Genomic DNA, 288,358 nt, shown 5'->3' with positions numbered 1-288,358 from the left:
AGTAAACAGGGAAGTGTTTTGGCCTGGCTTTTGCAGACAGTTATCCGAAGACCACCAAGAGAAAGTAGTCTTAGAATGAGGCTAATGTTGTGGACAGAATAAGAGAGAGAATGATTTTGAGTTCTAGATGACACTATTGAAACGCTTAACCTACCAACACTGTGTGCTGTTATGTGAGATGATGGACTTAGGTATTTTGAAGACTGAGACATGGTTTCTGCTACTTATAACAGATGATATCTTAATTCAGACATTATTTTAAATCAGCTCCTTATATTCCCTCTTCTGCCCAATAGCTTTATTAAAGCCACTTCATTTCTTTTCATTTTATCTTCTTCCCCAGTAGCCAGGCCTAGAAGTCTTGGAGTAAATCTTGACCAGTTCCCTTCCTGCATCCTGCGTATCCTGCTATACAAGGCAACCAAGTGTTGCTTCACCTTAAATGTCCCTAAAATGATTCCATTCCAAACTACTGACTGTCACTTCGTATTTGATCTTCTGCTCAAGTAGAGATTACAGAAAACCTCCTAGACATGCAACGTATTTTAGGTCTGTCCATCCTTACTGGCGTAATATAATGCTGCTCATGTAATACTGCCAGTCTGATCTTTTAATATAATCCCCTATTTACAGGTTCTGTTTATTTCCAACCACTCAACTAGGGCAGCGTTAGTGGAAATAGAGCTAATGATGTGATGTTGGAAGTGAGTTAGATGACAGAACTCAAGTTCCATCAGACAAAACAGTTCCTCCTATGGTTGTGACTCTTCCTGAACACTTCTCTATTTGTGGCAAATAATGAAGATATTTCAATACTTGTTTTGTGACTACTTGCCTTTCTGGCTATATTGTGGGATTTCTTGAAGATTTAAACCATGTTCTACCTTTTTCTTTTTTTGCACTACTTATAACAATGGTGACCACATTACATATCAATGGAACAATCTGAATATTGAATAATAATGACAACTAGAAAAAGGCATATGTATCCTTTTTCTATTGCTGAGTAACAAATTGCCACAAATTTAGTAACTTAAACACTGTTTTTATCATTCCATATTTCCTGTTTGTTAAAAGTCTAGACGATCTGTCTGAATTCTCTGCTAAGGATCTCACTTGGTTAAATCAAAACATCAGCCAAGGCTGTTGTTCTCATCTGGAGGTCTGGATCCTCTTCTGAGTACAGTGGTTTTTGATAGACTGTGTTTATTTCTCATGCTTTCCATGTGAAGCCCTCCTTCTTCAAGCACATCAAATCTTTCTCTTGCTTCAAATCTCTTCAACGTTCTCTCCTGCTCTAAAGGGCTCATGTGATTACACTGGGCCTACCAGAATATCTGGAATAACCTTCTTATCTTAAATTCAACTGATTAATAACTGTAATTATATTTGTAGAGTCCTTTTTTCAAGTGACATAACATTTTCATAGACACAACACCAGGGAACAAAGTTCATGTGGGCCAAGATTCTGCCAGTCACAGCATGCATAAGGCATATGTTAGTTGAACACAGCAGAGTATAAAATGTATTACGTTATGATTACAGATGTGTAAAAAAATATGGGTAGGCAGAATCAGAAAATTATAAAATATTAAGATTTATATAAATAAATTTTTTCTATGTATAAAATATTCTTTAATCTTTTATAATTTATAGAATAACATAGAAAAAATATAAACACCAACATAAAATTTAAAGGATTAAAAATGCATCTAAATATTTATTAGTAGCAAGGTTTAAATTTCTGAGTTTATTACATAAGGTTGAAATTTTTCCTTGATTTAGAAAAGCTTACAGGGTTATTTTTCATTTTGTTAGACAACGATAAATAATCTGTCCTGTCACAATTACCCAATAAATCAAATATCTAATTTGTGTAGCTGAGGCAGAAAAAAAAAAAAAGGGCGTTATCACAGTGCTAATGGAAGAAATGCAGTCATATATTAACTCAGCATATGTACCCTGGAAAGAGAATGGATGATACTGTGATGTGTTCAAAGATGTCTGTGGGTAAGAACAGTTGACTTTCATTCTAATCTTAAGATTATGAAGCAAATGTTTTAATTGATCAAGTACTCATATTAGGGTGAAAGGTATGTTTAACAACTATTGTGTATTAATAGAAATGTTAATTTATTTTTATCAGCCTTTAACTCTAAATTCTTTAACATTTTAATCTTGTTAGCTATTAATATCTAATAGAAGGTATTATGCAAATCCAGAGAATTATCTGAGAATCTTCAAAATGAAACATATCTTTACAGATGGTGTGAAGTACTGAATTGTTTTCAATGTAGTATAGATTAACAACTGTCTAAACAGAAGCACACTTGAAGGACTGCTTTCATTTTCACTGGTAAATCATGAATTATTTTGAGACATATTAATTTAAATTGGATTACACTCAATAAAAACAGAGCTGTTTCCACATCGTAAATAAATTTTGAAAATACACATGAATAAGCAAACAGCCTTTGGGATGTGTGTGACAGTAGGTGTGTGAACATATTTTTAAAATAACTTATTTTTTTAAATAAATTTAAAGATTTTCTACATTTTTCCTCCCACCTCTCAACATCCAAATACACTTGTGGTTTTGTGTAAAAAAAATGCACACTCCTTCCCGGTAGCTAAGAATGAAAAGACTGCATTGGATCATGATAGATGGGCTTTATTCCCCAAGCTGTTTAGAGCTGTGAAGTGGTTGTGGGAGTTGACAGGGTTGATACTTTGTGATGTAACTGGAGATAATCAAGAGATGTTTTTATACATTATTTACACATGGCTTCTATCAATTCAATGGCACTCAAAAGAGCCTATCCATTTTATAGCAATCTAGTTCTCTGACTCTGCAAGTAAGGTTAAGACAAATGTATTGCTATATAATATAGAAGAAATTGTTTGAAATTTGTATTTTCATTTTTAATATATCATGATTTTAAATATTGTAGAACACTATTTTTATTTTTAATTGTAAAAATAGCATTCCTAGGTGAATCATTTCCTGTTCTAAATAAAATAATTTCTTGCTTTTATTTATTAAATGTTCTTTATCCTTATGCTATTTTACTATAAAATTGATAAAAGAGATAAAAATCATAAAAAAGAAATGTCAACTTTGTATAATTCAGTATTCTTTTTTTAAAAACTGTAAAATTATCTTTACTCAGTTTCTGTCTCTCAACTAAATCTTTTCTTATTTGAAAACTCCAACTGGAAGGTTGGCAACAGGAAAAGCCAACACTCATGCTAAGAAGGTGCTGTTGAGAGCTCATTTGAAGAAACTGTGAGAAAATAAGAGGAAAGCATATGTAGAGTAAAAAAAAATACATGACTACTTTCTTAGGCAGCAATGTGGTTAAATATTGGAATGATCATCTATAATTAAGCAAAATTAAAATCAGGTAATTAGATAAAACAGAAAATAATAATGCAGTGTGTAGATGGGTTAAGTAAACATTTTTACCAAGTAACAGTTATAATTGCCTTTGTCTACACTCTATATGACTATAGCTCTTCTTCAGTTCTTGATCTCTCTCTCCCTTGATATATATGTAGTTTATAAGAGGAGAATAGTTTACTCATTCTTATGAACTTTTTACTTTTCTTTTTCATCTTTATAGATGGATAGATACATAAGTAGATAGATAAATATACACTAAAACCTCCCATCTGCTAGGCGCTGGGAACAGGGAGATCTAAAATCTACTGGCCAAGTTGGAAGAGAGAGTCAAACAAATAAATAATTACATAAATATGAGAAGAGGTGTAAAGTGTAGAGAGTGAAGGAAATACACTAGAAAGCTCGCAGGAAGCACCTAACTGCTTGGAATGGTCTGGGGGTATCAGTGATAAATGTGTTCACTAATATGACCAAGTACATGGATAGGTCAGCAAAATATCAGAAATAAAACATGTGCTTCACTTGGGGAGAGTATGATTTGAAATATCCACAAAAGGCCGTGAGAACGATCTATCAGGTCAAGGGAATACACAGCTTGTTATTAATATTTTTCCTCACAAATAAATATGAGCTGCCCTGTCTTGACCCAGACCATCATTTAGGGTAGTTTAAGTGGTGAAGTAAAATGACCAAAGAAAAAGTGTGTCACCCTCCCAGTTTCCTTGCCCAAATACGTAGATTAAACATAGTTGTATCCTGATGGAAGGCTTGAATCCCACCCCCTTCCCAAATTAGATTGTTAGATTAAGATGGGATTGTATATTTAAATGTCCTTGATTCAAGGAAAACTAGTAATATTCACAAGCTTCAATATATTTATAGGGTTTCAGTTTACACATTAAAATATGAAATCTAAAAATAGATTGTTCGTAAATCCTAGCGTAAATGAAAGACAAGGTCTCTCTGGGCTCTTTTATAATACTCTGGAAATACTGAGTTTACAAGAGCACAGCTAAGAAGCAGGCAGAAGGAGATAAGAATGGTGAAGGCTGCTTATATCCATCGGGGGCCAGGAAGCTACAATAAATAATAAACCGAGGCTTTAATAGTGGAAGTGGACAATTAAACACCAAGTAAATGTAAGCGTAGAGTGATAAGTTCTGGCAAAACGCATGTCAAGTGTCTTGCAACTATATTTCTGGACTGTGACAAGACAATTAATGAGGGTGGCAGGAAAGTCAGCAAATAATGCACTATGATTATCCATCAAGAAGTGCAATGAATATATTGATCAAAGTCTAAATATCTCCTGCGTTAAGGAGGGGCATAATGGAACTATAATTACCAGTATCGGTGGAATCCCAGAACAGTTTCTTCAAGGTCAATCATAATATTGAAATGTGAAAATGTTGGGCAAATAGCCCAATTAGAAACATAAGTTTGAGATAAAGGAAGCTGAAAGACAGCTGAGTCAGTAAAAGATAAGAATTTTCCATGCTTAGTACTTGCTAGGGTTCTGATTAGCCAATGTTTTAAACTGAGATTAAAACATAACTAAAGGGGAAAAAAGGTAATGGAATCCTCTCGTTTTTTACAGTGAAGCTGTATATTGTGAGTGTGTGTGTGTTGAGGAGTATACAAAATTACATGTTAAGTCATTTATCCCTCAAACGGGAACAACAACAAAATAATTTACTTGCTCCAACTGAAGACAACATGAAACTACATAAATATTACTTTAAATTTTACTTATCAGGATTTTAAAAAGGAAAAATTGTGATACATGATAAAAATCCACATTATTCCTTGTTTTAAGAATCGCTTTGTACGTCTCTTTGGTGTGTCAGTATTATTGATTAAATTAGATTTGGTGTACTTCAGGATGCCTCAAACCAATTTAGTTTGCTAGCCTTAAGTGTTCTAGCTGACAGATCACTCTTCCTCGTGTCAGTTAAAGGGAATTGCAATGATTTTTTTGAACTCCATAAAAAATGTCATTAAGGATTTCCTCTATGCCAGGCGTGACTATTGCCTTCAACCCTGCTTTGACATTTCATTTATTCAAGGGTGTCCTTGTTGCCTTTCCCTCCTCTAAACTCAGTAATTATGCTGCCATACTATTTAGCCTTAGAGAAAGATTTCCAGAACAATTCAAGATAGTTCAAAACTCAGCAAGCTGTCAATCCATTTGCTCCAACAGCGATAAAGCCATTTATATTGTAGAAGGATTCTACAGTTTTATGCGGCAGTATGAACTCCAAATGATATTTGAACCCAAAATTTAAAATATCCTCTTCTCCGTTTGCAAAAAGTTCTACCTAAGCTGCTTTCAGTGATGTATCTCTTTAAGTATTCCTGTTAGTATTTATTATAATACCAATTTAAAATGGGCTATATGAATGAGACCTTTAATTCTGCATCAATACTGACAAACTGAACAATAATCAGAAGTATTAAATATGATTTGACATAACCTCAAATATTTATCTTGCATCTCCGAATACTTTTTTTAAGTTCGTGACCTTAGATAGTACCATTGGCTACTTTCATTCGTTATGTTTAGCTACCAATCAACTCCTTAGCTCCCCTCATTTACTGAATGACTGAATTTCCCTCCACCATTTCTGAATTCCCTCCAGTCATTCCTGATAACTTCAGCATCACAAGTAGCACAGGTCTTTGTGCCGTTGTTTTACTCTTTGATCCATTCAACACGTTGTTTAGACCCTTTTCCTCCTAACCTCTAACATATATTTTCTCTACCTCCTTCAACTACCTATTCCCGTAGGTTTGGCTTAAATCTTTACATTACCAGGTAGCTTCTTCCTCAAATTGAACATATCACCCCATTTTCCTAACTCATGAACTCAATTATTCCCATGTCAACACTCCAGCACTCCAGAAAAATTTTCTAACCCAGTGATACTTCCGTTTTTCCAGAGGAGTTTCAACTGAATGCATCAAAAATTTTTTAAAAAGAAAGAAAACATGTATAAAAGGAGGGGAACATTAAAAATCATAAAGCATAGTCTAACATACACAAAAAGATTTTAAAAACTAGTGCACAATAATTCATTTACTAAGGTTAATGATATGTGAAGGACTGGAGAGAAACATGTTTGGGGAGGAAAATGCAAATGAGTCATGTTCTGGCATCCTAGGTTTTATCCAAATGAAGATATCAAGTAACCACTGCATTACATTGCAAATATATCTGTGTGTATAATCTTAATATTATAAAAATGTTTCTCATTTTTAGATTTCACTTCCATTCCATTTCTTCATTCTCCTTCGTAGCAACACCCCTCTCAAGCTGCCTGTGTTTGCTGACTCTGCTTCCTTTCTTCCTTAGTCTTTTCAGTCCCCTCTAGGCTGGAGGAGTCTCCATGAGTTCACAGTGACAAGTCTTGTCTAGACAGTTTGTAAGCTGCCTGTTCCCAGATCCTGTCTCCATGTCCTGGGGAGTCAAGCCTGTAACAGCACTCCTCCCTGATAACTCTCCTTCCGGGACACACTGTCCTCTCTTGGTTTCTGTGCGACGCCCTCTCATGATTTTCCTCCTGCCTTAGTCACTGCCCCTTCTAGGTCTGCACGCTAGATGCTTTATTCTTTGTCTCCTAAAGCTGGAACAGTCCAGCGCTCAGATTTTGGCCTCATGCACTGTCTACACACTCTCTCTAGGGGAGATCTCCAAGGGAGATCTTATTTAATCCCCAAACATTATACACCATCTAAAGGTCATTCACTGTTAAATCAATAGCTTGATCACTGAAATTTCCTGGAATCCAAATGCGTATAGTGCAATAGATACTCGATAGCTTTATTGAATGTTTTATACGCAGCCGCAACCTAGCATGCCAAACCATGACTCTCATTTTTTCCCCAGATATTTTTCTATTCAGTCTTTCTCATATTAGTAATCTTAATAAATGTGCTATCTTCCTCTACTTTTATTTCATTAAAATTTCCTAAAATTTTATGTAAACATACACAATATTTCAAAATTTATGTAATTAAATTTTATTAAAATTTATAAAAAATATTATTACCAACAACAGTAATGAAACTGAGACAATCTTGATGCACATCTCTTTTCCTTACACTCAACAGCAAGGTCTGCCAACTTTGTCTCTGAAATATACGTGAACTTTTCCTATTTTTCTGCATCTCCACAGTCACTACCCTAGTCCTATCATTCTACTTGCATGGTTCCCATATAACGTTCCCAGAATGGCCTTCTAATGTACATTAGATCATGTAACTTTACTGTATAAAAGTCTGCATGATCCCTTAGGCATTCAGAATTAAATCCAGTATCTTTAGCATGACTTACAAGCCTTTCATGACTTAGTCTTTGCTTATCACAACTCTCCCTCTCCCCCAGATACAATCCAGCCACCTTGGTCTTTCTGTTCCTTGTTCTAGCCATAGTTTGGATCACTCTGCCTATAGAGATTTCCATGACCAAATATTTCTCAGTACTCCAATGTTAGTGCAGATGCCAATGAAATCAGGTAAATGTTTAGAAAGTGAGTGAAGAGCTAAATATGTTAAGGTGATCAGAGGCTACCTCTGTACCACTTCTTAGTTTCATTCGTTTCATAGAACTTGTCACTGCTTGAAATTATCTTACTTAGTAGTTTGATTTTTTTCCCGTCTCTTTCTGCCAACTAGAATTTATGCTTCAGGAGAAGAAAGCCATTGTCAATATCGCTGATTGTTGAAGCCTCATCACCTGGAACATCTCGTCTTAGGATAAGCTCCGTAAGTATTTAACGAATAAACCAAATAAATGAACATAATTGTGAATATTTTCTCATTATAGAATCAAGTTAAAGTTTGGTTCTAGGCCTTTAACATCAATTTATCCTTTTAATGTGTTTTTAATTTGATAAGCCCAATTAGGATTAAATGTATAGATCCAATGATTCCTATCATTTTCTAAAGTCAACAAGGAAATGAGGAAATAAAAAACTGTAGGTGCTAAGTCCAACAAACAGGCCCTTCTCATTCAGCTTTCAGATATGACTCACATTTCCTGAATCTCCTAACAGTTATGTACATTTGTTTTCTGAGAAATGCCCTAAGGCATTCAGTCTCAGCTTCTATTGAAGGCAGTGGCTTTCTACAATTGCTGTCCTCAGCAGCTCTCATTCAAACTTCTGACTCTGCTTGCCTTACCAAAACACCTCTCATTAGCAGCTCTTGGCATCAATCACTCTTCAGAGTGCCGAGACAATTCTGTGGCTACTTTATCTTCTTTGTACTCACACTAGTGTCAGGTTCTCATCCTTAGCGTCACAGCCCTTTGGGGTGGACTATTAACCTGCTGTGAGAGCCTTTCCTTTGTATGGTAGGATGTTTAGCAGCATCCCTGGCCTCTTCCCACTAGATGCCAGTAGCTCCCTCCCCAGCTGTGACCACCGAAAATGTTTCCAGATAATGACGAATTTCCTTAGGACCCCAACTGACCCACTCACCCACCATGTTGAGAACCACTGCTCTAGTGGACAACTCACAGAAGGAGACTTTCTAGAAAATAGCTCTTCCCTTGACTTCCATGGACCGATCTCTCTTATTCTCCACCTACCTGTCTGTCTACTTCTTTGTTTTCTAAGAGAAATGATATCCTGCAGTTCCTCAAGGTTCAATCCTTTGTTTTTCTCTTTTCATTTTACATGTATCCTAGGAAATCTGGTCACCCATAACTTCAATATTAACTTAAAATCTGTCTTCTCCAGAAAGATCCCAAAAGTCCCAGTATAGGTCATATGTCTTTGTTCACACTCTTTTAAGCCTGTTGCTTTCTTTCACAGCACTAATCTCAGATTGTAAGTCTTATATAATACATTTATAATTATGATACTGTTTTTATTAATGTCTGTCTCCTACAGAAGACTGTAAGCTCCCTGAGAGCTAGATCAGTTATATATTTTGTATGCCATGTATGCCAATAAGACTCAAAAACACTAAACCGAGTTCTAGGAACAACTTGGATTTCCCCAGGCTAGACATGAAACCTACTCTTTGAATAGCCGTCTTAACTAAGATTATTTCTGACAATTACTGCTTAGTTAGTTTCAATAAACTCAGTACGTTCCAATTCTGTAGATTCAGTCTTCTCTCACTTGCAAGATTTATCTTGACGTAAAGCATTCAGTACTATCAATAACTTCACTGAGGAAAATGTAGCTACTGTCTGTTAGGTTTAGCCAGGACGTATGAACAATTACTCATTTGTTTCATTTTTGTTCCACAGGATATAGCCCTTTTTATGTACTCTCTCTTTGGGTTTATTATTTTTATTTTAGATTTTCTTCTTGTCTCTATTTTCAGAAACTGGCTTAATTTGGGGTAGTTTCCTTCTTTGGTGCCTGAAGCCTTTGTCTGTGCTCTGTTGCCTGTGGACAACACTTCTGGTAGGCTAATGGCCTGGATCATGAGTATGGCTCATACCCTGACAACACACTCGCCTATTGGAAAACATTTCTCTTCTTATGGTTCATGCTTCATGACTTGAACTTTTTACCTTATCTTAGCATAAACTGAAATCAGCACCCCTTGTGAACTTATAAGGTGTAAGCAATTCTAAAGGTTAGTCCTGAACCTTCTGTACTGCCTTACTACAAAGAAACAGATACCCCCTCAAATATAAGTACAAAATATGACAGTCATTTTTACATATATATTGTCAGAGGTATACCATTACCAAAAAACAGAGATAACAATGGAAATGCAACTTAACTAAGCATCAAAATTATTTTATCCATTCAACAAATGTTAAACGAGTGCTGATGCTTTGGCATTCTTGTAGGCTTTGCAATATATCAATGCACAAAGCACACACACAAAAATAAAATTTAAATTAAAAATTCTTGCTCTGAAGGATTGTCTCCATGAGTAACACACAGTGAGGATGTAGTTGAGTGATTTTTTTCTTTCTGATCTTCAGTATTCTCACTTGTAAAGTGGAGATTAATTATATCAAATTTGCATGGTTCTTGGAAAGACTAAATTGGACAGGGAGGGAACTGGTGTAGTGCTTGGAATAAGAGGATATCAGTAAATGGTGGTTTTTCATTTATTTATTTATTTTTAGATTATTCCTAAGTTCTCTTCCAAATTTAACACATGAGAATCTGAGCTATGCATTAAACATGGGGAAATCTCATGACCCTAACTCTCTATGTACTATTACCATAAATAAACTTAGGTCAAACTTATGAGAGCCTCCTCAGAATATTTGATATATTTATGATTTATTCAAACCTGACAAAACTGACTACAGTAATAATTGTTTTACAACTACAGGTGTTTAAAGTTTTTGGTTGTGCTTTTGTTTTAAACAGAAAGAATTAAAATTCAGTTGTAGGGATGGCTGCACTTCTGGCACAGAGTAGTAAACGCCTAAAAATGATCCTCTCACAGTTATGTACGGGTGCCTCCCTGTTAAGTACCCTCCTAAGGGGACGCTCACCATCAGGATGTTGAAGTACAGGGTCTGCACTTTAGAGCAGGGGATGCAGCCTTACATTTTGCAGCCTCAGGTGCCTTGCCTACCTCACCCACTCTCAATGTTCCTATTCAACGTGGTCACAAGTTTTGGAGAGGAAGAGTAAAACTTTACTTTGCAGATGATTAATTGTGCATGTAAAAATTCCTAAGAAATCATTAGGAATAATAAATGAATTAGGTAAGGTTGCAGATTGCAAGGGCAAGAAAATAGTAGATTAATTGTACAATAAGCGAATGGAAAAATGTCATAAATACTTACATTGGCCTCACAAAGTATAAAATGTGTTATAAAGGTGTGTGGTAGATACACTGAAGACTAAGAGACATCGCTGAAAATTAATGAAGACAAATAAATGGAAAATATGTCACCTTCATGACTGGATGACCTAATGTTGTCAGGTTAGCAGTACTCCCTAAATTCATCTTTAGTTTCAATGAAGCTCAAATCAGAATTGCAGCAGCATATTCAAAAATTAATAGGGAAATGAAAAGGACCTAGATAGTCAAAACAATTTTTAAAAAGATGAGCAAACTTGTAGAAATTACTACCTGATTTCAAAACTTTCTCAAAAGCTACAAAAATTGGGAGACTGTGTAAGAATAGACAGCCCAGTCAATTGTGATTTATAACTTAAAAAAAAAGAAAACAAAAAAGCAATTAAAAATAGAGAAAAAAACTGTAAGGGCAAATACAAATTAAAAATAAGAGGCTTAATTCTTCCTGTTGAAAATAAGGGAAGAAATTCTTCCTCACTCTCTTTTTTTTAGAGCATGTACTTTAGAAAGCTTGTAATTATAACTTCTTTCTCAGTCTCTTTGAAATGTATGTAAATCTTTTCAAAAGCTATATAAGCCTCTCACCTGCTTAGCAACACAGGAATATCTTTCTCAAAGACGTGGGAACCATCTCTTTGAAATGTCATCATCAAAGAAGTTAACACCCCAGTTTCTGGGGGGATGGGGGGAGGGGTGGTAGGAGTCTAACTTGGGGTCTTGCTCCAAAACTGTATCCTGTCATAAAGATAGGAGAAGTGAAAGAATGAAACACGTAAACTACACTTAAAATACTTTCATTAGGTTAGGAATTATGTCTCATACTCAAGTACAAACTGCAAAGTACTGAGTTCTCCTAAGCGTACAACTGAAGAATTTAAACTTCCTTTCAAATCCCACCTGTCTTAACCTCCATCCTTTCAGAAGTAAATTAATTATTGAGTAGAGTATGTGAGGGTCTTTCAGGTGAGAGTGTAAAACCAAGGTCTTTTCTGCCATGTGTGGATATGAAACATCCCCTGGCACTCTTTTACAAAGATAGAGTTAATCCTGGTGTGACCTTGATCAGACTTCTTTTTTCTCTTTCATTGTAGCTGGCTCCAATAGCAGCTCATTGAATTCTGTATCATGCCACCGTCCCTTTCAGAGAGGTAATCATAAGCCTTAAAAAAGATCTAGATATCAATCAGAATTAGAAAAATGCATACACTATACTGGTTTCTTATGCAGCGTTTAATAAAGTGCTACAATGTTATATGTATGGGGCATGCATACATTTATATTTATATATTACCTATACTGTATGTAATAGATAGATAGATAGATTTTCATTTGAGATAACTAAAGAGGTGAGTAACGCATCAAATACCTGCTTAACCATAAGGCAGATTTATATCTCCCCATACATGGAAATGATTTCGTAGTTTTATATTTAAGAAAATTAATAATTAGCTATGCAGACTTGATTTCTTCCAATATATAAGATTAATACTTATGATCTAATAGAACGATATCCATATATTGAAGAAATGTTAAGCCCAACCCCATAGAGTAATTGGATATCTTTTGGGAGGTGGGTAGGAAGCTCTATCATCTTGATTAGTAAATGATCTATGATCAGCAAATCTGTGATTTTAGACACTAGCCAAATTTAATTTTTTCAAATTAAGAAAAAATATAGGTAGAGCCTATATGCTTAAAACAGAAAAAAATAAATCTCAAAGAGTATGACTGTGGTCCCTGAAAGATGATAATCTAACAAGCTATATGTTGTTTAATGGCCAGTGAATCATAAAGTTTTCAGGAGTTCATCCATTTATTTGTCAAATCATATTAAATTTTTACTTAATTTTATAGACATGGTACTGTGAATAATTACTAATTCTGTCCATGAAAGAGAGAAAATATAACTTTGAAATAAATAACATCATGGAACAATGGTTGTTAGTTAATTTTTATTTGAAACTATCACTAGAAATTGGAAGTTTGCAAATACCTGATTAAGAATAATAAGACTTTTCCATGAAGTTACTTTATCAATGTTCATTCTACAATGTTTATTACATGCCTTTTTGGATTACCAAGTTGTTAATTTGGTTATGAAATGTGAGCATCCTCATGACTAATTCCTCCAATATAGATGATAAATTATGGGTTCAGAAGAATTTACCTTTTCTTATTTGAAATATTATTATTCATCACTCTTAATTCCCTTATAATATCCTTATTCTCACTACAATTCTTAAAAGGTGCTCGAAAAAGGCATATAGATGAGCTATAGATTTCCACTGGCAACTTTACAAGAAGTGCACTCAAACTTTATTCTGTTACAATCTCTGTAATTTACATTAAAGAGCAAATCGAAACTATTTTGTGTTAAATAAGTTGTATAATAAATGACATTTGGTCAAAGGCAAGAAACCTCTTGTCTAACCTTTTATGATACGCTGAAGTGTCATATAATTTAGTCTTACACTTTGGGATTAGGTAGAAGAAAGAAAAGTGAGTCGTGGCTATTTGCTTCCTATCCCCTGATGCAGTCGGATAGCTCAGCAAGTTTTCAGGCCCTAAATCTATGTTCCAGGCCTATTTTATAAAGAGATCTTATTTGTGCTTCACTAACTAACCTGCTTTACACCAAATTTTTGACATATATTATTGTAAATTTCAGCATGGCTAGAAAGGAATGACTGCACAGCATAATTGCTTGGTGATCCGTTTCAGAAAAGAAAGTCTGGGTGATAAAATCGAAAGCTTATAACCTTGGAACTAACCAATTCTTCTGCCCCAAATATTCTTCCCCCAGATACCCGTGAAGCCTGTTTCCACCGTAAGCTTGTCTTTCTTCAACTGTACAATCTCTGTAAGGCTTTTTCTGACATTTTAATTTAATTTAGACCACGTCCCTCATCTTCCTCATAATCTTCTCCCTCCCTGCTTTTCTCTCTAAGCCATTTATCACCTTCTAATTAGCTATACTGTGTCACATTCTCCTCCCCAAAAAATGTTTGTACACTTGACCCTGGAGCCACTCCGCCCGTCACACAGTTGAAAATCGGAATACTGCTATCTCTGCCTCAAAACAAAAGAAATGACTCACCCAGGGCACCGTTTGCATAGAATCGGACCAAATTCTAGTTTTATTTTATTCCACATATTGTGATCTCTAGTCAAACACAAACTTTTCCCCACATTTAGTTAATGATCTGTAAAATAAAACTACTGAACAATATGCACATATAAGTGGGCCTGTGAAGTTCAAACCCATGTTGTTCAAGGACCAACTGTAATTTTGGGTGAAAGAGGTGAGTAAGTAACAAAAGGCCTCTGTGGCCCCCTTGCCTCTGTGTAGCACACACAATAAATATTTTCCATAGACTTGTCTGATAATATTAATTCTAATAATTTGAATATAAAACGTTTTTTCTTCCGTACATGTAATTTAGAAACGTCATCTCACTACCAAGTTAAGCTAAATAACCATATGAATTTGCCAGGGAACTTGCAAACTACATGCATCCACGTAGGTTGGCTGTCATGAACCACTATGTGCCACGAAGCACGATGGCACAGACGCCAAAGCACTGAGCGTCTCCCATCCTTAAGGTAAGCCCTGGGCCCACACGCACTGTGAAATCACATTTTGAAATGCAATTTGACAAACATTTACTGGGAACCCATAGTTTTACTCTGAAAGATTTGTCTGTCTTTTTATGTAATAATTTAGTTGTTACTGTGAAATATTACACATATTTCTAGATGGGCAAACAAGATCTGATACTGCATTACTAGTTCCATTAAACTACCCCTTCTCCATCCTCTTAAGAGCCACACTAACATAGACATTGATAGATGCATATTTTTACTCTACAATATGTGTTTGCATCTTCTTATGCACTGTTTCATATGCTGTAAAGTAAATCTTTACTAGGATATTTATTTTGTAAAATGATGCATTGCAAAAATTAGAAGGTGAAAACTGACTAAGAGATTGGTATATTATTCTTTCCAAAAGTATATTTGACAAAATCATCTCAAAATATCAGGAATAAAGTGTTGCTGAAATGGCAGTTTTGTCTAATTAAGATAATCACTTTTTACTTAATTAGAAATAACCAAGTGCTAATTTGGTTTTCTCTTCATTTACTGAATTATACAAAGCTTTAATTTTCATTTTGTTCACCAACATGTTCAGTGCTACAAGAAATTTCAAACCAAACAATTTTCCAAGTGCTAAATTTATTTTTTCCATTTGTAACTCCCTTAATCTGATTTGGAAGTATGCAGTTTAAAATGTTAAGACTGCAAAACACATACTTCATTTGTTCTTTGGAGCAAGATTGCCAGCTGAAAATGACCACAGACTGAGAAAAGTCTTTTTTTTTTTTGCATACTAATAAGAGTTTATGGTTTCTATTTCTGCAGATGGTAGTCTGTCTTATTTCATAACCATTTTAGAGGTAAAAGAAATCTTTCCAGGTTTCTCTCTAGCACATATTTGTTAGACCTAAAAAAACACTTAGCTCTATTTCTTACTTATTCACTCTTCACCTCTCTGGTATAAGTGGAACATCTTCCTTGGGTGCCAAAAATGAAATTAATAACTCTACCTCTTACTCTCGTAGAAGACGGAAGCTTTATTAAAGCTTCAGAGAAAGAAAACAGTATTCAATATTTCAGTGATTTCATAATTTTCTAGTTAGTGTTTCCAGATGCCTCTTATCAGGAGACTGTTCTGCAAGAGAATCGGGAAGGACTAAAAGGGACAGGGAGTCTGACTGCTGGGATGCTGGGCCACCTTCCCTAACAGAGAACGTGCGATTTCTCTATATGCTTCAGTTTTTATCATTTGGATGAGTTACAGAATTTTGTAGGTCATTATTGGCTATAAACCATGTCAGAGTGGAAAAGGAATCTATTGGCAGCCTCACAACCTCAGGCAGCTTGGAAAGAGAAAGAGCTCAACAATATAAAAATGCAATTTAAGAGCAAATAGCTCTCTGACTGCTGAGCCCCACTGGGAAGGCTCAAGAGAACAAGAAGGGCACCCATATGTGTTCTTAGTACATGTGGATGTTTTGTTCTACAAGTGTTAAGAAGATTTATAATTTGACTCAACTATCAATGCATGTTTCCTAACTAGGGCAGAGATGTTAATAGGTATTTGGGCTCTAGATTAATATCCTGCCATCAAATGGCAAGGTATTTAGGATTGTTGAATTGTATGGGGCCCAAGGTATTTATTGATGTGAAAGCGACAGCTCTTTCTTTCAAATGACCTTTTAAAAATATTGTTTTCTATCATAATGAACTGGAAGAGTTAATAATAAGTGAAAGCGTACAGCAGAATATTACCTGACATACTGATTTACACTTCTCTGAGCGGTCCTACACAACCTACTAGGGTATTGATGTCTAGGCCAGCAATTTGCTACCTATGGAGAGTCTTCAGAAAAGCCAAGGCCCCGTCCATCAGAGAGCTTCCTGTGGAGCAGGACAGTTTGATGGGTGGCTGGCTGCAGCAGGTGGCCCTGGAGGTCAGGCTGCCCACTACAGGCTGCCACTCTGTTTGCCCCAGAGTAATGTTGCCCCTGAATCTCTTGAGTAGAGCTTAATAGAAACTGATCACAAGGGACAACAGCCTGGCTACTTTTTGTGAAATGTTTACTCTTGGAACAAGCTTTGAAGTTTTTTGGTTTTTTTTTTTTTTCCTTTTCTTTTTTATGGTGTGTTAGTTTCTGCTTTATAACAAAGTGAATCTGTTATACATATACATATATTCCCATATCTCTTCCCTCTTGTGTCTCCCTCCCTCCCACCCTCCCTATCCCACCCCTCTAGGTGGTCACAAAGCACTGAGCTGATCTCCCTGTGCTATGCGGCTGCTTCCCACTAGCTATCTATTTTGCATTTGGTAGTGTATATATGTCCATGCCACTCTCTCGCTTTGTCACAGCTAACCCTTCCCCCTCCCCATATCCTCAAGTCCATGCTCTAGTAGGTCTGTGTCTTTATTCCCATCTTACCCCTGGGTTCTTCATGACCTTTTTTTTTTTTTCCCTTAGATTCCATATATATATGTGTTAGCATATGGTATTTGTTTTTCTCTTTCTGAGTTACTTCACTCTGTATGACAGTCTCTAGGTCCATCCACCTCACTACAAATAACTCAATTTCATATCTTTTTATGGCTGAGTAATACTCCATTGTATATATGTGCCACATCTTCTTTATCCATTCATCTGTTGACGGACACTTAGGTTGCTTCCATGTCCTGGCTGTTGTAAATAGTGCTGCAATGAACATTTTGGTACATGACTCTTTTTGACTTATGGTTTTCTCAGAGTATATGCCCAGTAGTGGGATTAGCATTGAAGTTTTAAGGTGAGATTGAACACCTTGACAAAGACAGAGTGAAACAACATCCAAGTAATACCCTAGGAATGAGAAGAGAGCACGTTCTTCTGTTCTTTTGCTCAAATTCCTAACAAGTTGTTTGGGAAGCATATATTCCTTGTGGCCTATCGTCTTCTAACATCTGAGGAAAAAGTAACTTCTATATATACAACTTGTACAATGTGGGGGGATATAACCATACTGCCAGGTACAGAGTGACAGGGCGTAAATAATTCAGAACCTAGTTTATTTCTTTAGTCTCCTCATAAAGTGCTTTTGGCATGTGATTAATAGATATTGTGTTAAATCTAAGTGGCCAAGTTCCAGGTAAAAACTTAGATGTTAACTCTTATCTTTTTCTTCATATCTAAAACATACACACAGAAAGAAGCAAATGAAGCCTCAAGGCCATACTGCTCCGGCGTTCAAAAGGACAGAACTCAATGTCCTATAGGGTGCATATGCCCGAATCCCAATTCAGTCATATTCATTACGTTAAGGGCCAGAAGGAGGTAAAACGCTTCTTTCATCTGTAAGTTGTGCTAAGGCCTAGGTAAAATCATGTGTTAAAGCCAAAGTCCCGGCTTTGAATTTAAAAATGTTAAGTACATTTGTATTTCATCTGTGAACATCTTTATTTCGTTTAATTGGAGTCTGATTGCAGTTGCTAAGATTAGACATACTACATCGTTTGTATTCACTGGCATATTACATGAACTTTCAAGTGGTCTCCACATGTGTATTACTTACAAATCTCCACCTTAATCTTTTTTAAGGCCTCTGTCTTACACAAAATCACATACAAGATGTGTTCAGTAAACAATATCAATTGATAATTGCTCGTCTAGAATTAAAATATTATCCTTATCTATATATTCTGCTTTAGTAGATACCATTGCCGTAAGAAGTAGGAAAGTATAACCTGATAGGGACTATATGTGCTATTTTTTATTCTTTAACATGTCTAAGGACTGAGAGCAGAGATGATGTCCTGCAGATAATTGATTTTAATTATTATTACATACATTTCATATTATCATTTTGCATATTGTATTGCATGAAATAGCTGTTATCAAAACTGTTGAACATTCTCTTCAATTAATGGCTGAACTACTACTGTAGGAAGGATGTGAAATATACAAATGATGGGTACCGCTGGGTATTAGTACGAATGCAGACAGATTAAGTTACTAACTTTTTTTACCTTGGTCCTTTACCTACATACGTAAGCATGCCTGCATAGCTACATAGCTATGCAGGTAGCCTTTCCACTCATTTAGCTTTCTACAGTAAATTTTTTTTTTTTTTTTTTTGTGGTACATGGGCCTCTCACTGCTGTGGCCTCTCCCGTTGCGGAGCACAGGCTCCAGACGCGCAGGCTCAGCGGCCATGGCTCACGGGCCCAGCCGCTCCGCGGCATGTGGGATCCTCCCAGACCGGGGCACGAGCCCGCGTCCCCTGCATCATCAGGCGGACTCTCAACCACTGCGCCACCAGGGAAGCCCTACGATAAATTTTTTAATCCAAGAGAATCCTTTCTTTGCTTATGACTGTCCTTCTGCTCGCCTCTATTTCTCATACTGAAGTTTCCTTTTGATCTTTGATGATCATTTGGTATTTAATTAATGACTAATAATTAGCTACACAATGTATGTAAATATTACAAACAAAATCTTAATTTATATAAAAACTTCATAAATGGGCACATAGGGGTTCCAGCTTCTGCATGTCGTAGTCAGTGCATTTACTTTGCTTTCTAGCTGAAGCAGCCCTTGCAAAGGTTTGCTCTATCACCAGTGTCTCTGGGACAGTACTCTGGCTCCTCTGTTACTGCTACACACCCACACTTCACCTCCCTCTGGGGGGTTTCTGTGTCTACTGAGGCCCTAGATTGTTGCTGTCCTCACTTGGTGAACTTACCCCAGGGGAAGCAAGAAATGTAGGAGCAACTCTTCTGCCTCCTAAACACCAACACGATTCGGAGCCCGCAACACTGGTACATTCTTAGGAATCCAGAACTTTGAAGCACTCTTGAGCATCTTCTCTGAGATAGAAGGTGAAATATTGCTCCTCGCCTCCCCTCCCCGACAAAGACTGCAGCATTTGGGACTCCTTGATTTCAGAAGTAGCATGGAAATACTGCCTAATCTATTTATTAAGTCACTTAGCAGATGTGATGATTAATTTTATGTGTCAACTTCACTCTCACAAGTGCCCAGATTAAACATTATTTCTGGGTGTGTCTGTGAGGGTGTTTCCAGATGAGTTTAGCATTTGAATCAATGGACTCAGTAAAGTAAACCCACCCATGTGGGTGGACATCCAGTCCATTAAGGGCCTGAACAGAACAAAAGGCAGAGGAAGGAGGAATTCACCCCTTTCTTTCCTGCTTGTATGCTTGAGTTGGGACATCTTATCACATCTTTTCAGCCATCAGACTGGGATTAGCACCACAGGCTCCCCTGGTTCTCAGGCCTTTGGATTCAGACTGAATCGCACCGTCGACCTTTCCTGGACCTCCAGCTTGCAGATGGCAAATCATTGGACGTCTTAGCCTTCATAATCATGTGATCCTTCTCCACATAATAAATTCCCCATATATATGGTTCTGTTTCTCTGAAGAACCTTGACTGATATAGAAGGCAAATCATTTTGAATGTGACCTAGAGAAACAAGGGCCATATAACCAAATCCAAATAATGCTAGAGATACTCTCATTGTTAAGGATGCTGTGTATCTTTGACAAGCCCCTATAAGAAAATTGCAGAGCAGACAGGTAAGGTTGTGAAGCATGGCCATGTCATTCTGTGTCAAAGAACTGTTCCCCCTTTAACACACATATGCCTCTTAGGCTATTGGGCTTTCATAAAAACTGAGTGCCTGACCATGGGACTCCAGGTAATTATCCATTATGAGCTGTGCATTATCGTATTATTAGATCCACCAAGCATAATATCAGGCAAACACACCAGTATTCCATTGTCAAATAGAAATGGTTTATTGAAATGGACCAGGAAAAATTGAGAAAACATATGTAAATTGCATGAGCGGGTGGCTCATGTACCGATCACGCCACGCCCATCATTAGATCTGCTGTACCGATGCTTCTCCCTCAACTCACACCTATGGCCAACTGACAGAAAAGGAAAGAACTTGGATCTGTTTCTCAGGGTGGTTGGTGTGATATGTTGGTGGTGGTCAGCATTGGACCCCTATCCATTTTCAGCCTTCTAGGAAGCAGCTAACATTGTGGAGAGAAATCCTCCCAATGGGAAGAGCTGCAAGTAGTACACGGGTTTTTCATTTGATACCAGTGAAGAAATGAATGCACATTGACTCCTGGGCGGTAGCACATGGGTTGGCCAGTGTTTGGGCGGCAAGAAGAAGCAAGACTGGAAGATGGAGAACAAAGTAGTCTGGGGAAGAACCCTGTGGATATCCCTATGGAGATGGACGCGAAGTGTATAGAGTTTATGTTAATGACCACCAAAGAGCATCCAACCAAGAGGAGGCTCTCAACTAGCAGGTGGACAAGATGACTTGACCTTGGATGTTAGCCAGCCTCATTCCTTGGCGGTTGACTGCTTGACCCCTGGCCCATAAGGGGTGGCCATGGTGGCAACTCTGCGTGGGTCCAATGACATGGCTTTCACTTCATCAAAGCTGATACAGCTATTGGTAGTCCTGGATGCCTACCTTGGCAGCAGCAGAGAACAAAGCTGATTCCTCAATACGGCATTATTTCTTCATGTGACCATCAGTTATCTGGTGGAAGTTCCATTACATTGAACCCCTGGCCCCTGGAGGAGGCAGCTATTTTTCATTACTAGAATCAGTGTTTGCTCTGGATAGAGATTTGCTTCTCTGTTCAGAGTGCTGGCTCTATGGACTTAATAGTTCTACACATATTGCCTCAGACCAAGAAACCTTTTTGTAGCGGATGACAGTGGGGCAATGGGACTGGTCTTACATGCATTATTAGCCACACACAGCCAATTTGGAAGCTCAGCTAAAAGTGCCAACTCAAGAAAAATAATTTGTGGATTTGGGACACTATCCTCCATCATGAGGTATATGCACTGACCCAGTGGCTGATATAAAGTACTATATCCCCAATATCTGCAATGTATAGGTACAGGAACCAAAGAGTCAAAGCAGACCTGGCTTCTATCACCACCACGTTCAGGGATTTAATTGTGGAATTTAAGCTTTTCAGTCCACAATCTTAAACTCTGCCAGTTAGAAGTTGTGGTTCCCAAGGGCAGAAAGCTTCTGTCAGGTTCCATTGAATTGAGAGCTCTGACTGCCATCTGATCACTTTAGTATCCTTTTGCCAAAGTACCAGAAGGCAAGTGAAGGAGTTACAAGACTGGAAGGGATAATCAACTCTGATTATCATAAGCTTCCAGGGAAGCTGCCACACAGGAGTAAAGAGGAAGTCTGGAAACAATTGCACTCACTGGGATGTATTGTGGTGCCCAGTGACGGCTCTAAATAGTTCATTTCAGCAACTATGCCCCAACAAGGGTAAGCTGCCTAAGGACACAAACCCCTTAGGGGTTCAGATTTGGATCATACAACCAGACAAGCAAACCAGACCAGCTGAAGTGCTGTCCAGGGTGAAGGAAATGGAGTGTTGGTGGTAGAAGAGGGACATGCTGGTTATAGTGATGGACTCAGGAGCAGCTATGTAGCACCTCTTAGTTCTTTTTAAGAGATGGCAACTTGCTAGCACCTGATGGAGTCTACTCTCCACCTTCATATCCCACCCCAGGAAAAAAGTCAATTTTGATTCCGGGAAAAATCTAGTTATTACAAGATGGTGCAAACCGGTGTGAGTGGCCCACAGAGTGGACAGTGTCAAATTTACAGATTTGTGAAATTCCCTTGATTTGGGGATTTCCTAGAAGGAGTGTGTACTATGTCCATTCTTCCATTGCCACCACTGCTGCTACGGAAAGCCAGGGGTTACTGGGGCTTGAAACCAGTGGGCAGCTGCTGCTGGTCCCTCAGGGGGCTCACAGGCATGTGCCAGTAAGACCTCAAGTCCTGCCATGCTGTGCAACCCTTGATGGATAAATTCTCTCTGTGTCTCCCACTGCAGATGTTGTTCAGTAATCCAGTAGCTTTAGAGAGCCTCAGTGAAGAGAGCCAGTGAGCCTGAGCAACAGCTCCTTCACATATCCCTCCTCTGCTTTGGGAGTGCACTCCACAACAGTTTTAACACCTGAACTTCTGCCCCAGGTCCTGATTTCTAAGAGCCTTTGGCCATGAAAGTCATTTTCCTCATTCTCACCCTCCTCTCCAAATTTGTTCAAAGACATGCTATATCATCTCCTTTTTGAGATTCTGTACTTGAGATTTTGGATATATTGAAGCAAAGAGGAAGTTTATTTTGAAATACTTGTGTTAGCTCATGAGTTTCCCTGTAAATACAGATGATGGGAATGAAACAGGAAAACACCTTTTCTAGTTTCATTATCCTCAAAATTGTCAATTAATTTTCAGATGTGTCTCTTGCAAATATTGTTCCCCAGTGTGTAGCTTGTTTTCCCCTTCTTCTGTTATTGCTTTTAGTTTTAATGACATCTTCTTTATCAATTATTTCTTTCATGGATGGTATCTTTGATGCTGTGTCTAAAAAGTCATTGCCATACCCAAGATGCCGTACCCATCTAGGTTTTCTCCTATGTTATCTTCTAGAAGTTTTATAGTTTTGCATTTTATTTAGGTCTGTGATCCATTTAGAGTTAATGAAGGGTATAAGGTCTGTGTCTAGATTCATCTTTTTGCATGTGGATGTCCAATTGTTCTAGCGCCACTTTATGAAGAGACTGTTTGCTCCATTGTACTGTCTTTGCTCCTTTGTCAAAGGTCAGTCGACATATTTATGACACATTAGTTGACTGTACTTATGAGGGTCTTTTCCTGGTTCTCTATTGTTTCATTGATTTATTTGCCCACTCTCCCATCAATACCACACTGTCTTCATTACTTTAGCTTTATTAGAAGTCTTTAAGTTGAGCAGTGTCAGTCCTCCAATTTGTGTTGCCTATTCCAAAACTTTTGCCTCTTCATATAAACTTTAGAGTCAATTGTCAATATTCACACAATAGTTTTCCAGGATTTTGATTGGCACTGCATTGAATCTATAGATCAAGTTGGGAAGAACTGACATCTTAACAATATTGAGTCTTCCCTTTTAAGAACATGGAATATCTCTTCATTTATTTAGTTTTTCTTTGATTTTGTTTCTCAGAATTTTATAGTTTTCCTCATATAGATACTGTATGTATTTTGATAGATTTATACCTAATTTTATTTTACGTATTTATTTTTTGAATCAACCATTTTATTTTATGTTTTCTTTTTTAGTTTCTGCTGTACAACAAAGTGAATCAGCTATATGCATATATTTATCCCCATATCCCCTCCCTCTTGAGGCTCCCTCCCACCCTCCCAATCCCACCCCTCTAGGTTGTCACAAAGCATCTGCCGGTACTATGAAGCAGCTTCCCACTAGCTTTCTGTTTTACATTTGGTAGTGTATATATGTCAATGCTACTCTCACTTTGTCCCAGCTCCCCCTTCCCCCATGTCCCCAGGTCCGTTCTCTACATCTGCGTCTTTATTCCTGCCCTGCCACTACATTCATCAGTACCATTTTTTTAGATTCCACATATATGTGTTAGCATACGATATTTGTTTTTCTCTTTCTGACTTACTTCACTCTGCATGACAGTCTCTAAGTCCATCCACCTCGCTACAAATAACTCAATTTCATTCATTTTTATGGCTGAGTAATATTCCATTGTATATATGTGCCGCATCTTCTTTATCCATTCATCTATCGTTGGACATGTAGGTTGTTTCCATGTCCTGACTACTGTAAATAGTTCTGCAATGAACATTGTGGTACATGTCTCTTTTTGAATTATGGTTCTCTCAGGGTATATGCCCAGCAGTGGGATTGCTGTATCACATGGTAGTTCTATTTTTAGTTTTTTAAGGAACTTCCATACTGTTCTGCATAGTGGCTGTATCAATTTACATTCCCACCAACAGTGCAGGAGGGTTCCCTTTTCTCCACACCCTCTCCAGCATTTATTGTTTAATTTTTGACCATGGCCATTCTGACCAGTGTGAGGTAATACTTCACTGTGGTTTTGATTTGCATTTCTCTGATGATTAGTGATGTTGAGCATCTTTTCATGTGTTTGTTGGTAATCTGGATGTCTTCTTTGGAGAAATGTCTATTTAGGTCTTCTGCCCATTTTTGGATTGGCTTGTTTGTATTTTTTGATATTGAGCTGCATGAGCTGCTTGTATGTTTTGGAGGTTAATCCTTTGTCAGTTGCTTCATTTGCAAATATTTTCTCCCATTCTGAGGACTGTCTTTTCTTCTTGTTTATGGTTTCCTTTGCTGTGCAAAAGCTTTTAAGTTTCATTAGGTCCCATTTGCTTATTTTTGTTTTACTTTGATTTCTCTAGGAGGTGGGTCAAAAAGGATCTTGCTGTGATTTATGTCAAAGAGTGTTCTGCCTATGTTTTCCTCTAAGAGTTTTATAGTGTCTGGCCTTACATATAGGTCTTTAACCCACTTTGAGTTTATTTTTGTGTATGGTGTTAAGGAGTGTTTTAATTTCATTCTTTTACATGCAGCTGTCCAGTTTTCCCAGCACCACTTATTGAAGAGGCTGTCTTTTCTCCATTGTATATTCTTGCCTCCTTTGTCAAAGGTAAAGTTACCATATGTGTGTGGGTTTATCTCTGGGCTTTCTGTCCTGTTCCATTGATCTATATTTCTGTTTCTGTGCCAGTACCATGCTGTCTTGATTAGTGTAGCTTTGTAGTGTACTCTGAAGTCAGGGAGCCTGATTCCTCCAGCTCTGTTTTTCTTTCTCAAGATTGCTTTGGCTATTCGGGGTCTTTTGTGTTTCCATACAAATTGTAAAATTTTTTGTTCTAGTTCTGTGAAAAATGCCATTGGTAATTTGATAGGGATTGCATTGAATCTGTAGATTGCTTTGGGTAGTATAGTCATTTTCACAATATTGATTCTTGCAATCCAAGAACATGGTATATCTCTCCGTCTGTTTGTATCGTCGTTGATTTCTTTCATCAGTATCTTATAGTTTTCTGCATACAGGTCTTTTGCTCCTTAGGTAGGTTTATTCCTAGGTATTTTATTCTTTTTGTTGCAGTAATAAATGGGAGTGTTTCCTTAGTTTCTGTTTCTGATTTTTCATTGTTAGTGTATAGGAATGCCAGAGATTTATGTGCATTAACTTTGTATCCTGCTACTTTACCAAATTCATTGATTAGCTCTAGTAGTTTTCTGGTGGTATCTTTAGGATTCTGTATGTATAGTATCATGTCATCTGCAGACAGTGACAGTTTTACTTCTTTTCCAATTTGGATTCCTTTTATTTCTTTTTCTTCTCTGATTGCCATGGCTAAAACTTCCAAAAGTGTGTTGAATAGTAGTGGTGACAGTGGGCACCCTGTCTTGTTCCTGATCTTAGGGGAAATGCTTTCAGTTTTTCACCATTGAGAATGATGTTGGCTGTGGGTTTGTCATATATGGCTTTTCTTATGTTGACGTAGTTTCCCTCTATGCCCACTTTCTGGAGAGTTTTTGTGATATATGGGTGTTGAATTTTGTTGAAAGCTTTTTCTGCATCTATTGAGATAATCATATGTTTTTTATCCTTCAATTTGTTAATATGGTGTATCACATTGATTGATTTGCATATATTGAAGAATCCTTGCATTCCTGGGATAAACCCCACTTGATCATGGTGTATGATCCTTTTAATGTGCTGTCAGATTCTTTTTGCTAGTATTTTTTTGAGGATTTTTGCATCTATGTTCATCAGTGATATTGGCTTGTAGTTTTCTTTTTTTGTGACATTTGTCTGGTTTTGGTATTAGGGTGATGGTAGCCTCGTGGAATGGGTTTGGGAGTCTTCCTCCCTCTGCTTTATTTTGGAAGAGTTTGAGAAGGATGGGTGTTAGCTCTTCTCTAAATGTTTGATAGAATTCACTTGTGAAGCCATCTGGCCCTGGGTTTTTTGTTTGTTGGAAGATTTTTTTTTTTTTTGCAGTATGTGGGCCTCTCACTGTTGTGGCCTCTCCCATTGCGGAGCACAGGCTCCGGACGCGCAGGCTCAGCGGCCATGGCTCACGGGCCCAGCCACTCCACGGCATGTGGGATCTTCCCAGACCGGGGCACGAACCTGTGTCCCCTGCATTGGCAGGCGGACTCTCAACCACTTTGCCACCAGGGAAGTTCTGTTGGAAGATTTTTAATCACAGTTTCAACTTCAGTGCTTGTGATTGTTCTGTTCATATTTTCTATTTCTTCCTGGTTCAGTCTTGGAAGGTTGTACTTTTCTAAGAATTTGTCCATTTCTTCCAGGTTGTCCATTCTATTGGCGTAGAGTTGCTTGTAGTAGTCTCTCAGGGTCCTTTGTATTTCTGTGGTGTCAGTTGTTACTTCTCTTTTTTCATTTCTAACTTTTCCCTGATGAGTCTGGCTAATGGTTTATCAATTTTGTTTATCTTTTCAAAGAACCAGCTTTTAGTTTTACTGATATTGCTATTGTTTCCTTTATTTCTTTTTCATTTATTTCTGATCTGATCTTTATGATTTCTTTCCTTCTGCTAACTTTGGGGTTTTCTGTTGTTCTTCTTCTTCTTTCTCTAATTGCTTTAGGTGTGAGGTTAGGTTGTTTATTTGAGATGTTTCTTGTTTCTTGAGGTAGGATTGTATTGCTATAAACTACCCTCTTAGAACTTCTTTTGCTGCATCTCATAGGTTTTGGTTCGTTTTGTTTTCACTGCCATTTGTTTTGATATTTTTTGATTTGCTCTTGATTTCTTCAGTGATCTCTTGGTTATTTAGTAGCGTATTGTTTAGCCTCCATGTGTTTATATTTTTTACAGTTTTTTTCCTGTAATTGATATCTAGTTTCATAATGCTGTTGCCAGAAAAGATGCTTGATAAAATTTCAATTTTCTTAAATTTACCAAGGCTTGATTTGTGACCCAAGATGTGATCTCTCCTGGAGAATGGTCTGTGTGCACTTGAGAAGAAACTGTATTCTGTTGTTTTTGGATGGAATGTCCTATAAATATCAATTAAGTCCATCTTGTCTAATGTATCATTTAAAGCTTGTGTTTCCTTATTTCTTTTCATTTTGGATGATCTATCCATTGGCGTAAGTGGGGTGTTAAAGTCCCCTACTATTATTTTGTTACTGTCAATTTCCCCTTTTATGGCTTACCTAACTAATTTTAGGGGGTGCTAATGTAAGTGATATTGTGTTTTTAATTTCAAATTCCACTTCTCTGTTGCTAGTATATAAGAAAGTGTTTGACCTCTCTTTTTCGGAAGCGTTTCTCTTAGAATGCCTGTAATTATAAACTCTTTCTCCGCCCCTTTGGCATGTATAACTTTTAAAAGCCTCTTTCCAGTTTCACACTGCAGGGATGTATTTGTCAAGGGCCTGGGAGCCATCCCTTTGAAAGGTAACTAATGAGGAAGATAGTGTAGGCGTCTCACTTAAGTGGATACCTTGCTCCAAGGTGTAAAAATACCTCCTGTCATGAAGATGTGGAGAGTTTACTTTTCCTTTGTGGGTAAAGCCAATTAGTAAACACAGATGGTCTAAGGTCTCTGCTACCTTACCCCAGCTCTTAAAAGCCCTGTCCCTTCTGTTTCGCTCAAGTCGAGGTCAGACTTATTTGTGGCCTTTGTCCCCTATCTCAGTATCCTTGCCTGCTTATCTTTGTCCAGTGCAATTGTTTGCCTTGAAAGAGATCATACTGTTTGGGGTGAAGGAATCAGGAAAATCTTTCCTGAGAAGGTGACGTATGATCAGAGACATGGATAATATGAAGGACTGACTGTTATAAAATATCAGGAGACATATTCTGGATGGAGGGGGAAGCAAATATTCTCTGGGGCAGAAATGGACTTGGTATGTTTTAGGAGCAGGATGAATTCAGTGTAGCTAAAACAGACAGAGAGAAGAATAGCAAGTGAGATGCAAAAGATTCATCTTGGTTGTAGAGGCACTCGTGGGCCATTTAAAACATTTAACACCTTGCCTTTATGAGATGAGAAGTCATTTTCACTAAGGGAGTTGCATGCTCTGATCTGTTTGTAAAAGATTATTCTGGATTCTAAGTGGAGAACAGACTCAATGAAAGTCAAGAATGTAAGCATACAGACCATTTAGGAAGTGGTCCAGGCAAGTATCAGATAGTGGAGGCTTGTGCCAGAATATTAGCAGTGGATGTGGAGACGTGGAGTTAGATTCGGCTCTAGTTTAAAGGTAAATGTAAGAAGACTTGATAAAAGGCAATGTTGGATGAGAAGATGAAAAAAGAACCTAAAATAATGCTTAGTCTTCTAACTCAGGAAGTGGATAAATCATGGGACCAGAGATTTGGGACACAAAGCAGCCTTTTCTGGAGGGAGTAGGGGATCAAGAGGATTGTTGTGAACATAATGGATCTGAGATGCCTGCTCGATATTCACATGGGATGTCTAGTAGAAAGTCTCATCTATGTATCTGTGATCAATTAGCACTCATGACTGGTACGTGAACTTGGTGTTATTGACTCCATGGCTTCCCAACAGTCAGAGGAGGGGCAGGGAGAAAAAGGAGGAGCAGCGAGGTGTGGTTCAAAGAGTTATAGGTAACAAGGGAGATAAATCATGCAAAGAGATTATCTAGATAAAATTATAGGAGTATGTGGTTAATATAGTCACTTTTTTATATGGGTCAGAAGCAGTCAACTCTGACTTCTTTTCTAGAGCTCAAATATTTTAAGAGAAAGTAGAAATTTAAAACGTGTTTAAAAAAATTTTTTTTAACTGGAAAGAAAAATAAATGAACTACTATTAAAAGTCTAACAGTCTGTAGTAGTATTTTCACAAAATTAGATGTTGGTGTATTAAAAATTATATAGTAAATAGGGCTTCCCTGGTGGCGCAGTGGTTGAGAGTCTGCCTGCCGATGCAAGGGACATGGGTTCGTGCCCCGGTCCGGGAAGATCCCACATGCCGTGGAACGGCTGGGCCCGTGAGCCATGGCCACTGAGCCTGTGCGTCTGGAGCCTGTGGTCCGCAACGGGAGAGGCCACAGCAGTGAGAGGCCCGCGTACAGCAAAAAAAAAAAAAAAAATTATGTAGTAAATATTGTATGATAGAATTCACATCTTCTCTAAGCCAAATGTTTATTTTCTTAATCAAGTTTGAGCTTTTATTCCTTAAATGTCCTCATAAACAGAATTGCAGATTTGGGCAATAATAGCTTCTTGAGTCAGTCCACTTAAATTATTTTTAGTATGTGAAGAAAAAGGCTAAATCTTTTCCAGTCAGTCAGAAACAGGGTATTTTCTTAATAGATGTCATGTCTCCAGTTATTTAACCAGCTTGAAATCTGTACCTTCACAATTACATACTCCTATCAAACAAGACAGATAATTTTGGATTGATCATGTTAAGATATATACCTGAGACAATAGTTTGTTCTCTCTTTAGCATGTTAATAAACACTACTAATATGTTTGACTATAATGATTTAAAATATTCATTCAAAAAATCTTTATTTTTGAAAACTATTCACCTAAAATCTAATCTCCAAGTATGGTGCATTTTGACTATCTTGATTAGCAGTCTTCCTAAGTGTATTATTCCCCACCAGCTTCCATTAGGAGAAATAAAGTATGAGAAGTTAAAGATTTCTATGACATTTTAAACACTATTTATACTAATTAAACTGCTGCAGTAAATCTGCTAGCAGAGTGGATCTTAAAAGTACTCATCACAAGAAAAGCATTTTGTAACCGGTGACAGGTGTTAATTAGACATTTCAGTGATCATTTTGCAATACATACAAATACTGAATCATCATTGTACACCTGAAACTAATATAATGTTCTATGTCAGTTAGACCTCTATAAAAAAATCCCTCAGAAACAATCGGTACTTGCTGCATAGTGTACAATGCACTCCCCTGCGTCAGCGTCCTGCCCTGGCACACTTACTTGACAGAAATCCCAAGCTTTACAGTGTCAGCGCACTGCCAATATCTTGTCAGGAAAGCCGCAAATACATGTGACAGTTGATAGTGATTATTAACCTGGCATGGAGCCAGTAATTAAGCAATGCAGTCTGAGTGGAGGGCGTGCACTGCAAGCTTGCCTTGGTGATCCTTCTGATTCTAGTTCCTTCTGATTCTAGATCCTTCTGATTCTTGCTTGGTGATCCTTCTGATTCTAGTTCCTTAATCTGGCATTATTTAAGCTCATTATTATTTCCTGTCAGAGCTTAAGATCAAAATCATCACATAGGACACCTCTTTTTGTTCTATATACCTACTTTATTCCCAAGCAGATTTGTTGTATTCTTCAGCTCTAATAAAATAAAAAGTAAAACAAAACAAAAAGCACACTTATTCAGGTCTCAACTACCTTTATTACAGTGGTTTGACTAATTCCCTTAAATGGATTGGAAATGTAAAGAAAATATGTTCTTCGCTTTTGAGGTCTTCCATGAATTTTAGAGGCTTCCTATTTTCACAGTCAGTGTATATATTTTCTCTTGGCTACTCTGAGATATTTATACAAGGAGGAGGGCAGGAGGGACTGAAGGGAGATTCATTAAATGCCTTTTAAGTGCAGTGTGTTCTCCCTACTGCTTTATTCTCATTGGCCCTTTTAATCCTCACAGCAGTCCTACTTTTACTGTCATTTTAATTTAAAAAAAAAAAAACAAAAAAAACCTGAGGCTCAAAGCATTTATGTTGCTCTGTCAAAATTACAAAGTTTTCCATTTTACAATTCTGTCTCTCAAAGGACTTTTTAAAAAGTTTTCTTTCTCTAGTGGACAGTGAGTGATAAAGCCAGGATTTGCTGGATGAAGAGAAACTGGACACAAATTACTTCACTATGAAGAGTTGATATCAGCTCATCAAAAAGGAAAACTGCCTAAAAGTACAGTAAATGAGTCTTTCTAAATGATCATGATTTATTAACTAATAAATATTGTACTCCTGATTTGTATAACTTACCTATTCTGAAAAGCTATAAAAATTATCACTCATCGACCCAAAAAATATTGACAGAGTGTCTTCTACAGGCCCGACCTGACCTAGGCACTGGGGAAATTGTGAGGTCCCTCCCAGGTGGAGTTGCCACATTCAACACATAAATATACAGGATGCCCAGTTAAATCTGAATTCCAGGTAAAGAACATATAATATTTTAGCGTAAGTATGTCTCTTGAAATATTTGGAATAGTCTTATACTAAAAAGAAATTATGCATGCTTTATCTGAAGCTCAGATTTAACTGAGCATCTTACATTTTATTTGGCAACCCTATCCAAGGACCTAAGGTGCAATTAGGAAAAATAGGAAATAATGGAATAAATGAAAAATCCAAAAGATGAGTAAGAGTTCAGTGTACAAAGGAGGAAGGGAGGGGCTTTCAGGAGGCGATAGGAACAGTGGTACTGCGGCAGGAGGCCCAGAGGCTAGAAGGCACCGAGAGAGTCAGGCAGGTGTGGAGAGAGTGAGAGGGCAGGTTTGAAGAAGGACCTGCTAAGCGGAGCTGGACTCTGACTGTGAAGGTCAGTGGCAGGCCTGTGGTAGGCAGCCTCTAGAGGGAGCCCGGCGATTCTGGGGGCCTGGTGTTCAAGCCCTTGAGTTATTTCGATTGCTTATAAGGAATGGAATATGCAAAAGTGACAGCGCGTCACTTCTGAGGTTAGGTTCAAAACACTGTGACTTCTCTCTCACTGGGTCTTTCTCCCCCTCCTCTCCTCTTCCCTCTGTTCTCTCCTCTCTTCCCCTTTCCTCTTTGCCTAGGAGAGCCCGCCAGTCTGACACCTGAGTTCATTTAGCCCTTGTTACCTACATACCAGCTCTCTTCTCAGGGAGCTCTGCTCCTGGCTGCTGGGCCCACCACTGAGGTGAGGACATTCCCAGAGCACATCTAATTTGTTTGGAGACACATCACAGTCTTACAACTTACTTCCTATAGATTTGACCTCCCAGTTAGAGGACTGCTTGAACTAATAAAATTAGCTTGCATATGCCACCTAAGAGTGTGAAGTAGGCTCTGAGAAGATGCAAACATAATCTATTAGAGAATTTGTATTTTACCACAAATGATCCATAGAAGTGTTTCTCAACCGTTTTTTTCTTACTACCACTCCTCTTCGTAGTCTTCTAAGATACACTTTTTTCTCTAATGGCCTTACCTCGTGAGATTTGGTACCACAATATACTGTACATCTGTTTAGGTAGTGTGCTTTGGGGTCCACACACTATTGTCATATCTAAGACAAGATATGACATATCTTGTCTTGACATATCATATCTCCCACAAGAACTGATTTTTATCCCACTGGAAACATCACTACCACTGAGACTGTATAATATACAGAATGGTAACTCAATCAAAACAAACAGATGAAAAGCAGGAGTCTTTCAGTAAATTACACACTCCTTATGACAGAAAAGCTTCCATTGTATTATACATGTACTTTAAAAATCATTTTGGTGATGTCAAAAGTGAAGTTATAGTTCTGTCAATACTGCTTTAAACTTTCTGATTGTTTTTCCATGATAGGAAGCCATGGCTGTGGCCAGGGGAATATCATGATGTGATCGGTGGCTTTGGTCTGCCCAGTAGAACCATTTGCTGGGTAAGAAGAGTGAGATTATATTATATGTTTTATGTCAGTTAGGCCCTTAGTTGCAGTGAAGGGAAGGGTCAGTCTCACCCGAACTATAAGATTGCTGTAAAGATAGAGGATGAAATGGGCTTTAGAAGCCAAACAACAGTGCCTGATGCAGCAATGTATTCATTATTAATATTTAGGCACGGCAATGGTATATTTACTGTTTCTTTTCACCATTGCCCTGTAGATGCTGCTGAGAAATGAGTGTCTCCTTTGGGTCATACTCTCCTTCCAGAGTCTTTGAGTTTGTTGATCAATGGATTAACCAAGGACATGATACCACAGACCTTCTGCCCTGGGTCATATCCTCACAAAGCCCTCTTGCTGCCTGAGGCCTGAGTCAGCCACCAGCTCAGCTGGTGTCATAGGCAAGCTCTATGGGGAGTAGAAAATCACAATCAAAAATTAACAATGAAAAATTAAAACCTTCTGCCTAGAAGGTGATTTCATACCAGAAAATTGAATCCTTAAATCTGCTAGAAAACTCAAGTTCAGAACAAGCGTATGTACATTTAAAGCAAACTGCCTATTTGGAGAGACTCTAGATTATTACCAGGTCACCTCCTTTAAGATAGACACTGCCTATTTTGTATACATTTATTCATTCAACAAATATTTATTGTGTGACTTCTGATTACTAAGAACGCTGTTGAGCACAAAGGATACAAAAAAGGGAATAAACATTGGTCTCTATCAGCTTGCTGACTAAAGGAAGTACAGAGAAGCAAACGTCATTTGTGGAACTGTTACACAGAGGAGCAGCTCAGTATCAAGGAGTAGCATCTGTGCCCGGATATCAGGCAAGACGTAACATGGGACGTAACAGTAAAGCTAAGAAATGAAGCCTAACAAAAGTAAACAAGTGGGGCTACATCAAACTAAAAAGCTTCTGCGCAGTAAAAGAAACAGTCAACAAAATGTAAAGACAGGGGCTTCTCTGGTGGCGCAGTGGTTGAGTGTCCGCCTGCCAATGCAGGGGACACGGATTCGTGCCCCGGTCCGGGAAGATCCCACATGCCGCAGAACGGCTGGGCCCTTGAGCCATGGCCGCTGAGCCTGCGCGTCCGGAGCCTGTGCTCCGCAACGGGAGAGGCCACAATGGTAAGAGGCCCGTGTACCACAAAAAAAAAAAAATGAAAGACAGCCTACAGAATGGAAAAAATATTTGAGAACCACGTATCAGATAAAAGGTCAATATCCAAATATACAAGGAACTCACACAACTCAATAGCAAAATAACAAATAACCCAGTTTAAAAATGGGCAAAGGTCCTGAATAAACATTTTTTCAACGAAGACATACAGATGGCCAACAGTTACATGAAAAGGTGCTCATCACTAATCATCAGGAAATGCAAATCAGGGAATTCCCTGGCGGTCCAGGGTTTAGGACTCACACTTTCACTGCCAAGGGCATGGGTTCAATCCCTGGTCGGAACTAAGATCCCCCAAGCTACACGGAGGGGTCAAAAAAAAAAAAAAGGAAATGCAAATCAAAACCACAAAGGGATATCACTTCACACCTGCTAGGATGGCTATCAACAAAAAGACAAGAGATAAATGCTGGCAAAGATGTGGAGAAAGGGAACCCTGTGTACTATTGGTGAGAATGTAAACTGGTGCAGCCACTATGGAAAACAGCAGGGAGGCGCCTCAAAACAAACAAACAAACAAACACTGCCATATGACCCAGCAATCCCAATTCTGGGTATGTATCCAAAAGGGACAAAATCAGGACTTCAAAGAGATACCTACTCCTGTGTTCACTGCAGCGTTATTCTCAGTAACTGAAGTATGGAAACAACTTAAGTGTCCATTCGTGGATGGACGGATAAAGAAAATGTGGGATTCATCCTTAAAAAAGAAGGAAATCCTTCAATTTGCAACAACGTGAATGAATTTGGCGAGCATTTTTAAAGTAAAATATGCCAGATAGAATACTGCAAGGTGTAACTTTATGTGGAATCTGTAAAAAACAAAAAATGTTGAACTTACAGGAACAGAGAGTAGAGCTTTGGTTGCAAGGGCCTGGGGGTAGTGGAAATGTGGAGAGGATGGTAAAAGGGTACAAACTTTCAGTTATAAGATGAATAAGGCCTGAGATCAAATGGTGACTTTAGTTGAAAATACTGTTTTGTATAACTGAAATTTGCTAAGAGAGTAGAACTTCACCTTTCTCAACAAAACAAAACAAAACACAAAAGTTAATATGTGAGGTAATGGATGTGTTAACTTGATCACGGGAATCTTTTCACAATGTGTGTGTGTGTGTGTATATATATATATATATAATCATCATGTTGTACACTTTAAATATATCACAACTTTATATGTCCGTTATATATCAATAAAGTAAAAGAAAAAAAGAAAGTCTGAGTCCACTGGAAAAAGTCATATACGTCCCAAAATATCTCCCATAGAGGTTAGAATCCTCAAATTATCCATTCCTTTAAAGATCTACTCATTTAAATATTGTATGGCATTGAAATACTATCTCAGAAATTAGAAATAAGTGGTTATTACCGTGATTTAAATGAATTGATCACATTAGTTATTCAGTGACATTACAGAACCCAGGAAAAATAAGGAACAAAGTAACCTAGCAGAGATATCTGGAAAGCAACTGGTCTTGGAAGTTACCCAGAATAAGAGGCCAAGGTAGTCACCAAAATTGGCAACCCAGTGCATCACAGCTGTAGGGAGAACTTAAAGAGACTTTAGACTGCTGTAGAAACACTGCTTCTTTCATTATTTTTCCTTTAACTTCTTCTGATTTTCTGTTCTGTTTAACAGGAAAAAAAGAACTCAGTACTTTGTCTTCTTTGCTAAGAATGCCTTCTACTGCTTTGCTACACTTCTCTCAATTTCCTCTCCCACCAAGCCAGACTGATGTATGCCTACTTATCTTTTAAGCTCTAAATTAATTTTCTCCCTGCTGTGTAGTCTTCCAACACTCCTAGATATAGGTGCACACAGTTCTTCATTCTCCCACTGTAACATATGAGGTCTTCTATGATAGCACTTTACTTTCATGTTCATTCGTTGAATTCACAAATACTTAGTGATGGTTACTTACTGCAGTAAACATTTTCATGCTGGGCCAGGAGACTAAGGGAGTGAATAAGACAAAAACTTGATTCCTGTTGTCATGGAACTTACATTTTTAAATGAAACATAGTTTTTCTCTGTTTTCCCTAAGAGCTTGTGAGTTCCATATGAGAAAAAGCCATGAATTATTCAATTTAGTATCTCATAATTTTACTGTAGTTGCGCTGGCCATAGAGAATAAATTTTAAATATTTTCAGTGATACACAATGAAAAATAGTTTTGTTTTTTGCATGTTTGCTTGTTTCTTTTAAAAGATAGGCACATTGTCGTCCACAACACAATGTACATTCTGTTACCGAGGAAGGCAATTTATGTCTAAAAAGTATTATTATTTATTTTTTAATATTATTAAATTGAGTACTCAGGGGTGTTAAGTAATTTTTCCAAGGCCACAGAGACCAGAAATTGCACTGCCAGTATTCAAACCCAAACCTATCAGACTCTAAAGCCCAAGTGATTTGACTTCCACCGCCCACCTCACCCTTGATTATGGGTTCTAACATTTTTATTTATTAAACAAGTTTTTTTGAAATATACAGAAAAGTACACAAAACAATAAATTTTAAAAAAGAAAGCAAAAAATGTAATGAGCATTTACATCATGAAATAGAATATGATTTGTGCCTCAGAAACCCCAACTCATAACCTCTCCCAGTAAGTAAGCCACACGTGAAAATAACCATTATCTTGAATTCTAACATATAGAATTTTTGCTTGTCTTTGGGATTTTTTTTAATAAATTGAATAATTCAGTATATGTGTGTCTTCATCCATTCAACATTGTGAGATTCAAATTTGATGTGAGTATAGCAACTGTTCATTCATTCTTAGTGCTGTATGGTATTTTGTTGTAATATATCCTTCTCTATTCTATGAACATTTGGTTGACGTTTTTATTATTATTATTGTTGTTATGAATAGCAGTGTTTGATAAACTATGGAAACAATTCTGATGGGTATTTACCTAGTAAGGGAAATTGCTGCATCAGAGTACAGGACAAAGCATTTTTTAAAGTGATATGAGCAAGAGTAAAACACTGTTGTTTGAGCTTTTCAATTGCTCTTCATTCACATTCCTTCGATCTTGATTGTCAGCCTTCTTCCTTTTGCTGCTGTAGTGGTTATCACATTAGTGGGATCATGTTGTGGTTTTGATTTGTATTTTTTAATGACTTAAAAGTCTGAACAGATCTTTATATATTTATTAACAATATGTATGTTCTATTTTGTAAAGTGGGTACTCAAGATTTTTGCCTATTTTTAAAACTTGGAATTTCTTTGCTGTTCTTATTCATTTGTAGAAGTTCTTTTTGTATTTCAGATACAGGTTCTTTGTCAGATATAAATATTGTAAATCTCCTCCTCCACTCTGTCGCTTCTTCTTCATAATTGTAATGGTATGTCTTTTAATGAACAGAAATTCTTAGTTTCAATGTAGCCCAATTGACCTATGTTTTCCTTTATTTTACATCAGTTTTTTAAAAAAAATCTTTGCCTGTTCCAAGGTTAAAAAATGTTTGCAATTTTATTTTCTTGAAAAAGTTAATATTTATTGGCCATAGTTGCTTATAATATCATCTTTTGAACTTCTTAAAATCCATAGAATCTTTGCTATTGTCTCTTTTTTATTCCTGCTACTTTTGTTTCTTTTTTCTTGATTAATCTTGCAGTAATTTATAAATTTTAGTTCTTTCCCCAAAAAAGTATTTGGTTTGGCTGATTCTCTTCATTGTGTATTTATTATCTCTTTCATTGATTTCTGTTTTTATCATTATCTGGTTTTATCAGTATGCTTTTCTTTTACTTTCTCTGAGTTTGATGTTCTGTTCTTTTTCTAAGTTCTTGGGACAAATACATAAATCTTTGCTATTCAACTATTCCTTCTGTATGCATTGAACTCTGAATTTCAATACGTGTATTCCTCCATCGTTTTCATTAAAGAAATTTAGTCTTCTTTCTTACTGTTGCTCCTTTTAAGAATATACCCTTATTATCTGACTTCTTTTAAGATAATACTTTTGTTGTCAGATTTTGTTTCATTATGATATGGAAATCTAGGGTGGTTTCCTTTTTATGTACCCTATTGGTGTTCAAAGAGTTTCCTGAAGAAACAGAGAGATGTTTCTCATTGGTTTTAGAAAATTATTAACTGTTATCTTTTCAAATATTTATCTGCTTCATTTTTTCTCTCCTACTTTCCTGGGACTCCTGTTATACAACTGTTAGGCTTTTTCACCATTTCATATATTTTTCTGTACTTTCTATATTTTCATTCCTTTGACATTCCATTATTCAGACTGAATATTTTCTACCAGTCTTTCTAATGGTTTACTAATTTTCTCTTCAGTTGATTCCAATGTGCTGTTCAAATTATTTATCTGAATCATAATTTTTTCCATATATATATTTTTTAATTTCTAGACTTTCATCTTAACCTTTTCATAAATTTTAATTAGCTGAAAAAAGTTTCCAAAATCTTATATATTTTCTTGAAGATATGTTTCGTAGTTATTGTGGTAATTGTAATAACCGTCATTTGTTGCTCTGAATCCACTGTTGATTTTCTCTACGTCTGTCTCTTAAAATTCCTGGTAATGTATAATTGAATGCTGATGTATTTATTTCCTATGGCTACTATAAAAAAGTACCACAAAGCGGATGGCCAAAAATAATAAAAATTAATTTTCTCACAGTTCTGAGAGCCAGGAGTCTGAAATCAAGGTGTCTGCCGGGGTATGTCCTCTCTGAAGGCTCTAGGGAAGAATCATTCCTTGTGTCTTCCAGCTTCTGGTGGCTACTGGTGATCCTTGGCATTCCTTGGCTTTTAGCTGCTTTACCCCAATCTCTGACTCCATCATCACATTGTTTTCTCCTATGTGTGTTTTTCGGTGTGTCCCTTTCTCTTCTTATAAGGACACTCGTCACTGGATATAGGTCCCAATTGAATCTAGTGTGATGTCATCGCAGCTTGATTACATCTGCAAAGACCGTATTTCCAAAGAAGGTCACGTTCACAGGTACCAGAGTTAGGACTTGATCATTTTAATTTGGGGGTACACAATTCAACCCACTGTAGCTGGATACTACTTATGGAATGTTTTTGAGAATTTGATAATGTTATTTTTCTCTAGAGTGAGTTTAGTCTATTATTTTTTGAGTAGAGCAGAAACTAAGCTCATTTAAGCTTGAGTACAGTTTTTGTAAGATTGTCCTGATTTATCCCACATCTATAGTTTAGAGAATAGAGATTCCCCACTGAGAGCTGGCATATTCTAGATTCTTTCCATTTTGGCAGATCCTATTTCCAACTTTTGTCTTCCTAGCACTATAAGACTGATAAAAAAACTTTGCTTTTTAGAGGCTTTGAACTTACCTTTTTTATTTCTTGGCCCTATGCAGCTTAAGAAATTGGCATATGCATCCAGCGGAAAACTGGAATGTCAGATTCATTTCTCTATATCTCCATTCTCTCTGGGATTGAACCCTCGAGTTTGGGGTTCCTTGTCCTTCCCAAACTCAAAAATTTGTCTCTACAACATTGTGAGTTTGCCAGAAACTCTGATGGCTTGTCTATTCCGATGACTGTAACGTTCTTGATGTGTCTTCAACACTTGACAGTGTTTATTGTTATTATCACAAAGCTAGGTTTCTTCTTTCCCCACTACTGAGAGTGATGTGGGTTCAGCCTTAAACCTCACCTTGTCCTTGGTTTGAGAAAGAGTGTGTTACAAGGAGAGATTCCAGGAAATAGATATGTTTATTCATAACAAAGGTTTTTAGACTGCTCCTCTTTCCTTTTTAATTCTGTTTTTGCTTGTGAAGGTTGTATCCGTCTTTATGGAAGGTCAGAAATGCTATCAATATACATTTCTTGCATAAATGATGAACTGAAAAATAAACAGGTATTCAAAATAGATTGTCTACCTTATGTGAACTCAATTATTTTCCATAATAATGAGGACGATAGTCAACAACAGTACTGCCTTTAGCAAACTTCATCTTGTTAGATTTTGTCTGTGATTTTGGTCCTAAATTCATTGGCTGAGTTCCCATAATATGTTCCTGTACACACCAAATGTCACCTGAGTGACTGTCTACTTGGATATAAGCAAGTAGACCATAAATGATGACATTTGGTCTGTACTCAGAGGAATGATTAATAACTTAGAATATTCAATAAGGAAGAAGAAAATAGAAAAATAGTAACTAATTGTTTTTAATTGTCTTTGGAAATACATTTGGGCACACAGTCAATGCCTGTTGAACTTCTGGTTTAATATTCTACCTGTGCCAGAAGTCCAGTTAGAGCAGTCTATAATGTTTTCAATTATTATCTTTTGCTTGTGAAATTTGCAATTATTTCCTGAAAATAAAGCATGTAGAAGAAAGCCAAGATAAAAAGTACAAAGCCCATACTTTAATTGTAGACCTAAAAAAGTTTGCAGTTCAGATTTCCAATTTTATTTCAATTTTTTCAGTTATTTGATGCCTAATACTTTAATATATTAATTAATTAGAGATATTGTTACTTTCTCCAAAACAATATGATTTCTAAAGTGTTGACTTAACCTCATTTACATTTCCATTGTATATAATGAATTTTTCTGGCTGGTACTTGGGGAGACAAGAAAAGCTCTGGAATATGAGTTGAGGGTAACTAGAGAGTGGGATGCCCTTGCAGTTACTGATAATGACACGGTGTAAGCTATGATTTGAGGTTGAAGATCATGGAAGGGGAGGAGGTTAGATGTTTGAGAGGTCCCAAGATATTGGAAGGATCATATATGAATTTTTTTACATCACCAAGAATTACCACAGGAGGAGTGCTGTATTAAGGTGGTAAATTTCAGCTATCTCAGTTCACTGAAATTCATTTTCAGTGGAAGATATGGGATTTATCATTATTTTATATTTAAGATTAATAGCATTGCATTTAGTATACTCTAAACCTTTAGATTTTTATATATAGACTTACATGTAACCAAAGGAAAGGAAAGAGATCATAATTAACACCACAGCCTGAAGGCATAATGTTTTACCAAATCACCAGCAGATTGTTTATCTCCACTTATTGGAGTTGTGTGAAACTCCACACAATTAGGTAAAAAATTAGGAGATTTAATATTTTAAAAAATCAGTCCAAATAATAATGATTGTAGTAGCTATTACTTGCAAAACTCTGTGTTACATGATTACAATGAACATATGAGGTAAATATTATTGTTATCATTTCATTGTTGAGAAACTGAGGTACAAAAAGTTTAAATGGATGTGCAAGGTTAAAGAGTTAGTAAGTGAAAGAACAGGAGTTTTAACTTAGACAGACTGACTCCTGTGATCTTAATCTGACCCTATGACCAAGACAAAGTGCATATTAATAGACTTCATGCAGACTATTATTCTCACAGTGTGCTTTTCTATTTCAAATTTCTTTGGTTGTTCAATTTCATTACATCCTTCCAAATGGTATCTTTTGTTTTTCTGTCCTTAAATGAAATCATTTTATAGGATAATGTTATCAATTTTGAAGGTGATGAATTGCTGCATTACTTTTCAAAGAGCTGCTTCAGCAAGCTGTCAAGTATAACATTTCTTCAATAAGCACTGAGGTCACGAATCATCTTGTCTCAGCCCTAACAAGGACTCTTCCTTCGCTAGTGATGCAATTAGTTGTCAGGTGTCATCACACGTTGTTTCCTCATAATTAATTCAATACAAATATCGAGTTGCATGGAAGCTCATTTTAAACAGGATTCCAGGGGTCTTTTGAGCCTTATTCATTGAAGCATAGATGGTGAGCAAAACTGGTTGTGCAGCTGGTACTCCTCAACACATTTAAGTATCTTTCATGAAAAATACTCAGTCAGACAGAGGGAATATTATAAAAATCTGTTTAATTAAAACCAAATAAGAAAGGAGGTGGCAAGTTTATTAAGAAGTAGGCATAAAACATGTAACACCAAATATTGTTATAGACTTTGTATTTGCTCTTTCCTCTGCATGGATTTCTTCCTGGGATTTTTTTCATAGCTGCCTCCTTCTCATCATTCAGGTGTAACATTTAGTTCTCATTCTTAGGGAGGTTTTCTTATCACCTTACCTAAAACAGCATTCCTTTCTCTTGTTATTCTCTATCACAAGACTCTATTTATTTCATTCATTAGGTACTGTTAGGGATGGAATATTTGTGTCCCCCTAAAATTTATGTGTTGAAATCCTAACCCCCAATACAATCACTTTGTGATCATATTAGGAGGATCTAATCACTTTGGAAGGTGATTAGATCATGAGGACAGGGCCCTCATAGACGGGATTAGTGTCCTTAGAAGAAGAGACACCAGGGAGCTCTCTCGTTCTTTCTACTGTGGACCAGGGAGAGGGAACAGGCCCTCATCAGACACTGAATTTGCCAGCTCCTTGAACATGGACTCCCCAACCTCCAAAACTGTGAGAAATAAATGTTAAGATGTAGGATTTCAGGGCACCTCAATTTTCCTTCTGCAATACCTCATCTTAAATACTGTTTGAACTGATAAAAGTCACTAGTCATAATTTGTCACTAATGTCCTGGTTTTCATGCTATATTGTGATTTTTATGTCATCTGTGTCCATATCAGTATTTCATGACACATTAGCAAGAAATTTAAATATTTTTCCAACATGTTTATATGATTCATCCCACTTCATTAATTGGATTATCAAACAATTCAAAAGCCTATGAATTATTTGTATTCAAAATTTATTGCTTCCTTTGTGTGAGTTACTGTTATTGGTGTGATCTGAAATCAATTTTCATTACAATTAGCACCTCAGTGTCAGAATTATTTAAATCTATTATTACTTTTGTTTTGCATTTCATTAATTTTAGTCTACATTTTCTCTCAGGTCTTTACTAAATAAATGTAATATTCACATGTGCCTTCAATTCAGGAGTTTGCAGTTTCTTTCTTATTTTAATGATACTTTCCCAACAACGTTTTTTCAAATCGTAGGTCTCCCAGCCTGTTTTCCTTCCCATAGTCCTTCGGTCCATTCCAGTGATATCCCAAATAGGAAAAGTGTTGTGGAGGAATGTCGTAATGGAAGGAGACACCAATCTTAAATAATTTTAGTTAAAGTATATAATTTTTGAAATTAAAAAAATAAATGTATATAACCACATGCATACATCGATAAGTATCCTGAGATAGTGGAAGTAAGGGGCCCTGCAACTTAAGCTTCCTTATTTCCATGGTACGTCCATCTCTGTTCAAAAGTATTAAAGAGAAAAACCACAGGCCCAAAATGGTGTCACTTGCACTAAAGCCAATGATACCAAAACTAGATTTAATACCTAACCTAATTGTAGTTCCAGCCTTCACCAGAAATGCAATCTTCATTAACCAGTCTGGAATTTTCCGGTCAGCACCAATGAGGTAATCTGCCAGAGTGACCCTCTCCTTCCCCACCCAGGGAGAAGAGAAATCTACACAATTAAATGCTTGCAATTCCTTCCCCCCATTTCCCCCATGTCTTGGCCTAAAAATAACCCTTTCTTTTCTTTTTGTTAATAGCTCCCTTGCCCCACCCTTCTTCCTATAAAAACCTTCCATTTTGTACAACCCCTCAGAGCACCCTGCTAGTTACCAGATTGGACTGCTGCCCGATTCATGAATTGCCTAATGAAACCAATTAGATCTTCAAATTTACTCGGTTGAAATTTGTTTTTTTAACAAAAGTAAAACTAAGAATATCATCTTCTTTAGTGTGTTTGATAGATAGATGTATGCTTTCAATGCTAAACTCCAAGGAAGATAAGAAACACACTTTATTATTATTTTTTTAATCTGTATTTTATAAACAAATTGGAGAGAAACTGTAAGCAGATAGGTTAGGGGGTCCTGGGAGAAAGAGAACCAGGCATGGCTTTCTTGACATAAGAGAACCCGTTTTGCACTAAGCGATTTTGTTCCTGAGCCTGGCCACAATGCTTGCCCTTGAACAGGCCTTGGTAATTAATGATCTTAAGGTAACAAAGGAATGCAGGAACAGAGGAAAGGCAGTGAAGCAATAGTGCAGTGATACAGTCCTAGTTGCTCCTCAAGGGAAATACATAATGTTAATATACCTTTGAGTTCTGTAGGAACTAAGGCCTCCACCCAGTTGGAGGATGGAATGATGATGTTGACCATCCTGACTTCAGTCAACTAAAGCTTGAACTCTGTCGACCTTTGCCCCAATTCTATGATGAATTCTCCTCTGCTCAAGCCCCTTTATGAATATGTATGTACCCTTAACTTAAAACTTCCCCAGTTTTGCTGTTCAGGGAAACGTTGCTTTGGGAAAGATCCCCAGTGTTCTTACTGAAGTCGAATTGGGCTTCTGTACCCTGACACCAAATTAAATCTTGCAAACAGAGTTTTGGGTGAAGTAGGAAAGAATAGCTTTATTGCTTTGACGGGCAAAGGGGGCCACAGCGGGCTAGTGCCCTCAAAACTGTGTGTCCTGACCTGGAGGGGGTAGTGAGGCATCTTAGAGTGTTCAAGGAGCAGGGCGTGGTCAGCTCATGGACATTGTTCTGATTGGTTGGTGGTGAGGTAATAGGGAGTCAGCATCATCAACCTTCTGGTTTCAACCAGTCTGGGGTCTACGTGCTGGTGGGCAGCAGTCAGTTAACTTCTCCCACGTGGTTGGGGTTTCAGTATCTGCAAAATAGCTCAAAGGTATTGTTGTGTGCATCCCATGAGGGGGAACCTGGACCCTGCCGCAAGGCTGCCCTGTTGTTTCTTTTGACTGTTCCTCCCTGGTCTCCACATCCCCTCCCCTCCCTAATTAGCAACTGTTTGAACCTGCCCATTGGAACTCAGGGAGGGTCATGGAGGCTGAATGAAGCCTATTTCCTGTAATCAAGAAATGGGGGACACAGGAAGGCTTTTGTGCCCAGGAGCCCCACAGGGTCCTGCTCGGTTCCATCACTTGCTGCAAGTAATAAATCTTTCCTCCTCCCACACTTTGGCTTGGTTATGTCTATTGGCTCAACAACCACCAAGAGGTGAACCCAGTTTTCAGGTAACAAAACTATGTAGCTCTTTGAAAGAAATTCTGTTTTCTTAAAATTTGCATTGAAAAGTTGATATATTTTTTAAAAAATGGATACAGCTTTAGGAACAATAAGACCAAGTTTAAGAAAAGCTGAGAAAATTTTAGACTATAAGCCCTTGATAAAGTTTGCTTAATTTATTACTGATTCTAACTGCCTACCATGGAGATGGAATTCAATAAATATTGGTGACTGAGCACATTAATGAGTAAATGAACTACAACATTTGAAATAATTAAGAATCTAACAACCTAATATTTAATGAGCAGGATGAGCAGACAACATGAATAGAAGGAAAAATACTCTCCTGATTGAGAAAAAATGTAATGGAGGAATATAATGTATTCACTGTAATATTAATTTTCATTTAAAATTTTCTTTCACTTAAGGGAGGAATAATGATGCATAAAGTTGTGCTGTTCTAAGAAAAGAGATTCAATGCTGGGGCTAATTAGTGAACAGTACAACTAGTGAGCCATCAAAAGACTAATCAGTGGCCAAAGCAGAGATGAAAGTTACCAGTGTCACTGGTAAATTGAGGACTCTCGGTAGGAAGCAGCTCTACATTTTCCCAATTACTATGCTTCCCTTCTACTGAGCTATGTGAACCCATACTCCTTAGTGGTACCTTTGCCAAACTATTTAACTTTTTAGCCGCATCTGTTATTATAGTCCTATTTTTTTGTGTTTGAGGCACAGTCATGTTCATTTTAAACTGGGAGCCACAGAGCTAAGTCAAAGGGCTTCTCTCCAAAGTGCCAGCTTCCGGACTCAAGAGTGTGTGTTGGTGCGTGTGCGCGTGTGGGCCCCTGTGGTGGGAAGGGAGTGGAGAGTTGAGTCTGGATCTCTGATCCCTCTCCTCCCTCTTCTAAGCTCCAGCTCCACTGGCATTGAAAGGAAAGGCAGGAGAGAAAAGGAAAAAAAAGGCAAGTATCTTATCTGTAGGCATGAATGCAGCCTCATTCTGTTGGTTCTCACTGCTTCTCTGGTTAACATAATAGCAGGAGGGAAGGTGGATTATAATTATTATGTATGTATTTCTTTGCTGAAAGTTCCCGCTCACAGTGGGAGCGTGATTCTGTTAGTAGCAGGATTGATTTGCTGTTCTGAGTGTCCATTTGAGATTTGCAGTCTCAACTTTCAAGCCTATCATCTGCATGGTTGAGTGTTTACCTCCAATTGAGAGTTCAGCTGTTCAGTTGCAGGGCAAGTGTTGTCTGTCATCAGGGCTGGAGTTTTCCCAGGAGTAAACAAGAAGAAGGGACAGTAGGAAGAAAATGCAAAGCATCGATGAGGATGCCTGACTGTGGAATCTAAGTTGGGGGAGGAAAAGAGGTGTAAAGGTGTTAGGGTCAACAGAGGAAAGTTCTGTTGATGCTGAGAAATTATCAGAATTTGAATACTAAGCATGAAAATTTTGAAGTTTCTATTTTGTGAGTAGTAAGTAAGGTTGAGAATGCTGCTGGGGCCCCAGCATCACCTGGGAGCTTTTTATAAATGTAGAATCTCAGATGAATCAGGATCTTTATTTTAGCAAGTTCTGTAGTTGATTCAAATACACATTAAGGCTGAGAAATACTGGTCTAGAATAGTGGGTCTCAACTCTGGTTGCATAATAAAATTACTGGGGGAGTTCTTAAACTATTCCTGATTCCAAGTGAGAAAGCCTTGGGGTGAGGCCCAGGCATTTACATTTTTTAAAACCAGAATTTGACCCTGACAGTGGTTGGTAAGTAAGGAGTCATCAGGAGACAGAAAGGTTCCAGGCTCATCTACCTGGATTTTCAAGTTACCAGGTTTCCACATTCTAGTCAACTCCAGCCAGTTGTGGCCATGTGGAGATACAGATTGTGAGATCAATTTTTCAAAAGAGGTAAGAAATCTGGTTTTCATAAGAAATATCTATATTTTAAAATCATGGTTAAAATTAAAAAGAAAAAAATAAACTCGGTAGGAATTTCAGAAACAATCGGTTAGATTTTTGACTTGGAAAGAATGGTAGTTTTAAGCCTTCTGCGGTGTCAGCGTACCACAGCTGTCTCTGTTTTCCAACTGTTGCATCACATTAAGTAAGTTTATAGTGACTTAGAGTAGCAGTGAGTAAATGCTGAGGATTTTACAGGAATCAGGATAGTCACGTAGTCACGTTGGCTTTATCATCTTCTTCACTCTGGAAACACAATGATCAGTAGCCATCAGGGAAAAATGTGGCAGAAAAAGAGAAATCCAGAGAAAAACTCATGCTTCTGTCTTCATTATATAGAAAGCTTTTCTCTGTGGCACAGAAATACTTAAGTCTTTGCGTTGTCTCCTCACCCAGAGTATATGAAAAACCACAGACTTTTTTAGCTGTTTTTGTTTTATTCTTTCCATTCTGCCTTTCCTGGATAAAGTCTCCCTTTCTGCTTGACACATTATTTTTTCTTTAGATAAATTAGTAAAACCAATTAAGTTCATATCAAGTACTAGAAACATGGTAACCTTTTTCTTTTATAAAGTGATTTGAATATCTGTTGTAATCCATTATGTGCAAACATTCTCTTTATTAAAATTGTTTCTGTTATCCGTATGCCATGGAGAACCCATAATCTGCCTTATGACCCCTAACTTAAAACTTCTGTTACCCATACACAGAGCAGGGGGGAAAGCTAACTCCTTTTATTTTGCAATAGACCTTGAAGCCTAGAGACCAAAATCATTAGCAACTAAAACCTTGGATCCTCTTTCCTTGAAAGCAGAGAGGTCTCTGTCTTTGAAACTTATGTATGAGCAAAGGGAAACAATTCCATTAATTTTGGGGAAACAGGTACCACAGACCCATTGAGAAGGCTGAATTCTTTCAATGACAGAAATAAAAGAACAAAGGAAAAGAGTAGTCTCTATAGAACCTGAGATTAAATATTCTTATATAATTAACCATTATATATATAAATAGTATATATGTATGTATATCATTTTATATATAAATTTGTATTTATATATTTGTTTATGTATATGTATATATATGTTTATGCGCTCCAGGTACATAAAATTGAATTATATACATGATATTAGAGACCAGAGTTAAGTAAAATATGATTATGCACTCGTGTTTAACAGACCAGTGGCAACATAAATGTAAACAGAGGAAAGTCCAAATTCCAAAAGAGAATGAGCAGTATTATCAAATGCCACAAAGATGTCCAATAAAATGAGGACTTTAAATTATCTAAGAAGTTCCAAATCAGAAGGTCAAAAGGATTCTCCTGTCGTGGTGGCAACTAGAGCCACTGTGCAGTAGAGAGATGAATGGTGAGGTGAGATTCTGGAGACAGGAATTATAAAGGAGGAAAAAGAATAGAGCTGACAATGAGGTGGGAAGAGAGTGAATGCTTGAGGGAGTGGTCATTTTCTTAAGTTTAGTTATTGAACCAATAGGGAAAGATGTTAGAGACAACAGTGGTTGGTAGGAAGTGGACTGGATCCAGACAATGAATGAGGGGATGGGGTCACGCTTCCTCTGACAAAAGGAAAAAGGGAAAGCTGAGTTGGGGTGTAGGTAAATTATCTGGACACAGAGAAGCGCTTCAGCCGAGAGGCTTTCACTACCTCTGTCGAGAAGACACTTCACTTCTTTTGCTACCAGCCTGGTGGAAACCACCCTCACCTTTCACCTGGACTATTGCAGTTGTCTCATAACCATTCTACCTGCTTTTAACCTCACCTCTCTTCTCTCTTTTCTCAGTACTGCATCCAGAGTCATGTTAAAATTAAGCCTGATCGCATGACCCCTCTGGACAAGACCCTCCAAATATTTGACAGAAAAGCCAAAGTCCACATGGTGACCTATTTGATCTGCCTGTGTTCTGCCACTCACAGCCATCCTCACTCGGAAACTCGCTGAGCCATCTGCTTCTCTGTCCTTGGCGCCCTGGTTCCGGCCACAGAGGCCTTTGTGCAGGCCTCTAGCTGTGCTCCACTCTCAGCCGGGACTTTGCCCTTGATGTTCCCTCTCCCTGGAAGGCTCCTCCCCAAGAATCATAGCTCAGCTTCTTCACTCCTCCAGGTGCCACATCCTCACTGAGGCCTTTTCAGGACACTGTCTACAAGTTCTGCAGTGTTCCTCGGTTGACATCTTCTATCCCAATTGCCTGAATCACATTTTCAGTTTAGCCTAGAGCTACTCGATCTGTGTAACAAACTACATATTTTCCTGATGCGCCTTGTTTTTTGTCCGACTCCACCGTGAGAGTAAGGACTCTTATCTCTTGTTCACTGCTCCATCCTCAGCTCCTAACCTGGTGACTGGCATGGTCGGCACTCAGTACGCATTTGTATGAATTGTGAGAGATAGTTTAGGGCTCGCATTCTCTGGGGACAAGTTAAAGGTTTTCTGAGGAGTAGTGATGGTCATTTTAGGCTAGAAGTGGACCCTTTAGGTTAGAAATACACCTATTTGTATGATTTCTCTCACCAAGTTCAATGCTCAGGAGTTGACAGTGAAGGACATAAGTTCCTTGACACATGTTAATCAGCATTGCTCAACAGAAATATAATGCAGACCACACATGCAAGCCATATTTGTAATTTTAAAAAATTCTTTCCAGCTTTATTGAGGTATGATAGACAAGTAAAAATTGTATATATTTAAGGAGTACAAAATGATGATTTTATATATAGGTATGTGTATATATATATATATATATATACACATTGTGAATTGATTATCACAAACAAGGTAATTAATGAGATTTTACATTCTTTTTTTACACTAGGTCAGTGAATTGTGGTGTGTGTATCACACATACAGCATATTTCAATTCAGATTTGTCATAGTTCATGTGCCAAATAGACCATGTGGCTACTGGTTGCTGTATCAGACAATTGAGAGTGGACAAATGTAGAGTTGGAATGGTTGGTTCTAACTGAAAGATACAATATGGAGGCAACTGAGTATAAAAACAAGACAGTTGTTGAAATGATACAACAGAAAGCCAGTTACATCAGTAGGAGAAAATAGTGGGACAGAAGAGAATTATGAAAGGAGTTCCAAATTATGGCAAAGGATAAATTCAGTGGGATTAAAGCCTAGGAGTTTGTGATCAGAGATTATCTAAAGCATGAGATGGACATGAAAGTTGTTATGGACCAAAAGTACAATTGAGTAGCAACAGTGGTCCAGGAAAATGAGAGGTGTTGTTGTGAACAGTAAGGTTGTTGCCAAAGTCTTCATTGAATGTGGGTGGAGGCGAGCAGCTTTCAGGTCAATAGATGACAACAGTGGAGTGCAGAAGGTGAACTACTGGAACTCATGACACCCAAAAGAGAAGGCTTTATTTAGGACAGGGTGAAACGATAATCTGTTAGAAGGGTTAATGTGGGTTCTAGAGATGACTAGGAGAATTCATCAATATGTCAGAGGGAGAGTGATGAGAAAGAGGGTAGAGTGTAAAAACGGGGAATATTAGGATAGAATAGAAGACAGTCAGCTGGAACAGTCAGGGTACGCCCAAAGTAGAAGAGCAAAGCATACCTGTTGTCAAATCAGAATTTGGGGCTGTTCGATTATATTTCAGTAAGGATATTTCCTGGCTGGCTGTGAAGGAGAATTTTTCCTCAGATAAGCTGGCACTGTCACACTAATCTTTTAACATCATACATATGGTTCTTCCCAAGGGCAGAAGTAGTCTTAGGTAATGTCTCTTCGATAGCCAAGATGAACTATTTAAGTCTGAGAGGCTTTATCAAGGCAACTCTCTACTAGAATTCACAGTATATTTATTATCCTTGATGTCACTTTTCATATTACCTCTTTCAGAAGCTTCTTTAAAGGGATAAAGGAGCCCCCAGCTGAGTCCTGGGTCTTGAAAGAGTTCGTCTGAGACTTTAAAGGAGAATCAATATTTAAAACTCTAAGGCAAGAAAGAAGAAAAGTCAGTATTTGTGTGGGAATATTTTGTTTATTTGCCCAAAAAGACTGAACTAATTGCAAAAGTAATCTTAAGTTATTCATTCAACTTCGTCATTATTCAATATTCATTCAACAAACATTTGCTGAATTTTAGATAGTTATCAGGCACACTACAATGTTTCACAGTGATGAAAAAGATAAAATCGTTCTCAAAGAGATTCAAATTAAAGCAGGAGACTGACAGTTAACTAGGGAATTAAAATAGAATGTGGAGGGACTGTCAAGGGCCCCCCCTGACTTGTGGGTGGTAGGTTGGTAGAGATAGAACGTTATCTCAGCCAACATATAGCCATCCCCCAAGTAACCAACACTGCAGAGCATTTACTGAGTATGAGAACATAGAAGAGAGCACCATATGACACATCAGTACAGCGTAACTGCATGATGATCCTTTCCAACATCTGCTTTAATTTTCCCTAAAAATTTCATCTTCCTGTACTAATCATCACAACTTTGCCTCTCAAAAATTTCAGATTCTCTCCTCTCTCATCCACATACCTTCTCAAAATCCAGTCGTGCTTACATTCCTCTCTGCAAGACAATGCTCAGCTAAGAGAAGTAGTTCCCAAACCTGACTGCACAGTAGAATCACCTGGGGAACTTTTGCAATGCTCTCTGACCAATTAAATCATCATCTCTGCAGGCATCAACATGTTTTTTTACAGTTCCCCAGGTGCTTCCAATGTTTTGGCAAGGTTGAAAGCCACTGCCTTACAGTGTTCAGCAAACCCAAACCTGGTCTTAATTCAAACCATGTCTTGTGGTCTTGTGCCTCGAGCATGACCTGTATAAAGAGCTTAAAGTCATGGATCCTCCCAAACAATCCAGGTCAAACGCAGTGGTGTTCTGAATGCAAATTAAGACAGAGAATCGTGCGGGTTTGAGACTGAGTGGAATCAAAGCTGATCCTGCAGTTTCCGGTCTGGGCAGCAGTGCAGAAGGTAAGTGCAGCTAATTACATATAATTCGTAATATGTTTGTAATAACTAAGGGTCACTGGAGTACCTAACATGAATGCAACCAGGTTGTTTTAGAAACTTAGGGTTTTTTTTTTTAAATAAGAATGCAATTAACTATATTATTTTTGAAATGAAAGCAATCAGTCCATGTGATGCTAAGGAAGTCTTAACTCTAATTGAGAATGTTTCTAGATGATGGTATTCATATTAAGAGAATATTACACAGGAATATGCTTTATCTGGGGAGAGATTAAGATTAGACTGTGGAATAGACAAGTCATGTTCTTTTTTAAAAGATACTTTTTTTTTTTTTTGCATTAAACCCCACATTCTTTGAACCATTGAATCTTCAAATCTCAGTAGTATTCTAAAAGGAATAGTGCTTTCCCGCAAGCGTATTCATATGGGAGCTTTAAACAAAAGGAAAAGAAAAGTAACTATTACTTTGTAATTGAGGAGGCCTGAATGAGTTCCACCCTTCAATCAGAGTCCTACCAGCGTTCAGTAGCACAAAACGTGTTCCTCAAACTTCCTCACACTATAATTTTATGTACTTTTCTTTATAATTCCCCAAGATGTCTTAGAATTTCCACCATTTTTACATATCTTTTATGCAATTCTTACCAGTAAAGTTGTAAAATAAAGCCACTCTTATCCTTCTATCCATTTAGGGTTTTTGCACCCAGGGCATAAATATAGTGCTATGAGTTTGGTTTTAGCAAACAATGTATGTGTCATACCTTATAATTCTTTCCTGGCTTTGGTTTGACATTAAAATAGGAGAAATGGCATACTCAGAGCTCTGTTACCTTTTATAGCAGACATGCAGTGTTCTCCAAGAAGATGAATGACTGGGTTACATTCTGATTATTAAAGTGAGTGAGGTTTATTACTCTGTTCAACAAAAGTGTATTTAATAGCATTTTCATTATATTCAAATCATTTCCAGAGTTACACACTTAAAAAGTAAATGAAGTGTAGTTCTGTAGAGAATCACTCCTGTGTGAATTCAGGCAAAGTAAGAATAGTATATTATTCTTAATGGAAAATTCTGAATACATATTTGAGCTATAAATACATGTAAAGATGAATGATATGTTTTCCAAGGGTATTTTACTGTGAAGTTAAAGGTGATTAAGGCAAAATGTATTAAGAAGTTTGAAGATTTCTTTTGGAAAATGGGTGGCGTGCTCTTCAGTTTCTGCAGCCTTATCGCGGTCCATCCCTCAAGTCGCTCCATTTGCTCCGCGCAACACCTGCTTTGTGTGTGTCTTGATGTTCACGTGCTGAATGATGGTATTTCCCTGGGGAGGCATGAGTCCCTTCTGCTTCCAGGAAGAGCTCTGCATACATGTCTGTGCATAATATTTTCTCTCACTCCTCACCCTTGTTCTTTGGGATTAGGCGAAATCCTTCCACATAACCGGCCTAAATAAGCCTGGTAATCAGGTAATATAAAGTATTAAGCCTCAATAAAGCTGGGAGAAAAAAATGTAAAAATACAATGTAAATAATAAAAAGAATATAAGGTAATGAGAGAGAAAAGTTGTTTTACTATCTCCACAACATAAATTATGATATTGATCGTCCAAAGGTGGGAATGATATGAAAGGGGAGTTAATTCTGTAGATTTAAATAAAGGGATGATCAAAAGTTAAGGGAGATGCAAAAGGGAGGAGATATGGGGATATATGTATATGTATAGCTGATTCACTTTGTTATACAGCAGAAACTAACACACCACTGTAAAGCAATTATACTCCAATAAAGATGTTAAAAAAAAAGTTAAGCTAAATTAACAAATCATGTATAATTTTCCAATTTTTACAATTTAAAAGTCACCTTTATTCATAATTAAGTAATAGGTAAAAGGACTAATGAAATAACATTTTACTCGATTACTTAATATCCAGTGGCAGAGTGTGTTGCTCTGTCTTATCCGTCGAGTCCTTCTGCATTGAATTAGGGCAGCACATTTGTAAGTAAATCTCAGTTTATAGACTTATATGGTAACTTCAGTTTTTTTCATTCTGGTTTCTTGCATCAGTCATGTTAACCTGTATTGATTTTTATAATCTGGAAGAAATTCGATCAGGCCACTTAGAAGTGAGGCTGTTGGTCAGAAAACAAACAAAAGAATTGAAAATGTGACCCACAACACTATTATTTAAAACAGCAGTGCCCTCTACCACTAGCTGTTTATAACTGTGAAACCCGCAAGGCTGCAGAAGCTGAGTCTCTTAAGAAAGCTCATTGCATTCTTTAATCTGAAAAGAGACTCTATTATAGAATTGAGCCTGATGTACAAGCTGGTAAACACATATTTGGCCAAGGAAAAATATTTACAGTAAAATAGTACCTGTCAGGATTCAGTATTTAACGAACACATTGAAATTAAGATGTATTTAAAGTTTTCAGTTAAAAATTTAACAAACACATCATCTAAAATAACTTCAGCTTTGTGTTAGTTTTTTCTTCAATTTTTAAACCAATTTTTTTTCACTTTTTTTAATTCAGGTATAATTGATCTATAACATTATATTAGTTCCAGGTGTACAAATAATGATTTGCTATTTGTATACATGGTGCAATGATCACCACAATAAGTCTAGTTGACATGCGTCATCATACAGTTACAACATTTGTTTTTCTGGTGTGAGAACTTTTAAGACTTACTCTTTTTTTTTTTTTCATGTTTCTCACTTCTCTTTGATCAGGTCTTTATTCAAAATTAGCTGTCCAAAATGATTTGACCTTTACCGAATAAGCAAATTTAAGTTTATGCCGCAGCCTTCTTTTCCTCTGTGGTGGGTTTCTTTTCTGTAGGCTTCTTTTTAGCGGGCTTCTTTTCAGCTGCTTGTTTCTTAGTCACTGGGGACATCTTTCCCACCAAAGCTTTCTTTCGCTTCTTCAGCTTCTTAACGCAAACAGCCTTCTTTCCTTTCTTTCCCACCACAGGCTCCTTGCCTGGAATCCCCTTCTCATCCGATTTGGCTTCTAGTGCTGCTGCTGCCCTATCCATCCGGATTTTGTGGTTCTTGGCCTGGCGAAGAATGGTGTTCCGGTGCATGGTCTTTGCATATGGGTTTAGCTTCAACATGATTCTCAGGTTTTTCAGTGGATTCTTCTTCAGGACTCTGCAATGAATCTTCTTGCGTGGTGCTTGCAGGACTCTTTGGATCTCTGGGCTTTTCAAGATTCTGCTAAGGTCTGTATTGAGCATCTTGTGCGTGGGGAGGTTGTAGTTACTCTTGAGGGGAGCAGCTTTACGCCAAGTGCCATGCAGCTCCTCTAACTTGCGGAAAAGCACTTTCAGTCCAAATGCAGGAGCGTCGCACATGCCCCCCAGGAGCAAGTTTCAAAATGTTCAGTTTGCTTATATTAAGCAGAGTAGTTCCAGGGATGTTTCTGAAGGCCTTGATGATACCGTTGTCCTCGTTATAGACGATGCAGGGTCCCCTGCGCTGGATATGGCGACGGTGTCTCACTTTGCCTTTGCCAGCTCTCATTTGCTGCGAACTGTAGACCTCTTTGGATATCATTCCTGGCCTTAAGGTTCTTCTGAAGCAAAACGGCCTCCTTGGTCTTCTTGTAGCCTTCAACTTTATCTTCAACTACCAAAGGAGGTTCAGGAACTTCCTCTGTACGATGACCTTTAGACATGGCCAGCGCTGGTAAAGATGAGGCAGCCAACGCAGAGCAGATGGCATATCGCTTCTGCATTGTATTCAGTCTGCGGTGCCAATGTCGCCAGGTCTTGGTTGGCGCAAATATACGGCCCCCAAGACACATATTTCCCAAAGCACCCTGGCCAGAACAGTGAGTGCCGCCACCTCAAACCCTGGGAATTCGAACCACAGGCCTGCCAGTACCCCAAGACTCAGCACTGGTTTGATAACCTGCTAATTCACTGACAGCATAGGGCTGTCTGTTGTTTTTGCGCAAGTTGATGTGAACAAAGTTCACAATATCTGGTCGAATGGGAGCCTTGAACACAGCAGGCAAAGTGACATTTTTGCCAGCTGACTCCCCCTTTTCAGAGTACACTGATATCAGTGGACGAGCACACACCATGGCGGGAGAGGAGAAGGCCACGTTCCCCTCAACCCGGCAGCTCCCACAGGAAAAGCAAAATCTACTCTTCTAACAACTTCCAAATATGCAATTTGGTGCTATTAACTATAGTCACCATGCTTTACATTATGTCTCCATAATTTTTTAAACCAATTTTAAAAATATAATCTAATGTGCCTGTAAATCATAATTTAGGCTGATTTTTTAAAATGTCTTTATCTTAATATTCTTTGATATTATTTTTAATATTGCTTATTACTCTGTTTATCCTTACAATTTTCTATACAGCATTTGGGTTGTATATTACTGAACAAAAATGAGCGGTTATAATCTGAAATTAGCAATCATTCTAACCCAATGAAAAACATTGATGAACTTTTGCTTAAGAATAAATATGAGTTTTATAATAAAAATATCAATATAATTTTGATAAGTAGATCTTTTTGGATAACATTATTAACATTTAGATTATGAGATGACAGTCGGCCCTTGAACAACACAATTTTGACCTGTGGGGGTCCACCTATACACAGATTTTTTTCTCAGTAGCAGATACTACAGTCCTACATGATTTGTTTTTTTTTTGTTTGTTTGTTTTGTTTGTTTTAGATTTGGATTTCTCATATGCGAGAGATCTTGTGGTATTTGTCTTTGTCTGACATTTCACTTAGGATAATGCCCTTTAGTCCACCCATGTTGTCATAAATGACAAGATTTTATTCTTTTCTATGGCTGAATAATATTCCATTGTTTGCATGTGTTGACCATTGTAAATAATGCTGCAATGGACGTGGAGGTGCATATATCTTTGCAAGCTTCCTTCAGATAAATACAAAGAAGTGGAATACCTGGATCATATGGTAGTTCTATTTTTAATTTTCTGAGGAACCTCCATACTATTTTCCATAGTGGCTGCAGCAATTTACATTCCCACCAACAGTGCACAAGGGCTCCCTTTTCTCCACATCCTCTCCAACACTTGTTATTTCTTTTTTTTTTGATAATAGCCATTCTAATAGGTGTGAGGTGACACCTCACATAAGACCTGAAACCATAAAACTCCTGGATGAAAATATAGGTGGTCAGCTCCTGACATAGGTCTTAGCAATAATTTTTTAAATCCAACATCAAAAACAGAAGTAACAAAGGCAAAAATTGACAAGTGGGATGACATCAAACCACTTTCATTTCCTCTGCACAGCAAAGGAAACCATTAACAAAATGCAAAGGCAACCTACTGAATGGGAGAAAATATTTTCAAATCATATATCTGTTAAGGAGGGGCTAATATCCAAAATACATAAAGAACTCATACAAATCAATAGCAAAACAATCACAAACAATTCAAATAAAAATTGGCAGAAGATCTAAATAGATATTTTTCCCAAAGAAGACATACAGATGGCTAACAGGTACATCATTAACCATCAGGGAAATGCAAATCACATCCATTTATTTCTAAGGAAAGTGGTACTAGCAATTTTCAAGACTTCTTCAGATTCACATATGCTAAAGTATGAATGTCTCATGTGTTTTCATCACGTTACATTACAAATTTATAACTTATTCTTTTAAGATTAATTAGAAGCAGTAAGGGCTAGTCTTTTTTTTTTTTTTTTTTTTTCAGTACGCGGGCCTCTCACTGCTGTGGCCTCTCCCGTTGCAGAGCACAGGCTCCGGATGCGCAGGCTCAGCGGCCATGGCTCACGGGCCCAGCCGCTCCGCGGCATGTGGGATCTTCCCGGACCGGGGCACAAATCTGTGTCCCCTGCATCGGCAGGCGGACTCTCAACAACTGCGCCACCAGGGAAGCCCGAGGGCTAGTCTTTTGAGTCTAATTTTAGTGGTTTCATTGAAATATACACTGAGAAAAAAAGATATTTTATTGAGGTTCTTTTAAAAGCTATAGTCACTAAATCCTTTGTATTTTTTAATGACACTAAAATTCTATTCTATATCAAATGAAGCTATATGCAGTTTTTATTGCATATTTAGCAGTAGCTAAAAGAAAAAGTTAAATTGCTTAAAAGCAATAATTTACCCAAGACCTTGTGAATTTTAGGAAAGGACCACTATTCAAAAGATGTGGCAGCATACTATACAAAGTAAATACAGTTACTAAAATGATTTGGCATGCCACAGTAAGTTCCATTTGAATTTTGAAAATATATTCTTCTGGTTGTCCAGTTGTACATAGAAGCTGAAATCAGTGCTGAATTTTACATCTCCATCCTCCCAATGCCCAGTTTATCCAGTAGAACAATATGGCACTTTTTAAAAGTGCATCAGTGCTCCTAATCCACCAGGGTTTAATACATCATTTGTGCTGTGCAATGCATAATTCCCTGGTGTTGTAAAAAGTTAATGCTGTTACAAAAAAGTCCCCAACACTCATGGGAGGAATTTATGTATGGGTATTCTCTGCTTTTCAAAAGTTCGCTGTACACCACTTCACTGTCACAAAAGACCTACATTAGCACATTAGTACCTGTTTTTGATAATCAAAAGAAATCCGAAGAGGATTTTTGTTTTTACAAAAAATGGTGAAAAGTGAAACTAGCATTCAGGGTTCGTCTTGTAGCAGCTGATGTATAGGCAGCATGCACCCCAAACCATGAGAGTGGCACCTGCCATCTCCTTCCCAGGGAACTACACTTAGCATCTTAGCATCGAGCCACCATAGCTTCGAACTGCATCTGTGAGCATCTGTGCTGTATCTTGATTTATTTTGTGCCTCCTAGCGAGATATGTCCTTAGGTAATTGCTTCTTTGCTTTATGCCATTTTGGCTTCTAGAAGGCTTCATAGAAATGCTCTGCTTTAGGAGAGCGGGAAAACCTGTTCTTGGGTAATCAAGGTGAATAAGAGTTGTATCATTTTATTGAGCTATGGCTTTTTGGGTTTAATAAGTACAAAACCTAGAAAATAGGGGTCAGTTTTTTATGGTATCTCATCTAATGTTAAAAACCATGTGGAGGACTGGATCTGTATCGCATTTCATGCTGTGCCCCCTGGGAGGATGGGGCCCAATTTAGTTTCAGTGGAGTCAGTTGAAACTTTCTGTGGAAAACCTTCAACCTAGTTAAATGATTAACTCTCAAGTAAAAAATAAATACATAAAATAAATATTTATGTATATATATCTGAAACATTCTCTGATTAGAAGCCATGTGAGTCTCACTAATAGTGTAAGTACAAATTAAACTAAAAAAAAATCTGTTTCTTCCTTTTCCTCTGTTGGCCCCCTAGTCCCTACCCTAACCCTCAGCTTGCATTTTAAGACCCTTCTTCCCTAGCAAAGATCCCACAAACAAGAATTAGTCTGGTGTATTAATTGGTGAAATTAGTCAGGCTCTTTTTCAGTAAACCAGAACATGTTCTCATCCATTCATATCTCCCTATTGTTCAAATTAGTTGCCTTGGAAATTTAAAGCACCTAATATACTCCACAAAGACAATCATAATCTCCACTTCCATCGTGGTTATCAGTGATCAAGATGGGCTTAACGGTTCCTTTATCTTAACTAACTTTCAGACAGGTTTCTTCCTGAGGATAGGCCCCTGACCTCCCTTAGAAAATTTCCTTTAGAACACTTGTGATTGTAAATTCTTCCTCTGCCCCTTTGAGATGGAAATCTTCTCCAACCCAGAAACATTTTGCTCAAAGACCTGGGAGTTACCCCTTTGAAATGTAGTCAGCTAAGATAATACGCCTCCTTCCCAGTCTCCTTTGGGGGGCAGCAGCCCAAGTTTGTTAATACGTGACAATTAACAAGCAAAGGTGACCTACTCACGTTGACCAAACCCCCCGCTGAGGTCCTCTAGCGCTTTTCCATAAACTAACTCCGGCAATTAAAAGCCCTTCCTCCTCTCCAGCCGATTGAGTTGTCTCTCTTCTACTACACAAGTCTTGAGCAGGAGACTTGACGTTATTACAATAGTCTTGAATACAGTCTTCCTTTACACTTTTAACAAGTGTTCAGTGCAATTTTGCTTTGCGTCAATTATTTAGTTTTCCTCTCTCTCCCATTTCTGTACCATTTACATATACATCAATCCCTTGTCTTTTCGTCTATCTCAATATTTCTCAAAAAACTTTAATAAGAACCATGATTTGTAGGTTGCCTCTTTTGAAACCAAAATAAATGAATGAATAAAAAATAAATAAAATAAAGGGAAAGGAGAAATGAGGCAGGTTCCCAGTATGATTTTTGCAAAGGATACAGTATATAAATAAGAAGCTCATTAAGTCATGAGTACTAATTTAATACTCTCATAGTCTAAAGGAGAGGTTACAAATTGTATGATAGTAGGCCTGCGGATGGATTTTATTTGACCTGCTCAGTGTACTACAATTCAGGAGATTTCACATAAATTTTCAGGTTTCTAGCATCTTAAACAAATTGTGTAATCTCCCAACCCTAGATATTCATTCCAGCAAGACAGCGGAATCAACTGAGAAAATAGAAAAACAACAGCCTTCATTTAGAGATAACTTACAAAAGATATACCTCAAACTTATTTTTATTCGTTCTTCAAGCTGTTTTGAGCGTGTAATATATTCGTTTCTGCCAAGTGGTTAAAGTAGTAAATGGCTTCCGATGAAATATTTTGAGTTTCTGATTTCCAGGAAATTTGCACTTTATTTTTCTCAGCTTTATGTCAGCAAAACTGATAACCTTTTAGACCACCCAAATTTTATATAGAACTGTAACAAAAGTGATTTTTTTTACATTTTTCCCATATAATAAATTACATTTACTAGCATAGTTTGGTGTTATATCATTTTATTATTAAATTCTCTTTTTTTTAATACATTTCCATCTCTCTTTTATTATTTTGAGACAAAAGTGACTAAGGTTAATTCTGGGCTTAATACTCATTGTTAAATAAATAGTGAACAATTAATAAACAAGATTGATTATAGTTGGTGTGTGTGTGTTGTGTGTGTGTGTATGTGTGTGTGTGCTGACCCAAACCAGCATGTTTTTAGCTGGCTTTTTTTTTCATTTCACAGAACACTGGCTTCTAGTCAAGGTTCCACTCATCACTAGTTGAATAAATTTAGACAAGTCACTTAAGCCCACTCAGACCTATTTCCTCACAGTAAAATAAAGAGGCTGAAATACACATACTCTAAATTTCCTCAAGTTCTAAAATAACATAACATGGGGATTATCACTATGGTGAATGTTCGTGTATCAGGGCAAGCTTGAGTTCTGAAGTGAGGCAGAAACTTGGTTCAGTGGCTGCTGTGCTTCTAATATTTCAGTGTGAAATACGATGTTTACTATAGGTATTTTAATTATAGAATTTTTACTACAGATTTTTTAAATCAGGTTAAAGACATTTCTTTCTATTCCATACTTCCACGAGTATTTATCATGGATAGAGTCCAGTTTTATTAAATGCATTTTTGCATTGATTAAGATAATATTCTGTTAATGTAGCAAAATATATATTTCCTAATGTCAAATAATTGTTACATATTTTAACTGGGATAAATCCTATATGATTAGGTTTTACAAACATGATTTGCTGGCTTATATTTGTTAATATTCTAATATTTACAGTTTTTATACTTACATTTTTCTTGACTTTGGAATATAATTTTTCTTTTTCCTACTGTCTTTGGATAAAAGTTATACAAGATTCATAAGGCAAGTTGCAGATACTTGTGTGTATTTGTGTGTGTGTGTATTCATAATCATTGGATAAATGCTTGCAAGATGATTATATGTTATTTTAAGGTCCAAACCACCTGTTTGGCTTGTCAGTAGAATTTAAGTGATTTATCTCACTTACCCAATTTTTTCAATGGTTATAAATATATTCTAGTTTTTTATTAAATTCTGACTCAGTTTGCATAAGCTATAGCATCACCTTTGGAAAACTATTGCCCTGAATTTTTTTTAAATTAAAGTATAGTTGACTTATTATATTACCTTCAGGTATACAACACTGTGATTTGATATTTTTTTAAAGATTATACTCAATATAAAGTTATTATAAAATATTGGCAGTATTTCCTGTGCTGTACATTACATCCTTGTATCTTATTTATTTTATACCTAGTAGTTTGTACCTCTTAATCCACTTCCCGTATCTTGCCACTCCCCACCAGACTTGACCACTCTGGTACCACTAGTTTGTTTTCTGTATCTGTGAGTCTGTTTCCTCCTGTTATATTTGTTCATTTGTTTTATTTTTTAGATTCCACATATAAATGAAAAGATACAGTATTTGTCTTTCTCTATCTGATGTATTTCATTAAGCATAATACCCTTCAGGTCCATCCATGTTGTTGCAAATGGCAAAATTTCTTTCTTTTTTATGGCTGAATAGTATTCCATCGTATATATATACCACATCTTCTTTATCCATTCATCTGTTGATGGGCAGTTACGTTTCTCCCATATCTCGGCTATGTAGAGATCTCATTATTACAATAAGGACTAAAATAATTCAGAGTCACAGTTTTTACCACTTTTCCATTTAATTGTCAGTATTTGTAAGTGCAGAAGATGGAGGAATGAGAGAAAACAACAGTGGATTTTCTAAGCTTAATTCACTGGTGACTCCAGCTGAAGCTTTTGCTCTAGGTGCCATCTGTTTTCACCAAAGTAAATAAACAGGCTTTGGCATCTGGTATACAGCCAGTGATCTGGTGAATGTTTGTTTGCCCCTCTTGACAAGTATTGAAAACACACTAGAAGTTGTTTGAGGTTTATACCTGCCAGGCCCAGCAGTACACCTCCATTCACTGTACTGTCACAGGCTTGCATCGATCTATGACTCTGTCCATAGTTTAGTCCAAAAGAAATGGAATTGTTCCCATCACTAAAATAACATGAAGCCAAATCATTCTATTTATTGCTAGATCCTAGAGAACAGAAAATATCATAGGATTAGAGGAGACAAATGAATCCCATGAAAATATTGGGCCTATATTTTCATTTCATGAAAATATAGTTTCTGTGCAAAGAAGAGGGCTGCAATAGTCTGGAATAATCTGGATATTATTTTTACATCATAGAGAAAGATGTGCTATATGCCACGACCACTTTAAAAGGCACACACCTCTTGTTAGACCTTTTTGGATTTTAGAAGAAACAAACCCCAAAATTAAGGATATTACACATGATATTTAAGTGTAGAATAAAATGCCGTGCTTTAATTTGAACACAGAACAAGAAAAAAGCAAAAGTTCCCATCTGATCCATACTGGAATGTCAGCAGCTTTAACATTTGGGCCTTATCCTTGAGTCGATAGGATTGGTTGCTGCGTGTGTCCATGGACAGGGTATTGTATGCACATTTGGTCAGGCACTTATATCTGAACCCTATCAACTGCATGTAGGGTTTTGGCACAAAGCCATACCTTCTTCTCCAAAGAACTGTACTTTTGAGAAACGTTCTTGCTTTTCTACTGAGTCACCCAAGTGATTAAATGCCAAATCATAAAAGTCTAGGTGTCTTTACAAGCAAACCTGCTCAGCATCACCTGCTTCTCATTTTCTCTACTTAGATACAGATTTGCCTGTGCTGAGAAGCACTCCATGGTCCTTTAGAAATGGTCTAAACGGCATCAATGATAAGTCAGTCTTAAAGCTAAACAAAGTTGTAGTAGAACTCTCAGCTTGCCTCCTTCTGCCACAATGCTGGATGACAACTGCTTCTACAATCAACCTTGGAATCTCCAGGGGACTTCCCTGTGACCTGTTTACTGAAGTGGGGAATATGTGAACCCGGTTTAGAGAAAACTGTGTCTCATAGCTGGTACCAGCTTCAAGATGACAGTAACAGAATGATTCCCCCGCTCAGTATCAGCCTTGATTAGCACGTTTAGTTACTCACTTTGCCTGGAAAGGGAGATGACCTGAGCGTGAAATGCTGGATGTTCAGGCACTTGGAGCAAGATTAGGTTCCAATAACAAGGGATTTGGGGAAAGAGGAATGTAGACGCACTCAGAAACGTGCGATTACGTGTGTCCAGTGTGGATGCCCTCCAAAGGTCCCTGGATACAGAGGAAGCACTTGATAATCAGCCACACAATGTGGCCCAACCTATGGATGTTGGGTTTCCTCCTCCACAAGCCCATGTAGGGAGTGAAAATTCAAACTTCAAACCTGACAGAGCCAGGACTGTGCTTATCAGTGTCTTGAGGGAAGGTTACTGTATCTTACTGCTTTTGAACATTGACACATGGCTTAGTCAAGCTTTCTTACTTTGCCCCTGGTAGACAGATGTGTGAGTCTTTTCTATGTAGGGTTTATAGCCCTTTCAGGAACCCAGCTTTTTGCAGAGGTTTCAATTTTAACTCCCCATCTCGCAAGCTAGAGCCCTCATCCTTTTCTTTTTCCCTGCTTGGGTTTTAAAACCCACTAATCACTTCTGCATTACCTGCCCTTCTCCACCAAAACAGGATTACCTGCCTCTTTCATCAACTTGAGAACCCACCATTCTTGCTCTCACTGACCTCTGCATTGCTGATACCTGTCACTTCCCTTCCTTTCTGGCAGGCATAGCCATGCATTAAAATATCTTTTATCAAATTAATATTTAGTTAGCATTTGTAGGTGTGTTTGAATGTTGCCCTGTTCAGCTGTGAGATGACTCGTGTCTTTCCAATATAGCAGACCTTTTTTAACACTCATTTATTTTTTATTACTAAAGTTTGCCTGTGGAATGTACATAGCTACATATTGAAGATGTGTCTAGATTTAAGGTATAGTACATATAATCATGGTGATTTTAATGCAGAATTTAATGTGACTTAATAATAAAATTTAAATTGCCAATTTAAATGTATTTGCAAATCAGGAGTCTATTGTCAAATCTTATGACTATTCAAAAACAAAATACAACATGATTACGTAGTTATAGCATATTTTCCTAAAAATAAAATTGTAGGTACTGATATTTATCTAAAATTTGAAAAGTATTGGTCAGTGCATCTAATCTTGAATAACATAGTTATTCTGCCATATTGCTATTATAAATTATTCCTTATAATTTCTTATAGGAAACATGCAGCTTTATAGACTACACTATAACTGCTGTGTAAAATTTGTACTACTCAAGTATATAAAATAGATGTAAACACACACATATTAGAAAGACTAAATGAAGGTCCCTTAGAGATTTTTTTCTTAAAATGATGTATCCTGGAATTATCTTGAAAACAAGATTCTTAACACATTAACCATGATCGGGCAGTTTAAAGAAGAACTAACAGTAAAGGGCAAATAAAGTGCCTTTCTTTTCTAACTAAATATTAAGTTAGCTCAACTTCAACGTTGCTTGAGTTGCAACATGCCTTATAGAACACAGAGCTAATTGCTTTAGTGTTTCAACCCTCCAAGCAGTGCAGATGTTATGCAAATGTTTTAGTGCTCATTTTCAGAAAGTAAACAATTGTGGTAAATTTTGCAAGGGTATTTTCTTTTTTTGCATTACCATAAACTTTCCAAAATTGTTGCCAGCTACAATGTTAGTGCTCAAATAAATTGAAATTTTTGTGGAGTAAAAACCTGTCAGATGTGGACGTATAATGGATTTTTTTTCTAATTGTGAAACACCATTACATTAGAGAGCAACATGGAGTTAAATAGAACTATTAGTATTATGTAGGCTCCCTAATTTGATGAAACATGTTATTGGTATCCACAGACAACAAGAATTTGTCAGGTGTATCTTTAATAAGTATAAAATACAAACAGGTTTATTTCTTCACGTGAAAATTATACTTAGAGAGCATTCAAGATTTTTCATAATCCTGTATTTTGTGTCGACAATAAAGATGAATTTAGAAAAAAATTCCATTACTAATAAATTCTTATAAAGATGATTTTGGAATTCAATAGCAAACTAATTTGTAATCATTTGCAAGTATATCATCCATGTGGCTTAGAAATCTGAATCTTAACAATTTATAAAAATTCCTACAGGAAGGTAGAGTGTAAATATTTCTTGATTATATGAATTTGAGGGACAGGGTGTTATTTGTTTCCTATTGCTGCTGTAACAAATTATCACAAACTTTAAGGCTTAAATTCATTATTTTAGGGTTCTGCAGTTCAAAAGTTCTCAATTCAAGATGTCAGTAGGTCAGTGTTCCTTTTGGAGGCTGCAGGAGAAACTGTTTCCTTGTCTTTTCCGGTTTCTAGGGGCCATCTGCATTCCTTGGCTCCTAGCCCATTGCTCCATCTTCAAAGCCAGCAGTATAAATCTTCAAATCTCTCTCTCCTTTCTGTCTTTTGCTTCCATTGCCACGTCTCCTTTCCTGCCTTACCCATTTCCTTAAAAGGGTCTTTGTGATTACATTGGGCCCATCCAGATAATCCAGGATAATCTACCCAGCTCAAGAGACTTAATCATGGCTGCAACGTCTCTTTTGCCATGTGCAGTGGGTTGAACAGTAGCCTCCAAAAGATTTGTCTACCTGGAACTTCAGAATGGGACTTTATTTGGAATGAGGATCTTTGTAGGTGTAATTAAAGATCCCAAAATGAGATCATTGTGGTTTAGGGTGGGCTCTACTTCCAATGAGGAGTATCCTTATAAATATCAGAAATGTATTAGACACAGAGAGTGGGAGGGGATGGGGAAGGACTCTCCCTCAGACTACAGAAGGATTCAACCCCACTAACACCTTGATTCCAGACTCTGACCCCCGTACCTGGAAGAGAACAAATTTCTGTTGTTCAGAGTCCCCCAGTTTGTGATAATTGTTTATGGAAGCCCTAGGAAACTAAAATCCCATTTAAGGTAACATAATACAGGATCTGGGGATTATAGAATGTGGACATCTTTCAAGGGGCATTATTCTGTCTACCACAAAGTGCAAATATCCTACCAAATTTGAGAAATTACTCTTACATTCTGGTGAGTTACATGCTTCTGTTTCTGTCTCATCAGCATAGCAGGATGCTTAAAAGCAATGTCTTCACATTTCTCTTTATGGGTGATAATGATGTGATTGATATTCAAACACAAATAGTTTTAAGTAAAGAATGTTATTCCCCATGAAACAGCTTGCTAAAAGGCTGATGAAAAAAGTTTGGTGAGATCATATTAAAAGATACATATGCTAGAATCTTGATATACTAGCTCTATAATTTAGAAATATTTGCTATTCTCTTTGTACTGGTCCTTAACTGCAAGAACAATAAAATTCATAGAAAGTAGTTTATTAACTGGAGTTCTCTGAGCAAGACAAGCCCCAGTACCATCTCCAGGTTTTCCTTATGAGTTTGAATTGATTTAGGCAAAGGTCACACTTAACTATTTCTCCTCCATTTGTTTTCCAGAAGCTAATAGTTGCATCTAAAAGGCCCCAACTTTAATTTGGCAGTGAGTTATTACTGAATCTTCCAAATGACTCCACGGTGTTAGATTTCTTGTTCACAATTACACTTTACTAAAGGTCTTAATTATAACTTTCTGTTAAATCTCAGCATGGATCTTTTCCATATTAGACAAAGATATTAATTGATTAGTAGATTAAATAGAATTGATTTGAAATACTATCAATAGCAAAACTGCAGTTGTTATTTTATGTGTTGAATTTGAATAACCCCAAATCAACCATAAAGAAATAGAGACAACCTTTGTGAAAAATGCTTCAACACTGATGTATCCAGTTAGCCAATAGTTCACTACTGGTGTTCGCAATTTAATCAGACATCTTTTCACAACTACCAGTTAAGGCTTTTTGTTGGGTTTTAGAGATAATAACGGAAAGCTGGCTACTCCTCATGTCCCCACTTAAGTCTTCAATTAATAATGACATATATACAAGAAAAATAAAGTAAGCTTTCTCACTGTTTAATGTCGGACAATGCAGGTAATTCAAACTGATAAATATTTTAGCGCACTTAGGTATAAATATCACAGACAGACATAGCCTGAGAATTAAGCATTTAATACTTGTGACTATAATTTCTTGCTGCCTTGAATTTCTTTTCAGAAGAAACATGAATTATAGAGTTTTCTGTAGATTCTATTTCTAGTTGCCTGTTACAAGAACATACGGGATGTTATGACTAATTGAACTTAACTGAATTACAAGGGACTCACTGTTTCGCAGAAATGTTATTATCTGTTGGTCAGGTAGTAATATATAACAAGCAAGAGAGTGACAGAAGTATTTTGACAACACCAAATGCTGCCAGAACTTCAGATAATACTTACTTTTTGGAAGAGAGGTGGTCTTGAATTGTAGAGAAAAATTATAAAATATTAGAGTACTTTAAACATGAATGAAATAGACAACATCTACAATGTTACTTTATTTTTCTGTGATTTAGGACAGAAGTTTACCAGAAGTACAGAGCTATTTATACTACTTTAAACCCCTACTGAATATTGCAATGCTTTCCTTAAAAAAAATCACATGAATCAAATACCATGCACATTACTAGACCACCGGACTATCTGCTAATGTTCTTATATGTTCATAAAAGTACAAACTAGGTATCCACAAGGCACAGTAGTACATAATAATCACTGTTAAATATGTTATTTAATCTGCATTATTATTCTGATACATGATGGCATAATTTTCCTTGATTGAAATAAAGTGTTTCTAATTACATATCAATTTCTTAAAAACACATCTAGATGTATGCGTCTTTTAAGCTAATAAAAGTAATCATCAAAAAGGAAGTTGATCCATGCTTACTAATACAATTATTAATAATTTCAAATTAGATACGAATAACAGTACATTTCTTTCCCAAAACACAGGGTAAGAAAAGTGAGTTTACATAGAATTTCTTATTTTACAGACATTATTTTTTGAGACTTCCTTTTGAATATTACAAATCTAGAAAAAGAAGGTAAAATGAAAGAAGCATGGAAGTAAGAGCTTCCATGAGGAAGAGGAAGGAGAAAATAAAGGGAAGATAGAAAGATGAAAGGATATAGAGTCACTAACAAGAAAAGCAGGAAGAAAATGACGATATTCCTGAACCAATAGTGAGTGAAGATTCCATTAAACCCCACAGTACACTCCATTATACAAACAAATGAACAAAACTGAAGCAATCTGATTACTTAGAAAGTGCTCTTTCCCACCCACTTTGCTTTCCATTCTTAGTTCTGTTTCTCCAACTCAGTATTCTCCAACTCAGTTGCCTGGAACTACCAGCATCTGCACTACCTGCAAGTTCTCAAGATCCCTGTCCTAAAGCAACTAAATCAGAGAAACTCTGGGAGCCCGGTCCAGCAATCTGCTTCTTCTTTCTTTCTTTTTTCTTTTATTTCTTCTTGGCAAACTTTCCAGGAGATTCGCATGTGCACTAAAAACCACTACTCTAATCCAGACCATCATCCTGTCTTCCTCAATCTCTTTATGTTCATCAGTTTCCATCCAAAGAATCCAAATGCCATACAAGGCTAAATGAAATGGAACACAGTAGTAATGTAATGTACCCCCTTAGCTAGAGGTCCAAGACACTAATGAACACATGAAAAAATTAAGGCGTATTCGTTATGTTTGACATTCAACAAATTTTAAGAAAAAAAGGCAAGTGAAATGAAAAATTCTCCCACTGGCAAGTTTTCATAGTTCAGTATTTGCAAAGACAGGAATCCTGGGACTCATTTTCAATCTGTACTCCCTTCACACCAGCTCTGTCTAAAGTGCCAGTGGAATTATCTTCCTTAGAGTCAGGTCTAGAAAGGTCAACATTTGGTCCAAATTGTTGGGTTCTTCCTGTTGCTTTCAAAATTAAGTATAAATGATTTGGCACTTTTCAAATCTCCAGACTTTTCTACCTTCTACCAACTTTTGCAATGTTTCTCTTCTCTAAAATTTCCAGCTCATTACTCCCCACAGGACTCTGCACTGCCATGCCTACAACCTCATTCCTGCTATGTTTACAACCACGTACAATCATATTCCCATTTGAACTTGTAAAACTTCTATTTATTTTAAGTTCAATTTCATAATCTCCTCTTGCTTAATAAATGTAATCACTTACGTCCTATCTTTATTTTTGCTCCCCTATTTTAGCCATGTCATTCTTTTTGTGTTCTATTTGTTTGCTCACTTACAGTTTCTCTGTATGAATGGTGTTCAGCTTTGACCCCAGAGATCCTTCTTGCAACACTTTATATCCAGTTATGTTTTAGAGATAGGTTGTCCCACCTGGATTTCTGTCATTCATCCATTATTGGATGTTTCTAAAAACTTTTTTAATCATACAAATATTGCTTTACTTTCTCTATTAATTTGCTAGGGCTGCTGTAACACAGTACGACAAACTGAGTGGCTCAAACAGCAGAAATTGATTTTCTCATAATGCTGGAGGCTAGAAGTCCAAGATCAAAGTTATCAGCAGGGCTGGTTCCTTCTGAGGGCTGAAGGGAAGGACCTGTTCCAGGCCCTCTCCTTGGCTTGCAGATGGCTGTATTCTCCCTATGTCTTTACATCGTCTTCCATCTAGACCTGTATGTGTCCAAATTTCCTTTTCTTATAAGGATACCAATCATATTGGATTAGAAACCACCCTAATGACTTCATTTTAACTTAATTACCTCTTTAAAGACCCTATGTCTAAAAAAGTTCACATTCTGAGGTACTGAGGGTTAATACTTCAACATATGAATTTAGGAGGGGAGACAGAATTTAATTCATATATTCTTTCCCTTAAATCATGCAGAATGGCATAATGCATAATAACATGTATGAAAAGTGTAACGTAGAGATTAAGACCAATTATTTGGATAGTTTGAGGATGAAAAAGCCTCACTGGTTAAAAGATCATAATAATTAACTCACAAAAGGACATCATATAGTTTTACTTTTCTTAATAACTTCCCTCTCTTCCAATTTTCTCTATTGGCATGGTTTAAAGCCACAGGAAATGCATAGAATAACATCAAGTTTACACATTTGTTGTTAAATAAAATGACTTCTTAAGAGCCACTGCAGACCTTTGGCAAATTATTGCTGAGCTGCTGCACTACAGGCACTGAGAACAATTCAATCAATTTCTGCAATTCAATTGCAAGAAAAAAAAAACAAAAACGTAAATATCATTCCTGAGTAGGCTTGCTTGAAAAGAATCCCATCATATTTTATAGTGTTGTTGTTTGGCATTATTTCCTACAGAGAATTTGTTTGGATAGAAATAATATGAGCTGAATTACGAAGATTTTTCAATGATATTCTTTGTCATCAGTTATTAAATGATCAGCATTATAGCATGTTGTTTATAAAGTACTAAAAACATTAAAAAATACCTAATACCTGTAAATAATTATCCTTTCTCTGGATAGAAGACAAGATGCTATGGCATATTTTAATTACTAAGAGTGAATCACTTTAACAGATTTATGTAGACCATCTCTAACAAATGTTAAAAGATTATAAAACAGTAGTTTACCTTTGTCATTGAGAAATAAGGCAAATGATCAGCCTTAGTATAAATTTATTTTATTATTTTCTATAATACATGATTCAAAACTTCTATCTTATAAAACTTTTCAAAATCATACAAAGTAATAAATTGATTAAAATGATTGATGGAATCATTGAATTTTAGATTTATGGAGAATTAGAGATCATGCAGTCCAAAAAAACATGTTTTTTTTCAAACAAAGAAACCAAGGACTGTTAAGGTTGACTCCCTGTTCAGTAATGGAATAGGTGCCTTAAAAGATAGAAATGAGAATTTTATATAATTCATCATTTCTAAGAGTTTATAGTCTATGCAAAAAAGAAGATATAAGTATGTTACAAATTAAATAAGCAAATATAATCATGGCAAAATGAGCAGTTACCATAAATAAGTCATCTTAAATAATATGTATTCTATTTGCAAGAACATGAATGGCAGATGTGGGCAAAATTTTTATTGAATAAACCTAAATTTTATTTCTATATTATTTTCCTAATTTGGGGGGGGTAAGACATTGGGGTTAATATATGACAGCATGCTTTTTTATGCTGTCTTGGCTACTAAAGAAGTAAATGGAAAAATGTCAGAGCTTTTTATAGTCTAATCCATCCTTACACTTGAAAGATATCAGATTATATGGATTATCAAAGGTCAGTGTATTGAAAATTCTTAGGATTGGAAGAGATCATCCAGGTCATCTAGTTACTCACCAGCCAGTTGCTGACAAGCTTCTCAGTGGCTGAACTGAAAATAGACCATTTGGGTTTTATTTTTCCTTCTTATATGGATATGGGTTGCAAATAGTTGTTTGAATTTGGGGAAGGTCAAATTAACTTCATCCAAAATGCCTTTCACCTTTGTTTCAGAATTCACTTAGAAACCTCTGAAATAAAATACATAGGAATCCCTTACTATCTTAACTCTTCCAGTTGCCATAACAACTTGTGAAATTTTCCCAAAACTTGATATCTGCTATAACAAATAGCAGACGTTCTTGCAAGAACAAACATTTAAGTTGTGTGAGTCTAAATGAGAGGCTGCATGGTGAGCTACCGTCATATCTCAGCTGTACTTCTGATGGGATTGCGTCTTCTATTTGTGGTTGTGCATTATCATTCTTATAGCTTCCTCTTCTTTTAATATTTATTCGTTTATTTATTTGTTTATTTATTTATTATTTTCGCTCTGCCAGGTCTTAGTTGCAGCACACAGAATCTTCGTTGCAGCATGCGGGATCTTTAGTTGTGGCATGCGGACTCTTATTCGCAGCATGCATACGGGATCTAGTTCCCTGACCAGGGATTCAACCTGGGTTCCCTGAGTTGGGAGCGCAGAGTCTTACCCACTGGACCACCAGGGAAGTCGCAGGCTCCTCATTTTTAAGTTAAAAAAAAAAAAAGAAAATCTTATGTAAAGTGTAAAATCCTGGGAAGAAAGTAGATGAGCCAGAGAAGCCTAGAAAAACTCATTCAATAGAAGAAAATTTGGTATGGAAGCTTATTGAGAGAAGTATATGCCTAAAAATCATAAGCTGTGCCATGCATACGGTTTATGAGAATTTTGTTCCTTCTGGATGTTCTCACTAGGATACTTGAGCACTGTGTAATATATTTGAAATACTAGATAAACATTGTTGCAGAAGATTAAAAAGCCATAGGCAGGGTGTTTGCCATTTAGAATCTTGATATAGCAGAAAACGTTGTAGAGTCTTTGAAGAAGTGAAAAAAAAAGATAAAACAGAGATTATTGAAGGACTGAGTTTCAAAGCAACTTTCTGATAGTTTGGGAGATTTTAGAGTAGTTCACGACTGTAATTTGAAGGTCGCAGATGAAACAGCTTATGTAGAATATAAGGCTACACCATGCTTTCCTGGTAACATGTTAGCTACATTGCAAAGCAAATATTCTCATTTGATAAGACAGGGCTCTTTGGAAATAAATGACTTTTCTGAACATATCAGAAGATGACTAAAAGTACTGGCTCCTTCAAGGCCCAAAGATAGGCTCACCGTATTCTGGAGTAGAAATTGTAAAGATAGAAGTAAAATCTTTGTTGGTGTATCACTCCCCAAACTCCAGGGCCCTTAAAATAACGTTGAGAGTGTACTGCCAGTTATATAGTATTCAAATCATAAAGCGTAAGTGAGAAAGGAGGTTATTTAACACTGGAGAAATTTATAATGCAAGAAGGAAAAATCTTACAGGCAGCACTCTTTGATAATAGGCAACTCCTCAAGAATGTATTGATTTAGGGAGGAGTTACTGATTTATGGAGGTGATAAGGAAGTGAGATTTTTGCCTCCTAATATATGACTATTGAAACGTTTTGGACCAAATTTTCTTTACAACCTTCCCAGAATATTCTAAGCAGTATCTGATTCAGGGTGCTGATTGAGATAATATGGATTCAGTGAGGGATTCACAAAAGAATTTTGGCATCAAGGAGACATGCAGGCTTGAAAGAAAAGTTTCAGAACAGAGAATGGGAGAAAGTGTTTTTACCATTTTCTTGCTGTTTTTCAAGGTGTTCGGGTACTGTCTGACCACCTCACTCTCAAAGAATTAAATATATCTTATATCTTCTGGAAAGGCAAGGATTTAGTGAACAGTGAAAATGTTGCAAAAGTGTCAGCATCAAATAATAAAGAACTTACTCCTAATGTATTCATTTTGATACTCATCACTGATCAGAGGCAGAGGAAGATGAGTAGCTATGAATACCAGGTGCCAAAAATTTAGTTGAAATTTTAGGTTATGCAAAAAATAAAAAGGAAAAGATCTTGTTAGTGAGCATAATCATAATATGAGCAGATGTATCACATTAAAAAAATAACAAGTTGGTCTTACGCTATTAGGATTCCTGGAGTTATCGTAGTCTTGAGTACATGGGTTTCTCGGATTCGGTAATTGATGAACCTCTACCCTACACTGTTGCCCTGCCTTCTCACTGGCATGTATCAATACTTTAATCTGCCACCCATACACATACTGCTTCCTTCATCTTTGTCCTCTCATTACCAAACCTCATTTAAACAAAACCTCCATTAATAAGCAGCAGGTTTTCTCAGTGTTATTTGAATTCCTTTTCCGTTATTATCATGATATTTTGATTCTTAATAACATTAGACTTGAATGACTATCCATCACAGTTTATGACTGTTGTCCTTATGTAATTTTAATATCATACCACTTACACTCAAAACTGATAGAGTTTGTATCTTAATTGACATAGCCATTGTAGATATGGTATTTATTTGTTGCAGTTTAGAAAAAAATGGATTTGTGTTTGTTGCTGTGTATAGTATCATGCTATGCAAAAATTAATAACACCAAAGTCCATTCATTGATAAGTAGTTGGGTAATTTGTGTTCTACAACTCCTCTGTGGGTTTTTACATAGGTATTTCACAATGTTTTTAAGATATATGAAGAAATTTGGGGTTTTGTGTAGATTGGAAATGAATTACTGTTTTTCCTATTTAAATGAATTGTATATAGATGCCCACTATCTAAAAATTCATTATCTAGTCCATCTTCAGGAACTGATTAATTATGATAAATGAGGAATACTTAGACTACCATTTGATAAGAAGGTGAATAATAGATTTTTTTTTAATATCTTTAGAATAATAGATTTAAAAAGAAAGAGTACTCATTGATTTTTTGTATATTGTGCAGAGCATTACTGAGTTTGTTTTGTTCATAGAAATAAAGTACAATAGGGAGAAAGTCTAATCCTTCTTATCCACGATCTCTGTCTCAGAAGTAAAATTGCTGGTCAGCATCCTTAGATGAAATTGAGGGATGACTCATGTTTATATATAATTGAATTAGAGCAGTGTTTGCTTTTATCTGATTTGTGTTGCATGCTATTTTCTCTTTTAATTACAAAACCAGCAAGGGCAAATTTATTAATCTTCTTGAAAAGAAAATTGTTTGCTTTTTAATCTGGCATGGATTAACAAGTCTACTTCTATGTTTAACAGAAAGAAAGAGAGATAATTGTTATAAAAATATAATGGGTTATCAAGATTAGTATTATTAAACTATCATACGCTGACACAGCTTTCACTTAAGTGCACAGAATAAATGAATAGATCTCTTCTATAACTGAGATTCAGCTGGGCTTTTATTTGATCATTCTGTTGCCTGTAATAAACCAGGGCTTATTCAAATAGAGTGAGCTAGCTCTTCTCTTTTTAAAGCTGAATTAGGAAGCATTTTAACTGGGTGAAATCATGGAGATTGCATCTAGGATGCACTGTCTCCATTGGTGGGAAAAAAACTGATGCCAATTGAGGACATAGATGAGGAAGAGCTGGATGACTTTGAAAAATTAGCAGCACTTCTTTTTTCTTTAAAACAGAGACTTTAATTTGTATTATTAAAATATTCACATTTGAAATTGATCACATGAATGTTGTTTTTTTTCAAGTTTCATAGTTATTTTCCTGGGGAAATAATAAAGAGGTGAACTCATCACACTAAACAAGAATATAGGTGATGATTTATAGGGGCCAAGTCTCAAGAAATTATGGCCAATTTATCATTCACCTCCCTTCATAGTAAGTGGATATATACGTACATCCTAAGTATGTATAGCAGGGAATTATCTTTAAAATTTAAAAAAATCCATTATATTACTAAAATGTAGCCTATACCTAGGCTGCATTTTTTTTTTTTCTTTGACAGGAATCACTGATTCACCTCTTGGGACAAATCAAATTCTGGCAGGAAGTGCTGCTCATACATATTACCAATTTGCTAATATTCACCAAATAGTTTTAGTGATCATAACATTTCAAGTTTTCAGTTGAAATTTCTTGGGCAAATAATTCATTATAGAGTACAAATGATGATAACAGATCACCTTTTCCTCTATGTTTCTTTATAACCATTTTTCTTTAACCAATAAACCTATTTGGAAGAAAAGGCAATTTACAAATAAATACCCAATTTTTAAAAAGTCATAAGGAAAGTATTAAACCTGTTAATGTAAATTTATAAAACAAAGAAGAGGGAAAATATTAATTTTATGGTGTTCTATATATATGTATGAATTCAATTATTTGTTCAATTATTCATTCATATTATTTTTCAGTGAATATTTCGTGAGCCCTACCATGTGGTAGCTATTGTGCTACATACGGTGATACAAACATAAGTATGCTACATGCCTGATGTTTCAGATTTACCAGATTCGGGCAACATAAGTAAATAGGCAGTTTAATATACTGTAATACGTGCTAACATAGAGGTGAACTCAGAGTAGGTGAGTGCCATATCTCTAAGTCGTCAGTTCAACATGGGTCCCACTGGGTTAAAATCAAGATGTCAGCAGGGCTCTGTTTCTTTCTGGGGACTCTTGGTTAGAATCTATTTCCTTGTTCATTCCAGTTGTTAGCAATGAGGTCTCCATTTCCTCCGTGGCTGAACTCATTTCTCTTCTAGAAAGAAGCCACCCACATTCCTTGGCTCATGGCTCTCTCCACTTCAAAGCAAATAATAGAGTCGAATCCTTCTCTCAGCCCATCTCTCCTGCCCTTTCCATTACCACATCTCTCTGACCTACACTCTTGCCTTCCTCTTCCACATTTCAGGACCAGGGTGATTATATTGGGCTTACTTGAGTAACCCAGTATAATCTGCCAATCTTAAAGTCAGCTTACTACCAACTTTAACCATCTGAAACCTTAATTCCCTTTCACCATGTAGCATAACACACTCATAGATTCCAGGGATTAGGTCATGATATTATATCTTTGCAGGGCCATTATTCCACCCTATCACAATATTTCTGTTCATTTTCAGCATATATATTTCTAGACAGATATAAGTATTTACTAATGCTGTAATCTAAAAATTACACATTCTTCTGGGGGTTGACAAATCTTCTTATTTCAAAATAGTCCCTCACAACTTCATTGTAGATTGTTCTACAATATATGAAGTGATTCTTCTTCATTAATTATTTTGTGTCAAGAATTACTTTTTGTATTTAAAATTACTTTTCAGAGCTTCTTCAGTTTGTATTGACCTCAAAATAGTATTTATTGTATTATATTTTATAAACATAATACGACTCTGCAACCTATCCATATAACTTTTTATTTTTATGCTTATTAGTGTAATAAATTTGTCCTTATAATCTTAATTAATACATGTGTACTTTCTCATCTACTTTATAATGTCAGATTTTTAGGGTTTTTATTTCATTTTATCATTATTTTTCTTTAGTAATTAATTGTTCAACATCATATGAACCCCCTCAAACAGACTGAAAACAATACTTTCTATCCACAGCAACAGTATTCTCTCAATCATATAACTATTTTCTATCTTTCTTAGGTAGGTTGTAGAAAACCACCCTAAAGCTATTCTTACTTGGGGAGGAGACATTTTGACAGGGTTTAATCAATGCAGTAATATAACTAAACTATGTTCTCAGAATCCTGACCCTGTGGAGAGGAAATGGTGTGGTTCCTTCCATCTGGAAGCTTGGAGACCTGAGACCTTGCTATTACAATAGTCCAGGTGGAAAGTAAGAAAGGGTCAAATAAGGTTTTCGAGATCAAGGTAGGAGGAGTTAATGACTTCATTTATAATAAATGGGGAAGAAAGGAGTCAAAGAGGATTCTTAGGTTAGTGCCTGATGGTGACTCCTCAGATAATAGTCATACAAAGAGCAGGCTTTTGGAGGTTAGGTAAATTCAGTTTGGGACATACCGAGGTTGTGATACTAATGAGAAATGCAAGTCAAGATTTGGATTTGCGAATCTTTGTACTGATAAATTCAATCCATAAAAGCAATTAAGATTACTCAGGAAGAACAAACAGAGGAAGGAAAAAAGCAACAGAGAATCTTGGGGAACAGTAATATTTAAAGTATGGGTGGAAAAAAAAGACTATAAGAAAGCATCTGCAGAACAAACGCTCAGGATGGTATGTTATAGTGGAGACAAAAACAAATTCCAATAGAAAGGATCTTCTATTCTATCGAATGTTTCAGATAGGTCAAGTAATTTGAAAATTGAAATGTAACTCTAGGAGTTAGTAAAGCTCAGGAACTATTAGATTTTATAATCCGTAGTAGAAGGACTTAGAAAATTTAAGTAACATACCCAAGGTTACACAGCCAATAAATCAGGGAATACAATTTTAGCCAACATTATCTGAATCCTTGATCTTAAATATTATAGTAAACAAATAAACAAAAACACCCAGATGAACAAAAGTAAGGCAAAGGAGTGATAAACATGTATTGGTTCTTGTGGTGGAAAGACTTTTCTAAATTTGAAAGCTTTAGGAGGAAACTAAAATAGAGGAAAAAAGATATCTTTTCATAAAAATTGGTAACGTTCACATGTTAAACAATAATAGCAACCTAAGAAGAAACGTAGTAGCTTTCAATGATATATTTATACCTGTAATTTTTAATTTAAAATGTACTAAGCTTCCACCAGCTTTTCTTTAAAACATCTACGATGACTCAGAAACACTAAATCTCACAAGAACACTGAAAACTACAAAACATTACAATAATCTGAGAGGAAGTACAAGACCTACGGGGCTGAATTGAAAAGCACAATTGGCAGCTGACATGAGCTTTGCCAATTGGAGCAGATGGTACGAATATGATTTGGTTCTGTGCCACAGCTTCCCACTGGTAAGAGACCAGAATTTGCGCCAACAGAAAATTTGGAAGCTGCCCACCTACTGCACAGATAGAAGATTTTCAGGGGATCATAGTCTACCTGCTTTCCTGTTGCTATTCTGTCTCAAGTATCTCTTATTATGCATAATGTAAGATTTTAAAGGGGAGAATGAAAACAGAGACACTAAGATTGATCAAATGGTATCCTGTGAGGTGTTGCCCCAATGTGTTAAATTTGGGGGGCAAGATTAGTAGGAGAGCTGCTAGTTGTACCTACTGGGGATTAAAGGTTTTTTTCTGAATTCTTTTAGCGTAGTGACAGAAAAAGATGTCATCGTTTTTTGAGACCATTGTACCTCAATCGAGTAGAATTATACCACATAAATATTTCCTAGCCCAGGTAATGGGTCTAGAAATTCTATCATCAATCTAACGTATACAAACTGAGAAGCCCAGGTTTGCTTGTTTTTTATCTTCTCTACTAAACAGGGTGATATGTGAGCTTTCTGTTTAGAACACAAACAAATGCTATCAAGTGTCTTATGCTAAAATGGTCTTCCTTACTCCATTGGCTTGAGCCAAGACAAACTCCACCAAATTGCTGCTTGAATATGAAAATGTAAGGCTTCAGGCCAGAAATTCTTTTCTAATCCTATCTGAGAAGTATACCCAATGGACAGTGAGTGAACACAAGGTAAGCCATAACACCTTTTTTTTCTAGAAACACTGAATGTGCCAGACAACTCTTCATTCCAAGATAAGTAAACAGAATAAAAAATCCACATTAGGCTCAAAAAAACCCAACAAAGTATAGAACAGTAAATAAGGAGTAAAGTAGCTTTAAGATTCGGAGAAAGATTTTGCCTACAAAGATTGTTTAATCTTCTGAAATCATAAAATCAGTTATCCTCTATGACTACATGGTCTGGTTCTTCTAAGTGTTATGTGCCGTTATTGCCTTAACTCCTGATTTTCATCACTGAGACCTCAAAACCCTGATGTCCTCTTCCTTCTTCCTCTAACCCCTTTTTCCACTGTTGCTTCTTTTCCAGCACAGACTCCAGGGTCTCTTCCTTGACCTTATTCTTGTGAATAAACTCAGCTTTTCTTTCTCACTAGTTGTAGCAACCTGGAATAAGTTCAGAGTTGAATAGACCCAATATCTGCATTTTCTACACTAGATCTGCTGAACCATTTTACCAAAAAAAACCCATATAATCGCAGAGGGCATAAAAATAAATCATATATATCATATATCTATATTACATATAGATATATCATATATGTGACATTACACATATATGACATGTATGTATGTATTTATTTTCATCCTCCTTTCATATTCTTGCTTCTTCCACATAGTGGTGTGGTTTTGTCATATCTTCTCAACTCTTCAAATTTATCCCAATTTCTCCCTCCCTCTCAGCACAGGACCTTGCTCTACAAGTTAAATAGTGCCTATCATTTGAAAACACATTCCACTTTCTATCACAAAACTTAAAAATCATCAGCAATGTTATTAGAAATTGTTCCTATTGTAGAGGGAAATGTGTCTTTCCCGTCCAAGTAGTGACACACAATAGGAGCAGTACCACACCTAAGAGGGGCTGGACATTTTAGGGGATGGCTGTTAGTTGTCATGGGGATGGATGAATGTTACTAGCATCTGCTGGGTGGAAATCAGTGAAATCAGTGAAACAGTTCCCTAAACTGTTCAGGGAAGTCCCCTCATTGAAAATGTCTCCTGCCATGACTTTCAAATATTTCTCTGGAATTCAAATAGGTGAAAACTCTGTTTCAATTATGTGAGTGTGGAACATAGATTTAGGTGTAGCCCATCACTTTTTGCAGGTGTGTAATATACTGAGAGTTCTAGGAGTGTAGCTACTATAAATATCAAGGGAAATTTTAGTTTCTTACAATAAGTATGTTGTATATGAGAAAGTGATAAAGGCTATAGAAAAAAATAATACAAAGTAAGGGGAGTGAGGATTCTAGAGAGAGACTTGTCATTTAAATGGGTTGTTAGGATAGGCCTAATTGAGAAAGTGACTTTTGAGCTAGTATTTGGGGAGGTGGTAGATTTAGCCATTTATTAACTAAGGGATGTACAAGAAGGAATAGCTGCTAATAGAAACCTCACACACATACCCTCTAATATCTAGGTGATGATAGCCATTAATAGCTCTCATTTCTAGTATAGATAATAGTATAGTCTTGGTGTGAAAACAGTGCTTGTCCTGAAAGAATCTTTACATTTAGACCATTCATTACAAGAAATATGATTTCTCTGCAAACACAAAAATGTTCAGTCCAAGTACTACAATAAAATATATCATATAATAATGAAAAGTTGAGAATAATCAAAATGTCCATTCAAAAAATGAAATATTATAAAAGAACTACCATTTTAAAGTTAAAGGTTGTTTAATAAACTTTAAATAAATAAAATATAAATTTTAGTAACTTTTTCTGTAGTTAAGACTTAGAAGTTGTGGGTTTAATATAAAGAGCAATAAGAAAATATTTCTACATAGGCATTTAAAATTTAATTTATAAAGTACCTATAAAGTATTCCTCTTTTATTTTAACTCATGTTATATAGTTAGATATTTATATTCTATTTATAGTTTTGAATTTAATTTTAAAGTACCTATAAAGTATTCCTCCTTTATTTTAAATCATGTTATGTAGTTAGATATTTATATTCTATTTATAATTTTGAGTTTAATTTTATATATTTTACTTAATTTTATATTAGAAGCATAATATATATATGACATTATTATATATCGTTGTACTTTAGTTCTTAAGTTAAGTATGTGAGGACTGGGAATATCTGAAACCAAATGTTTATAGACACACAGTTGAAATTTTCATTAACCAATGGGATTATTTCTATTATAACATTTTTATTAAAAAATAACTACTCATACATTTAAATAACATAGTTGCAAATTGCAAAAAATTAAGGCTGCAGAATAAATCCCACATTTATAAAGATTGAATTTCAGATTAGATTTTGTTTTCAAGTTGACTGTGGGTGTCTTGAGTGGTGACATAAAGAATGGGAAAAATGCATCCCACTATGAAGGCTTAGAAATAAGAAGTAGGAGTACCATCTGCTTTGGAGAAGATTGCATTTTACCCATCAGTTAAATGTTTGTAAGCACTGCAAAACTTTCTCAAATGATGTCTGTGCTCCTCACAGGGTATGTCATTTATGAAATCAAATATAAATATTCAAAAGTGTAATGTGTGGGTATGTACAGTATTGAAATTTTTTTTCTTAACAAGATCTCAAAGTGGAGCATTGTTGAAAGAATAGCAAAATGCAAAAGGAAAAAATATTTGATTGTCTATTACATAATGGCACTAAAAGAGAGGCCACCAATTTAAATATTCTCTTTTATCATTGAAGCAGAATTTTTTTATTAAAAAAGTAAATGAATAAGATAAAATTTTCTCTGAATCTTATTAGGCATTTAGGGAGACTCTACAGTTTGCCTAATAATCTTAAGCAGAGCTGCTTCTTTAAATATAAAAAAGTAGCAAATGTATTTGTGATTGAAATGAAGCTGATTATTTACTCATTCAAATCAAAATTATTTTCTTTCACAACAAAAATACAAAACTGAGAACCTACTGTAAAGCAAAGGGAACTCTACTCAGTGCTCTGTGGTGACCTAAATGGGAAGGAAATCCAAAAAAGAGGGGATATATGTATACGTATAGCTGATTCACTTTGCTGTACAGTAGAAGCTAACACAACATTGTAAAGCAACTATACTCCAACAACAATTGTAAAAAAAAGAATGAAAATACACCTTTCTTTTATAGTAAGTGATATTTCTATTAATATTGTCTGTACAGCACCAAACCTCTGAATGAAATGTCTCAAACTCCAGTAGTTTGTCTTCTAATAGAACAAAATATGGACATGACTGATTAAATTGTTCAATTTTCATTTAAATATTTTACCATTACCTAAAATCACTCTTAAGTTATTAAGAGTGCGATATCCCACTGCATATATTATCGTTAAAGTGGAGTTTGAATTTTTTTGTTTCCAAAGTATTTATATTTTCCAGAGTATTCCAACATGAGGTTATTATATTTTATTTGCTAATGTACAATGTACCCACAATGTATATAAGAAATGCTCTTAAAAAATTATTTTTTTTGCAATAGTGCACCATACTTAATAATACTAAATGTAGATATGTTCTTCTTGATCATTTTCTTTTAATACTTTACCACTTTACATTTTAGTTACCCATTTTTTTTTAGTATTTTTGATTAAACCCATTTCATTATTTATTTAATTTTCTTAATCATTTCATTCACCTAGCAAGTACAGTTCTTTTGGTAAAATCTTTTCTAGATGTAAGAATAATTGATGACGTATGATCCTGTCATCTCAAAAACTCCAGTGTCTTCCAAATGGAGAGAATCCTTGGAAGGACAATGGAGGCAGTGTCTGAGTAATTGTGTAGTTCAGGCTTGACAGGCTTATGGTGAATTTAATGAGTCCCTTGTGTTCATGTCAACAATCAGAAAGCTGAGTCATTGTATATTTCTACAGGGGTTCATTTGTTTGGACTGAAAAGCAGTTAAACAATGGTTAACGCCAACTCTTTGTCTGACTTACTTCTTAATCATTTTTTTCATGGACTTAACTAGCTATTTGAGCTGTGATAATAGAATTAGTTGTCTAAGTTGACTAAACCCATTAAAGAGTAGGCCTTTTTAACATGAAAATTTATTTTTTTGCTTTTGGTTCCTCTTTATTTTTTAGTTTTATTTTTAATAACAATGGTACATATTTAGATATTGGTAATGACACGTTGAGACTGTTTTAAAAGCAGTTTTGATGAATTCTAATTATTTTGGCTATAGTAAATGAATATCAATTTGTAGAAATCACTCTGATGACATGATAAAAACATTTTGAAAAAAAGTTTTTGATAAATTCTAATTATTTTGTATATAATAAATGAATATTTATTGGAGGAAATGGTTTAAATGTATATATTCAGTACTCTGTGACTACAATACACTTGGTTTACAAATAAGAAAATATGCATAAATTCATATTTACATATAGTTTATGAAAGAGTTATGAAAGCTTATGTGAATTATTGAAATTTGATACTTGTTTAAATAAATGTAAGATGATTTCAAAGTGGAGCACAGTATTTGGAAAGGGATTTAGTATAAAATAATGAGATATTTTTATAGTCTATTCAAGAAATAAATATCAACATTTTACATTGTAAAAATTTGGTCTAAATATTGTAACTTGATCTAAACAATTCCTATTTACTTCACAGAAAATCTTTTTTGTATTGGTTTCACATGTTCGTTATAAAAGTTTACACCCCTTCAAACATAACCTTCTAAATGAAAAATATTCATTAATAGGAGTGAAGAGAGTTTTATGAATGGATGCTAAAAGAAGGTAGCTTCAAAATTAGATAAAATGTAAACAGGCCTTGGCTTTTATTCAAGTATATTGTTAAATTTGCTAAATTCCAAGTAATTGATCAAAGTTTTCTTGGTTTTATGGATTCTTCATATAGTCTACAAGTGGCTAAATAAAAAAGGGGGAAATCAATAATTTACTCAATTGGCACTATTTCCTTCTGAAACAAAGGAAACTTTTAATAATTCAGGAACTGGCCCTGATCATCTGCCACATTGTACAGAGTCATAATGTAGATCTTAGTTAAAAATGGACAGAAGTCCCACCAAAAGTGGTGGGTTTAGAATGATTTAAACTAGTTAAATGTCTTGAAGATACAGTATTGGAAGATGAATAAGTTCTAGAGATATGCTGTACATCATTGTGCTCATAGCTAACAATAATGTATTGTGCACTTAAAAGTTTTTTCCAGAGGATGGATCTCATGTTAAGTGTTCTTAACACAATTAAATAAACAAATAAACATTTAAAAAATGAAATATAATTATTTAATGAGAATATTCAAGATTGGAATAGATGCAGTGATACAGGCATTCTTTTTCACATCTAGTAAATGTAAAAATGGGTGTAACTTTTGTCTGGATGTACCAATAAAAAATTATATGTCCTGAAGCTTAGTGATTTCAACTCAGTAGTTAAACTACTAGGACGTTATCATGGTAATAAGTGACGTGAAATGATACATGCCCAAGAGTAAATATTACAGAGTTACTTGTGATAACAAAAAACAGAAAGAATCTAATTTCCACAAAGAAAATTGTTACAATGAGCTTGTAGAAGATTTAATGTAATGGGGAAACACAGTACAATATTATTTAAATAATCAAATTAAATATGTGCATTACATTTTTAAAATAAAAGAATAAAAACAAACTACATTTTTAAAAAGCCAGGGAAGGAACTTCCCTGGCCATCCAGTGGTTAAGACCCCAGGCTTCCAATGCGGGGGGCATGGGTTTGATCCCTGGTCGCGGGAACTAAGGTCCCGCATGCAGCATGGCATGGCCAAAAAAAAAAAAAAGAAAAAAAAAAGCCAGGCAAATATTCATTTCTACTAAGTTTTTAAAAAATGATTTGTCCCGGGAATTCCCTGGCAGTCCACAGGGCAAGACTCAGAGCTTTCACTGTTCGGGCCTGTGTTCGATCTCTGGGCAGGGAACTAAACAAACAAAAAAAAGATTTGTCCCAATAGTTCTGTGTTTCAGTTTTTGCTTTTGTAAAACCAGTATTGTATCTCTTCCTTAAACTAGCACTTGGCATTGGAAAGAAGAAGCTGAGAGAATATGTTGCGATTCAGACAATAAAATGATAGGCATAGATGGGACAAGGATAGTGAGAAATCAGTGTCAGACCCAGGGTGGGTGGAAGTGTAGAAACACCTGGTCAGTGAGAGCAGGGGTGCCAACGTGGAGCTACAGTATCTGGATGGAACTTTTTCCCCCAGAGATAGGGAGACACCAAGGCTTTGTCACAGACAGGTGGACACTGTGGTGTGTGCAGAGGAAGTTCAATCAGTGGTTTAAGGGTGAAGGAGGTGGGGCTTGTCCTCCAGAACCAGGACGTAATATAAATATATCACTTAAACCAAGGTGCAGTGGGACTGGCTTCATACTGTCCCTTGGTGATTTTCCTGAGCTCTTTGTATCTGTCTTACACAGGGACAGAGTGGGAGGTCAAGCAACTGGGGAGATAAAACTAGAATTGGAGATTATGTTTATCTGTCTTTTTTCTTTCTCTTCTTCTTTTTATTCTCCTTCTTTCTCTGCATCCTTTTTTCTCTCCTTCCTTCTTTCCTCCTACTTTTATACATTATCTTCAAAACTGGTGTGTTTTACACTTAGAGCACATCTTAATTTGAACTGTCTACCTGTCCCATGCCAAGAGACCTGTGACTAGTGACCTGTGGCTACCATGTCAGTCAGCACTGACGTGTCAGTCTGCTGTACAGTCTGTGTAGCACTTCCTTTCCTCCACTTGACATATCTTGGTCATGTTCCTGAAGAGGATATAAAGCTATGCTTCACGTTTTAAAAGCTCCTCCATAATGTCCCATTGTATGGATGTTACAAATTAGGCATAAACGGCTTTCAGTGCAAAGGGAAAGATTAAGGAAACTTGTCTACATTATAAATTAGATGAAATATTTCTACTTTATAGATGAGGAAATTGAATTTCAGAGAAGTTAAGCAACCAAAATGGAGTCATAGGACACATCTTAACAGATCAATACACAAATCCTTCATGTTTAAATATGTTTTACTTGAGGATTAGGATCGGAACTCCAAACAAATTGAATAATTTTAATCATAATTTAAAAAGGTGAAGAACAGGAAGCTTAATACAATCACTGTCTACATCTCTACTGGTGATTTATGAGCCACTAAGTTATTCTGGTAATTATTATTTTTTTATAAATATTATCGATATTAATATATTTCATATGAAGTACAGTTATTTTCCTTGGAAATTATTCAGATTTAGTTCTGATACATTTGGGTTAATTCATATGCTCAGAATTAAAAAGTGAGAGTTGAAATAAATTATCCATCCGAAGTGCAAATTAAGTTTGAAATGTATGCCGAGAGATACACCCAATGCAGAATGATTAGATAAGCCACGCAGTGCACTCTGCACCTTGTCAATGATCAAGCAAGCTGCCGTCTCTGAGGAGAGTGTTGGAATCAGGCCAGAGAGCTGAGTTGGTTTGAGCTGCTTCTACCAAGGTTCCCCGACACAAGACTTATGCCTGCTCTTATGCTTCTGTAGTGAGCTGAGCACCAATATCCAGAGGTGTACGCATGTATCCTCTACTGGATCAAGCTCATTGCTTTATTTGAATAGACAAGTTTCCTTTCACAACTCATTAATATTATTAATAGTATTATTACTTTTTAAAGGTTGAATATCTGTCACTACTTTTGCATATAAAAATTAAAACTTCAAGATTTGGGGGAAGAATGTGCCAAGGTTTTGTAATACCATTTTTGTACCTTTTTTGAGTATGTGAATGTGTGTGTGCTTACTTTACAAACAGTAAAAAAGGGGAAATCTAATATAATTAGGTGCCTCTTATGCTGCCAGACACCAAGGTAGGATATTAACTGCTGACTGCACACCTTTATTGTTCAATCAGGATTCTTTTATGTGCCTCTACAAATGGCAAATATCTAATAAGACTAATCGATTCTAAAAGAATATCAGAAGAGACACCTCCCCACCGACAAAACTCCACATTCATGGAGTTTTATTTTAGTAGAAGCCTTTGGTGACTGAACCTACCTTTATTGACAAACTTAAAGGAATAACTGAAAGTTTGAAAACTGTGGACTTGGGAAAGATGAAGGAGAAACTCTTTATGGTCACAAAACTCATGAGAGCCTACCTGACTGAAACATTGCCTTAGCCTTTAAAATCCTTTACAATATGGTTTCAGTGTTAAAAAACAAAAGGAAAAGGATTTATATAATAAAAATGATATCGGACAAGCTTTTAAATTTTTTTCAGTTTATAAATATGTTTTAATGTCAATCATAATACAGCAATAATTGAGCCTCATTAAAATATATATATATATATCAGAAGATTTTAGAATTAAAAGATTATTTTAGTCTAGAGATGGTGTTATCTTCCCTTTTAAATAGTCATCTATTATAATTACTGATTTGAATCTGGAGAAACTAAGGCATAAAATACTCTCCATTCAGAAAGTCAGTGATATAATTATCAGTGGTGTCATCATAGTACAATTTTCTTTTTAATCTTTTATCAATTTAACAACTTGAAAAAATAAGTTAAAGATACCTTTCTCTAAAATGTAAAATTATTATTTGATAATATTTAGATTTTCATGGTGCTTGATAATTCAGTTGACTTGTCTGTGTTTAATAAGGTGATATTGCAAGTGGGTGTGAAATTATGTTTAATAGACAATAAACTGAGAAGAGAACACTTCATGACCAATTCAGTTTTAAGACCTGATTGTATAAAAAATGACAAGGCAATTAGCATTATAGATTTAGTCCACAGTGAGAAATCCCGAATGGCTGATTTCTCTCAAATTAAAGAGCAGCGTTGTAAAAGTTAGATTACAGAAGTTATGAAACACTCCATTCCCAGGAAAAGTATGAAATAAGTAAGATTTTTTAAAATTTTGTACAAGATTTAAAGATAGATGCATGAAGTAATCATAAATCTATGTTACTTTACACATAATTTATAAAGATATACTTTGTAACAATAACAACATAGAGGAGAGCAGGAGGACAGCTATATAGGTGCATGGATTCTGTGTGCTATTGAAATTAAGCTGGTATCGATTTGAACTGGACTGTTATAAAACTTTGGGCTGATAAATGTAATTCCATGGAAAGCACAGATAAAATATTTTTTAAATATGCACAAAAGGAAAATAGAGAGGAATCAAAAGATTTACCAAAAAAAAAAACCCAACAACAACAAAAAAAATCAACTAAACACAAAAGAAGGTATTAATACAGGAAATGAGAGCCAGAAAGAAACAAAGAAAGAAAGAAACTGTATGACATACAGAAAACAAATAGCAACATGGCAGAAGTATTCCTTCCTTATCAGGAATTGCTTTAATGGAAATGGGTTGAACTCTCCAACCAAAAGGCAAGGATTGGTAGAACGGATTTTTTTTTTTTTTTTTTTTTTTTTTTTTTTTTGCGGTACGCGGGCCTCTCACTGTTGTGGCCTCACCCGTTGCGGAGCACATGCTCTGGACGCGCAGGCTCAGTGGCCATGGCTCACGAGACCAGCCGCTCCGCGGCATGTGGGATCTTCCCGGACCGGGGCACGAACCCGTGTCCCCTGCATCAGCAGGCGGACTCTCAACCACTGCGCCACCAGGGAAGTCCGGTAGAATGGATTTTTTAAAAAATGATTCAAATATATGCTATTTACAAGAGGGTTATTTTAAATCCAAAGACACAAATAGATTAAAACTGCAGGGTTGTAAAAACATTACATGCAAATAGTAACTGAAAGAGAGCTGGGGTAGCTATACCAATATCAGACAAAATAGATTGTTAGGGAAAAGGTTACAAGAGACAAAGAAGGATATTATATACTGATAAAAGTGTCAATTCATCAAAAAGATATAAGGATTAAAAACATGTGCACCAGGAAGATTATGGGAAGATGGCAGAGCTGGAAGCACCAGGAAGCTGTCTCCCCACCTAGACACCAATTGCACTGGTAGATTCTGTCTGATGTAACTATTTTGGAGCTCTGGAGTCTATTGAAAGCTTGCAAATTTCCAGGGGAAGTCTTGGAGGGAAAATTGCAGTTAATTTCAGTCAATTTCAACTCTTTGAACAGTTTCAGGTAACCAATCCTCCACCCTTCAGCCCTCTGAGAGGCATCTGTACACACGATCCTGGAGAAGTTTGCACACACTTTGCATGAGCCAGGGTTGGCAAAAAGAATCCAGTCTTCAAAATATGGTGGATCTGTGCTCTGGTCAGTGAATGCTGCTTCTATCCACTGAGGCAACAACAAAGAGATGGGTGGCCATTTTTGTAGCACCCACCCCCATTGTTGTTAAGTCCCTTGCCTTCCTGCTGAAGTGATTTCCAGGGTATATAAATGGCCACCACCCATTTTTTGCCCCTTCATGTTTCTCCTTTTTCCTCTTTGGAAGCCAGACATTAAAGACTAGGACATTCAAGAACATCTGAATGTACAGGGAAAATCAGAAAGTGATCACACATGCCCAGAGAAAGGCACAGGCTCAAAAAGATCTGAGAAGACCTAGTGTTTATACCTCAGACTGATCCTAGCACAGAGACAACCTGCAATAATCAAACAAGCAAACAGAAACAAATTTGGAAAATAACCAAAAAGCAGCAAACCCTGGGGAAGGGGGAGAATGTGATTTCCAGAGAAATCACATTATTAGATTCAAAAGTACAGTGTTCGACAAAGAATTCCAAACCATGCAAAGAAATGAAAAAATGTGGCCCATTTAAAGAAAAAAAAAAAAAATCAACAGAAACTGTCCCTGAAAGACTGGATGGCAGATCGACTAGACAAAGACTTTAAAATAACTGTCTTGGGAATTCCCGGCAGTCCAGTGGCACACTTCCACTGCCGGGGGCCCGAGTTCGTTCCCTGGTCAGGAAACTAGGATCCCACAAGCCACGTGGCGTGGCCAAAAAATAAATAAAATAAAATAAAATAACTGTCTTAAAGATGCTCAAAGAACTAAAGGAAGGTGCAGAAGAAATCAAGAAAATGTTATATAAAGGGAATGGAAATATCAATAAAGAAATACAAAATCTAAAATAAAAATTCTGGAGCTAAAATACAATAACTGAAATGAAAACTTGACTGGAGGGATTCAAAGGCAGAATTGAGCATCCAGAAGCAAGAATCAGGGAACTTTAAAATAAGACAATGGAAAGTATCAAGTCTGAGGGACAGAAAGAAAAACAGTTGAAGAAATGTGAACAGAACTTAAAGGAAATGTGGGACACCAAACAGCCAACCCACATATACACTGTGGGAGTCCCAGAAGAAGAAGAGAGAAAAGGGCAGAGAGAGTATTTGAAAAAGCAATGGCTGAAAGCTACTCAAATTTGATGACAGACAAAAGATATATATATTCAGGAAGTTAAACTTTAATTCAATATAAAATGAATATAAACATACACGAAGCTCAAAGAACTTCAAGTAAAATGAACAAAAAGAGACTCACACCAAGAAACCTTATAATCATATTTTCAAAAGACAAAGAATAGTGAATATTGCTAGTGGAAACAAAAACTGTTACAGATGTGGTGGAAAACAGTTTGGTAGTTCCTCAAAAAAGCTGAAGATAAAATTACCATATGACATAGAAGTTCCACTACTAAGTATATACCCAAAAGAATTAGAAACAGGATCTCGAACAGCTACTTGTACAACAATGTTTATTGCACGATTATTCACAGTAGCCGAAAAGTGGAAACAAACTAAGGGACCATTAACAGACAATGAATAAACAAAATGTGACATGTGCATACCGTGGAATATTACTCAACCTTAGAAATGAATGAAAATCTGATACATGCCACAACATGGATGGATCTTAAAGCAATATACTAGGTGAAATAATCCAGACACGAAAGGACAAATATTACATGAATCCCCTTATATGAAATATGTAGGCAAATTCATAGAGACAGAAAGTAAATTAGAGGTTACCAGGTGTTGAGGGAGGGAAGGATAGGGAATTATGGTATAAGCGTTACAAAACCTATGTTTGGGTTGTTGTTAAAGTTTTAGAAATAGTGGTGATGTTTGCCCAACATTGCGATTATACTTAATGTTGCAGAGCTGTACACTTAAAATGGTTAAAATGGAAAATTTTGTGTTTTATATATATATATACACATATGTATATTGCCCCAATAAAAAATATATATGTAATAAATTTTTTTTAAAAAACCTGCTAATCAGAAATTAGATGCAACAACATTAGAAATCTTTCATGTACAGACATACGTCTACAACAAGAAATCAATACATTATTTCATCTAATGTAATATTTCAAATAATACTGAAAATTATCTTCTATGAAATGCTGACTTCTCTGAATTGTGACTTTTAAAAGCATTAAAAATATAAAGTCGCATACTTGATTAAATAATTTACATTAGATTATGAGCTCCTGAGGACAGGAACCATTTCATATTTTTAAAATTACTGAGGACTTAAGAGTTTTCATTAATGTGTCTTATACATACTGATATTTACCGTAGTATAAATTGATGCAAACATTTTTAAAATATGTATTTATTAACTAATTAAAAAACAATAGAGACTCCTTCATGTTAACAAATACTTTATGTAAAATCATATTTTTGAAAAAAAATTGTGTCATTTTACATTTTTGCACATGTACTTAATGTCTGGCTTTATAAAAGATACAGAGAGTCTCATTTTGCCTTTGCATCGTACTTGTTAAGGTATGTTGTTTTGTTTGAAGAATATGAAGAAAATCCAGCCTCACACAAATATACAGCCAGAAAGACAAGACTTAGCTAAGCCCTGAGAAAGTCTCAGAGACCCCAGGGGACTTCTAGCCACAATTTGAAACAAAAAATCTAGCCACAATTTGGAAACCAAGTTCCCATAAAGACCTCATCATTTATGACAGGTACAGATTCTAGCTAGAATTATTCTCAATATCTGGGACTTAATATGGATGACAAGTTTGTTAGAAAATAATCACAGATATACCTATTTGGGGATAGTACTTCCGTTTTCCCACAAAACCTTGGCTTACCTCTACCCTTACCCTATCATAATCAATGCTACTTACTTTTTTTTCCCCTTGTGACAGTGCCATCCCTTATGGGGCATGGGAAATGTGCTTCTACTACTTAGGACCAAGTCACAAGTTAAGAGTACAATGAGTAACTTTAAAGAATGCATGAATGCTTAACTGAATGAATGTATGAAGGGAAATATTTGAAATTCTACTTAAAAGGGAATACCATGTCTTCTTGTGAGATCTGGAGATAATAGAAGTGTCCATGTTCTGAGAGGATTTGGAAGAATGGCAAGTGAGAAAATTGTATTCATTTACACTGACGAATAATTTGATATCTTTACAGACTTCACACTGTTATCCAAGACAGTTAAAAAGAAAGTCTCTCCCTTTTTTCAGTTTGCTAATGTGGTTGCCGTGGTAGCATTGTTTTTATACGAATCCTAGTATTTAAAATCTAAAATATATATTTTTAAAACCATTAATTTATTTAAAAATAATTTCCTAAAATGGGATAATTATATCAATACTTTTTTATTATTTTCTTACAGTTTTGTACTGATTGTAAAATTAAGTCTGAGTTTGTGTATGCATGCATACATGTAAAAGACACGAAGAGAAAAATAACATGTGGCCTGCAAAATGCAGATATAAAATCTTTTCCTGCAATTTGTAAAAATTTTACCTTTTCCCAGTTACTGTATCATTTACATTTGTCATTTCTCTCCGTACATTAATGCATAAGCAAGGAAAATGTAACTATCCATGTTTTAAAGGATATGGAAACAGGGGTGAAATGAATTGTCCAATTCACAGAATTAACATGGAGCAAAAACTCTTGGATCTGTACTCCCTTTCACTTCATTGCCTAATCTCTCTCCTTTTCCTCTCACCAATCCAATCTTGCTACATAGCTGTGTGTCTCCTCTTCCTTCTGGTTGTTTGGATGGGTGCACAGCTGACTTTGTAGACCTTCTTGTGTGAGGAAATATCTGGTGGTCGCCTGAAGCTCCTGGCGCGCTGGTGGGTTTGCCCCAACTGCTCAGTGCAGATGGCAGAATCACTGATGGAAATGATAGCCTCGTGGACAAGTGTCAGCCACAAGGAGAACTTCTGCCCTTGTGTTTCTAGTACCCAGTTCACCTGGGGAAGGAATTCTCTCACTCATGGGAACAGTGGCTGTTTATGAGGTGGCCGCTGGGTGGGGCAAAAGTGCATACTTTGTAGGAGGACACTGACTTAATTGACAAGTAAAATAAGGACAAATTAAAAGTGTTTCCCAAGTTCATTTTTTAAAGCAAATTGGAAGGCTTACATTCAGATTCCCAGTTAAGGTCTAATTTTCATTATCTAGCATACCTCCTCTGTCATGTTTTTATTAATTACATAAAATATATTTATACATGTTAAAGACACACACCCCACACAGTCTAAGGACTAAACACAATCATTACTTTGTATAATAGAAAGTAGAATACCAAGTTATCATTGCCATTTGTAATAAATTGTTCTCTCTGATAGATCTCATCTGCTAGTTTATTGCATTTTTCTCCTAACTTCTGTTGCTTTGTGATTGTTGGAGTTACATTCATCAAACACCACATTCATATGTAGCAACATAATTGTGGCCATTTAGTATCTACAATCATTTAAAGAGAATGAGGGGGAATTAGCCCTTAGCTGGAGTGCTTAAAGAGGGAAAGAGTGAGCTTTAGTGTTTAAAAACAGATGAGCCATTTGCTACCTTCAGATTTCTTACAGGATTTGCACCTAGGCTAATTTTTCTTTAGATTGGAGAAAATGTTTGTAACTATGAAGAATTTAAATGAGTACACTATACAAATGTTATATTCAGGTGGAATATGTCCATTTAAGGGATTCAATGCCTGAAAATCCAGTACAATGAAAAGTTTCATCCCCTCAGATTTTTGAGATCTATAGACAATGTGAAAAAAAATTTATTTTAAAAAATAGTTTTGCATATAACAGAAGGCTCCCTTTTCCATGTATGTTGTGGAAATAACTGAAAATGATAATACCACAAACATGTTAGCATCAATTTGAAATTAGACTATTTAGTGATGTTCTAGATTTTATTTTGTATGATTTTTGGGGTTTGTTTTTTTGTTTTTTGTTTTTGTCAGAGAAGCAAGACTGTACTCTCTTTTAAATGTGAAGAGGGGTACAGAGATAATTAAAATATTCAGTTTGGAAAAAGAAATCAGTGTTGAATGATATTGTTTCTTTTCTTTTACAATTTTCCTAGTCATGTGTTTATTGTCAGAAATATCATTAATATGAAGTATTTCAGAAGAAACTCCCTTTACTTTCTTTTATGGTATAGGGATTTTTAGTAACCAGATACATAGTGAGTAAGCAAGATATTCAACTTTTCCATATACATCTCATTTTGCTTAAGTATGTTATTAAAAGTGTGGGAAAATAGGTGAAAATTGCATTCAGCAATCAGACATGCTGTACTCCACATTTCCACTATTCTATTGCAACAGAATGGATAAAGCAGCATCATTTATGGCCACTAAGTAATCTCACAGGATGATCCAGTAACAACTTCATGAGTCAATATGATACAATTCTAAAACAGAAACAAAACGACCCATCCAAATATATCATGGAAATGCTGTGGGTATCAAGACATGGGTAGGGAAAACCAGAAAATAAATGAGGCTTTAGGGAAATAATAATTATAATCATACAAGTCCCATTTATTGAACTGTGTGCCTGGGTCTGTACTAAGCGATTCATATGTATTAAGTCTAATACCCTTAATTCTGCAATACAGGTTTTTTGTTGGGTTTTTTTTTTTTTTTTTTTAAGCAGGTGAGAAAGCAGCAGAGTGAGGAAATGCTGTTTGCCCAAGATTACCCAGAAATTGAATGACTGAGGGAAGGTTCCAGAGTTCATTTATTATGTCCATGAAATTCAAAGTAGGGAAAACATAGATATTTTGTACTTGTTCAATGCCCTTCAGTTTACAAAGTGCCATCGTTCTACCATTTGATTTCTTCAGGAACTCTGGGAGATACGGATACAAATATTATTACCCTGTTCTACATGTGAAGAAATGGAAACTCAAAGTAATAATAATCACATGCCCAATAAAGGACAGAGCGTAAGGTAGAAAACGATGTCAGTGCTCTCTCTATCAAGTCAAACCAGCTGGCTTGGAGAACTGATTGAAAGTAGAGAATATATATATATAAGGGAAGAGAAAGATATACATTCTGGAGGCCAATTCAGATGAGGATTCATGGCTTTTTATGTTTATCTTTGTTCTACGGGTTGCTAGAAGAAATGCGCCTGGAGGGGAACCATGGGAAGAAAAAATATTTGAGGAAGTAAAGGCAGCTGATAAGAGCTTTGTGTGCTGGCAGAGTCGGGAAGAACTAAAGCTGCCCACGACTCAGGACGGCACCAAGTCAGGAGGGAAAGAGTTCTGGGCTTGAAGGCTGCTGCTATAGGTTCCGGGCCAGGCGCTGGCACTAGCAAGCCAAAACTTCTGGAGGGTCCCTGAACTTCTTGGGGACTTATTTCCCCACATGTGAAAGGAGAGGATTGAATTATATATATATATATCTCTAATGGACTTACCAACTCTAAAAAGTTTTGACCCTAGAATTTAATTATATTTCAAGCTTTATTAGGAAGCTATCACTGATAAGGGAAGAGCCCGGTGGGGAAAGAAGGGAAAAGTCCCAGGCGCCATGCTGTCATGGAACCTATGCCAAACCTTTGTCAGCCTACATAAAGAGGTAAACTGAGGCAAGCTCAAAGTACCGGAAATGAAGGGTATCTGGGAACAGCAGAGAAGTTTCAGTTCGGGAAATGCAAAGTGTAGCCAGCGACAGGCGACCGCGCTGAGGGTTTGGGGGTGGGCTGTATTGATGGCAAGGAGTGCAAAGACGGGGGAGTCCAGCCAGAGTCCAAGCAGTAAATCCATTGACTTGAAGATGGGGAGAGATGCTTGGTAGATGTTCATTGGTCAGGCGATAAGCTTTGGTCTGCAAATCAGGCCCTTGTTGGAAATCAGTCTCTCAGATCTTAAGTTCTGTTTACCTGAGGGCAAGTTCGTGAGAGTCCACATTTCAGGTTGTGCAGCCCCATTTTAAATTGAAATGCTTTCACACTCTCAACATCACAGCTGGTAGTGATAGTATTAGGCTGTTACTTTGTTCCTACTTGTCTTCCTCGCAGTTAATTTAGGTTAAAAAAAATAGGGGCTTTCCTGGTGGCGCAGTGGGAGAGTCCGCCTGCCGATGCAGGGGACACGGGTTCGTGCCCCGGACCGGGAATATCCCACATGCCGCGGAGCGGCTGGGCCCGTGAGCCGTGGCCACTGAGCCTGCGCGTCCGGAGCCTGTGCTCCGCAACGGGAGAGGCCACAACAGTGAGAGGCCCGCATACAGCAAAAAAAAAAAAAAATATTCTGAGGAAATAGTTCAAAGAAAAAAAAATAGGATGCAAAAGACTCCCCTTGATGTTATAACCCCCAGGACTGCTTTAACGCTAGACTACAGATTTGAAGAAACAAACAGGTAACAGCTGTAAGGTCGGATCTTAACAAACGGCACCGCGAAACAGAGGAAAGCTTCAAGTGAGCTTTATTAGGGAGCGCTCCCGGGCGAGGTTCACTGGTCCGAGAGTAAGGGGCCAGAGAAGTCGCACCCGGGCGGGGGTTGGGCAAGATTTTATAGGGGAAGAAGGGAAAGGGGTGTGGTGAATCTGGGAGGGCACAGGGTATTCCTTATTTGGTGGTCTTTTCGGGTATCCTGGGGGACCGTTAGTCCCGCCCCTCAAAAGGCGGGAAGGCTGGGCTGGGTTCAAAGTCCCCAGGTCAGTTCCTGGAACTGGGTGGTCCGGAATGTCTCCAGGGCAGTTTCTGGAACTGGGTGGTCCGGAGAATTTCCGTCTGATGCAACCTGTGAATCTGACTGTGTTCCCCTGCCTCGGGCCAGTTGGCCTTAAAACAGTATATTCTTTAAGGCAAATCAACCGTGTTTCTGGATATGCTGTGCTCCTCGCTGATTTTCTGGTCATGCTAACTTCAGGAGACTCCATCCTCTCCGTTCTAATGTTGACCAGCTCCCTCTCTGCTCTTAAATGTAACAAAAAAGAAGACCCTCTGCTTTTGAGACTGACTCAACTGTTCCTCATTTTGTTTCTTTTGAGTGCATCACACAAAGCCAGGGTTAGATTTTCTAGATCCCCCCAAAGAAACAATTCCTCTGTCCTTCCAAGATGCGTCTAAATCCGTGATTCTCAGTGTAGGCATTTGGGACATTGGTAGGGGTAATTTGGGCCCACTGCAAGCATTTATGTATTGAAATTTACATTATCTTAACATAAATTGCTTTATTTTATCTCATTTATTTTTCTGTTGGGGCAGTATATTGATATTTTTTAGTCATTGTAAGTGGATAGATGGGCTTATTATCTATGTTTTTTTGAAGTATAGTTGATTTACAACGTTGTGTTAATTTCTGCTATAGCGCAAAGTGACTCAGTTATACACATAATACATTCTTTTTTATATTCTTTTTCATTATGGTTTATTCCAGGAGACTGGATATAGTTCCCTGTGCTCTACAGTAGGACCTTGTTGTTTATGCATTCTAAATGTAATAGTTTGCATCTACTACCCCAAACTCCCAGTCCATCCCGCCCCCTCCCCCTCCCCCGACCCCCGACACACAACCACAAGTCTGATCTCTATGTCTGTGAGTCTGTTTCTGTTTTGTACATAGGTTCATTTGTGCCATATTTTTTTTGTGTGTGTGGTACACGGGCCTCTCACTGCTGTGCCCTCTCCCTTTGCAGAGCATAGGCTCCGGACGCGCAGGCTCAGTGGCCATGGCTCACGGGCCCAGCCGCTCCGCGGCATGTGGGATCTTCCCGGACCGGGGCACGAACCCGTGTCCCCTGCATCAGCAGGCGGACTCTCAACCACTGCGCCACCAGGGAAGCCCTGTGCCATATTTTAAATTCCACATATAAGTGATATCATGTGGTATTTGTCTTTCTCTTTCTGACATTTCAGTTAGTATGATAATCTCTAGGTCCATCTATGTTGCCACAAATGGCATGATGGGTTTATTATCTATGAACTTCATTTCAGGATATCAAATGATCATTATAAACAGTTTAGTATAAAAGGAATCTTTGAGTCTTACAGAAGTTTGGCGCATTGGCATGAAATAACTCACATTATTGACTAAGGAGGCTCTTTCCAGGTTGGATAAGCGATGCCTCCCTTTGCTCCAGTGTTTCTTTAATCCTTGATTACCCAGCTCCCTAATTTCCCAGGATTAGAAGGTCATTTGATTTTTTAATTATTCATGGACAGATTGAAATCCCAGGGGCAAAAAATGTCTGAAGTCAGTGTCACTCCCTCTCCAATCCCTATGATAATCTGCTAGCTAGCATTTACTGCAAACAGACGTTTTGAAGAGCTAAGTGTTCAAAGGCTACACGTGGTCAATCTCAAGAAGGCTGTACTGCTGGTTGGCAGGGAAAGAAGAGACACGTGAACATAAAGCATAAAGTCATAAGCGTTGTAATAGGAAACCAATGCCGTGCTGTGGACTCGCAGGAGAAACCGTTCTTACCAGGGGGTTCAGAGCAAGTTTTATGAAAGAAATAACATTTGAATAGAGACTTAAAGGTCAAATGGGGTTTTGATATAGAAGGAGAGCACAGAGTCTGAGCAAAGTTAATTGGCGTAAAAATGTGGCCAATTTTTTTGGAATAATAAGTAGTCAATATAGGCACCCATCTGTGCTTGAGAACGAGCTGCCAGGCAGGACATGGCAGAGCGTGGAGAGTCTTGAAAGCCGTGGCTAGGGAGTTTGACGTGTCGCCTTAGACAATAAGGACACCCTACATGTTTTGGGGAGAAGATGCTGGCAACATCTAAGCTAGTTTAGAAAAATGACTGGCAGCAGGAGAAGGGAGAAAAATACAAAGAATAGGGGCAGTGAGACTAATGGGGAGTTTCTTCCCACGTGGGTGTGATGGGTGAGGGGAATCTAGGAGGAGACGTGACTCCAAGGCTCCTCATAGGGGTGTTGACAATAACAGAGGGAGAGGCCGTCACTCTGGAAGACTAGATGTTTCGAGAGAGGACAGTGAATTTCGTTTGGAACATGCTGAGTGTCCCCCAAATAAGGGTTGTATCAACATGAAAAGCAAATACGCACCCGCCCTGCCCATCAGTTCTAGCTTGTCAATATCAGTTGTTTTCACAGCATAGTCCTGGCTGGTCTAAGGAGTCATTCAAAATATAAAGGAGGTTCTATAATGATTTAAAGAAAAAGGTAATTGAATCATAGAGGCATCAATGTTATAGGTAGACTTTATTAGGAAATACAAAAGAAGTTCTTGAACAAATGCTACAACTTAAAAAATGCACCACGTACACTGTCTGCCAATAAAACACCAATGTTTACTTACCGTGTGGCAGGATATGGCGTGATATAATACTATGCAGAGAATGAAAGGAAGTTCCTGCCAATAGAGCAGATCCTTATTCGTGTGCACATTCCCTGCATCAATCTTAAGAAGCCACTTGCTCTTATACACTCTGATGATGACGATCTTTTATAACGTCTTTCACTAACTGTTAATATTTTCCTTTTCTTGCTGTTGTTTGTCAAAAGTGTTTCAGGTGCCCCTCGCTCCGACGCCAGGCTTGTTTCTAAGTGACAGCCTAATTTTCATATGCTGTAAAAATAAGTGACTGTAATTATTGGGCTTTTATGTGAGATATGACCCTCCATCTCTCCGTCTCACAACCACTGGGAAATGTTTCTGCTCAGAGTTCTGGCACTGCTTTGGGTGAGGTTAGTGGAGAAAGGACTTCAGAAGCGGACAGAACACCCCCCCTCTCCCACCCCGTGGCACTTGATGGATTGCATTAAACATCAGTGAAGCCATTTTAAAGAGATGACAATAGCTCTGGGACAGGGCTTGGGAGAACAAAACTAAACAAAACTGATTAACATATCTAGAGAAGTAAAATAATAAGAGAGGTTAGTCAGAAATGGAAGCACGGTAGCAAATAATAAGCTGTTTGGGTAGGTGCGCATGAGTCTGTTTTAGTGGGATGCCTTTACACGTTTAAATCACGTAACTAAGAAGCCTCATTCTGACGTCATACTCACCAAGTCACAGCCTGATTATAGTGTGGCTTCCCCCGTGGCATGCTTGCAGGTGGAGCGTCTGGTTGCCTCTCCGATTAGATTGCTCATTATAAATTGATAAGCTGGCCTGCATCATCCTTTTCGGGCTCAGGTAACAGGAGACCCCTCCTGCTCCTGGTATGTTGATAAATCAGCTTTCTAAGCCACCTAGACTTAGAGCCAACCCTTGAACTATGAAGAATATGAGGCTATTTCCCTCTGAAGCTTTTGGGAGACAGATAGGAATGTCTTTAAGACTCCCAACATCTCATTGATTGCAACTTTTCTTAATTAAATGTCAATAATTGCCACTATTGGCAAAGCGAAGGTCAGGATTAGATAAACTGCATGGTAGCATGTTGCACGCAACACTGTCCTAGAGCCAGGGTGAGCGTATAGTTCAGAGTTCAATACCAGATCACATTTGAGAGTGAGACGGAGCACAGAATAGCACAATGGGTGTAGAAGAGGGTCATTCCGGGAAAACCAGGGTATATGGTTGCCGGACCAATCTTGAGATTAAACTTGAGATTTACGTTATGATTCTTTTGCGAATCTAACATGAACCTGTATCAAAAGGTACAGTTTTCTCTTTGTCATCTAAGATTGACCCTTCTCAAAACTTCCTGGGACACCTCCCCACGGTTCCTGCACTTGGCATGCCAGAGCACAAGCCGACTTCACTCTTCAGGGTGACCTACAGGCCTGGCAATCTCAGCTATGTTTAGGTTATTCTGTATTTGCTGTGTCTTATGTGAGGAAATCTACTCCCTAAGGAGAGAAAGTGAAGTTCAGGTCTATACAAAATTGTCGAAGTGTTAAAAGTGGTTTTCTAGCGGGGAAGAGGGAATGGGAATCAAAAGGGTGGAGAAACGTTTACTTTTTATTTATAATTTTCTGTACTAATTGGATTTTCTTGTATTCACTTGATTTTTAATGGTAGTCTTTTCAAAAAGTCATTTTAACCTTTCCAAAATTCTTGTAGACTTGTGCAATTGTACAGTGAAGACTCCTACTGGCAGGCCATAAGCTTCTGAGGAGAGCAGAAACATTAGATATTTCTGAGTATCAGAGGGGCTTACACAAGGCTCTAGTAGAGAGAAAATGTATATTTTATAAAGTAATATATATGTATAAAATAATATATATAATAAAATATATATAATATCTATTGGGTTGGCCAAAAAGTTCATTAAGGCTTTTCTATAAGGTGTTACAGAAATACACAAACAAACTTTTGGGCCAACCCAATATGATGCCAGAGTTGCTGCTTCCTACTGTGTTATTTCTACACCGGATTTCTCTTTCCCTCCTGATTATCTTTGGTTGGGGAATCACTGAGAACAGTCAAACTGAAGTCCCTGGTAAGCAGGGACAGGAACAGTCAAACTGAAGTCCCTGGTAAGCAGGATAGATATCTGGGTTCTGACTTCATTGGCTGGAAAAGATTTGTCTGAGCACACTTTATAGATGGAGACAGCTGCTATAAATCATGTGGAATTAAATAGCACATTTTAAATTTCTTAAAATAGAATTAATTAAAGTTAAAACATATACATGTGACTGAATAAATATAGGAAAACAATTTTAAACTCAACAGCAAATTCCTGCTGCTTAAAAATCAGCTCCATGTTTGAGGTTGCTTTCGATCACAATAGCAATGATTCTATAATATATATTATTAAGATCGAATCCAAAGAGAGAAGCTCCAGGATAAGTGACTCCAACAACGTAAATCATAGAGATCACAGCCAAGAAATAAGTTGCGTACACTGCATCTTGGCTTCTAACATAGGTACTACAATTTCCCTGAAATAAAGATTCTTCCAATCTTAGTGACTTTCAACATAGGCCTAGACCTGTACAGTTTCATGATGGGATTAAAAGAGCACCTCAGTCTAGTAGAAGCAAATTTGAAGGGAAAAGACTTTAAAAAGGAGATACTTAAACAAATTGGGTAGGATGTATTTAAATTGAATGTTATATGTATCTAATACATTTTCAGACATTAAATTTTAAAAGTGAATAAATACACTTATACTGTGCTTCCTTGTAGCTATTTAGAGATTCTGAATTCCTATGAAAGCTTCCTTATAGCTATTTAGAGATTCTGAATTTCACAGAACGTGTGAAAATAAAAATTGCTGATGCATTAAGGTAGGCAAACTGCGATAACGGAGGGAACTCAAAAGGCAACGGACCAAAAAGATAGAAGTTTATTTGTCTTTCAGATAATGTTTCAGGGAAGATAGGTTCTGAGCAACAAAACCATCCAGTGACAAGGGCCGACAGGGGCTCTGCCATGTTTACCTCTGATAAATGGAATATTTATAAGTGGAATGGAATATTTATAAATGGAAGATTTCCTGCCATATCAGTAAACAAAGGATGTCACAGTCATCAACAATTGCAACCCTCCAGCTTGAGCCGGTGAGCCCTGAGGAAATTCAGGGCCGAAAAGAATACCTACAATCTTAGCAGCCACTCCCTACGGTGAGCCCTGAGGAAACTCAGGTAGTGAAAACACCGGATACTGGCCCCAGATAGCTGAGGTGCACATCAGAGGAATGATTTCAGTGAACCCAGACTCTCGCATCTTCCCATACACAGAAAAGCGCTAAATTCTTCATTTTGCCCCAAATAAAACTTAACTCGCAACTGTCACATTGTGCATTTTTTTTAAGTCAACACCACTCAGCTTCCAAGACGACCCTGGACATGGTCATTTCAGACCTGGGAAGGGGGAGGGTAGAGGAGAAGAGGCAGGGCTTTCCCCTTAGGTAAGTGAGGTGAAATTTCACACACATCAGTCCCACACACATTCCATCCAGGAGTGCTTGGGACCTTGACCTTTTTCAGCTCAAGGCAGGCTGACAAATGCACACTCTTCAAATGCCCACAAATAAGAGAAAGATCCATATTGATGGGCAGTTGCCAGTCTTGGCTACATAGACATGGCAGATCTTTTTCATCCTTTACCTGTGTTCCCATTATTATTATTGATTCAACAAAGACAAACACAAATTCAGTAATAATTGAGAACTACTTTCAAAGAACCTCCCTTCGGATGTTCAATGAAAACTCAAAGTTCTTTAAGAATTGAAGTTAATGCCGTAAAGGTAAAGATCATGTCTTCAACTGGCGTAAGCAATAGTTTAGTGAGAAAAAAGAGGAGTTACTATCCTGAGCGGAGGGTACATCTCGTCCAGTGGCCAGTGCCAGATGTTGCACTAAGAGGAATAAACCTCCCATAACACACTTAATTTCACAACACTATACCAAGGGGGGCGGGTATCTTCCTGACCCATCTGGTGAGCAGCTCCTGCCCTGAAGCATGAGGAGGAATAGCTGGTGCGATTCTATCCAGCCAGTGTACTGTAACTGCACGTGCTACTCTCCCTCATACGAATGTCTAATTACCTCTAGGATCATTTTCTCTCATTCACATCCTGTTGCCTAGAGTTACACAGGTTAAATATGTTGTTAATCCTTGAATGTTATTCTAAAAAGAGAGAGAAGAAGAAGCACTTATGAGTGTTGAATACATCTTTTTCAGGTCACCTGCTTTTTTTGAAACACTATTCTATTTATAGTTGATATTGCCCCCAGTGGTTTGAGAGGTTCATTAATAAACTACTTTTTTTCTTAAATATATCATTGGCTCCATTTTCCCTATGCCAAACGTCTTTATTGATTTTCTATGACAACTTATAGTCATAAAATAACTTCCTTGCTGCTAATTTCACTGTAAATTTTATTGTATTACCAGACATCCTCTGGACTGGACTCCAGCAGATCAATACACTGAATTTATATTTGTTATGGAGCTATTAGCACTGGTATCAGCAGGGTAATTAACTTCCCAAACAGAGATACCATTCTATCATTCCCCATCTTCATTATTCACAGCATGTATATCTTGAAGAAATATTTCTATTTGCATCTAACCCATCAAAAGAACTGATGGCCAAATTCCAAAAGCCATGTGAATTCTAGACTTTAGGGACATAATTTCTTGGCATAAGATATATTAGGGAAGGAGTGAATTGAAGAATATATAACTTGCCAATCAGGGAAAGGGCTACACATAGAAACAAAATATAGAGGCCGCATGGAAGAAGAGCTCAGTATTAAATACCACTCAGAATTTAGATCATCCTTTCAGAAACATTAGAGCCAATCCTTATTTAAATGACCGTGGAATTCACTTAAAGGCCAGTGTCCAGGCCAGTGAGTTCTCACTGACAAAACAATTTGCCCTTTGTAATTTAGGAGGTGACTACCTTGTTTGAAAAAATATGCTTTATGTTTTATGACACTGGAAAAATGTGTAGTGTCTTTCATATATTTGTATTCGTTTATTTTTTGTGATGTCTTATATACCAAAGTAGTTTCAATTAATATTTAAACATAATTCATTTACTGACTGAGAGCGTATGCTACGCAAAATTCTCTACTAAGTTCTTTGAATATGAACAAGGAATATTACCTGTTCTTGATAACTGCAGTTCTAGTGGGGATAAGAAGAAAAATATTCTGAAGCAAAAATTCCAACATATAAAAATCTAACCACTACCTATGAATGGGAGGTCTGGGATTGAATGTGCCTTAGGGAATAATTATCCTGAACTTTAACCCAATAATACATGTTGGGAACTCAAAAATATGGAATCGACGCTAGTAAATTAAGGAATATAATTACATCAAAGAAGAAAAAGAAACTCATCTATTCTTAGATAGTGTTTGCCTAATGTTATCTTACTAAATGGACTAGGGATATTTTATTTCTAAAGTAAATATGGGTTCTTTGAAACATGTCCTTTTAAAATTTCTTTGTTTAACCATTTCAAAAGCCCTGTTTAAAAATGATAGCATCTTTTATACCAATTTATGCTGCTTTTTATATAATTAATTTCTATTATTATTTGAACATATTTTCCTTTACTGCTTTGTTTTTGGAATAAGTCTATCTTATTAGTTTTAAACTGCTCATATAATTCTATGCTTAAATCGGAAGATGATCTATCCAGCTTTGCCTAACCATCACTTTGCTTCAAATCACTTCCTGCTTCAATGGATGTTTTTGCTTTATAAATGTTGTCAGCCTTCCCTGTGTGTCAAGTGCACCTGAGGAGTTTGTTATCTATCTAGGTGACAGTGAGAATTCGTCAAGTGTCAGGAAAACCCAGAAATATAGGGCATTTGATAATTAGGTGTAACTTAATAAATGCCCAAGTACTGTGTTTCCTTATTGTCACTCACATAACTATCTTGTAATTTCTTGTCATTATGGCCTACTTTTCAATATGACCATGTCTTAATATCCAATGTGTCAAATCAAATCCTACGGTTTATTGTGAGCAACCCCAGTTGGTCTGTTTTGAACGTTTCCCTCCCTTCCCAGTGAATGGAAGTTATAGTTATGCCCCGCTGGTGGCTTGAATCACCTCAATTTGCTCTGGCAGTCAGAGGCAGCTGCTCTGTGTGAAAGACATGAGACCCACTGAACACCGTGTTAGGAGTGACCTCCAGCTGAATGGAATCGGCTCAGCCTTTTCTGCCCAGCCAGCAGAGTGTGTGCAAACAGATCTGCCCAAGTGCAAAACGGTCCAAGGATGTCAAGCAAGGCTGGGTCTCTTTTCTCTCGTTCGCTTTCTTTATTTTCTTCCTTGAAAAATGAAACAGGATAGTGGACAGCCTGGTATAATCTTAGCAACATCTGTTGCCTTTCACAGGGGTCTTAGCCGGGGACAATAAGTTTCAGAAGGAGACTGAGTTCCTGTTGACAGGGGTAATATAAAAGCCCTCAACTGAAAGGAGCGTGGGCATGTTTCCCCCATACACAGTTAAGGCCTTTTGTGCCTTCTGTCAGAACGGGTAGGAAGCAAGGGTTTTCTCCTCTTCTTTCCTGATGACACTGCCAGAAAAAAAAATCTTTCCCAATTAGTGCTTAATGGACTTAAAGAACTGTGGAAAAGTTATTTCTCTCAATACCTCCATCTTAAGCTCAGTTAATCAGAAATGTGAGAGACTGTATGCTTTGCATTCTTTCACAACGGTTACTTCCCAGCTTCCTTACTAACTTTTATCCTAATTCCAGACAGTTTGGAGAACAATTGTTAGGTTCTTTTTTTTTTTTGGTCAAAATGAATATTTCACACTGATTATGTCTTTTCCCATGAGTTTGATCTGTTCATCTGACTCCAATTCCCTAACTTTGGGCTGCAGGAAGCATTAAATTTAGGTAATTTATATAGGAACAGTTACCTGATTTTTGTGCAAGATACTTTTCAGAGCAATTTTGTTCACTCTTTACCATGACATCCTTTCATACACATGAGATACAATGCAGCTGATAATGTGTGTGCCTCCTGCCGTCTTCTGTTTCTTAAAACAAACAAGCCAACAGATGAAAATGAATTCCAATATCTAAACTTTTATTGACTTGATATATGTTTTTGGTATCCTTCACACAATTTTGAAAAAATATATAGAAAGAAAAATCTAAAGATTTAGATCTGTGTCTATTAAGAGAATGATAGATTTGGGTAGATTTCAATGATTATGATGTATGTTCCTAAAAAAGAGATATAAATACTTCTGAAAATATCTGAATTTATACGTTTCTTTAAAAAACATAATGGGTCCTTTGATACTCAAATTCTTGTACCAACACAGTACATTCATGCACGATATATTTAATAATTGTTTAAAATGCTCTTTAAACGTATTAGTTTAAATGGGTATAATGTATTATATCTCCAAATTAAAAATTTTGTGCTTCAAAGCCTGTACAAATATTGCTTTTAGTTTAACTGCATTATTATACTTCCGAATCTGCTCATATATGTGCGAGTAAAGATAAAATTACAGTATTGTATTCATGCCTCCTATGACTCTCATTAATGATTAGCAAGTTTTTCCATTTTTAAGCCAAAAGTAAAAATAACAAAACAAATTCAGTGTAAAAAGTAGAATTTAGGAATACTGTATAAAGATCATGTGTTATAAATATGGAAGCATATGCTGGGCATAATTGAAATAACTATATTTTTCAAAGAAAGGAATCCTTACAAATTGGGTATTAATTAGCATCTAAACCATCCTTTTAGGACAGGGGGAGCCAAAATTACTTGAGTGTTTCATAACTAGTCTTCATGAAATGGGATGATTCATATTTTGCTATTCTTGCTTCTAATAGATTACTATTCTAATAGATTTATCTAAATGCTAAGATCCCATTTAAATCAATATGAGTGCCAAGCATGGAAAACCTTGATAGCATGTGTAAAATGAAAAACAAAAAAAAAAATCAAAAGCCATTTGCCAACTCACATATAATAAAGTAGATGTGTTCCAGTGGGTGGTATTAAGGTTTCCCAGGTAATATAAGAATGCAGCTGTGCTAGTACTGAGGTTTCCATTCACTTTGAATACACTGTATAGATAACATCCACGCACAAGAATAACAAGATCTAATTATGTCTAACGGTTAAATGGGAAAAAAAATCTTTAGACTTTGAAATCTGCCTACTTGCATATCTTATGCTATGGACTGAATGTTGTGTTTCCCCCCAAATTGATATGTTAAGGCTCTAATCCCCTGTGTGATGATGTTTAGAGGCAGGGCCTTTGGGACATCATTGGATTTGGATGAGGTCTTGGGGTGAAGCCCTCATGATGGGATTGGTGTCCAAATAAGGGGATGAAGAGAATAGACCTCTTCCCCTTGGCCACAAGGACACTGCAAGAAGCAGTCTGTCTACAGCCAGGAAGAGGGCTCTCACCAGAACCATACCTGCCGGCACCCTGATTTCACACATGGAGTCCCCAGACAACACGTGAGAAATAAGTGTTCGTTGTTTAAGCCACCAAGTCTAGGGTATTTTCTTACAGAAGTGAAAGGAGACTAAGATATCTTACCTTCAGTATTAGGGATTGTAAACTGACACACCTACAAAGGCGCAACTGTTACACTGAGGAGTAAGCTGACTGTGGCGAAATGGAGTGTATATGCCCATCTCAAGGAACAGAGAGGCCTCACATTAGTCATACTTTATAATATGAAATTGTAAGTGTGTCAGATTTTCAGTGTGTAGAAGAGAAGTCAGAGGGAATTCCCAGGTGGTCCAGTGGTTAGGACTCTGTGCTTCCACTGCCGGATACCTGTGTTCAATCCCTGCTCGGGGAACTAGGAACCCGCAAGCTGTGCGGCGCGGCCAAAAAAGAAAAATAAAATAAAATTTTAAAAAAATACATGTATATAGATAGAACATTTGTAAAATACAGAAAAAACAAGAGAAGTCAGAAACAGAGATATGTGTGTCTAATCTTCCAATAACAAATACTGGAAGACATGAATAAAAATAATAAACAAACAAACAAAACCACTATATGGGCCCAACTTGTCTGCAGGTTGGATGTAATCAGAGGAGCACTGATTACAGTGCTCTTGGTTAAACAAACTAAAACACCTAAAACTTTGTCTTGCTCTGTTATGTATTCACTCACACATGACACTCAAATTAGTCAAATTTGCAAGGTCGGTTAAGGAGCTGTCTTTCATAAATTTAGAAAGATATATTTTGTCTTAATCTATAGGGAAATATTTAAATGGTTAAAGAATACCTAATAATTTTCTAACAAGTAATAGAGCTATTTTTCTTCATTAACTATGGGTTAAAAACTTATTTAGCTTTTTCACTTTTGGGTGGAACTACTTGATATTTCATACAAAAAAGGAACTGAATTATCCATCAATATGGATTCTAACATCAAATTACTTTCTTGCCGTGAGCTATTCATTTGACTTTATAGTTCTCCAAAATATAGGAGTTTTTTCCCCTAAAGCGACAGACTCATTCAATTCTTATTCTTCTAAGAATGAGAATTATGATTTACATTAGTAGTTAAATAAAATTTTAAGGCGTGATGGAAAGCCACGTCTACAGAATTATTTGTGAAAATATATTCAATTTTAATCATTATAAATCCACTAGAGTCCAAGCTATAAAAAAGTCAAATTAAAAATGAGAATGGCTACAACCAAATTCTTTTCTCATGCTTAGAAAAGCTATGAAATATAAACCAAAAAATCCTTCTTGATATTTGACATGCAAAATATCAAATAATTAAGTCTACATGTCTAGGGGTTTTGGAATCCTGCATTGGCTGTTGCCCTGCGGACCAGCCAGCATGCTTTCATTACTGGGTTTAGCGTCTTATTCCCCTACTTTGAGTTTGTCATGAGATGATGAACCAATCCCTTTAACCTTCCTGAATTTCAGTTTCATCGTTGAGAAAATGAGGGAATATGCTTAAGTGTCATCAAAGGTGTCTTATGTAGGTCATTTCATGCATAAGGTATGGGGCCCAATTATCCTCCGTGACTGGTGGTAATTCAGTTGCTTACTGAGGCCCATTAACCCTTTCAGACCATGATTCATAACCACAGATTTATTTGGAAGGAAATCTTTAAGTTCCTCACGAGAAGTATAACATTTTCCTGTCAGCATTAAATGTAAAAAGCCCTAACTAAATAAATGTGGCATAATGAGGATTCATTTCCAGCACAATTTTTTCTCACACAAATACACAAATGCGTTAGAAAATATCATGCCTTATTTTGTCCATAAGGTCTGTTTATGTTGGTCCTCATATATGACATCTGTCTCAATCAAGTTAGTTTTCTTATTTACTCTCTTGTAGTGAGAGGCCCTCGTTAATTTGGGGTGTAGAGTGACCATTTTGCCAGATGGGAATGAAGTGAAGGAAAGATGCTGGTTCCCCTTTTTAATCATTCAGACCTAACAGTGAAAAGTGGAATCACTTGCAGTTCAAAAAGATAATGACTACTTGAGATATCACCTTTGGTATCGGAGTAGTTCAAGTTCATAAAAAGACTACTGCTCTTCTTAACCACAAGTATCTTCTAGGGTGGTGGTTCCTCGGTATTTTATTAAGCATGCTTACCTTCCTTTGTAGAAACTGGCTCATTTCATCTAATTTTTCTTCCTAAGGTATATAGTTTCCTTATATTTTCCCTTCCTGGATTTGCTTTCTGAATATGAGTTTAGCCTCAGTCACATACTCCAGAGAGCTGTACCGTTGGTTCCATGCAGCTGCTGGAAGTAGGGTCATTCCTACACGCACATTTTATGTGTGTTAGGAGAGTGCTAAATATAATTTAGTGACACCAGCTATAAAACCTGGAAAACCCAGGGCAAGCCAGCTCTCTGAGTCTGCATGCAGGGAACAATCAGGTTAGTGCACAGGCAGAGAAAGTGTCCCGGCACAAGCTGAACAAGTGAACGCATGCTTAGGGAGCCCTCTTTCTGTCTAGGTGAGCAGAGGATTCTGTATAAGAATCCCATTCTATGTAAACAACAAAAACATTCCCCTATTAAATCCCTTTGCTCCTTGGAGACTGTTTGAGGTTCTCTGAATATTCTCCTGATATTCTGCCGTCTCCTACTGTCTATATCCTAGTCTTGTCCAAGACCCAGGTGAAAGGTCATATTGGCTTATGCTTTTAAGACCCTCCAGTAACAAGTGTCTTCCTTCTTCAAATCCCATACCTCGATGCTTATGGTTTTCTTACTGAGTTTAGCCTCATCTCTCCCCTTTTTATAGTTCTGTATGTGCCTGGAATATTCCGTGGGGCCTTGGCATTACTTTCCTTTTTAGTTCCTGCAATTTGTGGCATCAAACCCAGCAGACAGCACACACTCAATAAATATTTCTGAAATGAGTTTATTGTGAAAATCCACTTTTTTTCCCAGAAGATTCTCTGGTTTATTACAGAGTGATAGAGCAATGTTTAGCAGGAATTTGCATTAGCGCTTTTCTCTCCGATGGTTTTAGAAGGCTTTTATGGAACAACTATAATTCAAGAGACAGCACAGGCCTAGCTATATTATTTCTGACAATTTTGATTTGAGCCGCTTTTTAAAAAGTAATTTGTGTTCCAACTATTGTAATTCCAGAGATACAATTGCACATCAGTGGTATCGTACTCTATTTAAATAACTAAGTGTTCCCTTGCTTTGGCGTTTAATACCAAATCCAAGTCAGATGTTTATCTGTTTGTGTTTGTTCGTCAGAAAGAAAATGTTGAGAAATTTGACTTGTAGCAGCAGGAAGCTCTACTTCTTTAAAATGGTAACCAATGACCCACAATATCTCAGATATTCTGAAGCCCCATGAAGAAGCTTTGAATATCTGGAGGATTCTGGAAAGATAGTCTGGGCAACTTCCTTTGCTTAGAACAGGGGAAAAATGAATCCTTCACCCTTGCTTTCTGACCCCTCCATGGGTCATTTTGTTCCCATTTTCTTTCTGTGGGTTTTTTTCTAAATAGTTGGGGTAAGGAGTGTGCTACCTATAATCTAAAGCATAAGATATACAGGTAGGCAGATTTAAAATGTCTGAAGTTGTTTTTCTGTTTAACCAATAGATCTTATTCTTCGCTGTGGAAGTTCTCTGTACTGTGTATTTGAAGTGAATGGCAACCTCAGTACTGGTCCATGAGCATCATTGTATCACCTCAGAAATCTGAGTACCACCCACTGGGACGCACCTACCTTATGATATGTGAGTTCGCAAAGGACTTTTGAGGTTTTTTTTCTTTCTCATTTTACTTATGCTTTCAAGGTTTTCCATGCTTGGCACTTTTATTGATTTAAATGAGACCTTAGTCCTGTGTTCTTACTGTGGCTCTGTTGCCCTCCTCCTCAACAGACAACCTTGCCTTTTCTAACTTACTGCGTGCTGACCTTGCTCTGTGAATATATTCAGGGCCCTTTAACTAAGTAGTGTACTCTCCAAGGAAGTATTCATTTTTGGACAGACTGACTGCTTGGATAATGAACAAGCAGCCCTTGAGAGCACCTTAAGCAGTAAAATTGTATCATCTCAGACTTTGGATTTGTTCAGTCTAGCAACTGCGAGGGGCACGGTCACCAGTGAGATGCGGTCAAGGGGCGGGGGAGGGGTGATTTCACGATGCTAATCCTAGGCACACATCTTTCTTCTCTCAGTGATCATTTATGCTCTGTTATTAACTGCATTCAAGAAATCTTCAAATCTATTTCTATTTTCTGATTACATGCAAGGGATTTTCACACACTAGTGCCACAACTAGAGTCCAGGCCAATATTTTTCTCACCTGGATTTCTCCAGTAATTTCCTAAACATTTCCTCACCTTCAGTGCGCAAGGCTGCCAGGGTGTTGCTTTCTCATACATTCATCATCATAATTTCCCTTCGTAAAACTCCTCACGCTCTCGCATTGCTCTCACGGTACAATCCAAACATCTTCTCTTCCCATTCGATACTTTTTGTCATGTTATGTGCTTCTACACCTGACATTCTGTGTCCACCTGATCACAGTGCTCATGGCGGTGCATGGAGATGTACGCACCTTCTTATTTTTGCAATAGGTTGGAAGGTTCCTGAAGATGAGAACTACATCTTCATCTTTGTGTTCTCAAACCTTAGACTAAGGATCACACAGTATGGGTTCATATTTACCAAGTTAGTAAATGACTGTAGAGAGCTAGAAATCTCTCCTACGAAGTCCTTTCTTTTCTACAAAATGGAAGTATACTTAATTAGATGAAATAGATTGAAGAATATAGACATACTCAGGAAAATTCTAAGCATTACATAATGAAGATACATTTTTATTATTATCCACACGTTTATATTGGGAGAGACTGTTACAGGAAACTATAAATGATCCGACTTTTTGAGAGCTTGCCTTATGTAACTGCTTGTTACCTTCTGCTACATCTATGTTTTCCTACCCAGGGCTCCCCAGAATTGCTAGAAGTACTCAGATCTCAGTGATTAGCTTTTTTCTGCCCTCAGTTGCCAGATACTCAAGCCACATCTCTGGTTTTAGAGTAAGATCAGGATGGAATGAATATGAATATAATTGAATCAGCAATCTCATCAGAAACTTTGTACTTGCACCAAATCTGCTTTGGGAGATAAAACATGTAGAGAAATACTTTTCCACACCAACAGAAATCATGGCAAAGTTCTCTGACCTTTTTTAATTCCTCCTTCTCCAAAATTCAGGTCTGGTACAGGTGATTTTATTGATTTAATGAAGAATGAAAATAAATTGAGAGGATTTTTTTAAGTAGGAAAGAAAGGGGGACATTTACCAAATTTGTGTACAGAATTAAGTGACAGTGAAGAAATGAAACCTTCAACTGAGAGGATTTGTAAAAGATTGTTATATATAAGAATAGAAATAGTAAAACATAAAGTTGAAAATTATATGGCAACATGAAATTTCACAAGCATATGCAGTTATGATTTACATTTGTTTTTTAATTTAATTAATTAATTAGTTAATTAATTAATTTTTGGCTGCATTGGGTCTTCATTGCTGCGTGTGGGCTTTCTCTAGTTGTGGTGCACGGGCTTCTCACTGCAGTGGCTTCTCTTGTTGTGGAGCACAGGCCCTAGGTGCACGGGCTTCAGTAGTTGTGGCACATGGGCTCAGTAGTTGTGGCTGGCGGGCTCTAGAGCGCAGGCTCAGTAGTTGTGGCGCACGGGCTTAGTTGCTCCACTGCATGTGAGATCTTCCTGGACCAGGGCCCAAACCCATGTCCCCTGTATTGGCAGGTAGATTCTTAACCACTGCACCAGCAGGGAAGTCCATGACTTACATTTGTATTTCATGGAATCTTAAACATTCAGTAGCATCTTGGGATTTATCTAGTACAGTGACTTTTTATTTGTGTTTCTAAGAAAACAAGGTTCTTTAATCAACCAAAAGTTGTAGGAAAAGGATGCAAGAGGGCTTCCCTGGTGGCACAGTGGTTGGGAGTCCGCCTGCTGATGCAGGGGACACGGGTTCGTGCCCCGGTCTGGGAAGATCCCACATGCTGCGGAGCGGCTGGGCCCGTGAGCCATGGCCGCTGAGCCTGCGCGTCTGGAGCCTCTGCTCCGCAATGGGAGAGGCCACAAGAGTGAGAGGCCCACGTACCGCAAAAAAAAAAAAAAAAAAAAAGGATGCAAGAGGAGAAAGGATAGAAAAAAACATGTCTTGTCCTTGAACTTGACCACGGTGTAAACTTGAGGAGCAATTCCTTTATTTGTCATTCCTAATGTTGAGCTTCCTCCTAAAAATAAAATACAGACACCATCCAGGGACCTAGAAGGCCCTACGAGACTTGTCCCTTGCCCACCACTCCAACATAACCCCTCTTGATTCTCCCCCTTGTGCTGCGTTCTCTGTTTCTCAAATATACCCAACTCTTTTCTTTGCAAACATTTGTCCTTGTTTATTCTGTCCAGGCCATTTTCCTTCAGAGCTTCTCAAGTCCAACTCATTCTCATCAACATGTCTCAGCTTAAGTGCCATTTCCTCAGAGAGAGACCATCCCTGACCTCCCCAAACGAAAGGGTGTCCCTCAGTTACTGTGTGAAGCATCCACTGTTCTTACCCTTGCCTTCTACACTGTACTCTCTAGGTGGAGAAGAACCTCGACCTTCCTCTGTGATGAACCGACCAGAACTAGTGTTCTGGTTAACTCACCCCTTCTAGAATCTGTGTCAAGGTTATAGTTTAAGGATATTTTTTAAAAAGGAAGGCAAGTAGCATGGAAACATCTGGTTCAGGACGGAAGCCCAAACTGGTGATCAATATTTATGCAGAGGCACAAGAAGATAAACAATTGAGGACAATTTTAGAAACAGTATGACCAAAATATCGTTTTAAAAAAAGGTCTCCAATTTTTTCCCTTTCTTATGTGGTGGCCATTGATTAGAACAAGATAATAAATAAATATGGTACAGTACCTGATTCCTGATCACACACCATCTCTTACAGATGAAAGGTCCGGGCAGTCAATGAACTGGTTACAAACAGGTCGGTGGGCTCAGATTTGTGTTAATGCTGGATGGGATACAAACATTCACTTCTGTATTCAACGAATATTTGCTAAGGGTTGAACACGTGCTGTGTGTTAATCATACTGAATATCAATCTTTGCCTTCCTGAAGCGTTTGGTCCAGAACAATTATAAGGATAGGTCCCATCCCAGAAGCAAATTCATTAGATGAAGGAAGACAGATGTATGTAAGGCCACCAGAAAAATGTAAAGTTCTAGATTGTGTAATATTAGCTGGAATAATTGAGGATTTTCACAGAGAAAATCCTGTCAGAGTCCTCAAAGATGAAGCCAAGGTTTAATGTCTTGCTACCTGGAGAATGATGATGGTGCTGAAAGAGAAATACATACTGGGAAATCCAAGGTGGTACCTATGCGGAGATAGAGGTCTGTTCTAAACGTACCGAGTTTGGGTGATGGCTGACAGTTGAATGGAAATGGACTGTGAAATGGCCATCCAAGCAGACCTGGAGCTGGAGAGGTTTAGGGCTGGAGATATAACTTTTAAAATGAAGCAACTGTAAGTAAATAGCATAGCATGCGTGGTATCTGGAAAGGAATAGAAGCTTTAAAAAGGTTTGCTGTTAGAATTATTAGCATAGAATTCAATTTTAAATACTAACTAGATGAGAGGGAAAATGCAAGCTAAATGGACAGGAGGAGCTGGATTGGGGGGAGGGCAAGTGTGCCCGAGTGAGCAAGAAAGCAGAGGTGCTTACACGGACGAGCCTGTGCCCACATGACCGGTATCTGGAGAATCACTGTTAAGGATGGATGAGAGACGCAGGGCAAGTTCCATTGACAGAATGAGAAAAATGAAAACGAATGCGCTTGGAAATGATCTATTCAACCTTCCTAACCCCTACGACAGAACATCCATCTCGTCATCAGCCTGAATCAAGCACCAGAGCAAAGGAAAACGAAGCGTGCTCAACTCTACTGGCTGTGGCGCGTCCTAAAAAAAAGACCAGAGCCCCTTCCCCACCTCGCAAGGGTCCTCTCTCCCACCCTGCGCGTAAATCACACGCCTCGGAAGTTTTGCATTAGAGAGCCCAGCAGGGGAGGAAATTGTCTGCAAGTAGAGAAAGTAGAACTAGAGCAGTCCGAGGAGATTGAAAGGGCAAAACTATCACGCAAGAAAACTGTAAGTTCTGATTAGTTTTATGACTTTGCCTTCATGCCTCAGGAGCTCAATTGATCACGGCTTCCGCGACAGGTTCGGGGGGGGAGGGGAGGTCGCTGGAAAAAATTCCCAAAACTCGCCTCCAGCTCCGCGCTGCCGATGCAAATACCTCGCCGAGAGATGGATGGGCTGCTGCCCCTCCTACTTTCACCGATCCTCTGGATTTTCCTGCGAAGGACTCGGTCTGCACCGAGCTGTCAGGAGGGCGGCGGAGGAGTGAAGCGCGGGGGTGCGCACGCGAGAGTGCGCGCGCGGCGGCGGAGCGGCTTCCTTGCAGAGAGCCCTCACTCGGGCTCCGGGAGGTGCTGGAGTCTCAGCAGCTCGCGGGTCCTGCCACGCACGGCGCTGTCTGCAGGCGCCCGCCGCCGACCACCCGCTCCTCCTCCGCTCCCGCCCACCTGGCCCGGCCCCGGCGCGCCCTCTCCATCTCTCCTGCGCCCGCCCACTCGCCCTCTCGCCCTCTCTCCGGACGCGCGCGCCCGCTCGCTCCGGACCTGGCGTCTGAGCCTCCCGGGGCCCGGACAGGGACCCCGCATCCTGCGCCCCGCGCCCCGCGCGGAGGGCTGTGATTGGAACAGGCGCCCGAACCGGGCCGCCGCAGCGGGTGCCGAGCGGGCGCCGCGGGTCCGCCCCGTGCGCCCAGCTGCGCGCACTGGGTCCCGAGGCACCCGCGGGCGCCCGGCTGCTGAGCGCGCCTCCTTTCGGATGCCAACGCCCGGGTGGCTGGCGCCGGACGCCGCGGAGAGGGCAGCGAGCCCCCAGGTGAGTTGGGGGTTCGGGGAAGGCGCCGCCGGGCAGAAGCGCGCCCTCGCCGTGCGCCTGGGGAAGCGGGACTCTTCGGCGGGCGGGAGGCGGGCGTGGGGATCCGTGTGGAGTTTCCCTGGCGTCCCCAAGTTACTGCTCGGTGGCCCTGAGCTGCGGCTCCGCCGGGCAGGGCGGGCTGGGGGTGCCTAGGGCGCGGGGCCCGGAAAGCCGGTGCTGATGGACACCAGGTGCAACGCGAGTTGGCGAGTTGAGGGAGAGAGCAGATCGCAGCGTTCTCCAGGTGAAGCGGTGCACGCAATCTGGTCCGCTCTCCTCAAAGAGGAGCACGAGGGACCCTGCTTTGACCTGGGATGGATAGGGGCAAAACTCCGCGCTGGCGGGGCGTCCAGCTTCTGCCGCGGTCTGAGACTGCAAAGGGGTGTGTGCCTGAGCGTGCGGGAGTCCAGCTGACCATCTGCGTAGACTCCGTGTACCTTTCGGAAAGGTGGAGCTCATCTAAGGGTGCTTTGCTTTTTCCTGTAATTAGTATTCTGCTGCTGCCGGGCATCCGCAGGGCTGGCCTCTACTAGGCATCCTGCCTCCCCTCCGCCCGGCTGTACCCAAGGCGTGCGTCGTTCAAAGGGCGCCCTGCTTCTCTGAATGCTTGGTGGACTTCGTGGGCACACCTGGTCCACGGCTGGTTGCGGGTATTCGGCCTCCCAGCGTGGATGCACGAGGAAGAACCTATTGTCTTTATTGGCTTCACGTTTTAGATCGTTAATCTTACGGATTTCTTAGATACAGTTCAGGTGAGTAGAGATTGGCACTGAATTCACCCAGCAGTGGGAAGATGGGAACCTGTGAAGAAACCATCAAGGATTGGGTGTCTCAAGGCTTTGGAGATCTGAAAATTGAACCACGAACATACTTAAAACGCCTTTTACCTTGCAAGAAATATCTTCTCTTTATTGGATCACTTTTTAAGTGAAACATCTTTAAGACTCGCCTTCATAATTCCTGTAATCAGGCAGGTACTCAGATTAGTTTTCACACAAAAGTAGATAAAACTTTTTGGGAAAAAATAGAAGAAAGTGTAAGTAACATGTGAACATATGGCTTGAGCTATGTGACAAGTATGCATTTAAAAAAATCAGGTTAACAGCACAAAAATGTGTATTTTAAGAGTGTAGGGGCAGTAGTAGCCATTTTTTTTAAAAGGAAAGTTTGTGTTGATACACTGCCAGCGACATCTAAATAGTTTTAAGTGTGTCTTTATAAAGACAAGTTGGTAGTGAAGAACTGAGGAAGAAAGTAATTGCATTGGAAACCTTTCAGTAACTCACCAAATTTACTTCTTTCCAGAAGAACTGGTTAGATTTTGTTTACAGAAGCTGTTTTCTTGTTACTATATGTAAAAGGCAATATATTAAGAATCATTTTCTTCATTTTGGGGCTATTTGGGACAGTATGAATTAAAATGCTAAAGAATTGAGGCAGGTAGTCAAACTGGCAACTTTGTGGAAGTCTGGCTTATATCAGTGTTTAACGTGGAGTAGAGTGGCAGAAGCAATTAGGTAGCAACCAGCCTTAATAGTCTTATCTGGTAAAGCTAGCTGTGAAAGCCTGTCTGTGGAAAGAAAAATCATCAGAGCAGACCATCAACCTGCTAAAAGTCCTTAAGGTTTGCAGCCTTAATAAAAGGGCATTTGTGCACTTACAACGTGAGATATTGTGATTAAGGGCTGCAGTAGGTCATTAGAATTGTGTTAACAATCAGCTGACAGGCTCACAAGTCTTCTTAAGTCCACTTTTACTGATTTAATAGCACAGAGCTTTTCCCTTTCTTATAAAAGGGTAATTGTAAAGCATCTACATTACTGCGGTTTACCCTTGAATTGACTCTAGTTTTCAGTATCCAGTGAAGGCGAGAGGATGGAGAGCATCCTGAGCCGGCCACTGTTCAGCCTTCCTAGATCTAAAAATCCACCCACTGTGTCTCCTAAGGCGTGATTTCATTATTGGTCTCCCTATCATTCAGCATTTTAGTTTAGTTTAGTTTTGTTTTGTTTAGGGCAAAGCTGATAGAAACTTCTCAGAATGTATACTGATGTGAGGAAGTGAATTTTGTGCCAAGCCCAATGCTTTGTCAGATCTTTTAGAATCTTTTGTAAAGATTCACTGCCATAAATTCACTGCCATAAATTGCTCAGTGTGTGAATTTTTATGCCTCAGTGATTCCCTCCTTCGATTTTATAAGGTTTTGCATTTATTGCCTTAGTAGTTCATATCACATCATGGTTCTCTCTCACATGCAAAAAGGTTTGTTACTTGATTGGGAGGCTTTAAAGCCTTCTCTTAAATTGGTGGTATCAGAAACTTCTAAAATAACTAAGGCACCTTTGTTAATTGCAAAGGGATAGTGATGGGAGCTTCTCTCCTTAGCAGGAAGGACTCACTTGCTTCTAAATTGGGTGATAAAGGGGAGCTGAGGACAAGGAAGGCGTGTGATCAGCATCCTGTGTGTGACCATCTCCTCAGCCTCTGACAAGCAGAGCAGATCTAGCTGTAACCGGCAGCACTTGAGTGCCTCCTCTGGGAATCTGCTGGTTCTGCAGAAAGATACCCTGCAAACATTTCCCCTTGTTCTGCAAGACTCCTCACTGATAAAATTATCGGTGCAAACGAATATGCAGACATGCGTGTCCTTACATTCATTTCAGATGATACTCTAGATTTTCATTCTGGTAGAATTTCTTTTTGGCTGTTTTACTAAATGTTTACTGAAACGCGATGCCTTTTATTGAAGTCATGTAAATCTTACCTGGCTCAGTGTAAATGCAAGGGTAAATGAAGAGTGAAGATTGATCCTGCTGAGATACGTTGTAAAAGTATGAAGAAACAAGCCCTTTAAATATAATTTTACCATTTAGATATTCTATAAATAGCTCAGAAGGACTGTGCTTTGTCACTTTCCTTTTAATTTACATAGGCTTCTTCTAGTTAATTGTAAACTATTGTTCCTCTTTCTTTTTCATTCCTTTCACCCAGGGCAGAGGTTACTTGTGCTAGTTGAAAATGATTCTGTAATCCACTTAGAGAAGTTTTAATTCCCTGTCTCATAAGCAGATGCAAACTATGGGGCTATGGGATTCATTTCCAGGACCCCTGCCTGAGTATTCAGGCCAGTTAACCGCGGGAGGTTGTGGTCTGTGGCTGTAATGTTATCTGGCCCAGGGAGCTAATGGGTTTGATCACAGTTTCTTTATGTGAAAAGTCACATATCACAGAGGGTCCCCAGCCTCACTAACTAAAATGTAAAGAATTATACCTTTTAAGTACAAAAGAAGAGGGCTGTTTCATCAGCATGAAAATTATCGAAGTTAATGCTAAACTTTTTAAATGGTATAGAGATGGAACAAATGATAGTATATTTCTATAGTAAAAGCTGTAGATGGCAATATTAAATCTACAGTGATTCTAATGGGTACATTAGGAACAGAGAAGCATCTCAAAATATAGGATTTATAGCAACAACTAGATTACCGTACAATATGCATTCTTATATCCTAAGATATTTTCCTGAGTTGGTACCCTGTTTCTAAAACAGTCAATGGACTATTATTCAAATTTCACTGGAGGTACTTAACTCCCATAGTGTTACAGAGTAGTAGGAAGTTATTATTATGATTATTGATCGCCAGAGTTGTTTAGAAGGGAAAAGTCACGTTTAAAGTTGGGTACAGCTCACTCTCCATTTTTTGTAACATATAAACATACAATCCTGAGCAAGAGATTCCTTTCCCCCTCTTATGCTTACTCTGTCCTGACCCTTTTGGACGGAACCTGATGGTCTCCTGCTTTGAAAGTTCAAACTCATGGTTATTTCAGAAATTTGAGGAAGATCAAATCTACCTTTCTTGGCTTTTGGAAAAGACGATAAATTCTAAAGGTAATAAATTAGAAAGATCGTCATTATCAGAATGAGAAATATTTAACAAACACCTTAAATGATCTTTGCAATCCTAGTCATGCCCAGTCCTATCAGTAACTAGGTGTGTGACCTTGGGCATTTCAGTAGGATTCTGCAGACTTTGGTTTTGTTAGTCAAGAAAGAAAAGACTGCCTTAGGTTTTTCTAATGCCCATTCCAGTTTTGTGGTCCTTGAGGAATCTTCAAACGTCAGTAGCAGTGGGTTTGGGGGCTTCTTTCTATCTGCCCCCTGCCCGCAACATAAACACTCAGAAGAACCAAGCGATTACTTTTCTTCAGCACTAAAGTGACTGTGCTCTCTCTCTATCCCGTAGACATCATCTCTAGAAGCTCTCTGTTTGTGTGTGACAGTTGCAACTAAAGTGTGGCCATAGCTCTTGAAATGCTCCTTATCCTGGATTCCTTTCTCTCTGTTGTAACCTCATGGCATCTGCTCATTCATGAATGGGAGATTAGAACAGATCATTTTCCCCCTTTGCATTCCCCAAAATGTGTTAAGTGGGTCTGCTTTAAAAATAAGTAAAAATACCAATGAACAAGTATTATCCTTTTTACAGAGCAGACTACTCTAACTTTGTGTATAGAGATAAATCACAGTGAGGACCTCGGTGGTGACAGGTAGCTGCTGTCCTGGGGAAGGTAAGGGCAAATGAAGGTCTTTAATGAAGACATTAAATCAGGAGGCAGCCTCGCTGTTGAATTTAAATAATGCCATTAAATACCCAAGGAGTATCCCCAAAAGAACAGACTGCTTTTGCCAGACTATACAAAAGAACTAGTTTGTAGAAGGTTGTTCTAAAAGCCGTGTGATGTCGTCATAGTGCCCTCTGACCACTGCTGTGAAGTGGTATCATTTCCACTTTTAAACATGCATGTTGTTCACTCTTCGTAAGGATTCCTTAAAAATATGTTGCTTGTCAAAATGTAGTTCAACTTTAAGGCAGACTTGGAAATGACGGTTTCCTCCCAGCAGGCCCACAGCAAGATTTTGTTTTCCATTTTGTTATTGTTAACCACTGCGATTTCTTGTACTACTATGTTTTATAGACCAGCGAACAAAACGTCTAGGGGAATAACAGTTATGTTCTAGAGATGTATGGCAGTTATCTATTGTGGATTTTTCTGATTCTCATGGAGTGTTTCACTGGCAGTCCTCAAATGTCATTCTTACAATTGTTTTCATAGCAGGTGCAAATTACCGAATTTATTTTGAGACTGTTGTGTTCCACATAATTGTGAACTAGACCCGTTTTTAACCGAGAGGTAGGATGTCTTCGAATCGTCTTTAGATTACCAGTAGGTAATATACTACGTGTTAGCATGGTATGCAGTTAAGTATATTTCAAAATGGTTTCAGAAGACTTGTGTCTGATGCAACTCCAGACACGCAGAGCTTGAGCATCTGTTCCTTGCCTGTAATTTAGAGAAATTGATGGTATAAAGTCTTTAACTTAGGTAAGCCACTGTTTATTTATATTGGACTGCAAATAACACTTCCAGTTTGACTAAGTGCTGCAAAACCTAAAGTAGTAATATGTTTCCTTTTAATATAATGGATAGTCATATTTTATAGCTCAAATTAATTCTAGAAGGCAGATAGCTCTGTGTGCCTTTTAAAAAAGCAGTTTAGCAAGTATAAATTAGTTGGTAATTAGGCATGTGCTTACGCTACTGTCATGGTTATATATTAATGTGAGTGACTGAACAGGATACATTTTAGGGTACTTGTCATGTTTTTAGCAGGTTGCCTTGAATTTAGATGGAACAGTCTCTGGAAGATGGGCCCTTTTGCTGATTACCAGTTGGTATGCTGATGCATAAAAACACATTGTTATTAAGGGATTTTTAGTCACTGTTTTTCACTCTGAACAAACATTTGATTAAGAGCATGATGGTCACTTGATCTGATTTTTGAAAGTAGCTTCCCAGAGGTGTTAAGTGGAGCAGAAAATCCAAGAAAATTTTATAATAATGAATCCGTTTGGGTAAAATGGTATTAGCTAGTAAGGTTAAGTGAATAATAAACTATCTACTTGGAAGTAATTCTTTGCCACTTAGTTGAACAAAAATAATTGGAACAAAAAGTTAGCATGATACAGTGATTTCAGGTCAACAAATTATGTTGACTTAGTAAATACTGCTCGATTGAGGCTCACCCCTCTCTCTCTTTTTTTTTCCCTTTTTGCTCCAATCTGTTGAAGATTTCCTTTGTGAGGTTCCCTTTTGCATTCTTCCGACTAAGGTGTTTTGTGCTGATCACAGTATTTTTTTTTAATGTATATTAACTCTTTTATTTGTCACAACCAATCCCATTACGTATATGTAGTAGTATTATCGCCTGGGTATTTTAACGTCTTTATTGGAGTATAATTGCTTTACAATGGTGTGTTAGTTTCTGCCGTATAACAAAGTGAATCAGCTACACATATACATATATCCCCTCCCTCTTGCGCCTTGATCACAGTATTACTTTTGGTGATTTTCATGTATTTTTGGTTTGGCAAAAAAACAAAAACCTAACTAATGTTATAAATTTTTAAAGTTATAAATTTTAGCTTTAAAATATCAGAGCAGGAAAAAAAATAGTTTTAAATCTAACCCAGATTTTTTTAGATTTTAGATTAATTACCAGACCCGAAGCGGTCACCGGTGTTCTTTCCAACATCTGTGGTTGGCCTCTGTTTAGTTCTTCTCTCCTCAGATATAACCTATTCCTGTTGTTTTTGTCCTCAAAGTTATAATGGTACCCATTTGTAACTGTCCAGAAGTTGACACAGATCTGTAGAAGTTACTTAACTGTATACCAACACATTATTTTTCTGCGCTGTCTTTTTTTTCTGAGCTGGTAATAGTGACCAGGTAAGCAATTGCGACCTCCAGAGGGCCACTCTCCTAAGCTTTCCCACAGGAGACATGACACATGACACAGCTTGGGCGCAGAGGTCTCTGCTGGCTTCTGATGTGACTTTCCCCTGGTTAACGCCTATATATGAAACTCAGGTAGGAGAGGAGGCGGAAAAAAGGGAGAAGATGAACAGTGTGGAAGTCTGAGAAGGAAGGGTGCAGGTTTCTGCTTTGGGGCACAGATTCGTGAGGCAATGTTTAACCCATTGCGAAAAAAGTCAACAGTTGTGATTGGTTGGGTGCTTTTTTCATTTATGTGGCAAAAATGTTATTGTGGTGCCTTTAGACATGTTGACATTTGTGTGCAGATGGGAAGCCTGTTTGGTGAGGTTATGTGACAGGAAGTCTCAAGTTCAAGTCTTGATTATTTCTGTTGATGACCACAAATAACTGAAGGTTTTTCATGACGCTTCAGGGCCTTTCATTTCTTTCATGATATCCGAACCTGGACAGGATGAGCTGGGTTGAACTGCTGTACTGGCCTTTACCTTGAAAACTAGATCTGACCGGAAAGCAAGGCAAGGATGTGGGGGCACCTGACCCTTGACCACACAGCTTCCCCCTGCTGTTATCAGGTGTATATTCCTGGCAGAGTTCGTAGCTACCAAAAATGTTGATGTGCGTTTTATGAAACTCCCTACTCAGACCACACTCGTTCGTGCATGATTTTCTGATTTTACAAGCACACTGCACGAAGGGTATTCTAGAGGCATTTATCTGCCTCAGGAAAGAGAATTTCGTCCTCCAGTGTACACAAAGCCAGTTAAAGTATCCTTGTACGCTCTTGTAGACCTCCAAGAAAGTTAAAGGAAATTTGCCTCAAGAGCCTGGCAAATACTTCAAATCCTGCAGAGGAATATAATGGAATTGTTCTCAAAGTGATTGTGACTTATAAACATGGTAGAGTAACCAAGGAGTTTATATATTGACTTATTATATGGTTAAGTTTTCATATTAAAAAAAAGGGTGATTATAATGAAAAGAAACATTCTGTAAATATTTTCTGAATGTCAGTTACAATGCCGACTTCTGTTCGAGATACTAGGATCCAGAAATGGGGCAAACATCCCTGTTCATCAAGGTTTATATTAATTCTAACTGCTTTTGAAGGCCCTGATTTAAGTAAGGAGGTACAGAAGTCTCAGGCATCTTTCCTTCGCAGATATTATCATCTCAGTGACTCAAGTAACCCATGGCATTTTCGTTCTTTCTTTTTATTTATTTATTTATTTTATTTATTTTTATTTTTGGCTGTGTTGGGTCTTTGTTGCTGTGCGCGGGCTTTTCTCTAGTTGCGGCGAGCGGGGCCTACTCTTCCTTGCGGTGAGCGGGCTTCTCATTGCGGGGGCTTCTCTTGTTGCGGAGCACGGGCTCTAGGTGCACGGGCTTCAGTAGTTGTGGCACGTGGGCTCAGTAGTTGTGGCTCATGGGCTCTAGAGCGCAGGCTCAGTAGCTGTGGCCCACGGGCTTAGTTGCTCCGCGGCATGTGGGATCTTCCCCGACCAGGGCTTGAACCTGTGTCCCCTGCATTTTCTATCACTCCGTTCTTTTATATGTTCTAGCTAGTTCCGTAACTCCACAATCTTGTATGGAAGAGAAATAATCAGGAGGCAAGAAGAGTAATTTAAAGCATCTCACATTAAAATTCATGCTAAGTTTCATAAATACACAAAATGCTTCTTTTACGTTCCTATGGCTTTCTTTAATCTCTCTACCCTTTAATTATTAACAATGTGTACTTTTTCACAACTGAAAAAGAAAAGGCAACAAAAGCAATTCTATATAATTAAGACCTGTAACAAAAAAACTTTATAAGATAGTTGAGCTCCCACATTTTGCAAATGTGGAACATAAAATCCCGGAGGGATCCAAGATCATTACAGCAAATGATGGAGGGTCTGGTGACCCTATTCCCAGTCCAGATTATATTTCTTATCAGTGAACATCCTGAGTGAACTCAAATAGATTTCTCCAATACTGATACCAATCTTTGATTTATAATAATAACAGAGGACATGGCTTTGGGAAAGAAAATATTGCGTTCTTGTTTTAAGAAAGTTTTTTGTTGCCATTGTTTGTATCCATCTAGATGCTTTGTTTTACGATCTGCCTAGTTCTCTGGCACCGACCAGAACTATCAAGAATGTTTTCATTCAGTGTTAAGAATTTTTTGAAACATTTTACTATAGATTACATTAAACTGAAAACTAACATCACTTCACAGACTAACTTTAATTTTAACATAACTAGTTTCAAACTTAAAAAGTCACAGACTTCCCTGGTGGTCCAGTGGTTAAGACTCTGCGCTTCCACTGAAGGTGGCACAGGTTTGAGCCCTGGTCGGGGAACCAAGATGCTGCACGCTGCGGGGTGCGGCCCCCCCCCAAAAAAAACACCATATATATATATAGTATTATATATATATATATATATATATATATATATAGTGCTTTTAGTTGTGCCAGGCGCCATCCTTAGCTTTTTATGATCTGCTTATTTAATCCTATGAATTAGATCAAATTATTAACATTTTCATTTTATAAGTGGGAGGCTTGAGGATTCATCTCTGGAACTTCTCAGAATTTAAAAATCTTGTCCCAGATCACATAGCTAAGACATGACAGTCTCAGAATTTGAATCTTTGTCTGAGGCATATGCCCGCAGACTTGACCAGTGTTTAATTACAACAACTCCCCAAATCGAGAATTCCCAAAAGTTCATTTGCTATTTAGTTTTTTAGAGGTTGGGTACATTTTCACACTGAAACAATGTTATCAAGTTCCCTTAATCCATAGAGTAGGCTAAATAACATCATTTGGGCATAGCACATTTTAAAACATTTTGTCTTAGGGACCAAAGCATTTATGGCCTTGTTTTTATGAGAAAATTCATTGTCTCTTGAGGAAGGAGTGTGGTGAAACTGGAAATGTTCTTTGGCTGAAGGGGTCTTGTGCTGGTCTCAGTCCCGTCACCACAACCCTAACCCACCCATCCCCAGGAACCTGGTTTGTGCCCATCCCTGTGCTTCCACTAAAGGCCACTCACCACGAGTACCTTGGTCCTGATTCCCAGTCATCACAGACGAATCCCTACACCAGTGCACATTTCCTAGGTTAAGTATCTACTTGACTTAACTACAGGTAAACTGAGACAGGTAACTTGTCTCTTAGGTGGGTTAGCTAAGACCAACCTACAACGAACTTCCAACCTAACTGAGGGGCCTCCAATGGAATATCAGTCGATGACCCCAAGTTACGTCTTATAATTCTAAGGGTAGAACAACTCGCCCTTCTAGAGTGATTTCTAAATGGACCAAATTCATTTTTGATCATCAGAGGGGAGATCTGGATTCTAGGAGACGGTGTTCAGTGCACAGACTGCAGTTAATATGCTCCAGTAATAGTTTATCCTTTCTGGGGGTTCTCAGAGCACATCAGTTAGCTTTACGTGGGTTATTCTGGAACGTCCTTTGGAATTTCACAGCTTTACAGAGGTATCTTTAACAGGAATATGTTCATTTGAATAGAACTCAGAGTACATGCAACCTGTTTCTTCCAGTTGTGTGGACTATTTTAACACGTTTAGTACATTTCACCTTGTACTATATATGGCATTTTCCATAAGCAATTTGACTGTCAGAAATCATTTCACGAGTAGCAGACATTGCTGTTACAGGAGAGAAGGTAGAAGGATGGAAAAGTTGGCCTAAAGATAGTGTATTTTCTGCATGGTCAGGAGCTATCGTGTGGCTTCATATTCTTAAAACGATTTTTCTCCTGTTCCTCAAAAAAAAAAGTGTTAATCCTTCGCCTTAATTATCCCATTGTTGATTTATTTATAGGTTGTCAAATGAATTCATAAACCAACGTGCAGTGATTTAAGTGAACACTGTCATACATTTTCGTTCCTCTGTGTTTTGGGGTGTATTGGGAAGTTGGTTTTGTAAACTGATTGTATATCTCTTGCATAATCAGAATTCTGTAACTGAAATAACTAGACTTTAGGGTAAAAGATTTTCTCTGTGCTGCTGCTAAGGCACCTCCTGGGTGCATAGAACTGTGAATCAGGCTTACGAATAGAGTCTTCTCAGCCCTCTGATGATCAATATAATTCAACCCCATCCATGTTGATGGAGAAAGACCCTACTATGTACAAGCCATGCTGCAAGAGGTTCAATGAATATTTGTAAAGTAGCAAATAACTGCAGTGCAATAGAATAACGGAACATGCTACACAGCACACGTGACAATAAGTTTGAAGGGTAGAAATTGGAAACCACTGAGCTTTTCAGCTGATCACAATCAAATCAGAACACGTCAAAACAGCTGGTGTTCTGTGACTCAGAATCAATCAACCGGTTTTGAAGCACCTCATACCTCTTTATTTCTCTTTACGGTTTCACAGAAGAGGTTTAAGCCAGCATCTGTCCTTTCCATTTGGTTAAACCACTGCTCTGAGCTGCTTGGCTTTCATATTCTAATACCAGCGAATGAAACTGACTATAATAGAAAAGAAAAATAACCGCCAGCATTAAAATGATTTTTTAACTGATGTGTTGCTCCATTTGTATTAAATCATATGCTCAAAATTAGGATGCACTAGAAGAGCCACGAAATGTTAAGGTTGTGTTACAGAATCAGGATAATTCTGCATCAGCAGTATTTGTCATTTATGAATATGGCAACAGTTTGTGCAATTTTATATCTATGTTTATGATTCATATTTTAATGATGATACAAATAATATATTGGGAAGATCAAGAGTAAGTCAGTAAATGAAAGGAAATTAAGTGTTATTGTGTGTTTCGGTTTCTGACACCAGCTCTTCTCTTTGTTCTGGTAGGTACCTATTACACGATTCTTTGGCGAAGGTTATTCAGCAGTTGTGACCTCTCCCAACCGGACACTCTACAAATTATTATCTCTGGACTCCCAGCTGACACCCTGCCGGAGGCAAGAGCTACTAAGCCAACTGGAACTGTGCCTTTTCTCTTGTCAAGGTTTTTTTCTTACACAGGAAAAAGAAAGAAAAAAAAAGATGAAGTTGGGCAAAGTGGAGTTCTGCCATTTTCTGCAGCTAATAGCTCTTTTCCTGTGTTTTTCTGGGATGAGTCAAGCAGAACTCTCAAGGTCCAGATCAAAGCCCTATTTCCAATCAGGGAGGTCCCGGACCAAGCGCAGCTGGGTGTGGAATCAGTTCTTTGTGCTGGAGGAGTACATGGGTTCAGACCCCCTCTATGTAGGAAAGGTAGGGCGTTTGGCCTTTCGAAGTCACAAATGATTGTTGTGAATGTGTATGGTTGAATGGAGAACTGCTAATTTTTGCTTTGGGGGTGGAAAACACGAACTATTGCGAGGTTTTTGGCATTCATGAGCAACACTGAAACCGTAATCCAGGTGTTATTCATCCCGTGTAGGCACAATTTAGGGAGTGATGCTTTATTCCTAGGAACAGGTGAGGATCCTACAGATGCCTAGTTCACCATGATTGTGGCATGTTAGTAAAGCTGTCATTTCCAAGATGAGAGCAAGAATATTCACTGATAAATGAAGAGTAGTGGGTTCTTCCAGCCAGTTGCTTTTTGAGCTTCTTTCTGGGGGTTCCTAGTTGAATAATGCTCATACTAACTTATGCTTATATATCCTTTTCTGATACTTGCAGTTAAAAATTGCGAAGTGTAATTACTGTGCCTATTGCTTCTAAATCACGAGCAGTTCAAACCTACATTTCTTAGTGGTAGTCTTGTTTTAATGGATTTTTAAAATTTGCTTTTTAAAATTACATTTTGGTTAAAAATGAATGTGAACAGAAGTCCATGAGAAGTGATATTAGACCAACAGTGGGCAGTTTGGGGTGTATTTATTTGGCGGCCAATTGGTAGCCAGATGGAGATTTTTTTTTTCACAGCTTCTTTCTGGTTGTGTATCTGGGCTTCCTTTTGAACTGAAGGGTGCTTCAGGGGGCGTGGCCTTTTCCCCGACCATCCTGGTACTGTGTTCCCACTTTCTAGTCTGTTGCAGGTTTGATTATTTTCATGTCTCTGAAGATTTCCTGAGCGTTTTCAACTTGGTTCTGCGCACTGGTGGAGGGTTTCTAAGTGGAGTGTGTTGGCGAGACATGTGTACATCTGCATGTATGCTTTTCACTGTCAGTTTTATGCATCTATTCCTGATAAAGTGAAGCACAACAAACTGAGGAATTTTTCCCTGAGTATATTTTCAACTGTGAACGGTTGAGGAAGAATCTTTGCGATTTATTCCGTGGGTCATCGTTTCATTTGAATAGACCTTAGGTAAGGGTGAAAAATCGATTTTTCTTGATAGGTATCTACATAAGTCAAGGTGATCTTTATTATATATATGCTTGTTTTCCTTTGAAAGCCTCTATCTTGTACAAATTCTGATACTGTGTTGTAAACAAAAGGATTTGAATACATTAAAGTTTTCTGGGGGTGTGGATTAGGAATTCTTTTAGCCTGGTCGTAGCATTTTTCTGCCCTAAGAAAGGATGTACACAATTGTTTTTTTGGTGCATGTATATATTTCTTTTCATAGCCATTCTACTGTTATCAGTAGCACCGCCATTTATACTTTACATGTATTAAATCTCTCCATCTCTCGTTCTCTTGTAAATCAAGTGAAAGCAGTAACCTTATGCAATGTTAGTGACTAAGAATCTAGCTCAGAATTTCATTCATTTTTAATGAAAATTTGAGAAATTTATCAAACTTTTTTCAGTGGACAGGTCTATAATAATTCAACTACTTCATAAGGATCTGTAGTTATTAGGTGAAATCACGATTTTTTGTACAAGTGTCCAATTTTCTAAACACGACTAAAATACTTCCATTAATTTGGTTTTAAATGGAGTTGCTTGGGTGAGGTTGACATTTTGAAATCAGTGTAATTTAAAATTTTAAAAAAACCCTTATTTTAAATTTTGTACCCTTCACCATAACAATTTAAAATGCTTATATCGAAATAATCCCTGTAAGTCAGTTTAAAGTTATGAATGCATGTCTCTAGGTTACTTAAATTCCAAATGCACGTGAAGGTACTGGGCTATGTGCTGTTGTTATTTTTCTAAGAGAAGTTGTGTGGTTCCTTGATTAGGTAGCACATATTCTGTGCCTCCTTTTCAATTAATCAGAGACAATCGTTTAGCAGATTTTATGTGGCAGGAAACAAGTTTGTGCTTATCTCTTGAATGCTGTATATGAGGAGTTCAATACTGTCCTTCACAGTAAAATGTGAAGGATTTTACATGGATGGAAATAGGTTTTTTTTTTTTTTCCCCGTACGTGGGCCTCTCACTGTTGTGGCCTCTCCTGTTGCAGAGCACAGGCTCCGGACGCACAGGCTCAGCGGCCATGGCTCATGGGCCCAGCCGCTCCGCGGCATGTGGGATCTTCCTGGACCGGGGCACAAACCCGTGTCCCCTGCATCGGCAGGCGGACTCCCAACCACTGTGCCACCAGGGAAGCCCAGGATGGAAATAGGTTTTAAAAAACTCTGAATTGATTAAAGTACAGAAAAGGGGCAATAAAATAATGTGAGATGGAAACAGAATTTATAGAGCAGACTGATGAAAGGCTTTAAAAGGAGAGATTTACATTCGCTTGAGAAAAGGTGGCTGGGAACGTGAATCCTTTAGGTTGTTTGAGATGATGAGTCTTTTTTAGGTTGGTGGTCTGAATAGGCAGAGTTATAGGAATAATTTTGACTTCAGTCCAGTTTTGATCACTTGGGTATGTACAATAGATATATCTTCCTTTTTTTACCTTGAGGGAGGTAATGGCTATGACCAGAAGTTTTTACAGGACTGAGAGAACAGAAAATTCTAGATGAAGAGTGGAAGAATGGATAAGCAGATAAGCAAGGGAAGAAAAGAAGGAACCTAATCCTTACTTTTCACAGATGCATAAACTATGCTGGTTAGATGGCTACACTCTGAGTCTTCCTGAAAAAACATAGCTATTTGGGTAATTTGGAGAATATAAATGATGACCTTGGTAAACTTGATGGCTTTATTTAATCACATAATGGGTACATACAGTGTGCGTCAAATTGACTTCAGTTTTATTGCTGACTCAGGCATTTCCTACTAGTTGCATGATTTTGGTTAAGTGGCCTATTACTAAACTGTAGCTTCCTCATCTTTAAAATGGGAATAATGATGTCTGTAATTAGTGTTTTTACTGAGAAATAATGAGATAAAAATATTTGGAACATACGTTAATCTAGACATCATGATATTTATTTCACGACCTTTTAATTATAAATTAACTGGGTTGTGAATAATCTATTGTGTTGTGTCCAGTGTTATATTTGTGATCCTTCAGATGAAAGTAGACATTATTTTAAACTTAATGCAGTTTATTAGAGGAGCGGTCTGTGTTGGATGTGAATGGAAATACAGCTTGTCTTTATATTTGTATGGGATAAGACTATGGCAAAAATATGGTTAGTGGGTAAATGATTCAGTCCTTAAACACAAGGACTTAAATGTCAGAGAAATCATGTCTAAACGGGTTTTTTTTAGCCTTCAAATTTGGAGACCATATTAATGGCTGATGCCCAACAAGTTCAGTTAAATTATTCTACACTTAAATAAAATTTGGTGTTTTAGACATTGAGGATAGAGAGGTCCCAAGATAGCTTATGACCTTATTTTAGCCAATTTACCGAGTTTGTTTAACGTGATAACTCAAGACCAAAGTAGAACAGTCTGTTGGAAAGGGCCAGGAGTGCTTCTAGAACCCTCACCAAGAGGCCTCCAGGGCACAGACCTCTGGTCTTGGTTAGGATCTGAGCTTTATCATTAGCATCCCATCGTTTTCTTGTAATAGGAGTTGAAAAACTGCCGAGTCTCAGTGTGTTGACATAAGGAAGGTGTCATTAGTCATTACTCCGATGGAGCTCTTTTTTTGGTTTGAGGTATAATTGACATATTATTTTCAGGTGTACAACACAATGATTTGATATTTGTGTAAATTGAGAAATGATGACCACGATAAGTCTTCATTTACATCTGTCACTACATAGTTACCAATTTTTTTCTTGTGTTGAGAACTTTTAAGATCCACTCTCCTAGCAGCTTTCTCAAATGTGCAGTATGATATATTTAACTAGCGTCACCGTGCTGTATGGAGCTCTGTTTTAAAGAATAATAGTGCACCTTTCCTTAAAAGTATTTCTTAGTTGCTGCCGTACCTGTTTTCTTGTCCCTCTACAGGGGCAGTGAAGTGGAGAGGCCATCCTTTTCTCCCTGTGACTTTGTATCACCCTGACCTGGCTCTCGAAGTGCATAGGAAATAGCAGTTTCCAGCCATCTGATTGCATCACACTGTACTTTTGTAGTCCAGTCTTTTCCTCACCTTGGCATTTCTCACTTAATGTCCCCTAACCGTCTGACAAAAAATTTTGTCTACAAAACCACCCAGCCTCAGTTCCAGGTGTTAAGTGTTTTTCATTTCTGCTCCCCATAATGGGCTGCCAGCCGTTTGCTGTGCTCCAGGACATCACTTGCACTGAAATGTGTGTTTCCTTCCTCTTCCACAGTCTGCTTCTCTAGCTGTTAACATCACTCTTGCCTTTCCTGCTACTCCCCGTTCTTCCCTCCTCATTCAGGGAGAATTTATGCCTATTGCGCTAGTCGAAATCAAAGACAGGAATGCAGTATAGAATTCACTCTGCTCTCAATTTCGCCTGGCTTGAAAGTGTTGGTGAGCATCTTTGATGCATTTAATTGCACCTCAGCCATATCTCTCGCCGAGAGATTCTCTGTCTCCTGATCACCAAAGCTTTGTTCAGTGTTCCAGAAAAGAAATTTTCATCTTGAAAGGAGGTTGCATTAAAAGAATTGGGTTACAAATGAGATTCCTTAGCGGGGCTAATTCATATTAGATACACAAAAAGAAAATAATCCCCAATATTAAGTACTTAGGGAAGAGCGTTTATATCATGGTAAAATTTACATTTTATAGATTTCGGGGGGAAAAAAACAGCAAAAGCATCCTCTTAAATATGTAGATTACCTGAAATTGGTTCCAGTCTTAGAGGAAAGCAAATAGTTTGTTCTCCTTGTGTATGCATAGGAAACCCATTTTCATAACATTTTTATAACCAGAGTGAATTGTGAACACCCTTGTTTTTATCTTCTTGTTACTTTGCCGGTAGAAATGTGGAACTCCTGGTGGCTTCAAAAGGAATTTGGACATGGATAAGCTCTGTGGGATGCAAATAAGTTCAGACTCCTAGAAATATTTTTTGCAGCTAATTTTAGCTCTTATAAAACTCCGGTATAACTATCAAGTGGTAAATGCATTTTCTCCACATAAAATCAACAACCCCAAGTCTTTGTATGTTCTTTCAAAACCATAATGAAAATAAAATATATCAGGCTTTGCCACTAAAATGCAGACACCTACCATTAATTCAGTTTAATATAGCTTATTTTCTCTTCAAAGTTATCTTAGGTTAGAAAGGAAGGTTGTAGTTAGCTACCAAGTACTTTACATGTGCTACTATACAACTAAAAGTTGGAGGATAGGGACTTACGGTTATAAACCTAATTATAGTCAAACTAGATAGCCTAGATTGGCTCTATTTTCTGATTGTTTGTCTGTGTTGACCAAAATCGTTTAAAAATGCTGTCTTCTTTAATGTGTGTGTTTATACACACTTGTTACCCATTTGGTGATGGTAGAAGCAAAAATCATAAAAGAAAAATTAAACTCAGTCTATACCCGTTGTGTTTTTACATTGTATTTATGTTGAGTTTTTAAGTGCAAAGACAAGATACCAACTAAAAGGATGATACGGGGCCTCTCTATAGTAAGTGCACTATAATATTTTGGTCAGCTTTCTATGCTGTGCTCATTGATACGGAGTCACAGAATCTGCAGCGGTGTCTGTAAGTCACCAAGATAAATGACAGAATTAGATGAGCAGGACAGTCACTGAGCCTTTGCTGGTTTAAGCGTACATAGTTAAGTACTAGAGTGGGAGAAATTTCATCCTAATTATTTTGTCTGATTTACATTGATTATCTGTCATAATGATTGTGATCACTGGAGAGAAACAGTCGTTTGTATAAATGCGCTTAAAATCTTTCGCATGCTGTGCAGCCTATCCTGTGTTTTCTTTCTTCCCCTTCCTTCTCTTCTTCAAGTCCTTATTAAATACCTACTCTGTGTTAGGGACTGTGCTAGATAAAAGAGTTTAAAAAAATAAACTCTCCTCTTTCATAACATTCAGTCTGGTTGCTAAGCCAAGCAGGTAACCAGATGGCAATGGAGAACGGTCAGTCCTGCAGCTGATCTACAGCTGTGGAGGTGGGTAAACCAGAGGCACTAATTCATGGGTCTGTGAACAAACGCTTTCATGAGGATACCTGGAAAACCTCTGTGATTTCATGATCCTTTTATTCAGTCTCCATATCAGAGACAAAAAAAAAAAAGGTGGGATTATCTTCTTAGAAACTAGGACAGGGGACTTCTCTGGCGGTCCAGTGTTTTAAGACTCCACCCTTCCACTGCAGGGGGAACTGGGATCCCGCATGCCGTGCAGCGTGGCCAAAAAAGCAAAACAAAACAAACAAAAAACCCCAAAAAACCCAGTAGGACAGAGTCTTCTAAAACTATTGGGTGCTTTATATAGTGGAAAGCTTTATATAGTGGAAAGATCAGTAAGCAGAAACCCTGGCTTATACTGGCAAGTTCCTCATTATTTTGAGCAATGCTCTAAAACGCAATAAATTACAATCTTCTCACCTGTAAAATAGAGATCACATAGGTAAAATTTTAAAACTATTTTGAAATCATTTCAGACTTACATATAGGTCGCGAAGTATCATGCCAGGACCCAGCTTCTCCGAATGCTAGCATTGTACGTGACTGTACCCAGTGTTTAAACTAGGAAATTAACATTGGTATAGTACTCTTTACTCATCGAGGGGTTGTACTCAGAATTTTCCAGTTGTTACAGTAAAGTGGCTTTTCTGGCAGAAGCCAATCCAGTATGACGTCTTGCATTTGTCTTGTCTCCTCAAGTCATCTCTTGTCCTTCTTGACTAGTAATTTGGTAGAGTCTCTCACAATCTGGGTTACTTTCACGCTTCTTTCTGTTGTAGACGTGTCAGGTGATGTGTCAGTAGTTTGGGCAAGAATTCCACAGAAGTGGTGGTGCACCTTCCTCACTGTATCTTGTCAGGAGGCACAGGATGTCGCTAGGACTCATTCATACTGATGTTCACTTTGATCACTTGGTCAAGGGGGTATCTGCCACGTTCTTCTGCTGAAAAAACGTCTGAAAGTGTCAAAATCCTGAAGGGAGGTATAAAATTATCTAAGCTGTCGTTATAGATTCGAATAAATATTACCGCTGGTTTGAGGGATGTGTATTGAATGATTCATTAAGGTCCACTGTCCATTTTTAGGATGAGGTTGTGGGTTTGTCTGAAACGTGGATGGAATTTAAATCTAAAATGCTGTCAGGTAATATCCATACTTTTATGTAGTAATTGATCTTGTTTCTCAAAAGCACATCAATTTAGGATGTCTCAGACAAATTGATTTTTTTTTTCTTCTGAACCATGCAAGACTGCTCTCTGTAGTCTAGGATTCCAAGAAGATGTCTACTGATCTATACTTAAATAAGCGCTTTCTCCCCCATTGCTTACAAAATATAAAGAACTGTTTTATACCGTACAGTGTGCCACAAATATTTAACCCTCATGATTATAAATAAAACATTGCTTTGGAAAATAATAGGTACCGTCAGAAGTAGCTCAAGAGAATGCAGTCGAATGTCTTACATTTTAATATATTCATAAGAGTTGAAGTCTAAATAATGAATAGTATTCTATTTAATGTTTGAAAGATTTAGTAATGAGAATTTCTCTTAATGATTCTTGCTAGAGCCTATAACATTTCTGATTCACAGCCAGTACTTATTAATCTTCAGAAAAGCCTTGTGATTTAGGAAGGAGGAGTTCTTATATTGGAGATGAGGTAAAAGATACATTTGGAAGTACAATAAGTAGAGGAAGGGGACAGTCATTAGAGATATAATTCAGAAGAGTTAGAAGGCAAATCTGGAAACTAAATTTCTGGAAAAATGGTAATAAGATGTTTTATGTCTATAAAAATAATTTTTTCTTCAAAGTGTCAGATTTAGTTGCATTATTATCAAGGCCTCTTAACATATGTTTTTGAAACCTTTACCTTTAAAATGGCATATGTTCAAGAGAGGATAGATATATTTACAAGGGCTCTCAAATTATTACATACTACTTCCTAAAATTTAATAAATCTGGAAACTGAACATAGTTAGAATAATAGGGCATGATAATGGAGAGATTAAAATGGTATTTAAGCCAGGACACAGAAATATTCGAAATGAACCCTAGAACAGAAATTTCCAGAATAGGGTATGGAAAAATAACAAACTGTTGAGAGTCTAGAAAGAAAATATTTAGGACTTCAATTAAAAATAATCTCATCTTTAAAAAATTCTAGTTTTTGGTATATGAAATACATAATACACTTAAGGAGTTTTCACTGATAAAAGTACACCTTCAAACAAGTGGGAAGACCATTAGCCCATCCCTGAAGGGGTTAAAGAGATGAGGAGCATTGGTAGCTGGTTGGCCCTGCACTGCAGTGTAGTACTCTAGTGAGCTGGTGTGCAAAGATGGAGCAAGATAGGCTCAAGCCTCAGCTTAGCTTGCTTTTGTACCTCATGGCTTAACATTTCAATATAAGAGAAGGTCTGAACACATTCCAGTAAATAATAGCTAGAGAAAAGGAAATGGTCAGGAAAATACTCACGTTGGCCTCAGCCAGCCTTAGGTCTTCTCAGAACAAAAGCCTGGGGATTATTGTCTCTCCTGTCACCACACCAACAAATAACAGAGTGCCCAAATGATCTGGGGGGAAAAAACCAAGGTAGTACGGGGAGGCCATCTACATTTCTAGTTAAGCTAGAATCCTTGTCTTCTGTAAGATAAATGCAGAAGAGTAATTTCTCAAGATGGGGCTGTGTTACAGGAATGGAAATTACAAGAACCCAAATGATAAACATCATTCCAGCAAGTTTTGTGTGTAAACAGTGCACAATTATCTGATAAGAATGCTTCCCTTAGGGTATTTACTTGTCTTCTTAGTTAAAATGCTGACATGTTTTAAGGTATTTAACTGAAAACACACAATCAAGATTTGGACAACACATACATAATGTTCAACAGATGTGAGTTTGAAAGATTTGTGATGATCACTAGTGAAATTAGTCAAACCATACTTAAATTAGATTTTTCTGATTTGTGAGTCATTTAAGGGTCCACACTGAAGCAGAATCTGTGTGGAGAGTGAGAGATTACACATTCTGCACTCGGTTCTTTGAAATGAAGAAGTAAAAGTTGACATTTTCTTTTTCATAATGTATCTGAGAAACTCAGTTCTGTATTTCATACACTCTCTCCTTAACAGTTTGTATAATTTTCTCAGCTGAATCATAACAGCTGAATTGAGGTGGCTAACTCATTTTGCTTATTCAGGAGAAGCAGATACTGGTGAGCTCTAGGCATTGGGATTCAACCTAATTCTATCTAAGAAAAGTGAAGCCATCAATAGTTAAAGATGATTACTGAAGAAACAGATGAGAAATAATCACGTGACTGTAGCACATGGAGAGAGCTTATTTGTAATGCTAAAATCATACATGGACTATATAAAGAAACACAGAGCCATGTCTAAAATAAAAGTAACTTGAATTGTCGAGTAGGTACACAACCTTGGAAAATTGTTTTTTCAAAGATTCGTGTCGAATGATGGGATAGTATTGCAAAGCTTGACGTTGAAAGTAAAAATACAAGCCTTATTACAAAGGATAAGGTATCTTTTTGGTTCATCATTGTAACACCTGCAAATAGACTTCTGGCTATGGCATAACGCTGTGTTCAGTGAATTTGGGAGAGCAGTTGTGGAGTGTAATGATCTGAAACAAGACTGGTTTTTCCCATTGATTAGATCATTTGTTGGAAATGTGAGTACAGTTGATGATGGAGAATATATACAAATGAGTGAGGAGTCAGGGTTAGGGTCAGAGAAAGAAGTGCATTCTGTTTCAGATCCAATTAAGATTTCACAATGGGATTTATGATGAGAAACAAAAGGGAACTAATATTCACATGATTAATATGTTTTATATATATATTTTTTTCAGTGTTACTCTCTTCACACTGTCTATGGCTTCTGACTTATGTCTAAGTTTGATTTTTCTGTAAACTCTGGGCACACTGATCAAGTCTAGTTTTCCACAGCCCTCTAGTTTTAACTTTCTGTCCAGAGCTAGAGAATGTGTAGGAGAAACGGAAGCTTTGTGGGGGGGAGGAGTTTAAGCTACGTGAGAGGCGTCAACAGTCATGCAGTAGCTCTCTTTATTATTTTTTCAAGCAATGACCTCTCTTGGAATTTAGCAAAAAAAAAAAAAAAAAAAAGAAAGAAAGAAAAAGTATTTTGTGTAATTTTGGTCACGAGATACACAGTATCACATATGCTGAAACTTGGCCTCTGTGCACCAGTGCCAGATAGAATCTCGGAGCCACAGTTTTGGGTGATGTAGAAAATAGCTTTATTGCTTTGCCAGGCAAAGGGGGACACAGTAGGCTAATGCCCTCAAAACTGTGTGTCCCAGTCTGGGGGTGAGGTGAGGTGTTTCATGGCGTTGGGTGTGTGCAGGGCCTTCATTCCTTTAATCTGGCCTCAGGTGGTCTCTTGATGAGCTTCTGTGGTTCTCAAGGTTATCAAACTGTGACATCTCTGGAATGAAGAATGCTTCATCAAGTAGTTAACATCTTGCATTTGTTGGGGGGTTTATTTCTTCAGAAGAGCTCAAAGATATTGTTATGTGTATCCCTTGAGGGGGCTCCAGGACCCTGCCCCAAGGCTGCACTATTGTTTCTTGACTGTTCCTCCCTTGTCTCTGCATCTCCTCCCTTCCCCGATTAGCAACTGTTTGGACCTGTCCTTTGGAGCTCAGGGAACGTCATGGAGGCTGAAGCCTATTTCCTACAAACAAGAAATGGGGGACACAGAAAGCCTTCTGTGCCCAGGAGCCCTACAGGGTCCTGCTCGGTTTCACATATAATGATTTTTTTTTTTTTTCAAATCACATGTCCTTAATACTGAATTCGAAATTTTATATTGGGTTGGCCAAAAAGTTCGTTTAGGTTTTTCCCTAAGATCTAAAGGGAAACCTGAACGAACTTTTTGGCCAACCCCAAATCAAATATTTTCATCAAAAAGAAAAATAATATATTCTTATTTTAACTTGAATTCTTTTTCAGAGTAGATCTGCTTGGAACTTTAAAGCTCATTTGCTCTAGTCTCTTTCTAAATTCAGGAATTCTTTGTACAGTACCCCGATGGTTGATTGATCAGGCAGCCTCAGGTCTGTGTTTTAGTCGGGACAGGAAGTGTGGTGGAAACACACAATTCACAGTCACGTGAGTTGGGTTTGCGTACTGGCCGCCACTCAACAAGGGTGTGACTTCAAGCAGATACCTTCTTTTCTCATGTCATTCACTTATAAAATAGGAACAACAGTAACCTCACAAGGCTGCGGTGAGCATAAAGAGAAAGATAGGGTAAATATGAAAGCATAAAACAAAGTGTAAAAGGGAGGGAGTGTATTTCCAAAAGTGAGTCAGCTTGGTGAGGAACGGGGTCACATCCACTCTCAAGCATCGTGCCTGGACCAAGCGTCGTGCCTGGATGTTCAGGACGGATGGCTGTTGATTGCATGGGAAGCACGAAATCGTGGGATGCCATGAGTGGTGGTGTGAGATGATATTAAGCTTTGGGACAACTCTTGCTTTTAGGAACTTGAATTATATTTAGCTGTTAAAATATCTGAAGGCAGCTGCTTGGTAACCCCCTCTCCCCATTTAAACTGAGTGCTTGAAAAGACTAAAGAACTCTTTAACTCAGGTATTTCATTTATGACATGGTTTCCAGAACTCTCCTCAGACTCAGCGATGTTTCTCAACGTCCTGAAATATGATGATTAGGATTAAACCTCGATAATTTATAACCAGTCCAATCAGTTCAAAAGAGAAAAATCATGACTTTTGTTTCCCTTAATGTGAACTGTGCCATTAACACAAGACACGGTTGCGTGGCCTGTCATTGTTATCAGCGTTATCATTATCTCTCGAGGAAAACAGTGTAGGAACAAATTAGGGTTTGGACTAAATAATATGATCATAAAATAACTAGTGAACATGCTAAGAGGAAGCTAGAGTAAAATTGAATGTTAACTAGGAAAGCCAAAACCAATTTCTCCAAATATTTTTTTCCTCAGGAAAAAAAATGGTAAATGAGGAGCTGAGTCTCTCTTCTTCCTCAGCACATTCTGAAAGCTTCCTGCACACACTGCTGGTATTCGCTTTCTCTTACTCGTTCCTTCAGGTGTCTCAGCATTCTGCTTCGGTTTTAAAAGTTAAAGGAGCCTTTTCCATAGATTTTTTGTTTATTTTTAAATAGATTGCTTTATTTATTAATATGTCATTCTAAACATTGCATAAATACAGCCTATATAACTAGAGTACCAAACACTGTTCCGGTAAGAAGTTGGAGAGTACATGTAGGGCAATTTTAAGAACTCTGAATGCTTTGGCATAGACGGGTCTCCAGGCTGAGAGACAGCCTGTTGCATCAGTAACACATCGGCTAGACCGTGGGCCCTGGACACGGCGTTTTCCACGTTTCTGACTCTGATGCATCCAAGTGAGCGTGATTTCCTCAGGGCTGTACTGGGAGTGTCTGAAGCTACTGCTGTTTCTCAGCCTATTTTGAGGCTACAGCCTAGTCCACTGGAAAGACATGGGGCCCAGGAGACAAGTTTGGATTTTGAATGATAGTTATCCCACCCTGATGACCTGGGGTCACAGACTTTACCATCCCCAGAATTCCTCTGATGGCCCTGGCACTGTTTTAAAGCCTGCCGTAAACCCAACCGAAGGAAATAAATGAAGAGAAAAGGGATGAGGGGAAGGAGATTGGTTATTTTGCGGCTTTCTGGAATGTTCAACACAAAAGATAGCAGCATGATTTCAGTTGGTTGTCTGATAAGAAACGTGTAGAGGATAAAAGAAAATGGGGATTAAACCCCACAGATAAGGGCTTTAGAAAAATAAGAGGGGAGATTTTTGTTTTGTTTTCTCATAGGGAATTGGAAATTATGTGACCGTTTGCGTTTTACATGATCACCCTTGGATATATTACCTAGTACAAATGGTAATGCATTGGTAGATTATGGCAGTGCATTGAGAGGGAGTTTAGCCTAGTTAGTTGTGAAATCCTAACTCAGATTCATAAAGCAAGGAGATCCAAATGTGACCCTCACCATCACCACTTACTTGGAAATAACATCCCTCAGTATCTGCAGGGGATTGGTTCCAAGACCCCCTCTCCCCCATCCCAAGGATACTCAAGTCTGAGGATGCTCAGGTCCCTTATATAAAATGGCCGAGTACAGTTGGCCCTCCGTATCTGCGGGTCTCGAAGTTGGCTGAATCCACAGGAAGGCGTAATCTGTGGATATGCAGAGTTAACTGTACTCAGCTTCTGTCAGCTTCATCTCTGTAAAATGGGTTTAATAATAGGTCTTATGTAATACAGTTGTTAGAACTAAATAACATAACATGTAAAGTACTTCATCTCTGATACATAGGAAACATTCATGCAGGGTTAGCTGTTATTGTTAATAGTGATACATGTTTTTACTTTGCTGTCCGTCACTACTTTCTATCATTGACCTGAGTTAGGTGTTTTCTTTTTAAAGCATAGTTTCAAAAGAACCTATAGTCTAAGGAGAAAACAAGTAGAAGCCCAAGCAGCATCTCTCACATTGGCACATTTCATGACCACAGACAAGTCTTTTAAATTTCCTTTCCTTGTGTGCTCATCTGTTATGAAGGGACGGTGGTGCCGAATCTCCCATCGCCACAGAGTTGGACTCCGAACCTCCAACAGACAATATCTGTTAAAATACTTCGAGATGTATAAAATACTAAACCTTAAATAACAGTTACTTTTGATGGGAAAAGCAGTTACTAGTTATGTTTATACAATATTAGGTTAGGAACAGAATTTACAACACATACACTCTTTTTTGGTAATTACTGATGAAGTACACTTGGACAGTTTCTTTCTCTTGGTCATTATTGATGAGTAATATTTGATACATACCCTAAAAACACTTTAAGGATTTGGCTACTGTTTTAAATTTTACATATTCAGAATCAAATCAGATTTAAAATTCCATAGGACAGCTTTTCAAACCACAGATTTGAAGAAAGGGCAGGACACACACACACACAGGATTGTTTTATCCTCAAATACTTTCCAAATCTAGAAAGCTAATGACATCTTTGAGAGTTTCCCAGGAGGCAAGAGATTCCAATGCCATTAGGATTCTGCTGAAGAAAAATGATGCTTAATGGAGCTAGACAAATGGGATTGCTTGTTAATCTCTCAGTTAATTTTTTCTTTCTTCCCTTTTTTTTCTTTTTTAAAGATTATGCCTGAGGTCAGAACTTCCTTTAGTCTGAAGTTTGGCTCAAACCTCTTGTTAAGGTTTACCCATCCTATATGCCATAAAGTTCTGAATTCAGAAACTGAGTTTGATTAATTCAGTTTTGTTCCAAATATGGTAGCATTTAAACATCTGTTGAGAATTAATACTGTTTGCCTAACATTTTTGGAGTAGTGGAATTCTGACATTTTGAGGGAAGAAAGGGGATTGAACATCTTGATATAATTTAATATTTGTAGAAACAGGTATTTTTGGTATATGTGTGTCATTGGAAAGATAAATAAGGAGAAACCAAATATTTCGCAATTTTGATAGCCTTACTTACACACAGAAGGAGGGACACAGAGGGTACATATTGGGAAATACTGCTAGTCTTCTAGCAATTGTCTTCTCAGAGGAATTCATTCAGGTAGGCAGGTGTTCTACAGTATAATTAAAGAAAAGCCAGAGGGAAAAAGAAGGCCGGAGATGATCTTCCCTTTTTTAAAAAATAAATAAAATGAAAGACAGGATGCTGAAATAAGTCATCCAAAGGATGTATGGTACAAGGGGAGAGGGACTTCCTAAAATGCAGTTCTAAAATATAAAGCTGAAGAAATGCTTCCGTAGCTAAGTATTTCTTCACATGTAAAAATAATCAAGTCAGTTGACTATCCAAATGAAAGCTGCGTGAGTCTCAGGGCAAATTCTATACATTTGAACATGAAAATCCTCAAGGTCTCCAGATAAAATGAATGCTAAACCCACCCAAAAGCTCATAGGAGGCTTATTACATGATCTCTACGGTAAGGCTTGCCTTTAGGTGAAAAGAAAAACCCTTCAGCTTGGAGCAAATGCATCCATCTAAATAGAAGTATCTAGTTGAGTGGAGAGAATACATATTCTGGCGTCAAAACTCTTCACTGCAGTTTGATCCCATAACTTGGGGGTAATCTTCCTACTTTATCCCCTACATGATGATGTGAGAATTCTAATAATTCATACCCTGCTCCCACAGACCACCAAAGTATAACTATTATTCAGCTTAAAACACGTGTATGAAAATACGGTACATAAGTGTACCATATTCTTATATTAAAAAATTAGTGAAAAAAAAAATTAGTGTACCTAAGAATATTATGAGTGCCCCTTTTGTTGGTTTTGTAACAATGTCTGCATAGAGAAACTAAATTCACTCACATTTCTTTCTGCTTTGATCATCAGCCATTTAGTTATTTTAATCTGTCTTTTTCAGGGAGTCAATGACTTTTCCTTTGTATTTACTTCATGCTGGCTGATCAACAAAATGCTAAGCTTACCTAAGTGTCTGGCATTATTATTTTTATCAAGAGCTGGTGCCATGTTGATTCAAATGCTCATCACCCTGAACTCATACGGTATCACATGAACATGATGGGCTAAGTTACAAAACCCAAATGGGAGAAAACTGCATAGAGAAACTGGTGTATTCTTTTTCCCAGAGGTACATGCCATCCTTCATATTTCTCTACCATCAGAACTTACACGAATGAGAATGAGTACCGCTTTAAGTTTTGTGCCCTACGCCCCTCACCCTTACGAAGGCTCTTGCTGTCAGGGAAACACAAGGTCAAGGTTAGCACTTGCCTAAAATCGAGAATGCATTCGTCTTTAGATTTTGCATCCTCAGTTGTCTTGCTTCTAGTCTTGGCCTTTCGGCAGAGAAGCCAATAAGAGGATTTTCCTCCCCAAATCTCTGACACTGATTCAGTTGTACTACTTGTGGTCTCCACTTGAGCCACATATGGTCCTCCCCAATACTTTTTGGAAGTCCGTGGAGCTATAAAATATAGATAAGTAACTGCCCAAGATGGAGATAGAATGGGAGGAATTGACAGTCTCCGTAGTGTTTTAGAGGAACATCTGCCAAACTCGAATTTAATTCTGTCTTATGGCTGTACCATTGCCATTTTATCAGAGAATTGACACTGAATACTCAGAAAGATTTGATGGTGGTGCTTAGTGCCCTTTAGATTGGCCCTGTTCAACCTTTCATTTTATATACATGTACTAAGTTTTATGTCAACCACAGTTAGTAGATGATAAAATGTAATTGAGAAGAGAAACTTCAATTTAAATAAGAAATCAGGTTGACAACATTTATATTTTTCTCTAAAATATCATAAATATAATCTGACCATGCATATAAATTTCATGCAAATATATGCAGATGTACATACGATAACTGTTTTTACCTTGAGCATTTTATATACTTGAATGTGGTTTTTGGTACAAATATAGAGCTATTTCACTTACGAAAAAATAATTTTGTGTTTACAAGTCAACCTTTTAGGTATTTTAAAAGATGATGTTATCAGAAGGGAATACATAACAGCATATGTGCAATCTACATCCTTTTCATTTTCACCTTTCCCTTTTCCTTTCCTCTCTTCCCTCTCTCCCTCTTTTCCTTACCATTCCTCTGCCACATTGTAATATCTGTCTGCCACTTAAGAGGGAGAGGTACTATCTTAAATAGGGCAAACGTCCTTGGTCTCTTAAGTATCCTATTGGTTGATTTCTACTTGTAGGTAGAAATGAAATATAAGGATAACAAAAGTGTTAAAATGGAGCAAAATTTTCCTTTGGATGGGTGGTTATGTTTCTGCAGTTGATTCTCACTATTTATGGTAATTATATTCTATAAAGTTGCCATGAACACTGAATGAGCAAATACTGAGCCATTGATCCTGGGGAACATGAGAGGTTAGGTTCTTGTGAGCCTCTGGTCACAACATTTCCATCAACTGATTAACACATAACCTTGTTTTACGTGTGTTTCTGTTTAAAGACACCTTATTTTATATATAACATATAACTTATATGTGATATATGTATTGATATATATGTGGTTGATGATTAACATTGAACTCACGGCCAACAGCACTATAACTCATGTCCTAACAGAGCTTAGCCAACACACATATTTTTCCCCCTAGGGCACATCAGAGCCTTCCTGTGCCTACGAACACTTCAGCACTACACTTGGGGACCACTTTAAATAGCAAAAGCACCAATAAAAAGCACACAAAAGAGTGGCACTAAATAGACTGCAAAATAAGCACTTATTTACAATATGAGCGCTGAAACAGGAAAGCCAGAGTGTTTAACCTTGGTTAGGAATGGGCAAACCAGGAGACTCGAATTTTTTCCTGCTTTGCACATGTCCACAAATGACTACAAACAAATAAATGACAACGAGTAGGTGAATTCATGAATACGGAATCTAGGAATAACAAAGTTAAGCTCTATCTGCTTTAGCAAAGAGGATATGTATGAGTCATGTTTTGGACCATAATGCATGGACACTCTAACATCCAATTATTAGGTAACTAATCCCCCTAAATAAATAAACCAGAGGAAAAGTAAATTGATGTCGATGAAGATAAATTAACAGTAAGATAATGACAAAGCAAGAACATCAATAGTTGAAAATTCTGAAAAGCTCAAAATGTAGGAGATAATACAGCATCCTTTCTGAAAGCAGAATTTTCAATTCATTGCATGTGCATATATGATATAGGAGGTTGGCAAAAACACTGCACTGTATCATGGCAACCAGATTTCTTGTAGAATGTTGAGTTAGAGTCTATAAATGATAATTGCATCCTAGCTTTAGCTTATGAATACCAAATTTAGTCAGGTACTAGCACTAACTCTAGCACTAACTAAGCCCTTTGTGGTGCAAAGGGTTTCTATGGAAAATGTAGTGGTACAAATGGAAATTCTAACCCACCTCTTCATGGCCCCTCAAGAGGACCTTGGTGGGTTGAAGCAAACATCTTGAGGATCGCTGACTTAGACTTTGCAAAGTGTTCACAATTGTGCAGCGCCACATTTTATCAGGCTTTCTTGGTGGAAATTCTGAGCAGAGACAATTAGGGCGTAGTGATAACGGCTGAAACCGAAGACGGAGTAAGGCACCACGAGTAGAGTGGAGCTTATATCCTAGCGGAGAACCTGGCAAGATCAAATGGATAAAAATAGAGCATGACGGATTCTGACAAATCATCTAGAGAAAAATGCATAAGGGAATGGTATAAAGAGTGTCCATAGCGACGTAATTTGTTTAAAGAGTGGTCAGCTTCACTGGACATAGTATTTTTACAGAGCCCAAAGGCAGGGGCAGGATGAACCAAGTGGACACCTGGGGAAAGTAAATCCAAGCAGTAGAGGGTGGCTTGATCTGTCTGAGGAACTAGAAAGGGCTGCTGTGGCTGGTTTGGAGTGAGTAGCATATGAGCGCAGGGAGGAAGGCGGGGGTCAGCCCACCTGGTCTCTGTGTAATTGCTTTTAGTAAAGTGTTCTTTGATATAATGACAAAGCAGTTGAAATATATTAAAAGAAAAAATGTCCTCAGAAACATGTCCTCACGACTGTTGGAGAGAGAATGCCCATGACCTCTCCGGATGCTTCGAGTTTAATTGATCGTCCACAAAGAACAACATGACAAGAAGTTCTGGTAGCATCTTTTGACTCCCTCTTATTACTGAACCTTTTTTGTGTTGTCACATTTATTATTCTAGTGTTGCCTTGCTTCATTTATTTAGTATCTTGTTGGACTTAGCATCCTTATAAGCCTTCATAAGTCCCTTCTGGAGCAACCTATTCACTAGACAGACAGGCGGAGAAACAGATAATTAGGAAATTGAACTTGTGTTCTTTTATGATGTTTGCAGTAACTACAGTTCAATGAATGGCTTTTGGATTGATCCTCAGTTAACTAGAAGTTGGTTAATTTATTGCAATGATCCACTTACAAAGCAATGCATTTAAACTATGATTTGACCAAATCCAATATGTTGCATCTAACATAATTTTTATACTATTTATTAGAGAACCGTGACATACACAAAACAAGCATATGTGCCATATTAATATGTCATGTAAAAATATACATATTTGTATTGGATAATTCTCAGATGAAAGGGACAAATATAATATATAGTTATCTATAGGGACAGCATGAAAACTGGATCATTTCCTTAAAATATGCCGGCAATCTGGTAGAGATTATATACTGTGTTCAGTGTAATTTAGTAAAAATATGTCTGGCTAAAGTGATAGCATGGAATTCATTGTGTTATTGTTGAGGCAAATTCTGGTCATTTAAGAACTTCATTCTTAAACTCAATGCTTGTAGAAAATACATTAACGATATATTCTTAGCCATTGTTCCAAGACAGCTCTTCCCAATGTAGTAGATGTTATATAATATGTAGGAGAACATCTAAAATCCTTGGAAAGAAAGTCAAGTAACAAGACTTAAGGGAAAAATGTCTAATAGTGTTTAGGGAACCAAATATATATCATTTTCCTAGGGTCATTGGTTTTAGAGTTCATTGTATATATTATGAAGGGAGTATTTTACTCTGATTTTGATAGTCTAAGAAAAAGCATGACCATTGTGACTGTAAAGTACTTTGATTTAGAAGGAGAGTTATTTTCCACGCAAGGAAATAAAACAAAGATTACAAAAAAATTAAACTTTTAAATAGAAGAAATAAAATGTTTGATCATAAAGAGCAAAAGAATTTTTTAAAGTAACATATTATAATAAGATACTGAACATTCACTTTAAAATGTGTTATAAATAACTGTAGTGTTCATTGCAGCTACATGATTCTCATGTATTGGCATGTCGAGTCTGGTTCCCTAGGCCCAGAGATATTACCTGACATGAAGTAAATGATGGTAGTAAATCTGAGTTAATGCTTCCCATTAACATGGTTATAACGTGAATTGGTAATGAGGAAATTTTCACCGTGGCATTTAACACAGATTCAGGCTTGTGTTTCTACAGTGAATGTACCTGACTGTATAATAGGGAGGGATGAGGAAGTATTTTTCAAGCTCAACATTTTGATAGGATATATGATGTTTCAGGAGCATACCTAACATTGAAAAAGGTGATAACCGAAAAAGGTACATGTTTTGTGGGTCCTAAAGCTTCACAAGAAAAAAATGTAACAGTTGCTTTTGGATGTTTTACAAAATTGTAATTACATTGCTAAGCCAACCATTTCCCCCCAGTCCCTTGGGTCTTAGAAATGGCCTATGCAATTGTGGAGCCTAAAATCTTAAGGTGCATTAGCTTCAGAGTAAACCCACCTCTGCATAGCAAACCAGAGGTCTTTACTGAAAAATGTTTAATTGAATATATTAACATAATGTCTCTGAAGGGATTGAGTTCTTGTTCAAAGTCATGTTGTACGAGGATAGCTTTCAGCGTTGATAACTCTCTGGGTCAAATAATTTCCTTGGTTTCATGCCCATCAATGAAAACTCATTATTTCTGACAAAAGACTGTTATATTTTAAATGTTTTTATCAAAACAAATTAAGGATAATTATCATTAGCAACATTTATTGACATATGCAGGTTGAAAGTCATGCGTGAAACACTTTGGAAATTTTTACTAAAAAGTATGTATTTTTAATTTTAGTAGAAATTTGATATGTGTGTGTGTATGCATGTTTATATGAATAGAAAGGGCTTTTCTTGCAAAACATTTCATTTAATTAATGTTTTAAATTCATTGAATTATGCAACATATATTTAGGTGCTCAGTGGTCTAAGGAAGATTACTGAAACTTTGATTTGAGGGAGCTGGTTATTAACTTCTGCGTTGTTTCTGTTGCTGCTGGTGTTATCAAAAGTGGGGTCAGGCTGTTTACTGCTCAAAAGCCAATACTTGAGAGGCAAGGTTGGTGGAAAGGAAAGGTTGCTTTATTCTGGAGGCCAGTACCCAGAGGGGAGAGGGTGGACTCGTGTCCAAAGGCTGACGCTCCTATGACAGTCAGTAGGCAAGAGCTTTTAAAGGGGAGTTTCAGGGGTGTATAGGCGGAGGGAGGGAGCTACATGCAGAAACGGCACAGTCAGCTCTGACAGTCGTCTGGAAAGTGGTCATGCAGTGGTCTGATCAGAGTCATCTTGATTGTTTTGAGAATAGTTAATCTTTAGTTCCAGAGTGGATTTGTTTCCATTTCTTTGAGGCCAGGTCTTGGAATTGTGGCTTATGTCGTGGCTGCAGTCTGGTCATCATGTAGTTAACTTCTTCCACCTGGTGGGAGTTTCAGTATGTACAAAATGACTCAAAGGATATGGCCTATGGATAGCCCTTGACTTTACTGAATAACTAAACTATTATTATTTTGTCCTGTTTAACTGCTCTGCTTTGCTTCTGCATTTTTCTCACTTTTCTGATTGAATTTATTCTTTGGCTAAAGTTTTTCTACAAACAAAAGGCGGGTGGAGTACATGGGGGGGGAAGGACCATAGCGTCCTGCTCTGTTTCACTGGTAGAGGTCGTTTTGGTATAAGTTCAATGTAATTTAACAAAAATTTACTTAGTATTTGCCATTCATTCCACAAGATATGACAGAAACTTTCTTACAAGCATGAGGATGTAGAGTGGTTATCAAATACAAGTCACACATTTTCAAGAAATCTTAGTCTAAATTTCAGATTGGGACTAAGTGATAAGGGTATAGATAGAAGAAAAACAAAAGTAGAGCTGCTTTAATTTTGATTTCTACACTATAAAAGAGGGATGGGCTGTCCAGATACATAAAGGCAAGGACAGTAGTGTAAAAAGGCAGAGCTATAATTCCCTGCTTGCAGAATTGGCTCTTCTCTTGGGTGAACTCTTTAAGGGAGGATCTTTGTCTTTCATTTTTGCATTCTCAGCACTGAGCAGATGGTCTGATATAAGTATTTTTAAAATATATTCCACAGATGACTATAGCTAAGAAACTACAGTTTCTGAGTAGACTGAGACTAATAGGACTCTTGCACTCCGTAGATGTAGGGGTGATGTATTTCCTGAATAAGTTGGTGAAACTCAAGGCAAAGGAAGTAACCAGTTAGTGTGAAGAATGGAGAAGCGTAAATCACCTTTACTCTAGTGGGATCGATCTTAGTGAAATGAAAGCACTGAAATCTTGCCTTAAAATCTTAAGCAAGAAGAAAGGTAGATATTAGCTCTACAGATTTTTGTTTTTTCAGTATTTTTCCTTACTCTGTCCTTCGTTTGAACACACACAAAACAAGTTTGTATAAATCAGGAATCGATCCAGATTCATCAAGTGAACAACGTATTAAAGTTAAACTGTCCAGACTGTGGCTGGTTTGGTGCAGAGTTGGGTATAAAATGGGCACCTGAAATAATAGGTGGTTATTTCAATGAACATTTATTAAGTACCACTAATGCACATGACTCTCCTCAAAAACCTTCAGGCACAGTGGAATTTTCATTACTTAGAGCTATTTCTGCTGGACTGTATACCAACTTCTACATTATTGGCTCAAATCATCAAAGAGGTTTAAATACCAAACAGACTTTTTTAAAAAAAATTATTTTATTTATTTTTGGCTGTGTTGGGTGTTTGTTGCTGTGCGTGGGCTTTCTCTAGTTGCGGCGAGCGGGGGCTGTTCTTCGTTGGGGTGCGCAGGCTTCTCACTGCGGTGGCTTCTCTTGTTGCAGAGCACGGGCTCTAGGCTCACGGGCTTCAGTAGTTGTGGCTCGTGGGCTCAGTAGTTGTGGCACATGGGCTTAGTTGCTCCACGGCATGTGGGATTTTCCCGGACCAGGGCTCGAACCCGTGTCCCCTGCATTGGCAGGCGGATTCTTAACCACTGCACCACCAGGGAAGCCCTACCAAACAATTTTAAAACAGGAAAGCACTTGGGGTCATCATCACTGAATTTAAGCTGGCTTTATCAAACTGCTCATCCTGAATAAGCACACACAAAATCTGAAATTAAAAAAGAGAAAGTGGTGGTGGGGTGGGGGAGAGGAAAGGGAAGGAAAGAGAGGGAGGGAGGGAAGGAAGAAGGGAAGCAAGAAGGAAGGAAGAAACTCTATTTGCCACGTTATGTGTAGAGTTCACTTTGGCAGCTGTAAGCCATGCTGGTATGAGCAGGTATATTTAGAGATAATCCGGTTCAGAGCTCATCGGGGCCATCTGCTGCTCTGCTCAACTAGTACAAATGCTCCAGTTTCTAGTGGTTCACAGCTTCCTGGAAGTCACCACTTCACTGACCAGGCAGACCTTTCTCACGATGCCATTTGCTAGACATCTGTGTAATCTAGAGAATAACATAGTGCTATTTCTGTGTCCTTAGGGAAGAAGGAGAAGCAGAGTTATACCGGCTTTTCTTAAGATGGAAACCATCCCCGGATGGTTAGTTCATGAGAGTCAAAGTTTTTAATAAGACTCTGGATACAGCCACCCTATCCAAGTTCAGATTTTCCATGTTGCTAAGAAAATGGGCCTGGTTGAAAACCAAATTTGGGGGTTAAGGAGCTCTAAAAAAGGAGAAATTCGTGGTTCTGTAATGGTCCTATAAGAAGTCACGTCATCATGAATATTTTTCAGGACATGCATTCATTTACTCTTCGATTAAGTATTTACAAGTACATGGGCTGTACACCCATGGGGCTATGTACTGAGGATATAAATGCAAAAAACGATTCTTGTCCTTTCTGTAGGTCACAACACAGTGAGGAAGCTTAAAGATAAGCTACGTGTTGTCTGATAGGGGGTTTTATAAATGTGCAGTAGACAAATAAGTGCAAATAAGGAGCCTGGGGAGACCAGACAAGGCTTTAAAGAGGAGGTAATATTTCAGCTGAGCCTTGAAGGATGAGAAAGCAGTCCCTAAATAAATGGCACAAGAGAAAAAGGTTTCTTGTCCCAAAGGAGCAGCCAATACAAAGGCATGGAGATGTGAGAAAATACAGTTTGTTCAGGGGTCTGTAAGTGATTCAGATGGCCAAAGAATAGGGCAAAAAGGAGAAGAGAGGCAGCCACGGATCGAGAGCCATATCATGAAATTTTAATATACTTGCTAAGGAAGTTTTTGTTTGTCTTTTGGTACTTTGGGGGATGGCTTTGAGCCTATTTGAGCTTCAGAAAGGCTAACTCTGCTTGTGTCACAGGGTTTTAAATTGAAGGGGTCAAGACTCGTGGCAGAAGGTCAGTTCAGTGATGGTTAAGTATTTCAGGTAAGAGGTGGTGGGGACTGAAATAAAGTCGTGGGAAGGAGGATAAAAAAGAAAATGAATAACATTTATTTGGAAGGTGAAGGCATTATGTTTCCAATTAAATGTGGGGTTGAGAAGGTTGGGAGGGATGCAGAAAAGGGAAGAGAGGTTTACTTTTTCACTGCTGTCTCCACAGCATCAGCAAAGGTGCCTTCCACGTAGTAAGTGCTGTACCCTGGATGAGAAATCCAGTGTTTCTGGCTCAGGATGGGAAATAACAGATTAAGATGCAATTTGCCAGTGTTGAATTTGAAGTTGCCTGAGGGATATCTACCTGGAGATGTTCGTTAGTGAATCATTCAAATCCCTAAACATGGAAGGTGGGTGAGAAAAACAACTTATTGAACTTGGTTGATGGTGAAGCACAAGCAGTAGGATTGATGACTCAATGGAGAAGCAGCTGACTTTCGAGCTTAGTCATTAACAGGGCCCTTTGGGAGTGAACGGCAAAAAAAGGTACAATACACTCATTTTTAGCTTCTCTCCCACTTCTCACTGCTCTTTTCCTCTTCACCCAGGTAGTCAGAAATAATTTTTAAAATATTGCTCTAAATGATCTTAGTGCTTTTGTAGAAAAGCCGTTGTTGTGGGCTATTTATGAAAGGTAATTAGCTCAAAATGCAGCCACTAAATTACAAAGCATCATATACTTCAATGCGTCACTGTAGGTATAAGTCATAGTACATTATTTAGAGACATGGAACAGAAAAAAAAACAACTCTTTACAAAAGGGCTTTCAGAAATTAGAAAAAATGTTTGAAGATTTCATTAATTTCTTGCTTCTGAAGCAACAATCCTTATACATTTGTACAATGCTTTAAGGAGGACCTAATCTGTAGACTAGAAAGGACACTTCTGTCTTTTGGTCCCTATGCTTATCTTCTCTGTTTGAAACATAAAACTGGTATGAGTGTATGTATTTGTGTGTATGTGTGTATATATACACACATATGTGTATACATGCTTATGTGTATGTTTCAGTGTTATACTTCTAATCAGTTTGCTCTTGGCATACATATATACATACATATAAGTGAAATAGTTTCATCTGAGACTCTGTGTGTGGTGTTCTTAATCAGATAGCACTAACATAATAAACACTGCTCTTTATTTAGTGTTTTGTAGTTTGTAAGCCACTTTTTTTTTTTTTTAAATACATTATCTCACTTGTGTCTCACAGAACCTCTTTGAGGTTGGGGGAAACATTATCATTAGTTAACGTCTATATATGAAGACATTAAAGCTGAAAGAACGTTATATACATAGCTAATAAGCAGAGGGACCAAACCTTGGCCCCAAATGTTCTGGTCACAGAGACTGTCTATTTAGACTGATGCCAGACATTCCACTGGAATTCTTAGGGGCCATGTTAAGTGATCAAATATATAATAATAATAATTGAATGCTTACTCTAGGATTCTGTCCCAAGACTCTTGTCACTAGTTTTATAATTTGCTTAGAACATGACAGAACTATTGAGAAAACAGATACAACTTGACGAGTTTGGATTCCTTCTGCCCTCATAGTTGTATATGTTCTCCAGTTCTCCTAATCCTTGTCTGCTTCTCTTTGGCCTTTATTTAAATTGATATCTCTGGCTTTTAATTAAATGGCATTTGACTGAATAACCTTTTTCTGCTTAGTATGCTAATTTGTTTATATGGTACTTGGATACTGAGTTTTGAAAACGACATTAACTGTTTGGTTTGCGGTGGTGTATTAGCTATGTTTCTTAAGTTCTCCTGAGGCTGACATTCTGTGTGTTAAAAAATGGCTCTTAGAAGCTCTAGCTGCATTCCGCAGAGTACCAGCATGTCTGCTGCGGCCAGTCTTTTCTCAAGAGTGGTGGCAAAACATATGGAAGACATCTTAGAGAACTGGAAAAAAAGAAGCAGAAAAGGAAGAGGCAGGGTGTTCTTGTTCTGTACCGTGGAGGACTGAACTGATGTGCCCCCTGGGGCTCACGAGGAAGTCAGTGTCTGTAGAGTACAAGTGTAGGAACCAAATACCTCAACCTGGGAAAAGCTCTGGTGTTATCCCCTCAGCGAAGGCCATAGGTAGAAACAGTAGGCGGTACTTCACCCTAGGGCTGTGTGTCATTTATGTTTTGGTTCTCTCGCCTTATATTAAAAAGCAAACAAACAAACAAATACAATACAGATGGGAGAATATGTGTTTCTTCTTCCTAAGGTGATAAGTATAGGAATAATACTGTATTCTAGAATAATACATTTTTCAGCTCTTGATCCCCTTACATGGCAGCAGAGTTGCATTGTAATCTTGTAGCTATGAGCTCTCTAGAGCTGCACATGAGAGCATTTTTCACTATTTTCATTGTTAACCAGTTTCCAGAGGCCCTCTCATCCATGCAGGCCGATTCTGTTTGGCCTGTACCAAAACTCAGCTCTTTACTGATTTCCATAAAAAATATACATCGTTATTACATTTATGTGAAGCCATGGGGAGTGCCATTCAGCACTGCACTTAACCAGTCCTCCTCTGAAGCTGTCCTTGGCTATCCCACCTCTGAGACCCTGCTTAAAGGGTTTAATAGTTTTTCCTTTCCCCTTCTTCCATGAATCATCCAGCTTCTGGTTCCTCTTTCTCTCTTATTTGTGCTGAGGGATTTAACAATTATCCTTCATAACTTGAGTGTTTGTAAGGAAGGGGTGGGGGTCTCATTTTCCATCCCACAAAGTTGGAGACTTTTTTTCCCTTTATCAATATGCATACGTATGAGAAATTACAGCGAATACACTTATTTCCGTTTCATTACAAAACAGAAACAGTTTTCACTGCATTAAAAACTTGTATAACAGTCTTGGTACAGTCCGGTCTATAGATTGGCACTCCAAGAATTAGATGAGGTTTTTCGTTAGTGGTGGTAACTATAAATTGCTCACAACAACTCATCACACTGTACTTGTCACCAGAGGAGACTGTCACTCAGTGTGATTGCAATGCAGACTTGATTTTGGGAAAAAAAAAAGATCATCTTAAAAGATGTTCTGGAGAAAATGCATGCCGTGGCAGTGCTAAACAAAATCCTGTCATTTATTGAAGCTGGTGTCATCACGTTTTCTTGAGTAACATATGATGTTCAATGTTTTATGTGCTCTTTTCACTTTTACTTGACTTTCCTTGATTTTCATGTTAGATAAATGCAAAATGGGAATAATTTTGGTATGAAATCTGATGGATTTGTTGTAGAAAGCCTTAGGCAATGTGTCTCGCTTTGCAAAGCCTGTCGCATTCCAGGGCAGAAGGGGGAGTGTAGGAAGACTATGGGAGAATGACAAGTAGGAAATAGGAGATAAGAACCAAAGAACAGCACATTCTAGCAATTAGAAGATGCATTCCCCCCCTGCCACATTTTACCTTCAGAAATTGGGATGCCTCGTACAAATAGTGACATCTTAAAATGATAACATACAGGTTTCTTTTTCGTTTGTGGTAGAATATATGATTATGGTGCACTTTACAGTCACTGAGCTCATACCGTTGAAGACCTTGAATGCTAAGCTGATCTTTCCTGTGGAAAGCTGTAGGGAGCCATCCATGATCTTGAGCTGGAGAGTGATGCAACTGTTGTATTTCAGTGAGATGCTTGTGACAGTCACCTAACACTGTGTTAGAGGAAGGGAGACGAGTCGAGAGTCTGTGAGTGTTTTGGGACAGTATGATTTGTTTTGCTGTTAAATCATGTGAGAAATAATGAAATCCCGATTCAGGGCAGAGATGGGTGGAGGTGGAGACAAAATGACAGGAGGTGGGCTATTGAGGCAGAACATTGGGAATTGACAGCTGTGTAGGGGCAAGGCTCAAAGGACCAGGAGGCATGGGGGTGGGGAGGGACTCAGAAGTTCAGTAGCTATAAGCTGACATTTTGCCTTACTAATGGCTGGGTTTTTCATATCGGGGGAATGCAAGAATCTAAGACCTTTCAGGTCATTCATCTCTTATGGTGGGAGACAGGCTGGGGCAGCGTGGTACGGATGAGATTGGGTAGCATACACTCTGTTGTTGGCAAGATGTAGATTCAAGTCTGACCTTTTTATGTAAGTTTAGGCAGAGCACTTAATCCTGTTAAATAACACTTTCCTCATGTATGAAGTTAGGCCGATAATGCCCGCTACAGAAGTTTGTTAGGAGAGTTAAAGGCCCTTTTACCACAGCGTCTGGCACCTAATTACACTCAATAAATATTAGCTCTCACTATTAGCTATTTGAATAAGAGAGCTATAAAACAATATGTGAAGCGGCGTGGCTAAAAGTCAGGATTGCAAATATAAAGCGAAGAAGTGCAAGGGTACAGAAAGGAATAGAGGAGCTACATTCTTTAACGAGAGTGATAGGATTTTGAGTTAGACTGGATCTGATCGGCCAGCAGGAAAATTTTCTGTCATCACTTCATCATGGTTAAAGTGGTCCCTGTTCACATAGTATTGCAATCCAGAATCAGCTAGTGGCAGTGATTACTAATTGTTTTATATTTGACACGTAACCATACACGTTTATTCCGGTATGGACTTTTTTTTTTTTAAACCACAGATAATGTAAAAGAAGGGAGATTCAGCTGGAACTTTTAAATTTATTTTTATTTTTTGGGGGGTCTGCAGCAAAGGAAGTTTTAGTTAATAGAAGCAAAATAGAAAATACCTGCCCAAAATGATGCCCTCCAGGAATGTTTCCTTGTATTAATATCCCTCGGTAGCAGGCTTCTACCAGGAAATCATTAGCATCTCAGCACTGCTGCAAGGAGTTTTGGGTGGTTCAGACTGACATGGAATAGTACATCTAAACCGTGTATCTGTAATGTGATGGGATGAAGAGCAGAGACAATGTATAATGTTGTAAATCTCAAAGAGAGAGCAATGGGTTTTCTTAGTGTGTATATTTGTAAGCGACGCTAATTGAATTTGTGCCTAAGATATCAGACGTTATAAGTATCATTAATAACATTTTCTTTAAAATAAGTACCCTTATCCTGCCAGATGTGTTTAGGTAGCAGAGTATTTTGCAGTACCCTTTAAAGTTACTTTATGTATGCTCTTGACATAGATTTTTAAATCAAAAACTAGTTACTTCTGTTGAATTATTTTAAGCAAATTGTGAGCTGGTGTCAGGAGGAAGAAATTTTCGTCTGTCCTTCTAGGTTCTTCTGGCTGGTCTAAGAATTAAATTGATATGAGGCAAAAGAACAGGAGAAAAATCAAACAAAAGTTTAATAACATATATACATGGGCGAGACCCAGGAGAACTGAGACACTTGCCAAAATGGCTGAAACCCTCACCTTAACTACCATCTTCAGTTAAAGACAACAGAGGATGTTGGGGGTAGTGGTTTGGGACCTCAATGGGGGAGGAAGGCTTTTCCATAAAAGCACACGTTTGGTAAACAAGTGTTTACTGGGTCAGGCAGAGACAATGGGGCACAGAGTGGCCTCTGGTCTCCAGGCCCCGCCTAGTTTCGTCACCCCACACCCAGCTGATATCCTTTGCTGATGTCTTTGGTTATAGCTCTATTCGGGGAGCAGACCTTCCATCAAAATTCTTTTAGGCAGTCAGGGAGCAGGTCAGAGTTATTTCCTGAAATTTTTGGGTCTTGTTTTCAGCTCAAAATAATCCACATGCCAGAGACATTTTTTTTGGGGGGGGGCAAGTTTTACTCCCCTGCGTTCCTATAGCTTTACTAACTTTATTACATTTCTTTATAGAAACTTTTATCTTTAGGGCACACTGAAATCCAGACTGTCAGCAGCAGGAAGGCAGGGCGTTGACACCTCTGGTTGCCTTGGGTGCTGAGACGGCTCAGCAGGGACTTGGCTTTTCTGATTTATTTTTAAATGATGCTGTTCTTGAGAGAAGAGAAAATGTGTCTCAGTTCTTCTTAGGTCACCTGAGCCAAAATACAGCCTTCTTATTTCTCATACCTGCTATATGTTAGATGAGACAGTTACATATCCCATGGGAGGTCCTGACATGGGAAACAGGTTTATTTTTCATTTAGGAAGCTTTCGTGTTTATTGCAGTTTTGCCAGAGATTTTTTTAAGGCAAATTACTGCCTAAGCTCTGCAGACATGCTTATTTTCACTTCTTTTTCAAGTTAATAAACCTATTTTCCTCTGCTTTTCAAAATGATATTATCAGTAAAATGGAAGACTATTTCCCTCTCAGCTCCTTCTGTATTCCTTTCTTCCTTTAGGTCTGTAGTCCTTGCATTGGGTATATAATAGCGTGGCCTGGAGAGCTTTTAAACGTAAACATAAACATAATAATAATAATAAAAGCCTGTGCCCGTGGACACATATTCTAACTGAACTATTCTGTAGTAGGTCTGGGCGTCGCCCCACTTGGGTGAACAGAAGACACTTGCGTGGAGAACTTGAGGGGGTTGTATGAGGAGAAATGGGTTGAGATTTGGCTCTGGGGCTCAGTGAGTTAAGGCCATTTTGCTTCTTCCTCTTTCCAAATGAAAAACCCCACAGAGGATCCTCCCTACCCCTGTGGCTGGTTCATTCACAGTGTGAAGTTTGTAAAAATCAAAGCATTTGGGAGCGTGGGAAAGATAAGAGTGTATCAGGTGTGGACTGAAAGAAACAAGCGGCATTCTGCCTGGGGCGACGTCTTTTATGTATTTTGCCGCCCTGAAGCTTCTTCCTCGGAGGTTTCTGCTTCTGGTCTATACGTATACATCTCTCGCCAAGTTGTGCAAACGTGCCTCTCACCTTCCTATGCCCCTGCAGGAGGAGCCTGCAGGCATGCAGGCTGGACATGTGCATGAGGACAGATGTCCTCGGAGAGCCAAGCTCTGCCCCTCTTTAGTCATTGAGTTCATTACCTGCATCCAGGGAACAGACTCCTGTAGGGGATTTATTAGCGGGGTTCTCAGCATCAAGACTCGTGAGGGAGGGAGGGAAGTAGGGCTGGGCGGAGGGAGGAGTTGAACTGCAGTGCGGTTGCAACCTAGAAGGGGGCTAACCTTTGCAGATCTGTGGAGCTGGGAAGGCTCTTCAAAGTTGTCCTGGATCAGGGGAGCGGGAGAAGTTTTAAGTCAGCCACTCATTGGCTCTGGGATGCCCCCGAGAAAGAAATAGTACCTTTGGCAAAGTGGCTGTCTTTGTTGTTTTTGCCATTTGCCAACTTCGTAAACGTCCCCGAAGTGAGTGACAGTGTTCAGGAAGAACTTAGCTGAGAAGCATCAGCACCTGGCACTCCCGGTGTTTCGTGGGGTCAGGTATGGCTGCCATGACTTCCCCTAGAGGGTGGCTGCCATGACTTCCCCTAGAGGCCCCCCTTGCCCCACTCACATCCATTTGCTTCAGGTAATCAGTTCAGGGGGCAGCTCCAACACAACATGTTTGACCTCTTTTCTTGGTGGGATTTACAAGAATGTCAGTAGGATGAACTACAGCCCCTGGTGTTGTAGCCCATCTCCAGGTTACAGCCAGCACTCATCATTTTCCTCTCATCACCGAGCCTGCCTCGGGCTGAGGTTCTTCTGCACTTGTCCTTTTAACATCAGAATGGGGCAAGAGGGTATCAGGAGACAGCCAAGTGCCCAAATGCTAAGCCTGTTCTTCCTGCCTCCATGGTGTAATGGAAGCCCTCACTCTCCTGGTGATTAAGGTCAATTACACCTACCAGGATGGCAATGCTTCTCCTTGTGCATTGGTCCCTTGGTGCGGGGAGTCCAGAGACAAGGCAGAGGATACCATGAACTTGGAGGAGTCACCTCGCTCTTGGAATGGAAGCACATGTCTCCAAGCAGGTCAGTAGGAGTGAAGATAACGTGGACATCCCCACTGTAACTCTAGTCCCTGGTCCTGTGTATTCTACCTGCCCCAGGAAGCTGTATGATATTAGAGGAGGCATCTGTCTCCAAATAGTGGGTGTTTTCCTACAGCAAGTGGTAAAGGGCTGAGAGCAGACCGACTCTAGCACTTCCAGCAGTTGAAGTGAGTGTTGCAGCCCTTGGGGTGAAGGGGGGTGGGTTGGGTGACCCACTGTGGATCCCCTAGAGGGGAGTCTCTGGTGTGATAATAACCTGAGGTTTGAGATCATAAATATTTTCTTTCCACTCCTGCTTTCTTTGTTTGCTTTCTATTTCCAATCTTTTTATAATAAGCATGTGATAGATGAAAATGTTAATTTTTTGAGCAGACACGCATTGTTTCTGTGGGGAAAATATAGTAAACCAACACAGTGTCACGGATTCTGTTGCATATAGTTCTTGCATCACCTTAACGTTCTCTCTGCCCCTCTGCCTCTGACCAGTACTAACTTCATGTAAAATATAAGCAGAGCATTTTGTTTTTCTTCGTTTATCTTTCTGGTCCCGGAGGGATGCCTAGAACCTAAGAGCATCCCTGCATCTTGATAATATGAACTGGTTATGTACAGAAAATGCAGTTTACATTCATAATACCTTGTAATTTTGCATCATCAAAACATACTTCCACCTAATAGTCCACAAATTTGCTTCTCACTCTTCTTAGGTTTCCTGAAACCTGAATTTTGTGAAAAATAAAATTGTTTGCCCCCACCCCATGGAAAATTGATATAATTTTAAAATGGTTTAAAATTTAAATATAGCTGTTGTTTAAAGTACCACATCCTATTTGGTGGATACGTAAATTATACACTGTGTACTTTTCTCCCTGTATCATTGGTAGTTAGAGGAGGGACAGTTCCCTTTTAAGTAAAATATATAAATAAATCAAAACACAGAGAAAATGTTGTTCAATAATCTTATATAGAAGAAGTTATAAATATAAATGAATTAAAAGTGATTATTATATTTTCAACCGTGATATTATTGACATAAGCAGGTTTCTGTGTGAGGGGTATTATCTGTTTGACCAAAAATTTTCGATCTGGGATGCTGGTTGAAAATTTTGATTCCTGTTTCCAACTCAAAGAGATTCTGATTCAGTAGACTTAAGATAGAGCCCCTAAATTGGCATTTTTAACCAATGTCCCAGGTAATTCTGATGCAAGAGCCCTACATACTACAAAAAATAACAAGTACATTAGCCAAACAGCAGGTTAACATCAGTGAACTATTCTGCAGTCTTTTAAATTTTTTTAATTAAGCAGATTACAGAAGGTAGATTGTAAAATATATTTATACTATGATGCCTCTTTTAATATATCACATGCAAAAATTATTCTGTGTTATAAACTAGTGGATCCTGTGTGTTTCTCACTCTGACTATGCATAGAAAGGAATGTATTCCATCATTCAGTAAAGTTTCTTCCTGGACATCAAGTTCTGCCCTTCATTACTAGACTAATCCTACTAATTACTAGTCTTCTTGTCTCAACTTAAATATCTTTTATTTAAAAAGCACTTCTCTGAACCCCTGAGGTTGGTTTGGTTTCCCTGTTATATGATTTCGTAGCCTTCTGTGGGTGCTTTTTTGTGGTCATCAGAATTGCAGTTGTTTGTTCAACCTGGTGCTCTGACAGTTCGCGCCTCCGTAGATGGTCTCATGACCATGGGGACTATTTAGTTCAATGCCTTAGGCTTGCCTCTGCCACCCTGTCCCTTTCTGTCTTCATCCATACACACCTGTACACCTGACCTGTAGGATATACTCCGTACTTATTTTGAATAGATGATTAACAGATGTTGAGTGTCTAGATGAAGACAGAAACAGGCCTGATTCAAACTTTATCTTACCAGGACAATCTAGTTTGGGCACCAAGAGTAATGTCAGTTGTATCCCTGTAGTCCAGGTCATAGCTGAAGTGGTGCTTTCAACCTGGTACTTTTAATACCTGCCAAAGGGATACTTTTAACTTGTAACTTTAAAAAAGATGTCAGAAGGGATTAACTAGACAAACACTAAATACCCAGTGAAGAATATTTGAAACCAAGTTTACCAAATAGATATCACAGCTTACAAATACATGTACATAGTTACTGTGAATTTAGAGTTAACGGTCAGCCCTCAAGATCTGACTTGTAAGTTTAAGTGTTGAACGGCCTCGGCACTGTCTGTTCTCCTCTTGGATGAGCTGCTGTTCTCTGTTCCCCATCCTAGTCTGTGTCATCTGTGACGTTCTGTGTTTCTCCATATCTTTGTCCACACTGGTCCATCAGGCCACATTGGATGTATATTATCCTTGTATCAGAATTGATAAGTTAGGGTAGGATATTCTCTTTTTTTATTAATTTTTATTGGAGTATAGTTGCTTTACAGTGTTGTGTTAGTTTCTGCTGTACAGCACAGTGAATCAGTTATACATATATATATATATATATGTGCATCTCCAGTCTTTTTTAGATTCCCATCCCATTTAGACCACCACGGAGTACTGAATAGATCCCTGTGGTATACAGTAGGTTCTCATTATTTATCCATTCAATATATAGTAGTGTATATATGTCAGTCCCAATCTCCCAATTCATCCCACCCTCCCTTACCCCCTTGGTAACCATAAGTTTGTTTTCTACATCTGTGACTCTTGCTGCTTTGCAAATAAGTTCATCTGTACCATTTTTCTAGATTCCACATATCAGTGATATTATACGATATTTGTCTTCCTCTTTCTGACTTACTTCACTCTGTATGACAATCTCTAAGTCCATCTATGTCACTGCAGATGGCATTATTTTGTTCCTTTTTATGGCTGAGTAATATTCATTGTATATATGTACCACATCTTCTTTATCCATTCCTCTGTCTATGGACATTTAGGTTGCTTCCATGCCCTGGATATTGTAAATAATGCTGCAATGAACATCAGGGTTCATGCAACCTTTCAAATTTTGGTTTTCTCCAGATACAGTATATGCCCAGGAGTGGGATTGCTGGGTCATATGGTAGGTTCTATTTTCAGTTTTTTAAGGAACCTCCATACTGTTCTCCATAGTGGCTGTATCAATTTACATTCCTACCAACAATGCAAGAGGGTTCCCTTTTCTCCACACCCTCTTCAGCATTTATTGTTTGTAGATTTTTTTGATGATGGCCATTGTGACTGGTGTGAGGTGATACCTCATTGTAGTTTTGATTTGCATTTCTCTAATAATTAGCGATGTTGAACATCTTTTCATGTGTTTGTTGGCCATCCGTATGTCGTCTTTAGAGAAATGTCTATTTAGATTTTCCATGCGTTTTTTGATTGGGTTGTTTGGTTTTTTTTGATATTGAGCTGTGTGAGCTATTTATATGTTTTGGAGATTAATCCGTTGTCAGTTGCTTTGTTTGCAAATAGAATATTCTCTTCTTAAATCAGATGAGTGTTGAAGTTTTCTCCCCCAGAAGTAGACTTCAAAATTATATTTCCATTGTTTTAACTGTTACTGTTTCTATTTTTGAACGCACAAGGCCATGCAGTGCAGAAGACTTCAGGAAATACTTTGCAACTACGTGATGCTGTCATCCTCTGCGACATATATGTGAATGCCTTCTCCAGAATGCCATGTGCAAAACATCTGTGCCCATCTTAAGGATGGTCTCTTCAGAATGCCCTGTACCTCCATGGAGGCCAGTGTCTTCTAGTCTTCCCTGATATTAGGACAGGAAAAGAGTTTTAGACTGGTGACTGCCTACAGACATTCAAAAGAGCTTTCACGTAGGGTTTTCTCCACTGACCCAGTTCTTCTCAACAGATCTGTGGTGAAGGACCAAGTTTTATATTGTTGCTGTTTGTGTGCAAGCTTCTTGGTTTTTAAGAACTCAGGACATACTTCGTTTTGACCTCCTAATAATTTTGCTGCTGCATTAAAAATGAATTGCTTATATTAAAAAATTAAATCCCCCTGTTTTCATTATTATTATTGGGCTCAAGAGACATTAAATTACTCTGTAAAATGACTGTGAAAGTTGCTAAGCCCTTCTTCTCAGTTTCCATACTCACCTTGACTTAGACTGATAGCACCCAGTCCCGGGACTGCTCTTTCCGTAGCAGTGCTCTGGCCTCCTGTGACATATATTTGCAGAAAAAGCAAATTTTTCTTCCTCCTGCGAAGAAAGCTGAAGCTTTCCAGGGGTTTGCTTTCTAACTGCTTCTGGTTTACGACTTGGCGTTTGGAAGGAAGTGAGCGAGGCAGTAGATGGGAGCCGTGAATCGGAGACACGATGTTCTCACGATTAAATTAGCCCACGAGGAGTTTTGATCAGTAATAATTTGACTCCACGCAGATTTTTTAAGTTGGCTGAAAGTTTTGGATGTGGCCTGGAGGCAGCAACCCGAGAGAAGACAAGAGGGGAGGACAAGTGCTGTGGAGCCTTTAGGGAGTTGCACGTAGCTGTGTGGAATGGAAAATGCTTCTCTGAGCTTCTATCTGTCAGTCCCTGGTGAAAAAGACATGGCTCTTCACGTGAAGCTCCGAGTAACCATGCCTTAGACAGAAATGTAGAACTTTTTCAAACAAAAGCAAGATTTCCCCCACTAAGGAAGGGGCAGGTACTTTCATTGTACAGCTCTTTGTGGACTTACATATGGATAGAAAGTGACATTTTACAAAATACTTCCAAATGCATTACTTCATTTTATCCTCACTTCAGGGTTCAAGGCTAGGCGGACATTTAGGATGCTGATCTATAACAAGGGATAAACTGGGATTTAAGTGCGATTAAGGCAGCAAGATAAGCGGAGTGGAGATTCAGTAGCCATACTTCTGGTTGCTTTGCACGGACCTAGCATCTGTACCACCGCTACTCAGTATGTACTGAGACCCCAGAATGACTGTTTATTGCCATTGAGTTAGTGTGAACTTTTCCTGAGGATAAAAATAATCATAGAAGTCCCTCCTTTTTAAAATTTACTATTGGTTAAAAAAAAAAAGAAAAGAAATGAGATTTTCTTGGCAGTTTTAACCTTACCTAAGTACTTCCTGAATTGTTTCCCTTTCCTTTATTATTCTATGTGTAATAATTAATACCTATACTTCTTAAACCACACATCTTCCTCCAAGATGCTTCACAAGTAAATTGTGTTCCATTACCCTGGACCACAATGATAATTATAAATTAGGAATACTTCAACCAGAAAAAAAAAGTTACTCATACACTTGTTTTCATCTGTAATATTTCTTCAACAGCTTGATAATTACATGGTATCCAATGGCATGTGGAAAATATCTATTAAAAAGCATAATGAGAAAAGAAAACTTGCATGTAATGTGTATATTCAAGCAGTTTTATTTCTGCTAATTATTGTTTAAATCTGCCCTCTATACTTATAATTTTAACCTTGTACAAGTTTAGCAAAAGTAAAATGCATAAGTTCTAACAATCTGTAATATATTTTTAAACTTAAAAAAATCAAGAATCTATAATAAGTAAATCAGTGGTAGAGAATTTACCTTAGAAATCTTTTGCCTAATATTCAGTATAAATCATTCTCAGGTGGATTAACATGGTGTTCAAAGGAACATATGCGTATTTTTTGTTTAGCCCTCATTACTCCGTTCCTGTACACAAATATAGTAGTATAATAATGCATTTTTCTTATTCAAATTGTTCGTTATAGAAAAATTGAATATAACACTATTTCCATCGTATATATTCAGTGAGGATCACAGAGGCTTTTGTGTAGTTTTATATTTTTAGTGTCAAGACTTTCATGATAAACGTTGTCTCTGTCCCAATAGTTTCATCTTATGTCTGTATTCTTTTTTTATGAATAACTATTTAAAAAAAATTTTAACATCTTTATTGGAGTATAATTGCTTTACAAAGTACAGTCCTGACATTATAGTAATTTATCTTTACGAATCACATCCTACTGCAATATCTCAAGTAGTTGTCACAATTGTTCAGTGAAGTCCAAGTACAGGCATTTCTATCTCCATTTTATAGAGGAGGGGGGGCTTCCCTGGTGGCGCAGTGTTTGAGAGTCCGCCTGCCGATGCAGGGGACACGGGTTCATGCCCCGGTCCGGGAAGATCCCACATGCCACGGAGCAGCTGGGCCCGTGAGCCATGACCGCTGAGCCTGCGCATCCGGAGCCTGTACTCCGCAACGGGAGAGGCCACAACAGTGAGAGGCCCGCGTACCGCAAAAAATAAAATAAAATAAAGTAAATAAATATAGAGGAGGGGAACTAGGAGAATAAAGACAAGATCAGCAGTAAGATCAGATAACAGGCAGAGTTGAAGACGTTCATAGAGGGAAGAAAAGTTGGTCAATATATTGAATTGATTTTTTTTTCCTCAGTCTTTTTTTTTTTACCTCAGTCTTTGCTAAATTGAGGAATATTCTCCATTTTCAGACTTTTTAAGCAGATGGATCGCAAGTGCTAGATCAGGTAGTTCATATCAGGTTCTAGTTGATTAAATAAATGTAAGAAAATTGTCGGAACTGCAGTGCATTGATCTGTTTTTAGTTTTTCTCTTTACAATCTTAAATGTAAAAGATAAATGGTGGATTAAAAAATTAATCAAGGACATGAGATTCTGCCATCTGAGGACATCCAAGGGTCTATCAAACCCTCCTTAATCACCTGTGTGTGTGTGTGTGAAGTACTGTATAAGACTTAGGAAAACAGGAATAAGAAAGCATGTCTGTCTCTCCAGGGTTCTGTCTCTTGGGGAACACAAAGGTACCAATGCAGAAGTTACCCTGGGCATAGAAAACAAGGTATCTGAACTCCATCTCGGCGGTTCAGAGGATTGGGGAGGACAAACCAGAGATACAGGATGTTGTTTTGTTTAGTTTGTTTTCTTTTTACTTAGTGCTATTAAAACTTAAAAGGATAGAAATTGAAATAAAACAAGCACTCCTGTTTTACAATGTAGATTAAAAATTTACTAAATTCACTGCAACAAATTTTTTATTCAGAATGTGGAATATGGTGATAAAAAGAACCCAGCTCTTAAGGAGTTTATACATTAAAGACGGGATTGGGATTGCGTAGGAAAACAACTAAACCAGATTTTCATTATAAAGCAGAATTAAAAGCATTTTGTCATAGAAATTCAAACAACATGCCATGTGGGAAAACTAGGATTGTTAAGGCTTCAGTAAGAGGGAACTTGGATTAAGTAGAGTTGGTTGTCAGTTGGTGGGTAAGATGATGGAGGATGTGTCTGGAAAAGATGGGAGATGCTTGCTCTGCTCAGGCAGTGGTAACTAGACCCACTTGCCTGGGACACAGAGGGCCCTCTGGGATGTGGTAGGAAAGAGAGACTGGGGAGATGGCACATGGCCACACGGAGCCGAGCGCTTAGGATTTGGAGTTAAACCCAGAGCCCATGGGGAGCAATTATTTGATGAGGGGTGTGACACAATTCAGTGCATGTTTTAGGGAGATCATTTCTGACGTGCACTATAACAGCCTCGATGATGTGAGTTATTAAAAGTGGAAAATAACTGGGGAGCTTTGTGATAGCCCAAGTGAAAGATTTGAAGATTCCAAGTTAGCATGATTGTTCAGAGGGACTGGAGAATGGGTTGATACGTTAGAGGTAACGAGCGCGTATTCCTTCGAGCGGGGGATGATGGAGCCATAACAGATGACTAAACAGAATATACTTAGGTGTATGTGAAGTATGCTTTGCATCCTGGCCTGTGTAGGTTATAACTCAGTCCAACAGTTTCATGTTTCTTACATTGTTACCGTACACGTGCTGGCATAGTGACATTGGATTCGCGTAATACTTAGATCTCCTCCCTGCTTATTCTTTTGCCTTATCATGAGCTGGACTCAGCTAAGAGGGCTGTGCTCCTTACTGTTTGTGCTCATTTGCCAACAACAAAAAACAATTTATATATTTAATGTAAATATTTACTTTGGAGTCACAACAAATATTTCGAAAAGGATTTAGGGACACAGTACAAGTGAGTTTTGTCTGGTGATTAATCAAGATTTTGTTGTTATTGTTTAGATGAGTTACAAGATCATGTTTACAAGGATATTGGCAAGTGAAATAGACATAACAACATGAATTCTACTCTGCCCCAAATAGAGTGCAAATCGTTGTTTTTTATTGTGTTTTTCATTTATTACTTATTTGCTCACTTACCATATTGTGGGACCGCAGAATTTTTTCTTCCTGGCCAGAGGTTTTCACTGTGGAGAGTCCTACTCTATTCCGTAATCATCATTGATAAAGACTGTGCATGAGTGTGTGTGTGCATTTGGCGGGGGGTAAGGGTGGGGCTACATAGACACGTGTCTTAACTTAAGAATGCCATTCAGTCCTTCTGCACTTGCAGCATTTTTCTTTTCTGAGCATGCTTTTTCAGCACAGAAGGATAATAGTTTTTCCTAACAGCATGGGGTTTCACCCCACGTATCAAGGATAGTATCGTGGGTGCAGCCTCACAGATTCAGTGTCTGCATCATCTGATAATTATGTGTGTATCCATCTTGACATTCCAGAGTTGGTCCTCCACTTTTCAACTGCAGATGCTTCCACTAACCTTGCAAGGACACCGAGTCGAGACTCATAGCAGTTTTATGCTCGTGAATTTTAGCAGTGGTTACAAGCCTAGTGATGGTCCCAGCTGAGAGAAAAGTGTCAGTGATGGGGAGGGTGGTAGATTTCGGGGCTCCTGCAATAGATGTGTGGGTGTGTCTGTGTGGGTTGGGGGCGGGCAGTGATGGTGGTGGCAGTTAGAGGTAGAAGAGAAGAATTCTGATCCTTGAAGAAGTGGAAAAACAAGCAGTATGAACCTTGTTTTTTTTTTTTTTTTTTTTGGTACGCGGGCCTCTCACTGTTGTGGCCTCTCCCGTTGCGGAGCAGAGGCTCCGCACACGCAGGCTCAGCGGCCATGGCTCACGGGCGCCGCCGCTCCGCGGCATGTGGGATCCTCCCGGAGCGGGGCACGAACCCGTGTCCCCTGCATCGGCAGGCGGACTCTCAACCACTGCGCCACCAGGGAAGCCCAGTATGAACCTTTTTTACCTTTAAGTTCTTACGCTGTCAGTAATGGAGAACAACTAGCGATACCGCATAACGTCAGATACGGCATCAGAGCTCAGGCTGGAGATCAGTCAGGATTTCATGTACATTCTGTATTGAAAGGAATGCATCCTCTTTCCCTTACCTGAATACCCCAGGAATACATGGTATCCCCACGCTGTGAAGCCAGCAGTCAGTTGATAGGAATTAGTTTAATGAATCATAAGGGCTGGTCCTATAAATGGGAGCCCCTAGTGATATTTAGAGAGATAGCAAACCTTTGATTAAAGACGCAGCCTGTGTATAACTTCTGTATGTTTGTGGTCATCAAGGGCGAGGAGGGGTTGGGAGAATGACTGTGAGAAGTGTGTGTAAGGGGGAATACTTGAGGTATTAGCTGCTGAAAAGCAACTTACTTTCACCTATAATCTGCATTTGTCTCTGGACTCAAGTCTTTGCTCTGTGTTGTTGAATATGGTTTATTGCTTTTCTGTAACGTCAGGAAAGGTCCCTTCTGGTGCATCATAAAACGTGTTGATGGAAATCCCTGGAAACACTGAGCGTCTTTGAGATTTGGGGAGTGATGAGGTGGGAGTGGTTGTCTGTACCCTTCTGCCCTGAGTTCTCCTTTGTGGCAACTTTAATGTCCTCACCTCACAGGACACAGCTTCTCCCCCAGAGGCAGGATCCCCATTGTGGGGAGCGGAGGATGGGCTTTCCACCAGCCTAATGGTTTTCATTCTTCTAGCTCTGTCATGGAGAGCTGGCAGCATGACCAGCAAAGTACTTGGTCTGCCTCAGTTTCCTCATCTGTTAAAGGGATAATAAAGTCAGTCAGTGTGAGCGTGGAATGAGTTACTATGTAGAGAACATTAGCAGTAGTTCCTGGCACATAGGAGTGCTCAGTAATTCAAACTATAGTAATTCTTAGCTTGCTTCGTCTTAAATTAGAGGGAGATATGTATGTAATAGTCACCCTGAGAATGACTTAAGAAAATTAAATAATTCATTACATTTCAAGAATACAACTTCTCTGTATGCTGGAAAATCATGCTGCAGAGTGTTCCACACTGAACAAAGCTAAAGTAAAACTTGTGCCAGAAATTAATTTTTTTGTATCATTTCGTCCTAACTGAAAACTACAGAAACTAAAGGATAAATCAGGTATTTAAGTATTCTAAAGCCGAGTATAAACATAGCTGTTACAGTGCGATGGAAGAATCACTTAGAGTTCGTAGTACAGAAGCAGTATCCTCAACAGCTAAGGATGGAAATGGACTGAGCGTCCACTTGCCTAAGTTTCCCATATCTTATATTTTTTGAACCTTGTCTTTCAAAGAATGCAAACGTAGTTCTGCAGGGCAGTGAACAGCCTTGTTATTTGGTAAATTGGGTATTTGCGTTTGTATTAATTGCAGTCCAGAATCACGGCGGTTATAGAGGATGAAAGATTGTTGAAATTACAGATTGAGCACTGTATTTCTCAGGTTATGAAGTTCAGGGAAATATGTAATTATTTCTGAGTTTCCTCAGGTTCCTCTGTTCAACATAATGTTCTGACATACAGAAGGGACAGTTCCAGATATGAAATGCAAATCAGTAGGGGCTGCCCCTGAGCCGTAGCCGGGGTTAATCATGCAAATCTAATGCTGTTCTTGGTATTTCAAGAAAGGTTTTAGTTGAAGTCTCAGGCACATATTGATTTAAAATTCCTACTTCAGAGAGCAGTGTAATTTTTCTTTTACAGCTTCAAATTTTAAAATATAGAACAGGATTTGGAGATCAATTTAGTGACTGGACATCTATCCATCCTTAATAATCCTGAAAAGTTGTGGGAGTTGGGAGGGAAGGGAACCCTTAAAGGATGTGGCGATTTCTAAGCAGATTAAAGAATATATTAGATCTAAAGTTACAAATGTTCTATAGCAAGTCCCTTTGCTTGGAATACGATCAAATCAACCAATTATGCATGGTTACTGAATGTCTGCTCTGGTCAAAGAAGATGGCTAAAACTGGCAAGGACAGACCAAATCACAAATAACACTACAACGAGTTCCTAACTTTGGGAATGGTATAAAATTCCTTTGGAAATGAGACTGTTTACAGGAAGAAATGAAATGTCTTGCTCACAAGTGCAAGCTAACACATTCTAATAGCCGTTTCCGTTGTGCACAAAACGCGTCCGCTTATCTTTCCAAGAACAGTAAAATTTCATATGCTGCTGCCTGACATAAGAATTATGTTGACATATCTCCATATCGCTGACTCGCTTGTAAGTTAATCTCATCTCACATGAATTTTTCACCAGCTTCACTCTGATGTTGATAAAGGAGATGGTTCCATCAAATACATCTTGTCAGGCGAAGGGGCAAGTTCCATTTTCATTATTGATGAGAACACGGGGGATATTCATGCCACCAAGAGGCTTGACCGCGAGGAGCAGGCCTACTACACCCTCCGCGCCCAGGCGCTGGACCGGCTAACCAACAAGCCCGTGGAGCCCGAGTCGGAGTTCGTCATCAAGATTCAGGACATCAATGACAACGAACCTAAATTCCTGGATGGCCCGTACACTGCCGGAGTTCCCGAAATGTCTCCTGTGGGTAAGTAAAGAGCAAGTTGGTCTTGTACCATCTGATTTTAGGAGGTTTGTATTTAAAATTAAATCACCATAAATACTGGGGAAGAAATCACATTAGCATTTGTGTAGACATTGCCGTTTAGTGTGAGGGGAATATTTGAGATGTGTTAGTAGCCAGTATCCAAATTCTATTTTTTGACACATTATTTTATTTATACGGAAAATTAGGAAATTCTTCCTTTTACACACCTGTCTCAGTGTCTTCAAGAAATTACATAGGTCTTACAATCCCTTTTCAATTTAATATTTAAAATTAAAAAATGATTCAAATTATGCCTAAGAAGTTTAAAAAAAAAACACAATAAAATTATCAAACCAAAAAAAAAAATCATTCTAGACACAGCCCTGTGATGATCTATTACTTTTCCTTTCTCCCCATGTTAAAATAAGAATTCACTATTCTAAGCATCTCTCTGGGGCCAGGGTATCAGGCAAGGCCAGCAGTGTAGCTAGGCTAATATTAGAACCAGCTGGTCTATTTCCTTACAGAGTATGCTTGAACCTGTAAATGTCCATCCACCTGCCACCACTAATCTTTTTGTGATTTCTCCAGAAATTTAAATGCATGAAAATTTATACTGAATTTATAATAATGGTAAAGTGATACTCAGTGTGAGATATATAAAAGAATAATGAAGGCTGTTTTACTCAAAGGCCTTTTGACGTTGCTCCATTACTGGAAAAATGGAAAGTAAATTACCTTTAGCATATACTGTATTTCAAATACTATTAAACTGTCTTTTAAATTCCACTGATTTAGGTACCTTTGGAATAGTTTTCAGCCAGTATGTAATTTAGGTATGGATGATCTTACAAAAAAAAAAAAAAATGATGGGGCTGGAATAGAGACCAGTTGATTTATATCTTTTATTTCGTGTTGTTTATAGTATTGAAGGGGGAAGTTTATTTAAAATAATAATCGAACTTGTATTTTAACACGTATTTCAACTCAAGTCTTTGATTTGTTTTACTTGATTGATTGATTGATCGTTTTACTTTAAATAAAAGTCAGTACGTTCATTCCAGCTTTCGATCCACACATCTGCCATGCTGGGGAGTGGAGTTGCAAAGATGTGTATTACATGTGCCCAATTTAGTGACCCTAAATTTCTGTTCCAGTCAGATTGGAGAGGGAACATTATTTTGGGACCATGGCTCAAGCTGCTAAAGAAATACAACTGAAAATAAGCCAGAGGAATCGATGCTTGCGGACAGGAAAAGTTCTGAGCTGCAGTGGCAGCACCTCACTATAATTATCTTCCGTGTAAATATTTCTTTGACCAAACAGGCTTATTCACACTTTCTCAATACTGTCCACTCCTTCAGAGTGCTTCCTGCTGCTCTTGTATAATGACAAAAACAACAACGATGATGACACCAGCAGCAACAAGATTTGGGAGGTTTTAGAGAAAAGAGAAGGCACGTTGTCCTCTCCAAAGTAGTAATGTTTAGAAAAACAGGAGGTTTTTAGGTGTGTTGAAGCAATTCAGTTCAATGCCGTAATTCTCCTGGGCATTTTGGGCATTCTTCATGGGCTTGCTAAGGTTTTCCTTTCCTGTGTAGAACCCAGCAGTGCAAATTGGATTACTGTGAGCTTTTTGTTCTAGAGGCTGAATAATGCACTGTAGTTTTGGTTCCAGTGGTACCACTCTGATATCAAACAGCATGATTATTATGTGCATGTGTAAGTTATTTTAGTTATTTGATTCCAACAGGTTCAGAACTTTTTAGAAAATGATTTCTCTGTGTCTTCAGGATTTACTTGACACTAATTGAGGTCACTTGGTTAATATCAAAATTTGAGCTAAGAACAATAAATGTCTACATAAAATGTATCCTGTGGACTTATAGTGACAGCTTATCAAAGTGTTTAATTCTAACCAAATAGTTATAATAGCCAGTGAATAGTATGGTATATACAACACAAGTTTTCAGTATTTATTATTCAGGCCTACTTTTTTTTTTTTTTCATTGAGAACTAACTAAGATTTGAAACACACTCATAAGTCCCTGGGATCTCTTATTTGTTGCCAGAAGAGCATAGATAAGCGTGACAATACAAGTGTGTGTGTGTGTGCGCACATGTGTGTTTGTATATGTCTGTGTGCCTGTGCGTGTGTATAAATTATTTAACGAACACTTCAGAAAAAATTATACACAACAAAATTTACTGAAGTATAGCTTTCATTATTTTGTTTGTTTCAAGGTGTTTTCTTTTCCAGTGAAGTAGGAAATCGGTACTTAACCATATCACGAGAATAAATATTGCTGTAACGATGGTGCTGTAAAGATGTTCTCTATTTCCTTATAGAGGAAATAGAGAACATCAAAGTCATTGATTCTAACATTTTAAAATAGTCAAAATCTAATTGTTAAAAAGACTTTTAAATATACATCATTCACTGTTTGGTCCTACCAAGCGTCCATAGAGCGCAGTCTCCTAAGTCTATCAAATAAAAAAAATAAAACTTCCGAATTTACAAAATGTGTGTGTGTGTGTGTATACACAACACACACATTCATATTCAAATTTTCCACCCAATCTGAAAGAAAATAGAATTGGTAAGGGAAATCATAATCTGGAAAAGAGAATAGACTTGTAATTATAAGATGGGTATTGGTGACTTATTTAAGGCATGTAGAGAGGGAGATCTACATAGGAATATATCTAAAAGAGATGTTAGACTAAAAATACCATATTTTCAAGAATTTATTAGAAACCAACTTGAACCTTAAAAGAATACAGAAAGGGATTTGTCCCATCCCCATCAGCTGTGTCATAAATGATAAAATAGCATATGCTTAAATATTTAAACTAAGCAAATGTGAGCAGCTAATATTTTTAAGATGATATTCCAAATGGAAATAAAAAGAACAGATCCCACTAAATGCCTTCCATATGGAATAAGTGAATGCATAGTAAAAGGAAGAAGCAATATGACATTCTATCATATGAAATGTAGAAAAACAACCAATGTTGTGATTTTTCAAGTTGCTATGCTTTTTCTCCTTTGGGAGGGTTTGGTTTAAACTTTCATTTCATGCTTTTGTTTTTAAATCAATTAGTGAAAACAAATGAAAAATAAAACTACTACAGGAAGAGACACAGTAGCCACTTAATATCCAGTTAAATGTATCAACTGAATATGCTTTATTCAGTTAATGAAGTTTCAGTTTCTGTCTGGCTTTACTTTGCTACAGCAGTGAGGTTGCCTCAGTGATTTGAGGGTCACGATGTTAGTATTTGTCATGCTGCCTTCTAGACAGTGATTGAGACTTATAGAGATTGCTCTTGTTGAAAATTTATTACCCAACCCTGATGGATGAGATGCCTAAAATTTGAGTCCCATCCACTTCTGAATATATATCCCTGCCTAACTTGCACCATCAGTCTTATTTTTTTGCCAACATATTTTCATGTCCCTTAAATATTTCTGAAGGATGAATTATCATTTATCATCTTTTGGGGTTTGTCTTAGGCAAAAAATAAAATATGATATCAATTTTTCATGTACCTTAGAATAAGAAAAATGAGAAACAAATCTAGTGTAGAATCTTTAGCGTTTTGTGAGTTCTTATGTTTTGTGGCATTTGGGAGTTTTTAACTCATTGGTTTCGGGATTGGCACGTAGGGACCTCAGTGGTACAAGTGACAGCAACGGATGCCGATGATCCTACGTACGGCAACAGCGCCCGAGTGGTCTACAGTATCCTGCAAGGACAGCCATACTTCTCAGTGGAGCCAAAGACAGGTAACAATTGACATGCAACTCTCTTTGTAAAGTCATCATTTATATCTTGGCATAGAATTAATAATAGTTATTTTTATTCAGTATAGTTGGAATTGATAACAGACACTATTTTTACTGTGGTTCTCTCAATATGTGTACCATGGTAATAAACAGCATATTATTTATAGAGATATTAGCACATTTTAAGAATATTTTATTCCATTTATCAGTATTCCTACCAAAATTAAACAAAATATTAGATATTGAAAAGTGTTTCAGCTGTTACCTCTTGACTATATAAGAAAATGTTCATCATTCATCTGTAAATGTTTTTTGCTTTGTTTTCTTTAATTAATTCACATAGGAATTACACACAGTAAAATTTAAATCTTAAGCAAAATCTCCTTGCCATGCAGTAGAATATGTACTAGGTTCAGCTTGTCCTTCCAGGGGCTAGTTTTTCTCAGGGAAATTAGTTGAAACATAACACTTAGGATGATGATCTGCTAAATCAAAAACTAAATGACTTTTAATTTCAGAAAAAAAATTATGAATTGCAAAGCTGCCTGGATACAATATGTGGTTGTTTGGCTAGATATTCTGTTTTGTTTTGAAGATGAAATAGTTTATATACCGTAAGACTATAATTTGGAGCACTATTTTCTTGGTTATAAAATAATATTTTATCTATTCTGCTCCTCTGGCTCTGGGTATAGGGAAGTGTGGGCAGGTGCGAAGATGGGTGGGTGTGAGCCATTGGTTTTCTTCATCACTGTGAAAATCCAAAATTTCTCTATATTTTAATAATTTTGCCTTTATCATGGAGAATAATTCTTCCTCAAATAGCAAGTTTGTGATTTTGAAAATTTGATAGTACTTATGATCCTAAATGAATATTTTAATGCCACTTACCCTGTTTTTCATATTATAAAAAATGGCAATATCAAATCATTCTCAAATCACTGGGGGGGATAAACATTTTAAGTGTCTTTTGAGAATAACAGTTGTGCAAAAACAGACGAGTAAATTCGCTGCGAGCTCATCATTCATTAGAATTTTCATAGAGGCTGTGGCACATTTTTTTTACCAATGTTGTGATAAAGTCTGGAAGCTGCCTAGAAAGTCTGATAGAGGAGAAATAGTTCTGATTCAGCGAGTATTGAAGGAGAAGTAAATGAAAGTATCTGGTTTATGATCTGAATCCTGGGAATGTAGAAGTTGTGCTCGTGGTTGATTTAATGATAGATCTGAGAACCTAAATTCAGACACCCACCCACTCCCTTCTATATCTACTCTTTGCAGCCTAGAAAGACATTGACAAGTTTCTGACAATTTGCTCACAAATTGTATACCTCCTGCATTATATAACCTGTTCAAAAATAGCATGTACTAATGCCAAGGGTTAAATATTTTGCTGCTACTAATGATTGGCTTGTGATTTTAGCTTTGCTGTAAGACAATAGGTGTTTCATAGGCCCTGTGTAGGTAAGACCTCACCTGTTGAGCAACTGGACAATAGTCTGTGTCATGGCATCACATGATTAGTACTTCAAACTTAATTTTAATTTTCAATCTCAAGGACCGTGTATTACAGGAGGTAAAGTTTCATTTAATTTTGTTTCGGTTAAGAGTTTTTAATGCTGTAATCATGGGAATCATTGGGACTTCTCTTTCTTATAGTCATTTGTGCAGAGGTATTCTAGGAATTGTTGTGTCCTCTCTGCTATCATAATATAGAGAATGCATTCCCCCCCCCCCCGCAAAAAAAAAATGGAATTCTATTTTTCTGACAAAAATGGATGGAGAATTTTCAGGCCTTACAAGCATGAAAAGCTGTGCAGACAGTTTGAGGTAGTCTTCCTTAGTTGATGTATGATTCTTACCTATGTAAGAAATAAAATTATTTCCCACATCTCCAAATCTAAGGCCTTTTGAGAAGAATGTAAAACTTTTGACAGGAAAAATGCTGAAAATATGTTAAATCAAGATTATATAAAATAGGCCTAGGAAATCACTGTTAAATACATCTCTGAAAGTTTAACTTCTAATTTCTTTTTTAAAAAGGAGTAATATTAGTAATATTAATAATAACCATTACTATTTGTTAATCACATATCATTAACTTAGCCTGGCTAACATCTCTGAGCATGTATTCCATCTGTAGCACACTTACAGGCCACATGACCAGAGGGTAAGTGTATATTCTACATTAATTTCCCAGTCCACAAAGCCAGGATGTGAGTAGCTGCAAAAAACAACGTTGACAATTCAGCAAGCAAAGAGAATGGCACTAGAAACAAGATAGTGTAGCATTAAAAGGACTGGAAAGATATAGACAGTACCAACCGTAAGGTGGCTAGCTAGTGGGAAGCAGCCGCATAGCACAGGGAGATCAGCTCGGTGCTGTGTGACCGCCTGGAGGGGTGGGGTAGGGAGGGAGGGAGGGAGACGCAAGAGGGAGGGGATATGGGAACATACGTATATGTATAACTGATTCACTTTGTTATAAAGCAGAAACTGACACACCATTGTGAAGCAATGATACTCCAATAAAGATGTAAAAAAAAAAAAATCTCATCACCTATCTTCATAATGTCCCCAAATTCACAGGGAGATTGAGAATTATTCTAATGTGTTTATCTAGTCTGTAACCTACAAGCAAATAGATCCAGTTTGTCAATCTATTTCATATATGGCAGGACTGGCTACATAATTTGCTATTTGAAATGAAAGTGCAGGCTTCTTGTTCTAAAATTAGTAGGATTTCAGACGTCATCAGCAGAGCAGAAACCAAACATGGGGACAGTGTGTGACTGCACAGACCACAAGGCCATGAAGTTGGCCTTGAAAAATGGTTGGGGTGTCAAATATCACTTGTCATTTAGGAGTTCTTTCTTAAACATAGAGGTGTGACTCTATGGTGCCTGCGTTAGAGATTACATGCATACTTGTTACATCCTAGCTTTAGGTAAGTAATACAGTTGTAACAAAGCTCTCGTCTCTAAATACACCCTTCATGCACGTTCCATCCTGTGGCATGGCTCACGGTGTAGAGGACTCTCACTCCTGTCAGGGCTTCCTCAGGACATCCTCTCACAAGAGTGAGGGGATGTAACGACAGTCCCTTCCTCAGCGACTCTTTATTTGATGCCAGCTCTGTAATCCTTTGATGATCCAGAAGCTTCCATCTCTGCTATTGTTGGCTCTTCTCCATGTTTTTATGGTTCTGTTATATGCTTCACGTAGAGGTAGAGAAACCAAATAATACAAGTCTTAGAAAATTTAGAAAAGAATACAAACTTATTGGAAGAGATTCACCTGTACATCTAATGTATCTTGAACCCGACAGCATGAATAGCCCAGCCCTGTGTTACCTGACTGATGTGGTTGCCTAGACTCCTGGGACTAATCCGGAGCTTCAGAATGGACTTCAGAAATGTACACATCTGAATTCTTAAGGAGATTCCATGATAACAGAATATGCTTTAAAAAGCAAAACAAAACATTGATGGCGGGTAGGAGATAAGAAAATCATCTGAAAATTTATTCCCATACCAAAAACTAGACAGTTTTTGCATAATACTAGTGATAAATTGATGTTTCATACACAATACTTTTTTGTGGACATGGATTATAAATAAATAAAAAGTTCTGGGTTACTGGTCAGATGTACATCTATAGAAAAATGATTATTCAGAAAGCCAGAAATCTGAGCCAGTCTCTTTTCTAAAGAGTTACAGGATATATTCTTCTCATCATAAGTGGCTTAAAATTATTGACTATTAAAATTAAATATTATCCTCTCCCATGAAAACCTCACAGAACTGTAAGGTTATGATTAGGCAAGACTGGCCTTTACCACATCAGAGACATAGTGAAAACAGTTTCTGTGTGTGTGTGTGTGTGTGTGTGTGTGTGTGTGTGTGTGTGTGTGTGTGTCTATATAATATACAGCAAAATGCAGATCAAATCCAACGTATGAGAATTCTTTTCCAAATGTATACAGTTGATACTCAAAAGTAAAAAGCTAGCAAAAGCCATAGAACTAGAAATCTATTATGTTTGAATGTTCTTATTTAAATTCACTTCTCTCCCAGTTATTTCATTCTTGTAAAAAATATGTTTAATAATTGAGGTATTTGGAAATTACCTTTGCCACCTGCATTTCTTTGCAAATTTTGTGATGATTTTTTGCTTTGGAGGAGTGTTATATATAGGCTCATTCGTAAAGAGACAATTAGATGTGTGAAAAATAAGTGAGTAACTTTTACTACCACACTTCTCCCCTGATAATTCTGTTTTCTTTCAAATAACGCTGCTGAGCAAAACCATGAGAAGATGAGGCGGCTGTGTTTTCTTTGCTGATTAGCTGAGATGTTATGGACCTCTCTCCATCATAATACATGTGCAAGGGTACAAACTCACTTACACATGTTGATTTTGGAAGGAAAATGAGAGATGAATAGAAATTAAAAATGAAAACTGAATGAGTAAGAAATTTTGCTAGAACTTCACTAATATTTGATCTATATGAAATGCACCATTAGTTAAATATTCAAGATTGTCGATGCTCAATGTATAAAAAAGTATTACAAGTAAAGATGATTAACATCAAAGAGAAAAGGGAAGGTGGGAGGGGGGGAGGGGGAGGGGGGGGAGAGAGAGAGAGAGAGAGAAAGAGAGAGAGAGAGATGTAAGTCCCAGAACTCTTAGACAAAGATTGTTATGCTTGGTAACCGTGTGTCTTACTGAGGTCAGTACTCAATGCCTTATATATGAGAGTTAAGGGAAGTATTGAAGAACAGACATGAAACGTTCATAGAATCTTTATGGCTCTAAGAAGAATATTTATGTCTCAGACAATTATCAATGAACCAAATGGGTATATGACTATGTTTCTTTTGATTGTCATTTTGATGTTTCAGAGATTAACTATAAGCAGTGTGTAGGTAACCGAAAGAGTTCAGTGAAAGGGTTACTTAGACCTTGTATTGCTGTGCTTGTAGCAACAGCGTCCAGTATAGTGTATTAGAATAAGTGATTGTTAAAACAACAGCAATAACAACAAATGACCTACTCAAAGAAGTATAATTTAAATGCTTAAAATACTGATATATTGTTGGGGTGTGTATGTGTATATATATATGTGTATGTATTTGATAGCTATTGCTTAGAACTAAGTAACAATAAGGTTGCTTAAGATGGTGTGAGTGTTACTCAGCTTGGAATCTTGAGAACCAGTAACATATTGTTTAAGTTATTCTTAAACTATTGAAAGATTTTCTCATCTCTTCCCCACTCCTAGAATATTTACGGAACTGTAGAATATTGTGAAGAATAGGGAAGGCCTGATACAGTATAACGTGGGCTTGTAACTTATACTTAAGGCTGAAATATAACACACACAGACCATTTTTACATGTGTCCATGGAAGAATCAGCATTTAAACAATTTAAATTGGCAGCTTTTAAAAAACATTTTATAAATTTGGAGGATATAAAAACATTTTTATGCTGAACATGAGGGAAAAAAAACATTTATCCCAACTTGTTTACAATTATGTTCTCCCAAAGAATCATCCTTTATCAAACAGCCCAGTTTTGCCCCTGAGAAGTCCGTGATACCAGAGTTCCTGTTCCTCACATCTGAGTCATTGGGGATTTAAATTCTGACTTAAACTCTAAAAGTTAGAATCTATTTAATAAAATGATTAGACATTTTTCAAACAAAGTCGATAAAAGGGTTCTAGGTAGGTAGGTAAGATGTCTTCATTGGAAATGATGGAAGTACAGGAAATGATTAAGTAGGATTCTAGACTCCTTCTGGTATCTAATTAGCAAAGATGGCCTCATATTGCTAGTTTCGAGATCTGTACAGGGCAATATTGAATACATAGGTTTTCATTTGACATAATCTATGTGTGTATACTAAGTATATTATATTAAGTATATAATGTCATTTTATATATTTACATATAGCGTAAATGAAATTCTATCTCATAAACATACTATTACCTAACCTATTTATGTAATACATAGTTATTAATATAAAACCACTAATTTAGTGCAGCAGTGATTATTGAGTCAAGCTTTCCTACCAAGCAACATGAAGTTCTGAAATCAAATTTTCATACCTCTGAAGTCTTAAAGGCTATCCATATTAAATGCAATTGGTTTGAAAGAAACAATACAAAACATCAATATTTTTAGTGTCTTGATTTCCATTAACACAGTCATTCTCATCTATAGTACTTTTTCTCACACCTTTAGATACAGCATAAAGTCATCCAGCAGCATAGTTTGGAATGGTGTTTTGTTTATTAAACATACATAACTCTCATTCCTTTTATTTATGGAATAGTTATTTTGCTGGAAAAGAGGTAGTAGCTGGAAGAGAGTTAGGGACCATAGCTGCAAGGTTTGTGGTGATTTCACATCACTGGGAATTAAGCTGTTGGAGAGGGTGAAAGAGAAAAAGAGAGGTTCATTGTCATATACTTGTACAGGCCACTGCCCGTTCTTCTAGAGGAGTATATTTTATTTATTATAAGTTGGTATTTCCTGAACCATACATTTCCATAAAATCTAAAGATAATCCTCTCTCTCCGCTTTTCTGCATTACAGCGTTTTCTGTGTTTGTGATGTTGTATATAATTACTATATCCCTTTGGCCTTTAATATGCATTGCAATTATTAAAAGGAAAAAAACAAAAGGCAACAACTCAAGAGCTATTTTCTACCTATATCAGTGTTCTTCGCTAGTATAAATGCAGTGATTCATGATGCATTTTACTGGGATTTGAAATTTTACAGGAGTCATCAAGACCGCCCTTCCAAACATGGATAGAGAGGCTAAAGACCAGTATTTGCTTGTTATTCAGGCAAAGGATATGGTTGGTCAAAACGGAGGACTCTCTGGAACCACGTCGGTCACCGTGACCCTAACTGATGTCAACGACAACCCGCCTCGCTTTCCTCGAAGTAAGCTGTTCTGTGGCACGTTGCAAGCACATTCATTTTCCTTGCCAGATTATAAAAATGTCTTTAAAAAGGAGTTTTTCCAAATACTTCTCAAACAAATAATTATCTTAACTACATTCTCCCCCAGTTTTAGCAGAGGCATGACTTTTAATTCAGCAATATGGAATAATAAGGGTATTGAAAATAATTAGAAGTAATTATATCTTTGTATTACTTCTATCTTAAATATAATATGCTTTTTCTTTTGTTCACACTTTGAATACTAGACAGTTATGAAGTTTGTTTATGCATTAATCTTTTTATTCAAAGACATGCTACTCTTTACATTCTGTAAATTATGAGGTTGTTGCCAATTAGTAACATTCAAATACGCTTCGTGAATTCTCTACGCTAAAAATATTGCTTTATTTTTAAAGATAAAAATAAGAGTCCTGAACTTCACTTTTCATTCCACACTTTTTTTAACCAGTTCATGTACCTTGAACATTCCTTCTGCTACCTACCACATCCTTTTAATGCAAACGCTCAGCATTTCAAAAGAAATCAGTCCAAAGAACCAGAAAACTGCATTCCCTCAATTTAGTTTCTTTGACCAAAGTGGCTTTTGTTTTAAACAAGAGGAAAAAAATAATTTCTTTAGGTAGAGCTGTCCTGATTGTAAAAAAGCATTTCATCTCACTCTCTTTTAGTTGCCTTTTTTCTGCTTTTTTGTAAATGTGTGTGGTATTTCTTTAGAATACTCAAGAAAATAAGGAAATCATACAAACTACAATGTTTTTAAATCCTTGTCTGATAGAAATAGGGAACTGAGCTCCCTTATGAACAGATCTTAAAGCTAATAATGTTAAACAAGGACACTTTATCTGCAAATATGAGTGCCACCATGTTTTCCTTCAAATACTGCTTCTTTAGATGTTTTATTTTACATATTTTTCATATTTATATTGTTGTACAATAGACATTTCAATACCTCCTGGCAAAATAAAGAAAATTACACTAACTTTAACATTAAAAAAAAAAGAACCTATCCTTAATTTTGTCCTTGATGGCTTACAATGGGGAGGAGAGGAGGATTGAAGAATAAACAAAACAAAACAATTAATGCGATTCTATTTGGCTGATAATAGAATTAGCTGTTTCTCTTTAACTATAGTGATAAGAATTGACACCTAAAATTTTGTGGTTTCAGTTGTCATGATTTGATAGGATAGAGCATGGATTTTCTAGCTTACTAGATACTCCCCTACTTATTAAAGTGAAGGAAGCCAAAAATATGTCATTAGATTTTTCATTTTGGCTGAGATTTTTCTCTACCATTTAGTTACTATTCTAACCTTGAAATTTTTGGATTTTCCTAAGGACACTTGTAGATATGTGAAAGGGTCGCTCAAAAATAATAAGTATGTGCTGTAATCATTTTTTAAAGTCAGTAACAATTTATAAAATGTAGAAAATTGCAAAAGCAATCATTCTTAGCCAAGAATGTGGTCCCTTCGTATGGATACATTTTCCTTTCTTTGTTTCAAAGAGAATCCTTTCTTTTCTTCTCATAAGAAAGTGCAAATGCACCACTGTTAGCAGCCAGAAGGAAATGGACAAGGGGGGAGGAAGCAGGAAAAAGTAGATGATTAGAGGAAAACTAGAGGAAAACGGTGAAGGGACGTTTCCTAGTTTCAAAGGTGAAGGGGTGTTTCCTAGTTTCAAAGGGATGGTTGACGTACTTCATCTGCCTCCCAAACTGGCTTTTTAAAATTTTTATTTATTTATTTTTGAGGGGAGGGGTAGGGGGGAGTTGAGGGATGGTGAAGAGTTTTTACAAAAGAAAGTTTAAAAAAGTTACTATTCTTCTTTGGCTTCTCTTTCCTCCTGTTCAAATAACATTGCCTTTGCTCTTGTACCATTGTACCCCAAATCAGTTCTACATCCAGCTCACACAAATAATTCTTATCCTTGGTAAATTTATGAGCTAAAAGAAGACTAATATTGACTTTCATCAGCTTCCTTGTCCAGTTTTCTGAAACTTTTGCAGCAAAAGATACTATTATGGAAATTCCAACATTGAGTAATCAGAACTATTTAGGCTTGATTTTTGCCCATTTGAGGTCTAAGCTATACTATTTTAATTTTTTAATATTCAATATTTGTATTAATTGCATTTTAATTCTTTATAGTCAATACTCAATGTTAAGTGTATTTATAATTATTTGAAATTTATCTTTACTATTAAAAGTAGCATATTTCTCAGCACTAGAAATACCGGAATGGAGGATCTCCTCATACCTTTCCCCAGGCCATCTGTTTCTGCTCTTACTTATTGATTATTATCTAATTATTTCCATGAAACTTCTTGAGGCTGCAGGAAATTTGTCATTTGCCTCTTATTGCTTTGTTATCTTCTTTTTCAAAAAATAAAAACAAATTAAGCAAAGATGGTGCAAAATAGCCGAATAATGAAATTTTTATTGGTTAGTTTGGTGTAAGGTTTTGTTCATTTCTTGTTTTTAATTTCACAGGGTCGTACCAGTATAACGTCCCAGAATCATTGCCGGTGGCTTCCGTTGTGGCCAGAATTAAAGCTGCCGATGCAGATATAGGAGCTAATGCTGAAATGGAATACAGAATTGTGGATGGTGATGGATTCGGGATTTTCAAGATTTCTGTTGACAAAGATTCACAGGAAGGAATCATTACTATACAGAAGGTAATATTTATTTTTGTTTCCTGTGAAGGTACTATCATAGAGATTATTGAGAAAACTTGTCTGCTCTGATGGAAGAACGTGTTAGACACATTGAATGGCTTTATGGGACCATTGTTATTTTAATTTTAGGAAAAAATGCTGTGCATTTATTTTTACGTGTCGGGATTGTAGAGAAAATTGAGTAACGTGTAATTACACTCTATCAGTTCTATTCTCTGAGCAAACCCACAGCTCTTATCTAAGCTCTGTAACAGAAAAGCATACTGGCAAATGTGCCGTTTTAAATGACCTGCTTGGTGAGATGAATATTTTTTTTAATTAATTTTTATTGGAGTATAGTTGCTTTACAATGTTGTGTTAGTTTCTGCTGTACAGCGAAGTGAGTCAGCTATATGTATACATATATCCCCTCTTTTTTGGATTTCCTTCCCATTTAGGTCACCACAGAGCAGAGTTGAGTTCCCTGTGCTATACAATAGGTTCTCATTAGTTATCTATTTTATACATAGAGTGTATATATGTCAATCCCAATCTCAACTCATCCCCCTCCGAATATTCTTCTTTGTTGACTATTTTAGTAATGAAACCCTAAAATCATCCAAAAGCCTTTGTAAGCAACTAGACAAGCACTCCACATACATGAAAATAATATACATAAACTTGGAACTAGAAACTGAAATGTTATAGACTAGCTACATTATCAGCCATTCCTTTTTAATATTTATATTAACTGAAGTATTTGAAAAATTTATATAAACAGAGCATGGAAAGTTGTGAAGCCTATCATAATCCCTTAAAAAATAAGTGCAAAAGAGATTTAAAAAAATCTTTATAATCCAAAATAAAGACTATTTGCCAGATTAGCTCCCAACACTGGTTAGATATGGGGGAAAGTGAGCTGGTAACTCCCTTTGATCTGTATAGATGTGATCCTTGACAAATGTTAAATTAAAAAAAAAAATCAAAAGGAATTATTCCAGAATATAGTCTTATTTTCTCAAATGTTTGAAATACTAAAAATTAAAACATATATGAAAATGCCCACACTCAAGATACTGGGATTTTATGCCAGTGTAACAATCCAGGTGTAAAACTCTGTAATTAACACTCCTCAATAATTAACACATCAATAAAGAAAGTTATGTTTTAGTTGTTATAGGAAAACATATGTTCGATTTCAGGCCAATGAGCAAAACATTTCTGCAATTATTTCCAGTGGACAGCTGCTGTTTTAGCTCAGCTGGTGACAATCTGTCTAAAAAAGTTTTAATAAGTAGGCGAGGCCAACTCTTGGTAAAATGTTTTGTTTTGTTGTCTAAAATAAAAGGAATGCACTAAGGTGCAATGCTGCTCAAAGATTTCAGAGATTCATCTGGAATCAATCTGCTCATATTCCAGAAGTTTTAAATATATATTGAAATTATTTTATTGAACACATGTATATTTCATATAATGAGACAGCATAAATCATTGAAGAAATATATAAATACAAATATATATGTATTTGATATGAGATATTTGATTCAGTAATAGAAAAAATTGTATACTCAGTTCCTTGATATTATTTCTAGAAGTTTTAGAGAATTGTTTAAAAAAAAGCTATAAGAAAACTGGATAAAATGCATTTAATCTCACAGCATAAAACTCATTAAAAAAACTACAAGGTAAAAATTAATGATAACTTACAATGATATAAAAGTCACATAAATAATTATTACTACTGTTCTAGGTAGTGGTTAATATCTGCTAGGATTTATCTTGAGTAATTTAAAGCCTTCTTACTTAATTCTCAAATCTCATGAAGGTATAATTAAGTACAGTGAACATACGGAATCATTATAGAATGTCCAACAAAAGAAAAAATGGTTAAATAATTTTTGATATTTCCAAATTGTAGACTCTTGTACATCATCAAAATGATGTGGTGACATTGTCTTAGCATATTAACTAATATGGGAAATGATTGTATAAAATATTACATGAAAAAAGCAGTATCCAAAATTTTACAGACCCTTTGTTTCAAATTTTCATTTATATAGAATAAAAATTGTAGGAAAATGTTAAAATGATAACAGTAATTGTTTCTGGATCTTCACTGTTTTTCCATATATAATATGCATTTGTTATTATAATTACAATGTTACTAGATTCATAAGAATATTATTCAATGACCAAACCAAAATATATTTCATTAACAGCCTGTTTGATCTACTTTTAGTATTGATGAAAACTCTTGTCCAAATGCAGAAATATGTCACAGAGATGTCAGTCACTAGACTGAAATTTAATGTGTTGTTGAAGCTTTCTCAGGTTGTCCTCTGTCTAATGAATTAAGATTCAAAAACATTCCAAATCCTATAAGCATTTAGATTAATGGATTTAAAAAATTTTGGATACTAGAGATTTCTACCCATGCACAGCCAAGTGAGTGATATTTGTACCTAATAAATGCCCAATAATTGGTAATTAAAAATTTATCAATCTGTCATTATATGGGAAGTTAGCTAAATGTTTCAATAATTTCTTATGCTAAATATGAGATCAAAATTGTGTTATTTTCTGTTTAAATTATTGACAACGAAAAATAAGTTTTATTTTCTCCAGTGGCTTCTAATAGATGAATACTATTTTACTGGAGCACAGTGTGGGAGGAGGGGATGCTGGCATGAGATGGGGCAATGTAAGTGAATGGGCTCTTTATGCCTCCTTTGCAAGGCCACTGTTACATATATGTACAGCGCTTTGCAAATGAGAGTGGATTACAAATAAAAAATATTAAAAGGTATTTTACTTTCAGCTACAATAAAATATGCTATGGAATAGAAAATTATATTTGCTATTTTCTCTTGAACCCTTATTGTTGGGACTGTGATAATTCTAATTCAAAGCATTTCTTTTCAATGCAATGAATTTTAATGATATTTATTTAAACATTTATTTAAAATATTATCACTTTCCTGGCTACAGTCAAGTAGCACACCTTTTTTACTGTTAAGTTTAAAGCCTTAAAGTCTTTTCTGGTTTCTTTTCTTGTCCCTTCTTGATCCATAATAGATCTTGTCTCTTTGTTTCGTGTTTTTTCCTACTCTCTTTGGCATTACCCTAAGATTGGTTATCATTGCTTCCCTCCAAAACTATTTTCATTGTTCCTGAGCTTTTTAATTTTTAAATCTATCCTTTTTTTAAAGAAATTGCTGTTCAAAACTCAACACTATTTTTATTATTCCAACTAGTTTGAAAAGAAGGTACTTTATACTAAGAGATTAAGACAGAGTGATACAACAAATTGAAAGGAAGTGGTAAAAATCATCAATGAGGTTATAGATTTAGAAAATTCTAAAAATTTATTGAAAAATTATTAGAATTAAGGAGGGCTTTCAGTAATGAGAACTACAGAAGTAAGTTACAAATCAGTAGCTCCGTTATAGCTCATGAGAACATGTGTATGAGCTCTGGTCTTCAACCCAACCGTACGGCTTCAGCCCACTAGAAGTTGTGTGTGGAATATCCATCCCTCTTGTCCGTTTCCCTAAACCTTCCATCTGAAAGCAGTGTGATCTCACAAAGGCAACCTTTATTCCCAAATCCAAGTGCTTTTCCATCATGAAGCCAACAGTATCTTGATTCTCAATTTCAGAAGAGTGTCTTTGTTTACATTTTTTTTTTAACTAAACTCTCTTTGGAGTGTTTTTCTCAGAATGAAGGAAGTCCTTTCTGAAGATTTGCTGATTCCCTCTGTTAAGAACTAACAACTACTTACAACACTCAAGGACAGGATTTTGATTTTCAGTTCTACTTATCAAAATTTCAGTAGATGGGAGTCTATATTCCATTCCAGCTAAAACATTTCCAGAGATCCCTCCGAGTTGAGCAGAGTCTGAGAAAACATATATGAGTCCCATAAATTCAGTATTCTTTTCATGACCAGATAATAGGAGAATCATTTGTGAAATCTAGAATGGATTTCTGAATCTGAGTCACAAGAGCATTCTGATTAAAACTAAGAAATTCTGAAAGAAGACAAATGAAGCCTTCTTCCATTGTTCTCAGAATATTTTAAAATTTTCACTGAGATAAACTAGAGAATGCCATGGGCAGTCCATAAATATGAATCATTTGTTCATAGGTTTTCCAGGCTCTCCTGACTATAGGAAAACCTTTACAACCAGGCACTGCTAAGATGTTGATGAGCTTTTTGTTAAAGACATAAGTATATTTGTTCTGATGATGTGTGTCTCAGAGTATTACTTCACATTTGGATAATAGAGTTCCTATGTCCATTTAGATAGTCATTCCTATGTCCATTTAGATAGTCTATTGGAATTAAGTTATTTTGTACCTGTGAACCATGCTTGATAATCATCTGAACTTATTTTCTCTCTATAGTATAATAAAACTTTAGTCCGTTGCTTTTTCATAAACAATGCAGTGTCATGGTTATAATGAGATTTATTCCAGTTTGAGCAAATTATTATCATATTTTGAAACATCTACATATGCTATACTTGCATAGGGTGAACTTGGGAGCAGGGAGAGAAGAACAGAAAAACAATCTTTTTCTAAAACATGCTAGAAAAAGAAAAAGAAGTACAGAATTGTAAAAAGTTATCTTCAGGTATGCTATTCTTGCTCCAATGTCTTATATAGAAATATAAATTCTGCATATGACCAAATATGCAGAATCCACAAGGCTAAAGATTTGTATAGATGTTACCATAGAATTATTTTTTCAGAATTCAATTATCCTTTCTATACATTAAGAATAGACATGCTGGGCTTCCCTGGTGGTGCAGTGGTTGGGAGTCCGCCTGCGGATGCAGGGGACACGGGTTCGTGCCCCGGTCCGGGAAGATCCCACATGCCGCGGAGCGGCTGGGCCCGTGAGCCATGGCCGCTGAGCGTGCGCATCCGGAGCCTGTGCTCCGCAACGGGAGAGGCCACAATGGTGAGAGGCCCGCGTACCGAAAAAAAAAAAAAATTCACCAAGCATAAACATAAGTATTATCCCATGTGTGTGAAAACTGTGTCTTTCTTTCTACCTAGAATTCTTTCTGTTTACATTTCCCCATCATAATTTACAATGTAGGAAATTCTGTTTTTCCTTTGAGGTATGGCAGTCTTATCTTTAACGTACTTCAGTTTTCAATGTAAGACCTCAGTTGGGATTACCTATGGAATTGTGCTTCTCTAAAATACTACATAGAGTTACAGTACAGTAAAAAATGAGCATTTTTCAAAATGCATTTCCTATGAAGGATAAGTACACACCCATATTCTAGCACGGGGATGACTTGTACGGTGGCTGATATCATACTGTCAAATAACATATTTAAGCTTCTTCAGGCCCATTCTTGCTGTGCTATCTTCATAATCTCATTTTCCATACCCTAAAATAAGGTTGAATGAAGTCAAAACCATCAAATGATAGAGCATTGTTGGGGAGGTATTGATAACATGGCCTCCATTCCCTGTGGGAGAGGAAGGGTTAGAATATGCCACATCCTGTCAAACTTCCACTCAGCTGCACAGATTTCTGAGCTCTGGGTTTGCTGTCTTGTTATTGAGACGCGTCCTTTGTCTGCTGCTTGCGGTAATTCCCAGAGTCAAGTATGTATTTCCGTATTTCATAAATGCTGTTGATGTGTGGTAGAGGAAAATGAAACCCACAACATTTCCAATTTCTTTTTCTTCTTTTCATTACGTTTTTTTCTTTCAAAGATGTTGTTTAAGTAATTCTGCCGCTGTGGATGCACATTCCTCAAAATGGAGGAAAGATATGGTCTCCTTTGACTGTGAAAAAGCATACATTTTGGATTTTAGTTTTAGATTAATACAATAACTCTAATTTAGTGAACATCTGAATTTCAGATTATATTTTCCAATTTGTTCCACCCATTGTTACTGTGTATATATAAGTGGATCCTAACATCGTCTTAATCATCGTGCACATGGGTGCATGTGTATAGACTGTTCTCTACATATTTCGAGTATAATAAATGAGTATAAATTTACTCGTTTTTGAATAGTCAAGATTAGAGATGAATTTAGGGTCTTAAAAAAATAAGATAGCAACACTCTTTGAAGAAAGTTGATCAAAGAGACTAAGACCCTGTTCCTTAGGAGTATTTTCCATTTTCTTTGATTTGGGCAGTTATCAGAGCAATCTTCTCAGAATATGTGTATGTCAGAGACATATTCCAGTGAGCCCTTCATGGTTTTTTGTTTCATTTTGTTTTGTTTCGCTTAGTACAAGTCACAGATAATGCACAGTTTCCTTATTTCTGTCTTTTTCCATGGTGTGTTGTTTCCTAGATGAGTTTCAATGGGTAGGATTCCAAGAAAGAGATATTTAAGAAGTAGATAAGAGGGGATTTAGCGATTACCTAAGGAAAATTGGGGAGAGAATTTAAGGATAAAACTAATGATTCTTGTATGAGTAGCTAGATGAAAAATGTGCTGTTCCTTTAGAATGGGAGTGTGGAGGTGATTAAAATGGTTTGGAATATATTTGCATTACCTGTGATATCTAGGTAACTATTTCTAGAAGGTCATGAATGAGGGTTTATAGCCTAGAGGAGAGATCTAGAGTACAAACAGGTTTGGGGGTCATAGCGTATGCATGGCAATTAAACTGAAAGGGACGACTGAGAACATCATAGAGCATGCATATAAAAGGAGGGAAAGAATGCTTTAGACATTACTTGGTGAAACTGACAAATTTAAGTTAGGGCAGAGAAAGATTCAGAAAAGGCAATTTATTGTGTTCTTCCAGGATTAAGATATTTTAAGAGAATTTAAAAATAACTGATCAACAAAGCAAATAAAAGATTCATATTTAGATCAATAAAAAGAATTGCATATATTGTCAGTAGAGGGAGGGGATCGATGGATCCTGGAATCTATGTTATATAATAAAGACAGGACATGACCAAGAAGGGAATGATAAGAGTCAAAGGCCTGGAGTTCAAGGAAATTTCCACGTCTAGATCTGATCTCTCTGCCACTAGTTCATTTGGTCATTTCAAGTCTGTTTTGGTTCATTTTCCCTGGATATGCAGCCATCACATGTCAGAAAGTGAAGTCACCCACTTTTATTCTCTTCCTCTTTGTGATTGTATCAGCTGCTACCTAACAAGTCATCCCAAAGCTGGTGCTTTAAAACGTTATTTCTTTAGGTCATGATTTCATGGGTCAGCAGTTTGGTGGGGCCTCTGCAGGGTGGTCTTACGAGGGCTCACACATGGGTCAGAGGTCAGCTACTCGTGAGCTTGGTGGATCTGCCTCTGTAGAGGTGGCTGTCCGTCTGCTGGAATGACAAGAGAGGCTGGAAGTGTGCCTTCCAGCAGCCGGCAGCTAACCTGGCTTTGTTCCATGAATGATAAGAACAAAAGCTCCATGGTCTCCTGAAGCTGATTTCTGGAACCGACACAACATCACTTCCACCACATTATATTGATCGGAGCAAGACCAGGTGACCCAGATTCAAGGAGTGATGGGGGGGAAATACATGAAGAGAGAGGAGCTATAAAATATTGTGGATACTGTGAAAGAAGAAAAAAGATTTTGGGTCCCAGCTCTGCTCCAGAGAAACTAAAAAACCTTCAGGTTACATTTACATGAAGTGGCAAAGGTAAGGGTGAATCTCAGATCAGCTGACTTCACTTGAATCTCCTCTCCACTGTCAGCATTACTCACAGAGTAACCGTGTGGATCAAGATTAATTAATAGTTGCCGCTATTTTATAAAGGTCCCCAGGAAAACATATACTAAACTGTCTTTGGGTCATAATCTGGATTCAGCTTCCCTGAAAATGATCGAGACCCTTTCATGGAAGTTCCTGGTCCAGTTAGTAGTGCATGCTGGGAAATATGGACCTCAGCACAGTAAGGGAATCAATCTGAGCTGTACTGTGAACCAGGTTTTTGATGCTAGGCAGGAATATAGTCATTTGCAAGGCTTGTTTTCTACCTTCTGCTTATAGAATCCAAACAGCCTACCTAAATTCACTCTTAGAACTATAACCTGCGCAGGGTAAGGACTATATAAATGTGTATTGTTCATGGGAAATACGTTTAGCCGTCTATGGTACTGCCTCTTTGTAGACAAGTGCAATTAGCAGTTTGAAATGTGTGTGCATTTAGTTGGTGGTCATAGAATTTTTTTAAAAAAATTGTTACAAAATGGAGATGTGTTAGGAGACCTGCTTGAATTGCTTTTTAAAAAATATTCAGTGATCTTTATATCTAGGTTAAAATGTTAACGTAAGTACTCTTGGAGGTCAGAGGGCACTCGTGGAGCTAGATAATGGAAATAATATTTCCTGATATTAGTATCCTTATTTTATTCCTAATAGCTTTAGATAATTTAATGTCTTAGACTTAAACATTTCTGCAGTTACTCATAAACCGGACCCTTTCCCAGGGTCCCAGTTTACCTGTAGAGCACCAGATACTTTTATGTAGTGGAAGTGATCTTTGCAAAATGTGAATGTTTGTATCAAGCACCTGAGAAGCAGCTGTGTTAAACTATGGGTTTTTTTGAAAGTTAAAATAATGACTCATAAAAATGTACAATGGACATGGAGACGCCCAGTAAGTTTTTACTGCTTATTCTAAATTTGCTTTTACTCATTTTGCTATTTTTTAAATAATTTATTCTTAGATTTTTTTTTCTTTTTTCTTTCTTCATTCAGCAGTCAGTCAATCTCTGTCCTATCTAAGACAGTTGTTACGTACTTGTAACAACTGGTAACCTACCTACCTACCTGTGTAAGATTATACATTTGGCTTCTCTCATAGATCTCAAAGCCTAGCACAGTGAGACAGACATGAAAGGGTCAGTCCCTTGTAGAGGACACCCACAGAGCTGGCGAAACTTCCGGAGGTCTTCTCCCCCTTCACACCTGAGCCTCTCTGAGGGCATCAATGTGGACCATTCTATACATAATTATTACATATATATATATATAACAATTATGTGTGTGTGTGTATATATATATATAACAATTTAGAACACATCTTTCTCTTCCCTTCTTCCCTATAAAAAAATAACCTGTTGCCCAAATCTGGATATAGGTTTTGTGATTCACACAAATTTCAAGACAGGTAAAAGCTGCATGCTGCTGATAAAATCACTTGTAGCTGTGAAAGCAAAAGTGTCACTGGACGGAGTTAAACAAGTAAGACAGACCTCAAGGATGTTGCAGTTAGGAGAGAGAGATGAGAATTCAGTGTAAACTCAACGCAGGTGAAACAAAGGAGAATTTTTTAAGAGCTAGAGTGTGTGTGTGTGTGTGTGTGTGTGTGTGTGTGTGTGTAATGGGGGCAGGGGTGTAGGTGACACTGTGTTTGCTTTACCCAAAGGAAAAGTAAATTTTCTTGTATTTTCATGATAGCAGGTAGTTTTGTAACTTGGAGCAAGACTCTTGCCGAAGATTGGTTCTGAGAAAAGGTAGGTCAGGGGCCTAGAGTCAGGAAGAAGCCTGTCCACATTTAGTCAAGCTGACAGAGATAATAAGGCCTTCTTGGGCATAACCCAGGAACAGGGGGAAATAAAGGCAGTAGTGCAGTTGTGCATAATAATGGCGTTTTTTGCTTTTGGAAAGTACTTAGGGAACAACTTTAGAATTCTTATTTTATATAAATGTACAAAATTGTTCTTTGCTGAGATACCTTGTCCAAGGTTGTAGATTACGTCTAAGGTTCTGGGTATTAGATTTATTTGGAATAAATTAATCATAAAGGGAAAGTTATGATTGTGGGTTCTTTTCCATTGGTACAGTTACATTTAAGCCCATTTACCTAGGAAAAATGATTTATATTGATTTGATCAAGTAGGGAGGATATTGAAAGCAACAGAGTATATGCTTTGATCCCAAAGACAGAGAAAGAAATGCTTTTAAAGATGATGAATGGTCTCAGTTCTTTTGTACAAAATCAGTATTAAACATAAGACACTATATACATAGTCTCAACGTACACACACACACACACACACACACACACACACACACACACACACACACACACACACACACACACACACACACACACACACACACACACACACACACACACACACACACACACACCCCCCCCCCCCCCAATGGTACCATGCTGTGGTTACAGGAACAGAAGGAAGAATTTCCTGAATGATGTAACTTGGATCAGTCCCTGAAACATCAACAACAGCATTGGCCCAAAGTACAAGATCTAAAGGAGGTCATTGAGCTTAACGAGAGCGTGTTTGGCTATAGACCAGAAGGCGAGCTATATGCAGAAAGAAAAATGCAGTGTAATGATTTTATTAAATGAATTCAAGATGATATTTTAACTTAGGTTTTTACTATTGAGGAAGTTAAAAATGGCAGGGGAGAACTGATGAGTCTCCACTGTTTATGATAGTTAATTGTTTTGAATGTAACAGATGACTATTATAAACTGACTTTGCCAAAGATATAGGCCGAGGTGTCATGGGGGAAACAGAAGAGAAAGACATAATCTTTACTTTCCATTTGATTTGCTCATAATCTAGCCGGAAATCATGGCGCTAATAATAGTATAGTAGTAACAGCAAATGCTTATACAGTAATTACTCTGTGTCCATGACTGTTCCAGCTGCTTTAAATTTATAAATAATTTACAGCAACCCTACTTACTTGGTGAGGCAGGCAGATACCTAGATGTGATAATGCCATACACCATGAGTCCCTAATTGCTCTTAGAGTTTGAACAATGCCTGCTTGTTCTAGCAGAAACGGCATGGCTGGTGGACAGTTGTGGCTTGGAATTCACGTAGTGTGTCTGCCCCTAAGTACACATAAAATTTTGGGCTTTCACTGGAGCTCTTTGCTATTTAGTTTCAATAATACCAACCTTCTTCTGTCTTTAAAAATGCACATTAAAGATGTGTGTAAAACTTTTTTTTTGGAGTTAGCTCTCTATAGATATAAAGAAGTTTTAGTTTTAGGTGAGGGGATTATGAGATCACTCATAAAGAAGAAAATAGCTGGTCTCCAAAAGATTTCAGTAAGAAAAATGGCAGACAAAGTTATATGAGAAGGAGGGAGCAGCAGGTGATGCAAACTAGAAGGGACAAAGTATGCTGTTTATAGTGAATAGTTCATTTTAATTGTAGTAAAAAGAAAAGGTGGGAGGAAGAGGGGTGAACCTCTGATCTGGAAAGAGAAGCATATTATTTGGGGCTCCTTAGACCACGGATTGGCAAACAACTGCCTGCCTGTCTCCGGACAGCTCAAGAGCTAAGGATGGTTTTACATTTTTAAGTGACTGAAAAAAATTTTAAAAAAGGATACGTGAAAGTTAGATAGAATTCAGCAGACTTCCGTGTCTGTAAACGAAGTGTTACTGGCACACAGCCAAGCTAGTCCATTTACCTGTGGCCGAGGACATGGTGCCTGCACCCTAAATATTTACTATCTGGTCTTTACAGGAAAATTTTGCTGACCCCTGTCTTAGTTATAATGCTTACTGTTTCAGTCCTAAAGTTCAGCATCCTTTGATGGCAATACATTTCAACAAGAGTATGTCCAACAAGCTGCTTTCTCTTTCAGCATCTCTGACATAGATGTCACTTGACAGATGAAAAAGCAACTTCTCTGTGGCATCCCTAGTTGGGGTCAAAGTGACAATAATTGGTTTCAGGTTCTTTAATAATCCTACATATTTATTTTCTTGTGAGCTGCAGCTTGAACTGTGTTTTGGTCAAATTTCCAAATATATCTAGTCTCCCATGCTACGTAGTTTCAAGTATTGAATAGAATCTGTTTAGACATTACCTTTCTCTCCTTCCCTTTCCTTCTTCTTTGTCTTTCCCCAGTTATTATTTTAACTTCTTTCGCCGAGTATAACCTTGCTCATTAAATCTAATAGTTACGGAACGGATTGCTTTTGTAGAAATGAATAAGAAAGAGAAACAGGAATTAACATTTTATGGCAAAAGCCTTTTCTTCAATTTGCTTAACAGTCCTATCCGTCACACCACACCCTTCTTTGCAAACTAGTCTGGCTGATTCCGGTTTGCTCTGAAAATCATTTTGTGTGGCACTTCCTTCCGTCTGGAACCTTGATTCCTAGGCTTTCATATGAATTCTTTCATTGCTCGATTTTCAGAATAGCTTTTAGGCAACCAATCATCACGCGTGATCCTGTGTTTCTTTATGACTTGGCAGCATCCAGATGTCTTTACTGCATGTTGTTGCCTTTTAGACACATTAAAAAAAAAAAACAAGTTGCCATAAAATAATTGCATTCATTTGTGCAGTAAATGTAAATTATTCTTTCATAAGTCAGTCAAACTTTTACTTGAATACAGAAGGACTAGCTGTCCCTTTGGTAAACCGGAATGAATATCTTAAAAGTTGTGGTTTTGGACTTCCCTGGCAGCACAGTGGTTGAGAATCAGCCTGCCAATGCAGGGGACACGGGTTTGATCCCTGGCCTGGGAAGATCCCCCATGCCACGGAGCAACTAAACCCATGCACCACAACTACTGAGCCTGCGCTCCAGAGCCCGCGAGCCACAACTACTTAGCCTGCGTGCCACAACTACCAAAGCGCACGCGCCTAGAGCCCGTGCTCCGCAACAAGAGAAGCCACCGCGATGAGAAGCCTGCGCACCGCACCAAAGAGTAGCCCCCGCTCACCGCAACTAGAGAAAAGCCCGCGCGCAGCAACGAAGACCCAACACAGCCAAAAATAAATTAATTAAATTAAAAAAAAAAGTTGTGGTTTTGAGTCAATTGAAAAGGAGATGGTAAACAGGGTGTTTGTTTTTTTTTACATAGTCTATCTTACATAGACACATAATATATAAAAGTAATATTTCTCTCCTAATTTATCAGCTTTATAAATATTATAAGAACAAACTGAGGGGATTCCCTGGAGGCCCAGTGGTTAGGACTCCACACTTCCACTGCCGAGGGCGCGGGTTCAATCCCTGGTTGGGGAACTAAGATCCTGCAAGGTGCATGGCGTGGCCACAAAATAAAAATAAAAAAGACTACAAGCTGAATAGGTTCATATTCATGCTATGTGTGAGTATGTTTAGAGTGTCTTAAGTAAATGCATTTAGGTAAATACGAATGCTTTGTTTTATTTTTAGCAGAACCCAAATTAAATATCGGATTACATGTGTAGGCCCCAGAAAATTATAACGAAGAGGTCAAGTTTCTTGGAAGAGGATTTGCAGCACAATTACTTGAAGAGCCTTTTCAAAATACATATGCTTGTGACTCATCCTGGGTCTGCTGAATCAAAATCTTCTTGGAAGGAGCCAGGAATGTGTTGGAAAGTTCCCCTGAGTGGTTCTGATTCTTACCTTTGGTTGAAGACCATTGGGGTAGAAATATTTTTAGATAATAGACCAAAAAAGGTAGCCTCATAAAAATATCACTGAATTTATTAATAAGGTGCTGTTTATGGCGCTGTGTAGCACGTGCCCCAGGATTTTCATGTGAGACCTCAGATAAGAATTAAAACTTGGTTTTCCCACAGTAATTATATGAAGTTGTTTATAGTCAAGAAAAACAATATACCTGGTTCTTTCTTCCTCTACCTCCCACTTCAGCCATCTGGATTCTCTGGGGCAAAGGTGCAGTTCCGTTTTGAGGCTCTTGAGGCCTGGATAGCTACATTCTAGCTTTTCCTAATTCATTAAGAATTTATTGAGTTCTTTCAATGTACCAAATGCAGAACAGGCAATTCTGGGAATGCTAGTACTGAACAAAACAGTTTGGAGCTTACAATCTACTAGATGAGACAGCTGTTAAGCAGATAAACATTTGAGTAAAGTGCTCTCTGGCCTAGATATTGTGAGCCTGTTTTGAGTATGTGTTTATATATTTTTCATGTATAAAAAAGAGATGAGCCATGGAATCTCTTCATGTCCTATTTATGTGGAAACACACATAACACACATATAGTATATATTTTTATATTTTATATATATGTGTTATTATATTTTATGTAAGTGGTATGTACATTTTGTCACATATATAGCATATATAGCACACATACGCCCATACACATGATGGATAAATTTACATTACAGTTCTCAGCAGTACATTTTAGCCCATTTTTCTTAATGCTTTTTTATTAAATAACACATAAAAATGACATGTAAATTATGCTTTATATGTGCTAGTATTTCTACTGGTTTCTTTCTGAAGTTTTTGTTTTTATATCACTAAATGTAACAAATATTTTGGGACAGTTTTTTAGTGGTGAGATTGAGATTGAAAGTCACAACAAGCTGGGACTCTCTGTACCCCTTGAAGAAAGAGAAGCATGTGATTGTCACAGACAAATTCTACCTGTTGGGCATAGAATTCTGTTTTTCACAGATGGTGCCTCATTAGTACAACATTTAATTGCCCTTACAATTTTTTAAGCTACCTTATGGTTTGACTTGGGTCACTGTTTTTGAGAAAAGTGTTAGCATGTTAATCCTGTTGAAAAGTTGCAGGATGGTGATTCTAGAATATAACTGTCAACGCTGTAATACAAATAGAGGCAGAGAGAGAGAGAGAGAGAGAGAGAGAGAGAGAGACAGTGTATACTGATGGAGGAATACTGAAGAGAGAAAACAGTGGGTGCTTCATCAAGAAGAATCAGCTATGTGTTCAGGCTGTATAACCTCGATATGCCACCTCTTCTGCTACAGCTGCATTTGGAACACTTGAAAGTTAAGGATTGTAAAGGGGTCCCCCAAATCAATGAAAATGACCTTGTAAATGAGAAATTCAACGGAAAGTTATATTTTTCTTCCTTTTTAATGTGCACCCCTGGATACTGCAGTTAAATTACATGCTTCAAGAATACTACCTTGAGGTCCTCTCGGAAAAGATTTTAAAATCATAGCAGTTGTCATTCAAATAATGTTCTAAAGACCTGCATTTGCCCATGCAGTGTACCGCGGCAGAGTGGATTAAGTTAGCTCAAATGGACTTACCACATTGTCTATGAGCCAGAAAGCAGCAAGGATTCTGATTGGCACTATTATTTGTTACTTTGGAATGCTGATGGTGCATTTTCCTGGCTGAGTCCATACTACGCTTATTGACGTGCATGAATGAAAAGGCTCTGCTTTGCCTTAATTTAATTTTCCTAACAACTTTCTTTATAGGACTTGGATTTTGAAGCCAAAACAAGTTACACGCTACGGATAGAAGCTGCAAACAGAGACGCCGACCCTCGCTTTCTAAGCTTGGGACCGTTCAGCGACACGACGACCGTGAAGATAATTGTGGAAGACGTGGATGAGCCCCCTGTATTTTCGTCACCCCTGTACCCCATGGAGGTGTCGGAAGCTACCCAAGTTGGGAATATCATTGGGACCGTAGCAGCTCACGACCCAGATTCTTCCAACAGCCCTGTGAGGTAGGAGCTCATTGCTCTCCTCTTCTGTAATTTCACGACAATGTGCCTTTATTCACAACTCATGTCTCTACGTTATGATGCTTTGGGGTCATAGCTAACAAAAACCAGTTTTGTATACGTATTGAGCCATAGCTGCAGAAGTGAAACAACATCAGAACAATGCAGCATTTTAGTAATTCGAAAATGTGTCACCTGATTATCCAAGGCCATTATTGTGTGGCAGTATCTTTAGGCACCATTGTCATCCACAAGCAGAGCTGATGTGCCTTTTCAGCCAGTTATCCTGAGCTCTTTCAACACAAACTGTGTTCAGAGAGAAAGTGATGCATGTCCTTGTTGTAGGATAAATGCAGATGTTAGAAAACTAATTTTATAAACAATTTAAATTAGAGGTTAATTTTTCAACAACCCCTTTTGTATATTGGTCTATATGGATAGTATATGTTTGTTAGTTTGTTAATTCCACTTATAAAAAATAAAATAATACCATATCTCTATATAAGGACTATTTTAAAATGTCCTTTCAGTAGTCCTGTAGAGAGAGAGTAGACACATTGTTATAACCAACTCTGTAGTACTAACAGAATGATGATATGTAGGCGTTTCAAAATATCACACCATTCCAGTTCACACTTTTTACTATAGTTTTACAATCTGAGAGCTACATGCATGTTTTTGTATATGCATGTATTTGTGTGTGTGCATATGATAAAGCACGTCTTTTTTTTTTTTTTTTTGCGGTACGCGGGCCTCTCACTGTTGTGGCCTCTCTCCCGTTGCGGAGCACAGGCTCCAGACGCGCAGGCTCAGTGGCCATGGCTCACGGGCCCAGCCGCTCCGCGGCATGTGGGATCTTCCCGGACCGGGGCACGAACCCGTGTCCCCTGCATCGGCAGGCGGACTCTCAACCACTGTGCCACCAGGGAAGCCCATAAAGCACGTCTTTTTAAGTAAATATTTAATAATATTTAAATAAGTATATAGAACATACCAGAAATTACATTGTATTTCATGTCTTAATTTGGGTTCGTAAGTAATATTTTTCAGTGTCATGGTTTGGATTTTGATTACAAAAGCTAACAACAGATTTAACTTTTAGATTTAACTGATATTTAATGATGCTAAGTGCTTTAGAGCTAACTTCTGAACTAAGTCTGGGCATTGCTTACAGAGTATCAAGAAAAATATCTATACATTAGACAATGACTTTTAGTTAAGAGCTCATATTCATTTTTCCTCCTAAAATAATAAGCCGATTTAGGCTTATTACTTATATAAATAAATTATTACACACATTTAATAATATAAAATATCATTTTATTATTTACATGTAAATAATAATCATATATATGTGTGTGTATATGTAATTAGTACTCTCCTTTCCTTCTCTTTTGTTTGACAGTAATATCATAGCCTAGCAAAGAATTGGTATAAACCAATTTTTATTCCATAAATGAAGTCATACTCATTGCTTCTCTGTCTTTACAAGAAATTCAGGCTATATGGAGGCTATCTTACTCTTAATGCAGTGGTCATAAACCATTTCTAAGAATGTAGCCTTCTGTGCACTAAAATATCTGTGGGTCACAGATGTACTCAGATGGAGTAAGCCTTCGCCTCCTCCCTGTAATAGCCCAGGCTTCATTGTCAAACAGCTCCCTGACTTAAGCTCAGCTCCATCTACCGAGTCCTACTGATGTGCACAAATCTGAATTTGGGTTTTGTTATCGCATTGCAACTCTAGTGACATACTTGTCTCCTTCCCCCCAAGGACAACCAACCACAGTACAATCGTAGTCATACATCAGCTACTCAGGGTAGTCTGACTTCTGCTTAAATCACTTGATTTACTGGGGAGAAAGAGAGAATGCCTTCATGAAATTGAGGATCTGGGAAAATAAAGAGACACACTAATATGTATCACAATTCAGTACGTCAGTGAGTGAAAGGATTTAAGAAAATTTTGATTTATGGTATTGATATTTTAATCTTATTTAAAAATATTTTCTTTACCCATTTCCTGTGTATTATCCTGTTAAAGCCTTTCAGTGTAAATATCTCACTTTTAATAATATTTTATTTGGAATAAATGCAATGTTATATAATAACTTGGGGAAGGAGAAGGGAGAGTAGGACCAAGTGGGTAGTGACTTGAGTTAGAGGTGAAGTGAGTTCTGTGTCTGCTCCCTGAAGCACAGAGATAGAAAGGGCCAAAGGCTGCATTCTGCTGACCTTGGAGGTGAAGATCTCTGTGACTTCCGTCCATGAAAGAGCAGCTGGCCAACGCTGTATTTTTACCTCATTTTTATTTTCTTAAAACTAATCAAGGTGACCTTGAAAGTTCAGGTTAGTACCTCTTACATCCTTTTCTAATCTCTAAGTTGCACAAATAGGGAGAGATTTTGTTCAGACTGAAGTGAAATGTTGTGTGTGTGTGAATATTTCTTTTGCTTTTGTAAAACGAATTTCTTGACTTAGGCTTCATGCTTGTATTCTTGCAACATTTCTTTGCCTTGCACTATTTTTCATAAGGTCAGAACAATCACTCATAGCTTATTTGTTTCTGAATTTGTCTCTTACATATTTCTCTTTTCCTATCCATTTATGATCTCTTATAAGAGGCCAGCCTCCTCGTTGTGTAGTTTGGTGAGCTGATGGGCACTCCTAGCAGTGACATTCTCTAGAAGACTTGTTCTCTTCCCAGCACTGCTGTTTTCTGAGTATCCTAGGGGATGTCACTTAGCCTCCTAAGTTTCCATATAACCCAGTAAAAAGGAAAAGCAACACTTAATCCCTGCTTTGTCCCGAGGTTTTTGAAGATGAAGTGAGAAAGGGAAAATAACTGATGCTTTTAAACTGTCAGTCATGACTAAACTGTTAGGATGTACTATCATTGTACATCGCTATTATTATAGTTTATTGTTTTCATGGCATTTTTATTTCAAGGTCAATAAAGTCAATGAAGAGAGACATTTTACAAGCAACTGTATTGGCAATCTGTATTGAACGTTGGTTTGTATTCACATATTTTCCAATATGTAGAAAATATTACACAGTCGTTTAATGGACATAAACATGTATTTGCATTGGGCACTCAAGTAACTATCAACATGTAAGCCCTCTTAACAGAGGCCAGTGGAGGAGCAGATCACACGGTCTGCCGAGGTCCTAGGAAAAGTGAATCTCCAGGCTGAGACGGAAGCTGAAGACTCTTACAGTTGTGAGCTTTGCGCTTCTGCACCTTTAGGAATATCGTAGTTCTGAGAGGAATGGAAAAGCAGTATTTGTTTAAAATTAGGCCAATAGTATTTGAATTGTAAAAGAGTACGGGAGGGTGGATAATTAAGTGTTTGAATTCACTGACATTCTTTGTAGTGTAATACTGAAATCTAGCATATGCCATTTACATTTGGAATATTTTCTGATATATGGGGCAAGAGATTAGAATTCTAGAAAGAAATACACATACTTGCCTCCAGCAAGGTAAATTGAGATCTTCTTCCCACATGACCCACGCCTTGCCTAGTTTTTTTTTTTTTTAAACCTATTCCATTAATGTACCAACCCAAAGCTCTTTGCATCTGCCCTTTCCTTAAAAGAAGATGAGGGCATCTACATTACTGTTGGAACCTTGCCTTTTGGTTCCATTTGACTGTTTAGAAGTATAGTAAAAGTAGATTGAAAGATTAAATGAACCCGGAGCCCAGCGGCTGGCCAGAATGTGACACCTTTGTGAACTGGTATGTCTTGTTAAGCTTGCCCGCTATCCGGAGGGCTTACCTGGCCCAGCATTTCATGTACACTTTGCCGTCCTCTTTCCTGATATGAAAATTAGAAGCCAAAGCTGGAAATTGGGTAATACTTGAGATTACGTAGAAAAAAAAAGAGAGTTTTTTGAAAGCAAAAGTGGGTAATTGAGGGCTGGCATGTTTCTGGCTTTGTATTTTTTATGCAGTTGCCTACCATTTCATGTAAATTTTGGCCCCAACTACCTAATATCAGGCTCTATCTATTGAACTTGGAAGGACAGATTGTGTTCTGCTGATTCTCATCATTTTTCTGAAGAGTAAAAGCTTTGCTTCTGTGTTTCTCATCAGTAAGATGGTAAAAACTGTAAGCACAGCCTAGTGTTCAGAGAACTATTACTTCTTCACGTCAGCATCCGTAGACTGATCAGTGAATCAGCATACATTGATTAAGAACCTGCTTTGTGCACGACACTGGGAAAATACAGGAAAAACAAAGATGAATAAAACATTTCCCCTCACCTCAAGGAACTTACAATCTGGCTGAAGAAATAAGATTCCATAAGAGTTAAACAATACAAGGGGAAAAAGTGGCAGCTCTGTCAGAGGGTAAATTGTGAGATAAATACTAATCACTCCAAGGTCATTGGACATGAGACTTCATTTGAAGGAATGTATGCATGAGCTGGACTTTGAGGGATGGCAGGATTTGGACAAGCCAGACATAAGGTCTGTTTATGTTTTATGTAGTTATATCCTAAGAGTCTAGTGCTGTATTATGAAACCAGCACATTTATTTCTGTAGGCAGCACAGCGAGCCCAAAGTCCCTGTGCTTAAAACAGCCAATGAATTGAAACATATTACTACAAATAAGATCAGATTTGAAGAAGGGTGATTGAGAAGTAATGGGGATCATTTTCAGCATTTCTAACAATCCAAATACAGAGCTAGCGTTGTATTTATGTTCAAGGATACAAGGATGATAATAATATTCACCTGCAGGCTCTTCTGGCATTCCTGGTATGGTATGTCCTCAGAAAAAAGGGGATAAAATAATATCGGATATTACATTATGTAGTGTGACTAGTCTGAGCACATGTGGGGTGTTTGAATAATTCAGTGTGTACTTTAAGTGGCTTGTATACATGCATGTATTTGTACATATTATTTTAATCTAAATTCTGTGACTATCTCACAGAATTAAAGGGAAGGTTGCACAGCCAGTCTGCAGAAAAGAGAGGAGGAAGGTTTCTCTATAAATACGAGCAGCCAGGAGTGAGCTGACAGTGTCTTCTGAACGTGGCAGTGGATGCACCACTGGCACCTTTTTTCCTCATGGCTCTGTTTAAGGTTCACATTTCTTGGAAAGTTTTTTTAGTCCTGTCTTAGGACACGTGTCCATCTCTTACCCAGGAAGTTCTGGGCATTTTCATGGTGAGTCCCATCAAGATTGCATGAGATTGGGAAGATTGAAATCCACAAGGGAAAATTGAGTTGCCATTATCAGAAGAAGGGGGTGAGGCTGCAGACAGTGGTACCACTAAATACTGAACTCAACAGCTGGTTCTGAAGTAATTTATTTCTCATTAAAGCCCTATCAGGCAAGCGTTAACATTCCGCTGTTATAAATAAACATGACTCTAGTTAGAAAATGTGGTTCTAGGATTTTAGCAAGTTCGGTATCAAAACCTGTACGCTGCTTGTAGCCACACACACACACACACACATGCACACGTGCATAAATTTCTTAAGCGATTAAGGTTTCAACTCAAATGATTCAGTTATTTCTATTGATCAGATTTGTCGGCGTTTATTACGTTATCTTTTCCATATAGGGAGTAGCATTTGTGTTCATGTAGCCCACTCACCTTCATACTCTATTTGTGATTATCAACATGCATAGCCGTAGCTGGGCGATACGAATACTACCTGTGAATACGGAGAGGGCCATTTTAGTCGATCTTCACAGCTCATTGAACAGCAGCACTTGTAACTACAGGCATTTATTAGGGGATTGATTTTGTTTCAGACGCACAGAACACTGAGGATATTCAGATGTATAAGATGCGGTCCCAACCCACGTGTTATCTAGCTGGAGGAGAGATCTTAGGCGAAAACTTATTAAAAAAATCCAGTGTTAAATCTGGAAATGAGAAATCATCTTGTAAAATTTTCTCATTTCGCAGATAAAGAAACAGAAGAGTACAAATGGCGAATGAAAAGCCCAAGTTAGTACGGTAGGTTTGATGCAGGATTGTGGCTGTAAATATGGCCCAGTCTGCGGTTCGTGGTGGTGCAGCACAGGGAGCTGGTAGTGAAGTCCATGGGCCCTATGGACTGCAGGCTTTCTTAAAAAGGCTCGATTTCTGAAGTAATTGGGAAGGCTTGTGCCTTACCAAGGCAGGATTGTCTTTAAGGAGTTGTAGGACTACAGGAATTGGAAGGAGGAAAAAATAGGAATAAAGAAGGGCCAACACGAGGAAAGGCACCTCAGTGGAGATGCACACCATATTGTCATTTAATCCATGAATACATCAGTGTTAACTGTCTTAGAGTTTTAGATAGAGCAGTGGAAAAAAAAATGAAAAGAGGCTGAATTCTAGAGTTGTAGGTAGTAGAGACTAAAAGCTCATCTATGTGCGATGTGATATATACTGGAAAGATGGTTCAGACAGACGCGGTTCTGAATCCTGGTTCCATCAACAACCAGCTGTGAGACTTTAAAGTCCAATACTGGAATACGGCAATAATGGTACCAGCTTGCCTTAGTTAGAAATTGTGCTTGGCTGGTTGAAACAAAGCTTAACGCTAATGACCTACCAATGAGAAGTCTGGAGCCAGGCAAAGACTGGCAATTTGGCAGGATAATGTCATCAAGGGCTTGGCTTCTTGTGTCAGGCACTCATCACCTCATATTTACAAGATGACTTTTGGGTTGCTGTCCGTTGTGTTCATGTCCCACATGAGATAGAGGGGAAGGGGCAAAAATCAAATGCCAGTTGAATTAGCAGCTCTGTCCTATCCTTGAGGGAGTTTTTCAGTGATGCTCAACACAACTTTCTTTTGCATCTCATTTGTTAAACCTTAGCTATAAGGACACTGCATCTACAGGGAGGCTAGCAAGTGTAGTTTTTCAGCTGGACACATGGTTGCCTTCAACAAAAGCAGGGATCTATTAGTAAGAACTAAGGGCAAGTGGATATTAGGTGTGCAAGTAAAAGTCTCTGTCACACATGACCTTACATAGCTGTTTGAGGATTAGGAAAAAATGTATATGTTTTACATTCTCAGTATATTTAGAGGGAGGGACAGGTTGATGAATCTGCTTTTGGATATTCTGAGCTTTAGTTGAAGATGTTGCCAGTATCTGGAGTAGTTTAGGAAATCTCAGAAAAAGGATTGAGGCTGGTTATTGAGATTTGGAGGTGTCTGCATAATAAATGGAGAGGGCAGAAGCTTTAACTGCTGGTGCTGCAAAAATATGGAAGTGATCTCTTTCATTGGTCACTCCAACATACAGTGAAAGAGGTCAAGTATTTTAGGTTGTAATTTATAGAAACTAGAGGGATCGTTGTGAGTGTGCACACCACTAACTGCAGCAGACGTTGCTTTAAAGATAACTTTGGGTCATGATTAGAGAAACACCAGTCCTTTTCTTTCCTGTTCAGCCTCTAACTGATTCAGGCAACTGTATTTCTCTGTCTTTAAGCCAGTAGATCCGGAGCTGCAAAGAGTGTGCTTCTCCCAACTTCTTCAGAACACTTCCTCTCTTTTGGCTCACTCAGCCCTCCCAGATTCTAATTCAGAGAAAATTTCCCCCGCTCACTCTAAAAAGTGCCCATATTTTCTTTATTTCTCTTGGTTAAGGATTTTTTTCCCCCCTTCAGGTAACTTTATCATTAGCTAATGTCTCACACATAAATTCTTGCTTTTTGCATGTCCAGAGGGGCTGGTAGAAAATAGGGAACCCCTTTAATACTGGGGGTATCTCAAGTCCTTGTGATTAAGAAATATAATAACCACTGTGACTATTTTCCATGGTTTGTCTACTCCTGGTCCTTGCCCAGGTTTCCGCCTCTTCTCAACATAATTCCTCAGTCTCTTCCCACACCTGTCCCAGTTTCCTTCATTGAGAATAGCAATTTGTTGGTTTTCTCCTAAATACTTATTATAGATTGCTACCTTTCCAAATATTTTGTTTATATACTGTATTTCCTGAGATAGAGCGTCGCATGCAGGTCCTCCAGATTAATTGCTGAATGTATGAATGAGTGAAAGGGAGACATAAGAATATCAGAATAATTCACAAAATACCAAATACATATATATGAGGCTATTTAGTGAAAGCTAAATAAGAGTTATAACTATTTAAAAATATACTGAATTGTGGTAAGCATTTCATGTTGTCTGTAAGTCAAATCATCATGCTGTAACCTTAAACTTATATAGTGCTGTATGTCGATTATATCCCAATAAAACTGGAAGAAAAAAATTTAAAAGAAATAAAAAATAAAGATACACTCAAGTTATAAGTGGAAGCTACAGAGTTTATGATTTAGAAATAATTAGTATTTGGATGATAGAAACTTTGGTGTCCATTCTTCTCAAAATTTATAGAAGCACAGGTGATAACTACATCCCCAAAAGATATAGGGGTTTTTCTGAGGTGAACAGAAGTTGGAGATATTTAACATATTAAATGAATTCTCAAGTTTAATATCCTTTATTCGAATGCTGGGAGTTTTGAGACTATTGATAATAGAGGCAAATGTTTTAGTTATTGACTTTAGCTCAGTGGGGGATTACATGAACTCATTAAGACAGATATATGCCAAGTTCAAGGCCTTTTTGCTTTGTAAGAATCTAAAAGTCTGTGTTTTCCTGAATATACAAACATTACCATAGTAGTTTGAAAAAAATGGACAATTCAGGCTTTTAGTATTGGCTCGATGATGCATGAGTGCATGGGTATTGAGTTACAATCTTCATGTCAAACATTAATATTAATTATTCTATTACCATTGGATTATATATATCTATATAATATATATTTATACATATAATTAATTATATATGTATAATTGTTGCATACATAGAGAGAGAATATGTTAATACTATGAAATATTGGCATATAATGTTTTGACTAAAGCAACATTTCAGAGGAGAAAATCTAGGTCTTCTATGTAATTGAAAATTAAAGTCTATTTTTAACATTAAATAAACTCATTTCTTGTTTTCAGGGCTGTTGTGTGGGAAGTAGATTGTAGACAATAAGAATTGAAGTATGTTGATAAGGAGTAAAAAGATGCAAAGTCTAGGCTAAAGTAGGCGGTAGCTTGGAATGATATCTACCGTCAAGTACTATTGACAACTTGGATGCAGGGACAAGAAAGAAAAACAAATCTAGGTTTTTAGTTTGAGTAAGCAAGTGACTGGTAGTGTCATTTGCTCAGGTGGAAACGCGTGAGGGAGGAGGAGGTTTGGGCGTTGCTAGGAGACAACATTGGTCTGGGCATGTTACATTTCAGTGCACATTGTGTATTTATGTGGTTCTACTAAGTAATTCAGTACGTAAGTTTGGTTGGCCAAGGAGATTTTATATAAATGTAGGTGTCATCAAAAATATAGAAGTGAGTTAAGCTATAGGACTCTGTAAGTTGCAAGGAAAAGTGTTTTTCCAAGAAGAGAAGGGAATCCGTGGGAAAGGTTTCGGGGGAGTGTGAGTAGTCAGAGGTCTCAAAGGGGAGGGTAAACTAGCCGAGGTGACTGAAAGGAGCAGAGAGTGAGGTAGGAGAACAACAGGGAATACGTGGTATTAATAAAGGCAGAAGGAGAATGTGTTTTGAGGAGTCATCAGTGGTCAATTGCGGTAAATTTAAATGAGATAGAAAGTAATAAAAGAACAGAAAAGTGAACCATGGATTTGACAATATGGAGGCCAACGATGAACTTGACACAAATGGAAGAAATTTGTTTTTTAAAATAGAAAACACACATGTTTTTGATTCAAATAAAGCTATATAGATGGAAAAGGATCCAAATCCCAGGAAAAACATTCTTGAGGTCAGCAGATAGGGTGGATAGCTCAAGTAGAATGGTTTGATTTTGATTTGAATAAAGACACTTAGCTACAATAAAAGGATGCTAAGTAGAGGGTATGGGGAAACTCAAGATTTATTTTTCCTCTCATATCTCATGTAGCACAGATCCTGGAGGTGAGGGCGGGTACATTTTATACTGCCTTTGCCATTTTCAAACTATTTAATTTTCTTTTCCCTTTCAAACTCTCAACTCTTTTGTAGACTGCATCACGATACTTTACTCAAAATCTTTCATGTTGCTAGCAACCATCAAATATATAGTAACCACACTGATTTGTTGAGGATTTTAGTACGCAGATTATTTTATTTCTCCCCACCGTCACTTTTGGCTTCTCACTTTCTTGGTCGTCTTGGCTTTAGTGATCTGTTTCTCTGCCTCAGTTTTGTCATAGATTCTTATGAACATAGCCTTGGCTTGCTAACTCTCATAGATACACTACTACTGTTGAAAATCGACTTCAGGCATCTCATTCTCTGTCAGCTACTTCCCACTCCAGCAATTCTGCATCCTGGTAAAGTCCCACCACCGATTGGTGCTACCAGAATCTTCTCGATGTCAATCTGCCTTCTCTTATTTCCTCAGTTCTCTCTTACAAACTTAGAGACCGTGGACCTTCATTATCATCACTCACATGTTGGTACCCTTATCCTCCTAACCCTCCTCTCCTCTCATTGTCCATGACTGGTTAAACCCAACCCTCTCCTTTTTATGCATCTTCGAATACTTAGATGAGAACAAAGCAAGACAGAAAAACGGGATGACTGGTTTTACATTAAGTCAATGGACATAAGTCTCAAAGGGGCAATCCACGATGCTCAGCTATTCCATTATATTCTCCCTAGTATATGCATTTTTGTCTCTTCTAAAAAAAAGGAATTTTCTCTCCTCCTCAAACCACCTTCTCCTCTCTGTCTCAGCTGACAACCTTGTCTCCTATGCCATCAAGAAAACAGAAGCCATCAAAAATAACTTGGTCATATTCTCAAATACCTGTTGCTGCACAAAAACAATATTTGTTGATCTGTGGTCAGTTTTTTGGTAACATTTTCCTATGCCTTCTCTTTCCTTTTTAAGTTTCTTGCATCTTGTTATATAGCAGACTAGTAGTAGATGATTCGTAGTTGAACTACTATGGAAACAGAATACTTTCTGAAATTGGGTGTGTTTATGTTTGTTCATTTGTTCATTTGTGTAATTATGTTTTTAAATGAGAGTCCTTATTTCACCCACCTAGAAAGACAAGGGCATTTGAAGACAGTCATTAATGAGGGAAGGGTGAATTTTGTATATGAATCAAAAAATAGCATAATTGAACAAGAATACGAGTAGAGTGGTAGTTATTTACTAATATTTAGATAATTTTGAGAAAATCCTTTACATGCCAAAATATTTATGTAATTTGAGGCATTCTACTTTTTAAAAAAATTTTATTTTATTTTGGATTATAGTTGATTTACAATGTTGTGTTAGTTTCAGGTGTACAGCAAAGTGATTCAGTTATACATATACATATATCCATTCTTTTTCAGACTCTTTTCCTATATAGGTCATTACAGAATATTGAGTAGAGTTCCCTGTGCTATACAGTAGGTCTTTGTTGATTATATCGTATATGTTAATCCCAAACTACTAATTTATCTCTGCCCCTACATTTCCCCTTTGGTAACCATAAGTTTGTTTTCAAAGTCTGTGAGTCTGCTTCTGTTTTTTGTTTTTTTTCTGCTTCTGTTTTGTAAACAAGTTCATTCGTATCACTTTTTTAGATCCCACATATAAGTGATATCATATGATATACGTCTTTTTCTGTCTGACTTACGTCACTTAGTATGATAATCTCTAGGTCCATCCATGTTGCTACAAATGGCATTATTTCATTCTTTTTAATGGCTGAGTAATATTTCATTGTATATATGTACCACATCTTCTTTATCCATTCCTGTATTGATGGACATTTAGGCTGCTTCCATGTCTTGGCTATTGTAAATAGTGCTGCTATGCACATTGGGGTGCATGTACCTTTTCGAATTATGGTTTTCTCTGGATATATGCCCAGGAGTGGAATTGTTGGATCATACGATAGTTCTATATTTAGTTTTTTAAGGAGCCTTAATAGTGTTCTCCATAACGGTTATACCAATTTACATTCCCACCAACAGTGTAGGACGGTTCCCTTTCTCCACACTGAGGGGTTCTGCTTTGAAACATGTCTGTGGAACCCTGGTCAAGGCCCCTGAGTGAGCAATATAAAAACAGAAAGGTTAAGACCAACCTGGTGTTATTAAAACAAAAGATGTTTCTAAGTATATGTGAATGGGTTAGATGTCTACATATGTTTTCTTTTAGAGGGACCTCTAGTCGTGACCAGGGCTACTAAATCTGATGAGAATGTTTTTTAGGAGCCACAGTCTGGAGTTTATAATGGCATATTCAAATCCACTGTGAAGATAATTATACTATTGTCTTTATTTTGTACTGTTGGACAGAAAAGCAGAGATTACTGACAAGCAGGTTATGAATCAACTGGAACACTGGTGAAGTTTTAAACTAGACATATTTTATGTTAGTATGACAGATTGTGGAGTCAGCAGAATTTGGTGATTGGCTGTGCAATTAATGAAATAAATTCAGCAAATTATAATCAAATATTGAAGTGTTTGGTTTTTTTTTTTTAATATTCAATTAGGTATTCAATTGACAGAAACACAGACTTGGAGAGATACTTCAATATTGATGCCAACAGTGGAGTTATTACAACTGCCAAATCTCTGGATCGAGAGACAAATGCTGTTCATAATATCACAGTCCTTGCAATGGAGAGCCGTAAGTTGTAAGGTTTAACGTTGAATTAGGATGGAGGACATTGAGAGTGGAGAATGGGTTGACATGAGTTTACAGTTGTGACTTGAATTTTACTAGGTGTTTGTTTGAATTCAGCAAAATTTTGAAATTTTCTAATTTCAAGCTGCGAAATGTTTATATTCTCTAACTTTATTCGCTAATACTTACAAAGTTAGTGAAAAGAGGTTATTACCATAAAATAATGGGCCTGAGTTACCCTCAGAGGGCTTCTGCTTGTTTTGTGGTCATACTTTGTGCTGCATTTACGCTGACATGGGGTTGGTCCCATAGTTTATAAAAAAAATAGTAAATTGATCTCTAACCAAGACACCCAGATTTCTACATTTTCATATGGAACTAATTTTGGTCCTTGATAAGAAAAACATTGAGAGAACAATGCATAATTATACTGTGTGCATGTTATATACATATGTAATAGGTACATAATATATACACATATTCATATAAAAATCGGCTCTAGCATCAAAGAATATTGAAATTCCTGGCTTATTTGTCACTGTGTGTGTGTGTATGACATTTGTATCAGAGTTTCCATGGCTCCAGTCTACAGTGTTGTGGTTCTAGATTTTATTCAAGTCTTAGTCATTTCCTTATTAGATTGTGCTTTAGAGAGGCAAACATTTTTGGTTGATTCTAATCGTTTTAAATATGAGTTTCCTAAGTAAGATGAGGTTGGAGTAATAGCTTTACTCTGAGCACAAGCAGACCGTGGAGATATTGTGGGTTCGGTTCCGGGCACCACAGTAAAGTGAATATCACAATGAAGGAGTCACACAGATGTTTTGGTTTCTCAGTGCATATGAAAGTTGTGTTTATACTATACTGTAATTGGTTAAGTATATAATAAATAGCATTATGTCTTAAAAAAAATGTTTACACTTTATTTAAAAAAGACTTTATTGCCAAAAAATGCTAACTGTCGTGTGATCCTTCAGCAAGTTATAGTAGGAACATTAGGAACATCAAAGATCATGATCACAGATCACCATAACACATATGATAATAATAATGAAGTTTGAAATATTATGAGAATTACCAAAATGTGACAGAGACACAAGGTGAGCAAGTGTTATTGGAAAAATGGGACCAATTGACTTGCTCGATGAAGGGTTACCACAAACCTTCAATTTGTAAAACACACAGTATCTGCAAAGCGCATTCAAGTGAAGTGCAATAGAACGAGGTGTGCCTGTAAATGATAAAACGTTTTCCCGTTTATTAGAGAATCCATCTCAGATAGGAAGAGGCTACGTGGCCATCACTATACTTGACATCAATGACAACGCCCCTGAATTTGCCATGGACTATGAAACCACCGTGTGTGAAAATGCCCAGCCAGGCCAGGTGAGAGTCTCCAGAACGCCACGCTCCTCGTTCGCGATTCCGTTAAAGATGCCCAGCGGCGGTTGCCTTTGAAATCCTACCAGCTTTAAGATAAAATGTAATCAGCATGTTTCAGCAAAACTCACGCTTTGATGTGTAGCATAAACTAATATTAAAGGAACTTTCAAATTCTCTTTAATTGGGATGATGAAAATTCCTCTGGAAGAAAAGGTAAACGTTGTAAAAGCCGTGCTAAACGGTTAAGGGCTTAGGCTTTTTTAAGGAGAAATACAGCATGTTACGGCATGTTAAGCTCGATTGGGCCGCTTCCCACATTACACAGCGGGGCTTAGGTACCTTGAAGTTGTAAGAATTAAGTGTGGTGTAATCTTGTGGTTTGGTCCACTCATCCACATTCTCAGTGTCCTGTGATGTTTACTGACATGGTGTAATCAGTTGGTACAGCTTATTTCTGAGGTTCACAAAAGTAAATTCAAATATGAATTTTGAAAAGGACATGATTGATTTTCAGAGCCCTTTTTAGATTGGGTTCATATTAGTACACCTGACACCGCCACCTGCCCCCTCTCCTCCCACAGCTCAGTCAGGAAGATGGTATTTATCATCTGTGTAAAGTTGCTCTGTCCTGCCTCACAAAACAGCCGAGCACACCATGCTTTCAAGTTTTACATTCTCTGTTCCTAGGTTATCCAGAAAATCAGTGCTGTCGATAAGGATGAGCCATCCAATGGACACCAGTTTTATTTCAGCTTAACAATGGATGCAACGAATAACCACAACTTCTCACTGAAAGATAACAAAGGTAAGGTATAATTTTTTTCGTCAGAGGAGGCAACAGGTAGAAGCTTTCTAAGCAAGTACTTTTTCTCACTCAGGAATGCTGATAATGTAATTTTTGTTTTCTTCATACCAGCGAGGACATTAATTAAAGGGCGGTGAGCCCCTTAAGTAATTTTTATCTATGGATTTGCTGTCATGAAGAAGGAACTGCTACTTAAATCATGGCCTAAATCCAAAGAAGGGGGGAAGCCAGATCCATCTCTCTTTGTCTTTTCTTCTAGACATTTGCTTCCTTACTTGTGTACCAAGCTCTTTATGCAGAGTATCTATGGATGGTTGAGGACCAGCTAAATGCCTTAACAAGGATTATACTACCTAGGCATAACCCGAGAGGTTAGGAAAATAATTGGACAACCCATTTCAACCTAAATCAACTTTGACTTAATATTTCAATGCCAACATCAGTTATCGTTTTATTTTTAACATAAAAATGAAAGTAATCCATGCAAATAACAAATATACTCTTTATGCAAAGAAATATAAAATTACAAAAGAAGAATTCCCTATCCTCCCAAATCCTGTTTCTCTGCTTCAAAGATAAACACTCTTAATCAGTTTTATAAATGTCATTATAGAAACATTATTACAAATACCTATAGGTAGATTCTGGTTTTGCTCAATTATATAAACATATATATATACTTCTAGACATAGAGACAGTATATAGATAATTGTAAAAACTTTCAAAGGAAGCATGAGAACTTGCTATCGTCTAATTTTGAATACATTTCTCTCTCTCTCTCTCTCTCTCTCTCTCTCTGTATAGAGAAAGGATTATACCCCAACAATATAGGAAATGTAATTCTTCAAGTTTGAATGTGTTACTCAGCTTTCAGATAAACAAAATGTAGAAATTTGTTAGTTAAGTCTGGCTTCTCTAAAAATACTTGCTTTCAGGAGATGGACATTATAATGCTTTTGCCTGAAGTCACCACTTATTTTACTGCAGGAAATTCAACTTTGGCCTCAGAAATTCAATCTGAAAATAATACATGTTTCTGATCCCACTCTCTGCTAAATGAGGATACTGTCTTTTTCCTGTAGTAACATAAAAGGAAGCACATTCTCTGTGTGGGTAATCCCAAACCCTCTGACTTAATCATAGTTGGAAAGGACAATTCTCAGCATTTGCATTCATCCAGCACAAATGCAGAGAGGGGAGTTTATGATTTTCCCAAGAAGGGTCTGAACGTTTCCCCCATTTGTTATCATCCAGTACCACCATGATTGTAGGACAGCACAGGAACTAAAATGGCTGGATTTCCAGGACATTGACACAGCCACACAGTTGAAAGATTTCCCCAAGGGCAAGCCTAGAGCTCCCTCATCTGTGGGAATCTTGGAGGAAAACATAAGGAATAGGAAGAAAGAACGTCAGTTCATCCGTTGACTTCCATTTTAGGAAGCACATACAGAACATGATGAATTTTATGATCTCTTTTGTGAACATTATGTTCCTCAACATGGGAACATTGCTGTAAATTTAAAAATCATATACATCAGATATTGGGCATTTTAGCATGTGCTCCTCAACGTGTCGTGTGTGTGTGTGTGTGTGTGTGTGTGTGTGTGTGTGTGTGTGTGAGATTTGATGTCAGGCATGTTAGGTTACAAATCAACAACTCTGAAAAAACTTTGTGTATCAAATCATAAATATGTATAACATCTGAATGGTTGTAAGGCAAAGACTAGGGGTGTGTCAAGGGTACAGAAACGTACTCAAGACAATATGCTTCAACAACTCCATGTGTAGTTTTTCAACGAACACTCTTGAATTCATACATTTTAAAATAAAAGATTTGTTTACATAAAAACCTACCAGCTGGAATCTGAAAAACAAACACTTTTCTTCCTACTACATTTTATAATTCCAGTCTCATGTGCGCTTGCTGTTCTGTGCTGTTCGAGACAGAACAGATTTCAGCTTGCTCTTTCATTAGAGTATTGTTCATTCTTTCATGTCACTGGATAAAGCACACTGGGTAAAACTATGGTCCTGGTGTTCCTTCTTTTCCATTATATTTTCATTAATTGCTCTAAAGTTTAAAATCACATAAATTCCATTATTAATTAATTAAGACAAGTTAACTGGACAAATTGTTAGCAGATTAAGAAATCTATTTCTGATATAGAAATCACAGTTGTGTCATACAGACTTACTGATCACTGTTAAGTTTCATAATTACCATAATAGGTTAGATGAAACAGAATATTGAATATATTATAAATTAAACACTAATGACCTATTTTATCACTGACAAAATGTTTATATACATGGTGTTTTGGTAACCCTATGTACCAGTACAGATTTTTAAAAATTACCCAATAATTCCTCTTTTGACTATCTATGCATATTCATTTTAATTAAAACTAGAGTGGCTTATTTTACTTACTTCTATATTGGGCTTGGAACTTGTCCAAGAAAAGATGGATTGGAAATTTCACCTATGCTATCTGATGATGATGCAAAAATACTTAACCTGTTAATTTTTATTATCTTCTTTATAAGCATATGGTTTGAAATGTTAAGATTAGTAAAAAGGTATATGTAATTTTTACAGAGTTGCAGGTAATGTAATAAATGATGTATAAACATTTCCCCATTCAGTTTTACTTTATAACTGTTTCTTTGGATATAACCATATAGCATGACATAAATGTATTAAAATGTATTCACATGAACCAATATTTGGAAATACAGCTCTCTGTCAAAAGAAGCTAAGGAGAGTGACTTAAGTCAGATAAAGTTTTTTTAAATGAATTAATTTATTTTTTTAACGTCTTTATTGGAGTATAATTGCTTTACAATGGTGTGTTAGTTTCTGCTGTATAACAAAGTGCATCAGCTATACATACACATATATCCCCATATCCCCTCCCTCTTGCGTCTCCCTCCCACCCTCCCTATCCCACCCCTCTAGGTGGTCACAAAGCACCGAGCTGATCTCCCTGTGCTATGTGGCTGCTTCCCACTAGCTATCTTTTACGTTTGGTCATGTATATATGTACATGCCACTCTCACTTCGTCCCAGCTTACCCTTCTCCCTCCCTGTGTCCTCAAGTCCACCTCTACATCTGTGTCTTTATTCCTGTCCTGGCTAGGTTCTTTAGAACCATTTTTTTTTTTTTTTTTAGATTCCATATATATGTGTTAGTATACAGTATTTGTTTTTCTCTTTCTGACTTACTTCACTCTGTATGCCAGTCTCTAGGTCCATCCACCTCACTACAAATAACTCAATTTCGTTTCTTTTTATGGCTGAGTAATATTCCATTGTATATATGTGCTACATCTTTATCCATTCATCTGTCAGTGGACACTTAGGTTGCTTCCATGTTCTGGCTATTGTAAATAGTGCTGCAATGAACATTTTGGTACATGACTCTTTTTAAATTCTGTTTTCCTCAGGGTATATGCCCAGTAGTGGGACTGCAGGGTCGTATGGTAGTTCTATTTTTATTTTTTAAGGAACCTCCATACTGTTCTCCATAGTGGCTGTATCAATTTACATTCCCACCAACAGTGCAAGAGGGTTCCCTTTTCTCCACACCCTCTCCAGCATTGTTTGTAGATTTTCTGATGATGCCTATTCTAACTGGTGTGAGGTGATACCTCATTGTAGTTTTGATTTGCATTTCTCTAATGATTAATGATGTTGAGCATTCTTTCATGTGTCTGTTGGCAATCTGTATATCTTCTTTGGAGAAATGTCTATTTAGGTCTTCTGCCCATTTTTGGATTGGGTTGTTTTTTGATACTGAGCTGCATGAGCTGCTTGTAAATTTTGGAGATTAATCCTTCATTGCTTCATTTGCAAATATTTTCTCCCATTCTGAAAGTTGTCTTTTCGTCTTGTTTATGGTTTCCTTTGCTGTGCAAAAGCTTTTAAGTTTCATTAGGTCCCATTTGTTTATTTTTGTTTTTATTTCCATTTCTCTAGGAGGTGGGTCAAGAAGGATCTTGCTGTGATTTATGTCATAGAGGGTTCTGCCTGTGTTTTCCTCTAAGAGTTTGATAGTTTCTGGCCTTACATTTAGGTCCTTAAAGTTTGGTGGGACAGAGTCCATCAGAAATCTTGTGTTCCATGCATTTGCTTTCTTTACTCTAGACAACACAGCCTCAATTCTCACCAGGAGAAATGGCTTCCGGAGACAGGAGCAATCTGTTTATTATCTGCCAGTCTTCATCGTGGACAGTGGATCACCTTCACTTAGCAGCACCAACACCCTCACCATCCGTGTCTGTGACTGTGATGCAGATGGGGTAGCCCAGACCTGCAACGCCGAGGCCTACGTCCTCCCTGCTGGCCTCAGCACGGGAGCCCTGATCGCAATACTGGCCTGTGTCCTGACGTTACTGGGTAGGTACTGTTTGCAATGCTTGCTCTGTAAGAGCAGTCACACCACCATAGGTCAGAACTTTTTTCTTTTCCTCTTCATACCTTTTGAGAACATATGCAGATATTCTAATCCATGGTATTTGGGTCACAGAGCAATCTATGATCACTGGCCACACTTTCCAGTGATAACTCAGAAAAATTATCAATTTCATTTTTTTAAAAAGTGAAGATAAATGGCTTATGTTTAAAATTGAATTTTTTCAAGATTTTTAAAACACTTACTATATCTCCCAGCTGTTTGCTTTAGAATTCCGGGAACTGTATTAGAGTAAAGAGAATTTTTTCTATGTTGCTTTGATAATATGCTTATTTTAGAAATAATGGCCTTGGGTGGAATCTATGATATTTAATTCCTTAAGACATGAACACTCTTTATATTAGTCTCTATTCTTGCCTGTGTGTTTGAAATACATAATGAAAAAAGACCAATGAATATGGGGGCTTAAAAAAAAAGAAATGATGGCTTTACATCCTACCTCTCTTAAGATTTAAGGTGGGTTTTATAATTATTTGCGAATCTTAAAAGGTTTGAAATTTCAGCAGGGCAGAATTTCCCAAGAAGAATTTACATTTAATTATACTTTTCCATGATTACTTTGTTATGTGGTTAGGTTAGATTTATAACTCATATTAGAATTGCAGTTTTATAAGAGATTATGCAGCATCCTTTTAAAAATTGGGAGGTATCCAACATGGGCATTGGGTAATGGGTTTATTCCTTTACATTCTGTGAGGGCAAAGTGTACCTTCCTACAGCAAGGACAGTAAGCATTTAATTTTGCATCTGAGCCTGTACTCTGTGTTTTCTTGGGGTTTAATATAATTTGTAAATTCACTTATATTTTTGTAAATGCAGAATTTAGCAATGGGAGTCATAACTGTATAATGTTTAAAAACAAGATTTATGGAGTTCGATAAAACCTAGCTTTTATGACTGCCTCCAATATGTACTAGCTCTTCACCAGGAAAACATTACTTCTTCTAAGGCTAGCTTCTTAATCTCAAAGGGGAAAAGAATAGAACTAGACGCATAAGCTTGTTGTGAAAATTAAATGAGATAATTCATGTGCCAACCATCTAGTGAACATTGAGTAAATTTTAAGTGTTATCAATGAAGCAAGTTCTCAACCTATTAACCAAGCTAAGACATACTCACTAATACACTGTGTAAATGATCTCATAAAAATGGAAGCTATTATCTTCTATAACTTCAGCTAGCCAAATAAATCTAGAAGGAAATAAACTTTTTTTCATATAGCTTCACATAGATCGCCAAAACTTTTAGAAATTCATTAGAAATGGCAAAAAATTCCCAATTAAAGTCTAATTAGAGTATAAGGGACTAAGTAAGTTGAAAAATATGGAACCATTGCAAAGTGCTTATTATTTCTCTATCAGGTTTCAAAAAATATTAATAAGAGGTAAGTTGTGTATTTTACAGTAGCTGGATAACCTAGATGAGAAGATAAAGATTTTTCTTTGTGGTGTTTTCTGTTTGGTTTTTAATTTTATTGGTATATAGTTGTTAGTTTCAGGTGTACAGCAAGGTGAATCTGTTTTATTATATATATATAAAAGAATGGAGATTTTTTTTCATTTTTTGATTCTTTTCCCATAAAGGTTATTACAGAATATAGAGTTCCCTGTGCTGCTCTGATCTTTATGTTTTGTTTCCTTCTACTAACTTTAGATTTTGTTTGTTCTTTCTCTAGTTGCTTTAGGTGTAAGGTTAGGTTTGAGATTTTTCTTGTTTCCTGAGGGTAAGATTTTATTGCTATAAACTTCCCTCTTAGTACTGCTTTTGCTGTGTCCCATAAGTTTTAGATCGTCATGTTTTTGTTGTCATTTCTCTCTAGGTATTTTTTTTTTATTTCCTGATTTCTTCAGTGATCCATTGGTTGTTTAGTAACATATTGTTTAGCCTCCACATGTCTGTGTTTTTTAGGGTTTTTTTCCTGTAAATTTATAATCTTATAGCATTGTTGTTTGAAAAGATGATTTCAGTTTTCTTAAATTTACTGAGGCTTGATTTGTGGCCCAAGATGTGGTCCATCTTGAGAAGAAAGTGTATTCTGCTGCTTTTTGATGGAATGTCCTATAAATATCAATTAGGTCCATCTGGTCTAATGTGTCATTTAAGGCCTGTGTTTCCTTACTGATTTTCTGTCTGAACAATCTGTCCATTGGTGTAAGTGGTGTATTAAAGTCCCCCACCATTATTGTGTTCCTGTCGGTTTCCCCTTTTATGGCTGTCAGAATTTGCCTTGTATATTGAGGTGCTCCTATGTTGGGTGCATATATATTTACAATTGTTATATCTTCATCTAGGATTGATCCCTTGATCGTTATGTAGTGTCCTTCCTTGTCTCTTGTAAGTCTTTAAAGTCTATTTTGTCTGAGTATTGCTATACCAGCTTTCTTTTGATTTCCATTTGCATGAAATGCCTTTTTCCATACCCTCATTTTCAGTATGTATGTGTTCCTAGATGTGAAGTGGGTCTCTTGTAGACAGCATATGTACAGATCTTATTTTTCTATCCATTCAACCAGTCTGTCTTTTGGTTGGAATATTTAATCCATTTACATTTAAGGTAATTCTTGATATGTATGTTCTTATTGCCATGTGTTAATTGTTTTGGAATTTTTTTTTAGGTCTTTTTTGTTTCATTCTTTTGTTCTCTTTTGTGCTTTGATGACTATCTTTAGCATTGTGTTTGGATTCCTTTTTCTTTTTCGTGTGTATCTTGTTTTTGGTTTGCAGTTCTTATGAGGTTTTGATATAGTTATATATATATGTATGTATGTGTGTGTATATATATATATATAGAGAGAGAGAGAGGAGGTTTCAAGTTTCTGGTCTCTTAATTTCAAATGCATTTCCCATTTCCTGTATTTGTACCCTCCTCTTCTCATGGTTGCTGGTCTTGATAACATATTTGTGTGTAGATGATTTCCTACTTTTACTGTACGTTTGCCTTTAGTGGTGAGCTTTCCCATTTGTGATTTTCTTGTTTCTAGTTGTGGCCACATTTTTTTTTTCTTTCCTGCCTAGAGAAGTTCCTTTAGTGTTTGTTGTAAAGCTGGTTTGGTGGTGCTGAATTATCTTAGCTTTTGCTTGTCTGTAAAAATTTTGATTTCTCTGTTGCATCTGAATGAGAGCCTTGCTGGGTATATAGCATTCTTCGTTGTAGGTTTTTCCCTTTCATCACTTTAAATATATCATGCCACTCCCTTCTGGCCTGCAGAGTTTCTGCTGAGAAATCAGCTGATAACCTTATAGGGATTCCTTTGTATGTTGCTTTTCCCTTGCTGCTTTTAATATTTTTTCTTTGTATTTAATTTTTGTCAATTTGATTAATGTGTGTCTTGGCATGTTACTCCTTGGGTTTATCCCATATGGGACTCTCTGTGCTTCCTGAACTTGAGTGTTTCCTTTCTCATATTAGGGAAGTTTTCAGCTATAATCTCTTCAAATATTTTCTCAGGCCCTTTCTCTTCTACTTCTGGGATCTCTATAATGTGAATGTTGGTGTGTTTAATGTTGTTTTAATGTTTTATGTGTTTGTGGTCTCCTTTCCGCAGGCTGCAGGTTTGTATTAATAGTTCCTTTTACTTCTGGTGTCTGCCCCCTGGTGGGTGAGGATGGTCCAGGGACTTGTGCAGACTTCCTAGGGGGAGGGACTGGTACTGGCCCTATGTCCGAAAAGGACATAGGTAGATGATGTGTGGATGACTCCTTTTGAACTTGACTAGCTTATCACAGACAGTTTAGATTATACCTGATTTCAAAGGAGTAAGATAAAATTGTATTACCTAGAATTTAATCATGCACAGCAGTTAACTTTTTTGTTTTTAAAGGGTGTCCCTCTAATGAAGCCTACTTCATTTTAGAAAATACTTTCATCTGTGACTTAGGCATTCCTTGCAATTTATATTTCTTGGTGATTCTAATTCATTTAAAATAATTATGTAGCTGTTACTGAAAGTAAGTGAAATAGTTGTATTAGACTTCATTCTTGCATATGATAGATATGAGTGTGTGTGTACATACATACATACATTTCAGGGTAAAGTCATAGGTTTGGGGGATTTTAAGTAGGACTAGTCTTTTGGTTAAATTTGAGCATTTTCCTTATAGAGACACTAGTTGAGGAACGCCTCTTGCACTTCTAAAAATCAAATGTTTATGTTCCATAGTTTATTCATTTTTTTTAAAGTTTCTACAAGAACAACAAGTCAAAACAGAGCCTGTTGTACTGAAACACAGTTTGGATCCCAATGCTTCTGTCTACAGCTTCCTCTTCCCAGTAAGGATTCTGCCTCTTCCCAGTAAGGATTCTGCCTAGTAATCTGTATGTTCAAATATTAGCATTTCAGTTCAGAAAGAGTATCTTGCCACCTGATTAACTTTTTAGAGCAGATAACCAGGACCTTTTACTCTTTTGCTTCTGTCTCTTCTGTTATAGGCTCTGGGTTTTTATGACAGGTGCCAGAGCCAGTACTCAGGGGTGCAGATGGGATGCACAGCCTGGTATGAACCTGACTTCTGATGCACAAATGACTCATTTTTTACAACACCTCCTTTCTAGACACTAGGCACCAGTGTTTGTAACTCATTCCTTTTCAGGGTTCCGAACAAATATTGTTAGAAAAAAGCAAGGTGAAGAGGGGAGAATTTGAGGATCAAGTTCAAGAGTGAAACTGGGGACACATCTGCACTTTAGACGCCTAAAAAAAGCATGCTTCACTACATGCCAAGTTTGTGTTCCACTGATGTGATAAATTAAAGCTACTTGTAACATAGAAGGGGGTGTACTGAAGGTTTCAGAATATTACTGGGAGGCATCACAGAAATCATTTCCAGCCCTTTGCAGAGGAGGAAAAAGAGGTATAATTTAGTGGCTGTTAAGTCATCAGATTCTAGGTCTCCTTTTCTCAATCACTGCTTTTGGATTAAACTAAAAGAAATACACCTTGCAAGTATTTTTTTAAAAGCTGTTCACATGTAGTTCTTTTTTTTTCCCTCAAGATTTGAAGTGAAATTGGATTTGTCGGTCTTCACCTGTATTTGTATTCTTCTAAGTTTATGGGTGAATTCTTTTCTGATTTCTCTCTCCTTCTCACTCTTGCTGTCATCCTCTATAATTTATTTGCACCTGAATTCTCTGAGATGATCCAAAAATCAGAACATGAGGTTTCCTTTATTTACACTGAGTACACTTGAACGGGAGATGTTATTTTCATATTCAAAGTGCATGATAAAATTATCAAGCAGATGCCGCAATTATTTTTCATGTAGAAAAATGTCATCAATATATGGCAAGATAGTTTAGTAATCTAAGGCTTGAATAACTATTTTACTCCAACAAAAATTTCATTATGCATTTTCACATAATTTTTAAAAATTTTTTAAATTTATTTTTTTAGCCATGCCTCACAACATATGGGATCTTAGTTCCCTGACCAGGGACCGAACCCATGTCTCCTGCATTGGAAGCATCGAGTCATAACCACTGGACCACCAGGGAAGTCCTGTCATAGTAAAATTTGTAATTGTTGATATACCCAGTTTTTTTCCTACCAGGCTGAAAGCACTTAAAAAATAAAACCCAAAATCTATGAATGACTGACCTTAAATAATTACTTCAGTGGTTTTTCCAGAAATAACTGGAAAGTATTTCAGTTGTTTTGTTTTAATGTATGGTGTCAATGTTAAATATTGCACATCTATTCAGAGAATATTACAGCTAGTTTCTTTCTGTTAGTCTGTACAGAGGAGCTTTTTCCTGTTCACTAAAACTGCCACTGAATTGACTATATATTAAGTTTTGTTCTTTCCCTATTTCAACCTTTAGGTCCAAGTAATTGAAGTCCTATAACATCCCCTCTAGCTCTTCAGACACAGTGGGGATTAATTAGACTGGCCCACCTCCAGGTTTGAGAAGGCATTTGTGGAAACCACTGTCTACTACATGGAATTCAAGCTTTTCCAGTTCCAGTGTGTCCAGGGTAGCCAGCTGGATGTTTAGCTGTCATGCACCTTTTCACTTTTCTTCCCTGATCTACCAAGACCTAAACGGTATTTGCTCTGCTCTTAACTGTGGAGACCCTTCATGATTTGGTTCAACAGGAAACTATTTTCCTGGTTTTGTAAGTGACAGTGTTACTTAAGCAAAAAATGTTAAATTGCAGAGAAAATAATGAGGGCAATATGTAAAAGATAAATCCCCATCGTAATCTGTAATGAAAGAACATATTTGACATAGCAGTCCTAGTGGTAATAACAGGCAGACTATAGTTGCTAATTTATCATAGCAGATGTGTTTCTTTTATTCTAAACAATGAATTACACTGAACAAGTTCATACTAAGTGCTTTACAAGTGTTGCCTAATTTAATTCTCATATTTCCTAAGCAGGTATTATTAAGTATTGTTATTGCTATTCCTACTTTTTGTATGAGAGAACTGTGTATTAGCGGAGACATGTACAATGTTATAAGGTGTCAGACCCAGGACCCAAACACAGCCCAGACTGCCTTCTGGATGTCCTTTATAAGGTATTTTTCCCTATGTATTTTCTAATCTGAAAGACCTGTGTGTCTCTGGAAGCACCTGTAGATCTGTGGATAGGGCAACTCCATCTTTGTTTCACATAGTGACTTTAGGACGTCTTTGGTGAACTCTGAGTGTCTAATTTAAAATGTCCTCCACTTACACAATTCTAAACATGTTCTCTCAAGGTTGGGAGTATGTTAAAGATGAGATTATGCTTCATTACAACCAAAATATACCAGTTGCCTTTGGGCATAAAATATTCATCGTACTTAGGTCAGTTTTTCTGTCTCACATGAGCCTTAAATGAAATCATTCTAACTCACATATTTAATGGAGAGGAATTTTGTGATACTTGTTCTGGGAAAAGGAAGGATCAATTTCAGTTGTGATTAAACTTCTTCCTGTCTTGAGACATGAAAAATAGTATCTCATATATGCATATGTTTTGCAAATCTCTGGTTTGGATCTTAAACGGCAGATCTAGATAGGTACAGTCATTGTTCTGGTGGACTGCTGACATGAGAAATCTGAAATTATCATACACTGAACAATCGTCCTACATTCCTATCTCTTACCTTGATTTAGTGCCTACTTAAGTGTTTTTTGGGTGTAATCAGTCAGCCTTCACTCTTCTGTCTGTTCCATCCTCCATAGCCAATCAGTCCCTAAGTGCTGTTAATTTTACTTTGGTTCTTGAATCTGTCTTTCTCTCCCTTGATGTTGCACCTGATTTTGTCCATGGTCCATCTTTCTGCCCCTGAATTATGGTAATTTCCCCAGTCTCTGTCAGCTCCAATCCAGGACCACAGAGAGAGTAAGCTTTTTAAAAGCAAATGTGATTGCAGCGTGCTCAGCCTAAAATAAGATTTCTGTGTCTTGCCATTGTCTACAGACTAGAGTCACCTTCTCTGTGTCTCGCCATTGTCTACAGACTAGAATCACGTTCTGTCTATGACCTAAATGCTCCCTCCCAGTTCAGCCTTTTCTCTCTCCACTCACAGTGTACTTTAGTTAAATTGCAGAGTTGCACTTTCTCAGACTCATCTTGCTTTGTTTTACCTCTTCTTATATGCTTTGCTCCTTCTTCCTGGAATACCTCTCCCCAGAATCCACAAATAGTAACTCTTTTTTTGTAGTCAAGACTTACTTCCTTTGCTTCTGAGTCCAAGCTGGGTACTGTTCCTAGGGGCTGCATAACACCTTGTATAAAACCGTCTTAGAGCATCGTTCATGGGCTGATTGGTTTGTCTCTTTGTCTATCTCCTCTGGTGGACTCCTGCTTTTGGAGGCAATGACCAAGCATTATTTCATCATTGTATACATAGCATCTCATAAAATGCAGATGTGAAATAGAGAAGGCATATGATACAGGCATACTGAATGTATCCATGAATGTTTAGATGTACTCAGTAGTAGAGAAGAACATTACATTTTTGTTATTTATCCATAAGTAGTGGACCTGAATTTTCCCATAACATTCTACAGTTTTAGGCCTTTTGAGATCCAGCCTATTTCTCTAATTTTTCTGGAAAATTGATATGGCACAGGTTAAAAGCATTTAGATTATATTTTCAGATTAATAGCCCTGGAGTTATACATGGGCTCAAGAAAAAAAGATAAGAGAGAAAAATTATTGCAGTTGAGACTAAGGATACTTTAAAATTCAGTTTAAATTTCAGTTAAAAATGCTATATTTGATATCTAATTTATCTCAGTCATATACTTGAATTTTATTAATTACAAATCTTTATTCTTTGTGACTACAAATAATAGAGTGGGTTCATAAGTGCACATTCAAAGCTTGGCCCTCTGTTACTGGGGATCTATCTGATTACACAGCACATAAATCCAGACAAAATGATAAGTTGACTTCTCTCATCCTTTAAATCTTTTGCTTAGATGTCATTTCCAGTGACATCCATCTGTGATCACAGCGCGAATGCACTAGTACCCCTGTATTTTTCCTATCATTTCACTTTTTAAAACATAATTTCTTTGCTTGAAGCATTTCAGAAGTGTCACACATACTTACACGAAATCCAGATGTTCCTCACAGCCCACAAAGCAAGGCACATTCTGACACCTGCTCACCTCTTGATGGCATCAGGCTATCTGAGCCTTCACTCTCCCAGTAGGAAGAGCCACATGGCCTGTTTTTTTCATGAGATTCAAACATGCCCCCATGTCCCTGAAACCTTCTTTCTGCTTCCCTTCACCTGTTGGTCTCATACTATTCTTTATGCCCCAGCTCAGTATTACCTTCAAAGAGGAAATGTCCTCACCCACTGATTAAATTAGGTGTTCCTCATGCCCATGAGTCTTTATCATGAACCTGTGTGTTTCCTTTGTAGCACATATCACAATTAGTAAATGTTTACCTTGCTCAAATATAAAAGCACCTTGAGAGTAATGACCTTAATATCTTTTTAAAACCATTATATTTTCAAGGCCTAGCATAGGGCACCCAGGAGGAAAAATATTTTGGGGAATCAGTGAATAGTACTTTTCACACTCTACTGCTTATTTTACTACCTTTGTTACGTATTTTAAGCCCCTCATGAATAGGCCTGGTATCTCTATTATTCATTATTATACCACCCAATAAATGGAAGAGAGTAGATACCAAACACATTAACTAAATTAACTGAGGGTTATCAAAATCACACGTGTACGAATGGTAAAATGTATGTTTCTTTCTGTGCACCACTTATATGACTCAAATTTTAGCAAGACCACAAAGATAGGGACTGAACTGTGTAAGAATTTATTACAGAAATTTAGAAAAACAAAAATTTTAACAAAATCACATAGTGCTTACTATGTATAGCACTATTTAAGTACTATACAAATATAAACGCAATCTTTGTAAAGTTACTGTGAGACATTTTCTTTGAAGTAAGTACTATTATTTCCATTTTGGAGAGGAGGAAACAGGCAGGGGGAAGTAGAAGTTATTTAAAAGCTAAGTTTACTTGCCCATTGATGTGGATAATTATAAAACATTACTGAACTTGTAGTCTGATTGTGCTAGCAATTTTTCATTTAGGTCAGTTTTCAGTTACACCTAATAAATAAATAATAATTGTAGTATAATAATTTTCACCATTCAATATGTCATTTGGCAATAAAATCTCCTACTATAAGAGGAGTATACCTTAAGACCATATGCAGTTAAGAGTTTTCTAGTATTCCCAAATCTTTTGTTTAGATCAACTGTCCAAAAGAAATACATCGTGATTCACAAGTGTGAAACACATGTAATTAAAATTTTTCAAGGAACCCCATTAGCAAAAACTTTTTAAAAAGTGAAATAAATGCTAATAATATATTTAATTTAATGTAGTATAAACTACCGTAATTTTAACATGTATCAATAAAATTATTAATATATTTTACTTAACAATTAAGTCTTCAACATCACATGGACATTTTACACTTAGAGCACATCTCAATTCACATTTTAACTAGCAATAGCCACATTTCAAATGCTTGTTCACCGCTTGTGGCTCATGGCTACCATGTTGAATAGTGAAGATTTAGACAAGTATTTTATGACTAGTAAGAAATTCTGAATGTTTATAAGTTTCTTGGTGAAGGCTGGCTCATTCTTCAAGTCTTACCTTAGTGTCATCTTGTCTGCATTCTCTGAGCATCCTGGCTGTACCTTCCTATACATATTTTCTTAGTGTATGTTATAATGCTATATAGTTGCATTATATAATAAATTTTTTCTTATATAAAATACTGAACTTAATGGCAAGAGCTATCTGCATATCTCCATAGTAGCTTGCCCGTACTTTGTCAATTTAACAAATATTTATTGAAATCTTAGTATCAGATACTGTTTTTTGTGCTCTAGATATATCTGTGCAGAATAAGATCACTGCCCTTATGGGGCTTACAGTTTTAGAAGGTCTGTGCTCAGTAAAAATACTGTTGAATTAAATGAAATTCAGGCACTAACCTTTTGGAAGAAGTCTATAAACAATGGGTTAATCTTAAGAAACTGATATTTAACAGGTTTACATATAGTCTTGCAAATGAAAACAAAAACCTTTTACAGATTTTTAAGGATGGGGAAAACTGGCCTGATGGTAGTATACATGACTGAGTGGTTTAAAATGAACCCCAGACTCAGGATTTGAAATATGTTTGTTAATACATGAATGGAAGAAGTTGTTCTTTAACATAAGTAGCCTCATTTAGAAGTTGGCAGCATTTTGTGGTGATCAGATTATATTTGCAGAATTCTATTTAGTTCTGGGTAAATAATTCTACCGTTAGCCGCTGGGAAGTGGGTTAGGAAAATAAGACTAAAATACTGCCAAGGTGATTCAGTAAAAAGCATGTTCCAGGCTAACTGTCTGCATATGTATCTGACACACACCACAGTGAAGGTTAGAATAAAGGAGTTCACTAACTTATAGTATCAACTTCTAAATTTTTCTCCATCTTCCGTTCTGTTTCTCTCGGGTTTGGGAGACTGGTGCTCTCCTGGTCTGTGTGCTTTGCACCCATGCATGTCTGTACCTTCTTACAACGAACTGCATGACGACTTGAACTCTATTTATCTGTGTAAATATAGCCTACACAGTGAGCTACTTGGATGCGGGGAACCTCTCGTTATATTTTGTCAGCGCCCAGCACTTACTTCCTACATACTGGAATGCTTGGAGAATGTTGCATCGGATATTAGGAAACTGAATTCTAAAATCAGAAATTAGGTCAACATTATGCATTCTAACTTCTTTTCTCACATCTACTCTTCCCTACTTCCTTAGTCTAATCAGAATGATTTTTTTCAAAAAATACACCTGATCATATTGTGCCCTCCTTCACGCTAGTTGGCTCGTGGGCCGGCAGGGCCTGGCTGGTGCCTGTGTCTCCTGGCTTCCCTCCTGTTTCTTTCTTTGCTCTCCACCCACACGTTGGCCTCACACGTTGGCCTCACACCTTTGCTCACTGGTTGACTGTGCCGAGAATATTCTTCCATATCACATCTCCACCCTCAGCCTTCGGTTACTCTGCCTTAAGGCCTCCCCTAACCTGTTTCCCCTAATACATAGCCTTAAAAGATCATACCTCCCTCTTCAGGAATAATTGTCACTGTTCTACTTTTACATACAGTTCTCTTGTGTGATGAATATCTGTCCACCCCATTTAATTGTAGCTTCCATGAGGAAATGTGTCACGTCTACTGCTATGTGCACCATCATATCACTATACCAAATGCATAAAATGGTTAGCACATCATTGTGAAATAGATATATAAATTCACAAACCAGCACGATTCAAGTACATGTCTAGACTTCAACTAGACCTAAACCTTTCCTCCTGTCTCCACTCAGAAGATAGTCCAGATGATAGAAAAGATGTATGATAAAACCTCTTAAAATATATAATCTTGTGCTTACTTAGGCAGAAAGTACTCCTTTTAATACAGCAATTATCTCCATAACCTCTGAAGAACAGTTAATACTTGTTCCATGTAAAGGTTAAAATTTATTTTTTATAGCGTGCTCAAGCAGTTAGAAATTAATATTCTCCCAAGTCACTGAAATGTTAAATTGTCTAACCTTCTAAAACACTTCACATTTTTCCTCAGCTTCAGGCAAGACTGGAAAATAAGACAAACGCCATAAGATATTAATATGCTTAATGGGCATTGAACCCATGGGCTGACGCACCCCTGGGTTCTCACATTTCACTTTTACTAAACACTATAATTGAGGGTCAAAAGGCAACTGTATTATTGGTGGCGTGAAAATACACTTACAATAGAATGTAATAATTGTGAGATATAGATATCTATGATAAGATCCATTGTAATTATAAGAAGGAAAGAAAATTGAGAACTTGGAAATGTTTTGCATTCTTAGACACTGACTTAAATGAAAAGGGCATCTAATTCTTACATAATTCTTCTCTTCTTCATACCCTCATTACTCTTGTGCCCATTCACTTCTTCCATCCGATTTTTGTACTCAATTGGACATTTGCTCCCCCTCAGTTTTGCCCTCCAATATGTGTAACAGATTTCTCATCTTCACCTACCTCCACCTGCCCACCCATCACGATTCTCTCCCTGCTACCTCTCCATTCCATGTCTTACTCGGTTTGATTTCTTAACGAGAAGTCTTTCTTGGTCCACCTTTCTGTTGCAATCACTTATTTCTGGGAGACTATGTAAAAAGTTTCAGAAACTAAAGTATATAAATCTAAAATTCTTTTATTCAGATTTCCTGATGTGTCTTCCTCCAAGCTAGCAATTGTCACCTGAGTTCTCGGCTTGTATCTTGTACCTTCTGTGGAAGGTCTAAGCCCACAGTGTGATAGAAAGTGCAAAAGCTTTGAAGACAGGAGTACACCTTACCCTGAGTTACTATCAATACACTGACCACAGACAGATTGTTTCACATGTCTGAGACAACCACTGAATGGGAAATTACCTACCCCAGAGAACGGCTGTGAGGGTCACATGATACGTCCTGTGTACAGACCATCATTTTCCACCTTACTGCCTTCTCTCTCTCTCCAGTTTAATCTTTAGTGCACAAGCCCTGATGCATACTTCATACACCTTCTACTTTGCTTGTTACCTAACTTCGTTCATTGTTTTTCCTTGGTCAAAGGAGAAACACAGTGTCTTCACTTGCTGTGTTCACAGAATTTTGAGTTAACATTCTTGGTGGGTCGGAGGATAACAATGAAAACATCTCTGTTGCACACTGGCAAGTGCCTGGCATTCTGTTTACTTCTACCGACATTACTCCCCAATCTCTTTTCCACCCCGTGAGCCCTGAACTTGGCTATAATTGTCACATATGGCTACGTGCAGTTCAAGTTACTTGCCCAAGATCACACAGCTAATATTTGGAAAGACTGGACTTTTATCCAAGGCCTTCTTGACAGCAAAGTTAAATACCAGAATGTTAGAACAGAAACATATTAATCTTGTAAACATGTCTTTGTTGTAACATTCTAGCATGGAGCTTGAAAACTAAAAGGCTTTAGGGGTGGTAGAAATGCTAATTTTCAGAAGACCAAAAGGGACAGGGTTGGGAATACACTTAGCAGGGAGGGCAGACGCATGGCAGAATATTTATGGGAACAGACAGGAAATGAATGGTATTTCATTCATTTCAAAAGCATTGGCTTTTGAACTACGTTTCCTACTCTGATGAAGCCAGTTGATAACATTTAAATGTAGTAAATAATATCAAGAAAAGAGAATTAAGCACTTATGTGCCATAGCAACATGAGAAGGTGGCCAGAAAGTTCAGAAATGTATCTCAGTTTCTAAATTGTAGGCTGTGGATAAAGCTTATGGGGGAGCAATAGGCCAGGGTCAAATAGGAAAGGAAATGAAATAGTGCCCCAGTAAACAATTGATTTCCCACTATTTCCAAAGATCTCCCATAAAAATATCTTTGTCAGTCATATTCCTGTTGATGATAGAGAACAAATAGACACATACTTAAGAAAGCATATACTTTTCATTGATAATAAAATCATTTTCGTTAAATAAATCCTTAGAGTTTTGGTTTTTTAAAGCAGACTGAGTTGAAGGCTGAAATATGCTTCACCCCTAGTCGTTACATTTAATTACTCTGAATTACCTTGATGTCTTAGTTTTATGTTTTTATTCTCAAATTATTCTTAATGCCAAAGAAATAACTTAAAAGGTATTTTAAATATAAATATTTCAAAGTCCTTTTTAAAACTATGCTGAGAGTAACGTACCCCAAACAATAATCCACTTAGTGTATATTTTGGGCCTCCTAGACCTTGCAGGAAAAAAAATATTGTGATTAAAAATTATTAAGAAGATAACTTACTTGTAGACAGATCATTAAAGATAATTCACTAACATATATTTTTGAATTCCAAAATTCAAGAATACTTTCTACTTCATTTTGACTTGATTCAACAGGCCATGAAATCTAATGTGTTCCCAATTCGGCAAGCATTCAGTCACTCATAGAGCAGAGTAGTCACCTTCTTATTAGTGTACAGTCACCCAGCTCTATCTGTAGGGAATTGGTTCCAGGAACTCCGATATACCGCACTCCAAGGACGCTCAAGTCCTTTGTATAAAAGTGGCATAGTATTTGCATATAACCTATGCACATCCTCCCCTATGTTTTAAATCATCTCTAGGTTACTTATAATACCCAGTACAATGTAAATGCTATATAAATAGTTGTAAATTCAATGTAAATGTTATCTAAAATAGTAGCCTATGTAAAGCAAATCCAAGTTTTGCTTTTTGAAACTTCCTGGAATTAAAAAAAGAAAATAGTTTCAGCCCGGGGTTGCTTGAATCTTTGGATGTGGAACCTGCAGATACAGAGGGACAGCTGTCCTTATTAAAAGGCACAAAAGTATATTCAGTTTGTTTAGAGTAGCCAGTGTAGTTGTTCTCTGCTTTCCAGTGCAAACGTGCTTTATCATTTATTAATTTTGATAAAGGAAAGAAAATTCCTAATGTTAAAGGGATGATTGATTTCTTCAATCAGACTTTGGCTACTGCTAAAATCTCACAACCTGTACTCTCTCTCTAGGTATAATACATAAAAACCAAGTTCAGTGTTTCATACTGAAAGTGGGACTCTATTACAAAGAAGGTTTTAATGTTTGTATATGGTCTGAACATGCTGGATTTTATTTAACAGCTGAGTTTCATAGACAAGTACTAGGCATTTCTCCAAAGAACCAAGCCAAATGCTATAATCCATTTCCTTCTGAAATTGCAGTTGTTAAATTAGACCCCCAAACATTTATGAATGTCACTTTGCCTTTCCAGCAATTAAGGAGTTCAACAAAAAAATCCCTTGGTGTTTCATGGCTTTGAAATTATTTATCCTCCCCTGGCCCTTCCATTTGCTCTGTCAAATGCTTTGGGGGTTACGTTCAAGAGGGAGACATCAATTCTGAACAGGTGTGGAAAAGGGTTTCTTGATGTATAAAAAGTGTTCTATTTTAAAGACGCTTTAAGCAGTTTTAGCACATGTACTGCTGTGAATTCCCATGGAAGTAGGCGGCCCTATTCATTTCCCTTTAAAGGGCAGAAAAATCAAAAATCAACATCAGAGGCGTAATTTCGCCAGGGGGAGGGAGCGGCCGGCGAGTTTACTGAAACTTTCCCTTTGCTGTCTCCTTGTTTCAGTGTTGATCCTCCTGATCGTCACTATGAGAAGAAGGAAAAAAGAGCCCCTTATTTTCGACGAAGAGAGAGATATCAGAGAAAACATCGTTAGATACGATGACGAGGGTGGGGGGGAGGAAGACACAGAAGCCTTTGACATGGCCGCGCTCAGAAACCTCAACGTCCTCAGAGACACCAAGACCCGGAGAGATGTGACTCCAGAAATTCAGTTCTTGAGTCGACCGACTTTTAAAAGCATCCCAGATAATGTCATTTTCCGGGAATTTATTTGGGAAAGACTGAAGGAAGCCGACATTGACCCCTGCGCCCCGCCTTACGATTCCTTGCAGACATACGCCTTCGAAGGAAATGGCTCGGTGGCTGAATCGCTCAGCTCGCTAGATTCCATCAGCTCAAACTCTGATCAGAATTACGACTACCTTAGTGACTGGGGACCGCGTTTTAAACGACTCGCAGACATGTACGGAACTGGCCCGGAGAGTCTGTACTCATAGCCCTGGAACGTTAGTTTGAAATGTACTGAAGAAAAAGTAAAAGCAAAAAACAAAACAAAACACCACTACATACAGAAAACAAGAACTCCACTTGCTAGAGGAAATGGTTGTAAATATCTCTCCATTTTTAACCGTTTAGGGTTCTGCCTTGGTGAAGCATATCTTCATTAGACTTATCCAAGGGACTGCACTGACCACAGACTGAGCATTTGAAGGCTTTTTGATAAAAAGAAATGCTCAGTGGTTTGTGAATAGATAGCAACTCTCAGATACCTGCAAAGGCACCTAACCTCTGTAAGTAGTGCCCTGTGTTGTCAGTGTTGCCAGGGTGTCCTGTACATACCTTCACGGTACTGGCAGGGAGGGGAATAAAACATGATATGCCAGGATTGAAAAGTCCTGGAACTTCTTGCATATCAAAACTTGGGACAAATTTAATTTACAGTGATGCTTTCAGCTTGCTAGATTAGAGCATCCAGCAGAATTTTATTGCTGTCAGTTAGCAAATACATTTTATTTAGCAATATAAATATTCTTAGAAAATCCTCCCCAATCCTCCAATACAAGCCAATAAAATTTGTTTTAAGGCAACATAAACCATTGTTTAGCAAATAAATTCTGAAATGTTCCAAATAAGCAAAAGGTAAATCATTCTTAAAGTTGGCAGTCGTTTTGAGATGCTTGTGTAGGTATGAAGAAAAGTTGCTGTCTATTCGTTGATTTTTTTATTATCTCTTCTGATTTGTACAGGAGACTATGTTTTCTTTTTTATTTGACACATGGTGTTATATTTATTTTGGACCTCCAATCTCCACTCAATTCAGGTCCATCTTCCTGCCTCAGAATATTAAGCTCATCAGAACATGCTGATTTTTCTCCAGTCTGAGCTACATGGAGGAAATGAAGCATGGAAATGGAAAAAAAAAAATAGTAGAGCAATTGAGGCCTGTTGCTGTTCACGTCTCAGAGAGGAACACAGCTACAAGGACGTATAAGTTGTTTGTCTGAGCCATTAAAATTTACAAAACATTGAAAGAAAGTATTTGTACTATAGAAGGAAGATTTCAGAGAGAATTGAGATTTTCTTTGATGCAAGATTGATTTTTCAAGGTCAAATTCTATATGCTCCAAAGACTTTCAAGAATGTTTTCCCCTCACCCTCTATTGCTGTAAAAATATTGAGTAAAGGACAGATTTTTTGAATATATCTTAAACAATGTAATGTTATAAATTTCAAAACCCACCATTAAATTCTGATGCAAATATGTTCCTCAAGAATTAACCAAGCACTGTATACTTTCTATGCCTGTTTAGATGTGCCAAAGTGAGGAGAAAAATTAAGTGATCACATGTGTTTGAGAAAGAAGAATTTTATGACTAAAATAATATTTCTACCTAACATTATTTTCTAGATTAATACTAGTTTAATGTGAATATATTCACATAAGAATGAATTTAGTTTTTTCTTTCTTTTCTCCTTTTAAAAAAGGGTTTATTGTTGGGTTCCTAATAAATCTACAGATAGTGGACACTGTATAGGAAACTGTGTTTCTAAAAGTGCTTCTTTCTGAAAGACGAACACTGGAACAAGAATATCAATCTTTTGATTACATGAGGAGAAACTGTAGGATTCTGTAAAATTGCAGCCCATCTTTAGAAATGAAGTATGTGAAAGTGGCCTTCAGCTCCATCAAAATAAATAGTTCAATCAGTATGGTTATCTGCAAACAGTCCTTTCATTTGAATAAAGTTTTATAGACATTGTTTCATGACTAGATGCTTCTTGCTGTATTAATATATATATGAAAAATCAATTTTATAATGGTAAATGATACTGTTCATGACTTTTAGTCGCGTGTAAGTTTCTCAAATTAAAAAAGTAAAGCATAGTACACTTACCCAATTTCATAAAATCAGAGTGTGGTGCAGGAATTATATAGGTGTTACATCAGCAAGCTAATGAGAATAGTTTTTTAATAATCCCCTTGTCTGCAAGAAGATAAAATACTTTTAGATTATGATATCAAAACTGCTGATTGTTGCATAAATATAAGTTTGAATGTATTTTAGAAAAGGAACATCACATCATTCACCTTGCTTTCTCTCCTTTTAAATATATTATATATGTATATATATATATATTTTTTTTAATTTCGTTTTTGCCAGTAATAGATTGGGGAAAAAAGATTCAGATTTAAATAAAGATTTGAAATTCTTGCATATATTCAACTGCTATTTTATGTGTGGAAAATGATAACAAAACAATATTGAACTTGATTCAATGGTATTTAAAAGAAATCTTGAGATGGCTGGAAGAATGTCCCTAATAGAGATGGAATTTATATGAAGTACTCTAGCTAAGCTTATTTGTAATGGTGGTGAATTTGTTATTTTAGTTTTCTTTTTTCCTTTTGAAATCTAAGGCTGTATATGTTTATCTGACATGATACTTGAGAGATAGGCTCTGCTGTAAACCCAGAGACTAGAACAGTTGATCAACAAAAATCAATGTTAAAGCTTGTTACAAGGTCCTCCAAAAGCATTTAAATAAATACCTATTATCTAGTTACTAAAATTCAGTGGTGGACTGGGGCCAGCTCAAACCAACTCCTAAGTACCAATTATGCATATGTCTTTCCACCTCTGCTTCTAGTGATATCATTTCGGTAGGTCAGCCTTGGTGGTAATATTTAGACCACCATGGAAATCACCAAACACTACACTCCCCCCACCCCGTAGAACTAGTTGTGAAATGTTTACCAACACTTTGCTGCTTACTTATAAAAGGAAACCTGATGGTTGTAAATATACTATGAGTGAATAGAATATCAAATAATGATGACATGAAAGGAATTTACGTCCTATCCTACTACTAAATAAGACTCATGTGGTAGTGATTTCCTGGTATCAGATCCTTGGAGCTACAGAGAGAAAGGGAGGGGACCCACTTCGTTATGGAAAGCAATGGCTTAATAATTCCCAGTGCAGACAACAGTTTGGGAAGTCAGTAAATTTACATATTTTCCATTTGTCCCTATGGGAGCACCACTGGAAACTCAAGGTATACATTAAGAAATGCATTTTTGGACAATTTAATTTCTTAAAAAAATAAGTGCATTTCACTTGTTACTGTCCAGGTCAAGGAAATAGGCCCAGACCTCTATTCAGGATTGTTTATCCTTGCATAATTTTAAGTCAGCATAAAGAATATGAAAACTAAATCTTAAAAGAAAGTGGACTTCTGCAGATCAAGCCTAAATTATAATTCTGGATTCACAAAACAATCTCTATGTTAAAGCGATATTCCAAAGTCAGCTGCACGCCAAAATGAGGAAGCAGACAAGAGGAAAAGAGGCTATGTGGAGGCCATGAGTAGATCTTTGTACAAGCAATGGCCTAGATGAAGCTGGTCAACTTCTTCCCTTGACAGGAAGCACAGCTGAGGCTGACTGCAGTTGCGGTTAGATAACTACTAGACACAGATAAGAAATAATAATGTTTAGGTAATGATAGCTGCCTTTTCACTCTGCCCTCTGAGAATGGTTTAAATTACTTTAACTTCTTGCACAATTACATTTACTACACTGGATGATGAGCAGTCTTTGGCAATTCTCATGTAAACGGTGTAGTTATACAAGGGAGGACTGGTATTTGTGGTACGGCCCACAGGCCCAAAGAAATTTACATGCAAACAGACTGTTAGCATTATATTCAAATATAAAATCTAGAAGAGCTTAAAATAAAGGTAGATATATTGCAAGAGGCAAAAAGCACCTTGTTTAAATATTTTAAAGACGTTAAGCACTACTTATGAATATTAATCAATATTTCCCATGTTATTTTGACATCTATTGACTTACAAACTGTTTTAGTTACCCTAATTGTTTCTAAGTCACTATTTGAAGGTTTATTTACAGTTGATCTAATTAAAGTTGATTAAAAGCAAGCTTCAACTTAACTCTTTCTGGTCAGTGATGGCTGGGGGCACATGGAATATATATTACAGTTAATAGATAAGGAAATTCACTTTGTTAGTCTATATAGTTTATTTGATCTTAAATACAGAGTCAGTTATTTTTAAATTATTAATATATATTGCGTGTATATGCCACAGTGTATGCAAATTTGGCAAGAAAAGCTAACGCAGTAATGTTAGCTGACACATCATCGTCATAATCAAAAGAGCAAGAAAGGAGTAAGAGCGTTTACGTTTTGAGTGTAATTGAAATGGTTTCAGAGGAGTGGGATTAGCCCTTAAGAAAAACGGAAGTTATTTGAGGCTGTGATTTGGCAGGCACTGTAAAGTATAATTCCAGGAGTAATTTTTCAAGCAAAAACAAGACAGCCAGTGTGAATGATATTCTGACACTTTTTCATTGTTATGCTAACTTGTACAGGCTCAGAATTTAACTGAAAAGAACAGGTGCCTGTGTGTGTGTGACAAGGGGGCACATTGGAAAGTATGTCTGAAGCGACCTTAAAAAAATAGTCTAATATTATCTTGTTAATTCCAATGTATTATTGTTATTTGGCAAGTGCCTTTTAGGCGATAAGACTAGAAAGTGTGATAAACTGAAGGGAGCAATATTTTCTTTGCTTTAAGAATCTAAATTAGGAAAAGGATTGGGGTGCTAAGGGGAAAGCATTTAGCTGAGCTATGTGCATAACTGCCTCATTTTTTTTTTAACATCTTTATTGGAGTATAATTGCTTTCCAGTGTTGTGTTACTTTCTGCTGTATAACAAAGTGAATCAGCTATATGCATATGTATATCCCCATATCCCCTCCCTCCTGCGTCTCCCTCATACCCTTCTTATCCCACCCCTCTAGGTGGTCACAAAGCACCAAGCTGATCTCCCTGTGCCATGCAGCTGCTTCCCACTAGCTATCTATTTTACATTTGGTAATGTATATATGTCAATGCTACTCTCTTACTTCGTTCCATCTTACCCTTACCCCTCCCCGTGCCCTCAAGTCCATTCTCTACATCTGCGTCTTTATATCTGGCCTGCCCCTAGGTTCTTCAGAAACATTTTTTTTTTTTTAGATTCCATATATATGTGTTAGTATACAGTATTTGTTTTTCTTTGACTTACTTCACTCTGTATGACAGACTCTAGGTCCATCCACCTCACTACAGATAACTCAATTTTGTTTCTTTTTATGGCTGAGTAATATTCCATTGTATATATGTGCCACATCTTTATGCATTCATCTGTCAATGGACATTTAGGTAGCCTCCATGTCCTGGCTATTGTAAATAGTGCTGCAATGAACACTGTGGTACATGACTCTTTTTAAATTCTGTTTTCCTCAGAGTATATGCCCAGTAGTGGGACTGCAGGGTCATATGGTAGTTCTGTTTTTAGTTTTTAAGGAACCTCCATACTGTTCTCCATAGTGGCTATAACAATTAACATTCCCACCAACAGACCAAGTGCAAGAAGGTTCCCTTTTCTCCACACCCTCTCCAGAATTTATTGTTTGTAGGTTTTTTGATGATGGCCATTCTGACTGGTGTGAGGTGATACCTCATTGTAGTTTTGACTTGCATTTCTCTAATGATTAGTGATGTTGAGCATCCTTTCATGTGTTTGTTGGCCATCTGTATATCTTCTTTGGAGAAATGTCTATTTAGGTCTTCTGCCCATTTTTGGATTGGGTTGTTTTTTTTATATTGAGCTGCATGAGCTGCTTGTATATTTTGGAGATTAATCTTTTGTCAGTTGCTTCGTTTGCAAATATTTTCTGCCATTGTGAGGGTTGTCTTTTCGTCTTCTGTATGGTTTCCTTTGCTGTGCAAAAGCTTTGAAGTTTCATTAGGTCCCATTTGTTTATTTTTATTTTCATTTCCGTTTCTCTAGGAGGTGGGTCAAGAACGATCTTGCTGTGATTTATGTCATACAGTGTTCTGCCTGTGTTTTCCTCTAAGAGTTTGATACTGTCTGGCCTTACGTTTAAGTCTTTAATCCACTTTGAGTTTATCTTTGTGTATGGTGTTAGGAAGTGTTCTAATTTCATTCTTTTACATGTAGCTGTCCAGTTTTCCCAGCACCACTTACTGAAGAGGCTGTCTTTTCTCCTTTGTGTATTCTTGCCTCCTTTATCAAAGATAAGGTGACCATATGTGTGTGGGTTTCTCTCTGGGCTTTCTATCCTGTTCCATTGATCTATATTTCTGTTTTTGTGCCAGTACCATACTGCCATGATCATTGTAGCTTTGTAGTATAGTCTGAAGTCTGGGAGCCTGATTCCACCAGCTCCGTTTTTCTTCCTCAAGATTGTTTTAGCTATTCGGGGACTTTTGTATTTCCATACAAATTGTGAAATTTTTGGTTCTAGTTCTGTGAAAAATGCCCTTCGTAGTTTGATAGGGATTGCATTGAATATGTAGATTGCTTTGGGTAGTAGAGTCATTTTCACAATGTTGATTCTTCCAATCCAAGAACATAGTATATCTCTCCATCTGTTTGTGTTATCTTTAATTTCTTTCATCAGTGTCTTATAATTTTCTGCATACAGGTCTTTTGTCTCCTTGGGTAGGTTTATTCCTAGGTATTTTATTCTTTTTGTTGCAATGGTAAATGGAAGTGGTTCTTAATTTCTCTTTCAGATTTTTCATCATTAGTGTATAAGAATGCAAGAGATTTCTGTGCATTAATTTTGTATCCTGCTACTCTACCAAATTCATTGATTAGCTCTAGTAGTTTTTGGTAGTATCTTTAGGATTCTCTATGTATAGCATCATGTCATCTGCAAACAGTGACAACTTTACATCTTTCCGATTTGGATTCCTTTTCTTTCTTTTTCATCTCTGACTTCGGCAACTAAAACTTCCCAAACTATGTTGAATAATACTGGTGAGAGTGGGCAGCCTTGTCTTTTTCCTGATCTTAGAGGAAATGTTTTCAGTTTTTCACCATTGAGAACGATATTGGCTGTGGGTTTGTCATATATGGCTTTTATTATGTTGAGGTAGGTTCCCTCTATGCCTACTTTCTGGAGAGTTTTTATCACAAATGGGTGTTGAGTTTTGTCAAAAACTTTTTCTGAATCTATTGAGATGATCATATGGTTTTTATCCTTCAATTTGTTAATACGGTGTATCACATTGATTGATTTGCGTGTATTGAAGAATCCTTGAATTCCTGGGATAAACCCCACTTGATTAAGTTGTATGATCCTTTTAATGTGCTGTTGGTTTCTGTTTGCTAGTATTTTGTTGAGGATTTTTGCATCTATGTTCATCAGAGATATTGGCCTGAAGTTTTTTTCTTGTGATATCTTTGGTTTTGGTATCAGGGTGATGGTGGCCTAGTAGAATGAGTTTGGGAGTATTTCTCCCTCTGCTATATTTTGGAAGAGTTTGAGAAGGATAGGTGTTAGCTCTTCTCTAAATGTTTGATAGAATTCACCTGTGAAGCCATCTGGTCCTGGGCTTTTGTTTGTTGGAAGATTTTTAATCACAGTTTCAACTTCAGTGCTTGTGATTGGTCTGTTTATATTTTCTATTTCTTCCTGGTTCAGTCTTGGAAGGTTGTACTTTTCTAAGAATTTGTCCATTTCTTCCAGGTTGTCCAATTTATTGGCATATAGTTTCCTGTAGTAACCTCTCATGATCCTTTTTATTTCTGCAGTGTCAGTTTTTACCTCTCCTTTTTCATTTCTAATTCTGTTGATTTGAGCCTTCTCCCTTTTTTTCTTGATGGGTCTGGCTGGTGGTTTATCAATTTTGTTTATCTTCTCAAAGAACAAGCTTTTAGTTTTATCTTTGCTACTGTTTCTTTCTTTTTCATTTATTTCTGATCTGATTTTATGATTTATTTCCTTCTGCTAATTTTGGGGTTTTTTGTTCTTCTTTCCCTAATTGCTTTTAGGTGTAAGGTTAGGTTGTTTATTTGAGATATTTCTTGTTTCTTAAGGTAGGGTTGTATTGCTATAAACTTCCCTCTTAGAACTGCTTTTGCTGCATCTCCCAGGTTTTGGGTCGTCCTGTTTTCATTGTCATTTGTTTCTAGGTATTTTTTGATTTCCTCTTTGATTTCTTCAGTGATCTCTTGGTTATTTAGTAGTGTATGGTTTAGCGTCCATGTGTTTGTATTTTTTTTTTTTTTACAGGTTTCCTGTAATTGATATATAGTCTCATAGCATTGCTGTCAGAAATGATACTTGATATGATTTCAGTTTTCTTAAATTTACCAAGGTTTGATTTGTGACCCAAGATATGGTCTATCCTGGAGAATGTTCCATGAGCACTTGAGAAGAAAGTGTATTCTGTTGTTTTTGGATGGAATGCCCTATAAATGTCAATTAAGTCTATCTTGTTTAATGTGCCATTTAAAGCTTGTGTTTCCTTATTTATTTTCATTTTGGATGGTCTGTCCACTGGTGACAGTGGGGTGTTAAAGTCCCCTACTATTATTGTGTTACTGTCGATTTCCCCTTTTATGGCTGTTAGCATTTGCCTTATGTATTGAGGTGCTCCTATGTTGGGTGCATAAATATTTACAATTGTTATATATTCTTCTTGGATTGATCCCTTGATCATTACATAGTGCCCTTCTTTGTCTCTTGTAATAGTCTTTATTTTAAAGTCTATTTTGTCTGATAGGAGAATTGCTACTCCAGCTTTCTTTTGATTTCCATTTCCATGGAATATCTTTTTCCATCCCCTCACTTTCAGTCTGTATGTGTCCCTAGGTTTGAAGTGGGTCTCTTGTAGACAGCATATGTATGGGTCTTTTTTTTGTATCCATTCAGCCAGTCTATGTCTTTTGGTTGGAGCATTTAATCCATTTACATTTTAGGTAATTATCAATATGTATGTTCCTATTACCATTTTCTTAATTGTTTTGGGTTTGTTATTGTAGGTCTTTTCCTTCTCTTGTGTCTCCCGCCTAGAGAAGTTCCTTTAGTAGTTGCTGTGAAGCTGGTTTGGTGGTGCTTTAGTCGTACACTGGTTTGGTCATGCTTTAGAGTTCTCTTTAGTTTTGCTTATCTGTAAAGATTTTAATTTCTCCATGGAATCTGAATGAGTTCCTTGCTGGGTAGAGTAATCTTCATTGTAGGTTTTTCCCTTTCATCACTTTAAATATGTCCTGCCACTCCTTTCTGGCTTGCAGAGTTTTTGCTGAAAGAGCAGCTGTTAACCTTATGGGGATTCCCTTATATGTTATTTGTTGTTTTTCCCTTGCTGCTTTTAATATTTTTTCTTTATATTTAATTTTTGACAGTTTGATTAATATGTGTCTCAGTGTGTTTCTCCTTGGATTTATCCTGTATGGGACTCTCTGTGCTTCCTAGACTTGATTGACTATTTCCTTTCCCATGTTAGGGAAGTTTTCAACTATAATCTCTTCAAATATTTTCTCAGACCCTTTCTTTTTCTCTTCTTCTTCTGGGACCCCTGTAATTCGAATGTTGGTGCTTTTAACGTTGTCCCACAGGTTTTGAGATTGTCCTCAGTTCTTTTCATTCTTTTTCTTTATTCTGCTCCCTGGCAGTTATTTCCACCATTTTATCTTCCAACTCACTTATCCGTTCTTCTGCCTCAGTTATTCCGTTATTGATTACTTCTAGAGTGTTTTTAATTTCATTTATTGTGTTGTTCATCCCTGTGTGTTTGCTCATTAGTTCTTCTAGGTCCTTGTTAAACGTTTCTTGTATTTTCTCCATTCTGTTTCCGAGATTTTGGATCATCTTTACTATCATTACTCTGAATTCTTTTTCAGGTAGGTTGCCTGTTTCGTCTTCATTTATCTGGTCTTGTAGGTTTTTACCTTGCTCCTTTGTGTGTAACAGATTTTTCTTTTTTTTTTTTTTGAGGGGTGGTGCTGTATTCCTGTCTTACTGGTTGTTTGGTCTGAGACGTCCAGCACTGGAGTTTGCAGGCAGTTGGATAGAGCTGGGTCTTGGTGCTGAGGTGAGGACCTCCAGGAGGCCTCAGTCTGATTAATATTCCCTGGGGTCTGAGGTTCTCTGTTAGTCCAGCAGTTTGGACTCTGAACTCCCACCACAGGAGCTCAGGCCCAACCTCCGGCCTGGGAACCAAGATCCCACAAGCTTCGCGGCATGGTTTTTAAAAAAAAAGGAGGAAAGAAAGAAAGAAAGGAGCAGTACAATATCAAAGAATAAAACACAAAATAAAATTAGAAGATAAAAAAATGTATTAGGAAAACTAAAACTATAATTGAAACAAGTGCAACAAGGTAAAATAAAATCACAACAGAAGCAAAAAAAAAGGGGGGTGGGTGAGAGGGAGAACAAGCCCAAAGGAGACATCAGTAACAAAATATAAAGAATAAAATAAAATTAGAGAAATAAAAGATTAGGAAAAATAAAAATACAAAAGAATCAACAACAATGAATCAACAAGGTAAAGCAGAACCCCAATCTAAAAGAGGAGAAAAGAAAAAAAAAAGCAAGCCTTGGCTATGGGGGTGGAGTTTAGGCGGGGTCGGGGTGGAACTTAGGCAGGGGTGGGGTTTTGGGTGGGGCAGGACCTAGGCAGCTGGTGGGGGGGTGACGTTTGAGCGTGGGGCAGGGCCTCTGCTTAGGACCTGGCAGAAGGGGAGAGGCAGCACGGGGAAAGGAGGGCCTGGAGTGTGGGCTTCTGGAGTTTGGAGGTAAGACCCTGAGTGAGGGTGTGTAGGTGGGGTTTAGGCCCAGCACGGTTGGAGGGCATCTCAGAGGGGGTCTCTGAGTGTAGAGGTCAGGCCCTGGGTGGGGGTGTAGGGGCGGGGCTTGGGCTCTGCGCAGCAGGAGGGAGACTCTGAGGGCAGAGGATTAGGCCCCCGGGAGCCCAACAGGCTTCTGGGTGCCTTAGTGGACAGGGAAAGCGCTGGCCCCGTTCCCTTCTGTTCCTTCACGCCCCACCCCTATCGTCTCCCCTGGGGTCTCCCCAATCCCTGCTGGACCCCTAACCGTGGGTGGGTCCCACTGGGTGTAGGAATTCCTCCCCTCCCCCAGCCGCCCCTCAGGGGCGCCAGTCCCCTCCCACCTCAACTTCTCCGCACTCACTCCCCCGACGCCCCACATCCTACCCGGTCGCTGGGGGTTCCTCCCGTCCCCTTAGGTGTCTGTGGTCCCCCAGCGGTGCCTGGTAGGTGCCCTAGTTGTGAGGAGACGCAAATTCCCCATCCTCCTAGTCCGCCATCCTGACTCCACCCCCTGTTTTTTTAATTGCGCAGATGCCGTCTCATGTTAGCACAGAATATGGAGTGTGAATTACTTATTGTGGAATGCCACCAGACTTTGGCTTTTTGAGTGTCACTGGTGTATGAGGAAGCACCCCTAGTCTGTGGTTATAAAATCTGGGTCAGAAGCCAGTTACAGCACATTTTTGCTGTGCCCTGGATGCCATTCTAATTCCCTGAGCCTTTATATCTTCATGATTAAAATTGAGTTAATTACTATCCTGTCTGTTTCAGAGGCTTGTGAGATGATTAAGTGAAAATGCTGTGTAAACTGTAAAACACTGTAAAAATGTAAGGCTTTATTATGGAAATTATATAATAAGGTTGATTATATTTATTGTTATATGGTAAACATGGATAATTTCTGTTTTGGGAAATGTGCATTAAGGGAAAAAGCATGCAATTAGTATTCTAAGTTGGGAAAAGAGACAATTGGTATGATTAATGGAAGCCACTACTCAAAAACAGTTATTTTATAAGGTCTTTAAAGGTTGGGATCCAAATCAAACTAATTCCGTCATTAATAAGAATTAAGGATATCAGCATGGGCAAGGGAATACAAATCACAATTCTTTCCCACTCACAAGGAAGACTAAGTGGAAGATGAATGACTTCACATGATCCCAGCCTCATTATAGATCACAGATACACAGGAAGAGAGAAGGTTATTCAAAGACAACAATGAAACAATGAATGTAGGTTAGGTGATCTTCCAGACATCCAGAAGAAATAAAGCAATGTTCTAGAGAATTCCATAATTTTCTCAGTCGTGACAGGCATATGTGTAATTAACCATTTGTACACTTCAAAGAATTAGAGTACAACATTTACTTAACATGAAAACCATCCTGTACTCTTGTTTTCATGACTCGAAAGCATTTTCAGTATCTTCCAGTAGCTTAGCTTAGCTTTTTATAAGAAGCCATCAGAGATTAAAAAATAATATGCACAACTACTACTGATTTGTCAGTGATAGTCTACTCATAAAATGAATACCTCAACTTTAGCTATTGGTTGGTCATTCAAAGCACATATGAACAAGCATTATAAGTAAATACATTAGTAGCTATGTAACTACTGAGAATGTTGATACAACATACAATCACAAAATTAACTCTTACATTTTCACTGCATTAATTAATGAAATTATGCTGCTAATGGCTTATATTTTTATAAGCAGGAAAAATTATATGATTCACTACCTTACTGCTACATGCTGTATTTTTTTATGAACACTATGTTTTTTGTTTATCCAGATCTGGAGTATGTATATAGCATGTTAAATATGACCAATACTTCAAAAGTAATCAACTTTTTAAAACAGATCAGATAACTGTATAGCAATTGCCTTTTACCTGTAATAATTTTAAAGGCAGAAAAAAGAACTCACTATATAAGTTTAATATATATTAGACTTCAAATTGCATATATTACATATATTGAGCATTATATATACTGAGCATACACTCATGCACATTACACACACACACAATTTGAAGCTAAATGTAAAAGTGAAGCTAATGGCTTTTAACATTTTGTTTTTATTTTTTAAGATAATTATGACTATCGGATCCAACATCTACAGTTAAATTATGTGGGCATGTTGGAAAATACTGCACATTTGTAAAGCTGTTCTCTACCATAGATTTCAGAATTTCTTTCTCAAAATTTAGAGACATGAGAAATTCACTTAAGTAAAATACAATTCAATGAAACTATCAGTGCCTATTTTTTTTTTTTTTTTTTTTTTTTTTTTTTGCGGTACGCGGGCCTCTCACTGTTGTGGCCTCTCCCCTTGCGGAGCACAGGCTCCGGACGTGCAGGCTCAGCTGCCATGGCTCACGCGCCTAGCCTCTCTGTGGCATGTGGGATCTTCCCGGACTGGGGCATGAACCCATATCCCCTGCATCGGCAGGCGGACTCTCAACCACTGTGCCACCAGGGAAGCCCATTAGTGCCTATTTTTGAGGTTCTATTATAATTATGTTAAAAATAATCCATTTTTTCTGCAATGTTTCTGCTTATATGAGTGACTTGAATAAACAGATATAAAAGAGTTTCAAAAAGGCTAATTTGATTGACCACAAAATCGATCCTGAAAATCCAGTTCCACTTAGCCTTGGAAATGAGATATTAAGTACAAACTGGAGGTTTGAATGTATGTCAGAACCTGAAGAGATGGTTTTTGTTCAGCTCAAGCACTCCATTTCAGGCAGACAATCTCCTAGAGTATTAAGGATCTGAGATTTTTTTTCAGCTGATATAGGAAATAAAGAACTATTTCAGAAGGATGCTGGTATATATGTGTGTACAAGGTGCACAATGAATATGAATCAAGTCAAGAAACCAGGCAGTGGTAAGTGCTCACTTTGTTGCCACGTTTTCTTGATGTGTGCTTTGTTGTGTTAAAAAAGTTAAGAAATGTTGCAGATTAAGTTATTATAGAAGAAAATAAATTCCCAAAATCCTGATTAACTCCAAAGACCTGAGAGACCCTACAATGGCTACTTCTATAGCCTTCATTCTCAACTGTGACTGTCAGTGCCAACTTGGCTTCTGACAACTTGGTACAGAAAATGAATCCTACTGTGATTCAAGTTTGATTTTTTTTTCTGAGTGACCGATTCTTATGTAAAATTATCTTAATAAAAATGTTCCATAGATATGTCATTTTACGTTTCAGAACAATCCAACACAATATGTGATTTCAAGTTTCTTACAAACCTGTGAATTACCCAAGAAAGGCAATGTTATACCTTTTATTTAATGAAGCAAAATTGAAGCCCTGAATAACTGTAACTTATCCAAAAGGAAACATGTGAAGTAAGTGGTAGAGATGAAAGAGAAAACATTCAAAAAAATGGTGTTCTAGTTTGGAAGGATAAGAAGAGAGTTGAAACTCACTTCACAATCAGACTCTCTCATCTTAATTAGGCTTTAGTTTTGTTACAAAGAGTGTGAGACTTCTTTATTCTTTATAAAAAAAAAAGTCCTACTTGGGAAAATGGCATTAAATTATTTGTTTCAAAGTAATGAGAAAACAAATGTTTTTAATCACCAGTAATCTAGCACTTTATCACTATGTTCCACCCCATTGCCTATCATCTCTTTGAGGGGGTTCATTGTTCTAAGAATGGACAATGTCATAGCAATATGGCAGACTAGATCTTCTGAGGGTCACACTCTGCAGATTCCTATACCTCTACTGCACTGTTGGCTCACAAGACTGTGGACAATTCCAAAAAGCCCTAAACCTTTGCAAAAAGAAAGAAAAAAAAATTTTTTAAAGAAAAAGCTAAATACCATGAAGGTGATCTATAAACAAACAGGGACATTGAAGATGGCCTGTGGGCAGCTGTCAACCAGTGCTGGGCCAACATCATTTGAGGCCACGTGTACCCCTAGCTGCTGGATGATTTTCAATCAAATATGAATGATTGTTTAAAAATCACTAAACAGAGGAGACAAACCACTGTGAATGAGACAGTTCACAGAAACTCCCAAGAAGTTCATTGTAATTGTAAAGAAAGAAAAGAGGGAATAAAACATGAATAATAAAAAGAGGATCAAGGATGGGGATATATTTCCAGAAGAACCAACTTGTGCCTTTAGAAATAAATCATGCAATCTTTGAAGCTAAAAAGTCAATTGAGAGAGTATATACTACATTTGACACTGCCAAAGAGAGACTTGGTAAACTAAACAATCTGTTGGAAGAAATTATCTAGGCTGCAGTAGAGAGATTTTAGTAATCTACAAAAGCATAAGGGACAAAGGTAATAACATTTGGACATCTTTACCCATTGTGATCTCTGTTATTCAGAATTCTATTAGAACATTTAACTGCCTTGACTCTCATCTCTGAATTAGGGTTTAACTTTGCTGAAGGCCTCCTATGTTACAATAAGCTGTACCTACTCTACACTACACAGTTTGATTTATTCAGTCAGTGATCCATTTCACAAATATTGTTATAAATGTAGGAAGCCTCAAATCTACTGAAAATAAATTGTGTACATCCATCAAAACTTGTGGCAAATCTATGAAAAGTGAGCAGGACACCTAAGCAATTTGAATTAAAGTCAGATAATTAAATACAGGCTCTGTTCTTAATTTCTCTTTTTTCTCTACTGTGTGTGGATGATTCCATCTGTGGTTACTGAAGAGCCAAGTGAAGCCCTACAGTTCTCCTCTGATAGAAAATGGGTTTATTTAGATTGGACAGAAAGATGCAATATAATAGGATGTAAGTGGCATAAATCAAGACAGTGGTTATTTCTCTTCCAAGTACTCTCTCCCCATCCCCCCTTCCCCCCCAGATCCTTTCATCCATGTGTTCTACAGCCAGCAGTTGCAGCCAGTCAAGGGTTGGGTCATTCTTTAGCTCTCAGGTGATGTGTCAGTTGCTGAGTCACTAATTCTGACCTGTACCACGTTTAGGGTGTAGACATTTTCCTTGATAAATTCCATGAAGAAAGCTGAGCTGTGCTTTGTCATTTCACAGTTTGGGAGTAAAGGGGATTCTCTCAGCGCTAGTTCAAGGTAAAAAATTGCCAGGTTATTATATTTTTTCTTTTATCAAAAGAGGACCAGAGGTGAGTATGGTGTTACTAGGACTTGGTCTTTTTTTTTTAAATCTTTATTGAATTTGTTACAATGTTGCTTCTTTTTTTTATGTTTTGGGTTTTTGGTCCTGAGGCATATGGGATCTTAGCTCCCCGACCAGGGATCAAACCCTTACCCACTGCATTGGAATGCAAAATCTTAACTAGTGGACTGCCAGGGAAGTCCCAGGACTTGGTCTTGTAAACAAGGCCAGGGTTTGATGACAGACATATATCCCTTAATCTTTGCACTTGTTTCCCTCACCAGAGGAAATAATAAATGAATAAGACACAGTCTTCTAGTTCCTGATGGGGCAGTAGAATACACATAGGCCTATGATCATGTGGAAGGAGCCAAAAAAAGTCTCCTTTGTATAAGCCTAGAAGAGCTTCATATTCCCGTTCCTTAGTCTGATGCTTAGGCTAATAGCTAGCTGTTTTCTGAAGCTACATATTATTATCACTATTAGGAAGGTGAAACCCAAAGAGTTTCTGTGAATCGCCCAGCGGTCCCAAAGTGTCAAGTGATGGAGCAGGAGCTTAAACTAGGCTAAGGCCACTTATTCTTAACACTTATTATCACTCATTCTTTGAAGCTCCATATTATGATACTATCATTTCACCTGGTAGATATATATGTATTGATCATCACATTGATAGGTGATTATTGTTAATTAAAGCTTACTGATTTTCTTCCAGGTTAATATGTGGTCAGAGGGGAAAAATCCTTCAAAATCCTTCAAAAATCCTTTAGCTCTAATGTGTCTGGGTGAGAAAACATGTGAAATGGGGTTGTAGTCACATTTATGCAGGGAGACTTTCGTTACGTTTTACATATTATCTCACATTTGTAACATCACGTTGGTGTATACACACAAACAGGACTGCGCAGGAATTCCTGATAATTTGGGCAGTTGGAAAGCTTAGGTGTAGAGGACTAAAGTGTTACGGATAGCGGCTAGAATGACTTAAAAATGATTATCCAAACTGAACATACTGACTTAAAAACAAATGCCACTACCAGTAATAGGCAAGAGATAGTTTTGTTACAACAACTGCCTCAATACATATTTTGTAATTGAAATCCTCTTGAAGACTATGAATGCACAAACAAATAGGAAAAGACGTTTACATTTCCTGAATCTATTCTAGCACCGTTAAGAAGTGGTTCAGTGAGCTGTGACAGGGCGAGAGGCATGGACATATATACACTAACAAACGTAAGGTAGATAGCTAGTGGGAAGCAGCTGCATGGCACAGGATATCGGTTCGGTACTTTGTGACCGCCTGGAGGGGTGGAATAGGGAGGGTGGGAGGGAGGGAGACGCAAGAGGGAAGAGATATGGGAACATATGTATATGTATAGCTGATTCACTTTGTTGTAAAGCAGAAACTAACACACCATTGTAAAGCAAGTATACCCCAATAAAGATGTTAAAAAAAAAAAAAGTGGTTCAGAAAATGTTAAAAGTAGAGTATTGGTTAAAATTATTGAAATTAGCCATAATTCATGTTAAAATTCCTCCCCCTCTTCAATTCAGCTTCTTTAAATCTAATCATTTATTCATTAGTTTTAGAGGTGCTTATTTAGCGTCTACCATGGGATAGGTGGTCAGATAACAGTGAGTTAGAGAGACATTATTATTACATGTCTACTAGACAGTTTTCTCTGAATGTGATTCCTGCATTACCTAATTTGTAGTAAGCCATTCTTACTAAGTAATGACATTCTTGTTAAGAAAGTTTATTCCTGCAGACCTTATGATGTACAATTAGAATCAGAATTTCTGGATGTGGGAGCCTTTGCATTTCAGGACATCATATTCTCAAATGTCATCAGTACAAACAGGCACCCCTATCAGATTCTCCACCGTGGAGACCAGCGAATCTAATTCTTTATATGTGAATGCTAAAACTTTCCATGGACCCAACTGGTCTCTACATTGGGTAAGGAAGGTTTTACAATTATCAGTGATTTTTAAGCATTTTAAATTGTCTTTTGGAATTTGAATATCAAAATAACTGCTAATAATATGGATTATAAGCTACTGAATAAAATAAAATCCATGAGTCCATGCTGGTGTAAATTAATGTGGAATTAAATTAGGGATAAAGAAAAATACTTCCTTGCAATAGAATGACAACCAATAAATAATGACGGGATAATGAAGTTAGGAAGTTATCAATGGATATTAAAACTAGTGTGTAATGTCTGATGATAAATACTTACATACTCTCAAGGTTTATTCCCACAAGATATTTATTAGTTACAAAGGGAAAGTAATAGCTTTATAGTGGAGAAATCTGGGAGACACTGCCTTAATCAGCTAATGATCTGGCCACTAACATTACATCAGAACAAACTCTTATCAAATGCCTCCTGACATGGTGCATTGAGAAGGATATAACAACACTTCTGTGTTATTCCTAGCCTATGTATAATCTGTTTCTAATCAAGAAGACACGTGGTATAAACCCAAATTGAGAAATATTGTCTAAAACAATGAATCTATATTTTTCAAAAATGTCAAGATCAAGAAATTTTTAAAAAGATAGAGAATGTTCCAGATTAAAGGAACATAAAGACATAAATGCAATGCATCTACTTTCACAGTTAAAAAGCAATTTTTTCAAATACTTTTATGAAACTACAACCTGAAGGCCAACTTAGCCTCTGCCAGACCACACAGTGAAATCCCTTTTATACATTTTGTGAATGACAAACGGAATCTTTGATTACAATAGAAATAGAATATTATACAGAGATAGCATCGTCTAGTACCCAAGATAAATTAAAATAGATAATTAAATGAAACATACCAAGAGACCTACACATGGCGATGCTAATACATACAGTGCAGGCTTGGAAATAAGTTTATATGGTGATCGCCAAACTGCTGCTAATCACTTTCTTTTCCATATGACTGTATTTTTTGTTACAAAATTCTAAGAGATGCATTATATTTATATTCACCAACAGAATATGAGTTGGCAATAGTTAATTTTCCTATAAACCCAGTAGCTGTTCAAATAAGCGTCTGTAAAGCTGGTAACAAATGTTATTTTTTTTTTCCTATGATGTGAATGACAGAGTATCTGATTGGACTGATATAGATTCACTTAGCGGAAATCTATGTATTAATTTAAGATCATAAATTTTCTTTAGAAAATACTAACTGTGAAACTATGGCTGCTATAACAAGCACGATGTGATTTTTGCGTGGTCTATTTATCATTCATTATACTTAAACAAGTAATAAACGTCCTAATGGTTTAAGCCATTGCTAAGTAGGTGTTCAATTATTTGCTGTCAAAAACTCTCCTAATAGGGCTTCCTTGGTGGCGCAGTGGTTGAGAGTCCGCCTGCCGATGCAGGGGACACGGGTTCGTGCCCCGGTCCGGGAAGATCCCTACATGCCGCGGAGCGGCTAGGCCCGTGAGCCATGGCCGCTGAGCTTGCGCGTTCGGAGCCTGTGCTCTGCAACGGGAGAGGCCACAGCAGTTAGAGGCCCGTGTACCGCAGAACAAACAAAAAACTCTCCTAATTGATAGAGCCAGAGTATGTGAGTGAAACATTTTGTATATTAAAATAATTAAGAAATTTAAATTATTATATATAATCAGAGGATAAATTTGACAAAGTACACTCTAACTAAATACAATAATATGGGGTGGGGGGAGGTCCCATACTTTATCTGCTTTAATGGCTGGCAAAAGAGAAGACATAATTATAATTTTATATGAAATTAATACTATTAATAAGTTTAAATATCTTTCCCTGAAGCTTAAATTATCTCTTAACACTTGATTATATTATCAATAGGCATAATGTACCCAATGGCTTTATCTTCACTTTATTCCTTATGCCTTAGATAAGATTAAGATAGTCACTCACAGAATTATCCTCACTTCCTGATAGCATCTAATTCATAGAAAGCCCTGCTTTCTTGAACTTTTCCCACACAAGCTCCAATAACATCCTCTTACTGAGAGGCTCAACAACTCTGCATTGTTTGTTCTCCTTTGCAATGAGTAATTAAACCCAACTTTGGTGAACTAAAGGTCTATTACTGGTGGTCTTTGGCTATAGGGCTTAACAGTAGTTATATTGCAGACAGTGATAGAAAAATGAGGAAGCAGTTGGAAGAGAATGCAGGGTCAAGGGAGAGTTTTTCAAAGGTGGGAAGACAGTGAAGTATTTTTGTAATCTGATGCAAGGGAGATAATTCAAGTGATAACTCTCTCTGAGGTGAGAGGAAAACGGGTCTAGTGCATAAAGGTTGGGCCTTAGACAAGGAAGAAGACAGGGCATATTGCTACCAACAGAGGTAGCTTGATAGATGTCTAGTGGAAATATGTAGAAGTTCTTGTCTAATTGTTGCTGTTCTTGCAGAACCAGAGAGCAAAGTCATCAGCAGAAAACGAGGAGGGGTAGAAACATCTTGATGATTGAGGAGAGGAAAGGCAAGAAGTCGATTTCTAGGGACAAGGAAACGTGGAAGGATTAGAGAAATGGAATAAGCACTTTGGCAGCAGTGAGGGCTCAGCACCCTTGAACTTACTGATTATGACCAGAAATCAAATAAAACTTTCCCTACCTTCCCAAATCCCACCACACTCAATATAGTTTTATTAAAAAAAAAAAAAAAAAAAGATGAGTATCGTCGACCTTCTAATTCCTGATCTACTAGGGTTATCAGTTGTACACAGACACACCCCTTGAGATGGAGTTTTCAGAAGCAGTGCTTAGGAGAGACAGCACAGCACTGCTTGGTACAGCCACTAGAACCAGCTTCTGGGTCGGGAGCCAACTATGAGTGATCCTGGGCAAGAGATGTGCCTCGCTATGGCTCAAGGTTTGCCTCTATGCAGTGAGCATGACAATAGAACCTGCTTTATATGGATGCTAAAAGAAATTAAATGTGTTGATACTTATAAAGTACTTAGAACAGGAGCTGGCACTCCATTTGCTAAATAAACAGAAATCTTACCAAACTGAAATCTTACTTTTCCTGAGTTGCTTTGAAAAAATGAAGTCAAATGGGTGAACCAATGGAAGTAACCTCTCTTCATGGCTTATTTAACAACACGATTATTTCTGGTGGTCACTTGGGACAGTCCTTGTGCGGTAGATCGTGGTGAGCACCTCGAGTGACTTATATCATTTAACTCTAAAGCCATTTACAAATGAAAAGACTCTTTCCATTGGCCCAAGCGTTCTTACAACATTTTTTTAAAAGTATGTCTAGAAAAGTATTGATAGGAACATCTTTGAAAATTTGGAGGAAATTTCAGCTCCAGACAATAAGAAAGCAATTATTAATACATTACTTATGTGTCTAATTATAAAAGTAGAAAATGCATTCTTGCCTCATTCATTTATTTCTATCAGCAAGGAAGAGATCAAGATCCTAGGATGGTGCTGTCCAAAAACTCTCTACACCAACCACCAAAACGAAGCCCCAAAGAGAATATATTATTTTGCATGTGTCCACTGACATGTCTTTAAGGATTATTTTGAGTTATCAAAAGACAGCCCCAGTGTGAAAGCCTAAATTCCTACTCATCACTGTCTGACTACTCCAGTTTTAATATTACATTTTAAATTGCTGAGATGTTTATTTAATGCCTTTTGTGCTTAAATATTTGGTTTTGTATGGCTAAAGGTTTTAAAAATCTGTGTTCACGGATTCTGTGAAATCTTAAAAGACCCCATCTGTTGAGTGACAACTCTTTCTTCTCAAATCTATAAAAACTCAAACAATCAGACTTCTAAAAGAAATGATTTCTCTTAGGGATTTTATTGACCCTGGCATTCCTAATATATACATCTTCTTGAAAGAAGTAAACCACTGTGTGATAATTTTATTAATAAAGTATTTAGGGATGGCGATAATCTAAAGCTGTCTGAGTTCATCTATTTCAGAAGCAAAGCAGAAGACAAAGAGTAGAGCTTAAGACAAAGAGTAGAGCCTAAAGCTGTCTGAGTTCATCTATTTCAGAAGCAAAGCGGAAGACAAAGAGTAGAGCCTAAGAATTGCTGGGAAGCTTCACAGGAAGAGTTGAGATCCACCCAGGAGAAATAAGTTTCTATTAAAATACAACAGCGCATTTAACTACCCTGATCTTCTACTCTTTGGAGATACGTTCGATGGGAAATATTAGTGATGGAGTTACTTTTTACTTGAAAAAGTGATGTTCAAAGCTTTCCTTTTGCTTCTCAAAGAATTTTGCCTTGCTTTACAGGCAATACCCGCAGAGAAATAAAAGTTACTTTGTGTGATATTACATTGCATTTTACAGTCAAGGACACTGTAAGGCTTTGTGAATTGCATAAAAATTAAAACTTTCCTTTTCTTCTGAGAATATAGGTTGAACAATGTCTATTTCTGTTCTTCCTATTGCCCTGTCAAGGCTAGAGATGACAGCAAAGCTATTATTATTTTCAACTTCTTGATACTCATTCATTCATTTTACTGTACATGGAAAATAAATATGGATTAATTAGATAACTAAGTTGAAATGTGGGGATAAAGAAAAGTATTTACTGCTTTGAAGCCTTTGAGAGTATGTGAGCTTGGGATACTGTCTTCAAGGAAAACAAAATTTCTAAACTATAGGAAATTACCTTTAAGAAAAAGAATTAAAAATAGAAAATATCACCTGAACAAAGAAATAAAAGGAAACTTAAGAAGTTATTTCAAATATTAAACATTGAGAATTAGTTTTCTTTTTCCACCCTGCAGATACTGAAATATTCAATGCATTATTTTACTTTGCAAACTACTGGGATTTAGAAGGTTTTTTTTTAAAAAGGTTTTAAACACTGCCTGAATTACTAGTGAAAGAAAAGAAGCTAGATGCCAAATATTCATCTCCTAATGTATGTATGTATATGTGTACGTATGTACTTATGTGCACACATTGCCCATGTATACTTATATACTCAAATTGGAGACCAAGAGTCAAGTCTTGAATAGCAAGCAATGGAATATTTTACAGGATGGAAGATTATCACCCCTTTGCAAGTTACTAAGATAATTATAATTCAGAAACAATAAAGCAAACACACCCCTTTTTACTGAATTGGGTCACACGAGTATAAAGGGTATCATGTAAACAATAGTTGTTAAAAAGTCCCTAAAGATGTCTTTCCATTTTTTATTCCTAGGAAAGAGATTTATCTAATGGCATCCATGAAATTAACTTTTTTTATTATGGAATTTTGATACTTTTAGGTATAAACTTCACCCCACACTGAAAACATCTTACATGAATATTTGTTCTTGTAGGCACTGCTCTACATTAATACAAAAGAAACTCCTCTATTTTTGTTCTTCAAGTTTGTTTTGAAGCTGTGGTTATGGGTCCCTTTTAAAGACTTCTGTTCTGCATAAAGTACATACTGTTTCAAGTAGAGTACCTATTATTTTTGTGCAGAAAAACAAGATGTAATCCAGGGGTTCATAGAATAGAGCTATCTCAAAATGTAGTAATGTATTTCTTTGAGTACTTTTGCAGGTATCCTTAGTCTTTGACCTTCAATTTCTAAATGTGCTTTGTATTTTTTTGAGCTTTATATTTAAACCTCAAAAGAAATCAGATGATTTAATTTAATTTTTTTTTTTTTTTTGCGGTACGCGGGCCTGTCACTGTTGTGGCCTCTCCCGTTGCGGAGCACAGGCTCCGGACGCGCAGGCTCAGCGGCCATGGCTCACGGACCCAGCCGCTCTGCGGCATGTGGGATCTTACCGGACCGGGGCACGAACCCGCGTCCCCTGCATCGGCAGGCGGACTCCCAACCACTGCGCCACCAGGGAAGCCCCCAAATGATTTAATTTTTAATTGCACATCATTTGCCAGCAACAGAAAGACATTTTGAATAATATGTTTATACAGCCCCAGTGTCATGATTCTAGAGTTTGTGCCATAACCTCTTAACAGCTCAGAAATAGGATGTTGTGTTGCCTGTATTCATTGGAGAACTGTTAACTTAGATTTATTATATTTAGTACACTTTGGAAAATGTAAAATTGAACACAGGAGACTAAAATATAAATTGTATTCTACAAGCAAGTAAATCCAGCTCTTTTTAGCCTCTAAAATAAGCGTAAAATACACAGAGGGATGAAAAGAGACCGTTTCGAGGGCAATCGCTAGTTTTACAAGGCTGCCTGTCCCCTTAGCAACTGGAAAATATATGGTGGTTCACATGACCCAGCGTTCTTTTGCTCTGTCTTGTGCTTTTTCACCTTTTGTGAGATTTTCACACTCCAGTCAGTGAAGAGCTGAATTGATTTGAAATAAGTTTGATATTCATGCTACAAAATGTGAAAAAGAGAAATGCAGTTTGATGCATGAGGCAAACTGTATTCTGAAACTGTGCTTGCATTTTGATGGTGCAATATTTTAAACAAATCAGATAATCATGTAGAAGAAATTCACATCAACCCGAAGAATAATGGCAAATGCTGTACAAAGAATAGTTCAGAAGTACCCAGACAGTCCATTATTTAGAGTGGAAAACTGTTTTTTTTATAGATTACAGCTCTATCCAAGTATATTTCAATTTTGGATAGAATATTTTAAAATTCATTTGTCCATGCAAATGATTTAGCTCTCTGATAATCACCATGTAATAATGTTTAAATATCTAGATATAGTGCAAAAGGTAAATGCATAGTAAATGTACTGAGTACTTTTTTTTTTAAATCAAGATAATTGTAGCAGAAAATTAACGGAAAAAACCATAGAGGTTATAGGTTATACCACATTCTTTCCACACATACACACATATAAACAAATCCACATATACCCATGGAGCACAGAAACAGCAGAATATGCCAAAATATGAACTTCCAATTCAGTGGTCTTGAGAATTTTCTATGAATGCATTTGAAAGAGATGAAGTCCTCATTTCAATTTAAAAAGGCTTTTTCAATATGTCTTTTGCATGGATCCTAAATTACTTTATAGAAATTCTAACTAGTGAGTGATCTTCAGAAGTCCTAGCTTAAAAACTACTTTGATTTAGAGTAAAAAAAAAGATAGAATATATGTTTAAAATAGAAACTGCACCCTTTACTAAACCTTATGACAAATAAATTTGCACTCTCCTTGTACATTTTATTTGGGTTAAAAAATCTGAAACTGGCTTAATATATTTGATGTTCTCAGCTACATGGCAAATTTCTTCAGGAAAGAGAAGATGCCCTACTTTGTAATCTCTTCCACTAAATAAACATGAAGACATGCTTCTGGGTTGCGTGAAACATATACCTGAAGTTTATTGTTTTGAACAAGCAACCTAGCAGAGAAAGAGGCGGGGCTACTAACATAATTTGAATAAACATTCTGAGTGATTAAAGATTCATTCAATCATGAGTATCAAAGCAGGGAATTCCAGATCTAACATATCATATAAAAACACACGTTTAATTATACATCAAATCTGTGGAGTTGTTCTAATAACATGCTAGAAATATTTGATAATGCTGTTTTGTTAGGTAGTCTTAAGATTCTAATCCATGTTATAATGTGTATAACACTAAATGAGGACTTCCATTTCTGATAATAGTGGAGTAATTTATATCAAAAAAAATCTTCCTGCCGATAACAGTTACACAGTCCAGAAATACATGAAAAGTCATCATTTGAAGGTACAAACAAGTAAATGAAACTAGAGAGAATTTGGCTGTTGAAAGAAAAGGATCACACTGAGTAAAGTGTGAAGTAATTAAAATTTGAAATTAAGAAATCTGATAAATTAAAATTGAATATTGTCAAACTAGTGAAAGCACTGAAAGTTAATAGTAAAATAGCAGATGTGACTAAAAAGCATAAAGATGAAAGGAATGGAATGCTAAAAACAGTCAATTAAGCCAAGGAAAAGTGAGAAAGGAATAACAAGAGGAACAAAAAGAAAAAGGAAGTGATAAATGGAAAATAAGTATACAGGTAGTTGACAAACCAAATATCATAAAAATTACATTAAATATAAACAGCAAAAACAATCCAATAAGAGGCAGGGGGTTTCATACTAGATTTTGAAAAAGCAAGAAACTATATGATGTGAATAACAATGCACACTACAAAAATAGATATAGGATGAAAAATATAGAAAAATATATATCACGTCAATTTTCTGCTTACAAGGCTTGTACATTGATATCAGTATCAGCAAATGCAGACTTCAAAGTAATAAGTCTTACCAGAGTTCGGGAGACTTTTCATAATAGCAAAACAATCAACTGATCAAGAAAGCATAATGATCAAAAACATTCTCGACAGCACTTGGTGGTGTTACTATTCTGGATTTTGCCCATTCTAATATGTGTGTAGTTGTATCTCATCATTTTAATTTGCAGTTCCCTGATGACATATGCTTTGGAGCATCTTTTCATAGACTTATTTGCCATCTCAACCACTTTTTTTACTTCACTTCTAGTTCTATCCTTCTGTCTTGCCTCTTTAAATAACGTACTCTTCAATGTTCCTTCAGCAATCACTTTTTTCTTCATTGGAGTATCTTCTTTTTACATCTACACTAAGGTTTCAAATTTGTCTCCATCTCATTCTCTATCTTAAGATCTTAACTCACTCTTCCAACCCATCATCTAAAACCAGATGCCTCAATACACCTCAGATTCAAAATGTCTGTTGAAAACTATATTACCTTCATCAAAGTTTATGCCCTAAACTTGTTATTCCCATTTTGCATAACTCAGTTAATAGCAATATCATCATCCATTAATGCAAAGACGAAATCCTTTACTTTGCCTGTAACTCCTTATTTTACTTTACCTCATTATCAAATCTGTCACCAAATTCTGTTTTACCCAGGAATGTTTTTACACTTTCAAAGCCTATATAACATCCAAAATGTATAAAGAACTCATACAACTCAATAGCAAAAGAAAAAAGAATCAATTAAAAATGGGCAGAAGATCTGAATAGACATTTTTCCAAAGAAGATATAGAGATGGCCAACAGGTGCACAAAAGATGCTCAACATCATTAATTACCAGGGAAATGCAAATCAAAACCACAAGATATCACCTCACACCTATTAAAATGACTACTGTCAAAAAGACAAGAAATAACAAGTGTTGGTGAAAACGTGGAGAAAAAGGGAACACATGTGCACTGTTGGTGGGAATGTAAGTTGGTGCAGCCACTATGGAAAACCATATGCAGGTCCTCAAAATATTAAAAGTGGAACTACCGTATGATCCAGCAATTCCATGTCTGGATATTTATTGGAAGACAGTGAAAACACTAAAGCTATGTGCACCCCCACGTTCACTTCAGCATTATGTACAACAGCCAAGCTGTGGAAACAAGCTAAGTATCTATTGATAGATGAATGGACAAAGAAATCCTGCCACATGTATATATAAAGTGGAATATTACTCAGCCATAAAAAATGATATCATGCCATTTGCCACAACACAAATGGACCTTGAGAACATTATGCTGAGTGAAATCTGTCACACAGAGAAAGACAAATACTGCCTGATCTCTCTTTAGATACATGGATTCTAGGAAAAAAAAAAAAAAAAACAGGCTCATAGATACAGAGAATAGATTGGCGATTATAAGAGGCAGGGGGTGGAAGAAATGGGTATATTTTTTCTTCTTCTAGTTTCAATAAAAATGAAATAAAAAGTCTAGGTGGGGGTCCTTATCATTTCATCAGAAATATCCCCAAACCTTTCTAAGGAGTAGTCCCCTCCATTTTTAATCTCCATGGCCCTAGTGAGTCATTATTTATGGAATAAGGCCCAAAGTCCTTAGACACGGATAAGATCATTTTAAAAACCAGTGTGCAAGTTATTATTGCCACAATAATTCTGTGTGCCAAACCACCACATAATTTCTCTAGCACCTGACTATACATGGACTTTGGTTAGGCTTCCCCCTTGATCTTATGTGGGACTGCTGCTGTGTCTTGGTTCGGGTGGCTGTCGGGTGATCTAGGCTGGCCTCATCTGGGACAACCTGGAGGCTTCAGCCTGGCTCCACCACTGTCATCCTCCAGCATGTTTTCATGGTGATGTATGAGACACAAGGGAGGAGACAGAAATAGACAAGCTCCTGAGGACTGGGCTCTGCACTGCAGCTCCGTCCTTCCCACTTCATTCTGTTGGCCAAAGAGTCACATGTGGGGAGAAATGTACTCCGCCCTTATTAGACCAAACACCAAAATCACAGGATAAAGGTCACTGACAAAGAAGTGGAGGCATTAATGAAATCAGTCTACCACACTCAGTCTACCTTACCCTTCCTGCAGCTTTTTTCTAAACTAGGGCAACCAGATAAAATAGAGACATTAAGTTAAATTTGGATTTCAGATAAATAAAGAAGAACTTGTTCACTGGCTATAACCAAATAGGGCTTTAAAAATAGAATTCTAGAAGCAGAGGGAAACACATAACTAAAAGATAAGGAACAAGACTCCCTAAGGGAGTCAGAAGGGTTATTTCTAAGAAAAATAGGATTAAAAATTGGCAACAGTTAAACAGCAAAGAAAACTTCTAGAGATTAGAAATTTAACTGTTCAGACCTGCTACTCCTGGGAGACTTCTTATTGCATGGTGCTTTTAATGACTAAATGTCTCTATTTAATGATCTTGAACCATTATTAGCATCAATGTGTTAATACATTTAACATGCTCATAGCTCAGGGTGGGCATATCAGCAGCTCTCAATAGCAATTACTTATTTATTCTGAATAATTCTTTCCTTCTCCTCTGTACCTTTGTGAAAGCAGTGCTTCAGGGATGGCAAATATAAAGGATTTTCTAAACAAGCACACGGAGAGTCATCCAAAATCCTTGCACTTGCTTTGAAGGATATTGTATCTTCATGCAAAAAAGATGAAAATGGCATAGGGTAACAGAAGAGTCAGTGTGTCTTCGTTCTATCCTATGATTTAGACTTCGATATTTTTATGATACTTGTTTTTATGACTGTGGTTTGTATATAATTTTATTAAAGCACTGGAAAAATTTTATTCAAAAATTGATATATATCATGGGGGTACATAACCTCTTTGTAATGTTAACATTTGTCATGTCAAGGATTGATCAAAAATGATAGATTTCTTAAACAGGGATATGCAGCTACTAATCTATCGTTCTTTTTTTTTTTTTTTTTTTTAAAGGACTGGTCTAACTTCCAACAAATGTTGGAAAACTATGAACTATCAGTTGGGACTTTGAATATCTTGGGTCTTTGATGGTCAATAAATGCACCATTTGGGAGACTAATATTAAAACCGACAACTTGCAGCCTACAAGCAGAAAGGAAATCTCACTTGAAAGTCTGAGCTGTGGCCTGATTCTAGAAGTGCAGTAAACCAGGTTGAAATTACTCACAAATCGATGATGATTTCTAAAATAGCTCCATGCCATTTTATTGCTATGGTTAGCTATCAAGCAGGAATTGTTGGGTCTTTCATTTAAAGCTACTTACCTAAGTATTATAAGGGAAAAAAGTTGATAAAATCAACCTTATGTTTATGTTTTTATTATTACTAATGAAGCTGAAATATTTTAAATTTCAAGTATCCTGGAACTCAGATATGGCTGTTAGTTCTACATAGGCAAGTTTTGCTGGACCATGCTAGGGGTAGGGTGCTATAATTTTGACAGTTACTTCCTTTTGTTTCCCGTGAACCAAGTATTTTGCATTAAAATGTTTAATATTTTCAGGTATCCCTTGAGAAAAACAGACTGGAAAATTATTCATTTAAAGTTTTCATTTTATGCCATTTGCAGCAACATGGATGGACCTAGAGATTTTCATACTAAGCGAAGACAGAAAGACCAATATCATGTGGTATCACCTACATGTGGAATCTAAAATATGATACAAATGAACTTATTTATGCAACAGAAACAGACTCACAGACATTGAAAACAAACTTACAGTTACCATAGGGGAAATGGGAAGAAGAGGGATAAATTAGGAGTTTGGGATTAGCAGATACAAACTACTATATATAAAATGGATAAACAACAAGGTCCTACTGTATAGCACAGGGAACTCTATTCAATATCTTGTAATAACCTACAATGAAAAAGAATATGTACATAACTGAATCACCTTGTTGTACACCTGCAACTAACATAACATTGTAAATCAACCATACTTCAATTTAAAAAAACGGAAAAAATGTTTTCATTTTAAAGAGCAGAAGAGAATCCCAGAGATTGCAATAATCATAGTAATGATGTAAATACTACTGTTAATATTTGTAACAGAAGAAATTTGGCTGTGCCTCAACACCAGCAAGAGAAAAAAGATTCTGGATACTAAACTACTATGCAAAATGTAAGCAATTAAAATTAATTAAAAACCACTAATAATTTTCACTTCCTTTTTCCCCATCACTACTTATTTAATTTAAAACAAGGGCTATTGTCCTGTCCTAAGGTCCATTGGAAAGCACTGATTTGCCCTAATATTACTTAAAAACCATTGCCCTCAGCTTTAATTTTTCATTGCACTTCAGCCCTATTGGCTAAAAGCCAGGAACTTAACAAAGGTGGAGAAAGATCAGATCCCTCCAGATTCCTTCTTGAAAATACACTTCCCATTTTTAATTTTTTGAGGAACCTCTACACTGTTTTCTATAGTGGTTGTACCAATTTACTCACCAACAGTGTGTGAGGGTTTCTTTATCTCTACATCCTCTCCAACACCTTATTTCTTGTGTGTGTGTGTGTTTTTTGCGGTACGCGGGCCTCTCACTGTTGTGGCCTCTCCCATTGCGGAGCAGAGGCTCCGGACTCGCAGGCTCAGCGGTCATGGCTCACGGGCCCAGCCGCTCCGTGGTGTGTGGGATCTTCCCGGACCAGGGCACGAACCCGTGTCCCCTGCATCGGCAGGCAGACTCTCAACCACTGCACCAGCAGGGAAGCCCATTTCTTGTGTTTTTGGTGATAGCCATTCTGGCCGGTGTGAAGTGATATCTGTGGTTTTGATTTGCATTTCCCTGATGATTACTGATATTGAGTATTTTTTCCTGTGTCTGTTGGCCATCTGTATGTCTTCTTTGGAAAATGTCTATCCAGATCCTCTGCCCAAATTTTTTCTTTTTAATTAATTAGTTTATTTTGGTCGCGTTGGGTCTCTGTTGCTGCGCGTGGGCTTTCTTTGGTTACTGCGAGCGGGGGCTACTCTTTGTTGCAGTGTGCGGGCTTCTCATTGCGGTGGCTTCTCTTGTTGTGGAGCACAGGCTCTAGGCACACGGGCTTCTTCAGTAGTTGTGGCGCATGGGCTTAGTTGCTCCACACTATGTGGGATCTTCCCAGACCAGGGCTTGAACCTGCGTCCCCTGCACTGGCAGGCAGATTCTTAACCACTATGTCACCAGGGAAGCCCCTCTGCTCATTTTTTAATTGGATTGTTTCTTTTTCGATATTGAGTTGTATGAGTTCTTTATATATTTTGGATAGTAACCCCTATTGCACACATTACTTACAAATATCTTCTCCCACTCAGTAGGCTGCTTTTTCATTTTGATAGTTTCCTTCACTGTGCAAAGCTTTTTAGTTTGATATAGTCCTATTTATTTTTCCTTTTGTAGCCCTCGCCTGAGGAGATGGATACAAAAAAACAATAGTAAGACATACGTCTTAGAGCATACTACGTTTTCTTCTAGGAGTTTTATGGTTTCAGGTCTTACATTTAAGTCTTTACTTCATTTTCAGTTTATTTTGTATAGGGTATATGAAAATGGGTTCGTTTCATTCTTTTACACGTAGCTGTCCGGTTTTCCCAACACAATTTATTGGCGAGCTCTCTTTCTCCATCATAAATGCTTGCCTCTCTTGTCGTTAATGTTCTTCTGCTCAGAATGATACACAAGGAAATCAGGACTTAGAAAAGACTCCCTTTGTACTCTGAAGTACACTCGCTGAAAAAGAGATTTACAAACTCTCTCTCTATATATTTCACCTAACTTCAGCTTTCTGAGTTCAAGATACCATATTCATCCCCAAATATTTTAACAACAGATATTATGAACTCCTGAAGAGTATCACTGTCTTTCAATTAATAAATATACACTATTAATTAGTATTATTGGTTATGATCCTTGCAGACACATTTAAAGTAACTTTAGGTGGTAATCAAAGCATCTGATGTTACAGTTTTCCCCCACTGTCCAATATACCACAGATTGTTCCTGAGAGCAATAACAGATTTTTTACAAACCTTTCAAAGAATGGGGTGCTAGGGCTCCAAAGCTGATCCTAGAAATCAAACTCACAGTGACTAATGCTCTGTAAAGAATGAATGGCACTGAAGATTTCAGCAATTACACCTTTAACAGAATGGCTTGAAACAACCAAAGTGCAGAGACTTTGTGTGTGTTACAGTTGGACATGGCAACTTGCCAGGCAAGTCTTACCCTTTTGCACACAGCTGGGGTTGCATGATTTGTCATATCAAAAAACTGAAGGACTGATCTAATTTGCTCTTATTAACTTTCCAGTTATTGCTAATTCTTTTTCCTGCCAAAACCTTCAAATTATATCATATAATTTATTTTTGAAAAGTGGCTTCCACATTCTCAGTCATAAAGCTAAGTTTCATTCTCATGAATCCAAAAGTGTAGTTCTTTGGACAGATAACTTTCTGGAGTTCTGCAGAACCACAAGCGTTTACTTTCTGAGCTACGGTTGTAACTCTTTGGATTCCTACAACTAATCTCCCCACCCCTCCAAAAAAAGTTAACATTTTCCAATAGAGGTACGTCCTGTTTGCAATATCTTATGTACAGATTTACTTACATTTTTAATAGCTTTACATTTTTATAGCTTTACTGAGATATAATTGAACTACAATATACAGCACATAAAGTGTACAATATATTTTCGCACACAAATACAAGTGTGAGAATGAATTTATCACCATCATCAAGAAAATGAAAATATCCACCACCACCCAAAATTTCTCTGTACCCCTTTGTAATCTTGTTCTCTTGCCCTTTCATGTCTCCACCACCTCCAGACAACCACTTATCTGCTTTCGGTCCCTATAAATTAATTTGCATTTCTAGAATTTTTTTTTTTTTTGTGGTACGCGGGCCTCTCACTGCTGTGGCCTCTCCCGTTGTGGAGCACAGGCTCCGGACGCGCAGGCTCAGTGGCCATGGCTCACGGGCCCAGCCGCTCCGCGGCATGTGAGATCCTCCTGGACTGGGGCACAAACCTCAGGGGACTGCGTCCCCTGCATCGGCAGGTGGACCCTCAACCACTGCGCCACCAGGGAAGCCCATTTCTAGAATTTTACATGAATAGACTCATACTATGTGTGCCTTCTTATCAAGCGTCTTTCATTCAGCATAAATTCTTGAATCATCATCCACGTCATTGTGTGTATTCATAGCCTTCCTTTTATTGCCAAGCATTGTCTCATTGTATTGATATACCACAATCCTGGGAGTGGACATTTTAAATGTTTTCAGTTTGGGGCTATTGCAAATAAAGCTGCTATGAACATTTGTGTAAATGTCTTTCTATGGACGTATGCTTTCATCTTCTGTAAGAGTAGAGTGGCTCTGTCATGTGGTGGATGGATGTTTAAATGTATATGACTCTGCCAATTGTTTGACAAATAGTGTTATAATTTTACATAACCACTGGCAGTGGATGAACATTCCAGGGGCTCTATACCCATACCAGTCTTTTAAGTTTCAGACATTTACATTGATGTAAAGTAGGAGTTCATTGTGATTTTACTTTGCACTTATCTAATGAATATAAACCTTCAGCATTTTTCATGTGCTTTTTTGCTATCCAGGTATCTTTGGTGAAATGTCCAAGGAAATTGCACAGTTCACATAATTTATTTTCTCTCAGAGATCATTGTGTTTCATTGCTTGGTGTGTAATGTTATGAAAGCTATTGCGTCTTATCTTTTTTCTGGTTTTGTAATTGTTCCAGGTGGGAGAGTAAATCCAGTCTCCACTACTGTTACTCCATTTTGAGCAGTCGTAGAAGTTTTTATTTGCACAATTTTTATCCTTCTTGCCATGTAATGAATCCATGTATATTTTACTTACATGGCAGTCGTTTTGACCTAAGTAAGCATTTCAATACTTTCTTTTTCCTTTACACGCTTCCCAGCCCTGCCGTCCAAAGGCCCCCAGGGCCATACTCTTCTACACATGGTATTATGTTTTTATTATGCTGATTCACTTTTCCACACCTGAGATATGAATAAATTCATCTGTGGTTTCTATACTTATTTTGAACATCTCTGCCACTAAAGACATGGAGTTTACTCTCTAATACTCCTGGAATTGTTACACTGTACATTTTTACTGCATCTGCACACATTTCCCCAGATGCCAGCTTTGGATCTATTCACAGGACTATCATTAGCATTTGTTTCAAGTCATTGATTATCTTCTCTATTACAATTGAATAGTTTGGTGTTTTCCATGGCTCACTTCATTCCCATGTGGTTCAGGAAAATGACTGGGAATTAATAATTAGCATCTATGGTTAATCTGCTATGGCCCACCTCAATTTAGGGGAACAAAATATATCTAGTGAGTCCCAGATATATCTGCATTGGCGCTACCAAATGTCTTCTACACTGTTCCCCTTATCACCATCAGTCATGGTTTCATACTGTAGGACTATATAGAAAGGGAGCTGGGTGATTCTGAAGAAGTGAATTCATAACTACAACCTCAAACTATAAAAACCTATCATCACCAGTAGCAGGAAGAGGGGAACACAATAATAAAAGAAAATCAAACAGAAGCTTCCTAACTATACTTTGTTTAGGGCATTAAACTATATTTCCCACAATAATGATACACATTAAGTGTGTCCTGGGCCCTAAACATTTTTTCTCTGTTTCAGGTCTGGTTCCTGGATTATTAACCTATAATTTGCCTTTTATTTGGTCAAAGGGAATTTTTATGTTTTTCATTCATCCTTTAGTTGATTTATGATTTTATCAGGTTTCTTTCATTAACTTGCTACTCCAGAGTTTCAAAACAAAAATATAGAAGTACACTTTAAAGCAATAGACTTATCAAATTAATATTTTCCCCTACTGAAACATGTCTTTTTTGCTTCAATCTATCACTTCCTTCCATTTTAAAAAAGTTAAGCTGAGAAAGTCTTATTTCATCAGGTTCTGTCATATTGTTCATTGTCAAATATATATGAGGAAATGGCCTCCTTATAACTGGTGTCTGATCTATTTTCTGTATTCCACCATTTTTATCTCCCATCAAGGAGTTGAAGTGGGTGATTCATACAAGGGGTCACAGAGGTCAAAATCTGTCAGGTTATAAGGTTCAAAAAAATCTCAGAGAGGGCTGAAATAAACAACTGTCACTTTTGTTTTATTATTTTTTCCTATAATGATAAAGGTTGAACAGAATACAATTTGGGTTTCTGCATTTCATGCATCCCAATGTTTTAGCCTCATTGCTTAATTTAAACAAATGAGGTCTAGCTTATCTTATGGTCTGAGTAGATTTATCTGTGTGATCAGCTCAAAGAAATACTTACATGATACAGTTGCATCGTAAACTGTCTTCACCTAATGGTGAAGTCTTTTGAAATAATTACATTGTGAATTATTCATTAAAACAAAATCATATTTTTGAATATGGGTTCACAATTACTTTCCTATGACAGGTCTGGTATATTTTGTTATGAAATATTTTATGGAATATTCCAGTAGCTGAACAGTTCTTAAAGCATGGTCACTAGGCAGAAGTTAACAGCTTTTGCAGGGAACTGTTTAGAGATGCAAATTCTGCTCCATTCCCCCATCAACCTGTACCTTATTCCCAGACCTAATGTATCTGAAAACCTGTAAGTGAATCCCAGCAATCTTTTAACAAGCCCTCCAGGCAATTCTGATCAAGCCAAAATTACAGAACCACTGCTATAAATAATCTTACTTTGTTACTGAAAAAGTCTGAGACTGCCGTAAAATGAAGTACCTAGGGAAATGTTTCCCATTGATTAATTACTTTTATTCAAATATTAGTCTTGTGAGTCTGTTCAACTGATGCCCCACACAAAACTCCTTGGATCAGTCCAATTTAAGGATATGGTCACAATCTTTATAGACAGGAAACTGCATGATATCAAATTTAGGATATGCACCTGAGGATACAGCAAAATATGTTCTGTAAAGTAAGTTTAAACTTTTTTTTTTCTGAAATTTTTTTTTTTTTTTTTTTTTTTTTTGCGGTACGTGGGCCTCTCACTCTTGTGGCCTCTCCCGCTGCGGAGCACAGGCTCCGGACACGCAGGCTCAGCGGCCATGGCTCACGGGCCCAGCCGCTCCACGGCATGTGGGATCTTCCCAGAGCGGGGCACAAACCCGTGTCCCCTGCATCGGCAGGCGGACTCTCAACCACTGCGCCACCAGGGAAGCCCATTTTTCTGAAAATTTTAAGCAAAAGAATGGGCTAATGATTTTCAAATAATAGGATTATGTATGTGGAAAGTCCAAAACAAATTATCAGTTTATTTTCTCTTTTCCAATTTCTGTATATTTTACTGTTTTTTTCCTCCCCAGGACTTCCAGTAAAATGTTGACTAGAAATACCAGTAGTGGCTATTGCTGTCTCATTGTTAATTTCATAAGGAAAGCTTCCAACATTCTGTCTTTAAGTGCAGTGTTTGCTTTAGGTTGTATTTATGATCTCTTTTATCAGATAATATGGTTTCTTTCTTTTTTTTTTTTTAAGTACAGTAGTTTTTTTTTAAGGTTTTAATGAATGGGTATTGACTTTTGTCAAATGATTTTCTCTGCACTTGTTTAAAAGCTTGTATGAGTTTTATCTTTGTACTGTTAACACTGCTCATTATTTATCTTTTATTTTAACTGTTTTTCATTACACAGTAAAGATGAACATGTGATTCAGTAATAAAAGATTGGGCTAGTGACTGATATTTTCATCCTAATATTAATTCCTTTCATTCGCCTACTTCTCAACCTATTCAGAGTGTATGTAAATACTGAGTTAGCAATAACTTTAATACTGAAAACTGTTCAATTTAAGATAATACATGTTTTATACACACACACACACACAGACATATATATACGCCCTAAAAGAGAAAGTACAAGAGTTGTTTGGTGACAGTGACAAAAATTTATACTATCGTTAAGGTACAATTTATATTTTTATAATAATTATTATTCTATAATATTTTATGGTAATAGCTGGCCTCAAAGTCATTTTAACAAGTTCAAGAGGATTGATCTCCTCTGTCCTTTCTTTACCTGTCAGACATAGTTTATATTTACTCCTTTCACTGTTTGGAAGTGAGAATCTCAAAGAATACAATTCAATATACTGTAATAAAATGGTAAAGTCAATACAGTTGATTCCAATACTTAGTGGCTTTCAATATACTGAGAAATGATAGCTATATAAATGGGAACTCTGATCAATCCATCAGAGTATCCCCTTAGATACATGGCATGAACATGAATCTACAAAGACAATAATAAGAGTTTAGTCATGTTTGAGGCACTTCAAGAATTAATAGATGTGAATTACTCTTGGCAGCCGGCTAATCATTTCCGAAGCATCACATAATATCCCAGTTTTCTATTTGAAAGTGCCTCTGTCTTCCTCTCTGTAGAAACAGCACAAGGCAGTATCGGAAAGCCCCCATGCTTTGCCACAAAGCAGAATTCTCAACAGCAATATAACTCTGGTTTTCCCTCCTTATTCCGTAACTCCACTCATTTTGGAAAATACTTGTTTTGAAGTTTATATTAAAAGAATTTGGAGACGTGCCATTTTCTTCAGGAAATACAATCCTTAGAGCATGACAGCCTTAGACACTGTTCATGCATGTTACAAAGTGGTACAGGTGATGTAGTGAAAAAAGATAAGGATGTTTCGAATCAGATAAACTTGGAATCTTTGTTCTGACATCCATGTACCCTATCCTTTGGACTATTAAATTAACCTTAGTCTCAGTTTTTCCACCTGTAAATTAACTTAATAATACTTAAATTATTACTGTGAGATTTAATGTTTATGTTGGTTTCCCTCCTTACTATAACCCTCAGTACCTCCTGTGGCGAGTTTATGTGCCTGTCAATAAAAGCAGTTGACTTGCAAGGCAATGATTAGTATACTTTCATAGCCATAGTTTTCCTCGAGAAAAAGACTTCAATTCTGATTCTCTTACTTTGGTTCTGCTCTGGTTCTAATAAGTTTTTTCTGTGTTCTTTAATGCTGTTCTCATAGAACAGAAGCTAACTTTTAACATTCCTTCAGTATTAAATATTTAATGATGTTTGAATACTAACTTCTTAAGGATGTTTTAAATCATCTGTAAATACACTACTACAAATCATAAAGGTTTAGATCCCCACTAGATACTGAGAGAAACAAGGACTTAAATCCACTACAAGCTAAGAGGAGTGACATGGGAGATGTTATATAGCAAGGAGGGCAAAGAATGTATTTCAATTTGTTTCCCTGGAGTGAGAAACCTTTTCTGCTAATTACCAGTTAATGACCATAAATTGTGTTGAAAATATGTAAGTGCCGTATATAGTCCTTATAATGATCAAAACTTTATGACTCCTTCAAATGCTATGATCATTTAACAGCATTTGAAAACTCTTCATGCTAATTGCTTCTCGTCATTTCCACTACAGGGTGGCTGCTCCCATTTGAAGAGAAAAATATTCACATCCTTGGAGCACTGTTCCCGTCCTTAGTTTACGCCCTCTGGTTTCCATGTTTGACTTTGGCTCAAATATTCCTTTAATTACGATTTCTTCATGTATGATGTATAAATATAGCCAGTGGATGGATTTTTCCTTTACCCTCGTTTCACAATTAATATTGTCTAAATGTTGCCACAGCCTTAAGTCTCTAAAATCCTAATCCTGTAATTTTACTCTCATATACCCTTGATTCTGGCCAACTGCCACATGTCCTACCTCCTCTCCCTCTAAAGGCACAAGTTCAATTCTCCTGTGTATGGCCTGGCTGCACATTGCATTTTGTGTACAGCTCTACAGAGACTGCCATAGCAACATAAAACGTTAACTTATCCGTCTATGAAATTTCATGGATAGGAAAAATAAATGCTTGGCCTGACATCAAATACTCGTCTGTATCTGTTAGTCCTCCACTCTGGTAGCATATGAAAACTACAGAGAGGCTGTCTCTTTTTTGTCATGTATGGAGGTCCGAATTAGCTGCTATGATTCATGGACTTTTAACACTGCTTTGTAGTCATGGTCTCTTGGTGCTTGATTCTGTGTCTGAACTGAGCAGCAATTGATTGAACACTGAGCAGAGGAAACAGAAATGGAGGAAAGAAGAATGTGCTAAAGGGATGCCTGTGGTTGATGGTTATCTACATATGTCTCTCTAGAATCTAAACGATAAACACACAGTGTATGTACTAAGCTGAACAATAATGTATAAACTAGTTTTCTAACTTATGTCTGGCCCTGGGATTCAAATATCTGTTAACATTATATATGTTCCATGAGTTCTGAATTATCATTGCTTTGTTTACCCTATTCATTATGACCACAGGAATTTATTAAGGGCTAAATGTTAATCATGGTTAAGCTTACTTTAAAAGTAATTCAACCCTAGAATGTTTTTCACAATTGTTTTGTAATCCTGTACAGTCCTATAATTTAGTACTTAAAACTGGTGTGTTTCATAAGATAGCTAGCTAGTGGGAAGCAGCCATATAGCACAGGGAGATCAGCTCGGTGCTTTGTGACCACCTAGAGGGGTGGGATAGGGAGGGTGGGAGGGAGGGAGACTCAAGAGGGAAGAGATATGGGAACATATGTATATGTATAACTGATTCACTTTGTTATAAAGCAGAAACTAAGATACCATTGTAAAGCAATTATACTCCGATAAAGATGTTAAAAAAACCAACAACTGGTGTTTTTAACTGCTCTGTAGAGAATCAAATGGCAAAGTGAATATAGATGTATCTAAGCAAGGAATGTATAACTACATGCACAGGTATTAGGAATAAATTACATTAGCATTCAGCATAATTCAAGTATCTGGCCTCCAACATGGTGAATTTTAGTTTGAAATGGGAAAGTTTGACACCTCATGAGTCACGAAAGCCAGAGATGTAAAGCACAGCTGAATTATTGAGATCAGAGCCCACAAGGGAGGAAGCCATCCTTTAGTTCTGTACAATGGGAGACCTCCTCTCATTGTCTTTGCTTCAAGTGCACTGGAGAAGTTAAAAAAGGCCACTCCAGGGCCTTCAAAACCGTGTTTCAGTTGCTTGAAACCTGCTTCATATGTCTTCTGCCCCTCATTTGACCACATTCTACCCCTACTTAGCTTTCTCGGGTGCAATGTCCCTCCTGCAATGAACTCTGTTCTCCCCCAGACTCCACAGGCACCCCTAGCCCACTCCGAGGGCACTTGAGTCTTTCTCTTTCATAACACCATCAGTCTGTAATTATTTGTTCAATGGCAGTCATACCCGACGTTCACAAAGGCAGAGAGAGTACTTAATTCTGACACACGGTTTTGACACAGAAGCTCAATAGATGTTTTTGGAATAAGTAAAGGAATAAATTTCACATTAAAGAACATACCATCGAAACTGTATAAAAGCCTTGGAGTTTCTAATCAGAAGAGTAACAGGTATGATTTGGAAGTATTGATGTAAGTTTACAAGATTTTGGTTTATGACAAAGTGGCCCCAAATCAAAGGGAAAGCATGAACTCTTGCATGTTTAGGGAAAACTCATTTGTTAATAGGAGAAAAATAAAACTTAATCCTTACTGTTGACTCCAGATAGATAGAACCCTAAATGTGACAAGTATTACTATGTAGGTAATAACACTTTGAGAAGAGACTGTCATCATGTTCTACATGGTAAAGAACTGGTTAAACAAGATCCAAAACAAAAACAAAAACCTCACCACATAACACTAAAAAGTAATGAATTTGAGTAAATCAAATTTAATGTGATCTGTTTAAAAGAACAGTATAGATGAAGTTAACAGATTACTTGCTGTTTGGAAGGTGATCTATGCCTATCAAAGTAAATGAACATCTACTATTTAGAATACAAAACAAAAATGATTAAGAAGGCTATGAAGGTTACTCCAACTGATTTTCAATCAACAAAGCCTTGTTAAAAACGGTCCATTTCAATTAATACTCCTCATATTGTTTAAAAAAACAAAAAGCATGGTTGACGTGCCAAGTATCACTAGGGCTGTTGGAAAGGAGCCCCAGCACGGCCATGTGGAACGGTGCAGCCGTTTTACAGAGCTAACTGCGAGGGCTTTGTTAGATTTTCCTGACCCTTTCACTTTCTTCCTGCAGAATTATACATCCCTACTTCTTTCCTGTGATTTTGCAGCGCTTTTCACTAACTAGGAGAAGTATGTATGATTCAACTCTTAATTAAGATTTTAGTCATGTGACTTCATGTAGCCAACATGATATGATACGGACTTGATACAAGCAGAGGTTTAAATAGGCCTGTGTCGCTCATTTAATCAGTCAAGAGAACATGCCCCAGTAGCCGCAACATCTTCAGACTCACGACCTGCATGAGAGACACGTGGAACACACCTGAACCCAACACACAGCCTCAGATTCTTCCTTTCCCCCACTGATCCCCAGGTCAGGCATATCCTTTCTCGATAAGACCTGGAATATTTTTTACCTTTTCTCTATAACCAGGAATGATATCTTATTTCAGTTTTTTACCTATTAAATGACTGTAATAATGTCTTGATGAATATTCCTATATCCAATCCATTCCCAAACCCCAGCCCATCCAATTCAACCTGAAACTTGTTTCCATGATTCTCTAAACTGTGAATCTGATCATGGCAACTTCTTGCATAAAAGCCTTCAAAGGATTTTTCTCATTTCTGTGATAAATAAAACCTTTTCATATGTAGAACCTAATGGGTGAACATCACTGGCTGCTTCTCTACCTCTTCTCCCACCACCGCTCCACATGCACCCTTTGACCTCTGTGCTGGATGATTTTTCTTTCTACTAAGAATCATGCCCACACTAGTAATTAAGCCTTCCTCTATAGCTCAGAGGCTAGAAATTACATTTCTCAGGCACCGCCATTTGGAAACTGTTAGTGTAAGCCATTGGTGCAAGATAGGGCTGGAGGAGTAGAAGCAGGGACACCAATGTTCTTCTGACATAGGCTGCCAGGTGTGTGACATTCAGTAGACAACAGAGGTTTAATAGTGACTGTGATACCTGCTATAGATATCTACTGAAGTGCTGCATTCACCTGAGGTCATTGGTATTAATTTCATGAAAAATTTCATGCAAATGTTGTGGCCTTCTTATTTCCTGAAATCATTAGACACTTCCTTTGCCCTGTCGGAAGCTCATCCAGTTCTTCCAAAGTTTTGTAATTCTCTTATTTTCTATATTAAATAATATTTTACCTGAAACCTCTAGCGTGCTTTCTGTTTTTACGACTCTTGACAGAAACAATCTGCAAGTGAGTCAGGTCATCTCAAACGTCTCTGAAGTGGCCATGGCTCACGAGCCCAGCCGCTCTGCGGCATGTGGGATCTTCCCGGACCGGGGCACGAACCCGCGTCCCCCTGCATCGGCAGGCGGACTCTCAACCACTGTGCCACCAGGGAAGCCCAAACGTTTCTGATTTGTATTTCTTGTTTCGTTTACCTAATGGTCCCCTACCATGACTTCTCTGCTTACTTTGTACTTATCTTTCAAAGCTTAGCTGAAAAGTCACTTCCTTTGGGAGACTTCTGAACTATCTCTGATATCTGATGAAGATGTTCCCATTTCAACTTGACTTCACGTCTCACACCTCTATACTTTGTTCCAAACACCTGAAGAGCAGGGGCTCTGTCAAACGCAATTAAGCACTAATTGTTGCATAGTTGGCGCTTAAAAGCGAGTGCGGAACAGATGAATATTAGCACACGATGTGAACCTTTCGGGTTATGTCACAGAATGGGACTGACCCAGGATCTCAGATGAAACTAAAGACAATTTAGCGTGGTGTTTTATATTATGAACTTTGAAGTTACACACACCTAAGGATTGAAACATAGCTCTATCACTTGTTGTCTGTATTACGAAGAAAAAAGTATTTCACCTTGTTTCATTATAGTTTTCATATCTATGACATAGTACCGGTAATAATCTCTAAATTATAAGATTTCAATGAGAATTAAATGATACGAAGTATTTAACAGAGTGTTTGCACATAGCAAGTAATAATATGGGCTATTATTATTATTACCTGTAGTTCCAGGAATCACTATTCAAATTTGGAACCAAATACATTTTCAGATGAGTTGCTTGATATCTTTAGGTCTCACTACTTGTTATCTGAAATTTAGGAATCAAAGACAATGAAACAATCTTTTTTGCACTCTAAATAGACTATCTGAACTCCATATTCAAACTCTGAAATGGAATAGATTTGGATTGTGATGATGGATACACAGATACATAAATCCACATGGTTGCTGCCAGTAAGAATATTGGGAAAATTTGTAAAGGCTTGATGTTAAGCTTTATTCATTTATCAGTATCAGGACTAGCCCTTCTGGAATGAAATAAACCTTACGAGTCATGTATTAAAATTTTTAGAAAAAGAAATTAATGTAGACCAACAAAATGAGATTCCAGAAAAACACAACATATCTTTCCTGCTCTTCACCAACAAGCAAATAAGCATTTGTTTACACTGCTTCTCTTAGGCTCACTGCATTCCATGTTAGTGTATCATATTATAGCATCCAGATTATAATTACATATATAATGATTATATATGATCCAGATTAATATATTTATAGAGCATGCAGGTTAATATGTAACATATATTTTATATAATTATACACATGGCATCCAAATTTCAAATAGGGATCATTTGAAATTTATAAATGTCACACTATTACTTTCATGAAACAAAATGCAATTTGCTTTCAAGCAAAGTCACTCAACTTCATGAAATGTAGACTATGTTTTCAAACATAATATTGTGTATGTTTGAGATGGTTCATATAAGAGTATTTTCAAAAACTTCACATCTTATTTCTTTCAGTGATTCTTAGAAAACCATTTATGAATCGTTTAATCCAATTATCTTTTGCTAAGTAAAACTTCCATACGTTTTAGAGCAACAGTTCAAACTACCTAGTCAGAGGCAAGATGCTTATAAATAACTATGTTCTTATATTCATCATCCCTTTCTATATCTGAATATTGAAATCAGTTGATAACTACAGGCACTTGCACAGTGGTTCTTCTGAAGATGCTGGGCTATGTGTTGTTTTAGAGCAACAATTCAAACTACTTAGTCAGAGGCAAGATGCTTATAAATAACTATGTTCTTACATTCATCATCCCTTTCTATGTCTGAGTGTTGAAATCAGTGTATGACTACAGGCACTTGCATAGTGGTTCTTCTGAAGATGCTGGGCTATGTGTACGTGAGTGTGTGTCAGTCTTGAAACTACAGGACTTTTCTCTGTACCATGCTATGTTCTTAAGTGACTTGTATTTTGCAGTAATTGTCTTTAACATGCTAATCTGAGGCAGCATTGTTTCTTTACAACAGATCCGTAACAATGATAAATATTTGTTATGCATCTGGTAGATATTATGGCTTCACATATGTTACATAATTTAATCTTCACAACAAAACTATTAATAAGCTAGTATTATCCTCACTTAAAAGATGAGTTAATTGGTTTACAGACAGTGTTCAATTGTTGGATATCAAAGAAGAGAGTTGGGACTATCGATCCAAGTCTTTCTGACACTGGAACTTGATAGTGATATACACTAACTGCAGAACAGTATTTCTCCAAGTATGATACCTGGCTGTACTCTGCAGTTTACAGGAGCCGGCTCCAACCCGCTCAGGTGAGCAGATTGCCTGTCTGTGTTCTCAGCAACCTGCTCAGTGATAGCATTTGGAGGTCACGTGGGTAGCATGTGGACAGTATGAAATCAGCCCTGGCGAGAGTATGTCATCATAGAGATAAGTAAATGTTGCAGATCAGGGCTTTTATATGTCAGGTTCCCAGTTTATCTGCCTACCACTGGCACCGAATATCCTATGAGCAGGCCATAAGGGGGCCAAAAATAGAAATTCTTCTTGTTTTTTTGAATATATTCACAAATACTTTATATTTACCTATAACCATTGGCTCTTTACTAAATCTAAAATTAGCTTTTAAAGCTTACTTATACCAGATGTTAATTTTTAAGTGCTTAAAGATGTTTACTGAGGATTCGAAATCAATATTCTTTTTGGAATTCCAGTTGTGACGCTTGCTGACAGCTGAATGAACAGATAGACAAATACAGTAGGAGGAATTCCTAAAAATTTCAGGGTTTGCTATCAGTGCTCTGTAATTACAATCTTCAGATGTTCACTAGAACGTTTCTATTTTTGCTTTTGTAAATGATAAATTACCATGGGTTAAATGTAATTATTAAAATTTTAGTGTCGTTATTGTCTTTTGCTGATTATACCGTGTGTAATAACCCACATTTGTATCAGTGGTGCTCTGGGCCTATACGTTAACAATTATTAGATTTTTTTTTTGCGGTACGCGGGCCTCTCACTGTTGATGGCCTCTCCCATTGGGGAGCACAGGCTCCAGACGCGCAGGCTCAGCGGCCACGGCTCATGGGTCCAGCCGCTCCACGGCATGTGGGATCTTCCCGGACCGGGACACGAACCCGCGTCCCCTGCATCGGCAGGCGGACTCTCAACCACTGCGCCACCAGGGAAGCCCCAATTATTAGATTTTAATGTATATGTGAATTGCAGTTCAAATGTGACTCTTTTATGTTCCTATTCCTAAGGTCAGTGTAAACCAGACCCTCCCACCCCAAATACACTGTAAAACATTATCATCACTGATTTCTTACTCTGCTAATAGTAAGAAGGAATGGTCTGTGTTCTGAAAGGTAATTTTAGCCTTCCCTTAGAGAATAAGACTAAATATTAGCTTCAGGCATATGTGAGAGATAATCATTGCCACATCTAGTTGTTCAGAGTTTAAAAGGTAACAATGGCAGAAAAAGGAATATATCTGGGATTAGGAGGATAAAAACAATATCCCCAATGAGTTGCTCAATTTAATCATTTTGAGTAATATTAAAAAACTGTCCAATTTTTATCTTTTTTTACCAAAAAGTGATATTTACAAAGCTTATGATTGACAAATGTCTGTTCCCTCACATGTGTTGGAAGAAGCTGAGATACATAAGTTGGAGGTGTAGTTTAAAGAGGATGCTGCTCTAAGCTAGAAAGAAAAACCAAGTGAAGATATTGTGATGATTATAAGCAAAGTACTGAATTGTGATAGAGTTTTAACATAAATTTTATTTTTTATATTTTTTTCTCTGAATACATTGTTTTTACTACAGGTGATTATCTTATTCATGGTGATATAAGAAAAATTCATTATCATAAAGTGTTCTAACACTCATATAGAGGCTGAATAATGACCTCCCAAAGTTGCCCATGTCCAAATGCCCAGCACCTGTGAATGTGTTAGGTTACATGACAAAGAGGAATTAAGGTCGCTCACTAGCTGACCTTAACATAGGAAGATTATTCTAGATTATACTAATGGGTCCAATATAATCACAATGGTCCTTGGAAGCGGGAGAGGGAGGCAGAGAGTCAGCGCCAGGGTTATGTGCTCTGAGAAAGTGTCACATCACTGGCCTTTGCTGGCTTTGAAGATGGCGGTTATTAACAAAGGAATGCGGGTTACCTGGAAAAGGCAAGGAGATGGATTTTTCCCTAGAGCCTCTAGAAAGGAGTGCAGCCCTGCTAACAATTTGATTTCTGCCCAGTGAGACCCATTCTGGACTTCTAACCTCCAGAACTGATAATAATTTAGTACTATTTGAAGTCACTACGTTGGTGGTCAAGTACTATAACAATAATAGGAAATTGATGTGGGTAGGATGCTAGCGTGAGCAAATGTTCTGAAGTCTTAGTCATTGTATAACTTAGTTTGAAGGCATAATTTGTTCAAAGAGGAAAAATAGCAGAGACTCAATTACTACTAGAACAGAGGGTTGGAGTGGTGAGCAAGGCTGAATTGATGCTGAGACACTTGGTACAAAGGGTTTCATATTTTCCCAGAGTTGGGCCAGTTCCGGAGTAAGGGGCAGACCTTCTCACGTTAGCAGAAAAATTACATGGCCCAGCATGGCTGGTCCAACCTGCATGATATGTGCTCTCAGGAGGCGTGGTCTGGCATTACAGAAATGGTCTGTGTTCAAAAACAGACTTAAACTTTAAAATTGAATACACGCTAGCCGTTTTGCTAATGTATTTTAACTAATTTGGAAAAGATTTTGCGTTTTTTGCGGTAGAGAGAAATTAATAAAATATTGGTTATCAATATTTACTTGGTTTCTTGAATTTAATGACAGAAAAGCAGCGCCTAAGAAATGATTCTTGTCAGCTGGTTTGCTGGTTGGTTTTGTCAAAACACTGATAAATGAAATAGCGAATGCTGTAAATTTTCTTTGAAATCCTGTGGCTCTGATGGATTTGATGAATTTATAATTTAAAGCTGTGATAAATCCTACCTGGCACCCATCCAGCTTCTTTGTGTAATAAGCCGAATGGCCCCCTAAAGATGTCTGTGTTCTAATCTCTGGAACCCTCTGAATATGTTGCTTTGCAAGACAAAAGCAATTTTGCCTGTGTAATTAAGGTCACTGACTTTATTTATTTATTTGATTGCACCGGGTCTTAGTTGCAGCATGTGGGCTCCTTAGTTGCAGCTTGCGGGCTCCTTAGGTGCAGCATGCATGTGGGATCTAGTTCCCTGACCAGGGATTGAACCCCAGCCCCCTGCATGGGGAGTGTGGAGTCTTAACCACCGTGCCACCAGGGAAGTCCTCTAAGGTCACTGCCTTTAAAAGGTGAGCTTATTCTGAATTATCTGGGTCTCCACGAAGGTCTTTATAAAGAGAGAATTTTCTCTAGTTGGAGTCAGACAGGTGTGGCAAAAGGAGAGATCAGACAGATTTGAAGCATGAGAGGGTCTCGTCCCCACTCCTGGCGGGAGCCACCTGGAAAGCATGAAGAGGAATGGGGACAGTTTCTAGAAGCAAAGACTGGCCTCTGGCCAGTAGCGAGCAAGAATCCCAGACCTCAGTTCTACAACCTCAATGACTGAATGAACCTGGAAGCAGATTTCCACCCCCCCAGACTCCAATGACAAACTAGTTCTGCCAACACCACCTGCAGCCTCGTGAGACCCTAAGCAGAGAATCCACTCAAACTCACCAGACTTCGGACCTACAGAAGCTGCGAGGTAATACATTTGTGGGATTTCTAAAGCACTATGTTGGTGGGAAGTTGTTAAAGCAGCAAAAGCAAAACAAATAACCTTGCTTCAGGAAGCGGCACGGCATGGGGTCAGCGGGATTCCGGAAAGCGCCTGGCTTGGAGGCTGCATCAGATGCCCTATCTGGGGGACAGATGGGAGGAGCGGGGAGAGGAGAGGATGATTATTTTCCTCTCAACTGGAAGCACTGCCTTTGAATTCTTGGGGACATTAACTACAAAGCTAAAAATAACATCAATTCAAACCTTTTAGTTCAGTGTGGAATAGTGCCCTGGGTCTTGGATTCATCTCTCATCCTACTATGCCTCCTGGCTGGCTCCTGAACCCGGGCTGCAAAGTATAACTTTGAAATTCACAGTATTCTGTTGCCATGAAATGTGTTACAGGAGACGTTGCAGAATTATTTTTCGAACGCTGCCAGTTTCTGACAACTTACATTCTGACTCAGATCTCACCCCTGAATTGTTCCCTTCACAGGGCTTCTCTTGTGAGTTTAAAAGATTTAGTTTTTATTTGAATAAATACTGGAAGAAACCTTGGTGCAATCTGATTATAATGTTTCCTGTCAGATATCTGTAAAAGACTTCTTAATTTGAAAACCGTGACTACTTTTTCAAAAAGGTGTGTTGTATCTGAAGCATGTACCGGAGTATCACCGGCTTGCTAAATTCTGTGAAAAACATTCCTTTGCCTGCTTTTCTGCCTCTAATGATTTCCTCTAAAGTTCCCATATCTCTTCGCATATATCCCCTCCCTGATTTTCTCCCCCTGCCATGTTTTAGTTAGTGTGATCATTTAAATGAAACTCACCTGTCCTTGTTGTTAAATGGCATCCTGTCCTAAGAATTTAAAGACCTCTGAGTAGCGATCAGATTAACGGCAAATGAAATGATGCATTTCAGTGTTCCTGTGGACTACATTAAAATTTAGTGTTCGTTATTGGTCTCTCCCAAGATCCCTAGTTCCATTGAATCATTTGATTCTGCCCTTGTAGTTTCGTTAACAATGCAAAAACTTTGTTTCAAACATCTCTTGTCAGCATCTTTAAGCATCATGCTAATGGCCAGACACCATCTGAATATCAGAGAAGGGAACCTCTGATGAAGACAGGGTTTATCCCTCAAGACGAATCTGTCTTCTTTCAACCTGGCTTCCTGAATGGATGTACACTACTTTCCATCCAAGAAGCCTGTCCTCTGAGCATGTTTTCTCTAATAAAAGGACTTAAGGTACTTATATGATACAGTGTGTGTGTCCTAGCCTATAAATATTTTAGAGAAAATTTGAAATATAGAAAATTTTAAAAAGAAATGAAAAACGATGCATTATTTCTTTGCCTAAAAATAACTACCATCATCAGTTTGGTACACGTGCCTCGAGTAATTACATATAACGTAGATCATGCTGTGTA

General features: G+C 37.4%; 1 protein-coding gene and 1 pseudogene across 4 annotated transcripts; one reads left to right on the top strand and one right to left on the bottom strand.

The window, feature by feature from the left end:
- The first annotated feature begins 52,259 nt into the window (after positions 1 to 52,259).
- Positions 52,260 to 240,979, top strand: CDH7 (cadherin 7). Of its 4 annotated transcripts, XM_067698880.1 has the most exons (13): positions 52,260 to 52,427; positions 112,996 to 113,132; positions 130,113 to 130,517; positions 174,108 to 174,402; positions 178,073 to 178,192; positions 184,984 to 185,151; positions 187,665 to 187,852; positions 202,996 to 203,249; positions 215,782 to 215,918; positions 217,180 to 217,301; positions 217,986 to 218,103; positions 222,251 to 222,502; positions 238,266 to 240,979. In XM_067698880.1, exons 3-13 carry the CDS (start codon positions 130,308 to 130,310, stop codon positions 238,757 to 238,759), a joined length of 2,358 nt encoding a protein of 785 aa, XP_067554981.1. In that variant the 5' UTR covers positions 52,260 to 52,427; positions 112,996 to 113,132; positions 130,113 to 130,307; the 3' UTR covers positions 238,760 to 240,979. The 4 variants fall into 4 exon arrangements, with proteins under 4 accessions (XP_067554981.1, XP_067554982.1, XP_067554980.1 ...); XM_067698881.1 differs by lacking the exons at positions 52,260 to 52,427; positions 112,996 to 113,132 and adding an exon at positions 117,186 to 117,593; XM_067698879.1 differs by lacking the exons at positions 52,260 to 52,427; positions 112,996 to 113,132 and adding an exon at positions 118,250 to 118,394.
- Positions 55,164 to 56,554, bottom strand: LOC137204089 (large ribosomal subunit protein uL4 pseudogene; annotated as a pseudogene).
- Positions 240,980 to 288,358: the final 47,379 nt, after the last annotated feature.

The sequence above is a fragment of the Pseudorca crassidens genome, chromosome 12 (assembly GCF_039906515.1).
Source record: "Pseudorca crassidens isolate mPseCra1 chromosome 12, mPseCra1.hap1, whole genome shotgun sequence".
Classification (NCBI taxonomy): domain Eukaryota; kingdom Metazoa; phylum Chordata; class Mammalia; order Artiodactyla; family Delphinidae; genus Pseudorca; species Pseudorca crassidens.
Note: the sequence above shows the minus strand (reverse complement) of the source record. Positions and strands in the feature narration are given on the sequence as shown.

Bases quoted from the DNA above. Each gene is read 5' to 3' on its own strand.
- CDH7 (XM_067698879.1), top strand. From the start codon at position 118,338: ATGCCAACGCCCGGGTGGCTGGCGCCGGACGCCGCGGAGAGGGCAGCG. The intron at 118,395-130,112 runs GTGAGTTGGGGG...TTGTTCTGGTAG, and splicing joins AGAGGGCAGCGAGCCCCCAG to GTACCTATTACACGATTCTT. The intron at 174,403-178,072 runs GTAAGTAAAGAG...ATTGGCACGTAG, and splicing joins TCCCGAAATGTCTCCTGTGG to GGACCTCAGTGGTACAAGTG.